The sequence below is a fragment of the Prionailurus viverrinus genome, chromosome A2, assembly GCF_022837055.1.
Source record: "Prionailurus viverrinus isolate Anna chromosome A2, UM_Priviv_1.0, whole genome shotgun sequence".
In the NCBI taxonomy this organism is placed as follows: Eukaryota; Metazoa; Chordata; class Mammalia; order Carnivora; family Felidae; genus Prionailurus; species Prionailurus viverrinus.
Window position 1 is genome coordinate 142,610,823 of NC_062562.1, and position 288,358 is coordinate 142,899,180.

General features: G+C 36.4%; 1 long non-coding RNA gene and 1 pseudogene across 1 annotated transcript; both read left to right on the forward strand.

Moving 5' to 3' along the window:
* Positions 1-33,856: 33,856 nt before the first annotated feature.
* On the forward strand, positions 33,857-166,705 carry LOC125160623 (uncharacterized). The gene is made up of 5 exons (XR_007150314.1): positions 33,857-34,143; positions 51,373-51,497; positions 154,853-155,043; positions 159,829-159,915; positions 165,974-166,705. It is a non-coding gene; the product is annotated as an uncharacterized LOC125160623 (long non-coding RNA).
* A 113,402-nt stretch (positions 166,706-280,107) lies between these two features.
* Positions 280,108-280,611, forward strand: LOC125160880 (60S ribosomal protein L12-like; annotated as a pseudogene).
* Positions 280,612-288,358: the final 7,747 nt, after the last annotated feature.

The following is a 288,358-nucleotide window of genomic DNA, read 5'->3' on the forward strand; positions in this document are numbered from 1 at the left end:
TGAGAATAATCTTAACTGTGAGTTTTTTATTTATGGCCTTTATTATGTTGTGGTATCTTCCCTCTGATATCATGAATGGGGGCTATACTTTGTCAAATTCTTTTTCTGCATCTATTGAAATGATCATATGGTTGTTATCATTTCTCTTACTGATGTGATGTGTCACATTGATTGATTTGTGATTATTGAACCACTCTTGCAATCCAGGAATAAATCCCACTTGATTGTGGTGTATGAGTTTTTAAATATATTATGGGATTTGGTTTGCTAGCATTTTGTTGAGGATTTGTACATCTATGCTCAGCAGAGATATTGACCAGTAGTTCTTTTTCTATGTAGTGTCTTCATCTGGTTTTGGCATCAGGGTAATGATGACCTCATAGAATGAATTTGGAAGTTTTCCTTCCTTTTCTATATTTTTGGAATAGTTTGAGAATAGGTATTAGCTCTTCTTTAAATGTTTGGAGAGATCCTGGGAAGATGGCGGCGTAGGAGGATGCTGGGCTCACCGCGCGTCCTGCTGATCACTTAAATTCCACCTATGCCTGCCTAAATAACCCAGAAAAGGCCAGAAGACTAGCAGAATGGAGTCTCCCAAGCCAAGCGCAGACGAGAGGCCCACGGAAGAGGGTAGGAAGGGCGGAGAGGCGGTGCGCTCTCCACGGACTGGCGGGAGGGAGCCGGGGCGGAGGGGCAGCCCGCCGGCCAAGCAGAGCTCCGAGTCTGGCTTGCAAAAGCGGAGGGGCAGGACGGAGTGTGTTCTGACAGCAAGCGGGACTTAGCATCTGGGAGGTCATAAGTTAACAGCTCTGCTCGGAGAACGGGAGGGCTGGAGGACAACACGAGGGAGAGTTGTTGAGCCCCGGATGACAGAGCTCAGCTTCGTGGGGAACAAAGGCGCTTGCCAGCGCCATCTCCCTCGCCCATCCCCCAGCCAAAATCCCAAAGGGAACCAGTTCCTGCCAGGGAACTTGCTTGCACCACGCAAACACCCAACGCTGTGCTTCTGCGGATCCGTCCCTCCGGCGGGTCTGACTCCCTCTCGGTGCAGCAGGGCCCCTCCCGAAGCGGTTCTCCGAAGCAAAAGTGAGCTGAGCCTTCCCCTCCTGCCCCTGTGCACCTTGCCTACCCACCCCAGCTAATATGCCAGATCCCCAGCACCACAAGCCTGGCAGTGTGCAAGTAGCCCAGATGGGCCACGCCACCCCACAGTGAATCCCACCCCTAGGAGAGGGGAAGAGAAGGCACACACCAGTCTGACTGTGGCCCCAGCGGTGGGCTGGGGGCAGACATCAGGTCGGACTGTGGCCCACCCACCAACGCAAGTTGTTCAAGACAGCACAGGGGAAGTGCCCCACAGTTCCGCACCACTCCAGTGACTATCCAAAATGATGAAACGGAAGAATTCCCCTCAAAAGAATCTCCAGGAAATAACAACAGCTAATGAACTGATCAAAAGGATTTAAAAGATATAACAGAAAGTGAATTTAGAATAATAGTCATAAAATTAATTGCTGGGCTTGAAAAGAGTATACAGGACAGCAGAGAATCTATTGCTGCAGAGATCAAGGGACTAAGGAACAGCCAGGAGGAGCTAAAAATGCTATTAATGGGAAGCAAAATAAAATGGAGACAACCATAGCTTGGATTGAAGAGGCAGAGGAGAGAATAGGTGAACTAGAAGATAAAATTATGGAAAAAGAAGAAGCTGAGAAAAAGATTAAAAAAATCCAGGAGTATGAGGGGAAAATTAGAGAACTAAGTGATGCACTAAAGAGAAATAATCTACGTATAATTGGTACTCCAGAGGAGGAAGAGAGAGGGAAAGGTGCTGAAGGTGTACTTGAAGAAATCATAGCTGGGAACTTCCCTGATCTGGGGAAGGAAAAAGGCACTGAAATTCAAGAGGCACAGAGAACTCCCTTCAGATGTAACTTGAATCGATCTTTTGCATGACATATCATAGTGAAACTGGCAAAATACAAGGGTAAAGAGAAAATTCTGAAAGCAGCTAGAGATAAACGTGCTCTAACATAAAAAAGGAGACATATAAGACTCGTGACTCATCTCTCTACTGAAACTTGGCTCGCCAGAAAGGAATGGCAGGAGATCTTCAATGAGATGAACAGAAAAGATATGCAGCTGAGAATCCTTTATCCAGCAAGTCTGTCATTTAGAATAGAAGGAGAGATAAAGGTCTTCCCAAGCAAACAAAAACTGAAGGAATTCATCACCACTAAACCAGCCCCACAAGAGATCCTAAGGGGGATCCTGTGAGACAAAGTACCAGAGACATTCCTACAAGCATGAAACCTACAGATATCACAATGACTCTAAACCCATATCTTTCTAAAATAACACTGAATGTAAATGGACTAAATGTGCCAACCAAAAGACATAGGGTACCAGAATGGATTAAAAAACAAGACCCATCTATTTGCTGTCTACAAGAGACTCATTTTAGACCTGAGGACACCTTCAGATTAAGATTGAGGGGATGGAGAACTATTTATCATGCCACTGGAAGTCAAAAGAAAGCTAGAGTAGCCATACTTATATCAGACAAACTAGACTTTAAATTAAAGGCTGTAACAAGAGATGAAGAAGGGCATTATATAAGAATCACAGGGTCTATCCATCAGGAAGAGCTAACAATTATAAATGTCTATATGTCGGGGCGCCTGGGTGGCGCAGTCGGTTAAGCGTCCGACTTCAGCCAGGTCACGATCTCGCGGTCTGGGAGTTCGAGCCCCGCGTCGGGCTCTGGGCTGATGGCTCAGAGCCTGGAGCCTGTTTCCGATTCTGTGTCTCCCTCTCTCTCTGACCCTCCCCCGTTCATGCTCTGTCTCTCTCTGTCCCAAAAATAAATAAACGTTGAAAAAAAATAAATGTCTATATGTCAAATACAGGAGCCCCCAAGTATATAAAACAATTACAAACATAAGCAACCTTATTGATAAGAATGTGGTAATTGCAGGGGACTTTAGCACTCCACTTACAGAAAAGGATAGATCATCTAGACACACGGCCAATAAAGAAACAAGGGCCCTGAATGAGACATTGGATCAGATGGACTTGACAGATATATTTAGAACTCTGCATCCCAAAGCAACAGAATATACTTTCTTCTCGAGTGCACATGGAACATTCTCCAAGATAGATCACATACTGGGTCACAAAACAGCCCTTCATAAGTATATAAGAATTGAAATCATACCATGCACACTTTCAGACCACAATGCTATGACGCTTGAAATCAACCACAGGAAAAACTCTGGAAAACCTCCAAAAGCATGGAGGTTAAAGAACACCCTACTAAAGAATGAGTGGGTCAACCAGGCAATTAGAGAAGAAATTTAAAAATATATGGAAACAAACGAAAATGAAAATACAACAATCCAAACGCTTTGGGATGCAGCAAAGGCAGTCCTGAGGGGAAAATACATCGCAATCCAGGCCCATCTCAAGAAACAAGAAAAATTCCAAATACAAACTCTAACAGCACACCTAAAGGAAATAGAAGCAGAACAGCAAAGGCAGCCTAAACCCAGCAGAAGAAGAGAAATAATAAAGATCAGAGCAGAAATAAACAATATAGAATCTAAAAAAACTGTAGAGCATATCAACGAAACCAAGAGTTGGTTTTTTGAAAAAATAAACAAAATTGACAAACCTCTAGCCAGGCTTCTCAAAAAGAAAAGGGAGACGACCCAAACAGATAAAATCATGAATGAATATGGAATTATTACAACCAATCCCTCAGAGATACAAACAATTATCCGGGAATATTATGAAAAATTATATGCCAACAAACTGGACAACCTGGAAGAAATGGACAAATTTCTAAACACCCACACACTTCCAAAACTCAATCAGGAGGAAATAGAAAGCTTGAATAGACCCATAACCAGGGAAGAAATTGAATCAGTCATCAAAAATCTCCCAAGAAATAAGAGTCCAGGACCAGATGGCTTCCCAGGGGAGTTCTACCAGACGTTTAAAGCAGAGATAATACCAATCCGTCTCAAGCTACTCCAAAAAATAGAAAGGGAAGGAAAACTTCCAGACTCATTCTATGAAGCCAGTATTACTTCGATTTCTAAACCAGACAGAGACCCAGTAAAGAAAGAGAACTACAGGCCAATATCCCTGATGAATATGGATGCAAAAATTCTCAATAAGATACTAGCAAATCGAATTCAACAGCATATAAAAAGAATTATTCACCACGATCAAGTAGGATTCATTCCTGGGATGCAGGGCTGGTTCAACATTCGCAAATCAATCAACGTGACACCACACATTAATAAAATAAAAGATAAGAACCATATGATCCTGTCAATTGATGCAGAAAAGTCCTTTGACAAAATTCAGCATCCTTTCTTAATAAAAACCCTTGAGAAAGTCGGGAAAGAAGGAACATACTTAAACATCATAAAAGCCATTTATGAAAAGCCCACAGCTAACATCATCCTCAACGGGGAAAAACTGAGAGCTTTTTCCCTGAGATCAGGAAGATGACAGGGATGTCCACTCTCATCGCTGTTGTTTAACATAGTGTTGGAAGTTCTAGCATCAGCAATCAGACAACAAAAGGAAATCAAAGGCATCAAAATTGGCAAGGATGAAGTCAAGCTTTCCCTTTTTGCAGATGACATGATATTATACATGGAAAATCTGATAGACTCCACCAAGTCTGCTAGAACTGATACATGAATTTAGCAAAGTTGCAGGATACAAAATCAATGTACAGAAATCAGTTGCATTCTTACACACCAATAATGAAGCAACAGAAAGACAAATAAAGAAACTGATCTCCTTCATAATTACAACAAGAAGCATAAAATACCTAGGAATAAATCTAACCAAAGATGTAAAAGATCTGTATGCTGAAAACTATAGAAAGCTTATGAAGGAAATTGAAGAAGATATAAAGAAATGGAAAAACATTCCGTGCTCATGGGTTGAAAGAACAAATATTGTCAAAATGTCAATACTACCCAAAGCTATCTACACATTCAATGCAATCCCAATCAAAATTGCACCAGCATTCTTCTCGAAGCTAGAACAAGCAATCTTAAAATTCATATGGAACCACAAAAGGCCCAAATAGCCAAAGTAATTTTGAAGAAGAAGACCAAAGCAGGAGGCATCACAATCCCAGACTTTAGCCTCTACTACAAAGCTGTCATCATCAAGGCAGCATGGTATTGGCACAAAAACAGACACATAGACCAATGGAATAGAATAGAAACCCCAGAATGAGACCCACAAACGTATGGCCAACTCATCTTTGGCAAAGCAGGAAAGAACATCCAATGGAAAAAAGACAGTCTCTTTAACAAATGGTGCTGGGAGAACTGGACAGCAACATGCAGAAGGTTGAAACTAGACCACTTTCTCACACCATTCACAAAAATAAACTCAAAATGGATAAAGGACCTGAATGTGAGACAGGAAACCATCAAAACCCTAGAGGAGAAAGCAGGAAAAGACCTCTCTGACCTCAGCTGTAGCAATTTCTTACTTGACACATCCCCAAAGGCAAGGGAATTAAAAGCAAAAATGAACTACTGGGACCTCATGAAGATAAAAAGCTTCTGCACAGCAAAGGAAACAACCAACAAAACTAAAAGGCAACCAACGGAATGGGAAAAGATATTTGCAAATGACATATCGGACAAAGGGCTAGTATCCAAAATCTATAAAGAGCTCACCAAACTCCACACCCGAAAAACAAATAACCCAGTGAAGAAATGGGCAGAAAACATGAATAGACACTTCTCTAAAGAAGACATCCGGATGGCCAACAGGCACATGAAAAGATATTCAGCGTCGCTCCTTATCAGGGAAATACAAATCAAAACCACACTCAGGTATCACCTCACGCCAGTCAGAGTGGCCAAAATGAACAAATCAGGAGACTATAGATGCCGGAGAGGATTTGGAGAAACGGGAACCCTCTTGCACTGTTGGTGGGAATGCAAATTGGTGCAGCCGCTCTGGAAAGCAGTGTGGAGGTTCCTCAGAAAATTGAAAATAGACCTACCCTATGACCCAGCAATAGCACTGCTAGGAATTTATCCAAGGGATACAGGAGTACTGATGCATAGGGGCACTTGTACCCCAATGTTCATAGCAGCACTCTCAACAATAGCCAAATTATGGAAAGAGCCTAAATGTCCATCAACTGATGAATGGATAAAGAAATTGTGGTTTATATACACAATGGAGTACTACGTGGCAATGAGAAAGAATGAAATATGGCCCTTTGTAGCAACATGGATGGAACTGGAGAGTGTTATGCTAAGTGAAATAAGTCTTACAGAGAAAGACAGATACCATATGTCTTCACTCTTAGGTGGGTCCTGAGAAACTTAACAGAAACCCATGGGGAGGGGAAGGGAAAAAAAAAAAAGGAGGTTAGAGTGGGAGAGAGCCAAAGCATAAGAGACTCTTAAAAACTGAGAACAAACTGAGGGCTGATGGGGGGTGGGAGGGAGGTGAGGGTGGGTGATGGGTATTGAGGAGGGCACCTTTTGGGATGAGCACTGGGTGTTGTATGGAAACCAATTTGACAATAAACTTCATATATTGAAAAAAAAATATTTGGTAGCATTTGCCTATGGTCCTGGACTTTTATTTGGGAGTTTTTTTTTTATTACTGAGTTAATATCTTTGCTGGTTATCAATGTGTTCAAATTTTCTATATTTTCTTGCTTTAGTTTTAGTAGTTTCTATGTTTCTAGGAATTTGTTGACATATAGTTTTTTATAATATTCTCTTTTAATTGTTTGTATTTCTGTGCTGTTTATTCTTTCTTCCTTCTCTTTTGTGTTTATTTATTTGGGTTCTTTCTCTTCTTGATAAGTCTGTCTAGAGATTTGTCAATTTTAATGTTTTTTTTCAAAGAACCAGCTTCTGGTTTCATTGATGTGTTCTTTTTGTTTGTTTGTTTAGTTTTTATATCATTTATTTCCTTTTTTTAATTTCCTTCTGTAGTTTTAGCGCTTGTTTTTGTTCTTTTTCTAGCTCCTTATGATGTAAGTTTACATTATTTATTTGAGATTATTCTTGCTTCTTGAGGTAGACCTGTATTGCTACAAACTTCCCTCTTAGAGCAGCTTTTGCTGAATCCCAAAGGTTTTGAACTATTGTGTTTTCATATGCTTTATTTCTTCTTTTATTTCCTGGTTGACCCATTCATTGTTTAGTAGCATGTTATTTAACCTAAATGTAGTTGTGGTCTTTCCAGAACTTTTGTTATGGTTGATTTTCTACTTTCATAGTGTTGTGGTCAGAAAAGATGCATGGTAGGACCTCTTTGGAATTTGTTGAGGCTTGTTCTGTGGCCTAAAATTTGATCTATTCCAGACAGTGTTCCTTGTGCACTTGAAAAGAATGTGTATTCTGCTGTTTTAGCATAGAATGTTTTGAATATATCTGTTAAATCCATCTGGTCCAGTGTGTCATTCAAAAACATTGTTTCCAGGTTGATGTTCTGTTTAGATGATCTGTCCATTGATGTCAGTGGGGTGGTAAAGTCCCCGACTATTATCATATTCCTATTGATCAGTTCCTCTATGCAAATTATTAACAGTTTTATGTATTTGGGTGCTTTCATGTTGGGTGCATAAATATTTACATTTGTTATATCTTCTTCTTTGTGCCCTTTATTATTATATAGTATCCTTCTTTGTCTCTTGTATAGTTTTTGTTTTAAAGTGTATTTTGTCCAATGTAAGTATTGCTACCCAGCTTTCTTTGGACATCCATTTCATGTTAGATGTTACTCTATCCCTTCACTGTCTATCTGCAGGTGTGGTTAGGTCTAAAATGAATCTCTTGTAGGCAGCATATAGATGGGTCTTGTTTTTTAATCCATTCTAATCCCCTAGGTCTTTTGATTGGCGCATTTAGTCCATTTATATTCAAAGTAATTATTGGTAGATACGTATCTATTGGCATTTTATTACTTATGTTGTGGTTGTTTCTGAAGATTTTCTCTGATCCTTTCTTCTCTTTCTCTCTCACATTTGGCTGGTTTTCTTTAATGATGTATTTGGATTTCTTTCTCTTTGTTTTTTTTGATATTTATTAGTGGTTTTTGACTTGTGGTTACCATTATATTTGTATATAACATCTGCATATAGCAGTGTATATTAAATTGATGGTCATTTAAGTTTAAACCCATTCTTACTCCTTCCTTCCCATATTTTACATACATGGTGTCCTATTTTACATCCTTTTATTTTGTGATTTCCTTGACTGATTTTTAAGGAACATATTCATTTTTTTCCCCTGCTTTTGTGTTTCCTACCTTCATACTGTCATTTTTGGTCTCTCCTTTCCACTCTCTTTGAGAGTGCCCTTTAATATTTCTTTCAGGACTCTTTTAATGGTCATGAACTCCTTTAGTTTTTGTTTGGGAAACCTTTTATGTCTCCTTTTCTTCTGAATGATAGCCTGGCTGGATCTAGATTTCTTGGCTACAGGTCTTTCCAATTTAGCACTTTGAATATATCTTGCTACTCCTTCCTGGCTTGGAAAATTCTGCTGAAAAATCCACTGATTATCTTATGGGGTTTACTTTGTATGTAACTGTATTATTTTATCTTGCTGCTTTTAATATATTTTTTGTATCACTATATTTTTCCATTTTAAGCATAATATATCTTGGTGTGGATCTGCTTTTGTGGATTTTGTTGAGGGTTCTCTGTGCCTCTTAAATCTGGATATTTGTTTCCTTCCCCAGAGCAGGTAAGTTTTCAGCTATTATTTCATCAGTTAAATTATCTGTCCCCTTTCTCCCTCCTCCTCCTCCTCCTTCTTCTTGGACTCCTATAATACAAATGTTATTATTCAGGCACTGAGTCACCTAAGTCTATTCTCATATTGTATGATTCTTTTTTCTCTTTTGTTCAGCGTGCTTACTTTCCATTATTTTACTCTGTCTCCTAGGTCATTAATTTGTTCCTGTGCTTCTTCCACCCTGCTTTTTATTCCATCACTCATGTTTCTCATTTCATTTATTGAGCCCTTTATCTCTATGCTATTCCTTATCTGTGTTACTGTTCTAGCTGATGTCTTCCACTATTTTCTCATGTCCAGTGAGTATCCTTATAATCGTTACTTTAAATTCTCCATCAGGCTTATTACTTATATCTGTTCCACTTAGATCTCCAGCCATAGCCTTGTCCTGTGCTTTCATTTGGGACAAATTTCTCTGTCTTCTCATTTGTCTAAATGTTTGTGTCTATTTCTCTGTTATAATAGTCAGACACATCTCCTGTTTTTGAGGGTAATGGCCTTAAGGAGCGTTCCTGTAGTACCCTGTCATATGGTGTACCCTGTTCCCCAGGCACTGGAGCTTCTGGGAGTATCTCCAATGTGTGCTGCATGTGCTCTACTGTTGTGTCCTGGCCACTTTATCCTTTAGGCCAGTCATCTGCAGAGGCTTTCTCTGCCTGTTATAGGCAATTTTTGGTCTCTGGCCTGGATGTGGCATGTATTAACTATGAGTGCTCTTGTCTGCTTGTGAAATAGGACCTGTCACCACCACCACTGGAACCAAGACCTCACAAAACTCCTGGGTCAGGAGGCATGGTGTGGGTAGGGGTTTGGGCTAGTCTTCTGGGGGGGGGGGGGCAGGGGCCCACAGTAGTGGAACTGAAGCAATCATGACTAGGAAGGGCATTTCCTCTGGAGCAGGGGTTGGGGGAGCTTGGTGTAAGCAATGTAGGCGGCAAGTGTGGGCACCACCCTTCTTCCCACAGGTGCTTATGCTGAGAGGTGGGGGAGGGAAATGACATGGTTCCTTTGTTCTTGGAGTTATCTCTCTGGGAACAGTGCCTCTCTGGGATAGGCTTCAAGATGAGCAACTAACCTCTCTACTTTGTGCCCCAGGTGCTCTTCAGATCAATATTTCCATGCTGTATGTTGATGGGCTCTTTGCCCTGTCTTTTCTTCAAGAGCAGCCCCAATGTCCTCTAAACTCTTCCAGAGCCAAGCATGCTGACCTTTAAAACCTCAGGCTTTAAGTACCATTGGTTGCAAGAACTTATGAAGTCTGGGCCCTCTGGCTTTCCAACCCAATTGCTATGGAGATTTGTCTTCCTTGTGTACTCTTCTGTATACTAGTCTGTCTCTCACCCTTCTCCATGAAACTGGATCCCTCCCCATCATAGCGTCCATGATCAGTTTCTCTCCCAGACCATTTCCTACCTTCCCCAATGTGGCCTCCTCTCTGTCTTAAGTTGTGGAGTTTGTTCTGCCAGTATTCCAGTAGATTTCTGGGGTATTTAGAATGATTTGGAAATTATCTAATTGTATTTGTGGGATAAGGTGAGCCCAGGGTTCTCCTACTCTGCTGCCATGTTTCCGTTCCTTCCAAAGCCACAATTGTGATTTTTTTTTAATGCTTATTTATTTTTGAGAGGGAGAGATAGATACAGAACATGAGTGGGTGAGGGGCAGGGAGAAAGGGAGATGCAGAATCTGAAGCAGGCTCCAGGCTCCCAACTTTTGTGCAGAGCCTGATGTGGGGTTCAGACTCACCAACTTGAGATCATGACCTGAGCCAAAGTCGGATGCTTAACCAACTGAGTCACCCAGGCATCCCCAAAACTGTGATTCTTAAGTGTTTTCTGATGTTCACCCATTCACGTGAGAATGAAAACATAATAAGCTGAATGAAGTCATGGAAAAGAAGGGGAAGGGAGTAACCAACTGTGCATATCGAATCAAGACAGATCTCCTGTTAATTTAGAGGGGGTATTTAAGTCTTTTGAGTCTCTTTTATTGTACAGATTGCCCCATTTCTCTTTTATTCTTAAAATCTATTTATTGAAGAAACCCAGTAGATTTTCAACCCAAGATGTTTCCCTCAGTCTGCTTGGGCTTATTTTATCACCATGGGATATTTTAATGTGCTTCTCTATATTCTATATTGGAAATTTTATCTAGGGGATGATTCTACTTATGTTAAATTTATTTGGCAAGAATACTTCATAGGTCTACTGTATTCTTCCAGGAGGCCTAAATTCTTTGTTGTCTCCTTTTGTGATGTATTAGGCATAATGCTCAATGTCTATGACATTTACTTCATTAAGATATTGATTAGTGTAATACTTAAAGGGGAACTCCCTCTCATATAGGAATGGCAGAATAAATAAGTGATAACTAAAAATTATTTTTAAAAAGTACTGATCTCCTTTGGAAGAAGACAGGAAGCCAGTTTTTTAAAGTATGAATTTTTAAACAAATTTCTCAAGAGAAATTTTGTATACATTCATATACAAAATTCATGTTTAAGGGGCACCTGGGTGGTGCAGTCGGTTAAGCGTCCGACTTCAGCCAGGTCACGATCTCACGGTCCGTGAGTTTGACCCCCACGTCAGGCTCTGGGCTGATGGCTCAGAGCCTGGAGCCTGTTTCCGATTCCGTGTCTCCCTCTCTCTCTGCCCCTCCCCTGTTCATGCTCTGTCTCTCTCTGTCCCAAAAATAAATAAATGTTGAAAAAAAAATTAAAAAAAAATTCATGTTTAAGACCAGATCGGGAAACCTATAAATAAATAAATTTCACTACTCCCTCATTAAATATTATTTATTGGACCATTATTTTCACAGTCCAAATTTTAGTTCCTTAATCACTCATAGTGAATCTGTGATGGAAAATCCTCTGAAAGATGTAACGAAAATGGTCTCCTAGAGAGAGAAATTTTTTTCTCAGTATAGATATTTGTTGTATTCAAAAATCTAAAGTGTTGAGTATGTTTCAACACATAGAACATTTTTATATTCAGTAAAGATATACTTTTGTTTCTAAAGTTTATTTATTTTGAGAAAGAGGGAGAGGGGTAGGGGCAGAGAGAGGGGGGGAGAGAGAATCCCAAGCAAACTCCACACTGTCCATGCAGAGTCCAGCACAGGGCTTGATCCCATGAACAGTGAGATCATGACCTGAGCTGAAATCAAGAGTCAGACACTCAACCAACTGATATATTTACTCCAAGATATATTTTATTAAATAGTCCAATAAAGTAGTTACTGGGAATGTAGGGAACTAGATTGGCAAATCATTCTCAAGAGTGTTAATTTCAGGGGCACCTGGGTGGCTCAGTCGGTTAAGCGGCCGACTTCAGCTCAGGTCATGATCTCGCGGTCTGTGAGCTCCAGACCAGCGCCCGGCTCTGTGCTGACAGCTCAGAACCTGGAGCCTGTTTCAGATTCTGTGTCTCCTTCTCTCTCTGACCCTCCCCCCGTTCATGCTCTGTCTCTCTCTGTCTCAAAAATAAATAAATGTTAAAAAAAATTTTTTTTAAAGTGTTAATTTCATTAAAGGAACAGCATTGTGCTTCACTACTAAAACCAGTGTGACCAATATAAAGAATTTTGACTATGATATGGAATTTAATTTGGAGGAAATGTCCAAATGGACAATGTGTATTGTAAACTATAGGATACACAGACCATGTTTGTTTTTGTTACTCTGTGACTTTCTATTCTCTCAGATTATTCTTAGATGAGGAATTTGGAGAAAGTCAATGATTATGATTAAAAGCAAGGATTCTACTTTCAGAACAGCATAAAGTACAACTTTGAAAGTTGGGTTTTTCTATTTTGTTTTTTCAGCCTAGGAGTTTTTAGGGACTATTGCATGTTTATATCCTAAAATCATCCCCAAGTGTTCTTAAGAAACAACTCTGCCACATAGTGTTGCTTGTAGCTCTTTTGAATTGTTGTGTCAACACTGCAGGATTCAATAAAGAAAAATAAAAAAGGTAGATGAGAGGACATCTTGTTATCTGTTGCTATCCAAAGCAGCAAAGCTTAAAGAGGGTTTTAAAAAAAGATGTTAGAAAGTTATCACACAGGATGATTAGCTTCTATAGTTTACTACCTATTGCCTAAAAGTATATTGAAGTTTTTAGAAGAGAGTTGGGTTTTATTTAACTTCTTGTTAAGTATGTCACTAAATCAAAGATTTTAACTTGTAAGAAAATAATTTTACCTATCAATGAACCTTATTTATAAAGCAGAAACACAGCACATTTAAGAACTTGTAAATATAGATTCTTTTCAGATGTGAGGAAGTTTAACACTAAGCAATGATTAAATGATCACATTACCAATGTGTTACAGATATTTAGGTCAACACTATTTATTTTAAACATATGAATATTGGTCATTCTTGGCTGTAAAATTACTTAGGAATAATTTGAATCCTAAACATGTAATTTTGTTTTTTTTTCTTTGTGGACAAAAATACAAAACAAAGATTGATATATGTATAAAAGCTTAAAATAACACCTAGATAGGTGCTAATAAGCACGCTTTGCTTTATACTTTATGTAAACAAGAGAAAGTGTTAGTTTTAACTTAGCACCTGAACATTTTCAGGCTGGTGGATTGTTCACCAGCCTAGAACTTCATGGCCTGGTTGAGCTGGCATTTCAGTAAGCCTCTTGAGGGAATCATGCTTTCCAGAAGGGGAAGATTTATTTAAGTGCACTAGAATATGTGATGTATAAGTGCAACTTCAGAAGTCCGTGTGTGGGTACCATTCATTTGAGTAGAACAGTTTTATGCCATAAAAATGTTCACTGCCTTGTGAATTCAGAACAAGACATTCTTGAGTCAGGTGGAAATATCCTCTATCTGTATATCACAAACACAGTTTGAAGCTTCCTGAGATAACAATTCTATTTAAAACTGAATCAAGTTTTTTGGTGGAGGAGTCTAATTTTTAAAACTTTATTTTTTAATATGTAATGAGTATACTTGTTTCTATGCTTAGACTTCAGTTTATTATATGGTTTGCTTAATAGAGTTCCAAATATTTTTTACAATGTAAGCTACATCTTTAAAGAGAAATAGATCATAAAATTAAAAAAAAAATGGAAATGATCTTTTATTTACCATCAAGAATGGTTTGTTCTCAAATAACTTATTTTCCTATTATACTTAAGGTTACATAATTTACTGAAATTTGAGTTGAATGTTACTTTTCAGGAGTTCAACTAATATATTAAGTAGCCATCTAATATAATGCAAACATCAACTAAAATCATTTTTAAACTTTTTGAATTTATTTCTTTGTGTTAATATGATTATACATGGTAAGTTGACTTAGTAAAAAAAATTAATTATCAGTAAATCAAACAGACTCCTTGTTAGACACAAATTTAATCCTTAGTATACTTTTAAACATGCATTGTACAAAACTATAATTTATTAATGAATCTGGTTACCATAAATTATCCTGGAGTTTCCATATAAATTTCAAATCTTAAATCCATAGGTAAGACTGTTTCTTACTTATCGTCATGTTCGTGACCATTAACAATAGGAATGTCTTAGTGTATTTTGTAACAATTTATATAGTTTGATTGGTTAGTTTGCTCACTGTTTGATTAAAAGAATTTAGCCATAGAGATTATGAAAACCATAAGGAAAGCCATAGAGATTAGGAAATACGTGACTGCTTCATAACATACACATGTGTGAAGATTTTCAGCAGAGATTATGCCTGAATTTAAAGTATTTCAGCAGAATAACAAATGAGTGAGTAGAATCATAAGTTACGTTTTAAGAATAAAATAGTCACCTCATTGCCTTGTATCACTTCCCTGTAGTGCTTATCATAGAAAAACTTGGATTTTGGTGAGTTCCATGTCCACTTTTCCCTGAAACAAAAATTCTGTGTTATTTAATAGATTTTACTAGATTGGCAAATCAAGCAAAGATTAGTCAAGAATTGTATCAACTCCAGTCACACATCAAGTCCTCAGTAAATGGTAGCCATGAGCAGTATCACTAAACAATGTAATTTTCCTTAACAGAAGTTATCATGGGAAGGTCACTTCAGTAACAGAATGGAAGGATAAAAATTAAGAACTGGAAAAATGTATGTATACTACTCTAATATACAGAGTACAGGAAAGAGCCGAAATTATTTTCCAGTATCTCAGCTTCACCTGACAAAACCATCTAACCTAGAGAGAAGAAATAGGGGTAGAAGAGGGGGATGATTCATTGTAATATTCTGTTCACTCCTAGTAGTCAAAAGTGAAAATAGCAATTTTAGTCCCTTATAATTTTGAATCGTATACTAGCATACTTTATTTTCCTCTATGTAATAGATTTTCTCCATGCACTAGAACTTGAATAATACCATTGGGGAAAAATTTTTTAAAAATAAACTGAATAAATTACATATTATTCCTATATTTACACTAATATTTATTGTGGATTTTTTTGTTTTTGGTCCATGACTGTAATTACAGATGATTTCTTTCTTTTTGACAAAAGGCCAAGGACAATTCGATGCCACCATTTCTTTTGGATCAGTTACCATTAGTGACCTATAAATATAGTGAAATAAGTTACTATTACCCTGAGGCAGCAAAGATTTTTATGACTCAGACTCCTTTCTGCCCTTCGTCCTATCTCACCTGAGTGGAACGGAATGCCTCAGTACATTTTGTGACAACTTATATAGCTTGATGGGTTAGTTTGCTCACTGGGTAATACAGTTGCAATAATTCATACTTCATATTGTCCTACAAACGTCCTGGCCCTGGGCTCCACTACACATACTTTTTCACATGAACTTCCAAGGCCAAGATCTATATTCAGATATTCATAAGCAATCCTCACCCAACATTATTAAACAAATACTCATTTGGGGTAAGGAAGTATCTAGGCATCTGTTTACCTTTTTGGAAAAAAGGTACTGTGATTACAGTGAATTTGCAAGTTGTTACCTAGTCAGTGCCAGCTGTCACACTGCAAAGATTTTATTTTGGACCTGGATTGTTTCCATTCAAATAAATAAATCAACCAACACATTTTGGTGCCTCCGTCTTTAAGTAGCATGCCACAGTATTTTTACTAAGGTTGCTTAGCAACCACAAATAGATAGCAGGATTGAAGAGCCCAATAAAATAAGTAGTTGTATTTTACATACTTACAGTGAGAGGAATCATGCTGGTTTGGTCAGCCTTCAGACCTATGAAATTTACAGCATTCATTGTTAAAATTGTGGGCCAGTTTTACAATAGTATCTTCACTCATCCTGTCCAGTTGGATTATAGCTCTGAGGAATACCATCTGCTGATTTCCTATGTAGTCATTCATTATACTACTCAGTCTTTGTAAAGATTTTAAAAAGCAGATCACTGTTAAAATAGATAGTGTGTAAGAAAGATTCAAATCGATTTCCCAACTATCCTTTTTCAACCACGTAACATTTTATGGTTAAATGCAGGATTTGGTCGGTGTGTGTGTGTTTATCCCTTTTCGTTTCATGAATTCTGTCTCAGTGGGTTTAAGTGGAAAATACTTAATGAGATCTGTTTTAACAGACACAATTGAAGTTGGTATTTATATAGGCAAGAAATAAAATATCCTAGGAGCGCCTGGGTGGCTCAGTCAGTTAAGCGTACAACTTCGGCTCAGGTCATGATCTCCTGGTTTGTGAGTTTGAGCCCCGTGTTGGGCTCTATGCTGACAGCTGAGAGCCTGGAGCCTGGTTTGAATTCTGTGTCTCCCTCTCTCTCTCTCTCTCTCTCTCTCTCTTCCCCTCCCCTGCTCATGCTCTGTCTCTGTCTTTCTCTCTCAAAAGTAAATAAGTATTTTAAAAAATTAAAGAAAAATAAATATTTAAAAAAAATTTTTTTAACGTTTATTTATTTTTGGGACAGAGAGAGACAGAGCATGAACTGGGGAGGGGCAGAGAGAGAGGGAGACACAGAATCAGAAGCAGGCTCCAGGCTCTGAGCCATCAGCCCAGAGCCTGACGCGGGGCTCGAACTCACGGACCGCGAGATCGTGACCTGAGCTGAAGTCGGACGCTTAACTGACTGAGCCACCCAGGCGCCCCTAAATAAACATTTTTTAAAAAAGAAAATAGCTTATTTGAAGTAGCAAGTGCTCAATAAATGTCAATTTAATAATTTTCTGCTCAAACGTAATTAAATATCTCATTTAAATTAAGGAATACACATTTGGGGCTTTATAAGAACAGAATCTAGATGCTATATATGAGTTTGCTTTCTGGATAGCTAATATCATCCATTAAATGCTATTGTATGCTATTACACACTGATCTGGGCCCTATGAGAAAAAAAAATACCTTTGCCATCCAGGAGCTCGTAATATAGTAAGAGTTCTAAATTCCATATATAAAGAGACGCTAATGTGGAAGTACACCTAACAGTTTGAAAATGTAGAGGAAGAAGTATCCCTTTCTGGAGGAATCTGGGTGGATCTCCTAGAGGAGTTGTCATTTGTTCCGAATGTTGGACAGTGAATAAAACTTAGTTGTCAAGGGAAGAGGAGAGGGTATCTTTAAGTGTACCTGCATAGGGATAGACAATGTGGAGGTGAACTCAAAAGCAGGCACTTCCAGGGGTGTCTGTGTGGCTCAGTCAGTTAAGCATCTGTCTCTTGGTTTTTGGCTCAGGTCATGATCTCAAAGTTCATCAGTTCTAGCCCATGTCAGGTTCTGTGCTGACAGCATGGAGCCTGCTTAGGATTCTCCGCCTCCGTCTTTCTCGGCCCCTGCCCCACTCGCTCTTTCTCAAAAATAAATGAACATTAAAAAAACAAACAAAAAACAAAAACAAAGGTAGGCACGTCCAGAGAACAACCAATGTGACCTGGCATGTCTGAAACTTAAATTGGGTCATGTACAATGGAAGACACATCACTAGAAAGGTAGATTCAGTTCACCTGGTCTTGTAGAGAAATTTATTCTGAAAAAGAAAGGTTAAACAGTATGAAATAATATCAAGAATGGGTCTCAGGGGCTTGACTTTTCTCCAAACTTTTATCCAGTGATGGGCTTTCCTAACATTCCTTATTTGCCCCTCACCAACTATACTTAATATGCTGAACACTTACACAAAGTGATTCATACTTTATAAAATTTCTGAAATTTAATTAGCAAAGAACTGTCCATAATGAATGTCAGCCTTAGTGTTTCCACAGGTGTCATCCCCTCCGACAAGGGATATTCTGAAAATCTGCCTGTCTACGTCCACACCCCATATTTCTACCTTTACAAGTTTCCCACTGCTGCTACTTCAAGAAATATGTAGCTAACAGCATATTAGCAACTTAGCAAGATTTGAAAATCTTTTCTTATTAATTTCACACAAATTCCCTGAACTAATGACAGAAAATAACATTTGATTTTTGTTTGGGTATCCGGTCTCAGCAGGAAATAATGGTACAATCAAATTGGAGAAAGTTGCAGTGAATGTAATGAAGGGTTGTTACAAAAGTGTGGACAGGACGTGGGAAGCACGGGGATAGCTTGGTCCCCTGGGGACAGTGGGAAAATCCCCATGCCTGAAGCGGTGAGCAGGGAGTGTGATTATTTTAAGTACATGGAGAGAAATCCCATGAAAGGACCACATCACAGGAGCCATTGTGACCACTAGCCTAAGAGGACCTTACAGGGAGGGGGCTCAGGAAATAAACCCCCAACATACTGTGCTTCTTCCTTCTAATCTTCTGTTAACCAGAAGCCAGAATATAAAGGAATCTGGATTGTAGACCAAAGAGGGCAGACACTCAGGGCACAGAGTAATGTGGGAAAGGTGGAGAGTATATCCTCAGAGGCAAATGGAAGATATCCAGCAGAATTTGTTTAGAGTAGTTTAGCTTCCACTCACTTATACTGTTACCATAATACTCAAAGGGTCAGCTAAGGTGATTTAGGGGGACATAAGGAGTGATCTGCCACAATCCCCTGCTAACTCTCAGAGAGCTGAAGTTGAAGTACTGCGTGATTTTTAAAAACTAAAGGTGTGTGAAACAGGAAAGGAGTTAGGACAAAAGGCCGTGGTGTGGTGGATAACTAAGCAAACAATTTTAGATCCGGGGTTTTATACTATGTGACCTTAGTCTGCCATAGATCTCAAAATTTTGCATTTCTATAGTTACCAGGTTTTAATAAAAATAATCATGTATAATGCTAGTCACTAAATGAAATAACATTCTTAACTCAATGCTAGTAGGTTTTTCAGTGCTTTTTGCTAAGACATATATAGGGATAATATCTTTATTCATACGTAAATATTAAAAACTTATGCAGCCTCTTTCCAAGTTTAATTTTTCCTATATAGTAAGTAAGCAAATCTTTTTTTTACACCACAATAGGCAGGATCATCGTGTGCATTAATTTCTTAGTGTTGGTCCTGTTATAGTTTTTGCAATGATTACAAATATTATATATAGCACATTTCGCATTGTGTATGTCATTATCTTTTTGCATTGAACTCCTTTGGTACTGGTTATTCCTTAACATGCCTTACAGTCCCTCCCTTTTAAGACCAGTTGTGCAATCCCTCATTAAATTCCAAATTTCAGTATCTTTAGTGAGATTTCATTTAATTTGCCCTAAAAGTTTCCTGGGGTACATTCTCTAGAAGAAGAGATGGCCCTGGGGTGCCTGGGTGGCTCAGTCAGTTGGGCATCTGACTTGGCTTAGGTCATGATCTCACAACTTGTGGGTTTGAGCCCCACATAGGGCTCTATGCTGACAGCCCTGAGCCTGGAGCCTGCTTCAGACTCCTTGTCTCCTTCTCTCTCTGCTCCTCCCCCACTCATGCTCTGTCTCTCTCTCTCTTCTTCAAAAATAAATAAACATTAAAAAAAATTAGAGGAAGAAGATGGTCCTTTCAACAATAACAAAAGAGTGAATAAATCAGCCGGATTCATATTTTGGCAGAACAAATGTGTTTGTTTCCATTATCTTAAATTTGTTTATTAAATTAGTGCCATAGATACACAGCATGAAGAATTTGGATGGCACATACCAGAAGATGCTACCCAGGAACAGCTCTACTGGGGTGGAGGGCACACTTGCAAAAATCCTGGTGCGGTTCATCCAGTCAGGCAGGTGACGGGAATGTTGGTTGACCATCCGCAGAAGAGATTCTCATCAACAGGACGGGAAGTGGAGATTAAGAAGTTAGGCAGGCAGTCAAGACTGTGGATATTTACGAGTGCACACAAGGAAACCAGCCGGGGACAGGAATTACTGAGAAAGGCTGTCAGTGGGTGAAATGGGTGAAGACTTAACAAAAAGAAAGGAAGGTGCTAAGCTCAACATGCTTTTAATGGGAAGGTGCCTAAGGAAAGGGATCAGATCTGTGGAAATATGGATGGAAAAGTGCTCTCTGACATTCAGACTTTCATGTCACTGTCTGCCATTTTTGTCACACTCATTCTCATACCTCTGCTGTTAACCTCTAGGTCTTTTCTCTATTTCTCTTACTCATCCACATCTCCTGTTTATAGTCCTATCTCCAGTCACACAGCTTCCATAAAAACGTCTCCACTCTGTTTTGAACCTTTTTGATTGCTGACCTGTCAGGGCATTTTTCTTAGTGAAGCACATTTTAATTCTTTATTATATATTGCTTGTAAATTTTCCTGTGACAAAAAGCCTTTTTTCTCAACTAAATTGCATGCTACTTGAAGTTGGGATCCCTGATGTTGGTATCTCACACATTATCCATGGTGCTTACAGGAGCATTGGACTCATACAGTAAAGATTCCAGGAAGATTTATAGGATTATGTAAATATAATATTTACTGTTTGTCATTAAAAAGCTAGTTATTAACGTATTCTAATATTGTTAGGCTAGAAATTGTGTTCTGTATTTCTTCTGCTTTTTAAAAAAATATTTATTTACTTAGGGAAAGAGTGAGCTGGGGAGGGCAGAGAGAGAGAGAGAGAGAGAGAGAGAATACCAAGTAGGTTCTTCACTGCCAGCATGGACACTGATGTGGGGTTCAAACTCATGAACTGTGAGATCATGATTGGAGCCAAAATCTAGAGGTGGATGCTTAACCAACTGAGCCACGCAGGTGCCCCTGTATTATTTCTTCTTATACTAGTTGTATTTCCCACTTCCTGATGCCATGTACCTCTGCCCCAGTCAAGCTGATCTCTGAATGTCAGGATTTTCTTTGGGGTTCTTTACAGTGACATACAGGGATGTGGACATATACAGTACTCTACAAATATTTGCACTGATTATTATTTTTTAGAATGGGTTTGAGTGCCTTAAAACAACCACAGTTTAGAGAGCCATTTCACAGACATACCCAATCCTACTTGAAAGTGAGATTTAATTCTGTTATTTATTTGACTTCCCGGGTTGACTTTTTCTCATGTTCCATTAACATTTTTGAAGCGGGATCACTGGGTACTGAAACTGTATTCAGAGTGACTTAGTTCTACCATGCTGAAAAATGAAATACAAAAGATCCATGTAAGACAGAAGAGTAGTCTGAAAGCTATTGACATGGCAAAGCAAAGACCGGCAACTGTAAGCGATTGAGCAGTATAAAATACATGACAAGAATACCGTGAAATACTTCACTGCTTGTCTCCAAGCGCCATTACCATTTATTCCTAGGGAGTGACGGAAACAGGTGGATCACAGGCACCTTCAAATAAATATATCATGAAGCCAGAGAATCAAGAAAGAATCATACACAATAGGAGTGCAGGCCTCACACGAATTATATTAGCCTCACTCCTCTACCGCGGAAGCCCTTTTAGCATCAACAGTAATTTTGTAGATTTGGTGGCAAAGGTCAAAAATAGAATATTGGCATACTTCTAATGGGTTCTAAAAGAGGGAGTTTAGGAAGTAAGCAGGCGGCTCCATAGATGACTCTAAGTAATTCATCTTCCTTAGTTTGAATGCTTGAATCTGAGACGTAAATGAAAATGGCATCTGTTCCCTCATATATTTAATTTTTAAATTAAACTTATTTTGAAGTAATTATAAATTTACATGCAATAGTAAGAAATTAATACAAAGATCCCCTGCACTCTTTACCTGTTTTCCCAATGGTAAGATCTTGCGAAACTGTAGTACAACATCACAGGCACGATATTGATAATGATACAGTCGAGACAGAGAGCATTTTGATCACCACAGGAGTCTTTATGTTGCCCATTTATAGCCGGACCTGTTTCCCTTCTGTCCCTACCCCCCCACCTTAAACCCTGACAACCACTAATCTGTTTTCTGTTTGTATGATTTTGTCACTTAAGCAATGTTATATAAACGGAACCATAGGGTGTATATGGATGTTTTTATTCGGCATAATTATCTAGGTGGTTGTATCTATAAATAGTTCTATTCTGAGGTATCAGTGTAACACAATTTATTTAGTCATTCACTCATTGAAGGACATCTGGGTTGTTTCCAGTAGGGGGCTATTATGACTGAAGCACCATAAACATTAATGTACAGGTTTTATGTCTTTATTTTAAGCCTTCATTTCTCTGGGGTAAATCCTCAGGAGTATAATTGCTAGTCATATGGTAGTTGCATGTTAAGTTTCTTAAAGAAATGTCCATATGGTTTTCCAGGGTGGCCGTACCATTTTACATTTTCAGTGGCAATATATTTGTGATGCATTTCCTCCATATCTTGCCAAAATTTGGCCTTGTCATTATTTTTTACTTTAGCCATTCTAATAGGTATACTGTGATATTTAATAAAAAACATTTTGAACATCTTTCATGTGGGTTTTTGACATATATATATCCTCTTTGATAAAATGTCTCTTCACGTATTTTTGTCTACTTTCCAATTGGATTATTGTTTTTTTTAACTGTTGAGTTTTAAGAATTCTTTATATATTTTTAGATGCTAGTTGTTATGCAAATATTTTCCTTCACTCTGTAGCTTGTGTTCATCCTCAACATGGCCTTTCACAGAGTAAAAACTATTTTGATGAAGTATAATTTATCAATATCTCCTTTTATGGATCATAGTTTGATTTCAAGTTTAAGAACTCTTTAGCTCTAATTCTTGAAGATTTTTAAATGTTTTTTTCTGTGAGTTTTGTCTGTTTACTTTTTCCATATGAGTGCCAATTCTCCGTTACTCTAGGACCATTGTTTAAAAGGCTCCATTGAATTATATTTGAACTTTGTCCAAAATCAGTTGGGCCTGATTGTATGAGTGGAGTTTGGGGTTCTGGGTCTATTCCACAGACTGTGTGTCTCTCAGCCAATTTTTTTTCTTTTATTTTGATGGAAGTTTGTCAATCTTACTTGTATTTTCAAAGAACCAGTTCTTTGACCTATTGATTTTTTTCTATTATGTTTTCAATTTCATTAATTTCTATTCTTTATTATTTCCTTCCATTTGCTTTGGCCTTATTTTGCTCCTTTTCTAGAGTCCTGAGGTGGGAAATGAGATTACAGCATCGAGACTTCCTGTTTTCTAGCATGTGCATATTAGTGCTGTAAATTTCTTCTAATAACTTTACACACACATTATGGTATGTTGTATTTTTTTTAAAAAAATTAAAGTTTATTTATTTATTTTGAGAGAGAGAGAGAGTTCATTAGGGAGGGGCAGAGGGAGAAAGAGAGAGAGAGAGAGAGAGAGAGAGAGAGAGAGAGAGAGAATATCCCAAGCAGTCTCTGCACTGCCAGTGTGGAGGCTCATGAACCCATGAACTGTGAGAATATGTCCTGAGCCAAAACCAAAAGTCAGATGTTTAACCCACTGAGCCACCCAAGCGCCCCAATATGTTGTATTTTGATTTTCATTCAGCTTAATGTATTTTTTATTTCCTTTAAGACTTACTCTTTTACCTATGGATTTTTAGAAGTGTTTAATTTTCAAGCATTGAAAGATTTTCCTGCCATCTTTCCGTGTTTCTACTTTGATTCCATTGTGGTCAAAGAGGGCACTGTGTATGATATCAAATTGTGTAAAATTGTTGAGGTTTGCTTTATGGTCCAAGATATGTTATATATTAGTATATGTTTTGTGAATACTTGAATGTTTATTCTGTATTTGGGTGGACTATTCTATAAATGTTGAATGGACATTTGTATTTGGCAGGATTATTGGGTTCTTCTATATTCTATTGATTTTCTGTCTAGTTCTATCAATTGTTGAGAGAAGTGTGTTGAGCTCTTCAATTATAATTGTGGATTTGTTTGTTTTTTTCAGTTATATCAGTTTTTGCTTCAGTTCTTTGCAGCTCTGGGGTTGGTGCATAAACAATTAGGATTGCTATATGTCTTTTTGGTGAATTGACCCATTTATCATTTTTATTGTTTTTCTACTCTGATATGAGATTCTGGATCTTATTTAAACCTTCTATATTTTTAATGGACTTTATGTTTTAGAGCAGTTTTTAGATTTACATAAAAATACAGTATACAGATACCCTCTTCCCCCTGCCCAGTTTTCCCTATTATTAATATCTTGTATTAGCATGGTGCATTTGATACCACTTGGTGAGCCAAAGTTAATATATTTTATTATTAATGAAGTCCTTAGTTTACATCAGGATTCACTCCTTTTGTTGTATAGTCTATGTGTTTGGCAAATATACAATGACATTTATCTGCCATTAAAGTACCATGAAGAATATTTTCACTGCCCTAACAATTATCTGTGTTGAACTTCTTGATCTCTCCCTCACAACCTGAAACCCTGGTAATGATTGATCCTTTTATTGTCTCCATAGTTTTGCCTTTTCCAGGATGTCCTATGGTTGGAATCATATAGTAGGTAGCCTTATCAGAGTAGCTTCTTTCTCTTAGCAATATGCACGTAAGTTTTCTCCATGTCTTTTTATGATTTGATAGCTCATTTATTTTTGTCCCTAAATAATATTCCATTATCTGGACGTACTACAGTTTATTTATTCATCTATTAAAGGTCATTTTGGTTGCTTTCAAGCTTTGGCAATTATGAATAAACCTGCTATAGACATTTGTGTGCAGAGTGTTATGTGAACATAAGTTTTCAACTCATTTAGGTAAATACCGAGTAGTGCAATTGCTGGATTGTATGGTAAGAACATGTTCAGTTTTGTACACTGCCTTCCACAATGGTTGTACCATTTTGCATTTATATCAACAATGAAAGTGTTTCTGTTCCTCCAGTCTTCACTAGTTTTTTTTATTTAGGCATTCTAGTTAGGTATATAGTAGTATCTTGTTTTAATTTGCTGTTCCCTAATGACCTATGATGTTGGGCATCTTTTTTTATAGTCTTATTTGCCATCTGGTTCTCTTCTTTGGTGAAATGTTCAGATCTTTTCCTCATGTTTTAAATTGTGTTTTTATTCTTTATTGTTGAGTTTGAAGAGGTGTTGGCATATTTTGGAAGGTAGTTTTTATAGATATTAGTTTTGCAAAAGTCTTCTCACAATGTGTAGTTTGCTTTTTCATTCTTTTAACCATGTCTTTTACAGAGCAGTGTTTTTAATTTCAATGAAGTCCAATTTATCAATTATTTCTTTCATGGATTGTGCCTTTTCTTAAAAATGTTACCACCAGGGGTGACTGGTGGCTTAGTCGGTTGAGCATCTGAATTCGGCTTGGATCATGATCTCGTGGTTCATGGGTTTGAGCCCCGTGTCAGACTCTGGGCTGACAGCTCAGAGCCTGGAGCCTGCTTCAGATTCTGTCTGTCTGTCTGTCTCTCTCTGCCCCTTCCCACCTCATGCTCTGTTTTTCTCTGTCTCTCAAAAATAAATAAATTTAAAAATTTTTTTGAAAAAAACATTACCACCAAACCCAAGCTCTTCTGGGTTTTCTCCTATTTTATTTCCTAGGAATTTACAATATCGCATTCCACATTTGGGTCTATAATCTATTTGAGTTAATTTTTGTGGAGGGTGTAAGGTCTGTGTCTAAACTCATTTTTTGTCATGTGGATGTCCAGTTGTTCCGCACCATTTGTTGAAAAGACTATCTTTGCTTCATCGGATTGCCTTTGTTCATTTTTCAAAGATCAATTGACTCTATTTGTGTGGACCTATTTCTGGGTTCTCTATTCCATTCAATTGATCATTGTCTATTCTTTCACCAATACTACACGGTCTCAATTACTATACCTTTCTGGTAATGTAGTATTAATCTGATTCTTGTCTTCAGTGTTGTGTTGGGAATTCTGAATGTTTTGCCTTCCACATTTACTTTAGAATTCGTTTGTCAATATCTACAAAATTACTAAACCTTCTGTTTTACTTATTTTCTCTGATACCATCCTATCACCTTTTTACTACCTAGTGGATATAGAAGTCCAGGCTTGTCACTAGAGCTTTATTGACACCTGCAGTTTGGTCTTTTTGTTACTGCTAGTTGCGGGTGAGAGCTTTGTTCTTCATTTGGTCTCCACTCGTACCGTTTTGGTATGTGACCGGGCTTCCAAGTTAGCTTCCTTTGACCTCATCCTGGCAGGAGTGCTAAGGTACCTTATTATAGCCTCATGAATTTGGAAGTATAAGCTCTCCATTCAGTCTTTGCTGGCATTGAAGAGGGTGGGGCCACACTTTTTTTCTGTGTTATTTGGCTGGGATAGCAGTACAGTTATTGTCTGGACATTTTTGCCTTAGTAGGTTGACTTTTTCAATCAGGCTTTTCTTGGGGAATTTTTCCTCCTATGACTGCAGGAGTTTTCAGGTTTCTGGTTTATTGAGCTGTGAGTGTGGGCTTTATGAGGCGAAAAGAAATCAAGGGACCTTGCCACCATGTTGTTCCTCGAGTCCTGGGGTCCCTAGGTAGGCTCTTTCTTCTTTCTACCTTTCAGGGTCTTCTTATGTTTTATGTATGATATCCAGGGTTTTTCTTCATACTTAGTGGGAGGAATAAGGAAATGTATGTCTATTCCATGTTCTCTTATAAATGGAATTCTCTCCCCCTGTATGTTCAAAATGCTATGTGATCATCAGTTGGTAGACAAAGATGAGCTACATTGTGGGGGGGTTGTATGTCATGGAGTTTCAAATAAATTAAAAATTAATAGAATAAAAAATTAATAGAATCCAATGTAGAATTTGGAAAGGAGAACTGATGTGGCCAAGCGGTATTTTGTAACTTTTTTGAGCTGCCATATTTAGTCCGCAGGGGCCCTAATGGGAAACCAGAAGGTCAGTTAAAGAGCTTTCAGAGTAACCAGTTCATGTAGACTTAAATTAGGATAGTGGAGGTGATAAAAAGGGGGGGAAAGTGAGCTCAAGTAATATTTTATCATTAATGACATCAACAAACATGTATCATACATCTGTTATGACCAAGGTAATGATAGACATAATGGACATGAAAAGAAGAAGGCAGGGAGGTTTTTTTTTTTCTCCAAAGACTTTTAAACTAGTAGAGAAAATATGTATGTAAGAATAATGGACATCTTGGTGATAGGTCAATAGATTGAATTGTGAGGTAAAAGATAAAAAGGAAAAGTGATGCCAAGGGGAAAAAAAGAAGAAGAATTATGGTGAAAGAGTAGTTTTTGAGAGAGAAATCAAGTTTCGGATATGTTGAGTTTGATGTCATGTGAGATATCCAAGTGGAGATACTCTGAAAGCAGCTACTTGATAAAATCCTGAAGTTTAAGTTAGATGTGATTATTAGAATTAAAGTATAGTTTTAATAAAATATTTTTTCCCTAAAAGCCAATTCTGTATAAGCCCTTGGTGTAAGAATTTTAAAATAGCCTAGATCTATCCCATGATTCACTGGAACTTTAAACAGAGCCCTTCATGGGGTAGAAAGAACATGAATTTTGTAGCCAGAATCAACTTTTATTTAGACCTCAAGCATGACTCTAACCAACCTAAATTCATCTTAGAGCCTAAATTTTACCTGTCAAATGGGATTCCAATACTAAGTAATTAATGTTATACAGTTACCAATGTATTAAAATGCCTGACACATAGAAAGGACTTACAAATATCGATTCTCTCTCCATTTATTAACCTGAAATTTATACTGAGAGTAAATGCCATACTCAAAATTTGTGCTGTGCTTTTATGTTTTCTTTGATGCAGTTCCTGGTTTTTTGGCCCTTAATTGTAGTTTCAGACAAAGGCAAGAGTGGAAGATTTATTGGCTGTTCTTGGTCTATGAATGCTCATTATGTGAAAATCCCAAAGTATAATTTAACAGTATCAATATTAAATAAATACTTTATTTGAAAAGTTAATTGAAAGCAATCTACACAGTGTGCAGATATTTTTGGTCCATTTTGTTCAAATATTATGTGATTGGCATATAATACAGTCAACTTTTTGTCAAGGCTCCTGTTGGTTGGTAAAATACTGTGTACAACAAACGGAGAGATGGACTGGAGCTTGAGGAGGACCTGGGATCAAGGAGGGCTTTTATGAGATGAAGGGTGTTTGCACTGCCTTTATTCTCTTGAATTTGTCACCTCACAATTCTCTTCAGTACAGTGAATCAGGTTTTTATTCTTTGGTTCTTTGTGTTTGCCAAATGCTCTTGTTCTCTTATATTTCTGAACTTCCTTGGCAATGTAATTGGATTATGGCTAATGTGTATGCAAGTTATGAAAACAACACAAACTCCAGATCTTTAAAAATATACTATATCACCTCTTTCTCTCTTCCTCTTCTGTGATAACCTTGCAAGCCATTTGTTTAAAATGGCATTATATAAGATGAATGAGGGCCGCCAAACTGGAAAAGGGCCCAATCAGTGATTGATCCCTGAACATTGTTTATTTAATGAATAAGCCTTTAGTGGGCTAAGCCACTGATATTTGAGGGTTTGCTTGTTACTTACTGCACCTTATCCTAACTGTCCTTCACCAATACATAACCTCATGAACCCACTGCTATAGCTCTTGTCAAAATCACCACGGCTCTTCATTGCTCCTTTGTCTTCATCTTTCTTAATTTCTCAGGATTCGATGGGGCGCCTGGGTGGCGCAGTCGTTTAGGCATCCGACTTCAGCCAGTTCACGATCTCGCGGTCCGTGAATTTGAGCCCCGCGTCGGGCTCTGGGCTGATGGCTCAGAGCCTGGAGCCTGTTTCCGATTCTGTCTCCCTCTCTCTCTGCCCCTCCCCTGTTCATGCTCTGTCTCTCTCTGTCCCAAAAATAAATAAACGTTGAAAAAAAATTTAATTTCTCAGGATTCGATACAGTTATCTACTCCCTCCCTGAACCATTTTTTTTCTCTTGATTTTCATGACGCCATACTTTCTAGTGTTTCCCCTCTCTCACTGGTATTCCTTCTCAGCTTCCATTGCCACCTTCTCCTTTTGTGATAGACCTGTTAACGTTGGAGCATCTCCAGGCTTGGTCCTCTGTTCTCTCTCCTTACATCATTATCCATCCCATGGCTTTAAATAGCAGCTATATGTCTATAACATTTACATTTATATGTTCTTTACCTCTGATTTATACCTCTTATGAGCTCTAGACTGGTATATTCAACTTCCTACTTGAGATCTCTATTTGGATATCTAATACGTATCTCAAAGTTAATATTGCAGAGTAAATCTCTGATGCCTATCTTCACAATTTGTTTCTTCTTAGTTTTTCCCACCTCAGGCAATGGCTATACTATCCACTCATTTACCCAGACCAGAAACTTAGGGGTCATTAAGTTTTTTCCTTCCCCACATCACTTTACAGTCTAGGTCTCCACACATTCCCATGTGTCTGACCACATCTGCTACTATCACTCTGTTACAGTCACCATTTTTTCTTACCTGGGATGATATGCTTCCTTCAAACTACTCTCATTGTTCCTTGTACTGGTTTATTTTTTTTTATTAAAAATTTTTTATAACATTTATTTATTTTTGAGAAACAGAGAGAGACAGAGCATGAGCAGGGGAGGAACAGAGAGAGAGGGAGACACAGAATCCAAAGCAGACTCCAGGCTCCAGGATCTGAGCTGTCAGCACAGAGCCTGACACAGGGCTTGAACTCGCGAACCATGAGATCATGACCTGAACTAAAGTCAGACACTTAAGTGGCTGAGCCACCCAGGCGCCCCATCCTTTGACTGGTTTATAATCCATTTTTCATTCTGTAGCCAGACTACTCTTGTTTAAAGTATAAGTCAAATCATGCCAGTCTCTTATGATTCTACATTTATGTCCTACTGTATTTAAAATATCATTTCCTTATGATTTTCAGGTCTCTGGCCATTTGCTTCCTACTTACCTTTCCCACTTCATCTCCGATATAATTCCTTTACCCTCTATACTCCAACCATACATGTGGTCTTTTTTCTCAAATACACTCGGCTAGTGTTTCCTGTGCCTGGATTTCTGTTTTTAAGTTTATTTTTTTATTTTGAGAGAGACAGAGACAGCATGAGCAGGGGAGGAACAGACAGAGAGAGGGAGAGAGATAATCCCAAGCAGGCTCTGTGCTGCCCACACAGGGCCCGAAACAGGGCTCAGACCCACAAAACTGTGAGATCATGACCTTAGCCGAAAGCAAGAGTCAGATGCTTAAAGGAGCGAGCCAGGAGCCCCTGTGCCTGAATTTCTTTCATTCATCATCTCCCTGTGTGAGGCTCCTTGTGACTACTCATGTTTCGTGTTTCAGGCCCAAATTTCACCTTCTCAGAAACTACTCCCAGACTCATTCTTATTATGTTTTATAGTCCTCACAAGGCTTATAGCTATGTGAAATTATCTTGTTCACTTAGCTATCAATAAATTTACTTTACCTATTTCGCCCTCCTACCCTCCAAAAATATATAAGGTACATTGAGGGCAAGAAGTTTGCCTGCTTTTTTCACTCACGTACCTGAGTCCCTGGAATAGTGCTGGACACACACCTGGTACTCAATAAATTGATGAATTGATGAATAAGTGAAGGAAAGTTTGAATGAATGAATGAATGAATGAATGAATGAAATGTTGAATGAATAAATGAGTGAATGAATAAATGTCATTATCCTTTGCAGAATGAGTTATCATTTTAACCTACATGGTTCTGTGGGCTATATTTGGAGGCTTTGAGTCCTTGAAACTACTTTAAAATAATTGTTTTTCACTTATACATGCAATATTGTTGTTCCAGGAACACTGCATCAGGTTCTTAATAGCCTGCAAAAATATGGGGGAAAAGGGGAGCCTGGGCGGCTCTGTAGGTGAAGTGTCATGATCTCGCGGTTTGTGAGTACGAGCCTGGCGTTGGGCTCTGGGCTGACAGCTCAGAGCCTGGAGCCTGCTTCAGATTCTGTGTCTCCCCTCTTTCTGTCCTTCCCATGCTCATGATCTGTCTCTGTCTCTCAATAATAAATAAACGTTAATTTTTTTTAAATATGGACAAAAAGAAGTACTTTCCTTCTTTGCGTCTTCTTTAATTTTCGGGCTGTGGTATCACCAGTTTTCTGACATTAGAAATCTCAGGGAATCTTATCTCTTAGCTCCTTACTAGCAGGGACCATTTGTCAATACAACGCAAAGGGAGATGCTCTGTAACAGGCATAAGAGCCTTGTTCTCCTCAGGAGACTAATTTCTGAATTGTGCATGAAAGAATGTGAAATCACTCCAAACAAAGGAATACTGTTTGCCTACAAATCTGTGGGTCCACAATTAAAGCTTCTTTTTAAGGGTTCTCCCTCTACGTGATTTTTATCCAATATTTACTAAAAAAACAACAGTGCTTGGAAAATGAAAACAAGAAATCTGAATGGTTTTTCCCTTTTTCATAAGAAAATAGATCCTTATCATTTTGCCATTTCTTTGCAGAACCTTTTTTACTTTGAGAATGAAATACTCGGTGAGAGATGAAAAAGCTTAATAGAAATTGGGAAAAGGAAGTAAAACATTTCCTGGGATGAGTGATTTTATTGCTTCTATACACGATCATTTTTAGAATAATTTATACATTCCACTCCTCTGGACAGAGTGCAGTGCTTTGACTCATACATATATATTTTTAAATCTCTCTCTCTAACAAATGGCTTTGTTTGTTTGATGACCTTTGCTGAGAGCCTTTGATAATAAGGCTGAGAATTAAGACATCGCCAGACAGTGGTGCACAGATGGGCTTCAGCTGATACTCTAGAAAAATAATATCTTCATCCTCCAGCTATTTCCCCATAAATCTAGCCACCGTACTGTTTCACAAAAAGGAAAAAAAAAAACATGCTTTTTAATGCTACTGCTACTTTTTGCCATGATTAAAAGTTGTCTTACTCTTTCTGTCCTCCGAGTAACTGTATAAATAAAAAGCACAAAGTGGAAGTAACTGAAATCTCATAAAAAGGGCAATACTTTGTCCAGATCAAACATGCTGACATTTTTGAGGGTCACTTTACGTTTCTGGAAAGCTTCTTTCCGTTGTGCTGCCACAGGTCCGAAAATGAATTAGTGGCTGCATCGAGTCTCCTCAGGAAATTAAGTTTCTGTGTTTGTGCTATCTCTGGGGTCTGAGCAATAGGTTTCATTTTAGTTGGAAGGAAACTCTACTACCAGAAATAAGGTTCTGCCTACCATTTTTTCCCGGAGCTATTTCAGGTGATCAAAAATAACTAATAAACTAGGGAAGAAAATAAAACTATCTCAATTGCTCAAGGCTCTAAAGAAATTAGGGGAAATCTTGGAAAATCAGTCAGTAGGATTGAAAACAAATGTTTGGAGGCGTCTGCAGAGCTCAGAGGTGTTGAGCATCTGACTCTTGATTTTGGCTCAGGGCATGATCCCTGGGTCATGGGGTTGAACCATGTGTCAGGTTCTGCACTGAGTGTGGAGCCTGCTTAAGATATTCTCTCTCTCTCTCTCTCTCTCTCTCTCTCTCTCTCTCTCTCTCCCTCTCTCTCCCTCTCTCTCCCTCTCTCCCCCTCTCCCCCTCTCCCCCTCTCTGCCTCTCTCCCTCCTCCCCCGAAATAAATTTTAGGGGGCACCTGGGTGACTTAGTGGGCTAAGCGTCCGACTTCAGCTCAGGTCATGATTTCACAACTCATGAATTTGAGCCCCGCTTGGGGAATTCCCAAATGGTGATGTCTAAGATTGAGTGCAGAAGTTCTAGGAAAGACCCTTCTCCCCTTTTTCCAAATCCCCTCTACCTACCTACACCCCGAGTTCTGATACCTTTGTAACATGTGACAAGGCTTTTAATTCTGCTCTTAGATTTCAGGATTAAAATGTAAAACCATATTGACTTGGGTTCAAGTAAGGGTATAAAATAGTCTATGCTGATATCCAAGGAGATCAAAAGGGTAATGGATTTCACATATGTTTTGTGGCAAGTATATCATGGACATGTCAACATTCATTATCTCCCTGAAGATCTAAAATGACTGTGAATTAGCTAGTATTGCCCTATTTCCTCTGAGGATATTAAGACGAGAGGTTAAGTAACTTTTCTAAGATCACAGAGAGTCAGAATTGATGAAAAAAGAAATCAAAGTGGCTCCATATGACTACAATGGCCCTAGCTCCCCAGCCTGTTGCCCTGTTGAGCATAGTTAGAAAATCAGGAATAGCTAGGGGAAGGGAAAGAGGAAAATCTGCTGAATTTAAGGGCTGCTTGGTATGCTTCGTAATGTTAAATAAAGGTGTATATTCACTGAAGCTCTATTTATATATGATAAGCAAATATGGAAGTATTTTGGAGTCTCAGAAACTGTGGGTTTGTGTTCCATTAATGAGTTACATTTTATAAATTTTATCCATCTCTCAGGTTTTAGTACAACTTGTTACACAAAAGTTGGTTCCAAACATATTTTGACTTTTTATTTCTAGAAGAGTATAGTTCATGGTGTTAAACATTGTAAGTCCTTGATTTTTTTTACACCAACTGCTGTTCTTACATTTGCATATGTTATTTCAATATGTAATGTGTTTATATACATATATATGTATATATATATGTGTGCATATATACATGCATACACATATTTCTGTTCTCTAAGTAATCAAAATAGAATGTTGTGGCATGTTTCTCTACTGGTATGTGTATCTCTGATCTCATAGACAAGGTTTCTACCTTTTGGCTCTATGCTTCTATACTTCTCTGTTCCCTTTGTGACCTCATCACATGTGTCCTTACTGGTTTAACATCAGTCCTCTGCAAAAATGTTATTTCGACGAACGCAAGGCCGAGACTATCTTGTTCACTGTCATATCATCAGCCCCTAGCGAAATGACTAAGTATATAGTAAGAGCTTAAGAAGTATTTAATGAATTGAATTGAAATTGAAATTCCGTATTCCCTTTGTAAAAGGCAACTGTCCTTGAAATGAGCAACACGCTAAACCATGTTATACTAAAGCTGTATATTCTCAGGCAAAATCCTAGAAGGCAATGTTGGACAAGAAAGTTATGTACAAATGGTATAAAGAGGCTTCAAACAGTAAGTTGCTGAAATTCTAGTTTTGCTTAGAGCTAGCTCCTATTTGTAATATTATCCATTCTCTTAGAAAATATTTTTGTTAGGCGTTCTGTTCCATGCTAAAGATTGAAAGACAAATAGAATAGACTAATTAAGGGAATTAATTCTTAAGAAGGTCAGGACTTTATGAAAATGCATATTAGGCCAGAGGTCTTAAAATTGTTGCTGATGTACTCTCAATGAGTATTTTGAAAAAAGTGTGCGTTCCTTTACATGTTTTAAAACCAGTATAAAAAATTCATTATATGTTTAAAAAGAAGTAAAGAGTGTAATTTCTGGCTTCTTTTACATATTGTAATTTTAAAAATTAAAAATGCTACATAAATCTTTTACACTTTAGATTTCAGTAGAATCTAAATACCATAGCACTTTAATATCCACAACCAAACATTTAATAATTTCATTATCAAGCTTTTCTTTAATCCTTAGAAATTTGATGTCCTATCTTTTATTCTTTAACCTTACTTACATTTCATTTTCCCTAGAGAATTTTATCCTAAAGTAATATATTTCTAAACCCATATCTCCTTTACTAATTAAGTACTGAAGTATTTCATACTTCTTTGGAAGAAAACTCTGCTTATAAATTAAACATGTATTTTTATTTTCCACAACGCTAAGATTTTAAATGGTAAATGTTTTTCCTAGAGGCACCTGAGTGGCTCAGTTGGTTAAGCATCCAATTTTGGCTCAGGTTGATCTAACAGTTCGGGACGTGGAACCCCACATCTGGCTGTGCACTGTGCAGAGCCTGCTTCAGATCCTCTGTTTCCCTCTCTCTCTCTCTCTCAAAAATAAATAAACATTAAAAAATATATATTTAGGGGCGCCTGGGTGGCGCAGTCTTTAAGCGTCCGACTTCAGCCAGGTCACGATCTCGCAGTCCGTGAGTTCGAGCCCCGCGTCAGGCTCTGGGCTGATGGCTCAGAGGCTGGAGCCTGTTTCCGATTCTGTGTCTCCCTCTCTCTCTGCCCCTCCCCCGTTCATGCTGTCTCTCTCTGTCCCCAAAATAAATAAACGTTGAAAAAAAAATTAAAAAATATATATATATTTCTCCTGGAAGTAGTTAGATTTGGAATTACTATTAGTACACAATGTTTTATATCCTTTTGCTTTGATCAAAGCAACAAAAATATATAAAACATTTGACAAGTAATTATTAAGTGTATAGAGAAAAATTTTATTATAAATGATCCTATTAATAAAAGGGACTACATGTTTCACATAGTTCATATGTCCAAAAATGATTCTTCCTCATTCTTATAATAACAGTGTCCAAAATCAGTTTTATTTCTGTTTTCATTGATGGTAACACTGAGAAGTATTGTCTACATATTAGGAATTTTATCATAGACATGTCACATATTTTCTTAAACTTCTAAATTTTCAGCTAAAGATTGTTGTTTTATCATTACTTTTGATGCTATATCAGCTGATGATTCAGTTAGGTCTTACATATTTGATGAGAGGAAAGACGAGCCATTTGACTTTCAAAGGTCACCCTATAAGTTGAATCATCTGCTTCCTCAATTTCTGGAAAGTATATCAAAAGACTTCACCAAAAATTATCAGCACCTTAATTTATATTTTATTCCTTAACTTAGGAATATCTTGTCTAACCTGACATACTCAGAAAAGGTTGGAAAATCCAAATATTATTAATTTCAGCATAATTTGGCTAATATGATATTTTTGTAAAAATATTTTATCTTACAATGTTTGAATATGTTATTTTCAAAACTTTGGAATTGCTGATTTACCTCATTCAACTCATGGAAAATACTCACAATAAATCCTAATGGGGAAAGCCAGTTCTCATTGCCAAATTAATCAGATTAAAATTATTTCTTATAGAAGTGTGACTTCATTATTCACTCTAAATAAATATAGTAATGTGTTTCCTTGATTCAATGGTCTTGCTTCTGAATTCTAAGATAAACATATGGATAAGGCCCAAACTTTGTCTTGAGCAGGTTGTACTCTACATGATATAAGGCCCTGTTGCTTTTAATATGTTTTACCAATGCTCCTTTTGTTTTTCATAGACCAGATTCTCCCACAGGGAAAATGCATGTAAAAGATTAGAAAGGGGAAATTTAAATGACAACCTAATATTAGTGTTTTCCAAGCAGATTGATTTTTATTTTTTTGTATTTATTTAAAAAATTTTTTAATGTTTTTATTAATTTATTTTTGAGACAGAGAGAGACAGAGCATGGGCAGGGGAGGGACAGAGAGAGAGAGGGAGACACAGAATCTAAAGCACGCTCCAGGCTCTGAGCTGACAGCACAGAGCCTGACGCGGGGCTCGAACTCACGGAGTGTGAGATAATGACCTGAGCTGAAGTCAGCCGGTCAACCGACTCGGCCACCCAGGCACCCCAGCAGATTGATTTTTACAAAAGGGAATATGAACTTAGAAATCTGAAGATTAGTTGTCCTAAAATTTGTTTACCCTTTACTCCTTGGAGAGTTTTCATGTAATTGTGTTTGCATCATTCTAGGTTAAATGACTTGCATAAAGTTATACAACTTAAAAGTGAATGAGTTGAGATTAGAACCCAGGTCTAACCCAGAAATTCAGGAACTGAGGTATTTTGCTCTACATTATGTTTTATGATCTCACAGAAGGAAATGAATGGTGTCTGTAGAGAAATCTGGGATGTAAGATTAGGAGATATTTTCTCTCTCTCTACGCCCCTTTCCTATTTCTACTTTTACTTTCTTCCTTCCCATCCCTACCATAAAGTGGAGGAAGGACCAGTGTAACAGAGGAGTTTAAAAAATAGACACGGCATAAAGCCTAACTTCAAAGTCTTTTTCATACATATTAGTTTAAGGAAATAGCTTCTGAATTTGCATCAGTTCAAACTGTCTATATGCCTGAGTACAAGCCTTCTTGCATTTCTAGGACTGTGCATGACCTAGACGGAACATTATTGATCTAAGAGAAGAAGCAATGCTTGAGACCAAGTAAGATGTCAGCCACAGTCTTTTCTCTTTAGTCTATTAGGGCAAAGTTGGTTCAGAGAGTAGACTGTCCTCACTTTGGAGAGACCAATTCTGAGGGATGGTGGGTAAATTTTGATAGAAGGAGCAGGGATGGTAGTTGGGAGGGAGGGGACTCATGATTATTACACGATCAGACCTTAATAATTGGGAATATCAGAGAGGCACAGTCCGAAAAAGGAAGGATTAAATGGAATCCCCAGTGGGACCTTGGAAACCAATACAAATGTACTGACCTAGAAAATGTCGTCGTAACCAGCTACATAGTGTATGGGACATCATGTGCCAAATTTTCTAGCCCATGCAAAACTGAGCGAAGCCTCTTAGTTAGATTTTAATTGTAATGTAAATGTGTTCATGGGGAAGAAAGTGAAAGAAAACACAGCTAAGAAAATGTGGAAATGAAAAACGTCACCTTTATTAATCAAAAAATTTTATTTTGATCAACTTCCTGCCCTTAAAATTGGCTATTTCACCCCCTCCCCACCCCACACTTTGGCATTATTTCCGGAGCTGATCAGTCAGCTACAGTTGTAAAGTGTCTACACTGTGTTATGTGCAAGCTGTTGTGCTTCCTGGTGTTTGGCCTCTAACTTCAAGCATTGAAGAAAGAAAGAGTACCTTCATCTTCTTCAGTATGTGACTGGAACAACTTAGCCAACCTGCTTTTCATTACATAAGTCCTTAATTTCCTAAACAAACAAACCCCTCAACGTCTCCAGAAGTAACAGAGATGGTATTCATATGTCACTTACAAGTCCCATCACATCACCATGTCTCCCAAATCTCTTTCCAAAGCTGACTTTTTTCTGAATCCCAAGCAAAGGAAAAAAGCCATAGGTAACAGAGGCATGTTGTTACTTTCATTTGTGTGCTTCGACATAGGTATGGTTTTGATAAATACCTAAATGAAAAGGTAGGAGGGATGATGTCATGAAAAGCCTATGCTTATGCCCATTGAGCATGTGACTTGGCTTGGGACTCTTGTCCTGCAGATTTCTGAGCAGAGTAGCACAAGAATATCTTCTATTTCTATTGCAACTTGGACAGCTGGAAAGGAAGCTAACAAAAGGACCCATCAGAACATGATTCTCAGTTTCACTTATTCAGAATTAAAAGTAAGTTGGGCAGTGGATTAGGAAAACAGCCTGTAATCAGATCAGTGACCCCCGTGAGACCCTGTCATTAAAACTTTAGTGTTGAGCCTGCAAGCCTCTGTTCCTCTGATTAGGCAATTTACTCTATTTCCGCTCTTCTGTCTGCCAAAACATTTAGTCGCAAAATGCTTTCTAATTCTCTAGACTCATAAAATGGTGTTCTGAGGAAAAGGAAAGGAGAATGGATTATCTTATTTAGCTACCTATCATGATGCAATCAGAACACAGGAGAGATTTATAGATAATATTATAAAGAGACAAAAGCAGCAGATTTCATTTAGATGGCCAGAAGGGCACAGGCTCCTGCTGAGTCCTGACAGCCCGACATGAGTGCCTTTGCTCCTCATGTGTGTGGATCACAGGGATTATTTCCATCAGTTAGCAACATGGTGGAGGGGACAAACGGGGGCTGCATTTTCACTCAGTTGATTGTTGCTGAAGATCACATGTATGACGACATGCAGTGAGTGACTCAGTTTCCATATCTACGTGGTATGAATAACAGTTCTTTCCATTATCTTACAAGTTTATTTTGATGCAGTAATTGCTGGGGAAGTGTTTTAAAATGTTTTATATGAATAAAAGATAGTTATCTAACTTATAAATTCTGACTCTGATCTTTAATTCAGGTCTAATTCTATTGGGGGTTATTATTAAATATGGTAATTATGTATTTATTTTATTTCTTGTTTAAGGATGATACTGATTTAGGGGCGCCTGGGTGGCGCAGTTGGTTAGGCGTCCGACTTCAGCCAGGTCACGATCTCGCGGTCCGTGAGTTCGAGCCCCGCGTCGGGCTCTGGGCTGATGGCTCAGAGCCTGGAGCCTGTTTCCAATTCTGTGTCTCCCTCTCTCTCTGTCCCTCCCCCGTTCATGCTTTGTCTCTCTCTGTCCCAAAAATAAATAAACGTTGAAAAAAAAATTTAAAAAAAAAAAAAAGGATGATACTGATTTAAAAATTACAGGGCGACATCTAATGGAGTCATTGAGTATTTCTATTTATATCTTTTGTGAACATTCCAAGAGATTACAGCCTACTTCCCCTAGGGACGATTGGAGACACCAGAAAAGACTTTACTGTGCATCTCATCTCATTTCTAAATCAAGGTGGGAAGCCACAAATAGAAACACCAAACTATTATGGGCTATCGAATTTCTCAGATATGTTTCCTTCTCATCTGATTTAGATGTATAGCCAGGGTTCTGACCCCAGCTTGCTCGTAGTTTGATCCTTAAGTGTAATAGATTTCCCAATCATTTGCCTTAATAATGCAAGTAAAACCCACTAACATCCTACTTGTTAATCTGATTAGATGCCAAGCCTTAGCTCCTCAGAGATGTCCCACTGCCTGTGAAGACCGAATAGTAGTAAAAGAGATGAGGCCACCTTGTAGAACACAGAGAACATCAATAAGGAGCAGGGGAGAAACACGGTTGAGAGATGACAAAGGAATCACTGTGTACAACACGTTTTCCTTTCCTCAGACTAAGGGCATTCTAAATTGTGTTGTATAAGCCTTAACCTTTCCCACAAAGGCGTCTGTAAGAATAAGTGTTTTTGCAACCCCATTCGTGGTGATTCTGTAAATCAAGAAAATATCTTCAACAATGGAAATGTCACATCTGCTTATGAACCATGTTTAACGGAGTTTGTTTTTCTTGCTTTTTAAATCAAAGAATTGGCTGCTGTCTCCCTTCGCTTCAGACCCTGAATGCAACATTACACGGTGAAATGTTAGGGATGTCAGTGGTAGCAACAGTGTTACTTTTTTAAAGTGCAATGGAATATTTAATGTTTTATGGCTGGCTCTGTGGGGTGAAGTTGTAACATGAACTAAAATGCCAACATAATGTATTTTAAACTGAATACTGCATTATCATGGACATTTTAAGAATGTAATTGTTTTAACCAAGTCATAAATTGGGTTGCCACCAATTACTTCAAAAAAGATCAATGGGGAGGGGGGATGAGAAGACAAGTGTGTGTCCTTAACAGTTTACCTAATGTGCTCTTGAATTTTGAGTAAAAATGGCATATCCCTCCAGTGCCATATTTTCTGTATTTGAGGAGGAAAATGTACTTGTATACGTTCTCTTTTCATACAGCATATACGCCATGGAAGAAATGGTTAAGATGTGAATATAAACACCAAAGTGATGACTTCCTTATTAGTCCTGCTTATCTTTCTCCAGTACTAATAAGCCCACCCCCCCCAACATACACTCAGATGTTGTGAGAAGAAAATTATGAAGGAGAGAAAAAGAAAAGTATAAAATAGTCATGTTGAGGGGGCAGCATTACAATATACACAGATATATAGACAAAAGAAAAAAATGAGAAAATTTGGGGTAAGATATATCAGCAGTGGTATAGATTTGGGAACCCCCCCAGCACCAGCCATTAAAAATAAAACAAAAAACAGGACTAGCCTGACAACTTTATTTATCTTTTTTTTTAAAGTTTTATTCATTCATTTTGAGAGAGCACACGTGTAAGCAGGGGAAGGGGCAGAGAGAGGAGAGAGAGAATCCCAAGCAGGGTCTGTGATGTCAGCGCAGAGCCTGATGTGGGGTTCCATCTCACGAACAGTAAGACAATGACCTGAGCCAAAATCAAAAGTCGGACGCTTAACTGAATGAGCCACCCAGGTGCCCCCAGCCTAACAATTTTAAAAGCACATATTAAGTATCCACAAAAAAACATAATAGCAAGAATCCAAACTATAACTCTGTAGGCCAACTCACCAGGAGCAGTAAGTCACATTTGGTATTAGCAGCTGTGTACAAGGAAGAAGAGGAAATAAAAGTAACTTCTGATGACCTTTATAGCAGGAGAAACTATGCATCTAACAAAATGAAATGCAGCTCAGAGTCCCAGTTAGCTGGGAAGTTCAGCGGGTCACATGCAGAAAAGTAGCCTAAACTAAGGGGGCAGGGTTCTCAGGCTTCATTTCAGAAATGAGCATAGAAGGACTACAGAAAGGTTCGTTGTTGTGGGTCAGACTAGATAAGTAAGCTCCCGAACTAACCAGCTGATGCTTTTTCCCAGTACTAAGCTCTACAATACAGAAATGCTGCTGAACTAGAATATGACCTGAGAAAGATAGGAGCAAAGGAAAGAAAATGACCAGAAAAGATGGGGTAAGAGAGCAAAGGAGGCAGATCTCAAAAATACTCAAGACCATATTTTTGAATTTTTTGCTATACTAATAAGAGTACAAAATCATAAATATTGGAAAGCTGTTCTTGTCTACCTTCTTCTATTATTAGTTAGGGAAACCTCTCTTGGTAAAATATAAGCAACATAAAAGGATTATAATAAAATTCCACCCCAAATTTAGAAAGGAAACAATGAGGGGCGCCTAGGTGGCTCATTAAGTTAAGCGTCCGACTTCGGCTCAGGTCGTGATCTCGCGGTTTGTGAGTTTGAGCCCCACGTCGGGCTCTATGCTGACAGCTCAGAGCCTGGAGCCTGCTTCGGATTCTGTGTCTTCCTCTCTCTCTGCCCCTCCCCACTCGTGCTCTGTCTCTCTCTCTGTCTCTCTCTGTCTGAAAAATAAATAAACATTAAAAAATTTAAAAAATATGGTTATTAGAAAGGTAACAATGATCAGAATAAGACTCGTACAAATATGCAGTGAGTTAAAATAATTTAAGAAGACAATGACGGCTATTAAAAGAATAAATCAACCAGATTCAGATAAACACAGAAAAGAGAAAAAGAGATATTTGAAGACAGGGAAGATTTCTAAAGTTAATTGACATAGCTCATGAAAGAATTAAAAATATAAAGTCATTTAGGAAATAAGTTCAAAGTAGAACTCAAAAAGTAGCAAATACCTTGGATAATGCTCTGAAATAAATACAGAATGTAACATATAAGAATTTTAAAATAGGTGAAAAAATATTAATGAGTAAGTGTTTTATATGGAAATTTGGTAAGAACATAAAACATGCATTAAGTGACTCCTCCTATAAGAACCCCAACATTGGACAGAACTAAAAATTCAATGAAACACTGAAGCCTTTATATTGAAAAAATTGAAAAAATGTACAATGTACTTAGGGAAAGCAATAACAACATAATTTGAGATATAATCTCAAAAAAATACATTGGCAGTCAGGCAAAATGCCCAAATCATTTGTAAGAGAAAGATAAGCATTTATCAGACATTTTGATATCATGTTGTGACGGAAGAAAATGGCAAACCATTTCTAAGATCATCAAAGGAAGGAAAATGGAAGCTAAGAATTGTATATCTGGCCAAACTAGCCTTCATATATAAAAACAACAAGCTGATAAAAGAATTTAGGAAATAAATGTCGATTCCATAAGACCTACCTTTAAAATCTAGACAAGGAACTTCAGACTACCAAAGTGACTGGAAAGCATGTACATAAATTGTGATGGTGAGAGCTGAGTATATAATAACTTGTAAAACTAAGATATGGCTATAAGGGAGTCAGTATAGAATATAAAGGTACATGCAGTAAAAATATAGTCGACGATTAAAAATGAGAATAGAAACAGTATATAGAAAGTAGAATAGGCTCACTTATTACTTTATAGAAATTAAAAAGGAAAAGGATATTGCTACAAATTAAATGCTTGAAAGAAGGGTTCCAAGTTAAATTTCAAATCGCTTAGACTAGTGAACCAATAAGAATACTAAAATAGAAGAGACTAAGGATATTATATAAAGTCACATAACATTTGGAAGAAAATAGAAAACCTTTCTAGAATAATAAAAAATATCTTCCCTCCCCCTAAAAACACAGCAAATAAAACAAATCACAAAGAAATACAACAAGACAGGATAGGACAAGTTGTCAGCAAACATAAAAGAGTCAAATAGGTATATTTATTTTTGAGAGAGAGAAAGAGAGAGAGAGAGAACACATGAGTGAGGGAGATGCAGAGAGAGAGACACACAGAATCCAAAGCAGGTTCCAGGCTCCGAGCTGTCAGCACAGAGCCCAATGCAGGGCTTGAACCCACGAACTGTGAGATCATGACCTGAGCCAAAGTCAGATGCCCAACCCACTGAGCCACCCACGTGCCCCAAAAAACTGGTATTCTGATACCAGATGAAGTATGTTTCAAACAGGGGCACTACCAAACACAAAAAGGCACATAATGATTACATAATGATAAAGGATTCAACTTATCAAAGAGACATAGCAATCCAAAATGCTGGTACACTAACAACAGTTTGAAAATATGTGGTGGAGGAACACCAAATATCCCTCAGTGGACAAATACATATTTATCATAACTGCCATAGGCCTTGTCAATACTTCTCTCCTAGTAACTGATAAGACAAGCAGAGTTTTAAAAGCCTAGAGAAGACTTCAACTGCTCTTAACCAAATTGACCTAGGCGCCAATAGTGGAGATAAAAATAGATTATTGAAGTAGTCAATCCAAAAGACAAGAAATGAGAAGGAAATAAAGGACAGATGTGACAAATAAAACCTGTAACAATCTGGTTGAGTCAAAACTATATCAATAATATATTAAAATCTAAACATAGATTTATATGTTCAAGATTTGAAGCCTGGATATAAAGCAAACTTCAACTTTACAATGTCTTTAAGAAAAACACTGTGAGGACATAGAATGGCTTAAATGAAATTGTGAGAAATATATACAATGCAAACACTAACCAAAAGAAAGCTGGAGTGGCTGTATTAATTTGAGATAAAACATATTTCAAAGCCAAGAATATTATAGAAGATACAGTGGGCCATTACAAGTTGATAAAAATGCCAGATTAAGATATTGATGTTTTTTAGATCTTCAATATTCTTCTGGATATATATGTATGCATATACACATATTATATTCACACTTATATAGAAAAAATATGGATAATTTCCAATTCAATACTCAAAAATGTCCGAGTAGACACTGAACAAAAATAGATACAAAAATGGCCACTATTCATATGAAAAGATGCTCACTCATCAGAGAAATACAAATTACAATCATGAGTTAGCATTTCTCACTCTCTAGAATTGCTAAAATGTAAAGATTGATAGCTTGTGCAGGTGAGAAATCTCACACGTTGCTGTTGGTAATATAAAAGGCAAAACCATTCTGGAAAAAAAGGTTGTTCACTTTTGTAAGTTACAAATTCTCTTCGTTTGACCTAGCAATTCCCAGTTACTTGCCTAAGAGAAATGAAGACATATGTTTGTAAAAAAGACATGTGCTTCATTTTTCATAACAGAATTTTTCATCATAGTAAAACCAGAATCATCAATTGCATTGTCAAACTGGAGCCATCAAAGTGTCCATCTACAAGTGATAGAATATATAAATTGCTTTACATCCGTATGATGAAATAAACCTCTGCACTGAAAACAAAGTGAACTACTGATGTACTCAACAAATTGGATGGATATCCTAGATATTCTTGTGAGTGGAAACAACCAGACATAAAAGATTATAATTTCATGTAATTTTTAAATCTTAAAAAATGTTTGTCTATTTTTGAGAGACACAGAGCTTGAGTGGGGGAGGGACAGAGAGAGAAGGAGACACAGAATCTGAAGCAGACTCCAGGCTCCGAGCTGTCCGCTCAAAGCAAGACACAGGACTTGAACTCACTAACCGCGAGATCATGACCTGAGCCGAAGTTGGAAGCTTAACTGACTGAGTCACCCAGGCGCCCCTACCTTATAATTTCATTTAAATGAAATTCTTAAGCTAGCAAAATAAAACTAGTGTGTTATGTCACCAGAACTCAAGTGTCAACATGATAGAGGCTTTTTATTAGGCAAAAATGGGCCCTGAGGATAATAACTGCTGTTACTTGGAAACACAGCAAATATGTTTATATACAAGAGTTTATAATATTAAAGATTATTTTGCTTATGATTTGGAGATTGCTAAGGAATAAACTTGCGAATTTTTGTGAAAAGAGAATCAAGCATTTATTCTGCCTTTTGATACCATCTGCACCAAACAGTTGATAAGAGGAAGCTCCTTTTCATAGAAATATTCTCAAAAAAAAAAAAAAAAAGGAAAAAGTTGTAGAATTAGAAAAACAATTACCATTTTGCAACCCTTGCAGAAATAACAGATCTTGACGTTGAGCATCGATGACTGCTAGTATTGCATACAAGCAAACAGAAGACAGCCAGACATCATGTGCCTCATAGGGGACATGGATGGTGATGCATATGAAGTGTACTTGATAAAAATTATAAACCTAGATCTGTGTGACTTCCGTATCCAACTATACATTAAAAAATATAGATAACAGAGGAATAGTTAGCTGGTACTGCAGGAATGCTATCACCAAAGTTCAGCTTCTGGAAAAAAAAATTATTTCATCCACATATAATTTGTAAGGATTCAGGGGAGGTAGGAAGAACCTATAAACTAAAATAGACTTTAGAGGCATTCTGATTAATTGCAGTGTATGGACTTTATTTGGATTCTGATTTGAACAAATATTTGTTAAAATTCTGTGAGACTATCAGGACCATCAGGACATATAAACAGTGTGTGTTTGTTCATATTAAGGAATCTTATCAAATGTGTAATTATTCTAATGGTATTATGCTTATATTTTTGAAAGAGTTCTTACGTTTTACAGGAAAATACTGAAATAGTTATCGATGTAATATTTGGGATATGCTCCAGAGTTATCTGGTCAGTATGGTGTTGGATCTAGATGAAACCAGGTTGGCCATCAGCTGCTAATTATTGAAGCCTTGTTAACAGATAATTTGGGGGTATTTTTATATAACTTTATACAACTTCTGGATGTGGTTGAAACCTCCCACAAAAAGATATTTAAAAAAGAAAAACACAGTGTCACTCTATCCCCAAAATCAGGTGTGAATTTTAGTCAGTGAATCCCTGAGCAGCATGAAAGCAAAATGGTGGCCGATAATAGATTACACTATTATATATTGCGATCTAAGTGAACTGTACAACAGATACTTGATTTTATTCACTGCATTTCCTGGACTTTTAGCACTGACACAATTTACATTCTGTAGTTCTTACCTCCAGTTTATCATCCAGGGAGACCTGATCTTAATTTTTAAAATTGCCTTTGCACTTGCTGCTATTTCAGTGATCACAAAGGGCATCACATATGCCAAACTTAATTACTTCCTCACAGTAATCAATCTAGTAAATTTTGAACATCCTTTTCTTCTTGAAAGAATATCTTCTCCATTTTGTAAGAAGCTGTTCAATCTAACCTAATCGCTTCTCTTCTTTGTTGAACCTTGAAATATAAGCATTATCTGAGAGTTTACACAGGAGTACCACAGACTAAGCACTGCAAGACAATGGAAGCTAACCGAAGAAGTAGTTATAAAAAAGGGTAGTTGTAAAAATTCAAGATGACAAACCATCTATGTGGTTTTTACTTTTGGACCAGGAGGAAGGAGGTTTTGAGGAGTGCAGTGGGTTCTCAACACTGAGGTCCAAAATTTTTCAGGCATTGAATGAATGTGGAATGAAAAGATAAAAATACAAAATAATTGGGGCACCTGGGTGGCTCAGTCAGTTAAGCATCCATGTCTTAATTTAGGCTCAGGTCATGTCCTTACAATTTGTGAGATTGAGGGGCGCCTGGGTGGCGCAGTCGGTTAAGCGTCCGACTTCAGCCAGGTCACGATCTCCGGTCCGGGAGTTCGAGCCCCGCGTCAGGCTCTGGGCTGATGGCTCAGAGCCTGGAGCCAGTTTCCGATTCTGTGTCTCCCTCTCTCTCTGACCCTCCCCCGCTCATGCTCTGTCTCTCTCTGTCCCAAAAATAAATAAACGTTGAAAAAAAAAAAAAAAAAAAATTTGTGAGATTGAGCCCCACATCGTCAAGCCCTGCATCATCAGGCTCTGTGCTGTTAGCTTGTGATTCTCTCTCTCTCCCTCTGCCCCTCTCCCACGCTCATGCCTGTGCACGCTCTCTCTCTGTCTCTCAAAATAAACTTTAAAAATACAAAATAATAGTACCATAGGTTGAAGAGTTATATAAATAGGAATACCCACTGGACTTTTTGTTGAGATGGGCCTCAAGTGGTTGAATAAATATCTGTTGAAATGAGTTGAACTACCAAGATCACTATGAGTAGGATTGTGGGAATGGAGAGCTGATCACATTGGATTGAGGAATGATCAGGGGTGAAGAAGACACATTCAGCCAGTAGAGTGTGCAACTCTTGATCTCAGCACATTGCATGTGGAGCCTGCTTTCAATTATATATGACTAAAGCTGGAAAAAATGTTTAATGGAGCATCTAAGAAAGCATACTTTGTTCCTCCTCCTGCTTGGGCTGTAGGTGTGATGGTTGGAGCTCTAAAACCATCTTATAACTGTGAGGTAAACTTAAGATAGAAGCCAGCCACAAAGAATGGAGGATTATTTTATGTAAGAGAAAAATAAGCACCATCAGGTTTAAGTCACTATGTTGAGGGGTCTCTTTCACCATCAGTTGAGTGTAATTCCTGGTTAATACACCCACCACACTCTAAAGATTTTCTAAATCATTTTTTTTTTACCTTAGAATGATTCCTTTCAGTTATTTAAACCTTTATGAGTAATTTACTGGCAATCAGCACTTCTAAGACTCTTCCCAGAAAGTCTTTGAATTTCTTGTTTTGTCTAATATAGAGTGACATAAAACTATTCGTAAGTCTGTAACATAGGAAAAAGTAAGTAAAAGTATATGATGAGATTTTTTTTAAATTATCATGGTATGGATAGTTATGTTATTTGCTACCCAGAAATACAAGAAACATTGTGTAACCCATAAAGACTAAGGGAAAAACTAATACATCGTTATTTAAGGCAATGGCATAAAAGTGTGCAATTTCACTAAACATATATTGAGTCTTGGAGACTGAATGGAGGCAGCATGAATTTGGTTCATGGTTATAAATCTTGTATTATTTCCTCTTAACTGAGGAGACCAGAATTGGAGGCAGATGTTCCTAAATATCTCTCCTCACTAAGCATTCAGAAAGATTTTTGCATGTGTAGATGTTGTTGTTTTGTTGTACTTTGAAGTTAATTAGTTTTTTTCTGTACTGAAGAGTAATAAAACTGCATTCTGAAAATACATAATTCAGATTTTTTTCATTAACTCAGACTAGCCAGCTCATGGATTAGATGGCATTTAAGATGTTTTGTAAAATAAACTATTAGGTTTTACCCAAAATATGAAAGAGAAAATGAAATGTAGAAGGATAGAGAGAAAGCAAGAAATCCCTAGGCACTAGAGATAATAAATATACATTTAGAAAAGAGTCTGTTTTATCAGTGGTAATGCCTGTTCAAAATTAGATTTGCCTCTTTGGGTTCAAACCACTTTTATAGGGTCATTGAGAAGTCAATGAAATCTGCTGATGATTTTCATGTCTTTAACAAGGATGACATGGCTCTATTTCTATTAGTGGTCATGCTTTTGGATTTGTATATTAAACATATGTTAATATCCCACTTGATGTAGGTCACTTAGGCTTCATTCTTTTAATTTGCGAGACAGTTCTCAAATAATCCTTTTAAACCTGGCTCAGCCAACGATTTTCTGAGAATTTTTTTGCTCTCTGGTAGGCAGCGTTGATGATGTTAGCATTCCCACGGAAGTGTCTTTCATTTTCCTGAAATTGAAAGGTTAAGATCTTTGGAAGGAAATCAGATGTATAAAGTAAGAGTTGAGTTGACAGCCAGAAAGTTGCAGTGGGGGAGAGGGGTTCAAATCTGCCTGAAAATTTGACAGGGAAGGGTTCTCCTAGAGAGTAAATATAGATAGACTTATTTTTTTCTTGCACCTTGTTTTTTGTTTCCACTTTACTAAGCGGGAAGTTCTGTCTTTTTTAGTTGCAAAGAATTGGCCTACAAAACTGAAGACTTATAGGTTAAAGTACATGATTGTGGTGTTTAGCTTTATTCTTTTTTAAATTAAAAAAAGTTTTTTCAACTGATTTTACTTATTTTGAGAGAAAGCACAGGAGGGGCAGAGAGAGAGGGAGAGAATCCCAAGCAGGCTCCACACTGTCAGCATGGAGCCCCCTGTGGGGCTCAAACTCACAAACCATGAGATCATAACCTGGGCCAAAATCAGGAGTCAGATGCTTAACCGACTGAACTGCCCAGGAGCCTCCGTTTAGCTTTATTCTTAATGGTCTGCATTTTGCAACATAGATTATATGATCCAAATTTGCTTACTCAAGTTTTCTCAAGTATTGTGTCATGACTTGAACATTTACCACAGGGAAAGGCAGGTAGCTTCAGCTGCCTTTCCCTAGCTTTCATGTAGCAATTTTTCAACAGCTGTTATCAGCAATGCAGCTTCTCAGATGCACATCTGAGTTTACAATTTAGGGACAAATCAGAAAGAGTTCTGAGGTATTTATCCTTAAGATGATGTGGTTAGTTATGCTTCCCTAGAGTCAAATTAAGCCTGAAAATAATCACTAAGCATAAAATACTCCCTTGAATCTGATATATTCCATCAAATAAACCCAAGTTGTTTTCGTCCATCTCTGTATCAAGTAGGGGGAAAGCTGTGAGAAAGTCTAGCTTTGGAGCTTTGGGTCCTGGATTCAAGTTCCTACTCTGCAAGTTGCCACTTCTATAACCATTGGAAAGCCATTCAAATCTCGTGTTGTTCAAATTTCTTCATCCATACAAAAGGCTAATAATTACAATTACAATTCTTGGGTGTTTGTTGTGTGCCAGGCATTATGCACATTACATGGATTATTCAGTTAATTCTCTTAACTGCCCTTTGAAGTAGACACTGTAATAATTTCCATTGCAAGTCAAGAAGGCTGTGACTAACAAGAGTTAAGGTAACTTCCCCTGAATCACAAAGATTGCAAGGGCTGGAGCTGGAATATGTCCCTGGGAGTTTATCCAATTTGTTTCCAGAAACAATGCTTGCTTTTAACTTACATATCGTGATGTAATTTGTTAAGATTTAAAGGCTATAGAAATGTAAAGTGGTAGCATTTTTATTATAAAAACTTGAACTGTGTAACTGTGAATTGGTTAGTAATGGAGATTGCTTGATATTGGCAGGAAGACCATGAACTGGGAGGCCTTTTGGGTATTCAATCTGTTTATATTCCTCATTTAGGAGGCCTGAGGCACAAAGACTGGATTAGTGCCCTATAGCTGACTCCACCCTGCAGTCTCTTATTCTTGAGAGTATCTTGTGGAATGTACGAAATTTGATCAAAACGTATGAAGTATGCCTTTTTCTCAGCATAATTCCTATCTGAAAGGGAAAGATAGAATGATCAGATAAAGAGCATACTTCCTATATTCTTACTGTCCAAAAGACAGTTTGTAAATTGCTACTAAGAATATTAAGTTTTGTGTAACATTAACTTGAAAATTTAAAAATTGCTTTCTGAGTTACATCTTAAGCTTTGACTGCACATGCATTACAGTGATCTAACATCTATGTGCTAATTTTCTCATTAATTAGTATGCCCTTGGTATCTGGCACCATATGCTGCAATGTTCCAAAAAAGTTACCATAGCATAGCTTTATTACTGCAAATCATAACATTGGTGATGCATGATTTAGTAAGCACAGTGATATTTGACAGAGGCTTCAAATAATTATTATGGCATATTTAATATGCACTCATCAAAGCCTTCTGAATAGTCTCAGATATGGTAACCAATATAGATGTACAAAAAGGACATTAGAACCACAACAAATATTATCAATAATTTCAGTGAGTAAGTATTTTCTATGTGATTTTTGAAGTTTATATCTGTATTTTCATAGAGCCTTATTAAAATGATGCCCTCAGAAATATAAGATCACTCCCAATCACAGAAATAAATGAAATATACGTTTCTAAAACCATTTAATTCCAATTTGGTACATATACTTCAATTACTTAGCATATATTTAAACACATTTCATAAAAACATGTCGGGATATTAATTTCTTTTCTACAAACACTCATTAGGCTTTTTGTTACACATATGTGTTTCCGTATGCCTTTGAGAGATAGCCACCCCTATATTCTTGTTTTTCAGGTATGGATGTCTTCGGTTGAGATTAACTGGATATGGTTTCTCATTACAAAGTTAAAACGTTGTGGAGAGGCAAGAGTGAATGACGGCATTACATCACTAACCACCAGCCACCATCTTTTGGACTGGTAAGTCATTTTGGTGTCTTGTTTCAGTGACTTGAACCTATTACCTAACAGAGGTCACAAACCTACTGAATTTCTATAGGTTGTAATTTATCCATCTTTTTAAGTTTTCTGTTAGAATATGAACGTTGGCTTTTTTTGTGTGTTTCTGTAATCTAAGCAGAAGTAGAGCACACTATTCAATAACTTTTAAACATAAAATCTTTCAAACAGATATATGTATTCATGTGTGTGTGTGTGTAAATGGTCTTAGGAAATATAATTGACCTTGATAACTTTATCACAGAAAAGAATGAAATCCATTGAATCAATGAAGTCATGTTATACACCTCAGAATGACAAATTTGGGAACTGAATCTGGATCTGCTCTAATGGTACTCTTTGGACTGTGTCAAAGTTTTATGGTTCACTAAGGAGGGATGGGGAGCAGATAAAGATCATGGGAATAATTTTTTTTTTTTTTTTTTAGTGGCTAAGGGAACCAAAGTGTCTGAGATGATATCTCTTCGCTTACTGTCTGTCATTGGAACTCACTCTTTGAACATAAAGAATGGGAATAAGTTATCTCTGGCTCTTTATCAATAAATTCGTGTAGTCACCTGCCTTTCCTGCTACACACTAGTTTGTGGGAATCATAAAGGTTCAGTGTAATATCAACAAAAATTCTATTCTAATTCTAATTCTATCAACAAAAATTTCTATCAACAAAAATTCTGTTTCTATAAATTTATACATTGACTAAATGTACATGAAAATTATAAAATAATATCTACATATCGTATATAGATGCTACACACACACACAACACAACACACACACAACAGTGACCCTTGATTTATGATAGAGGCGTAACTGCAAAAGAGTGAGGATGGTTTATCTCAGGGAATAGTGCTACACAAGTGTATATGAAAAAAGGCAAGGAGGAAATCCTCAATCCACTACTTGGAAACAATTAAATGAAGTTCTAATTGTGAATTACATGTCTAAGTATGAATGGCAAACAATAAAGCTTCTTGAAGGTAATAGAGGATTTTAAATGAAAGTTTATAAAATAGTATCTGAACATCATTAAAAATAAGCTATTAGTAATATTTCATTAAAATTAAAAAATTCTGTTCATCAAAAGACACTTTTAAGAGAGTGAAAAGTCAAGCCATTGAGTAGGGGAATATATTTGCATACATAAGAGTTGAAAACTTTATGTCCAATATACATAAAGATCTAAAAATAAATAAAAGTGAGACAGATGGTCCAAAACAGAAAATTTATGAGAGGATTGGGCTACCTCTTCACAAAATAAGATCTATCAATAGCCAAAAAATGAAGATGCTCAACCTTATTATTCAGCAGGGAAATGTCACCTAAATATAATACCTACACATTAACCATAATGCTAAATTTAAAAATACTGATAATATCAAGACCTCACAATGGCATAGAATAATCCCATTTCTGATGGGACTATAAATTAATTAATAATTTTGAAATACTACTTTGTAGTGTTTACCCCATCACCTAAGAATTCCATTCCTAAGTATATTCCCAACGGAAATATGTGCATATGTACACCACACGGCATGTATAAAAATATTGAGGGTTCAGAATGAAAACCTCCCAAATGCCCGTCAATAGTAGAATTGATGAAGTATGATATATTCATAACTTAGGATATTATATAACAATAAATATGAAATAATCAATGGTAAAGCAATAGTATAGATGAATTAAACAAATATTTTTGGGTGAAAGAAACAGCCAAAAATATGTATTGTATGCTTCCATTTATTTGAAGTTCAAAAATAGGCAAACTTAATCAAGACTATTAGAATTCAGGGTGCTGGTTATCTTTTGGGAGGAAGTAAGGGTAGCAATTGTAGAGTGGCATGAGGGAAGCTTCTGGTGTAGTATTAATGGTATTTTTCTTTACTTTTGTGGTAATTGCACTTGTATGTTCATTTTGTGATACTCCTTGAATTCTGCACATGTGGTTTGGACATAATTCTGTGTATATTCTACTGTTTATTATAAACAATTATTTTTAATTTGTTTAAAGTTTTATTTGAGTTCCAGTTAGTTGACATACAGTGTAATATTTCAAGAGTGCAATATAGTGATTCAACACTTCATATAACACTCTGTGCTCATCACAGCAAGTGCATTCCTTAATCCCCATCACCTATATCACCCCTCCCCCATCCACCTCTCTTATAGAGTTTGTTCTCTATAGTTAGGAGTCTATTTCTTGTTTTTTGTCCCCCTTTGCTTATTTGTTTTGTTTCTTAAATTCCATATATGAGTGAAATCAGACGACATTTGTCCTTGTTTGACTGACTTATTTCACTGAGCATTATACTCAGTAACTCCATCCATGTCATTGCACATGGCAAGGCTTCATTCTTTTTTATGTCTGAGTAATATTCCTCTGTGTGTGTGTGTGTGTGTGTGTGTGTGTGTGTGTGTGTGTACACACATCACATCTTCTTTATCCATTCATCAGTCAGTGGACACTTGGGTTGTTTACATAATTTGGTGATTGTAGGTATTGCCACCACAAACATCAGGATGAATGTATTCTTTGAATTACTATTTTCGTATTCTTTGGGTAAATACCTGGTAGTGCAACTGCTGGATAGTAGGGTAGTTCTATTTCTAACTTTTTGAGAAACCTCTATACTGTTCTCCAGAGTGGATGCATGAGTTTGCTTCCCCACCAACAGTGCAAGAGAGTTCCCGTTTCTCCACATCCTCACCAACAGTTGTTTCTTGTGTTGATTTTAGCTATGCTGACAGTCATGAGGTGATACCTCATTGTGGTTTTTATTTAAATTTCCCTGATGAGTGATATTGAGCATCTTCCCACGTATCTGTTGGCCATTTGTATGTCTTCTTTGGAGAAATGTCTATTCATGTCTTTTGCCCATTTCTAATTGGGTTATTCATAAGGCTCATCAAGAGAAGAGGACTTGGGTACTATTTTCACAGACTACTCATAAACTCTTCGGCTTACAACCTTTTCTTGTTTTATATAATTTTCAACTAAGTCAAACTTTGATTTCTGTCTACATTTTTCATAACCATGCCTTATATGAAATTAACCCTGTTGCTAGTATTTACTACTATCAGCCAATTCATGGAATCTCTGATATTTGTGACATAGAGAATAAAGTAGATTTTCAAGGATTCCTAGGAGGATTTTTGTTTAGCTGTATTTACGTGGCTTAGAGAAGAATATCATTTCTCTACTAAATCATCTACATGAGGTAATTGAGGTTCTAAATGCAATTAACCAGAGTGCTAGATTTTTCAGTCCCAGAAATCCAATATACTTGGAGATTTGAGAGTGAGTTGAGAGCCTTATTTCCAAAAGCTTTATTAATTATGAGACTCATTCTTATGGGTTTGGCTGACTAGTTGGTATTGGGAAAGTGGCTGAAGGAAATGGCTTTTATTTACTTCTGATCCATCTATCCCTGAAATAGAATTAAGATATTTATATCTCCAGGCATCTGGAAATGATTTCTCTGAAGTAGCACCCAGGCAAAAATAAAATAAATTCTCTTTCTTTAACTTTTCCTTCTCAAGTAAACAATCCAAATGCATACAGTTTATTGAAGGAGACTAAAGACAATATTTAAGTCATCAATTAATATATGGATAAATTTTGAATGCCTGCAGCAACTATTTCTAGGCAAAATAAGATATATTGGTATATATTCCTAATGATCTGGTTAGAGATTTCTAATTTTACTTGGAAGAGTTTCAGGGTAAGTGATACTTTTTCACTTTTTTCAATATTCCACATTTGCTTCTAAGGCTGAGTGCAATTTTATATTTGCTGGATTTGTGGCAAGTACATAAGTAATTATTAACTTAATATAGTTTGTGTAGCCCCCATTTTTGCTGCTTTATATTTCACCCTTTAATTCATTCCAGCTGCTAATTCATACTTTATATATTTCTTCACTCTGTGTTCTTTACCACAAAAGTGATATTTTTGAACAAAGAAATATAATGGCACACAATCTACCTGGTGTACAATAATCTATGCTTCAGTGCTATATTAGAAATACATTCTTGTAGAAGTAGGGGCAGTGTCCTATTCTTAATTAAAAAATGAAAACTCTCAGTATGTATCCTTGTAAATATCTATTCAAGGACATGGGTTGAGCAAATTTTTGAAGACTGCATTTGGAAGTTTTATTAAATAACAAGTTAGTATTGGTATGTGATACACATAGGAATAAAATATATGTAAATTATTATGGAAAAATATTTGATGAGGTCTTAGGAATATAAATGCAATTAATGAAGTTATATCACATTCCTGAAATAATTTTTTATTCAGTCATCTGACATATTGTCAACTATAAAGTGTATGGAAAACAATGACTAAAGAAGATAAGATGTATGTTATAGGCCAATTCAACCGGGCTCTTTCCACTGCAATGATAATAATATTATAGTCTTAGTCCAGTGTTTGAATTTTTTAGCAAAAGTCTGGATAGGTTCTGTATCTTCAACTTATTACTCCTATTACTTGAAGGGATTTTAATCATTGCATAGATAAAAACATAACTTAAGGGAAAAAAAGCAAAATCATGACTCTCAGGTAAATATAAAATAAACATGTCAAAGACTTTATTTAACTCATTAATTAGTGAAGGAAACTGGTAAGATGTTATGACTCGTTCAAAGAGCACTTAAGAAGCTAAGGTATTATTAGGCAATTTATCGAAGAAAATTTAGGGTAAAATTGTTGAGTTGGGTAAAATACTCTCTAATGTCTAATAGGTCATAAATCTTTGGAGTTACATATTCTTGCAGAGAGAAATTATTTTCATTGTTATTGGATAGAAAATCTACAAATTAACAAGTAACTTCACTAAATTTTGGATTTTTAATTAATAATAAACAATGGAATGACCTGAGCACATTCTTGTAGACAATCCTTGGATGGTTTTGCCCCCTCAGTATTGAAAGGATGTGTGTTTTAACTTATTTGCCTTCTATCCAAGTTTTGGACAATTTTTCTGACACAATATAGATATGCAACTTATGTTCATATAAAATGCAATTTGAAATTGACAAATAGTTTTCCCTACTTAAAACCATATTGCCAGAAGGGGCAAAATTATCCCCTAATTCAAGTGCCAGGCTATAGGTTATTAAATACCAAGAAGGAAGAAATGTGCTCACGAGAGGTGCAAAGAACTGTGGGTGTTTCTACTTCAAGTAATGCGATGAAATTGACTGTAACTAATAGAGTGTGAAATAGTCTCCCAAGGAACATAATGAAGTCCTAAAGAAAATAGCTTAAAACAGGAGTGGACAGAGGTCTCGAAAATACAAGCAAGACGGAAAATCACTGCTGCACTGGAAAGTGATTTTTAAGTCATTACAAAGTGTTGTGCCTCTAATTTTGTTATTTTTATCCATGACTGGTCGTGTGTCATTTTAGCATTGATTTACCTAATTTATATATACCCCAGAAAACAAAATCAAATCAGAGATTCCATTGCTTTTAAATATCAGTAAGGTACAGCAAATATTTGCTCCGTAGATAGGTAGTGCTGTCTGGAAGTACGCATTATGGGGAAAGTTGCTAAGCTGGTTTCCTTAACAGATCCCAACACTGATTCTGCACATCATTGATATTCTAGTCAAGTTTCTTGTTAAAATACTGGATGGCATAATGGTTTTGTGGTCTGGACAATTACTCCTGAGGGTCTTCACAAGAGCCTAAACTATCTCAGTAACCAACAAAGTTAGGTATAGGCTTATAAGCTTAATATTAGTGAAAATAGATGAACAGTGAATCATAGTTATAATAAATAGACATTCCCAAAGATTTAAGAGAGGGAGGAAAAGCATAAGATATATTTTTTTAACTTTTATTTTACATAGAGTGAACTGGAGAGAGGCACAGAGGGAAAGAGAAACAATCTTAAGCAGGCTCTATCCTCAGTGCTGGGACACGGGCTCTGAGGCCACCACCCTGGTCATGACCTGAGCCTATATCAAGAGTTGGTTGCTCAACCAACTGAGCCACCCAGGCACCAAGAGATTCTTAACTATAGAGAATAAACTGAGGGCTGCTGGAGGGGAGGTGTGCTAAATGGGTGATGGGTATTAAGGAGGGCACTTGTGATACGCACTAGGTATTATATGTAAGTGATGAATTCTACTCCTAAAAGTAACATTACACCATATGTTAACTAACTTGAATTTTAAATGACTCCTGGAAGAAAAAATGGCAAATTTCATATTTAGAGGTACATTTCTTTATGTTAATTATGTTTATTATTAGCACTTCACCAATATTTTCCTAAAAGGATGATTTCTGTCATACATCATTATTTTTTCAAAAATAAATGTAATCATCAGACAATTTCTTCATGCTAAAATTTAAGGACTCTTTTTCATTTTTACTAGCTTATCTCCCAACGTGGGTTTGATGGATATGAGCTATAAATTTTCTTACTTAGAATGATTAAAACATCAAAAGTTGAATGCAAACATCAGTAGTATCAATATTTTTATAGTCAGTGAATTTTCTGAGATTGTCTACATTTAATTCTATTTGACCACTGATGTTGCAATTTTGTAGTAATTTCAAGAAAGCTGGTTTTTATTGTTTTGGTTTCCATGTTTGATTTAGGCTGCTATTAACAGAAAAGTGTAGTCATTCCAATTTAAATGGTATTTAACCTCACTCATTTTTTTTTAGGTTTATTTATTTAATTTGAGAGAGATAGAGACAGAGTGAGCAGGGGAGGGGCAGAGAGAGGGAGGGAGAGAGAATCCCAAGCAGGCTCAGCACTGTCAGCACAGAGCCTGACGCAAGGCTCGAACCCACGAACTGTGAGATCATGACCTGAGCCAAACAAAATCAAGAGCTGAACGCTTAACTGACTGAGCCACCCACATGCCCCAACCCCACTCATTTTTATTTAAGGGAATTTTTTTTATGCTACAAAGAAACCATTTGGGGAGGCACCTCTGTAACACATATTCCACTAATATTAGCAGTCAGGGCATATGGAAGTATTGTTTAGGTTTTTTTCACTGTATAAGAAGAAGGATCCACTCTAAGAATATTTTGTTCCTAAAAATAATTATCATTTTAAAATAAAAACTAAAACAGTTACCTTGTTGTAATTTTAAAAGTTTGTGTTCAACAGAGATAAGCAGATGCTATTTACATTTTATGTGTCTATACAAACATTGACATTCCATGTGTTTATTTTTATTTTATTTGTTAAAGTATGAAATTCAACGTTTTAAGATTATGAAAACCAGGTGTGCTATTAACATTTACTAGTTTTTTCTATTTTCAACATTCTTATAACTTACTATAATGACAAAACTATAGCTAAGCAACCTTGAAAATGTGTAATTATCACTAAATGAAATATGACTAATTTCAGATGACTCACCAAAGAGAGAAATAAATTGAGCCTGTCATGATGTCATACGTCTGTTAAAAATGTTCTAAACTCGGCTGCATATACATTTTAACCGATTTCCAGGAAATTTTTATAATGAATGTTTGTGCACGTGTGTGCATGTGTCTGTGTGCAGGTACTGGTTTTTCCAGGGAGCTGTTTGTGAAACATTTATGATTACAGGCATAGACCTTACTCTTGGCCATGAGAGGAAAAGCAGATTCTCAGCGATCCTTCTCTCCACAGCTCTTACTTGAGCGAGACGTGTTCATCTCTGGAATTTTTTTCCCCAAGACCACCGTTGTTCTCTGGTGGCTTCAATATTTCCCTCACTCATCTTTCTTCTTCTTACTTTCGTTTCCATTATCCACGCAGCGGCAAGAGTGGTAATTATAAAACACAAAGCATGCCATGTAATTTTTCTAATTAAATCTTTCAAGGGCTTCTCACTGCACCAAGAACAGGCCCATAAATATTTACCACGGCCTCCTAAACTCCCAAACCATGATCTTCACACTCAGCTTTCTCTAACCTTCTCCCTCTTGTTCACTGTGCTCCAGACACACTGGCCACCTGCTGTTTATGGAATAATGGAATAAATAACGCCCTGTCCCACCACAGTTTCTTTTTGGGCTGCCTCTGCCCCAAATGCTATTTCTGGCTTTCCAAAGTGGCTTCTCCTTATCCTTCGGACATCTCAAATACCATTTGTTCAAAGGGGCCTTCCCTGATCACCCTAACCGAGGTTGAGCTCTACCACTTATGCTCTATCACCTTATTTCATCTTCTTTATTTCTTTCATAGAACTTTCCCCAGCCTGTAAGTACTTTACATATATCTGTTTACTTGCTTATTGTCTGTATCCCACAGTTGGACGTAAGTTTCGTGAGTGCAGACACGCTGTGTCTCTTTTTTATTGCTAGAATCTCATTCCACTGAGGGTGGATGCTGTTTGTTGTAAGAAAAAAAGGGCTAGGAAAGAAGAGAGGAAGAAAAGAAGGAAGAGAAGAAGGAAGGTAGGTTCAGGCAGAAGAGAATAACTGCTGTTACTATTAGCTGTACTCTTTTAATTTTCAAATCAAGTTCAGTAAATCAGATAATTTCTTTCATTGGGTCAGGCTGAGTACTGTAAAAGTTTTTTTTTTTTAATTTAGTGGTACATTTTGGAGTCACAATATTCTTCCGTTCTAAATGTTAATTTTCTGAACATTAATACGTAGTTTGCCTTTATTTAGAGGCAAAGAAGTATCTATAGAGGGGGAAAATAGAACAGAGAGTGAATCTGCTTTATTTTTTAATGTGAATCCACAAATTTAAATAATCACAAATAGAACTTTAAGAAACACCTTTGACAGACATAGATAATTAGTGACTATTAAATTTTACAGGGTTAATAGAAGTAGAGGTTGACATTCCCAGAGAGAGTTAGGGGTATGGCTTGGGGATGAAGTGGGTGGGCCAGGCCTCCTTGGCAGTGGTAGCCAGATGAGTAATGAACCCCAGCAACTAAGTAATCATCATTCCCTATAAAAACTATTGAAACAGATAAATTAGTTTTCATTTTCTACTCTCCTAAGATAGCATAGTTATTTAAAAAAAATTTTTTTTTCAATGTTTATTTTATTTTTGGGACAGAGAGAGACAGAGCATGAACGGGGGAGGGGCAGAGAGAGAGGGAGACACAGAATCGGAAACAGGCTCCAGGCTCTGAGCCATCAGCCCAGAGCCTGACGCGGGGCTCGAACTCACGGACCGCGAGATCGTGACCTGGCTGAAGTCGGACGCTTAACCGACTGCGCCACCCAGGCGCCCCGATAGTTATTTTTTTAAATATGTAGTATTGACAACCTTTTGGGCAAAGGGAAATACATGTTAGCCCTTTCTCCACTAGTGCTTTTCCAACCAAGACCTTTCACTTTACATATGCCCAGAGTTGAATGCAGATGTTTACACCATCATCCACTTGTTTGCTGTCTGTTTCCTATGGATGGGCAGAAAAGTCCCTTCAGTTTGGTTAGAGCTATTAATTCCAGGAAGGAGGAATTGGTATCCCGGTCATATCCTCTCTCCGTACAGAGGAACTTGCATGTGTTGAAGGGGATGATAGCTGGGGTAATCGTTCCTTAGGCATCTAAGGATAATTTTTTTTAAAACTTCTTTGAAAGCCTAAATTTATTTACTTTATGCTCATGGATAGAAAATCAAACACACTTAGTATTTCAGATCTTCCTCGACTCATGATGGAGCTAATGTCCCTGTGAACCCATCATAAGTTGAAAATTTCCTTAGGTGAGAATACACTTAATACACCTCACCTACCAAACATCAGAGCTTAGCCAGCCTACTTCAAATGGGCACAGAATGCTTACGTGAGCCTACAGTTGGGCACAATCACCTAACACAGAGTCTATTTTATAGAAGTGTTGAATATCTCATATGATTTACTGAATATTATATTGAAAGTGAAAAACAGAATGGTTGTCTGAGTAAGGGATGGTTGTAAGTGTACCGTTTACGTTCATGATAGTGTGGTTGACTAGAGGCTGGGGCTTATTGCCACTGTCCAGCATCACGGGAGAGTACTGTACCACATATTGTGTATGGCTAGCCCGGGAAAAGGTAAAAAATCAAAGTACGGTTTCTACTGAATTTGTATTGCTTTCACACAATTGTAAAGTTGAAAATTTCTAAGTCAAACCATCATAAGTTGGGGACTGTCTGTACTTGGATGACAAGTAATTTCTGAGCAATATTTTATCTAAATATCATGTGAATGCTGTATTGGGGGGATCTAGTTTAGTTAATCAAAATTGTAAAGTTATCATGTCTTCCTGAGCCACTAGAGAGATCTCTGTGTTACGCTTGTTAAAGTGATTCAGTAAACACCAAAAGTACTTTTCCTTTTTATTATATTAAGTCTTAAAATGCTCAGTACATCTTTCTCCAGCACAGTTAACTTCTTAGGAAAATATTCAACATGTGTAAACTATAGAAAGCAGAAAAGAGTGGCGGGTCTCTGCTTTTTTAGAATTTTTCTGCTTATTAAACTTTTGTCTAGAAGGAAGCTGTTTAGTGCTATTTGAAGAACTTTAGCAGTAATACATACCCTCTAAACTTCTAAAGCAAAGACATCCATGAGAAGAATAGTAGAAGCAATCCGATTTCATGTTTGGAGTGCTTTTAATATACCTAAGTTCTAGAGTCATCTTCTAATTGCAAGAAGTAGTGTATTATCTGCCATGATTTGGCCAGCTAGTTGCCTAAGAGTTTATCATTAAGAAGCTGGGATGGTGTCACAATGTGTTAATAAGTAACATGTTTTGAGGCACCTGGGTGGCTCAGTCAGTTGTGTCTGACTCTTGATTTCAGCTCAGGTCATGATCTCACAGTTTGTGGGATCGAGTCCCGCATAGGGCTCTGTGCTGACAGCATGGAGCCTGCTTGGGATTCTCTCTCTCCCTCTTTCTCTCTGCCCCTCCCTGGCTCATGCTCACTCTCTCAAAATTAATAAATAAGCTTAAAAATCAGTAGTATATTTCAGCTTGTTGACATCCAAGGAGTTCATTGATACTATGTTTCAATGTGTTATTTAGTCATAATTAGGTGAAGTTATCAGAGCACTGATTCAGGAATCAAAAGATCCAACTCTGACACAAACTATACAACTTTAAACAAACCACCTTTCTGTGTCTCAGTTTTTTAATCTGAAAAATTAAAAACTTGGAGTTAACAGTCACTTAAGACATTCCCTTTCAACTTTAAAAAAGAAATATTTGATTCATCTCTAGCTACTCTCCTGAAATAGCCTTTACCTCATGAGCTATATACTGAAGCATTTAGGGTAAGGTATTATGATGTTAGCAACTAACTTGGCAATGATTCAAGAGAAGTGTGTGTGTGTGTGTGTGTGTGTGTGTGTGTGTGTGTGTGTGTATGTCCATCATCCATCCATCCATCCATCCATCCATCCAGAGACAAACAGAAACAAGCAAAAGCAAGTGAGGCAAAATATTAACAATTGGTGAACGTAAGTGGAGGGTACGCAAATGCATAATATCCTTGGAACTTTTTTAAAAGTTTGAAACTTTTCAAGAGAAAAAGTATGAGTAAAAATAACCCTCTTACAAACACAAGAAGCAGTAGCAAAACAGCATAAAAAAATGAAAATGCTTTGTTTGGGGATTAGTGCCAAGTACTTCTCAATGCATGATCTGCTAAACCTTGGAAGGATGTGCATCTCTCTGCCTATGAGATCATGTCTATATGGTGAGTCTTACTCCCCTATGGCTATTTATATATGTGGCAGGGAAGAAAGAGGGCTAAGCATGAGAAAAAGGCCTGCTGGTGGCATGCCTGCCTTGTGCAGACAATATTTTGGCCAAAGAATAGAGGGGACCAGCGTATGTGCTCTTGACTTTTAAATAAAGCATGGCTTCATTTGTAAACACAGCCCAACTAATGTTGTACAATCATATTAGCATCATCACTTCTTGAGAAGGTGTGAGAAAGAAGATAGGAATAAGAGAGCAGAGATCACCTTCTCATTGCATAGACTCAGGATGGGTGAAGAATCTTTTATGTTAGTGCAAAAGCAAGTGTATAGGTCTGATGGATATGCAGTGTATGTGAATATAACTGGAACATTGCTTAACTTAAATACTTTGTGGGGGGAGCACCTGGGTGGCTTAGTTGGTTAAGCATCTGACTTTGCCTCAGGTCATGATCTTATGGTTCGTGGTTTCTAGCCCCGCAGCAGGCTCTGCACTGATGGCTCAGAGCCTGGAGCCTGCTTCAGATTCTGTCTCCCTCTCTCTCTGCCCCTCCCCTGCTTGCTCTGTGTGTGTCTCTCTCTCTCAAAAATAAATAAACACGGGTGCCTGGGTGGCTCAATCGGTTAAGCGTCTGACTTGGGCTCAGGTCATGATCTCATAGTTCCTGAGTTCAAGCACCACCTCAGGCTCTGTGCTGTCAGCTCAGAGCCTGGAGTCTGCTTCAGATTCTGTGTCTCCCTCTCTCTCTCTGCTCCTTCCCCACTCACGCTCTGTCTCCCTCTGTCTCTCAAAAATGAATAAACGTTTAAAAAATAAATAAATAAACATTAAAAAAAACTTTGGGAATTTTCTGCTTTCTACCCTAGCCTATTAGTTTATACTTTTAGTATAAAGTCAACTTTAAGTTTATATTTTTTGACTCAAGCTACTTCATAAGTGAAATTCCCATACCAGGTGACCCTTCGTCTTTTATCCTCATCTCTAGCTTCTTAATATATCAGATTAAAAATTGTTTCTAAAATACATTTCTCTGCAGTTCTGAGGATTTCTGTTTTTCTGCCTTTGTAAAATTTTGGGGAAAGGCTATTTTTCCCTCTGCCTTAATTCTGTTTGAAAAAAAGTCATTAGAAACAACTTTAACTGCACATTTTTTAATGAAGTCTCTTTGAAAGTATGTTGTTACTGAGATGGATAGACCAGTTACAGATTATAAATGGTTGATTACAAAAGTTCTATATTTCTAAAACTAAATAATATATAGGTCAAATATACAATTTTAACTACCCCAAACAAATTTTCAGAGGCAGTTTCTTATATCTTACTATAATGAAGTCATTAGTATTTTGACTTCTCAAAGGAACCTTCCAGAAGTATTTAGGTTTCCCTAAATATGGAAAGATATCCAACACAGGGTGCAGGAAACTGTGATATGCTCTGGGTATGGTTAGCAGAGAGGTACTTAACATGTTGATGTTTCTGCAGTGAATTTTTCTTTATTTAAATATTGTGCCCTTAAGTTAATATTTCAAGAACTAAAAGAGAGGAAATAAATTATAACCAATACTAGGTCAGATATTGGTTCAAAAATCTGAATTTTCTGTATATAATGTGTTGAGGAATATTGTCAGCCAAAGTCTAAAAAGGGCACCAGAATAAAAACGATGACTTTTTTTTTTTTTAAGAGCTGGAACATAATTCCAACAGTGGGAGATTCTACATTTGGGAAAAAATAATAATCGGGGACATAACCATCTAAAAGTATATGTCAGGGGCACCTGGGTGGCTCAGTTGGTTAAGCATCCGACTTCGGCTCAGGTCATGATCTTGCGGTCCATGAGTTCGAGCCCCACATTGGGCTCTGTGCGGACAGCTCAGAGCCTGGAGCCTGCTTCAGACTCTGTGTCTCCCTCTCTCTCTTGCCCCTCCCGTGCTCACACTCTTTCTGTCTCTGCGAAATGAATAAACCTTAAAAAAAATGTAAAAATATTAAAAGTATATGTTAAAAACAATCTATGTTGAGGGGCACAATTATAGAATCAATGGACTAAGTTGTTATGAGTGTAGCTTGATAATGACCAACATAGATGCAAAATTTCATGCATATGGGAGGCCCACTAAAGCAGCTGTAGGATCTTTCGATGTGCAGGGATAGAGAGGGACTGGCATTGGCTTCCTTAGTCTTAAACAGTACCAATCTGAGATGTTCTCTGAGATCTCTGAACCATGGGAAATCATAATGACCAAGGTAAATAATAGTCCAGGTGGGTGATATTTTTTAACACATGATCTTGTTGTATATCCAACCAGTAACATTTGGAAGCAAGTTTTATTAGCTCAGTCTTTGACATGAGGACATTCAGACTCAGAGATGTTAAGATACTTATCCAAATTTATACATTAAGAAGGTATCAGGCCTAAAGTTCAGACCTACAGCTTCTAAGTCCAATTTCTGTGCTCTTCCTACTACATCAGGAGGGAGAATTACTACCCTACAGGTGTTTCATAGCACATGTGTTTTAGTTTTCAATTAGCTAGAACACTAAATTATCTAGAATGCTTCATTCCTTAATAATTCTGTTCGGTAATGATATTTTTTTTACTTTGTAACTAGTCAACTTTTGTTTGAAGGACATCATTTTAAGATATTATATTTGAAAATACTGAATATTTAACAGTGTTACATAAATGTTCTCCCAAGGCCAGCCATCTGAGGCACTGTCTACTAGGTGTGGAGGGGGAAAAAACTCAAAAGTTGGTGACAAGGGGTACCTCAATGGCTCAGTTGGTTAAGTGTCAACTCTTGATTTTGGCACAGGTCATGATCTCACAGTTCGTGAGATTAAGCCCCACATCAGGATCTAAGCTGACAGTGTGGAGCCTGCTTGGGATTCTCTGTCACCCTCTCTCTGCCTCTCCCCTCCACTCTTTCTCTCTCTGCCTCTCCAAATAAATAAACAAACATTAAAAAAATTTTAAGTTGGTGACGAAAGAATTCAGTTGTACTTAGGAAACCATTCTATAACTTCTCTTTACCACTTTATTTCCCATTCCTATTCTGAAGAACTTTAATTCTGTTTTAGTTTTAATTTAAACCAATGTGTAAGAACTTCTTATACATTACTCCATATTCTCTTGGATGCACCTCTTACTATAGCCACTGCTGTGGTTCACAGTTCTTTGAAGATGTACCGTAACCTCACACAGGTGAAATCTGACAGTGTTTCACCTTGGGCAAGAGCTTCCTCTAGCTTCCTGCTACAAGGCTTTTTTGAGAACCCAGCTTAGAACTCCTGGAGGGATTTTAGGGACACTTACGGATGGACATCTGGGGGTGGGGTGTCAATGTCTGTGGGCTACACCTGATCAGTAGGGACAGAAGTTAATGGAAAAATAATCTCTCCTATTCTCCTCTGGGCTACAGGTTCTGACATTTCATAAACCTACTCAGAATGTCCTGCAAGATCAAATACTGGCATCCCAGCCTGGTCAGTAATGAAATAATGCCTCTTTTGATTCGTTGTTCTTGTTTTCCTATTAAATTCTCCTCACCTCCAACTTGTTGGGATCAGCTTAGTTGCTCTGTAAGTCTTTGTGACTCTGCCTTTGAGGAAACTCAGGCTGATGAGACAAACATATAGAAAAGTAGCTCAGTTTTCTCCAAATCTAGTGCGCTATTTCAATTGTGCTGAATAGGAACCTAAAGAATTGGGAGACTGGGGCTAGTAATGAACCTTTAATGAGCCCTGGCACTCATTAGACATGGAATCCCAATAAGAATTGGCTAAAGTTTCTGCCCAATAGGATCACAAGTTGGCAAGTTTCCTGGCCCAGTGTTAAGCATCTAGAGGGCAATAGAATGTGGATCAGAACTCTGAATTCCCTCCTGTCCCCCAGGCACCTGCTCCCTCCTTTGCCCCAAGCCTTCGAAGATTGAATTGTCTGACTCTGAATTTAATGGAAAACTCTGCCCTTGGAACTGCATCTCAGAGCCAAAAGCAAAGCTAGTAATGAGCCCCAGGTGGTATGTGTATTTGCTATTGTGCTTCGCAAGTTAACTATAGCCAAATAATTTTATCTTGTGCTTTCATGACGTAGTATTTTAAAACATAGATTTACTCTACAAATAAACTCTATATTTTTCTCCTAATTTTTCCTATGGTGTATTTAGATATAAAACTACTTGCTTTTCCTATAAAGAATCCTAATGCTGTTCCAAACTTCCACTCTAATTACCAAAGTAATGTTCAAATTTCATTAAAAGCAGCAATTACAGTACATGCACTAAGGGATTATGCTCAATTCATTTTTCAGATTTGCTTTAATTTTTACCTTTGCAAAGTGTAATTCCCTTTATCAGAGATGATAATGATTGTTTCCAGTGTTCAGGTTGTTAGTAAAATATCAAATAGCAAATATTGAAAACAGTACTTTTTAAAAAGTTTTTTATTTAATCTAGATGTTTACTGGCAATGAAGATAAAATCTGAGTCATTAAGAAAAAGATTTTCTATAGCTAGTGATAAATGGCGAAGTGCATTATCAAACTAGTGTCATTGTAATGGACAAAATGACATATCTTTAAGAATATTTTAATATTCAAGCCTTTCCCACCCTTCAGGTGGACCTATGTGAGGTAGGTAAGAGTTACTTCACAGTAAAATTGCTGATGAATCTATTTTTCATTTTTTCTGAGGGTTAAAACATCTAGAAGGTAGACTCTTTGATACACATTCCATATCTAGTTGAAAACTGGGCTTTATATGCTGGACTTCGAAACAGAATAGAAATTTGCTAACTAATTCATTGGTAGCTTAATTGCATTTTCAATGTCACAAGCCTTAAAAATGTAAGTATTTCCAAATCAAAACCACACTCAGATATCACCTCACGCCAGTCAGAGTGGCCAAAATGAACAAATCAGGAGACTATAGATGCTGGCGAGGATGTGGAGAAACAGGAACCCTCTTGCACTGTTGGTGGGAATGCAAACTGGTGCAGCCACTCTGGAAAACAGTGTGGAGGTTCCTCAGAAAATTAAAAATAGACCTACCCTATGACCCAGCAATAGCACTGGTAGGAATTTATCCAAGGGATACAGGAGTACTGATGCATAGGGGCACTTGTACCCCAATGTTTATAGCAGCACTCTCAACAATAGTCAAATTATGGAAAGAGCCTAAATGTCCATCAACTGATGAATGGATAAAGAAATTGTGGTTTATATACACAATGGAGTACTATGTGGCAATGAGAAAGAATGAAATATGGCCCTTTGTAGCAACGTGGATGGAACTGGAGAGTGTTATGCTAAGTGAAATAAGCCATACAGAGAAAGACAGATACCATATGTTTTCACTCTATGTGGATCCTGAGAAACTTAACAGAAACCCATGGAAGAGGGGAAGGAAAAAAAAAAAAGAGGTTAGAGTGGGAGAGAGCCAAAGCATAAGAGACTCTTAAAAACTGAGAACAAACTGAGGGCTGATGGGCGGTGGGAGGGAGGGGAGGGTGGGTGATGGGTATTGAGGAGGGCACCTTTTGGGATGAGCATTGGGTGTTTAATGGAAACCAATTTGACAATAAATTTCATATACTGAAAAAAATATATATAAGTATTTCTTTGATGATATATGCATACTTAAATTGCATGTGGATTTGTTTATTATCAGTAAGGACAAACAATAAATTGAAATATTTTAATATCTAGGATTATGTTGTAATTTTTTTTGCACACTACATTTTTGCAGCCTGTCCTTAGGCTAAGTCAACACTTTATTATCTTATCACTTGTCAATTTATCATTTTACTTGCCCTAAATATTTTTTAGTTTCTAAATAGACATAGTCTGAATTTTCTTCATGGGTTTTCTCGTAGTGCTTCTTCCATGTTCACGTCCGCTATCCTTTGATCATTTTCTGTTCAGATCCATATATATTAAATAGACTTTAAGCCTAAGGGATGCATAATGTTAAACCACACAATATTTAAATTCTTATGGAAATTGCTCTCAAGTTCTTTCGATTTTACTGAACACAACACAACTGGCCCTTGATTCCATACTTATTACCCTAATATAATTTCAGTGATAGTTACATAGAGTGCTTATGAAACTAATATCACATATTCAATTTCTGAGTGGTCTCCTCACACAGAGAAAGGCACTAATCCACAGCTACCAGCTGCCCCTGCAGGTGTGAAAAACACATTGCTTATAAAGGATATTGCTAAATCGAAAAGATTGTGTTCTGTAATCTAACTTATAGAGAAATAAAGAAAGTAGCATGGTCAGAGGCAGTATGCTCATCAACTGTTTCACTTTTCCCTTTAAATTTTCCAGTCCTTGAAGGTAGAACACTGTCAGTAGTAATAGTCAATGGGCTATGACCAGAAGTTATGCAAGTCATAGACAATCCTATAGTACAACTCAGATGGTGGAAACTCAGCCTGAGTGGACTTCAAGAGGACAGTTTTACTATAGAGTGGCTTGGAGACCCACCAAATTTTGTGTGAGAGGGAATTAACTTTTGATATAAATGTATAAACTTTTTATAGTTTTGTTATAAATTCCCCACTAAGTTTGGGAGTTGTTAGCTCAGAATAATCAAGCCTGTCCTGACAAATGCTGATACCGGAACCAAAGTTGGTTTGGAACCAACCATGCTGATATCGGAACCAAAGAGAGAGCTTTCTTAACAAAAACTTAAAATAGGGGGCAGCATGAAACTGATATCAAAACCCAAAAGAGATGGTGATCTTTACAATAGTAAAATATTTGGCAAAATGCACACCTGCAGGGTTTGAGGAAGCAGATGATACACCTAAATGCAAAATAAACTGAAACACCGCCACCAATAATAACAAAAATGTGTGGCTTTAAGGAAAGAGAGGTTAAAATTTTTAGAATTTTGAGTAGTTGTACAGGGTTGTGTTTGGCAAGATATTACAAGGAGGTAATAGTTCAGGTTGACTGATCTCTAAGCAAAAATGAATGTGAATAAGTATAGTGCTCAAAATCTGGGTCTCTTGGGATTAAAGAGTCCACTGTTTCTGTGATAAAAATAAGATGAATAAGCCGTTGAGGAATAAATTCCAGTAAAATCTTTAAACTGATTTAATTATCTCAGAGGAAAAAAAAATCAGATTAAGGGTATGGAGCCAGTAAATACTTTCAACTAAATAAAATGACTTAGGGCAAAAATATGATTGGGGTCCACAAAAGCACACAGCCTCAAAATGTCCTTATTTAAACTCACAGAAATGTATGGGGACAAGAAAACAAAAATTGTAGTGAATCTAAAACTTATATGGGAAAGACCAAGATTAGTTGTGGGGAGGTATCACATCTTAGAGCAAAAACACTGAGGCTAAAACTAAAAATCACTCTTAGTTTCCTTTTTTTTTCTTTTTTAAGTTTATTTCTTTTGAGAGAGAGAGAGAGTGCATAAGCAGATGAGGGGCAGAGAGAGAGAAAGACGGAGAGAGAGAATCCCAAGCAAGCTCTATGCTGACAGCACAGAGACCAATACCGGGCTCAGTCTCATGAACTGTGAGATTGTGACCTGAACCGAAATCCAGAGTCAGATGCTTACCTGACTGAGCCACCCAGGTGCTCCTCACTCTTAGTTTCTTAACATTTTAAATTAAGGTGATGATTTGATTTACCCCCTCAGCCACTAAAATGACATAGTCTCCAACAGAGACTCCACATGTTCTCCACAGAGAACAATGGATCATAGTTGCTCTTTCTATTGATCATGATCAAAGACTAATTCTGGACTATTTTCTGCTCTCATGACTTGGGGTGCCTTACAGTGCCATCTCAGTGGGGTTGCAGAATGCATATGAGACATTTGCATATGTATGTGTGGAAAATGTAAAGGAACAAATGGAATAGTTGGTGAACATTACTGCCTCACACAGTATTACATTCCCAATTTATCAACAAATCAAATAGACTACATCACTGTTTGTCCCCCATTCTTCCTTCTTCTAATGAATAGTGATTTCCACACTTATTCTGTACAACTTTATTATTATATTGGAATATGGCAGGGCGTTAACTTGTACTTTGAGTTCAAAGATCTCCAAACCAAGCAAAGCCATACCTTGACCTGATATATTCACTAATGAATATGACTCAGAGATAAACCTTTGAATTGGATATACTGATAGGATAGAACTTTAGGTTATCTCCCTTGAGGAGGGATTCCATGTGATAGGGGTATTTGGCAAACAGAAGGGCAGACAAAGGCAGAGATAAAATGGCCACTGAATAAACCATTTCTTTCTCTCATTACCCATCCCACTCGCAGTGAGGCAGGGCCATAGGAATAATGTTAATCAAATGAGCTGAGGGCAGAAGTGACAAATGTCACTGAAAAACTGATCTATGGCAGGTCTAATCTTTTATTTTCTCTTTCACTGATCAAAGAGCTATATATTCAGATTCTCCGTCAGTCCACATTACTAAGAGGCCACATGGAAGGTGACTGCTGCCCAGATGCAAGGAGGACATTAGGAGACTAGAAATAAGAGGCAACTATTTGTTACTGCAAATTACCAGGCCTTTCTTGATTGAAACATGGATGATTGATTAATCACCCTAAACTAATATAAGAATGGCTAGAAGAACTGTGTTTTTGTTGCATTATAGTTTTATCTTCCCCTTGAGATTTTTAGAAACAAATACAAGACCTTTAGAAATACATTTTAAAGGCATGGAGTGTCTTTTAGAGATACATTCATCATCACTGCATTTAGTTCAGTCTAAATAACCTAATTCACATAAGCATTTTAAGTGTCCACAGTGTGAAAAAGAATTATTTTTCAAAGAACAAAAATTCCCCTTGATAGTAAAAACTGTAAGCATTTGTATAGCATTTAGAACATCACAGGCATTTTGAAAGCCTGTGATATAGGCTACATATAACTATTTGGTATTCAAAATTCTATGAGTAGCTACTAGGTAAGTATCTTCATTTTACAGGTGAGAAATTGAATATACAGAGAGTCTAGGTAACTTGCCCAAGCTCACACAACTAGGCTTGGAACAAGCAGCTGTAGTCCATACTCTGTTTTAACCACTATGTACTACTGCCTCAAACCAATATTGAGTCTCAGCTAATTGGAATGGAGGCATAAAACTTTTAAACTATTGATACACAGGTTAGTGCCTCTTTGAAACTAATTATTCAAAAATATAATTTAAAAAATCATCTAAAAGTGATTGGTTGATATTACAAAACATATTTTTAAAGAGAAAGATCCTCTTGCATCATTTAAAATGTGATTTAATTTATAGAAAATTCATACTTGAGGTCAGGAAGAGAGGTCTTCCTGCATACCTGTGTGGAACATAGACATCACATTTATCACAGGGGATCAATGGGCTATGATCAATGGAGGTGATGATGAAAAGTAATCTCATTGGATATCTCATCTCTTTTTTTATTTTGCCAAGAATAGAAGTACAGTTTGGTATATTTATGTACAAAGATGATAATTTGTAATGATTGGGTATCTTTTCATTTTCATCTATAGATTATTCACCTGTGTTTTGTGGTCAACATTTGTGTTTAAAAATTGTGTTTTGAGGACATTAGTTAATTCATCATATTAATCCATGTGGCTATTTATATTTATGTAATGCTCTGAGTTCTTTCTTTATATTTTTGGCACATGCACCTATGAAAAATTAGAGAAAATGTAGCTTGACAAAATATTCTAGGAATGATTTAAGATATAGAATTCTTAAAGATAATAGTTTACTGAGTAAACTTTGTTTTTCAAGCACAAATGGAAGTAAACAAAGTGTTGATCATTGTCATCATAAAGTACTGTCAAAGCAAAAGTTGCGCTGAAGTCCAACAGGCAAGGAAGACTTTATTCAAGGCTATTGTAATAGATTAGGGAAGCCAGGGCTCAGTGGAAGCTCAGCTGGAGTTTTTAGGAGCTGATGTGGGGTGAGGGATCTGAGGCCATCTGTGTTTGCTAACTGGCTTCTGAATTAGAGAATCATTTGTACTTCCAAGAAAGGGGTCTGTGCAGATCACTGATTTAATTAGTGTTATCTTTTCACAGATTTTTGTGGAGAGGAAATATTCCTGGGGAAGAGAGGAATGAGAAAGTATCATAGAGGAGGTGTGAATGGGGAGAAAGAGATGACTAACACAGATATGGTTATATTTTTTTCCCCATGTGATAATGCAAAGTCTAAACCAGTGTATAATCTTCAATATTCCTGTTGTATACCTACCCAGAAAAAGAAAGGATGGTTGCATTGTACTCTAGCATACTATGCTATAAGAATGATTTTCTTTAGGGAAGATCAAGAATGTAGATTTGAATATAGATTGTTGGCAATTGTGTCAACTTTTTATGATACGGATGTTTAAACTCTCCTCTTTCTACTCGTTGAATAGAAATGACTGATATGCCTGAGCCTTCAAAATACTTCAACTATTGTATGCATTACAATGCAAATTTTATATAAAAATCCTACCTTCTTTCTAGGAAGCCTTTCTATTTTGCTAAAATGATCCCAACGGATTCTCTGTTGGGGCACTGGTTTTTATGGATTAGATTTAACAGAATATCTGTGCCAAAAAACCTTCATAGCTTCTTTGCCTGCCTTAGGAATCTTCCCTACCATATATAGAGAAAGACTGGGTATTTTCTTCCTAAGGCCAGACCAACACAGGGATGTCCATTTTCACCACTTCTATTCAACATTGTACTGAAGGTTCTAGCCAGAACAATTAAGGAAAAAATAAGAAAAAGAAACAAGCATCCAGATTGAAAAGGAAAAAGAAACTATCTCCAGTCACTGACAACATACTCTTGAATTTGGAAATCCTAAGGAATCTACACCCCACCAACACTGTCAGAAATAATAAGTGAGTTAAACAAATTTGCAAGATATAAGATCAATACAAAAAATAAATTATATTTCTATACAGTGACTATGAGCAATCAGAATATGAAATTAAGAAAACAATTCTATTTACAAAAACATCAATAAGAATGATATCAAAACCAGATAGTCTCCCCTAAACAAGAGAATTATAAGCCAATATTCCTGATGGGCATGGATACAAAAATTCTCAATAAAATACTAGCAAACAGAATCCAGCAATACATTAAAAATTATTCACTACGATCAAGTGCAATCTCTTCCTGGGTTGCAAGGTGGTTTAAATGTTTGAAATCAATCAATATGATACACCACATTAATTAAAGGACAAGAACCATATGATCCTTTCAATAGATGCAGAAAAAGCATTTAACAAAGTACAATATCCATTCATGATTAAAATTGTAAACAAAGTAGGTTTGGAGGGAACATACCTCAACATAATAAATGTCATAGATGAAAATCCCACAACTAATTTCATCTTCAATTGAGGAAAAACTGACAGCTTGTCCTCTGTGATTAGAAATAAGACAAGGATGTTCACTCTTACCACCGTCATTTAACATAGTACTGGAAGTCCTAGCCACAGCAATCAGACAACAAAAAGAAATAAAAGGCATCCAAATTGGTAAAGAAGGAGTTAAACTTTCACTATTTGCAGATGATATGATCCTCTATATAGAAAGCCCAAAAGACTCTGCCAAAAAGTTGTTAGAACTGATATATGAATATAATAAAGTTGCAGGATAAAATATCAACATACAGATATCTGTTGCATTTCTATACACCAATAATGAAGCAGCAGAACCAGAAATTAAGGAATCAATCTCATTTAAAATTACACCACAAAAACCCCCAATAAGATGCCCATGAATAAACCTAACCAAAGGGGTAAAAGACCTGTACTCTGAAAACTATAAAACACCAATGAAAGAGATTGAAGAGGACACAAAAGAAATGGAGAGACATTCCATGTTCATGGATTTGAAGAACAAATATTGTTGAAACCTCTATACTACCCAAAGCAATCTATACATTTAATGCAATCCCTATCAAAATACCAACAGCATTTTTCACAGAGCTAGAATTTCACAGAGCTAAAATTTTTATGGAACCACAAAAGGCTTTGAATAGCCAGAGCAACCTTGAAAAAGAAAAGCAAAGCTGGAGGCATCACAATTCTACACTTTTCAGTTGTATTACAAAGCTGTAGTGATCAAAACAGTCTGTACTGGCATAAAAATATAGATCAATGGAACAGAATAGAAAACCCATAAATGGACCCACAACTATATTGCCAACTAATCTTTGACCAGGCAGGAAAGAATATCCACTGGAAAAAGAAGACAGTTGCTTCAACAAGTGGTATTGGGAAAACTGTACCACTTTTATAAACCATGCACAAAAATAAATTCAAAATGGATTAAAGACCTAAATGTGAGACCTAAAACATAAAATCCTAAAGAAAAACCCATGCAGTAACCTCTTTGACATCAGACCTAGCAACTTCTTTCCAGATATGTCTCCTGAGAAACAAAAGCAAAAATAAACTATTGGGACTTTATCAAAATAAAAAGCTTCTGTACCATGAAGGAAATAATCAACAAAACTAAAAGACTAAAAGAATGAGAGAAGATATCTGCAAATGGCATATCCGGTAAAGGGTTAGTTGCCAAAAAATATAAAGAACTTACAAAATTCGACATCCCCAAAATGAATAATCTAATTTAAAAAGGGGCAGAAGACATGAATAAACATTTTTTCCAAAGAAGACATCCAGATGGCCAACAGACACATTAAAAGATGTTCAACATCAGTGATAATCAGGGAAATGCAAATTGAAACTACAGAGATATCACCTCACACCTGTCAAAATGGCTCAAATCAACAACACAAAAACATGTGTTGGCAAGGATGTGGAGAGAGGAGAACCCTCTTACACTATTGGTGGGAATGTAAACTGTGTGCAACCACACTGGAAAACAGTATGGATGTTACTCAGAAAGTTAAAAATAGAACTACCCTGAGGCGCCTGGGTAGTCAGTGAGGTAAGCATCTGACTTCTGATTTTAGCTCAGGTCACGATCTCAAGGTTCATGAGATCAAGCGTGAAACCTTCTTGGGATTCTCCCTCCATCTCTCTTTCTGCCCCTCCTCACTCACTCACTCTCGAAATAAATAAATAAACTTAAAAAAAATAGAACTACCCAATGATCCAGCAATTGCACTATTAGGTACTTATCTAAATGATACGAAAGCACAGATTTGAAGGGATACATGTACCCAAATGTTTACAGCAGCATTATCTATGATAGCCAAATTATAGAAACAGCCCACGTGTCCATTAACTGATGATTGGATTAAGAAGATGATGTGTGTGTGTGTGTGTGTGTGTACACACACACACACACACACACACACATACATACATATACACAAAATGTAACATTATTCATCCATAAAAAAGAATGAGATCTTGCCATTTGCAATGACAAGGAGCTAGAGAATATTTGTTAAGTGAAATAAGTCAGAGAAAGACAAATACTATATGATTTCGTTCATATTTAAGAAATAAAACAAATGATGGGGCGCCTGGGTGGCTCAGTCAGTTAAGTGTCTGACTTCAGCTCAGGTCATGATCTCACAGTTTGAGTTCGAGCCCTGCATTGGGTTCTGTGCTGAAAGCTCAGAGCCTGGAGCCTGCTTCGGATTCTGTCTTCTTCTCTCTCTGCCCCTCCCCTGCTTGCTCTCTCTCTCTTTCTCTCTCTCTCAAAAAAAGTGAATAAACATTTTAAAAAATTTAAAAAAAAGAAATAAATGAGCAAAGGGAAAAAGAGAGAGAAGTAAACCAAGAAACAGACTCTTAACTATAGAGAACAAACTGATGGTTACCAGGGGGGAGGTGGATGAAATAGGGGATGGGGATTAAGGATTGCAGTTGTGATGAGCCCAGGGTGTTGTATGGAATTGTTTAATCTATGTTGTACACCTGATATTCATATTACACTTTATGTTAACTAACTGGAATTTTAATATAGACTTGAAAAATACTTAAAAATGGCTTTTACAAAAAGAATAAAATACTGAGGAATAAATTTAATAATAGTAGTAGAAAATGCACATTGAAAACTAGAAAATGTTGAAATTAAAGAGGTTCCAGATAAGTGGAAAGACACCCCATATTCATTGATAAGAAGACTTAGTATTATCAAAATGGCAATTCTAATTTGATCTGTAGGTTGAACATGTTCCCTATGAGAATTCTAGCCAACTTCTCTGCAGGAATTGACAAGTTAATCATCAAATTTGTATGAAAATGCAAATCATCAAGAAAAGGCAAAAACAAACATACCATAAAATTCACCTGTTTTTATTTTGTCTCTGTAAAGATTTTTTTTTTTAATATAAGGAGCTAGTTTGTGCTAACCATCGTTAGGCATTTTGAAGTTTAGTACTTTTGAGTGACTTAACCAACAAAGTTAATTAAACATATTTTTAAGACATATTAAGTGTGTGTTTTACTAGCAACATAGTGGTAAGAAAGAAAATTGAACCAATTGACAGTTAATGCCAAGATACTCAGTAGTATTAACAACTGTTTTTAGTCCTTGTGGTGGGGAACACTGAAGTTGTATATGTAAAATTTGCATTCGTTATTATTTCTTTCTATAATGAATTGTGCATTTCATTGAATGTTCTTTTTTTTGTAAACTGGCATCTCCAAACATATTATTTAATTTTTTTTAATGCTTATTTATTTTTGAGAGATAGAGAGCATGAGTGGGGGCAGGGGGGCAGAGAGAGAAGGAGACACAGAATCCTAAGCAGGCTCCAGGCTCTGAGCTGTCAGCACAGAGCTGGACGCGGGCTCCAACTCACAAACTGATGTCATGACCTGACCCGAAGTCAGATGCTGAACCAACTGAGGTGCCCCAACCAAACATAATAATTTTACTGTCTGTTTTGTTCTTTATACCCGGGGATGAAAAAAGCAGGGGGCTTCTACAGAAATCAGTTAGAAATGTAAAATTACATGAACATGGATAGAATATTTTAGCAAATGAAAATTAAAAAAATATTTTTGCCATTAATATGTCATTATTTCACTGGATGCTAACAGATCTTAATAATTAACTCATAAAAAATAAGGAAATAGAGTAGCTCAATCCATGTAACAAATATTTGTTTATTATCAGTCTATGTGGAAAGTGCTGACCTAGTAAATGTAAGAGGAAGAAAAGTCTCCATTGTTACTTCCAAGGAAATACTATTTAATCTGAGGAGACAGAAGACACACACATAAATAAGATGAAAATTTGACTGTATTTGGCAAGTGCCAAGTATATAATGACACTCTGACAGTTAAGAAAAGAGATGGATTACTAAGAATAGAAGTAGTTTACAAAATCTTCAAAGAGGTGAGGGTTTGAGCAAAATCTTGAAAGACAGTATTGTTCATTTCTGTATATCAAAACTGAGGCTCACAGGATTAAATGACTCACCTTAAACTCTAGTAAATGACAAATCTATATTTAGTACGAAGTTTGCAAACTCTGAGTCTGGCATAATCCTCTCTGATTTTCTACTGGCTGGAATTTTTGGCCAGTAGCTCATTAATGCATGTTCATGCACAATAAATAGCATTAAGCCAGAGGCTGTTGAAATACTATATTTGATCTGAAAGGAGAGACACTACCGCTAGGAGCTTATGCTAAAGGAAGATGAACCCTTTAGAGTGGAAGGCAGAATCCCAGCTAAAACCATGCTTCCCTACCAAACACCAAGAAAAAACTCTTGGCATAGACTTGAAGCTCCTTGCCTAGAGGACGTTTCTTCTGGGAACTCTATCTCTACTTTCCACAGGTAACTATAATTCTAAAGTGACATCAACATCTCCTAAACACACTATGCAGGAGCTATGGGTGATGGCTGTCTATGGGATTTTGGTGGGAACAAATCTCAGCCTTGTCAATCATTTGGAAATGTATACTGGAGACAGCTGCAGCGGTAGCAGAGGCTGTGAGAAGTCAATAACTATAAAATTTTACTGAGCGCCATAAAAGAAGACTGGACTAAAGAGACATTGCATGTTTCTTGATGGAAATGGGATCTTGTAAATATCCAAGTTAATTCCCCCCCTCCACACAAATTAATTTATGAGTTAAAGACAATTGCAAATACAATGTCTTTTGGCATTTTTTTTTTAATTTGGAAAAAAAAATCTTTAAAATCCCAAGGAATAAAAGAATAGTGAAAATAACTACCAGCATTTAGAGAAAGGAAAATGAGAGATCCTTGTCTACTGGATATTAAAATATATATCAGTGCCATAGTAATTAAATCAGTATCATACTGCTCCCCAAATGAGAATAGTCCACAGGATATTGTTTGATGAAAACACAAATTACAAAGCAGTGTGTGTGTGTGTGTGTGTGTGTGTGTGTGTGTGCGTGTGTGTTTAGCATATAAGCAGATTTTAAAGATTGATAACCACTGTTATTTCTTAAAAAAAAATTTTTTTTTTCAACGCTTATTTATTTTTGGGACAGAGAGAGACAGAGCATGAACGGGGGAGGGGCAGAGAGAGAGGGAGACACAGAATCGGAAACAGGCTCCAGGCTCCGAGCCATCAGCCCAGAGCCCAACGCGGGGCTCGAACTCACGGACCACGAGATCGTGACCTGGCTGAAGTCGGACGCTTAACCGACTGCACCACCCAGGCGCCCCGCCACTGTGTTATTTCTGATCACCTCTGGGTAGTCAACTTTCAAGTATTTTTTTTTCTTCTTTATACTTTTCTGTAATTTGTGAAATATTACAATAAACATGTATTATAAATAAAATATACCCTGTTTTCATTAAATTATAGACAAACAATTAAAGGAAAATACAAGCAAATATACATATAATTTTCCAGTAGGAAAAGTCTATGTTTGCATGACCCTATTATTCAAATAAGTTAAAATATGATAGAACTACAGCATTAAAAATTATTTATTATAAACCAACTTAAAAGGCAAATCACAAATTAGAAAATATTTTGAACATATGTAACAAAGCATTAATATTAATACCCAGAGAGTACTTTTGTATATTTTAAAATTAGGAATACCAAGAAAAACAGGCAGAAAACATGTACAAAGAAGAAGAAATAGAAGAAATAGAAATGACCAATAAGGATATGAATGGTGTATTTAGGGGCACCTGGGTGGCGCAGTCGGTTAAGCGTCCGACTTCAGCCAGGTCACGATCTCGCGGTGTGTGAGTTTGAGCCCCGCATCAGGCTCTGGGCTGATGGCTCGGAGCCTGGAGCCTGTTACCGATTCTGTGTCTCCCTCTCTCTCTGCCCCTCCCCTGTTCATGCTCTGTCTCTCTCTGTCCCAAAAAAAATAAATAAACGTTGAAAAAAAAATTAAAAAAAGAAAGGTGTATTTAACTTCACTAAATTTTAAAAATGCATACTATAGCAACAATGAAACACTATATTTCTAAGTATAGCAGCCATTTTAATTAAAAGGAATGAAGATATCTAATAAATAAAATGGATACTTTACTGCTTATTGAAGGTGAATTTTTTAAAAAATTCCGTATCATTGTTTGACAATAAATATCAAAACTTAAAAATGTGCTTATTCTTTAATCAAGCCATTTCACTTCTAACATTATATCCAAAATATATAGTGAGGAAAGATTTGTATATAAAAATGTACACCATAGTATTATTTAATATTCTTATAATTTAGGAATAAATTAATGCACAACTACATGGGGTTATATAATAATATTAGACATGGGATGCCTGGGTGACTCAGTTGGTTAAAGGTGACTATGGGTTTTGGCTCAGGTCATGATCTCATAGTTTGCGAGTTTGAGCCCTGAATTGGGCTCTGCACTGTCAGTGTGGAGTCTGCTTAGGATTCTCTGTCTGCCTCTTTCTCTCCCTCTCCCACTTTATCTAACTCAAAATAAATAAATAAACTTTAAAAAAACATTTAAAAATTTAAAACAACATTATACTCACTCACATAAAAAATGTTATGCAACAAATAAAAATGATGCTGTAAATCAGAGATACTTATTTTAGCTTCTCTAGGAGTCACTGGATGGGCTTCAAAGGATTTGTGAATTCCACAATAGTTGATTTCAAGTTTGTATGTAGAAGTATATGTATAGTTTTGGAGGTATAGGGCCATAGGGTCGGTTGCCTTTTCAAAACATTTTTTCAAACAGTTCTGTGGCCCATAGTTCAAGGAGCACTGGATGCAGTGTTCATAATTTATTGTCAATTAATGGCAGCAGTTTGTCATTATGTCATAGTTTTGTGTATGACATGCTTATATATGTATTCTCCTTTATACATTAAATGTTGTTGGTGGCTTATGATTTTTCATTTTGCTTATATATATTGCCTAATTTTTCCATAAAATACTATATTACTTTTTTCACAAATATTAGTATCAAAAAAATACTGTTACAAACTTTCATAAAAAGCTTTGATGTGCAAGATGACTAAGTGAACTGTTTTACGGTGGAGATAGGTCCCTTCCCCTAAATATTTCCTTGCCTTTGCATTAACATATAAAGTTTAAAAATTTACATATGGCATTTCATACAGCCTTAACTAGAATTTGGTGATATTAGAAAGGCTTGTAAAGGGGCGCCTGGGTGGCGCAGTTGGTTAAGCGTCCAACTTCAGCCAGGTCACGATCTCGCGGTCCGTGAGTTCGAGCCCCGCGTCAGGCTCTGGGCTGATGGCTCAGAGCCTGGAGCCTGCTTTCGATTCTGTGTCTCCCTCTCTCTCTGCCCCTCCCCCGTTCATGCTCTGTCTCTCTCTGTCCCAAAAATAAATAAATGTTGAAAAAAAAAATTAAAAAAAAAAAGAAAGGCTTGTAAATGTCCTGTTCCAAATGATCTTTTGCTAATTTCCATTTTTTTTAATTTTTTAATTTTTTTTAATATTTATTTGTTCTTGAGAGAGAGACAGAGTGTGAGCAGGGGAGAGATAGGGAGGGAGGGAGAGAGGGAATCTGAAGCAGGCCCCAGGCTCTGAGCTGTCAGCACAGGGCCGGATGCGGGTATCGAACTCACAGTGAGATCAGGACATTAGCCAAAGTCAGATGCTTAACTGACTGAGCCACCCAGGCGCCCCTGCTAGTCTCCATTTGTAACTGAAATTCCACTAGAATGATATTTTGATTAATGAGTTATTTCCAAAATCCCTTATTAAAATGCATATTATGAGGGAGGACAGCAAGGGTTTCCACTATAACATTTGCATGAATCAGAGCCCATTTGCTCAGACTTTAAGGTGAACTTGAACACACCTCTATGAACAGGAAGGACCACCAACCTATTGAAAATCCTTTAAGTCACATGATCAGAAGTTCCTAAAATTTTATTTATATTTTCTAAGGATATTGATATTAATGCTTTTCTAAAAATCAAAACAATATATATCCTTGCTTTTAAATAATAAACTTCAAATTCCTCCATGAAAAAGAGCTGTGTAATTTTATATGTTTGGTCCCTATGTTGGTTTCCACATAATTTATATACTCTAAACTTCTATTAAGATTTATTGCCCTTATGCATCCAATTTTTCCAAATGCTTTTTTTACAAGGTTATGTTATCATCTGAAATGGACATTAATTTTACTATTTAAGCCCCTAGTGATCCACAAGAAGAAAAATCTATTGTTATAAGGCTCTGGTTGCTAGGGGAAAGATTTTTACCTTTTCCATTTAGTTGGCAACACTGGAATTTATTTAAAGTTGAGTCGTGATTTTCTTTTCACTTTCCCTTTTTTTCACTTGTTATTCTTTTATTCACTTGTTATTCTTTTATTTTAAAATAGATAATTATCAGGGTGCCTGGGTGGTTCAGTTGGCTGAGTGTCAGATTCTTGATTTCAGCTCAGGTCATGATCTCACAGTTTGTGAGATCGATCCCCATGGCAGGCTTCGAGCTCACAGTCCAGAGCCTGCTTGGGATTCTCTCTACCCGCCACACCACCCCCCTCTGCCTTCCCCTCCTCCATGTGTTCACTCTCTTTCTCACTCTCCCTCTCAGAAATAAACTAAAAACATAGGGAATTATCTGGTAGTGATATTTCTCTTCTTCATGCTCTAGAAGGAAGGTTGAATTTAGGAAAGGTCTACACTGAGTTCTGCAATAAAACAAAAATATTTTCATCAAGTATATACTTTATACTAAATTCTCAAATTTTAAAAATTTAGTTAATATTATTAGGAATAAACTTTTTAAGGTGTTTCCAGATTAATTTTGCTTTAAGAGAACTCTACATCCTACATCTGAAAAAAAATTAGCATGGTAAATTAAAAATAACAAATAACAACAAACCAAAACCTATTATTATCGTATTAACTTCCCCTGGGCCTCAAGGTTCATAGCTATATGAGAGGGTGGATAAGTCAGGAGTTGTAATATTCTCCCTCCACTTTTTTTTTTGGGGCACAGCTACCTTGGAGGATCTGATGAAAGTTATAGATCATTAAATACATAAGGGATTTCATGTACAAATAACCAAGACCAGCTTCATGGTGTGCAGCTTATGGAGTCCTATAGGACCCATGCGTTTGCTTTGCTTTTCTACTGTTACTGTCTTGAAATTCTTAATTTTTAAATACATGGCTCTACATTTTCATTGTGTCCTGGATCCCAGAAATTATGTAACTGATGCTTCTTGAATCTCTTGAATCTGGTTATGAAGCTTTGGTTTAGATGCTCTCTAAAAAAGAAAAAAAGAAACCCTCTTTAAGATGTGGCACTACTTCTAATATACTGTAAATCCTTATTGATGTCCATGATTGCTCTTGACCTGTGGAAAGAAGAGAACTGAATCTTTTTTAACCCTGTATGTGACTGTATGAAGGCATTTGGTCCATGGCTCAAAGAAAGGCATTATGAAGAGGGCTGGCTTCAGTTTAGACACTTCTATTTGATAATGATAATATTCTTTCAATTACTTTTATTGGTTTTCAATTAGAATTTCCCACATAGAATGCTACACTTCATGATAATTTATGTAGATAGCTGTCACTAAAATTAAAATAAGACTTATTTTTTCATAGAGCAAATTTAGATGATTAGCTATCCCTAAAACAATGTCGTTTCATTAATGCTAAGAATCAAATCCTAAGAAAGCATATTCTTTTTTTAAAAAACGAATAGTCTTGTGCTTTTTATGATTAAATGAACAATTTCCTTTTTAAACATTTTTCTACTTATTTCCCACCATATGTGTCAACCTTAGAAAACTTGAAAAGGTACAGAAGTGTGATATGAAAGCAACTCTTTATTCAGAAATGTACTCCCTGATTGCAAATGGGATGTCAAAGCAAACTTTCTTTAAATTCTGCAAGAATGGGTGTTCAAAAGTGTGTAATTAATGTACCTGTGGTTTGAAGGGGTTTTTTATTTTAATTTTTTAACTTCTAAACCCCAGCTGAGTTAGTAATAGAATATAGAATTGCATACAAGAAATTGAATGCCAGTAGTCTGTTTGGTTAATAAAAATCTTTTGGGCGTAGCTGGAAAAAAAGAGCACATGGTTGGCAAGTTTAGAAGGAGATCAGAGGGGTATGTTTCTGTTTGTCACTCTGTTGTGTTATGTGGGGCATTTAAATGAGCCTTAAGAAAAGATTTATATTCACAGTTTGATACCTAAACTGGAGTGGCTGTATTACTGGGGCTTGGCACTGTTGATATGGAAAGTGGCCTGACTATTGATGTTTTAGGAATAAGAGAAATTTTGAGTTTTTTTTTTATCTTTCAGAAATCTGTTTCCTTGAAGTGTTTAATGTTTTGGAGTCATGTTTATCATGACAACATGGGAATTTTTAAATAGAAGAGTTATCTAAACTCCACGGTCCTAATTTTTTTCTTTTTTGTATTTTACTTTTTTAAAATTTAAACTTCAGTGATCTTTCATATTTCTACTTCCCCAGTGAACCCTCATTCTTGAATAAATGGCTTTCCAAACTTAAAAAGTTGTTTCTAAGACAACTAGGTAAACTAATTAAGTTAGTTTGTTATTTAGTTAACTTAAGCCTAATCCAAAACAGATATTTGACCTAGTTGTCCAACTCATGACGAAAACATCAGTGACAATAGCTATTTTAATGAAATGACAGTTCAAGTAACCTCACTAAACAAAATGATCATTTTAGTAGCCTGCATTAAGACAGTCTTAAGCTCAATGCATTGGCCTGCTAACAGGTCAGTTTAGCATCAAATTTTATTTTTTGATCTTCATACTAGGACTGAGATAAACTTGAGAACACCCTTGAGTTATATCTGTATTTTCACATATGAATAGATACTGTATCAATAGATAACTTTTAATGATTGACCATTTAACTCCATTCTGATAAAAGTTCAGTTTTTACTGTTAAAGGCATTCTATGAACTCCCCTCCCCTGAGGCAGAATTAATAGACTTGCGATATTGTAATTCAGAAACACTAATGCTCACCACTTAGAGGGTTAGATTGTCTTATAATAGAAACCCATTATGGAAAATACTCCTAACTACCTTCAATTGTCTCTTTTTTGTTTAAGCAGAAGGATATAATTAAATGCAATATTTAAAAGTGTAAATATGCTGTGATTAGAGTACTCATTGTTCTCTATTTTCATCAGGTAAAAAGATAAATTATAGAAAATATTCTCACTTTTGAAGCATTGGCTTTCTCTAGTATATACATTTAGAGACACTGTGACTTTAATATTTAATCCAGTTCTCCAAAAATATAAAGAGCTGGAAAATGGAGCTATTAGGTACAGTTGTGCAGCCTGTATGCTACACAACTCAAATGATCATCATTCATGTAGCCTATGCTATAAATATGTTTCCATTGTGCAGTAAATAACCTGAAAAATATGCATAAACCTTGATTAGATATACCTTTTCTTAGGTAGGAATATTTTCACTTTAAATTTTTTCATAAATAATTTAGTGTTTGTTACAGTATTACATTGAGGGCCTTTCCTTATGGAATTGGCTTATAAATGAAATGAACTCTTTAGCTTCAAACACTCAACCTATTCAGAGAGAGTTAAAACAGTGTCTCTCTATACGTCTTCTGGTGTAGGCAGTAGATAGCAGAGCTCAACCTCAATTTCATATGACTTGATATCAAAGTTAGGGCATTAGGGCCCAAGCATATTACAGGGAAAAAGACTCAGGTTAAGTGGGATCCAATGGATAGATGCTGGACTGGGACTCAGATGTGGGCAGATTCAAGAACATATTCTATTGACGCAAGCAGTGAACACAGCAGAGGATTACAAGAAGGTGATAACTAAAGGGGAAAAGCTTTGAGGTAAATTGTTTACCACATAGTTTCAAAATAAAATTGATTTGGAAGCTTCAGGGTTCACCATATATCCTGTGCCACACACTCTACTGTACTTTTCATAAATTATCTCATTTAATTGGAATACTCACAAAAATGGTCTGATTGTCAGAAAACTTAAGGACTTGCCAAAGATAGTTAAAATACCAGATGAATCAGACCTTAAAGTATGTTATTTTCCCACTTTGACATACTGCTAAATAAGACGGAGACTTCAAGCTCATAAAAAGCCCCAGGCATAGTTCAAGGATGATTAGCAAATGTTCATGATTGGTCTGTAATCACTTATGAACCCCTAGAGTTTGTATTAAAATGTTGGAACTAATCTTTCAAAGTTAATTTCTTTTTTATTTGTAGATCCATACTGTCCACTTATAGAATAAAATTCTGGCAAGGTTTAGATCTTATCAGTGCACACTCATTCTTTTACCCAAAAAGTATTAATGATGTCTTAAATGACTGCTTTTCAGAGAAAATTTGGAGATTGTTAACATAAGCACAGTTAAGTCTATTAAAATCTGTGGTACAATCAAAACACTATAAATTCAGAGGACTGATGCGAATCTCAGTGGCTCCATCCTCTCTCACCTTTGGGAAACTTCTAAAATTTGCTGATTTCACTCTGTTTGAAAGAAAGCAGTCTGATTTTGTAGGGTTAAATTTGATAAATTATTCTAACTTACTTAAGACTGAATTATATTATACAAGCTTGCTAATAATTCCAAATAGAGTAAAATGAAATAAGTAGAGATGTTAGAACTATAAACAAAAGATGCCAGGAGGACTAATCAGAAAAGCAATATATCTATCATTTTTTATGGTATATGGTTACTGTTAATACTGTTCTAATAATTTAGGAATATTTAGTTTACAGATATTAAAGTCCTCAAGCCATTTTCTTCACATCTCAGAAGCAGAACAGCATTATCTTATTGCTACATTTTGAAATACTTCTTTTTAGAATTCAACAGAAGGATGAGAATCTTTCATTATTTTCCAAGTGCTTTTCCTATAGTAATAGACCTTGTTCATTCCTTAGTTATACCATTTATTCAACAAATATTTATCATTTATAAGTCATTGTGCAGTAGGATGTGGAATTCTCAAAACAACCTGGTAGACCCAGAAAAATCAAAATGATTTTGAAGAACAAAGTTGGAAAACTCACACTTTCCAACTTTAAAACTTACTGCTAAACAACAGTAGTCAAGAGAGTTTGCTACCGCCATACGGATAGACATGTATCAATGGAATAGAAGTATGATTCCAGAAATAAACCCATATATCTTTGGGTTAAGTTATTTTTACTAAGGATGCCAAGAGCATTCATCAATAAATTATAAATGGTGCTGGGACAGTGGATATTCACATGAAAAATGTAGTTGAATTCCTACCTCACACCATATAAAAAGATTAACTCAAAATGGAGCAAAACCTAAATTTAAGAATAGAACCTATAGAATTCTTAGAAGAAAGCATAGGAGTAAATCTTCATGACATTGTATAAGGCAATGGTTCCCAACATCTATTACCAAAAGCACAGATGACAAAACAAAAATAGGTAAGTTGGACTTTATCAAAATTAGAAATATTTGTGCTTCAAAGGATACTACCAACAAAGTGGAAAACAATCCACAGATGGGAAAAAGATTTATAATTCATATATCTGACAAGGTAACTGTATCTAGAATATATAAAGAATGCTTATAACTCAGCAAGAGGACAAATAACTCACTTAAAAATTAGGCAAGGGATCTGGATAAATATTTCTCCAAAGAAGATACCCAAATAGCCAATAAACACATGAAAGGATGCTCATCATTTATCATTAGGGAAACGCAAATGAAAACCACAGTAAGATATTACTTAACCATTAGGATGGCTATGATCAAAAAGATACACACTATCTAGAATTCACAAAGATATAGAGAAATTGGAACTCTCATTCTTTGCTGGTAGAAAAGTAAAATGGCACAGCTACTTTGGAAAACAGTTGAACAGTTCTTCAAAATGTTAAACACGGAGTTGCAATATGACCCAGAAATTCCTCTTCTATGTATATACAAGAGAAATGAAAACATATGTTCATACAAAAATTCGTACACAAATGTTTTTAGCTTCTTCATAGTAGTAAAAGTGGAAACAATACTAGTATATATCCATTCACCATTGATAGGCATATACATATAAAATATAAGTGGGTGTATGTATGTATACACATATATATTAGATAGGCCTATGCATATAAAAACATATATGTGTATACGAACACTTATAGCTATACTTTTAAAAGGTGAATTTTATGGTGTGTGGACTTTTTCTCACTAAATATGTTATATAGTATATGCACACACACATATACATCTCAGTGAAGATATATGTGGTTGTGTGCATGTGTGTATGTACAGTTGCCCTGGCTGATGTCAGAGGGAAGAATAAAGAAGCTGAAGGAAGGAAGCACTCTTGAATTCATGTGTTATACTCAATAAGATGGCCCAATGACCCATAAGAAGATTATGTTCGTAACACCTACCAGAGGCCATACCGTTTACCAAGGTCATCATAAAAATAGTGGTGAGAGGGATACCAACATAACTAAGTTCAGTGGTGCCATTTTCCACAAGCCAGCTGGTAAGGATGACAAAAAAGGTAGCTACAAACCTGGTCTTATTTACATCTGAGAATAATGGGGTCCTAATAACAGAGGCCAAGTGGTGGCTGCATCTTGAATTCCATAGCACACACCAAAAGGAAGCACAGCATGTGGTAGGCCACTTTGGTTCAGAAGACAACACATTCCATATCTAGGAATACTGTTCTGGCCCATTTATTGAGTGGCAGGGAGGGCTTCCAGCTTTGAGAGGTGACCAGAGCCAGAAAGTTTGCTGCATCAGATCCAGGTCACTTGGGTCTTACCACCTGGCAGACATATGGTGTTGGAGCGTCAGTGGTTGGAAGAGATGAAATTAAGTATATGGCAAGCTGCAGTGGAATGACAACATAGGCCCTTTGGATTCTGTAGCAAAGCCACACCATCTGTAATAGATAATTACACACTCTTTCTGAAATAGCTTTTGGTGTGTTACTGGGTCCTGGTAGAGATGGAAAAATTGGTCATGGGACAGCAACTCATTATGCCTATTATGAGATGGGTTCTGTCAGATCTTTCAAGTTAAAATATTGTACAGGCCTTGCAACTATCCACTGTAAGATGGAAATGGCATATCCAGAAACAAGCTTGCACAGGATCAAAGGGTATGAATAAGCCTCCCAGCAGATAATTCAGACCCTCATATCTCTCTCAAATCTCACACCAGTCCATTTCTCCATCTGCATCTATTCCTATACATGGTTTTGCAAGACAAATTGAAAGAAGAGAAAAAAGCCTGAGCCTGGTTTATAGATAGATCAGTTTAGTGCTTAGGTAAGTGCAAGCCAAAAAATGGATGGCAGTTGTTAGATTACTAACACTTTCAGAATTGACCCTGAAGGACAATGGAAAGGGAAATATGCATTCCTGGCTATTGGCCAGTGGCCTAGCTGTCTATTCAGAGATCTGGAAAAGAAAGGGCTGTGGGATTGGAGACAAGGAATTCTGGGGTAGAGGCATACGATGTAAATGGACATAATAAGGTGGGGTTTTATATCACACATTAAGCCCATAAAAAACATTTACCATGGAAGAGGCACTGAACAACCAAATAGACAAAATGACCCAGTCCTCATCATCAGCCATTTCAGACATAGCACAATGAGTATATGAATGGAGTGGCTAGTACGGCAGAGATGGAGACCATATACGAATCTGACAGCATTGTCTCCATGTGTTACTAACAATCTACCTACTTCTGCCACTAAATATACAATTCGAAGTAATACGGTCCAACACTAATGCTCCAGTATTATACTATTCCCTAGGCTGTCTAACTCAACCACCTGGGGGGCAAGTTGACTACACAATCTTCCTTCCATCCTTAAAGGGCTAGCAGTTTATCCTTTCAAGGATAGATACCTATTCTAGGTATGGGTGTATTTTTCCTGCCACAGTAGCATTGATATCTAGGGGCTTATGGAATACCTGATATACAGGCATAGAATCCTATAAAATCATAGTATCCAAATACGGGACCCATTTTACAGCAAAGAAGGTGCAGAAATGAGCCTTAACTATCGCACCTGCCAATCAAATTGAACTTGTCAATTCAGAATCTGAATTTATCAAATACTCAAAGCAACTATTTCTGGCAAGATTTTTCCCTTCATTTTATAGGTGACTCCAGAGAGTTTCTGGGGTCATTTAACTAGTTGAATTGGATTTGAATCCAGCTATTTCACATCAATGTTGATGATTTTTATACAATACCATATATGAGGTTCTCTCACAGTTATTGCCAAACACACTCATGTTAGTAAACTCTAATAGAAAAATATACTCTTAAGCAGGTGAAGATAGCCTAGGGATTCAGGTTAAAAAATACATGAGTGACAAAGTTGAAACTTGTCATTCAACTTGTCAAAGTTGAAAGTTGCTATTTGTCGTTTTTAGCAGGCACATTCATAGTCCTACATCTTCTGTTCTTTGAGATATTTTTGTTGGTCTAATTTCCAAGTAGTTTATAAAGTTCCCTCTGAAATAATTACTGAATGGTTTTCCACGTTGTGGTGGTGTTGGTGAAGAACAGTTTATAGCACTGCCTTTTAATAGAATCAAATGAATGACACTTGTAAGCAGTGAGTAATCCTAGCACATAGCACTCAAATGATGTGCAGGCTGAGAAAAATATGTAGTTGAAATTAGTCTTAAAGGACTCCACAGCTAGGAATAAAACATTCAGGATATTTGAGGTTGCACAGAATTTTCTGTTCATGTTGGTTATTGGGTATTTAAGAACAGTTATTTAACAGATGCGAAAACAAAGTGTTGATGAGTAGAAGCTACCATAGAAGAAAATGTATTAAAATGAAAGTTGTAGACGTTGTGAAAAATGAAATGATTTAAAGTCTTGCATATTTGCTATAGCTAGTGTTGTTATAATTACAACAATGAAGTTTGATGATATGGAATTCTCTTCAAGTACAACTAGGGTATTACATTAGATATATGGATGTTGCAACCTGCCAACAGGTTATCAGAAACATATTGTTTGGCATGACAAACTCAACTTGACAGGCCATAAGTAGGCTGAATATTCTCTCATTTTCCATAGTTCCCACTAAGTGGGGCATGTTTCATTTGTTCATTAATATTCTGTAACTCATCCATGAATTCATTTGAGTTTGCTTAGTTCAGTAATCTCTGGCATTTCAATGTGTTGTCATTTTAGTTTCTCTGATTTCTCTACCATTCAGTAGAAACAAATATATTCCATGAAACTAATGCATGATGTAAGCAGAACATTCTCTGAATTTGTAGTCTTTTCAATTAACACATTTTTGAACTGGGTAAGACAATTGCACTAAATGTTTAATAACCTCCCAGTGTGGATATAAACACTTTGGTACACTCACTTAATGATGTACTTTTTTTTCTTTTATTTTTTTAATTCCAGTATAATTAATGTACATTGTTATATTAGTTTCATGGGTCCAATATAGTGATTCAACAATTCTATGCATTACTTAGTGCTCATCATGATAAGTGTACTCTTATTTCGCTTCACCTATTTCACCCATCCCCCTACCACCTTTGCTCTGCTAACCACCAATTTGTTTGGCACAGTTAAGAGTTTGTTATTTGGTTTGCCTCTTTTCATTGTTGTTTATTTGTTTCTTAAATTCCACATATGAGTAAAATCATATGATATTTGTCTTTTACTGACTGATTTTTTTCACTTAGCATTATACCCTGTAGATCCATCTATATTGTTGAATATGGTAAGATTTCATTCTTTTTTATGGCTGAATAATATTCTCTCTCTCTCTCTCTCTCTCTCTCTCTCTCTCTCTCATACACACACACACACACACACACACACACACACACACACACACTTCTTTATCCATTCATCAACTGATGGACATTGGGCTGCTTCCATATCTTGGCTATTGTAAATAATGCTACTATAAATGTAGGGCTGCATGTATCCCTTTTAATTAGCGTTTTTGTATTTTTGGGGTAAATATCTAGTACTTTTTGTATTTTTGGGGTATGATTGCTGGATCATAGGGTAATTCTAATTTTAACCTTTTGAGGAACCTCCATACCATTTTTAACAGTGGCTGCACCATTGTACATTCCCACCAACAGTACATGAGGGTTTCTTTTTCTCCACATCCTTGCCAACACTTGTTGTTTCCTGTATTTTTATTTTAGCCATTCTGACACGTGTAAGGTGAAATCTCATTGTGGCTTTGATTTGCATTTCCCTGATGATGAGTGATGTTAAGCATCTTTTTATGTGTCTGTTGGCTATCTGTATGTCTTCTTTGGAACAATGTCTGTTCATGTTTTCTGCTCATTTTTAATTGGATTATTTGTGGGTTTTTTGGTGTAGAGTTATATAAATTTTTATGTATTTTAATATTAAACCCTTATTGAATATATCATTTGCAAACATCTTCCATTCAGTAGGCCATCATTTATTTATTTTTATTGCTTCTTTGCTGTGCAAAAGCTTTTTATTTTGATGTAGTCCCAATAGTTTATTTTTGCTTTTACTTCCCTTGCCTCAGGAGACATATTTAGAAAAATGTTTTATTGTGCCAGTACCATATTGTTTGATTGACTACAGCTTTGTAGTATATCTCAAAATCTGGATTGTGGTACCTCCAGTTTCTCTCATTTTCAAAATTGTTTTGGCTATTTGGGGTCTTTTGTGTTTCCAGAAAATTTTAGGATTGTTTTTAGATCTGTGATAAATGTTGTTGGTATTTTGATAAGGGATTGCATTAAATCTGTAGATTTCTCTAGGCATTAAAGAATTTTAACGATAGACATTTTAACGATATTGGTTCCTCTAACCCTTGAGCATGGAATATCTTTCTATTCACTTATTTCAATTTCTTTTAGAGTACAGGTCTTTCACCCCCTTGGTTAAGTTAGTTCCTGGGTATTTTATTATTTTTGATGCAATTGTAAATGGGATTATTTTCTTAATTTCTCTTTCTGCTGCTTCATTATTGGTGTATTGAAATGCAACAGATTTCTGTACACTGATTTTGTATCCTTAGACTTTACTGAGTACATTTATAAGTTCTAGCAGTTTTGGTGGAGTCTTTGGGGGTTTTCTATATATAGTATCATGTCATCTGCAATTAGTGAAATTTTTATTTCTTCCTTACCAGTTTAGAAGTTCTTTATTTCTTTTTCTGGTCTTACTGCTGTGGCTAGAGAATCTAGTACTGTGTTGAATACAAGTGGCAAGAGTGGACATCCTTGACATTTTCCTGACCTTAGAGGATAAGCTCTCAGTTTTTCCCCACTAAGTATGATACTCAGTGCGTGTTTTTCATCTATGCCCTTTATTATATTAAGGTATGTTCTCTCTAAAACTATATTATTGAGGGTTTTTATCATGAATGGATGTTGTACTTTGTCAAATGCTTTTTTTTTTATTTAAAAATTTTTTTGGGGCGCCTGGGTGGCGCAGTCGGTTAAGCGTCCGACTTCAGCCAGGTCACGATCTCGCAGTCCGTGAGTTTGAGCCCCACGTCAGGCTCTGGGCTGATGGCTCAGAGCCTGGAGCCTGTTTCGGATTCTGTGTCTCCCTCTCTCTCTGCCCCTCCCCCGTTCATGCTCTGTCTCTCTCTGTCCCAAAAATAAATAAACGTTGAAAAAAAATTAAAAAAAAATTTTTTTTAATGTTTATTCATTTTTGAGAGACAGAGATAGAGCATGAGCAGGAAAGGGGCAGAGAGAGGGAGACACAGAATCCAAAGCAGGCTCCAGGCTCTGAGCTGTCAGCACAGAGCCCGATGCAGGGCTTGACTGAGACCCCAGTCAACTGAGCCGACTGAGCCACCCAGATGCCCCCTTTGTCAAATGCTTTTTTATACCTGTAGGGAAATCATATTATTTTTATCCTTTCTCTATTGATACAGTGTCTCACACTGATTAATTTGTGAGTATTGAACCACTCTTGTATCCTAGGAATAAATCTCACTTGATTGTAGTGAATGATGTTTTTTTTTTTTTTTTTTTTTTTTTTTTTATTTTTGGAACAGAGAGAGACAGAGCATGAACGGGGGAGGGGCAGAGAGAGAGGGAGACACAGAATCGGAAACAGGCTCCAGGCTCTGAGCCATCAGCCCAGAGCCTGACGCGGGGCTCGAACTCACGAACCGCGAGATCGTGACCTGGCTGAAGTCGGACGCTTAACCGACTGCGCCACCCAGGCGCCCCGTGAATGATGTTTTTAATGTATTGTTGAATTCAGTTTGCTAGTAATTTGTGGATTTTTACATTTATGTTCATCAGAGATATTGGCCTGTAGTTCTCTTTTTTTTTGTGATGTCTTTATTTGACTTTAGTATCAGGGTAATACTGGCTTCATAGAATAAATTTAGAAGTTTTCCTTCTTTTTCTACTCTTTGGAATGTTTGGTAGAATTCACCTGTGAAGCCATCTGGTACTAAACTTTTGTTTGTTGACAATTTTTTTTTTAAATAACTAGTTCAATGTCATTACTTGTAATTAGTATGTTCAAACTTTTATTTCTTCCTGATTCTGTTTTGGAAGGTTATATATTTCTGGAATTTTACCCATTTCTTCTAGATTGTCCAATTTGTTGACATATAATTTTTAATGGTATTCTCTTATTACCCTCTGCCCTTTGTATTTCTGAGGTGTTAACTGTTATTTCTCCTCTTTCATTTCTGACTTTGTTAATTCAAGGCTTTTTTTTAATGTGTCTGCCTAAAGGTTTATCAATTTTGTTGATCTTTTCAAAAAACCAATTCCTGGTATCATTGATCTGTTCTATTATTTTTTTTACTGTCTATTTCATTTATTTATGCTTTAATTATTTCCTTCTTTTTACTGGGTTTAGGTTATGTTTGCTCTTCTTTCTCTAGATCCTATAGGTGTAAGTTTAGGTTGTTTAGTTGGGATTTTTCTTGCTTCTTGATGTAGACCTGTACTGCTATAAACTTTCCTCTTTGAACAGCTTTTGCTGCATCCCAAAGATTTTGAACCATTGTGTTTTCATTTTCATTTTCTCCTTATATTTTTTTATTTCCTCTTTGATACATTTATTGTTTAGTAGCATGTTATTTAACCTCCATGTAATTGTGTTATTTTCATATTTTTTCTTGTGGCTATTTTTTAGTTTCATAGTGTTATGGTCAAAGTAGAAGCATAATATGACTTCAGTCTTTTTTGAATTTGTTGAGACTTGTTTTGTGGCCTTATTTGTGATCTGTTCTGGAGAATGTTTCATGTATTTTTTTTCTCTCTCTCTTCTTCTGGGATCCCTATAATGTGAATGATATTATGTTGATGGTGTCATTGAGTTTCCTAAGTCTATTCTTGTTTGTTTTTCTTTTTAAAAATTTTTTTTTCCAATGTTTATTTATTTTTGGGACAGACAGAGCATGAACGGGGGAAGGGCAGAGAGAGAGGGAGACACAGAATCAGTAAGAGGCTCCAGGCTCTGAGCCATCAGCCCAGAGCCCGATGCAGGGCTCGAACTCACAGACCGTGAGATCGTGACCTGGCTGAAGTCGGACGCTTAACTGACTGCGCCACCCAGGCGCCCCTTGTTTGTTTTTCTTTATCCTTCTCCTGTTCAACTGGATTCCTTTCCATTACTCTGTATTCCAGGTTGCTGATCTGTTCTTCTGTTTCCTCTATTCTTCTATTTATTTCCTCTAGTGTATTTTTAATTTCAGTTATGAGTTCTTCATCTATGATTGGTTCTTTTTTATATTTTCTATCTCTTTGTTGGGGGTCTCATTGCAATTCTCCACTCTTTTCTCAAGTCCAATGAGTATCTTTATGACTATTACTTTACATTTTCTATCAGGCATATTGCTTATCTCCATTTCATTTAGCTCTCTTGCTGTGATTTTGTCCTGTTCTTTCATTTGGGACACATTCCACTCTCCATTTTGTCTAACTTTTTATGTCTCTTCTTTTTTTTTTTTTTTTTTTTAATTTTTTTTTTTCAATGTTTATTTATTTTGGGACAGAGAGAGACAGAGCATGAACGGGGGAGGGGCAGAGAGAGAGGGAGACACAGAATTGGAAACAGTCTCCAGGCTCTGAGCCATCAGCCCAGAGCCCGACGCGGGGCTCGAACTCACGGACCGCGAGATCGTGACCTGGCTGAAGTCGGACGCTTAACCGACTGCGCCACCCAGGCGCCCCTTTTTATGTCTCTTCTATGTGTTAATAAAGTCAGCTACATCTCCTGCTCTTGAAAGCAGTGGCCTTATGAAAGAGAGGCTCTGGAGTGCCCTGCAGTGCAATATCCCCTGTTCACCAGAAACTGGTGCTTCAGGGATATCTCTTATGTGTGTTGCATGTACCCTATTTTGTGACTGAGCTGCCTTTGCCTTCAGTTCTGTTGTCTACAATGGCTCTGTTTGCCTATTTGTGGCAAGGTTTGGTCCCTGTGTTATTAATGGTCCCAGTGTTCTTAATAGTCTAGGGCCACCTTGGGCTTTAGTTTAGTTAGACCAGGTGTTTGCTAGGGATGCAGTAGCATCAAACTGCAGAGCACACACCCCTGTGTTGTCTGCTGAGAGACTTTTGTAGGTGGGTGGGGCCTGTAGTCAGACCAGATGTCTGCCCCCAGTCCACAGCTGGGGCCACAGTGGAGCAAGTAGGTATGGTTATCTTTCTCCATCCCCAGTGCAGGAATCACTTTGGAATGGCCTTGGCCGCTGTCAGGGATGCTTTCATAATGCTGTGCTTCTGTTGCCCCTTTGGATAGACTCCTGCTGAGGGCAGGTGTGATGGGACAGGTCCACAGGAGAACACAGGAGCAGGCATGTGGTGTTAGCAAGGTTTGGGTTGGTCTGATGTGGGAAGGGATCTGTAGCTCTGTTAGAGAACTTCTGATGGTGGGTTGGAGGGGGCAGGTTTGTAGAGGAACATGGGAGTGGGGCATACTGTTAGCAAGCTAGGTGGTGAATGTTTCCATTGGCTCATTCCCACAAGTGTCCCTGTATCTAGGCTGGGGAGTGGGGGGACGAAGTGGTGCCTGCCAGCTCTTTAGTTCCTGGACAACTCTGAACAAGTCTCCTAAAGATTCCTGCCCCTCCAGCACATGTTCTGAGATTAATACATAGATCTACCCATGCATCCCAAGCATTTTTCAAACTGCTGCTTCTATGTTGTATCTCAGCAGGGTTGTTTGTTGTTCTGCTTCTTTAAGGTCAGCAACTCAGTTTCCTGATGCCTTCCTGCTCTCTGAGAGTAGAGCCTCCTGATTTTTAAAGTTGTTTTGTGTTCAGACACACTGGTTGTAAAAAGTCATGAGGGTAAGCCCCTGTGATTTGCAAAGCCAAATGTTGTGGGGATTCATCTTCCCAGTGCAGATCCCTGTGCCTGGGGTGCCTGGTATGCCTGATGTAGGGTCTACTCCTCTCTCTTCTCTGGGCTTGGGGTGGCCCTCCCTCCTGTGGTCAGTCTTGTGAGTCACTTGGCTCCTGACTTCATCTCCACCCTTCCTACTGTTTATAATATGGCCTTTCTCTACAATCTATCATGGTGAGTCTGTTGTCAGTCTTTGGGAGGTATTCTGGGTTATTTACACTAATGGGTATGTTATGTAGGTGCACCCTTGGGATAAGGTGAGTTTATAATCTTCTTACTCCACCCATTTTCCTGGAAGTCTGATATGCTTTTGAATTGAGTGTTTATAAAAAATTCAAATACTGTTACACAGAAAAATAAGCAGAATACAAAATTGTGGATGCAATATTTTTTTTTCAGAAAAAAAATAAAATTATTAGCAGGAAATACATTAAAATGTCAATAGTGGTTAATTTATTGCTGTATTTCTGCACTTGCCTGATATCTTTGGAGACCATGTACAGTTAATAAAGATAATTTTGCATAAACAAATACAGAAGTATTCATTCCAGAAAAATATAGAACGGAGGTAGTATCAATAGAAAAATTCTTTAATATGTCAAAAATATAACAAACTTCTAGTTAATTAAACAAAGCAGAGAGAAGCTATAACATGTATATTATTTCTATGGCTACTTGACTTGCAAATAGTAAAGATTATTTGTGCCTATTATGGGGAATAGATCAACCATTGAGCTATGAGGATTGCTCAGTCATATAGAGCATTGATTTAGAGGAAATTTACTTTTCAGTGGCACTATTACTTCTGATTCTGAACCCTGCCTCTTTGGGGCTAAACTGTAAGCAACAAATAGTTTTTCTATAATCTTGTGGGAGAGGAAAAGGAATTTTCCCTCTATCCTTCTAGGTTCTTGGCTGAGACAAACACTGTAGTAAAAAGATTAACAGGAGAAAAACAAACCAAAGTTTAATGACATGCATACTTCTTATACACATGGGAGATACCTAGAAAAACTGAGTAATTCCCTGAAATGGCCCAGGCCACCACATTGGATACCCTTTACAGCCAAAGAGAAAAGATATTGTGTGGAGGGGCAGTTATAGTAGGTTGTCAGGAAAAGCGCTGTAAACAAGGGTATGTGGTCATGATGCAGATTTAAGTTGCTACCTTCTCTATTGATAAGACTTTCTACAGATACAGAGTCTTATATCTAGATCTAGATATATAGAGTCTTCTTCCTGGTACGGAGAAGGAGACATACTTATTTGCCTTATTAATGTGAATGTTTCTTACAAAATGGTAACTTCTACTTACTTTTTAGAGCTTCTCCTGTGTATTCTATTTCTTAAAAATAGCGGAAGATAATCCTTATGCCAAAGAGGCATATTTTGAGGTGATGTATTCTGCTTCTCAACAACCTCATTCTAAAATCATTGGCATGCAGAATATTATGCAATGTTTTAATACCCCTCTTTGTGAAAGGACATAATAAACTAGAGGAAAAGACAATGACTAATTAGAACAAAAAGATATTTGAATATTTTAACATCTCATAAATGATACAGTTATCAACATTTCCATTGAATACATATAGGGTATGTTATAAAGCAAGTAGAATCATTTCCCCCCCCAGAATTATTGAAACCTTTACATTTCTTCCTACTCTGAGATGCAAATAGAAGACAATTATTATTCTGATGACTACAATAAATTACATCATATACTCCTTAATGTATGAATTCAAATAAAATGCATAAATATCTTTTGATGACACAATTTGGGAAGACAAATGATACACTTAATCCAACAGAAATAAAGTGCACCCCAAAACCTAATGAATGCTTTTGCTTTCTCAGCCATTAGTGAAAATAATTAGTGAGCAGGGAAATATACCATCTTTCTCCTTGGGTTGGCTTTCAGATCCTCATAAAAGACTGAAGTCTCCCCAGGGTGATCAGACTCACAGTTTGAAGAACTCTGTCCCAGTTAGATAGAAAATCAGATAATTGCAAGAACAATTTGCAATCTCCAGGTGATTGAGAAAACAGAAGTAAACTGCAAGCTATATTATTATGTAAAGTGACAAAATATAATTACTGCATAGGAGGTCTTTGTTTCTTGAAACTGCATTCTTTAAAAAAGAAAAGGGTGAAGTGAATCACTCTCAGTTTGCTTTCAAATCTCTGCTCCTATATTTGGGTTTACCCTCTGTGATCAGACTGAAGTTGAGAAATAATGTTCACTTTTATGATCTAAATCAGGAGACACACTGAAAACATACATCAACACTTTGAATCTGTCAATCTGTTGAAAATTTGTATTCTACACCAGCAGGATGACTTTGTATGTTGCTAGTAATTTTAATGAAAATTAAACATGGTCATGTTGGGGAGGAAGAATTTTCTATGCCCTTCAAGGTCCTGGCTGAACTAAGAATCAAATTGACGTGAGACAGATTAACAGGAGAAAATAAAATTCAGCTTCATATGTAAAGGGAATCCAAACAGACATGAAATTCCAAAGGCAGGCAATCTGAGGCTTACCTAACATCCTGAGCTAAGGAGACGGTAGGGATCTAAGGATTCAAAGGGGGAAGAAGACCATTAGCAGAAAGGTGAGAGAAAGCATCTGGAAAGTAAAGGTTGCCCTGTTATGTACATACATTTCTTAGGTAAGGAGGAATCTCTGTTGGTAGCTCTCCTGGTATAGGCAGGCAGTTAGGGAGAGATAGAGATTTTCCTGAATCTGCTGGGTTTTGATTGCTTTTAACTCAAAATAATTTCAATGCCAAAGTGGCCCGTCTTGGGGTAGCCTACCCAATAGCCCCTATAGTTATCATGTAAACTGATCACATGAATTTTTGTAATACTTCTCGAGTATTCAATAACAAGTGGGTTAATCATAACGTTGAGTATTCTGACTCAAAATTTCACTTTTAGTTTGGAAATAAGCTGTTTTAGAACTAGGTTGTTCTGGTTCAGCTTGTCTTGTTACTTATTTAACTATTCCTGCCTTGTAGCTTTGGCCTAGATATTTTTATATATAAAAGAAGTTTGTATTGTATATGGAATTGAGTAATGACTTCCAAGAGGAATCTGAAGGAGACACCATTGGTGTTTTAGACTTGATATTTCCAAGTTTGTGTAATTACTATATTTGAATTTTGATTTGGAGCCCCACCACTGAAGTTTGTTTGCTGGGATCCAAAATGGCATATGTGACTTGAGGACTTTTGAAGTACATTGTTTAGGTTTGGTATGATAAGATTTTAGTCTTATCTAATTTCTTATCTCCTCTTACCTACTCTAAGAGGCACAGTTCATTAGCAAATGCAATTCCACTATTTGAAATTTTTAGTAATTTAACTAGAAAATAAAATGCGTTGTTTTAGAGGGTAACCTACAATACTTGTGGTAGAGTAATACTTTCAATTGAATAGATGATTTCTATACCTATATTCAGTGTGACTACTTAGGTGCAAAGTTAACAAACAAGCATTCCAATAAAATATAGACCTTCATCTTTAAACTGAGCAAATGCACAAAATATAATAATAGGTGGAGTGGGATGGCAAAAGAATACAGAATTGTAGAATTAAGTAATTCAAGTAAAATGTAATGCTACCAGGTTGAAGTAAATAAGGAAAAATAATTTTCATGTTGTTTTTTTAATTTTTAACTTTATTTTTCATATTTACACATGTGCATAATTTAAAGAATTAAAAGGCCCTGTAAGTCCTAAAACCACAAAGTTGCATTCACCCTGTGCCTCTCCTCACCCCAGATTCCTGCTCTGCAGAGCCTGACATCTTTAACTGTATCTTTTTGTATTTACTTCTTTACGCATAAATGAAATAGTTATGCTGCTATTTCTTGATTTTTCAAATGTAGACAATATGCAATTTTAGTTGGAAGATGAGGATTTCTTTGTCTTGTATCTGCATCTCCCCCCACTCTCCTTCCTTGTCTCCCAGTATAGTTATATTACAACTATTTGTCAAACCAATGTTTCCTGCTTACATTATTGTGACTTTGTAGATATTGTTCACATAAACCCTATAATATACTTTGATTACCTTTTCTTTCTTGTATAATTCTTTGCTTTTCTTAGTGTTAATGACTTCTTTTCCAACTGCCTACTTGTCTTTTAGAAGCTTTAGAGGCTTTTCTCAAATTTTTGGTGATTTGCTACTTGTTTATAATTAAGAGTAGGGCACTCAAATGGTAACTGGAAACCTTGTACAGAACCCAGTGCTTGCTAAGTTTTACCATAAGGTGATGAGATATATCACCATATGTTTAGTTGGAAATGTATATTGGCTAAAGCATGGCTAGCTTCTGTAACAAATAGACTTTAAAATGTGTTAAGCCTCAAATGCAATTTTTTAAATTCACCTTTCTGGTTAATGGGTGATTTTTCTCTATATAGAGATTCAGAAACACAGACTCTCTTTATCTTGTGATACTATTCATCCCACAGTCTTGAAGTACCCAGATGGCAGAAGGGGAAAGAGAACTTTAGAGAGAGCACATTACTTTTTAAATCCTTGGCCTGGAAGTGATACTCATCATATCCACTCAAATTAGAGTAGCCGGAACTAGATCAATGCAAAGCAGGCTATGTAGGGGCCCAGGGAAAGTTGCCCCAAGATGGGTCACTTTGTCATAAAGATGGTTTTGAGCTGAAAGCAATCAAGACCCTGCAGTCTCCAGAGAAGCTTTTGCTCCTCCCTCAACTGCATAGAAGAATCTAAATTGGGGGTCTTTTCCAGAATAAGAGTTATTGTCAGAGATAAATTTTATCTGAGTGACCCATCTGTATGGTATGGCAAACATCTGATTACCAAATATCTTCTCTTTTTCTTATTGCCCTATGGATTTCATTCCTTCCCTCTGAAGTCCCAGACCCCTATCCCCTTCTTCTTTGTTCAGGATGACATACATACCTCATTTTGCCTGTCTTTGAAATTTCATGTCTGTGTAGATTCTCCATACATGTATTATTAAGTTTGATTTTTTCCTGTTAATCTGTGTCATGTTAATTTGATTCTTAATTCAGCCAAAGGATCTTAAAAGGGGACAGGATGTTCCTGCTCCCGGGAAGCTTGGAAATCTAGTCTCAGGCTTGGCAACTGCTTCCGGATGACAAATCTAGGCTATAGGAAAAGGAGTATTTTTTTGTTTGTTTTAATTTTTCTTAAAGCTTAATTATTTTTGAGAGAGAGACAGAGCACAAGTGGGGGAGGGGCAGAGAGAGAGGGAGACAGAATCTGAAACAGGCTCCAGGCTCTGGGCTGTCAGCACAGAGCCCTGTGTGGGGCTTGAACCCACGGACTGTGAGATGGTGACTTGAGCCGAAGTTGGACGCTTAACTGACTGATCCACCCAGGTGCCCCTAGAGGAGCAGAAGTATTACTTTTTTTTATTCAAAAGTTTTTTTTTTTTTTTTTAATTTTTTTTTTTTTTTTAACGTTTATTTATTTTTGGGACAGAGAGAGACGACAGAGCATGAATGGGGGAGGGGCAGAGAGAGAGGGAGACACAGAATTGGAAACAGGCTCCAGGCTCTGAGCCATCAGCCCAGAGCCTGACGCGGGGCTCGAACTCACGGACCGCAAGATCGTGACCTGGCTGAAGCCGGACGCTTAACCGACTGCGCCACCCAGGCGCCCCTCAAAAGTTTTTAATGTTTATTTATTTTTGAGAGAGGGAAAGAGTGTAAGCAGGGGAGGGCCAGAGAGAGAGGGAGATACAGAATCCAAAGCAGGTTTCAGGCTCTGAGCTGTCAGCAGAGAGTCCGACACGGGGCTTGAACTCACAAACTGTGAGATCACGACCTGAGCCGAAGTCAGGCACTTAACTGACTGAGCCACCCAGGTGCCCCAGAAGTGTTAATTTTGATGGCTACAGTTATCTCTGCCACAGAAACCTCCCTGAAAAATCAGAGTTAGAAATGTTTGCTCTAGGGCTTGCCTCGTGAATATAAACTAGGATTGCCACATTCTTTTAATTAATACCATAAATTATTGCTTCTTGAACTTTAAGTGTGTATAAATACATGGTGAAATATAGATTCTGATTCCACAGGTACAGTGTAGGATCTCAGTTCCTGAATTTCTATCAGAATCCCAGATGATATCAATCCTGTGAGCCCATGGATCATACTTGGAGTAGCAAGGACAGAAAGTTGCAACACTCGGCCTCTGTCTATTCTGTTGATTTCTTAGTCCAGAGCCTTTTTTGATTCAGTTTCTCCAGAGAATGAACATCCTTTCTGATGCTAGTGTGTATAAGAATAATTTCCTGGTAGAAAGAGATGAGGAAGGGTCCCTAGTCATCTACTTGTTTTCTGTGCAGTTGTTCCTAGTGAATTTAACATTGCTAAAAATTCAAAAGAGGTAGGTTGGTTTTGAAGAGTGATAGTGACTCAGGTATCAAATCTTCAAGGAATGAAAAAAAGTTACTCAAGTCATTTATACTGTGGGTCCTTAGAGAGGAAGAGAAGAGACTCTCTATGCAATCAGAACAAGCATATCTACCGCATGTCTGGTCCCAGTGGTTAGAGAAGGTAAGGAGACAAACCCCATTTGAACTAGCTGTGTGGGAAGGCTGGTTAGAACAAGAAAGTGATGGCAATACTCAGAGAAGAAAGTGAAGATATAGTAACTTCTACAGACCAAAGCAAAAAAAAAAAAAAAAGTTTTAGGAATTGTGAAAGGGGAAAAGGTAGATAGAAAAGGGAGCTATAGAGCATTCTGAGAATTGAAATCTGGGGAATGAGGAATAACCTGGAGACCTGAGCTTCTGGTGATTGATATAAAAAGAGATGAATATTACAATTAGCTTAGTCCTGATGATTCCAAACAGATAGTAGTGGAGTTCAGGAAAAGGGGGGAAAGGGTTAGAGGTTGGGTCACATCAGGGCAAGTTCAAGTCCTCCTGACTGCCCCGCATTGATGAAGGTCTACAGAGGGAAGGTCTAACTTTGTGTGTGTCAATGAAGTTTACCAAGGGAAAATAAAATAACATACCTGGCAGGGAAGGGGAATTTAAGTAGGTATACAATACAGAAACAGCCCATTTTGTACTTTTACTGTACAAAGTATACATCTTTTGGTTTCTGCTTGATATATTTTCTATACTCAGGCTGATATCACAACCTGGTTTTTTATTCCTATTTTTCTAAACGTGGCTAATTGTTTTACGTAATACTGGTGAATGATTTTGAAAATAGTGTGACATTTATAAGAGATCTGTAATCCTGTATACAATATAAGCCGCGAGTCTTCCACAACTTAAATCATAGCTGATCCATCAGTGTATACTGTGAGTTGCTTATTAAAAAATAAATAAATCATAAATTCTGTGAGCAAAGTTAATAACAAACATAAAGGCTGTGGCAGGAGCCAGACCAGCCTCTCTTCTGATTAACTGAAGGAGATTGATTTAAAATTTATACTATCAAGCAAAAGGCAATTTCTGTATTATCCCCGGGCAGTTACACATTGGTGAGAAACACAGCCGTGTACCAAGTCTCTCCATTATACACACTTACTTTCAAATTGTTAGTTCATTTCATCATCAATCATCCACTCTTTCATTCAGGAAACATGAGCTAGCAGCGCAGTTCATTTATGGAACACTATTTTCATACTTAGCAATGTGTGAAACTGAATTCTTCACGTTGTTAAATTCAGCCTTATTTAGCACATGGGAATTGTAGACACTTGTAGGGACAGACACCAAAGTGCTGAACAGGCAGGCAGAGGATGAATATAGAAATTACTCTTTAGAATCTTCTCTAAACACAAAGCTCTGAAATGATGATTTTTAACTGTTAACTGTCTTTTCATTTTCTCCTAATGTAAATCTAGCTAAGATCAGAGTCCCTCAGCATTTAAGATATTGAAGTTGAGATATTGCCAAAGAAGTAATCTCTCCTTTCCTTTTTGTCATTGGTAACTACTTCTAAATTCAGTTTTCTAACAGGGGCTTCCAAAGCACACAGATAAATAAAATGAGAGTTTATGTAAATTCTGGAACCCTTAATATCTTGGGTAAAGGTAGACTATTTTAATTATGTAAATAGTTTCCATCATTTAGGGGCTCAACTGCTTCTAGGCAGCTTTTTAATCAAATGGCCCTAGCTTTTAAAACATTCCAAATAATTTGTGTACTTGTAAATTTAATCACTAGTTTGACAGAATTTGAAAATAAATATATTCAAGTCAAACTCGGTTGTGTGAGGGGATGTTTCCAAAGAACCAACTGAGAGGATTTTTTTTTTCTTTTTAACAATCACTTATGTTGAAGTTCCTTCCTGTGTTGCAATTTCTTTTCTTTGCACTGCTGATCTAATTGTCTGCTGACATATCCATTATCTTTTATAGTCATTTCAAATAGCAAAAGAATTAGTTGCATATGATTTTTACCACTTCTCTTGGACTTGCAACCAGTTCTCCCTGATTGCTTCATTTTAATAGCCTACATAATGCAATTCAAAAGCTCTAACACCACTTTGGGTGTAAGATGGCTGTGACCAATGGAAAAGGCAAGCTAAAAGACCTTGAAAATGATGTTGTATATACAAAACAATAACAAGCAAAACTTAATTTCCTTGGGAGAAAAAAAAGGGAAAAACAACAAAACCACCATGTCCAGAATATAGGAAGGCGTTCTAAAAAGGAAAAAAAAAAAAAAGCGAGAGATTTTTTTGGTTTCGTTCGGTTTTTATTGAGACTTATGCAGTTATTACAAAACGTCCAGTGTTCCTCTGTCAGTTATATAGGTGAGATTTTCAAATATTTTCAAGGGCCGGAAAATATTTTTATTAGTATGTCTTTCTATTTAAATAGAATTTTGTATCTGTAGTCATACCTTCTGTGATTCTAGTTGTAGAGTCTAGAGACACTTCTCAGGTTACTAATCACATTTACCTAATCCTGCATCCTTTTTTTAAAAAATAGAGCAACCTCAATGGAATAGGTCTTCCTGAAGCTGAAACAAATGTTTTTACTCTTTTTTTTTTAATTTTTAAAATTCTTACTTATTTTTGAGAAAGAGAGAGACAGAGCGCAAGTGGGAGGGGGGCAGAGAGAGAGGGAGACACAGAATCAGAAGCAGGCTCCGGGCTCTGAGCTGTCAGCACAGAGCCCAGGCAGGGTTCCAACTCTGGAACCGCGGGGTCATGACCTGAGCTGAAGTCTGAGGCTTAGCCGACTGAGCCACCCACGTGCCCCACAATATGATCTATTCTTGAAACAAGACTAGAAAATTTTCAGCCTGGATGACCAGAGGAAATGTAAGAAGAGTGTATTTTGGGGAGGAAAAGAAAGAGAATGAAAAAAAATCTGAAGAAATAATGTAGGAGAAAAGGTAAATGATTTTTTTCAGTATCATGATGAGTGGATGACAAAAAGTATCATGATGGGACATGGACGAAAGGCACTGATAGCACCTCATGCATTTCTCTAGGAGAGCAGTCCATCCACTCACATTTATTGTGAAACTAGTAGTTGGCTACCTCTTTGTATCAATAGCAAGAGCTTCATTTCTAGGCTTTTCAGCTATTGCTTGGTGAAACAAAAAAGCATACAAACAAAATTCCTGAGGTAGGCAAGAGCAGAGCTTCATAATGCTGAAAATACAAAGATAGCAATGACTGGAGATCTAATTTAGGATGAGTTAATAAGAACACAACTAGGAGTTATTCAAATCAAAATCTAAAATGTAACCAGCAAAGAGGAGAGAAGATGGACTCTGAGAAGACCCATGAAATGAAAAAGAACACTTTAAGCTGTGTGACTTCTTAGAACAGAGCAGGATTAGCATGGGAAGTCTGTTGTCAAAGTTGAAATTCATCACTCATGTTCCACCAGCTAGGAATTCTTACAAGAAATTAAAGAACTTGACAGAAATAAAAAAGATTTAATGATAAGAAAGTGAAGGAGTCATTGGACATTCTGATAACATCTAATGGCTTAATTAAGTAATTGGAAAAAGGGAACCTTCACTTCCCTGACAATCAATGAATTACCTGATATACTTAGGAAAAAAGTGGCAAATCTCTTCTAAGTCCACCTAAGAAACTCTTTTCAATTCCAACATCATTTTTAAGTCACAATAAGAATTTTTAATATGGTGGAATAGTATAATTTACCAGAAAACAAAACTTAGAAGCAACCTAATCAGTTTATCAATCCAGTATTAATTAAATATCTGCTATATAACCAACTCTTTCCTTGGAATTATAAGATAACAAGATTATTTTTGTAAGTTCCAAGAAAGTAGCAGAAGATCTATAATTTACTATAAAAGTGAGTGGAATATTTTGAAAGCTTTCCTCTGAAACAATCTTTTGGTTAAATATTAAATCTCAAAACTCAAAATGTAATTCTTTTTTTAAATAATTTTTAAAAATTTATTTGCTTATTTTGAGATAGAGAACACAAGCTGGGAGAGGGTCTGAGAGAGAGGGAGAGAGAATCCAAAGCAGGCTCTGAACTGTCAGCACAGAGCCTGATGCAGTGATCAAACTCACAAACTATGTGGTTATGACTTGAGCTGAAATTAAAAGTCAGATGCTTAACCAACTGAGCCACCCAGGTGCCCCTCAAATGTAATTCTTGAAAATCATTAAAAAGTCGTATATAAAAATCATCATATTGAATCATTTCAGATAAATGTTATCATAGTTAAAGCCCTTACTATACTCATTGATTTTGTTGTGTGACACAAGTTCTAAAGAACTAAGAAATGATATTAGTAATAAATAGAAGCCTGATATATATCTTGAAAAAAGGTATTACATACAGTGGGCAATGTGATGATGCTCTCATTTAATGCCAGTGTTTAGAGACAGTTTTAGAGACCATACATTTAGGCGGTTGTCCTAATTAGAAAAGTTTGAAAATAGTTCTGTCCAACACTCAATATTTCCCCTGTACAGTTGTAGGTAATCTACAATTTACCAGGTCGAAGAATATGGTGTTTAAATGTGCAGTCTGTGCTGTAATAATTTTACCTGGAATCCCAGTTTGCTCTTTTTTGTTTTCTCATTTGTTTCATTTATAGTATATGAATCACAAGAGAACTTTCCCCACAGTCTTATCGTGATCACTAAATGAATAAAGTCTGTAGTTGAATGGTGAACCAAAAAAGCTCCGAGTAAACATTTAAATCTTATTATGTGAAGTAGGAAAGCCATGCTATACAGGTAAAGGGAATTTTGCAAAATTTTGCAAAATTTTGCCGTTTTGCAATATTGGCACTTGTAAATTCTTTGTAACGTGAAAAATAAGAGTTTTGAGTCTTCTCTGATTATCTGTCTTAGAATCCTGAGACTTCTGGTATACACTTCTTTGAATTTAGTCTTAAAACACCCCTGTGATCTCAGGTTCTTCTTCCATTGCCATCAAAGCAACGAAGAATTAAGTTACCATTTCCTACTCCACTTTCTTTTTCATCCTGTAATACTCAAGACAGTAGCACTGTCACTTGGGGGTGATTTAAACTTCAGGCCGTTCAATCCCATGAGAATAAACATTTTTAGAACCTTTATCTCCTGTTAACAAATGTTCTTGAGAAAACACAGTGTCACATTTGAATAATTTGCATATATCAGGAAGGTGCCAAGTTAAAAAAAATTAAGCTGTTATTTTAAGCAAATAACAGCTGATGTGGGTCTTCGTCATATCCTCTACCCAAATACTTAACTGAATTGTTAAATTTTGTCAGTGATTCTGTTCATACGTGTGTTCAAATGCTATAGCAACTTCCATATATCCACTCACAAGCCATAATTCTTGTAAGACTATTTAGAAAGACTAAAATTAATTCATAATAACTGATTAGTCAACCTGGATCCTTATCTCTCCATTAAAAGTTGATAGGAATCTTTTATGTGATATTTGTAATGTTGTTTCTGTTTTTTTTTGAAAGGCACAGTGAAGAAAAACAGAGTCCTTCCTAAACACAACAAGCTTATAAAAAAAGAACTTTTGTTTAACAAGCATGCTGTCACGTGTTGACTTGTAGTTTTGATAAATAAGAATCACCTATAACGAGAAGTTTCTATGTTGTCTGAAACCTGTTTGATGTTAGATTGAAGCTATATAAATCCCCTCTAAAATGCCCATCATACATGGTAAAACAGTGTCACTGAAACATCTTAGCGTTTGCTAACATCAGGCAAACTTAGATTGGGGGGATTGTTTTAGCACAGAAAGTAACCCCGAAAATCAAATTTTAATTTACACATAATTAATTTGTACCTTAATGATAATATAGCATGGCATCAGCTGTTTCAGCAGTGTACTGGCTTAGTTTCATGACTATCATTAGACATTTAATGCTATATGTCTATGCATATAAAATCGAATCCCCATTTTTAATTTTTACTTGGTTTTACAAACTGGCTGTTCAGATACTTCTGTTCTCTTAGTTTACTTCTATCTGAGTCAACTCATCTAAAAGATCCAGTTGACCAGCTGGGCAAAGGAGAAAAACCTGAGGTTTATCCCTTTCGGTAATTTTGAAGACTTAACACAGTGGTTGTCAATATGTACTGTGCAGATCAGTCAACTGGGAATGCTTGTTAAGAATGTTAAAAATGCTTCCCATGTTCTTCAAGTGGGGCTTAGGAGTCTGCATATTAACACTCACCTATCAGGATGTTTTGATGCAGGCAGTTCCTGTGTGAACATGATGACACCAAGAGTGATTTGAGCTGGAGAAGGGAGTATAGGTACTTTGCACGGTGAACTGTCAACTAAGAGCAGAAAGCAGCTGTAGAGGCCAGAGACCGAGAGGAGACCTAAACTGTCTGAACTGGAGAGGACAACAGCCGGTAGACTCTGATCCAGACGGAAGCCAAGAGGAGGACCAGTGACCAGCAGAAGATAAAGAGGGAACCCGTTTCAAAAGAGGAGAAGTAAAAAGGGCTGCTGAAGGAAACCTTAGCTGGGAAGGCAGGGCTTAAGAATGACAGGACAGTATTCACCAGCATTCCAGCATTTTATTTTTTCAGTCCTTAGAGTGGCTGGCAACTTTGGACATTGAATGTCCATCGCCTCCCCAAAAAAGCAATGTTTTGTGTAAAATTTCATAGTTGATTTGTCTCTAAATTCTAACTGAATCAGGCTATTTCTCACAAGTAAATTGTTCTATGTCTTTAACTTCATTTTTTCCTCCTCCTTTGTCTTTTACTTTTCCTCCCTCTGGGTGATTTCTTTGAGTATCCTTTCCAAAGGAGCTCCTGTTAGAACAGTCTTCAGCCACCTCCTTTATTGGTCAAATTTAGAGAAGGGGTCTGAGGCCCCGTCTTTCACACTGCTTCCCTCACGCTAGAGGTGCTTTGTGCACCACTTGGCATCAGAGAGAGTACCGGTGAAGGACTGAGCCCCTCCCTGAACTGCTGTAATGTCTGAGCCATCCCTGCTCTCAGGGTATCATGAGCTTCTTGCTGGCTCTCAGTAGAGCTTCAAGTGAGCTCTTGTTCTATGTTTCACAAAGTGCAAATTGGCTCAGTTCTAGTTACTGGCAAGTACAACCTCACCTATGACATGGTGTGCTTGATAACCATTCCTGAACAAGTCACAACGACATTTCCTCTAGAAACATATTGCTTTCACATCAGTAATGTATTCTTTAGACTAACCTTGTACAACAATTTCTGAAAGAACAGTTGCCAAATGAATTCTTTTCCTCTGAGTTCTTCTGAGGGGACCCTTTCAAATAACAGTATACAAGGAAATCATGTTTTACAACTCATCCTAGGGGGGCGCCCGGGTGGCTCAGTCGATTAAGCATCCGGCTTTTGATTTCTGCTCAGGTCATGATCTCACAGTTTGTGAGATCAAGCCCCACAGAGAGGACTCTGCACTGATAGTGTGGAGCCTGCTTGGGATTTTCTCTCTCACCCTCTCCCTTCCCAACTCACACTTGCTCTCTCACTCTCTCTTTCAAAATAAATTTAAAGAAAAGAAAAGAAAAGAAAAGAAAAGAAAAGAAAAGAATAAAATAAAATAAAACTCATCCTAATGTGGAATTCAGAGTAAGTTAGACCCGTCTAGATCCTCACACACACAAAATTTTACTGAAATGTCAAAATAATCTCATTATATGTTTCTCCTATATGAAGTCCCCCAGGACAGATTACACAGGGCATTGCATTCCAGAGTGTCCATTACTCTGCTGCAGCTCGTTTGTTGATTGCACCAACTATGTGAGAGCACCAAATTATTTGTATCTGTGATTTATGTGAATTGATAGGAATCCAAAATACAAGCAAAGTGAGACTCAACGTCACAATGAGGTCAACATCAAAAAATAAAAGCGATTGTTCTCAGTTTGAGGAAAGTTATTTTTAAATCTTTGCTGAATAGCGAAATACTTGGGTCATATTATGAAGCATTAGCAGTGAAAATCTGTAACTGAACTATATAAATTACAAATTGATTTAGATGCACTAGGTCTAGCTCTAATGTCCAGCACACATGATGTGCTGAAGGTATGTAATGACCCATGCTCAGGTGCCATAGAGGGGGAATTTCACAAAACTGGCATTTGCTTTTATTAGATCTCACAGGGTCAAAAAGCACTCATCTGATGTGAAGAAAGGACTCCGTGAATTATCAAACAAATAGATGCTCTTTTTTTTTTCTGGTGTGGTAAATCTCTTTGGATTTATAATGGCTCATCGGAGAACATAGCAGCCTCTAAAATTTTGCTGCAAGGTGAGAAAATACCAGGCAGAGACAAGTTATTAAAAAGAAAGAATACATCACTTTGAACTTTAAACACTTGTTCTTAACACCTGATGCCTCTTATAGCAACAAATAACATGACAGATGTATGTGATTTATAATTTTTGTTTGTTCAGAAAAACAAAGTGATAAAATTGAGTTGATGGATAGAGTAGCCGTGAGACAGAGTCATTCTGTGTCTATGTAAGCTGTATATAATAAAAACTCTAAAATAATGTCCTCTATTTCTAAAACTCAGTTGCTGATGCTATTTATATTATTCAGTCATCTGGCAAGAAAATCTCTCAATACTCTGAAAACCTAAATCATTACAGTTGATATTCAGGAAATTGAGAAATATGATTGCTGACTCAAAGAAATGTTTCAATTATATTTTTTTGGAATGTGAGCAAAAGGGTGCTGTGGTTGATAGAAAAATGACCCTCCAAAGATATCCATGTCCTAATCCCTGGAACCTGCTAATAAGTTACCTTACACGGCAAAAGGGACTTTGCAGACAGGATAGTTAAGGATCTTGAGATGGGGAGATTATCCTTATTTATCTGAGTGGTCCTAGTGTGATCATAAGGGTCATTGTAAAGAAATGCAGGAGAGGCAGAGTCAGACAAGATGTGACAACTGAACCTGAGGTTGGAGTGATTTTAATTGCTGGCTTTTTTGAAGATAGAGGGGGTCATAAGACAAAGAATGGAGGCAGACTCCAGAAGCTTGAAAAGGCTGGGAAACTATTACTCCCCTACAGCCTCCAGAAGGAATTCAGCCTGGCTGATGCCTTAATCTTAGTCATTTCTATAAAAGCCATTTCAGACTTCTGAACTATAAAATAATTATTTTTGCACATTTTATTTTTATTGTTGTTTGTTTGTTTTCAGGATAAGTGTACTCTTTGATCCCTATCACCTATGTAACCCATTTTCCCACTCACCTCCCCTCTGGTAACCATCAGCTTGTTCTCTATAGTTAAGAGTCTGTTTCTTGGTTTCTCTCTCTCTCTCTCTCTCTCTCTCTCTCTCTCTCTCTGTCTGTCTGTCTGTCTCGGTCTCTCCTTTGCTCTTTTGTTTCTTAAATTGTACATATGAGTGAAATGATATGGTATTTGTCTTTCTCTGACTAACTCATTTCATTTAACATTATACCCTCTAGCTCCATCTATGTTGTTGCAATTGGCAAGATTCCATTCTTTTATGTGGCTGTATACACGCACATGCACACACAGACACACACAGACACACACATCCTACTTCTTTATCCATTCATCAATTGATGGACACTTGGTGTGCTTCCATAATTTGGCTATTGTAAATAATGCTGCCTTAAACATAGGTGTGCATGTGTCCCTTTGAATTAGTGTTTTGTGTTTTTTGAGTAAATACCCAGTACGTAATTCATGGATCATAGGGTACTCCTACTTTTAACTATTTAAGGAAATTCCATACTGCTTTCCACAGTGGCTTAACAAATTTTCATTCACACAAACAGTGCATAAGGGTTCCTTTTTCTCCACATTCTTGCTGACACTTGTTTCTTGTAGTGTTGATTTTAGTGATTCTGACAGGTGTGAGATGATATCTCATTGTGCTTTTTATTTGCATTTCCCTCCCTCATGATGACATGTTGATCATTTTTTCATGTGCCTGTTGGCCATTTGTATGTCTTCTTTGGAGAAATATTTATTCATGTCTTCTCCCATTTTTTAATTGGATTATTGATTTTGGGGGTATTGAGTTGTAAAACTTTTTTTTTCAATATATGAAGTTTATTGTCAAATTGGTTTCCATACAACACCCAGTGCTCATCCCAAAAGGTGCCCTCCTCAATACCCATCACCCACCCTCTCCTCCCTCCCACCCCCCATCAGCCCTCAGTTTGTTCTCAGTTTTTAAGAGTCTCTTATGCTTTGGCTCTCTCCCACTCTAACCTCTTTTTTTTTTCCTTCCCCTCCCCCATGGGTTTCTGTTAAGTTTCTCAGGATCCACCTAAGAGTGAACACATATGGTATCTGTCTTTCTATGTACGGCTTATTTCACCTAACATAACACTCTCCAGTTCCATCCATGTTGCTACAAAGGCCCATACTTCATTCTTTCTCATTGCCACGTAGTACTCCATTGTGTATATAAACCACAATTTCTTTATCCATTCATCAGTGGATGGACATTTAGGCTCTTTCCATAATTTGGCTATTGTTGAGAGTGCTGCTATAAACATTGGGGGTACAAGTGTCCCTATGCATCAGTACTCCTGTATCCCTTGGGTAAATTCCTAGCAGTGCTATTGCTGGGTCATAGGTAGGTCTATTTTTAATTTTTTGAGGAACCTCCACACTGTTTTCCAGAGTGGTTGCACCAATTTGCATTCCCACAAACAGTGCAAGAAGGTTCCTGTTTCTCCACATCCTCTCCAGCATCTATAGTCTCCTGATTTGTTCATTTTGGCCACTCTGACTGGCGTGAGGTGATATCTGAGTGTGGTTTTGATTTGTATTTCCCTGATGAGGAGCGACGTTGAGCATCTTTTCATGTGCCTGTTGGCCATCCAGATGTCTTCTTTAGAGAAGTGTCTGTTCATGTTTTCTGACCATTTCTTCACTGGGTTATTTGTTTTTCGGGTGTGGAGTTTGGTGAGCTCTTTATAGATTTTGGATACTAGCCCTTTGTCTGATATGTCATTTGCAAATACCTTTTCCCATTCTGTTGTTTGCCTTTTAGTTTTGTTGGTTGTTTCCTTTGCTGTGCAGAAGCTTTTTATCTTCATGAGGTCCCAGTAGTTCATTTTTGCTTTCAATTCCCTTGCTTTTGGGGATGTGTCGAGTAAGAGATTGCTACAGCTGAGATCAGAGAGGACTTTTCCTGCTTTCTCCTCTAGGGTTTTGATGGTTTCCTGTCTCACATTCAGGTCCTTTATCCATTTTGAGTTTATTTTTGTGAATGGTGTGAGAAAGTGGTCTAGTTTCAACCTTCTGCATGTTGCTGTCCAGTTCTCCCAGGACCATTTGTTAAATAGACTGTCTTTTTTCCATTGGATGTTCTTTCCTGCTTTTTCAAAGATTAGTTGGCCATACGTTTGTGGGTCTAGTTCTGGGGTTTCTAGTCCTTTCCATTGGTCTATGTGTCTGTTTTGGTGCCAATACCATGCTGTCTTGATGATGACAGCTTTGTAGTAGAGGCTAAAGTCTGGGATTGTGATGCCTCCTGCTTTGGTCTTCTTCAAAATTACTTTGGCTATTTGGGCCTTTTGTGGTCCCATACAAATTTTAAGATTGCTTGTTCTAGCTTTGAGAAGAATGCTGGTGCAATTTTGATTGGGATTGCATTGAATGTGTAGATAGCTTTGGGTAGTATTGACATTTTGACAATATTTATTCTTCCAATCCATGAGCATGGAATGTTTTTCCATTTCTTTATATCTTTTTCAAATTCCTTCATAAGCTTTCTATAGTTTTCAGCATACAGATCTTTTACATCTTTGGTTAGGTTTATTCCTAGATATTTTATGCTTCTTGGTGCAATTGTGAATGGGATCATTTTCTTTATTTGTCTTTCTGTTGCTTCATTATTAGTGTATAAGAATGCAACTGATTTCTGTACATTGATTTTGTATCCTGCAACTTTGCTAAATTCATGTATCAGTTCTAGCTGACTTCTGGTGGAGTCTATCGTATTTTCCATGTATAATATCATGTCATCTGCAAAAAGTGAAAGCTTGACTTCATCTTTGCCAATTTTGATGCCTTTGATTTCCTTTTGTTGTCTGATTGCTGATGCTAGAACTTCCAACACGATGTTAAACAACAGCAGTGAGAGTGGACATCCCTGTCGTGTTCCTGATCTCAGGGAAAAAGCTCTCAGTTTTTCCCCATTGAGGATGATGTTAGCTGTGGGCTTTTCATAAATGGCTTTTATGATGTTTAAGTATGTTCCTTCTATCCCGACTTTCTCGATAGGCCTGGATTCTAATGTATTTTCTCTCAGGACTGCCTTCGCTGCATCTTAAAACGTTTGGATTGTTGTATTTTCATTTTCGTTTGTTTCCATATATTTTTTAATTTCTTCCCTAATTGCCTGGTTGACCCATTCATTCTTTCGTAGGGTGTTCTTTAACCTCCATGCTTTTGGAGGTTTTCCAGACTTTTTCCTGTGGTTGATTTCAAGCTTCATAGCATTGTGGTCTGAAAGTATGCATGGTATGATCTCAATTCTTGTATACTTATGAAGGGCTGTTTTGTGACCCAGTATGTGATTTATCTTGGAGAATGTTCCATGTGAACTCGAGAAGAAAGTATATTCTGTTGCTTTGGGATGCAGAGTTCTAAATATATCTGTCAAGTCCATCTGATCCAATGTATCATTCAGGGCCCTTGTTTCTTTATTGACCGTGTGTCTAGATGATCTATCCATTTCTGAAAGTGGAGTGTTAAAGTCCCTGCAATTACCACATTCTTATCAATAAGGTTGTTTATGTTTGTGAGTGATTGTTTTATATATTTGGGGGCTCCCGTATACGGCGCAGAGACATTTATAATTGTTAGTTCTTCCTGATGGATAGACCCTGTGATTCTTATATAATGCCCTTCTTCATCTCTTGTTACAGCCTTTAAGTTAAAGTCTAGTTTGTCTGATATAAGTATGGCTACTCCAGCTTTCTTTTGACTTCCAGTGGCATGATAAATAGTTCTCTATCCCCTCACTCTCAATCTGAAGGTGTCCTCAGGTCTAAAATGAGTATCTTGTAGTCAGCAAATAGATGGGTCTTGTTTTTTTTATCCATGCTGGTACCCTATGTCTTTTGGTTGGCGCATTTAGTCCATTTACATTCAGTGTTATTATAGAAAGATATGAGTTTAGAGTCATTGTGATGTCCATAGGTTTCATGCTTGTAGGGATGTCTCTGGTACTTTGTCTCACAGGATTCCCCCTTAGGATCTCTTGTAGGGCTGGTTTAGTGGCGACGAATTCCTTCAGTTTTTGTTTGGGAAGACCTTTATCTCTCCTTCTATTCTAAATGACAGACTTGCTGGATAAAGGATTCTCGGCTGCATATTTTTTCTCTTCATCACATTGAAGATCTCCTGCCATTCCTTTCTGGCCTGCCAAGTTTCAGTAGAGAGATTGGTCACGAGTCTTATAGGTCTCCCTTTATATGTTAGAGCACGTTTATCTCTAGTTGCTTTCAAATTTTTCCCTTTATCCTTGTATTTTGCCAGTTTCACTATGATACGTCATGCAGAAGATCAATTCAAGTTATTTCTGAAGGGAGTTCTCTGTGCCTCTTAGATTTCAGTTCCTTTTTCCTTCCCCAGACCAGGAAAGTTCTCAGCTATGATTTCTTCAAGTACACCTTCAGCACCTTTCCCTCTCTCTTCCTCCTCTGGAATACCAATTATGTGTAGATTATTTCTCTTTAGTGCATCACTTAGTTCTCTAATTTTCCCCTCATACTCCTGGATTTTTTTATCTCTCTTTTTCTCAGCTTCTTCTTTTTCCATAATTTTATCTTCTAGTTCACCTATTCTCTCCTCTGCCTCTTCAATCCGAGCCATAGTTGTCTCCATTTTGTTTTGCAGCTCGTTGATAGCACTTTTTAGCTCCTCCTGGCTGTTCCTTAGTCCCTTGATCTGTAGCAAGAGATTTTCTGCTGTCCTTTATACTGTTTTCAAGCCCAGTGATTAATTTTATGACTATTATTCTAAATTCACTTTCTGTTATATTGTTGAAATCATTTTTGATCAGTTCGTTAGCTGTTGTTATTTCCTGGACGTTTTTCTGAGGGGAATTCTTCCGGTTTGTCATTTTGGATAGTCCCTGGTGTGGTGTGGGACTGCCGGGCACTTCCCCTGTGCTGTCTTGAATAACTGGAGTTGGTGGGCGGGGCCGCAGTCAGACCTGATGTCTGCCCCCAGCCCACCTCTGAGGCCACAGTCCAACTGGTGTGTGCCTTCTCTTCCCCTCTCCTAGGGGCAGGATTCACTGTGGAGTGGCGTGGCCCGTCTGGGCTACTTGCACACTGCCAGGCTTGTGGTGCTGGGGATCTGGCATATTAGCTAGGGTGGATCCGCAGGGTGCACAGGGCGGGAGGGGCAGGCTCAGCTGGCCTTTCCTTTGGAGATCCGCTTCGGGAGGGGCCCTGCGGCACCCGGAAGGAGTCAGACCCCCCAGAGGGACAGATCTGCAGAAGCACAGCATTGGGTGTTTGCGGGGAGCAAGCAAGTTCCCTGGCAGGAACTGGTTCCCTTTGGGATTTTGGCTGGGGGATGGGCGAGGGAGATGGCGCTGGCTAGAGCCTTTGTTCCCCGCCAAACTGAGCTCTGTCGCCCTGGGGCTCAGCAACTCTCCCTCCCTTTGTCCTCTAGCCTTCCCGCTTTCTGAGCAGAGCTGTTAACTTATGACCTCCCAGATGCTAACTCCCGCTTGCTGTCAGAACACACTCCATCCAGCCCCTCCGCTTTTGCCAGCCAGACACGGGGGCTCTGCTTGGCCGGCAGGCTGCCCCTCTGCCCCAGCTCCCTCCCGCCAGTCCATGGAGTGGGCACCTCCTCTCTGCCCTTCCTACCCTCTTCTGTGGTCCTCTCATCTGCACTTGACTCCGGAGACTCCGTTCTGCTAGACTTCTGGCGGTTTTCTGGGTTATTTAGGCAGGTGTGGGTGGAATCTAAGTGATCAGTAGGATGCACGGTGAGCCCAGCGTCCTCCAATGCCACCATCTTCCCAGGATCTCTCTAAAACTTTTTTATATATTTTGTATACCAACCTTTTATTGCTTATGTAATTTGTAAATATCCTCTCCCATCCCATTCTATAGGTTGCCTTTTAGTTTTGTTAATTGTTTCCTTCACTGTACAGAAGCTTTTTATTTTGATGTAGTCCCAATAGATTATTTTTGCTTTTATTTCCCTTGCCTCAGTAGACATATATAGAGAAATGTGGCTATGGCTGACACCAGAGAAATTACTGCCTATGTTCTTTTCTAGGATTTTTATGGTTTCAGTCTCACGTTCAGGTGTTTAATCCATTTTGAATTTATTTTTGTTTATAGTGTTAGAAAGTGGGCTGCTTTCATTCTTTTGAATGCAATTGTTTCGGTTTCCAAGCACCATTTGTTGAAGAGACCATCTTTTTCCTATTGGATATTCTTTCCTCTTTTGTCAAAGATGAACTGACCACACAATTGTGAGTTTGGTTCTGGGTTTTCTGTTCTGTTCTATTGACTGTGTGTGTGTTTTTTTGTGCCAGTACCATACTGTTTTGATCACTACAGCTTTGTAATACAATTTGTAGTCGGGGATTGTGACACCTCCCATTTTGTTTTTCTTTTTCAATATTGCTTGATTCCATACAAAATTTGTTTTGGTTCCATACAAATATTAGGATTATTTTTTCTAGCTCTGTGAAAAATGCTGATGATGTTTTGATAGGGATTGCATTACATCTGTAGATTGCTTTGTTGAATGCTAAATATAGACATTTAAACAATATTTGTTCTTCCTACCCATGAGCATGGAATGTCTGTCCATTTCTTTGTGTCATCTTCAACTTCTTTCATCTGTGTTTTATAGTTTTCAGAGCACATGTCTTTTACCTCTATGTTAAGTTTATTCCTAGGATTTTATTATTTTGGTGCAATTATAAATGGGATTTATTTTTTAATTTTGTCTTTTGCTGCTTCATTATTAGGGTATAGATGTAACGTATTTTTGCATATTAATTTTGTATCCTGAGACGTACTGAATTCATTCATCAGTTCTAGTAGCTTTTTGGAAGAGGTTTTAGGGTTTCTATATATATTATCATGTCATTTGCAAGTAATAAAAGTTTTACTTCTCTCTTGCTGATTTGGATGCCTTTTATTTTTGTTCTCTTATTGTTGGGCCTAGGATTTCCAGTAGTATGTTGAATACAAGTGGTGTGAGTGGACATCCTTGTCTTGTTCCTGACCTAAGGGGAAAAGCTCCCAGTTTTTCCCCATTGAGTATTATGTTTGCTGTAGGTTTTTCATGTAATGCTTTTATTATGTTGAGGTAGGTCCCCTCTAAACCTACTTTGTTGAGGTTTTTGTCATGAATGGATATTGTACTTTATCAAATGCTTTTTATGCATCTATGGAAATGATCATATGATTTTTATTCTTTCTCTTATTGATGAGATATATCATGTTGATTGATTTGTGAATATTGAACTATCTTGCATCCTGGGAATGAACTCCACTTGATCGTGGTGAATAGTTTTTTTAAATGTATTGTGGGATTCGGTTTGCTAGTATTTTGTTGAGTACTTTTGCATCTGTGTTCATCAGAAATATTGGCCTGTTGGCCTGTGGTGTGTGTGTGTGTGTGTGTGTGTGTGTGTGTGCACGTGTGTGCACGTGCATGTGTGTGTGTGATATTTTTATCTGGCTTTATTATCAGGGTAATGCTGACCTCCTAGAATAAATTTGGAAGTCTTCCTACCTTTTGTATTTGTGGAATAATTTGAGAGGAGTAGGTATTAACTCTTCTTGAAATGTTTGGTAGGATTCATCTGTGAAGCCATCTGGTCCTAGACCATTGTTAGTTGGGAGTTTTTAAATTATTGATTCAATTTCACAGCTAGTAATCAGTCTGTTAAAATTTTCTATTTCTTCCTGTTTGAGTTTTGGGAGATTACAACTTTCTAGGAATTTATCCATTTCTTGTAGGCTGTCCAGTTTGTTGGCATATAGTTTTCATAATCTCTTTCAAATGTTTGTATTTATGTGGTTTCAGTTGTTATTTCTCTTCTTTCATTTGTGGTTTTATTTATTTTAGTCCTCTCTCCCTTTTTTTTTGGTAAGTATTATTAGAGGCTTATCAATTTTGTTGATCTTTTCAAATAACAAGCTTCTGGTTTCATTGATCTATTTTTGTTTATTTGTTTCTATTTTGTTTACCTATGCTCTAGTCTTTACTATTTTCTTCCTTCCACTGATTTGGGGTTTTGTTTGTTCTTTTTCTAGTTCGTTTAGGTGTAAAGTTAGGTTGTTTATTTGATATTTTTTGCTTCTTGAAGTGGACCTGTATTGCTATATTTTTCCCTCTTTGAACAGCTTTTGCTGCATCCCAAAGATTTTTGGACTTTTCAGTTTTCATTTTTATTTGTCTCCATGTAATTTTTCATTTCCTCTTTGATTTCTTGGTTGACCCATTCATTGTTTAGTATTATTTTACTTAACCTCCATGTTTTTGTGTTCTTTCCAGGTTTTTTTCTTGTGGTTGATTTTTAGTTTCATAGCATTGTGGTCAGAAAAGATGTATGACTTTGATTCTTTTGAATTTGTTGAGACTTGTTTTGTAGCCTACTTTGAGTGGTCTACTCTGGACAGTGTTTCATGTGCACTTGTAAAGGACGTTAATTCTGTTCTTTCTGGGTGGAATGTTCTGAATATATCTGTTAAATCCATCTGGTCCAGTGTGTCATTTAAAGCCACTGTTTCCTTAGAGATTTTCTGTTTGAATCATCTGCTCACTGATGTAAGTGGGGTGTTAAAGTATCCTACTAATATTTTATGACTGTCAGTTATTTTCTTTATGATTATTATTAACTACTTTATATATCTGGGTGTTTCTGTGTTGGATGCATAAATATTTACAATTGTTATATCTTCTTGTCTGACTGTGTCCTTTAGTATTATATAGTGTCCTTCTACGTCTCCTGTTACAGTCTTTGTATAAAAGTATATTTTTTCGTTAAAACTTTTTTTTAAGTTTATTTATTTTGAAAGAGAGAGAGAGAATGTGTGTATGAGTGGAGAGAGGAAGAGAGAGCGAGAGAGAGAGGGAGAGAATCCCAAGCAGGCTCCACACTGTCAGCACAGAGCCTGACATGGGGCTCGATCCCATGAACTGTGGGATTATGACCTGAGTTGAAATCAAGAGTCAAGATGCTCTACTGACTGAGCCACCCACGGGTCCCCAAAGTCTATTTTTTCTGACAGAAGTATTGATACCCTGGCTTTCTCATGACATCCATTGCATGATAAATATTTCTCCATTGCCTCACTTTCTATCTCCAGACATCTTTAGGTCTGAAATGAGTCTCATGTAGGCAGCATATAGATGGGTTTTGTTCTTTTTATGCACTCTGTCACCCTATGTCTTTTCATTGGAACAATTTAGTCCATTTACATTCAAAGTAATTATTGATAGACATGTATATATTGCCATTTTGTTATTTGTTTTGTAGTTGTTTTTGTACTTCTTCTCTGATCCTTTCTTGTCTTTCTTTCATGGTTTATTGGCTTTCTTAAATGATGTACTTGGATTCCTTTCTTTTTATTCTTTGTATATCTATTACTGGTTTTTTACTTGTGGTTGCCGTTAGGTTTGTGCATAACACCTGCTGCATATAGCAGTCTATATCAAGTTGGTGGTTACTTAGTTTGAACACATTCTTTACCTCTCTCTCCCTCTCACTTTAGGTATATGGTGTCATATTTTACATCCTTTTATTTTCTGAATCCTTTGATTTTTATTGATATACATATTTTTACTGCTTTTGTCCTTCCCACTCTTTATATTCTTACTTTTGGTCTTCCCTTTCAACTCACAGAGTCTCCTATAATATTTCTTGTAAGACTGGTTTAGTGATCATGAACTCTTTTAGTTTTTGTTTGTCTGAGAAACTTGCATCTTTCCAGTTCTGAATGATAGCCTTGCTGGATAGAGTATTCTTAGATGCAGGTTCTTTTTCTTTCAGAACTTTGAATGTATCATGACAATCCCTTCTGGCCTGCAAAGTTACTGCTAGAAATTAGGTGATGGCCTTATGGGGTTTCCCTTGTATGTAATCATTTTCTTTTCTCTTGCTGCTTTTAAAATTCTCACTTTATCACTTTTTTTTGGCCATTTTAATTACTATATTTTTTGGTGTGGACTTCCTTGGGATGATTTTGTTGGGAGATCTCTGTACCTCCCAGATCTGGATATATGTTTCCTTCCCCAGATTAGGAAAGTTTACAGCTATTATTTCTTCAAAAAGTTTTCTGCCCCTTTTTGTCTCTTCCTGTTCTGGGATCCCTATAATATGAATCTTATTATGTTTGGTGGAGTCGCTGAATTCTCTATTTTCATTTTACATAATTCTTTTTTCTCTCATTTGCTCAGCTTTATTACTTTCCATTACTCTGTTTTCCAAGTCATTATTCATTCCTCTGCTTCCTCTAACCTGCCATTTATTCCATCAAGTGTATTTTTAATTTTATTTATTGTGTTGCTCACCTCTGATTGTTTTTTTATCTCTCTGTTAAGAATTCCACGGACGTCCTCCACTCTTTTTTCAAGTCTGTGATATCTTTATGATCATTACTTTAAATTCTTTCTTGGACATATTACTTATATCTGTTTTTCTTAGGTTTCTTGCTGTGGTTTTGTCCTGTTCTTTCTTTTGCAACATGTTCCTCTGTCTCATCATTTTGTCTAACATTCTGTGTCTGTTTCATGTATTAGGAAAGTCACCTTCCTCTCCTATTCTTGAAGGTAATGGCTTTATGAAGGAGAGATTCTGTAGTGTCCTGAAATGCCATTTTGCCCTTTTCCCAGGACCTGGCACTTCAGAGAGTGTCTCCTATGCATGTTGCATGTGCCCTGCTGTTGTGTCCTGGCCACTTTTTCTTTCTATCCAGTTGTCTGCAGAGGCTCTTTGTCTGTTGTGGGAAGTATTTGGTTCCTGACCAGTGAGGTGTATTTTAACAAAGTTTGCACGGGTCTGCTTATGAAATGAGACCTGCTGCTGCTAGAACTAAGGTCCCACAAAACACAGGAGTCAGGAGATAAGGTGTTGGTGAGGTTTGTGATGGTCTTTTCTGGGATGGAGCCCACAGCACCAGGCCTGAGGCAAGTGTGACTGGGAAAGGCAGATCCATCAAAGGGCATCAGGGGCTTGGTATAAGCAAGTTAGGTAATGAGTGTTGGGACTTTGCTGGTTCCCATAGGTGGCTGTGTGTTTATACTGGAGATTGGGATAGAGAAATGGTGCCTGTCAGATCCTTTATTCATTGAAGGCTCTTCCTGTGATCCCTGCCTCTTCAGCCAAGCTCTGAGATGAGTAAATAACTCTCCTGTCTGCACCTGACATTTTTAAACTGCTGCTTCCAAGCTGTATCTCCATGGGCTGTTTGTTGTGATGTCTTTTTATTAAGGGTGGGAACTCTGCTTCTTAATATCATCTGGGCTCTCCCATAGCTAAGCCTGCTGATTTTTAAAATTCTAGGCTTTAAGTCCTGCTGGTTATAAGAACTCATGAAATTTTGCCACTTTCATTTTCAAAGCCAAATATTATGGTGGTTTGTCTTCCATGTGTGGGGTCCCCAGTGTGATAGTCTGTCTTTCACCCTTCTCTGTGCTACTGGTTCCCTCCCTACAATGGAAGGTCACAACCTATTTCACTCCCAGTCCATGGCATTGCCCTTCCTACCTTCTCAACGTGGCCTCTTCTCTACCTTTAGTTATGGAGTTTATTCTACCAGTCTTTGGGTCATTTTCTGATTATTTACACTGATTTGAGTGTTATCTAGGTGTATCTGTGGGACGAGAGGAACTTAGGGTCCTCCTTCTCTACCAATTTTCCAACCTATTTTTGCACCATTTTAAGCCACTGAGTTGGTGGTAATTTGTTAAAACAGCATTAAGAAACTAATGCAGTCTGTTGCCTTATGGCCACTGTTGGCTATTGTACAAAGAATGTCTGTCTCTTATCTTTGTTATCATTGTCCTGAAGTGCATTGAAATATGTGGGGAAATATACATTATGTGCATTTGAATTTTCTAGTTTTGGCATATCAGATGTAAGCTTAGGCAATGTTTCTGTATTTCATAATATGACGCTCAGTGAATGCTCCACACTACCAGAAGATGCCTTTGTTCCTACCTCTTGGATATTTTTACTTAAACAAGACAAATTTTTGTGGTAAACTATTGGCCTTATAGATCTATGACAACATTCCCCATATTTGACAATACAAAAACAAAATCTATTTCAGATAGATCATGTTTTCTGAAAAATAAACAAGTGTCTTTATTTAAAAAAATAACTCAAAAGTAATTTTTAAGAACACAAGGTATAACTATAAATGTGTATTTTCTATGGCTTAGCTAAACAGTAGATTGCAACTGAGAAATAGAATATTTTTTACTAAATGATTTTAAAAACTTTACAACACACGGCAATAAAGCAGATTCTTTTAAAAGCAATCAGATGAGTGTTCCCAAAGTATGCTAAGAGAAACTGTTCTAGGAAGCTCACTCTAAAATAAAAGGGGGGGGGGGTTGTTTGGAATCAGTGCATACTATGGCTTTGCCCTCTTCAACTTCTATATTTGGTCACTGCTAAGACCTGCCATAAACAATCATAGTCAAATTTAGGCTTTTCCCCTATTTAAATATGGTACCCATCAGGGGCACCTGGGTGGCTTAGTCAGGTCATTATCTCATGGTCTGGTCCATGAGTTTGAGCCCCACCTCAGGCTCTGTGCCCACAGCTCAGAGCCTGGAACCTGTTTCAGATTCTGTATCTCCCTCTCTCTTCCCCTCCCCTGTTCAACTCTCTCTCTCTCAAAAATAAGTAAACGTTAAAATTTTTTTAAAAATATATGGGACCCATTCCTTAACTGCAAAGGAAATGTTGAGGCAAATGAATATCAAATTTATTCTATAAAACCAGTGGTATTATGGGGCGCCTGGATGGCTCAGTCGGTTAAGCATCCGACTTCACCTGGGTCACGATCTCGCGGTCCGTGAGTTCGAGCCCCGCGTCAGGCTCTGGGCTGATGGCTCAGAGCCTGGAGCCTGCTTCAGATTCTGTGTCTCCCTCTTTCCCTGCCCTTCCCCCGTTCATGCTCTGTCTCTGTCTCAAAAATAAATAAAACGTTAAAAAAATTAAAAGAAAATAAAATAAAACCAGTGGTATTATAATGTATTAATCAACTTTGACTTTGGGAAGACACTTAAAATTAATGTGATGGAGCCTAATAATTTCTATTAGTTCTAGCCTTGTCCCCATCTGACAGGTATAAAAACTGAGGCTAGATATGTTACATAACCTGTCCTTAATTACCTTAAAGTGGTGGAAATAGAATCAATAGAAATAAACTAGTGTATGCTCTGTGTGTTAAGGTATCTTGCTTTTCGGATATTTTGAAATCTTTGTCATCCTAAAATTGTCAAATTATATAAGACATATTCATTTTATCTTAGAGCAAATGTTTCAGGGCGATCAGAGAAATGGCATATTGTGCTTCTGAAGGTTTACTTGTGCCCCCACTACCCCAAAATAGCACTTTCTGTATAAGTTAGAGATGTGATGAATTTGTGGTGACATTGAACAAAAAATGAATAGCATATTGAACAGTAATAATTTATAGACTCTAAAAGAATTGACAATCTGATAACATCCTATGTGTACTGCCAAACTGAAGTATCTGTCTTGTTACAATTGAGTGATTTCTAAATTATCCCTTTAAGATAAAAATAAATTCTTATATTGGAATCTTTTGATTCTGTTAAATTTAATATTTAATTGCTCAAAAAGAGTAGACAATAAGACTCCAATACTATATGTCCCAGAAAAACAGTAACTTTTTAATATAATTAATTTACATCTTTTTTTTAAGGGTATTAGAGTGATGCCCTGCTTGCAAAAGGCAACTATGGACTAAAACCTTGAATCTGTCTTCATTCAGGTCCTTCATATTAAGTTCAGGAATGGTTGGAATAGTTAACTCTGTCTAACACCAGGTGACTTTATTTTTATACATATGATGCTTACAAAAATGCCATGTCTATACAGCTCAAGAAAATTTGTCATGTATAAGGTAAAACTTGTTAATCATAAATGACCATTTGTGTAACATATTATCATGGTTATAGTATGTAAATAAAGAAGATACTTTCCACAATGAGTTTTATGATACTTGTGGTACCACAGGCACAATTGCTGAAAGTGACCCTGAATGCTCACTTTGTGTTGCCTGCATATTAGCTAGCTATGACCATGGATTCCTTCAACCAAGTTTATTTTCCCATAGAACTGGTACTCGCCCCCCCCCCCAACAAAGGATAGGCCTTCAAATTTAAGATCTCCAGGTATTGAAACATGAGTGTTTCCAGAACAATTTTAAAAATAGATGGCCCCAGAATTTAGGAATGTGTTTATTCTCTCAATAATAGAGCTGATTTCCCAGGCTTGTCATATAAAAAGAATGGAGGGCTCAATGCTTCAAGAGAATCAATGCTTCTGCACACCTCTCCGTGGGGTGATGGGAGTATCAAGGGCTCCTAAAAAAAAAATCACTTGTTGACCACAACCCTTTGTAGATTTTCTCAATGTATTCCTTAACCCATGTCATATAAAATTCATTTTGAATCCTGTTGTATAGCAGATAAAGACCAAGAAGGGATATGATTTGCATAGCAAACCTCTTTATGATGTTTCAAAACTTAAATTACAGTTTCTATGTTGAGATATAATTATGCACTGACTTTTATATAAAAAGAAATCAAGGGAAAAAAATGATAGTTCATCATTTTTGGCATGAGGGGAAAAAAAGAAAGTGAAGACCAATACTTAAAAATAACACTGTCATTTTATTCATTGAAAAGTAACATAATATTAAATATTATGATGACTATAGATTCACAAAATTCACAAAATTTTATAATATGCTTCATTTTATTGAATAAAAGTATCCAATATTTTCCCAATATACAATTTATAATCATAGTTATTAAGCTTTATAAAATCCTCTTCATGCTTCAGATAAATTATTCTAAACATTTCAGATTAAATATATAATTCTGAATACACATTTTACAAAATTCAGATTTGTAAAGCACAGTACTCCAAATACCACCACACTATACATAAATGACCAGTGTAATGTGGTGTTTAACATGGTGACTGCACATTCAGTTTGCCTGGGACATTTCTGGTTTATGTCTATTGTCCTGTCATCCATTTAGTATGTCCCAGATTTTTAAATTTCTTAACCAAATATTTATAAAGAGTTGTATTTACAAATAGCATGGGTATGATAAAACTCAAAAATATTTTATTTCCAGTTTCTGTCACAGTCTCCTAATCTACCTCAAATTTTTGGTTAAGAACACTCAAAACTGCAGAAGGTGCATTTATGTATCTTTCAGTAAAGCATGACTTTTCATAATAATTACATGTCTCTTCTATATTCATTGACCTGCTGATTCTAGTTTTCTTTTATACTATGAAGAATTAAGTGATACATGTTAATGTCTTGACTCTATTAGTACAAGAACTTCAAATATAGTTAAGTTTTTCCAAAGTTTTTTTAATTTTTAATGTCATCAAATGTTTCTATTATTCATTGAGAAGAAATACAGCCTTGGAACTTTATTTTGTTAAAAGTGAAACAAATAATATGTTATTGGAAATTTAGTTAAAATTTAACATGAATGACACAAATATTTTAACCAATTTTGGTAAAGCAGAGCTTTATGATAAAACAATATTCACACTAAATTAAGAAACCTACAGAGCAGAAATTTACTTGGAATTGGTTTGGGATTACACACATAAATTGTAATTATATCCAAACAAGATTGGTATTTCTGCCAACGGAAATAGAAGCTTGAAGTTGTCAAAGTTTATAATTTTGCCCATATGTATCTAAAGTAAAAATTTTATGGCAAAACCAATGTTGAATTGCACAGAAACAAAAACTCAGAATAATAGCACACATAGGTAGCCTTTGCTTTTCATTTTCTGTTACATTTCAGAAATGTTTGACTTGTAAAAATTTTCTAAGTCCATCTAAATGCACAAAAGTATTTTTTGTAAATATGCTAATTTTTACTGCTTTGTATTAGAAATAAATGACATCTTTAATCTAAAAAATGAACTGATAGGAAATATCAGATTTCCTATCTGATAGGAAAGGATCTGATATAAAGGCTAGCTATCTGACAGCTATCTGATAGCTTTCCTATCTGATATAAAGGCTAGCTAGCTGAGATGGATCGAAATAAAGCTTGCAAACAGGAAGACACTAAAATTTATCCCTATAAAAGCAAGAACAGAGTTAAACAAATGAAAGTGCAAGTTATTTACAATATTTAATATAGAAAATCTACATTTGTGCTTTGGAATATCTCAAACTGTGGAAACAATCTTTTGATAGTTCTACTTTTAATTGGATGAATTGATAGTCTGTGCCCTCTTACTTTACCTTCAATGTCTATCTTTAATCTTTTAAAATTTATATTTATTGAAAAATTTAAAGTAACCTTAGGTAAGAACAGCTAATTTCATGAGTTTTGTCTTGTGAAAATATTAAAGAAGAAACTCTGGTTGGAAACAAGAAGACCATAACTGAAAATATCCTGGGTTTAAACCTTATTTTGAGCTTATAAGAGACGTAAGCATCTAGAGTGAATATTTTCATAATATACATTAATCTTCAGTAGAATCTAACAATTTCAAATTTGTTGACTATAAAAGGAAATTTTGAGGAAAATTGTAGTAAACTTTATAAAAATTAAAAACAAGACCATATTTGGAAAAAAAAACATTTCACAGAAGTCTACTGACATAGTTTTAGAAACAGATACAGCTAAGAAACATACTAAAGTATGTGAATATATACAAAGAGTAATCTATTAATTTAAAAAATGTTTAAAGCTTATTTTGAGAACAAGCATGAATGGAAGGAGGGTTAGAAAGAGAAGGAGAGAGAGAGAATCTCAAGCAGGCTCCATGCTGTCAGCACAGCGCCAGATGTGGGGCTGGATGTGAACTGTGAGATCGTTACCTGAGCTGAAATCAAGAGTCAGATGCTTAACCAACTGAGCCACCCACGCACCCCTATTATTTAAGGGTAAATAAAAAATAAGAATATAAATGAAACTATAACTTAAAACATATATGTATACATATTTTAGAAATATTAACTTTAAAATAATTTTTTGATAGAACTTAAAAAGTTCTACCAATATAAAACAAGTAGTCAATGAAAATATTTTATGAAATTGTATTTAAAAATTTTTACTAAATCCATTTACTGTCAAAAATTTTCCAGTTAGGAAGAATAAATTAGGTAATCATCCAATGTTGTATATTCTTCCGATTCTTTGCAATTATCCCCACCCCAAATTTGGTCATTGGCAGACCATACCACTGTTCCCTGTATTCTACTCCCCACTGATTTCAATTTCATTATAATTGATACATATTCTAATTCTTTCACCAAGTATGTGGAAGTGATAAACTTTTCCACTATTTGAAATGTCTTTATATCATACACACTCTTGAACCGTAGTTGAATTGGGCACAAAATTCTTAGGTGACATATTTTTTCTTAGCACTTTTAAGATACAATTCCATTGTCTTTGAGCCTCTATCCTTGCTACTGAAAACTGTTGGTCCTTTTTAACTAGCTCATCTTTTCTTTATAGTTGCTTTTTCTTCAGATTTTGTGGGGAGCAAGTCAACTTTTAACAAGGTGTCTATTTTTGTTCTCGAGTTAGTTAACATACAGTTCAGTCTTGGCTTCAGGAGAATCCTGTGATTCATCACTTACATATAGCACATAGTGCTCATCCCAACAAGTGCCCTCCTTGGATTCAGTTGCCTTGGGAATAAGTGGTTGATTTCAATTTGATGAATCATGTCTTTACTATATTCTAGATGATCTCAGCCATTTTCAAGTATTGCTTCATTGACATTCCCTCTACTTTCTTCTATTGGAAGCCCTCTTAATGAATGTAGCCCACTCTACTGCCTGGTCAGTCTGTACCATCCTCAGACTGCTTCCTTCTTATACACTTTTACTGAAAAGACTAAAGTTGCCAAATACTCAGTTGACAAGTTTCTCTTGAATGAGGGTTCGCCAAGTGGCAGTTTTAACCGAAGAGATGGTAAATGGAATTATGTTGTTAGCAATTCTGAGGAAGTTCTTTCATGATGAAAAGGGAGATCCAACTACTGTTTCTCCTTTCCTCTTCCTTCTTCTTGCCACAAATTGAAATGCAATGAGAGGAGATTCAGCGGTCTTCATATGGACCTAAGTAAAAGGCTGACATAGAATCAGAGATGGTGTGTGTGACATACCTGAGGGACAAATCTATTGTTAATTAGCGACCTCCTCCAAATTTCTAATTATATAATAAACTCAGTTTCTTTAGAGTCTGCAGAAAGGATTTAGGTGGTGATACTTGTCTTGAGAGAAACATACCCAGGGCGAGGGTGAGGGAAACAAAACAAGGAGAGATACCAAAGTAATGCAAAGCATTACCACCTGAGAACTTGTTCACCAAGGGAAATGCAGCAGGTTCTCAGTAAATGTATTCGCTGGGCACATATTTTTTATGATGAAAGGAGGAACTTTACATCAAAGCAGTTCACTGGGGAGATAATAGAAGGTCTCCTGCTTCCCATGAGATTACAGAAGCAGAGACATGGGGATAACTTGGTGGGATCTCTTGTATTTCCATGTCATGATGCCCAGTCCCTTGATGGCCATTCATTAAACTATATCCCATACTCTGTGGCATTGTATTTCATCCACCTCTAAAAGAGGAGAGGTGGTCCTGAAAGGTGGTTGTGGACAAGAGAGAAGACAGGAGATAATTGAGAGCATCTAACACAGTACTTTCATACTTAAAATTCCAATACTTAAAATTCCAATAACCTGAGATTCCTCATGCATCTTCCTTTATTTTCTATCCTAGAACTAGATAATATCATATGTTTATATTATTCATGTATCTATTATCTTTCACTTTCTAATAGATATAATAGTTTCTAAGCTCATGACGACAAGGGTTTTTGTCTTTTTTGTTTTTGTTGTTAAGCTGCTATATTCAAGCACCCAGAACAATTATCTCTTGGTATACAATATACGAATTAATTGCAGCCATGATTCCTTGCCTTACTCCTTGGATATTAATATGAAGGTGAACCAGGTTCATCTTTTGGTGTTTTGGACACCTTAAAGTCATTCCTATTAGACATTCCCTACATGGCAGGTGATAAGATTTGACCAAATATTCTAATGGTTAAGAATATTAAATTTTTTTAACGTTTATTTTTTTTTGAGAGAGAGAGCATGAGCTGGGGTAGGGGCAGAGAGAGAGGGAGGCAGACACAGACTCTGAAACAAGCTCCAGGCTCCCAGCTGTCAGCACAAGGCCCAACGCGGGGCTCGAACTCATGAACTGTGAGATCATGACCTGAACCGAACTTGGACGCTTAACCGACTGAGCCACCTAGGAGCTCCAAGAATATTAATTTTAGAGTCAGATTGCCTGGATTTAAATTCTAGCTCTTGTATAATCTTGTGAAAACATTTAAACCATTTTAACTTTCCTCTTCTGCCAAATAACTCTATAATATCTATTTCTTACGGTCATTTTAAGAAATATATGCAAAATCCTATGTAAAGAATTTCAGGGGTGCCTGGGTGACTCGGTTGAGTGTCTGACTTCACCTCAGGTCATGATCTCACCATTTGTCAGTTCAAGCCCCACATAAGGCTCACTGCTGTCAGCACAGAGCCCACTTCAGATGCCTTTCACACACACACCACTCCACCACCACTGCTCACACTCTCTCAAAAATAAACATTTAAAAAAATTTTCGTGGCGTAATCCTCTGATGGTGTTCTTCTACTCAGGGTCTAGCCACAAAAGTGGAAAATACTCCAAATATTTAAAATGGAGTTTAATGTACATTTCTTGTTACACAGGTGATAGAAAAGCTGAGAAAATGAGTAGGAAGCGGTGATGAGACAGGTTGTAGCTACTATGTAGACATTAGGCACAAAGGGGTATGGTAATGTGCAATCTGAGGGGCCAGAGTCATGTGACTGGAAGCTACTGCCTTGAAGGGAATGCAACCACTGCTTGATCAGGATAGGATGATGCACAAGGCCAAGATAGACAACAAATAGTTTGCTTCCTCCCTTCTTTCCCCTTTCCATCCTCCCATGTGCAGAGCCCAATTGTAAGCCAACTGACAAGGGATTTTTGAAAACACAGTTTATGGGATCAGATCACCAATTTCACAGAGCAAAAAGGAGAAGGGCAAGAAAGGGATGGGAGGGCAAATAGGACAATGTTCTGTTCCATCTTATCTGTCATTATTAGAATCATCTTTGCCAATATGTCAGCCTTGCCCAGCTCAATTGTTCAATGAAATTCAAAGGACTTTTATTTAGGATTACCTATAAATTGCTTTCTAGACTATTGCGTTTGAGGGCAGAAATAATACTTATAATTCACATTACAAAATGCCTTGTTCATGAAAGATACTCAAGTATTCAAGTAATAAATGAGATTGATTTTATAAATCCATATTAGAACTTTACAATCAAGCCTTGACTAGTTCACTTCTAATTTCATTTTATGGCTCCCTCTTACAATAAATCACAATTTTTATGCAAAGCGAGTGCCCCATTTTCATTATCAGCTCTCTATACTAGAGAAATCATATGATCAAGGGTAATTGTCATTATAAAGAGTTTCTAACATTTTTTTCTTTATGCTGTATAATAGTTTTTATCAGTGAATGATTCATTGTATCTAAACATTGCTCTCTGTGTGTTTCTCAAAGACAATTAGTTTTGGCATTAGTGAGTCATATTTTCTTAATTTTATTAGAAATATCTGTGAATCTAAATTCTGTCCATTTAACAAACAGTAAGTTTTAAGAGTACTTCCTCTCAAAAGTTGTTTAATTCATGAAATTTCATATCACTTTTGTAAAAAGAATACCTTAATTTTATAAAGATACTTTGGAATCTTTTTTCTTGAAAATTTCCTCAAACTAATGTACATTCAAATGAAATGCCATTTGTATATAGGATATCCTATTATAAATCCTGTACCTTGCCAGCTATACATAGAAGTCAGGTCTAGAAAAAGATACTTTTATTATCTTAATTTACTCTATTTCTAAAATTACTCTGCTTTTCAGAGTGAACAGTCCTAGGTACGTTAAAAGGGACTTTAAGTTTATCAACATAGTGCACACTCCCTCTGGCATTTAGACAGACTTTACCTTTCTCATTGCACAAATACAGTGTTTAGAACTCTGAAGCTTTTCTGTGATGTACAAGATACAGAATTTAAAGAATAAAGAAGTAGGAAGAAATAAATGGCCCCAATTTCTCATAGTAAGTTGAATAGGATATTTCATTAGAATAGCTACAACTCCTATTCATGCATTTATTATAAACGAATCTCTCTCTAGTTTGTGTCTTTCTACTGAGATATTTATAGAACCTGATATGTTTTGAACATTTCCTGAAAATTGTCCCATATTTCAAAAAGCATTGGTAATTAGTGGTTTACAGTGCAATATATTTCATCATCCTTTCGCTACTTCAATTACCATAGTTACATTCATAGGGTAAAGAATACGAAAATTGCCTAGTCCCAAGGCTAAGGCTGTGGGGATTGGGACTGTAGCTAGTAAAGCCATGGAGAAAAGAATCCAAGTTGAAAGCAAGGCAGGGTCATGGATATGAACTGGATTTAGAATTTATCTCTGCTACCCCACCCACACACACAAAGAAAGATAGGAGATAAAATCTAGAGAAGCAAGGGAATATATGTAGTTTAAAATCAAGAACATGCTTAGGAGCCAGAAAATCAATGACAATTATTGAAAGAGACTATAAGTGACTGTGTTGTAGGTCGATGTGATCGTGAGATTTTATTTTTTTAGTCTCTTTAAGCATGATTAAAATTCTCTCTGAAGCATTGTAGATACATATAAGTCTACAGAATGATAGTTGATATCTGCCTGAAATAATGAAAGCGTTGTTAAATTGCATGTATTTGGAATATGATGTTTTATGCAGATTCTGCCAATAAGAGGATCTGGATCTAGTTTATCCTGGTACTCGTGGACATTTAATCTAAATCCTGCTTTAAAAAGGTGATTTTTAAACTTTTTGAATGTATACTCTCAAGTGATGTAGAAATAGTGCAATAGAAATATAATGTGAGACACAAATGTGAACATAGGTAATTTTAATTTTTCTGCTTGAATCTTGCTTTCTTATTGTTTTGTCATACAGATATATTGCAAATATTTCTCCCTATTCTGTGAATTGATAGTTCCTTTTCTTGAGGGTATTCTTTTAATAGAAAAAGGTTTTAATTTGATACAGACCCATTTATAATTTTTAAAGGTTTACTATTTTTTTGGTCTCCCAAAATTTTACAAAATTTTGTGTTTTCTTCATAAGTTTTATGGGTTTCTTTTCAAATAACTAATGTTTTATTATTTTTTTCTGTAGTGTAGATATGGCCAATATTATTTTCCCAAATGGATATTAACTACTTATGGGTGGGTTTGTTGTTGAATCTTTCCATTGATCTATAGATCTACATTTTGCAAATATTAGCTTTATAGTAAGCCTTTAAATTAGGTGTTATTTTCCCACTACATACCACAATTTTTTTATTCATTCATTGATGGACATATGGGTTATTTCCACCTCTAAGCTATTGTGAATAATACTGCTATGGATTTTGGGTACAAGTTTCTGTAGGAACATGTGCTTTCATTTCTCCCAGACATATAACTAGGAGTAGAATTGCTGGATCATACAGTAACTGTTCAACATTTTTTAGAAACTGTTTTCCACAATGGCTACATGATTAATGTACTAGGGGTCTAACTTGTGCATATCCTCACCAAACACTTGTTAATTTGTTTTATGTTCCCATCCTAATGGAGGGGAAGAGCTATCTCTTCATGGTTTTGATTCACATTTTATTAGTGACCACTGATGGCAAACATCTTTCATGCGCTCGTTGGTTATCTTAACTGGAGAAATGTCTATTCAAGTCCTTTCCCATTTTTTAGACTTGGCTGTTGGTCTTTTTGTTGAGTTATAAATGTTCTTTGCATATTCCGAATACCAATCCTTGATCTATGATTTGAAAATATTTTCTTTCATTTTATATGTTGCCTTTTTGCTTCCTTAATAATGTTCTTTAAGGCACATTTTTTACAAAGCCCACATTATGCATATGGGTTTTTTGTTGCTTTTGCTTTTGGAATTAAATCTAACAATCCATTGTCAAATAAGAGATCATGAATTACCTCTATGTTTTCTTCGAAGACTTTTAGCTCATACATTTAAGTCATTGATCCATTTTGAGTTGATCCAATTTCATTCCAATTTCATTCTTTTGCATGCAGTTGTCTAAATCTCTCTTTGTTCCCCACCAAGTGGTCTTGACTTCTTTGTCAAAAAGTAATTGGCCATGGGTTTCTGGGTTCTTTCTGGATTCTCAATTCTATTCCCTTGCTTCATATATGTATCCGTATGCCTGATATCAATCCATATTCTCATGGACCCATATTTTCATTGTCCTTGGATAAATACCTAGGAGTGTAATTGCCAGGTTAAATAATACATATACTTTTAAAGAAATGTGTCTTTTCCTCACCATGGTCAGTATCCTGCAGCTGGATACTGCAGGATTGACCCTCTGTACAAAATTGGGATTTCTGGGGATCCTGGGTGGCTCATTGGTTAAGCGTCTGACTTCGGGTCAGATCATGATCTCATGGTTCATGAATTTGAGCCCCATGACAGGCTCTGTGCTGACAGCTCAGAGCCTGGAGCCTGCTTCAGATTCTGTGTCTCCCTCTCTCTCTCTGCTCCTCCCCTGCTCATTCTCTGTCTCTCAAAAATAAACATTTAAAAAATTGAGATTTCTGTTGGTGAGAAAGAAATGAAAAGTGGTTAGTCACTAAAATGTATCTGTCCCAGTGTATTTCACCAGATGCCGATACAATCTAAGTGATGAACTTTGAGCCATTCTGGAGAATCATTTTGCACCTGTTAAAGAATAAGAATTTCCTGTCCCCTTCGAGTTCCTCCCAGCTGTGCTAAGAATCAAATTGACACGAGACAGGAGAAAATAAAATTTTGTACAATCCATACATACTTGGAAATTCCAAAGAAGTCAGGCAAAATGAGGTATAAATAAATGTCATCCTAAACTAAGGAGAAGGAGGTAGGGGTTTGAGACTTCAAAGTGAAGGAATGCAATTCATAAGGCAATAATAAAGAATAAAAGCAGATATTTGGTAGTTAGATTCTTGCCCTGCCATACAGATGCTCTGGTAATAACTCTTATCCTGAAAAAGACCCCCAATGTAGACTCTTCGTGTAGTTAAGGGAGGGGCAAAAGTTTCTCTTGAGCTTGCAGGAACTCAACTGCTTTTAGCTCAAAATAAGCTTTATGCCATCTTGGGGGTGATCTGTCCCCCACCCCTGTACTTTCCTTCTCTGAAATTTCCCCGAAGTTTTTAGACATTAAAAGTTGAGCTGGTAGGTGGTTACATCTCATTGAAGAGTCCTTTAGTCCTGAAAACCTGATTTTAGGAGGTGGTGATGCAGGTGTAATCTCAAAGTTAGACCTGTGGTTCAATTAAACAGGCATTAAATAAGGCATTTCTACAGAAAGAAAAGAGAAAACAATGGTTAGTGAGTGAATCAAATTAGAAGCCAGTTTTTTAGTTCTGAGAGTACCAGCCAGTTAAGAAGATTTCTAGATGTCAGGCTGGAATATTCTTCAGATAGACTGAGGACAGGTTGTGGCACTCTGACAGATCTTCCTAGTTGTAGTTCAAATATTGATCTTCCTGAATGACCCACAAATTAACAGGCATTAAAATTATCTATACATGAGTTATTGTGGTTATTTCTCAGAAGTTTCCATCAAGTTGTTTATATTCAATTTTCAGGGGCTTCAGGAAAAGGGCAGTTTTAGTTCTCAAATGATTCTAAGTCAGAAAGGTGGAACAAAAAAATAAATATTAGTTTGGAGAGTTGTAGCCAGGCATTGGTGGACATTAGAAGAAATCAGGATCTAGTCGAGTTTATAATGAAAAGAATTAAAATCTAATATTTACAAAGGTGTGTTATTGAAACTTTTTTTTGTCTATAATCACTCTCATTTTTAACAAAGATAGTCAAGTTAACATCAATTTGATTTAAAACAAATGTAGTTTAAAAATGACAACAACAACATAGCCCAATTATTTACAAGAGCATAGTAAGAATCGCAGCTGACCATAGAGGCTCTTTGCTGGAACTTCTTATAAGGAATCTCTACATTGAACTTTTAACAACTTCTTGATGCCAGAAGCCAAATACTTGACATCAGACTTTACCTGCAAAAGTTATAGATCTGACTGAATCTCTGTCTTTTCAAGATTTCCAAAAACTTTGCCAGGAAATGATGTTCTTTATTAACTTAGCCAGGCTGCTATGTAGCAAGGTACCAGGCTGATATTTCTTTAGAGGCTTCATAAAGTCAACCTTAGTTCCTTAAAGCTATCTGGTCATATCTGAGTCTATGCCTGTTTCTCTCATATATGACATTCTAGGAAAAGCCTGGGGAATATAATCAATGTTTCTAATTATGTCTTGTCATAAGGAGAACAGGCTTACTTGTAAACAATGCTTCTCATGTAATTTAGTATACCAAGTAAGCCTAATTTTTCATAAAAATATTTTTTGAAGCTTTTTAAATTTCTAGAAGCCCTCTGGAAAATTTCAGTTAGATTATGGATGAAACACTTCACTTTAGAATTTTTGGGAAGTATGTAAAAAATAGATCAACATTTGATCTATTTGAACATTTGATTAAATGATCTATTTGAACATTTGATTAAATATTGTTTCATGATGATTTGTGATCCTACTTAATTATCCATTTAACTAAAATGACAATAAAAGATATTTTTTTTAATTTTTTTTTCAACATTTTTTATTTATTTTTGGGACAGAGAGAGACAGAGCATGAACGGGGGAGGGGCAGAGAGAGAGGGAGACACAGAATCGGAAACAGGCTCCAGGCTCCGAGCCATCAGCCCAGAGCCTGACGCAGGGCTCGAACTCACGGACTGCGAGATCGTGACCTGGCTGAAGTCGGACGCTTAACCGACTGCGCCACCCAGGCGCCCCAACAATAAAAGATATTAAAGGCAAATATAGAAGGTAACATAGTTGTGAGCAAAATTTCGCTTTTTTTTCAAATTTTAAGTTTTAAATTTTTTATTGAATTAACATACAGTGTTATTAATTTCAGATATACAATGTAGTGATTCAACAATCATATATATTTGTCAGTGTTCATCAAGATAAGTGTACACCTCTCCTCTGGCAACCACCAGTTTGTCTTTTTCTTTGTTGTTCATTTGTTTTGTTTCATAAATTACACATATGAGCGAATCATGCAATATTTGTCTTTCTCTTATTTAACTTAGCATTATACCCTCTAGGTTCATCCATCCATCCATGTTGTTGCAAATTACAAAGTCTCATTCTTTTTCATAGGTGAGCAATATTTCATTATATATAATTTACATTTTTTGTATCCATTCATTTATGGATGGACATTTCCCTAATCTGGGGAAAGAAACAGACATCCAGATCCAAGAAGCACAGAAGGTCCACCAAAAAATTAATCCAACGAGGTCATGCCAAGACAGATATTAAAATGGCAAAAATTAGTGATAAAGAGAATTTCAAAAGCAGCAAGAAAATAAAAACCAGTTACATACAAGGGAAATTCCATAAGGAGATCAGCTAATTTCTCAATAGAAATTTTGCAGACTAGATTGAGTGGCATGATATATTAAAACTAATGAAAGGAAAAAACCTGCAACCAAGAACTCTACCTAGCAAGATAATCTGTATCTCTTTGTGTTCTGAATTATATTTACCAACAAAACTTAAAGTTAGTCACCACTAAAACAGCTTTACAAGAACAGGAAATGTACTTCTTTGAATGGAAAGAAAAGGCCATTACAGCAAGAGAAATTAAGAAAGCATTTTCATTTAAAATTGAAAGCAAACAAAAAAACAACCAAAAAAACAAAGAACTAGGAATAAACTTAGCCAAGGAGGTAAAGACCTATACTCTGAAAAGTATAAAACATTGATGAAAGAAATTGAAGATGACACAAAGAAAAAGATATTCCATGCTCATGGACTGGAAGAACCAATATTTTAAAATGCCCATACTACCTAAGACAATGTACAGATTTAATGCAACCCCTACCAAAATACCAACACTTTTTCATAGAACTAGAACCAATTAAGCTTAAAATTTGTGGAAGCACACAGACCCCAAACAGCCAAAGAAATCTTGAGTAAGAACAAAGCTGGAGGTATTACAAACCCAGATTTCAAGATAGATACAAAACTGTGGTAGTCAAAACAGTATGATATTAGCACAAAAACAGACTCATAGATCAATGGGAAAAGCACAGAACCCATAAATAAACCCACTGTTACATGGTCAGTTTAAGTATATTCTTATCTCCTTTGTCAATGGGGACAAGACAGTCTCTTCAACAAATGGTGCTGAGAAAAATGGACAGCTACATGCAAGAGAATGAAACTGGACCACTGTCTTACACCATACAAAAATAAACACAAGATGGATTAAGGACCTGAAATCATAAAACTCTTAGAAGAAAACAAGGCAGTAATTTCTTTGACACTGGCCACAGAAATATTTTTATAAATATGTCTCCTCAGGCAAGGGAAATGAAAATAAAATTAAACCATTGGGCTTATGCCAAAATTAAAAGCTTTTATTTTTCTTTAACATCTTTTTGTTGGTTTCAAGTTTTTTCAAATTCTAGTTAGTTAACATATAGTGTAATATTTGTTTCAGGAGTAGAATTTAGTGGTTCATCATTTACATATAACACCCAGTTCTGACCACAAGTGCCCTCCTTAATACTCATTTAGCCCATCCCTCACCTATCTCCTCTCTAGCAACCCTCAGTTTGTTCTCAATAGTTAAGAGCCTCTCATGGTTTGCCTCTCTCTTGTTTTCCTTTCCCTATGTTCATCTGTTTTGTTTCTTAAATTCCACATATAAGGGAAATAAAATGGTATTTGTCTTTCTCTGACTTATTTCAGTTATTATACACTAGCTCCATCCATGCCATTGCAAGTAGCAAGATTTCATTCTTTTTGATGGCTGGATAATATTCCATGATAGATAGATTAGATAGATGATAGATAGATACATAGATAGATATAGATGTCCCACATCTTTATCCATTCATCAGTTGATAGACATTTGGATTGTTTCCATAATTTGGCTATAAATGCTGCTATAAACATGGGGGTGCATGTGCCCCTTTGAATCAGTATTTTTATATCGCTGGTTTGACTCAACTCAAGCTCAGTGAGGCCCTGGACTGGTCCACTAACAACACAGGGATCAAACCCTGCTCTGAACAGGCAAAGAATCATTGCAGATGAGTGGACTAAAGGCAGAAGCAGCTCAGCCACAACAGTAGGGCACATGGAACACACATAGGAGATACCCACAATGCCAGGTTCTGGTGAATAGGGGACATTGCATTGCAGCGCACTATAGAACCTCCTCTTCTTAAGGCCACTACTTTCAAGAGCAGGAGGTATAATTGACTTTCCAAACATATAGAAACAGACACAGAAACAGACTTGACAAAATGAAGACACACAGGAATATGTCCCAAATGTAATAAGAGAACAAAATCACAGCAAGAGAGCTAAATGAATGATCAGTAATATGCCTGAGAAAATTTAAAGTAATGGTCATAAAGATACTCATCAGATTTAAGAGTGAAGGAAATCGGTGAGACTATTAACAAAGAAATAGAAAAAAAGAACCACTCAGAGATGAAGACCATAATAAGTGAAATTAAAAATACATTAGATGGAATAAATAGTAGGCCAGAGGAAGCAGAATAGATCAGTTATATGGAAGGCTAAGGAATGGAGAGCAATCAAGCTGAACAAGAGAGAAAATTAAAAAATGAAAATAGACTAGAAAATTCACTGACACCATTAAGCATAATAACATTTGCATTATAGGAAACCAGAAGCAGAATATAAAGAAAAAGGGGCAGAAAATTTATTTGAATAAATAGCTGAAAACTTCCCAAATCTGGGAAAGAAAAGAGAACTTCAGATCCAGGAGGACTAACAAGCCCAACAAAATCAACCCAAGGAGGTCCACTCCAAGCCACATAGTAATTAAAATGGGAAAAGGTAGTGATAAAGAGAGAATTTTAAAAGCAGCAAGAGAAAAGAAGACAGTTATATACAAGGGAAACCCCATAAGGCCATCAGCTGATTTCTCAGCAGAAACATAGCAGGCCAGGAGAGAGTGGCATGATATATTCCAAGTATAGAAAGAAAAAAACCTGCAGCTAGAAGACTCTACTCAGCAAGGCTGTCATTCATATAGAAGGAGAGATAGTTTGTAAGACAGACAAAAGTTCAAGAAATTCATCACCCCTAAACCAGCCTTAAAAGAAATGTTAATGACGATTCTTTGAGCAGGAAGACAATATATGAGAGTATGAAAAATAGGAAGCACGAAATCAGTAAAACTAAGCATAACTATAAAAATCAGTCAAGGGATTCACAAGGGATAAAAATATGACACTATATACCTAAAATGTAGGGGAGGGGTAGTAAAGAATGGGTTCACTTAAGTGACTATCAACTTAATATAGACTGCTACATATAGAAGATGGGATATATAAACCTACTGGTAACCACAAATCAAAAACCAGTAATAGATATTCAAAGAATGAAGAGAAAGGAATATATCACCAAAGAAAGCCAGCAAAATACAAGAAAGAGAGCAAGAGAAGACAGGAACAGAAAAGAGCTACAAAAACAACCATAAAACAAGTAACAAATGGGCAATGAAGTGCAAACTTGTCAAATAATTACTTTGATGTAAGTAAACTAAATGCTCCAATCAAAAGACAAAGGGTGACAGAGTGGATTAAAAAACAAGACCCATTTTTGCTGCCTACAAGTGACTCATTTTAGACCAATAGACATACAGGTTGAAAGTGAAGGGATGGAAAAGCATTATTCATGCAAATGGAAATGAAAAGAAAGCTGAGGTAGCAATACTTATATCACACACATAAACTTTTGAGAGAGACAGAGAAAGCATGAAAGGGGGGGGGGGGGAGAGAGAGAGAGAGAGAGAGAGAGAGAGAGAGAATCCTCAGCAGGCTCCACACTCAGCTCAGAGCCTGATGTAGGGCTCAGTCCCATGACTGTGAGATTATGACCTGAGCTGAAATCAAGGCAGATGCTCAACTAACTGAGCCACCCAAGTGCCCCTTGCACAAATAGACTTTAAAACAAAGACTATAACAAGAGAAAAAAAAGGACACTATATACTAATAAAAGGGACAATCAAACAAAATATAACTATTGTAAATATTTATACACCCAACATGCTGGCACCTAAATACATAAAGCAGCTAATAACAACATAAGGAAGTAATTGATAGTAATGCAGTAATAGTAAGGGATCTTAACATTCCACTTACATTAATGGGTGGATCATTCAAGCAGAAAATCAACAAGGAAACAGTGGCTCTGAATGACACATTTGGCCAGATAGATCTAACAGGTATATTCAGAACATTCCATCCTAAAACAGAATACAGATTCAAGTGCACATGGAACATTCTCAAGAATAGATCACATATTAGGCCACAAAACAAATCTCAACAAATTCAAAAAGATCAAAATCATACCATATATCTTTTCTGACCATAGGTAGAAAACTCTCAAGACTCCACCAAAAACTATTAGAATTGATAAATTCAGTAAGGTTACAGGATACAAAATCAATAGACAGAAATCTGTTGCATTTCTGTACACCAGTAATGAAGCAGCATAAAGAGAAAATATGAAAACAATCCCATTTACAATTGCACCAAAAAGAATAAAATACCTAGGAATAAACTTAACCAAGGGAGTGAAATACCTGTGCTTTGTAAACTATAAAATAGTGATGAAATAATTTGATGATGACACAAAGAAATGGAAAGACATTCCATGCTCATAGATTGGTAGAATAAGTATTGTTAAAATGTCTTTATTACCCAAAGAAATCTAAAGATTTATTGCAATCCCTATCAAAATACCAACATCATTTATCATTGAACTGGGCCAATAATCTTAAATTTGTATAGAACCACAAAAGATCCTGAATAGCCAAAGCAATCTTGAAAAACAAAACTGTAGGTATCACAATTCCAGACATCAAGTTATATTTATAAATATGTAGTAATCAAAATGATATGGTACTGGCATAAAAATAGACACATGGATCAATACAACAAAATAGAAAAATGGAAATTAACCCACTATTGTACAGCCACTAAGTATTTGGACAGTCTCTTCAACAAATGGTGTTAGGAATCCTGGACAGCTGCATGCAGAAGAATGAAACTTGATCAGTTTCTTAGATTGCACACACAAATAAATTCAAAATGGATTAAACACCTAAATGTGAGATCTGAAACCATACAAATCCTAGAAAAGAGCACAGGCAATAATTTCTCTAACATATCCATAGCAACTTTTTTTTCTAGACAAGTCCCCTGAGACAAGAGAAACAAGATCAAAAATAAACTATTGGGACTACACCAAAATAAAAAGCTTCTGCACATCAAAGGAAACAATCAACAGAACTAAAAAGCAACCTACAGAATGGGAGAAGATATCTGCAAATGGCATATTTGATAAAAGATTAATATCCCAAATATATATACTAATACTACTCAATCCATTTAAAAAATGGATTTTTTTAAATGAACAGACATTTCTCCAAAGAAAATATACAGATGGCCAACAGACACATGAAAAGATGCTCAATATAACTTACCACCAGGGGAATGCAAATCAAAACTATAATGAAATATCACCTCATGCTTGACAGAATGTCTAAAATTAACAACACAAAATCAACAGGTGTTGGTGAGGATGTGGAGAAAGGGGATCCCTCTTGCACTGTTGGTGGGAATGCAAACAGGTGCAGCCACTCTGGAAACCAGTATGGAGGTTCCTCAAAAAGTTAAAAATAAAACTACCCTATGATCCAGCAATTGCACTACTAGGTATTTACCCAAAGAATACAAAAATACTAAATCAAAAGGATATATGCACCCCAATGAAAATAGGAGCATTATCTACAAGAACCAAATTATGGAAACAGCCCAAGTGTCCATTGGCTAATAAATGGATAAAGAAGATGTAGTGTATTTGTATACAGTGGAATATTAGTCATAGAAATGAATGAAACCTTGCCATTTGCAATAGCATGTATGGAGCTAGAGAGCCTTATGCTAAATGAAATGTCAGTCAGAGAAAGACAAATACCATCTGATTTCACTCCTATGTGGAATTTAAACAAAACAAAAGAACAAAGGGAAAAGAGAGAGAGAGAGAGAGAGAGAGAGAGAGAGAGACAAACCTAGAAACAGAGTCTTAACTTTAGAGAATAAAGTGATACTTACCAGAGGGCAAGTAGGGGAGGGGATGGATGAAATAGGTGATGGGGATTAAAGAGTACACTTATCATGATGGGCACTGAATAATAGCACTGTTGAATCACTATATTGTACACATGAAATTAATATAATACTGTATGTTACGTATACTGGAATTAAAATTAAAACCTTAATAAAAACGTCTCATTAGAGATATATAACAAACTGAAATGTCATATTGCAGTTTAGGTTAGTAACATTTAGAATAATGTTTATTGATGATTCTGAGCGTGTGTTTTCAAAATTAGCCCAGTGTCAACGTATTTTCCTTTGTTTCACTTCCACTTCTGAAATGAATGTTTTCTGAGGTTCTAAGCATATGTGTTCGTTCAGGTTACTATACTGTTCTGTATTACAAGCAGGTAGTTTGCAATCCAGTAGGTCAGAAAATCCATTGCATGATTACACCACTATGGTAGGGAACTATCCTTTGGCTCACGATTCAGTAGTAATAAGCTCTCCTATATACTACCAAGTATTAATGTAGCCCTTCTTAGTTTCTAGAGCTGACCCTAGGGAAAAAGTGATGTGAATTCTACATTTATTTTATTCCTTGAGTTATATTTTCTCTCTTCCCCTCCTGAAAACCTTTCTGGAGAACTACTCTGAGGAGCCTATCAACACTAATCACTTTAATTATTATTCTGCCAAAGGGAATTTACATTTAACTGAGGTTAAGCAATAAAGCACCAGTGATAGAATTTTAGCATTTGAAAATTAGTTGGAGAAGGGTTCTTTGGAAAAAGGAGTGCAAAAAAGTGAAAGAGGATGCTTTTAGAATCCTGTCTTTAAGGAAATTCCCCCATTCTGACTAAGCCAGTTCACAATGATCCCTAAACAGGACCACTTAATTCAAATCTTAAAACAAAACAAAACAAAAACAAACAGAAAACAAAAATTGATATATGCAGAATTAAATGGAGTGCACAGATAGAAGCTATTTTCATTTATCTATACAAGGTTTTGCATCACCAAAATTAGATCATAATATCTAGGTAAGCATTTGCATCTGATACAAGGTGGTTAGCTCTCGGGGTGACTGGGAGCTGACGGTACATTAGATTTATGAAGACCAGAATACAAAATAGAGTTCAAATCATAGTATACTGCTTTAATAGAATTCAGTTATACATCCTCTTTACCAAGGAAAGCCTAATAAATATCACTAATAATTTTATCTTAAAAAACCATTTGGAGATATCAATATTAAAGCTTTTGACATTAGAAGGCTACATGAAAAACTCATTATTAGAAACCAGTCCTTTACTTTATATTTACTGGACTATCAATTTGTTAAAACATGAGTTTCATAATACTAGAATTTGAGAATTTATAAATAATCTGGGATATATGTCACCGGGGGGGGGGGGAATAACTTCTCTGTGTACCAAATGTAGAAAAAAAAATTTAACTGAAAATGTATTGTTCTGATATTTCATTATTCCCCTTAAAAAATGATAATCTGGGATTCCTGTGATTTATTTCAAAACACATGTGGATGGATCATGAGTAGAACACAGGCCCCAGTTATACAATATTCTGACAACATCCTGTTTATGATAGTCCAAATCGCAAGCAGCTTCAACACAAGTAAAATATACTGACATATATCAATGTAAATAAAATGTGTATAACAATATACATATTGTTATGTATAAAGCAGTAAACCAAATAATAATAGTTACTGAATAAAGCATTTTTGCTGTTTTCTGTTCAGTATCCAAGATTGTCCAGTATTTTGCTAATAGCAAAAAAAAAAAAAAAATACCATCAGGGATTTTTCAAGGTAAACTAATCTATATTAGATATGCATCATTCTTTTATTGACCTCTTTTCCCTATGAAAAGTGGTGACCTCTTAGGCGTATTTATCTGTTTGAAGAGTTATTATTTATATGTGCTAAAAGCAAAAGTTAAATGGTATCATACTGAATTCTTGGTGATGAATCTTAATTAAGACAATGGTCTTGACTGATGCCCAATAAAAAAGTAAATGTATAAGGGATCAATACCACTCAGACCTAGGTTTAGCAGTTTCTGGCAGGGATTTCAGGACTGACAAAAAGTCTATGAATACTAAAGAAAATGACCCAAAGAAGAAGGGCCCTGCCAACTGTTTAAGTCCTTATAGGGCTATTGTCTACAACATTGACATTAGCCTCATGTTCAGTTTGTATATGCAGTCTTTTTGTGCCAAGATGGGGAGTGTGGCTGAGAAGATATGTACCTGTAAAACGTCCACTTAGAGATAACAATTTTACAATGACTACAAAAATGAAAAGCAATGAGTAATAGAACAACATTGACTTAGGGAGAAAAATAGGATCACCCTTGTTCCTTTCACTTAATTGGATGGCTTATCAGATTATCTTGGCAAATAAAGAATCGGAGTCAATCTGCCAGGAAAGAAGCAGCATGCTGATAGCAGAATTATTCCAACCAGGATCCAAACACACTCTAAATGGAAAGGTTTCTCAGCTCAGCTGAACCTGCATACTTCCTGCCTACAGGAAGGAAACATACAGAGTAGAAACTGTCAAGTTGCCCTGACTAGTTACAATTTATATGTAGCTTGGTTATATTTAGCTAATATTATTATTCCTTGCACAAAGGATTCTTACTCATCTGAGAACAGTCTCCAAACTGGTATTTAGAAGTAACAGTTTTGAATTAATTACCTGATATTTCTTAAGCACCCTGGTGTAAAACCATCTGAAGGCTTTGACTTCAGCACTTATTCTCGGATTTCCTCGGAGTCAAACTTGGAAAAGTCTCTATTTCTCAGTGCCTCAGTTTCCTCAACTGTCATATGCGAATAACTTATATTCCATTTCCTGAAGAAAAAATGTGATAATAAATTTTAAAATGCTTTTTAAACCATGGGATGATGTACAAATGTGAGGTTTTGTCATTGTTGTCATCATCATCCTGCAGGCATAAGTACTTCATTTATGCCACTCAGGGGCTGCAAAGAAGTCTCCTGTTCCCTTATATTGCTGATAAACTTTCTTGCCAGGACTGTCACCTGTCATACATAGAGATGGGAGAAATTCCATGTGTGTGGTAGGGGAGAACCTTTGTGGTCAGAGTTAGTCAAGCACCGAATGCAGGGAGTCCTAAACTTCACATCATCCTATGGAGTGTGAGATCCGTTCTATTACTAGAGGAAACACCCTCCCACCTGTCAGACTCCTCATATAGGGTAACTCTGAAGAAAGGATCTGCTCAGGGGGAAATAAGCAGGCTGTTTGACATAGACAGTCTCTATGAGAGGGTGCTGCTTGCTCACAGAGTGTCTGAGGAAGCCAGGCACCTTGTACCTCTGAGGGGAGGACAGCTGGGAAACAAAGTCTGTGGTTGTTACAGGGCAGGTGGAGGGAGCCACTAATTATGTGGAAGACTAGCTTGGTTCCTCCATTAGCTGAGATAATGAGAAGTGCCCTGAGATCCGGCTAGCTCATTGTTCAAGCATTACAGAGTGAATACCCAGAGTCTTTTACAAACAGCACTGATTCTGGTATGGTACTGACTCGCTACCCCCTTCTTCTTTGAGAAAGACCATTTTATTCCTTCTTAATTCCCAAAAATGGGACTGGCAGGAAAATTTCTCTGATTTCTGCATCATGCCTAACCATTTATAAGAGGTGTTTTGGCCTGTGCAGTGAATGCATGGGATCTGGAGCCAGTCTGTCAGGCCTCAAATCCCAGTTCAGCCTAGGAGTTCTAGAATCATCAGCATGTTAGTATCTGAGCCTCAGCTTAGTCGCGTGGAAAGCACAAATAACAAAAATACCTGTCCCAGGGGCACCCGGGTGGCTCAGTCGGTTAAGCGTCTGAGTCTTGATTTTGGCTCAGGTCACGATCTCATGGTTTGTGGGTTTGAGCCCTGCATTGGGCTCTTCACTGACAGCATGGAGCCTGCTTGGTATTCTCCCTTTCTGCTGCTTCTGCCATACTCTGTCTGTCCCTGCTCTCTCAAAATAAATGAATAAACTTAAAAAAAATACCTGTCCCATAGATTCCTATAGATAGTAAAGAACTGAGACAAGCATGTCCTAGATATAAAATACTCAATAAAAGTTGATATTTCTTGGACCTTTAAGTTTGATTGCTAAGCATTAAAGGTCTTAGAAGCAACACTTGCTGACTGAGGTAAGGAAAGGAAATTTATTGATCACATATATTGATCCCCTACACTGCTCCAGGCATTTAATCCTCAAATAATCTAAGGTTTAGAAATAGCCAAGGAAAACCAATGAATCACTGAAATACTAATTAGTAAAAATGTATTATGGACATACAGAAGAAGGCAGTTTGCAAACTGGGGACACTCAAACCAAAACATGGAATGAGGCTCAGGTGTATATTGTTATAAAGCACCTTATATAGTGAGAAAGCATGGTTTATTCCTCACAGTGATTGGTTGTAATATTAGAATTCTCTTGAATAATAGGAAATTGGTCAGTTGTTATCTCACATGAACCTTGGGAAAGTTTAAGTTTTGCTTGTGATTTTCAGAGGCATAAGCAAGAACTGACCCAGGTCAAGTTAGTCTTGCAAAATAAGCTAAATTAAGCTTTGTTTGTATGATTCAACTGGTTTTGTGTGTTCAGGGAATTTTCAAGGCTAGTCTTCATTTGTTTTTTATTTTAACAAATCATAAGTTTTCTTTGTTTACAGATGAGAAAACTGAAACCCTGAGTAACTGTCTGAGGTCACGCAGCAGGTAGCCGATGGAGGAGGAGATCTCAGGACCATCTGACTCCATGACCTTGCTGCTTTCTCTGTATTATTCTATATCCAAATCTTTGTTCCTCCATTAGTTTTCTCTCTCACCCACTTCCCAATAAGAATGATTATAAAGCACACTTATACACGGTTCCCATGTACATGCCCAGAGGCACTCTCGGAGAGAGATAATTAGCTAGAAAAAGATGTGCATATCTTCCTTCTAATCTTCCATATAGTAACAAAGGAAAAGTTCTTAAAAAACACTCATTTCTTCCAGTGTTTAAACTCCATAGCAGATGCTCACAAAAAGATACCAACAGGCATCTCTCTACTCATTAACATGCATATACACATAAGTATAGTAGAAATGAGGTTGTGGGCAGACTGGCATATAAAGCAGAAGGTCATCATATTATGTGCAGTAAAGTTGCAAGGAAAATTATAGAACTCAAACTACATGGACACAAAAATTAGTTTTGAATCTAAAAATTAGTTTGAATCAGTTTGCTGCTTTAATTTTGAAAGAAAAAGAAAGCCAACCAATAACCATAGGATGTAGGAATAAAAATTGGTTCCTGGGAGAGACTGTGGAGTTCTATGGAAAGTCGGGTAGAATAGAAGACATTGCTTACTAGTCTGAGAAGGTGCTAGAACAACAAAACTCCAGAAAACAAACTGAAGCAAACAAATGGAAAGGCTCACGTCTATGGCAAGATAGGTCCGGAGTTGGGATCTAGGTCTAAGTAGGGTAATATTTTAAGAAGAATGGAAATGGGGGCAAGGACACAATACTTCTGTTTAAGGAATGGTGTGTGAACCATGCTAGAGGCTCCATCCCAGCAGGACTCAGGGGCGGCTAGCCACAGGGCCAGTTAAGCAAGTGCTGCTGTAGGAATTCAGCATCTACAGTGACCAAAATGGAAATTAGCTGTCTTCATAACCAGCAGCATCCTTGGATGGCTGACATGACAGTCCATTGAGTACTACCTCCCAAGTCATACAGGATCCAGAAGATGATAGCCTGTAAGAAAATATAGGGACTTTCTCTGCCCTATATCATTAACCACTGAACCAAAGCAAAACAGTCACTGTATGGGGCTGGCATTTCTGGGGCCCAGATATCAAATAAGGAATTAAAAAACAAAATTTTAATGTTTATTTTTCAGAGAGAGAGAGAGTGGGGGAGGGGCAGAGAGAGAGGGAGGCAGAGAATCCAAAGCAGGCTCCCTGATGTCAGTGCAGTGGGGCTCAAACTCATCAACTGTGAGATCGTGACCTGAGCCAAAGTCAGCCGCTCAACCAACTGAGCCACCCAGGCACCCCAGGAATTTTTTTTTAATTTGCTTGTCCACTGACTTTATATCCAAGCTCTTGTAGCCTGAGAGACTAAATTTTACAAGCATGTGCATGCACACAGAATTGTTATAAACACACTCTATTTTGTTTACTTTACACTGCACCTGAGCCAAGGGTCAGAGAGGTCTTGCACTAAAACCTAGAAATTGGCCCATGGAGAGCTGATAATCCAGGCCTTCATCTGAGTTCATGGGCTATGGTTTCCTTTATAGTCCTGTGCATTTAATTTTGTTCAGCTAAAATCAGTATTCTGAGAGGGGATCCATAGGCTTCACCCAATTATCAAGGGGTAATGGCACTAAATAGGCAAATACTGCAGATGCAGTTCCAAACTTAGAACTCTAGACAGGGAAGGTAGGACAGGGTCCCTGACCACAGTGGACACATGCCATAGTAACATTACTCCTCCTTTAAAAGGCTGGTTGGTCCCACTATAAAAATATTCTCTATTCTTTTAAAAAATGTATATGCTATGTTTACTTTTATACCTTTTAAACGTCTTTTATGATATGAATATTCTATTTATTTCAAATAAAAACCTTTTAAAATTGCCACTTTTTATGCAATCCTATCCACTTATTAGATTTGTAAGAGCTCTCCAGAGATCACTGAAAGCACGCCATGATATTAATTTAAGCATCTACTCTTTTGCCACACATGTCAAAATAAGTTATATCAGGGAAAAATAATGTACATTTCTTACCTGATTATAATTTCCAGTGTCATATATCATCTTCAGTAAATACTAATTGCTACTAACTGGCATTTGATTGAAGCAGTAAAGAGGTGGATCCATTCTGTTTCGCTAATTGATTCAAGTTGGATGTTGGCCAAGTCTTAGAACCTAAATGTCCAATAATAAGGGAATGATTAATTGAATCTCAGCACATCCATATGACAGAATAATGTGAAGCCATTAAAATTGTATTTCAGAAGAATACTTAGTAAAATTGGGATATGCTTATAATAAATTTGCTATCAGTACCTTGGAGAATAAAATCTAGATTCATCATCCTGGACTCTAAGGTCTTACATAATTGGGGCCCTGCTTTAACTATCCTTCCCATCTTAAACACCTGTCTTCCTCAGTCATCACACTTCACACTGGTCTTTGTTCTATTTCTGTAACATTTCAAAGACTTTTCCACTGTCAAGACTTTGCATTAGCAGCTTCCACTGCCTTCCATATCTTCACCTGGACAATTCCTTGTCATTGAAAAGGGCCTTTCCTGACCCTGACTCAATGTTTAGTATATCAGTTAGTACTTCTCACTAGCTGATGGCCTTACTTATTTTTAGTTTCTTTTTCCTACACCTTCTTCTAGAATGCAAGCTCCTTGAAAACAGGGACTTTCTCTGTCTTGTTCATGGTTTTATTCTCAGTGCTTTGAAAAGTGCCCTTAGTAAATGTCCAACATATATGTGCTGAATGAATAAGCCAATAATCTTTTATTTCAAAAGTAAAAATACTTATTTTAGGAATCTTTAAATAATGTAAAAAAAGAAAAAAGAGAATATAAATGACCAGTAACGACTTCCTCCAGATACAATTATCATATACATGCTGGTATATATTAAGGCACAGCTACATAAATACATGACAGTTGAGGTCATTGAATTTTATTCCTCTTTCGTTCTCCTCTTTTCCTTATTATGTACATTTTCCTCTCTTCTCCTTCTGTGAAACGAATTTCCCTGATAGACTTCCATACAACAGGTTAGTGATGATTTTAATTTCCTAGGAATCACTCTACAGAGCTTATCAGTGTATCTGTTTGCCCCCAAATAATGCTCTTCCAGAGAAGAATTTTTGCACTCCTATTTTTCTGCACTTCTAAACTATGGAATAGGGCACAATGATGGGATAGTGAGGAGAGCTGCGGGACATACAGGAGACACAACCACTTTTTCCTTTGTGGTGGGTTGGGGAAGACCTCAGGAGGAAGTGACTTCTCACTGAGACTTGAAACATGTCCAAATCAGCCACACTAAATTTGAGGCAGGAGACCTAGGAAATGGGAGAGGCATGGACCTCCAAACAGAACTACTATATGCACCAAGGCCCTCAGGTCAGAAAACATTGAACTTTAGGAGGAAAAATGTTTCTCCATGTTACTAGGGCATAATGTGTTAGGGGGCTTTTGATGTTGGGGAAGTAGGCAGAATCCAGATGAGGAGGGCTCCTTCTTAAGCAGTTTATCTTGAGGGCAATAAGAAGCCTTTAAGTGCTTTCAGCACAGACATACTATCATACGTTTTATACTTTACAAAAGTCATCCACACTGCTCATGGAGAAATATGGAAAGAGAAAAAAATGTTACAACCTGTGTGCCTGTACAAACATATAATGAATACTTTTTCATACCTAGAGAAGACAAGAATGCCTATGCGTGTTGTAGACTTACTTCAACTATCCAGGCATCAAGCAACAGAAAAGGAAATAAGGGTAAGGTGTCCTTAGTGGCTGCTCCAAGGGTCCTTGGAGACCCTTATCATGTTCAAAGTTATCTTTACTTGTTATTATACCATCACTAAACAAGGGTCACCATGATTTAGCTGGCATACTAGTTACCATAAAGGGGCCATAAATCTGGTCTTTCCTCTGGTATAACAGGACCATCTGTCGATTCCTTTCTAGATGGTCATTGCATAGTCAGGAAGCATCAGCAGGATCTCTATCTGCAACTCTACCCTACTTTGCTCCAGAAATACAAGAACTAGTGATTTCTCCTGGTGACTGTTCCATACACGGACCAGAGATAGTCTTCCTGCACATAAGACCAGTTGCAGATTGGCTGGCCTTCCCTTCCATCTGCTATTCTCCCCACCGTAAGTTTCAGAATTTACTTGGTATCTCTGGCATGTGGATGGTGCCCTTCTCTCATTTGTGTTACTTATTTGCCTCTCTCTACCCCATTTTCCCAAATATCCCTTTAATCTTTTTGAAGATCGTGTTGGTAGGAGCAGGGTTTTAAAGGGATAGGTGAATAAATTAATGTGAATATAGAAGTCCATGTCATGTCTTAGAAGATTACATAGCTTTTCACAGTATGGAGAGAGATGGCCTATTATTTGGGGAACATTTTTAAGCCTTTGTAATCTACCAAATATTAAATATTTTTGGGCTGTTATATGTGTATATATATATATGTGTGTGTATATATATACACATTTATAATTAATGAAGGATATATATATATATATTCATAATTGATGGGACTAAAGATAAGAAAAGCCATTCCTCAAAGAAACAAAGACATAAAAAAGCCAATCCCCTTGGTGTGGTGCCCATTCCCTCACAGATACTCAAAGACTTCACTCTTGTCACCATTCTTACTTGTATTAGTTTCTTATTGTTGCTATAGCAAATTACTAAGAAATGCATGACTTCAACAACACAAATTTTTTATTTTATAGTTCTAGAGGTCAGATGTGTCAAAGACATCAAAGGACTAGAATCAAGGTGTGTTTAGCTGAGCTGTATTCCTTCTAGAGACTTCAGGGGAGAATCCATGCGTTGCCCTTTCTAGCTTCCAGGGATGGCCCATATTTCTTGGCTTGTGGTCACATTGCTCTAGCTTCTGCTTCAATAATCTCATCTCCGTCTGTGACTCTGACTCTCCTGTCTCTCTCTTATAAGGACTCTTATGACTACACTGAGCTCATCTGGAAACTCCAGGATAATCTCCTCATCTCAAGACACTTAATCACATGTTTAAGTCCCTTTTAACATGATAGATGACATATATACAGGTTCTGGGGAGTGAGGCATAGTCATCTTTGGGAAGGAGCATTATTCTGCCTACCACACTCCTGCACATTCAGTTCACAACGATTCTACTTGGTCTTTGATTTTTCTCATTTAACTTTATGCTTTTGTATTCTCACTTTAAAAAGTAATAAAAGTTGTACATACTATCTAGGGTTGCCATGAAGAATAAATGCTTAGAAAGTCTGGCATATATCACATTTAAGAAGCTACTCTTGGGCTGCCTGGGTGGCTCAGTTGGTTGGGAGACTGACTTGGGCTCAGGTCATGATCTCGCAGTTTGTGAGTTCGAGCCCCACGTCAGGCTCTGTGCTGACAGCTCAAAGCCCAGAGCCTGCTTCAGATTCTGTGTCTCCCCGTCTCTCTGCCCCTCCCCTGCTCACACTCTGTGTCTGTCTCTCAATAATAAATAAATGTTTAAAAAAATTAAAAAAAAAGAAACTACTCTTACTGTGGTGAATAATTGAATTTTACAACCACTTTCATGAGGTTAACAATTCTACCATCCACATGTACTTATGGTAAGTAGTAGGACTTATGAGGCCATATATGAGAATTTAATAAGATATAATACTTTAGTAATTGATTCTTGGAATGTATACACTCACTTTATGAACAATATCATCTTTGAATTACCCTTGAAGAATCATTAATATTTTAGGAAATATAGCAGAAAATTATGAACAGATTATTTGCCATGTTGGCTTCCTTTCCCATCTGTGACAAGGGAAAAACACATACATTTGAGTATTTTGAGTCTTCTTCCTTCCTGTATGTCCAGGAAGATTGCATGTTTTTTGTTTTTTTGTTTGTTTACTTTTTCCCATTGAGCTTCTCCATCCCCACCCATATCTAGTGAATATCGCCTTTGCATAGGTATTTCTTTTTTTTTTAATTTTTTTTTAACGTTTTATTTATTTTTGAGACAGAGAGAGACAGAGCATGAACGGGGGAGGGGCAGAGAGAAAGGGAGACACAGAATCGGAAGCAGGCTCCAGGCTCCGAGCCATCAGCCCAGAACCCGACGCGGGGCTCGAACTCACGGATCGCAAGATCGTGACCCGAGCTGAAGTCGGACGTTTAACCGACTGAGCCACCCAGGTGCCCCTGCATAGGTATTTCTTTAGGCTTTTGTGATGCAGTTTTAAGGTAACAAATAGAGATGCACCAAAACAGAGCGCCATGAATTTAGGACAAGAGGAGAGACTGATCAACACATTGAGTATTGTAAGAAAGGGTGTTGTGTACTCAAAAGAAAATAGGAAGTAGAGCAGCTTAAATAAAAAGAAGTGTGGGTTCAGAGTTATCATGGGGGAGGGAGATTTTGAAACAGTCATAATTCTAGGGAAGGATACTGATAATGACAGAAATAGAAAACATTTTAAAGATTTTCAGAGCAATGAGAATATTTTTTACCCTTTGACATTATTTGAGAGATGCCAGGAGATCGTAGTTTCTTTTCATTACTTTCAGTCACTAGGTTCTGGTTTTTTTTCAATCCAACTCCAGGCTTTGAATGGTCATGGGAGCCTTAGTTTTTGTTTGAATTCTATCTCACCCACTGGGTATGTTACATTCCCTTCAAATTGCTTAAACACTTCCGTGTCAATCATACTTACTTAACGATTTACAGTTCATCTGTCTTCTGCCCCCAACAATCTTTGTCACTTCCAATTCCTCTTCTAAGAAGGAACCGTCCCTTCTTCAGTTCAAGTTCACCTTTTCCACCCGCTCTAACACTATCATTCTTATCTTCAATTTATAAATATGTCCTCAAAATATACAGCCCCACATACGTTATCAAGGCTACATTCCTTATGAGCAAGTGCTCTCATTTTCTCCCTTTTACAAAAACTTTTTTAGAGACTCTACAAAAACTCCTAGTTTTTTTCCTATTTTGCTATTAAACTCACTTTGATCTGATTTTTAATTTTAATGAGAGAAAAGGCACTTGTAATAAATCCAGTGACTGCTTTCTTTTTAACTTCACTACTCCATAGCTTAATAATATTGATCATGTTTTTCTCTCTGTACTATAATACCTTATTCCATTTTCCCTCTTCAGCTCATTGTAATTATTCTCCTCTGGATTTTCTCCTGCTCTATCCCTAACTGTGGGTAAATCCCATGGTTCTATCTTTGACCCTTAACCCACTAGACAGGCTTTTATGTTTGATACTATCCGCTTCTACAGATTTTATTAATACCAGTGGACATTCCCAACTAAGCAAAATTTAAAAGGCCATGTAAAATTCGTCTACAAAGCCTCTCATGTTCCCTGTGTCTTTCAATGAAAGCAGTGGCATTATTATTAATGGAAGTGTCTAAAGTTGAAAACACACACATTCTTGCTATGCTTTACTGCAACCCCATATCATCTGGCTACAAAGCGCTCACTGAATATGCCTGTGTTAATTATGAAATTCCTCCCCTTCCTCCGTTGCTCTATCAGTTCAGATTTCCTTTCCAAATTCTCTCAATTATTTTAAGTCACTGAACTGAGCCTTCTTGCAATAATTCTTACTCTCTGGTTTATCCTTTTCACAGACCTGCGCATGGCACTCCCTACATGAACACTTGTTTTAAATCTTGGCCAGAAAAGGATGATATATAAGTCCTTTACAATATGACCACAAACTCCTCTCATTCACTCACCAAGCCACATCTCATCTTTAACTCTGTTAACTAACTTTTAAAATGGTACACAGAGGGGCACCTGGATAGCTCATTCAGTTAAGCATTTGACTTCGGCTCAGGGCATGATCTCACGGTTCACGAGTTCGAGCCCTGCATCCGGCTGTGTGTTGACAGCTCAGAACCTGGAGTCCGCTTTGGATTCTGTGTCTCCCTCTCTCTCAGCCCCTTCCCTCCTCACACTCTGTCTCTCTCTCAAAAATAAATAAACATTAAAAAAAATTTAAATGGTATGCAGAGCTGAGGAGCACCACTGTCAGAACATCAGGAAGAAACTCTCTAAAGGCACACAACAACACAGTTTCAGGCAGTGTTCCATAGCTATAAATGCTGGAAAGAAGCTCTAATGGACAAAGCTCTTGAGCACAGACAGAGTAAGAGGCTAGTTGAATCTGTGGCACTCCAGAGGCAGGGTCATAAACATTTGACAAGCACTAAAAATGGCTCAAAAAGGGCTAACCACTGGCAACACTACAGAAAAATAAAGTTATTTGGCATCTTTATAGCTTCCATTTCCATTTCTGAAAACTTCTTCTCTATCACTTCCCTCTTCTCTTCTCTCTCCCCCAACAGATATGCATAATGTCTTTCAACCCAGGGGCTTATGACCTGCTCAGGGACCCTTTTTATGAATGGCGTATGTACCAAGATATTTTCTGATCCTGAATTTTTTCCCCAAACTCATCTACCCTACTTTTCATTCACACAGAACAAGAGAACAATTTCTGTGGCAAATTACCCAACAGGGAGCTCTTTTTTTATTTTGTCTGTGGCAGATGGTATTTTCCAAAGATGGCTACATAGCATTTCTCATCTCATATGTTTTCTAGAACCTTGCCACTTTCCTATCAAGAGGTGGAGGTTAATTCTCCTCCCTTAATTCTGAGCAGTCTTGTGACTCATGCATTTCCAGGAGAGTGTGGCAGAAATTACGCTCTATTAATTTAAAGTCTGGCCTTAAAAGGGTGCGGCATCCATCTTGTTGGCTGAAATCCTCATCTTTGGGGCCATAGGCTTAAATGTGAATAGTCTAGTTGTCTAGAAGAAGCCCAAAGTAGCCATATAGAGAAACTACAGGGTAGTCCCCTGAAGTTACATGAAGAGAGAGAGAGACAAATACTTCCAGTGAATTTGTTCATTTGCTGTTCCAGGTCCAACCTTTGTCTTGACTGTAATCACATGATATTTTCTGAGCCAAAAGTGTCCAACTGACCCAGAATTCCTGAGCCACAACACAGGTAAGAAGTCAAAAAAATTGCTTTAAACAACAGATTTTGTCCATTTCTCCAACTGTGTATTCCATATTCAGAGTAAATTCTTTTTCTGTCCAATTTAATTGAAGTTTTTTCCATTCTCTGACTTGGTTTAAGAACAAGCACTGTTGAGACATGACTTAATTATGCCCATACAATATGGGGCAGTATTTTCTGGGAAGTTCTGGAAAAGGAATTAAACGTGTACTAAAAAATTCATTTTCTTCCACTAGATATCTTCTTCAGAAATGGTGCTAATCTGTAAAAAGCACATTGGGAGTGACAGAATAAAAAGAAAGAACCTGAGTCTTTCACATTGTTGATCGAATGAATTAGTCAAATCTGGAAATGCTTTGATATCTCTTGTATATAAGGGAATATATTCTGATTTAGTTAAGAAATTTGACTTTTCTGTTATTTGCTGCTTAAATCATCATAACTTTTTAAATACCTTAATATAAATGCATGTGGTAGTCAAGGATTATCACTATATCCCTTGCATTATGATTTAGGAATAAGAATGCTCAGAATAAGCCAGGAAAGAAAAACATTAAGAAGTTGGCAAAATAATCCAAAGCCAAAGCAGAGAATTGGTTATAAAAATTTACCAGGCTGCCAACTGACTGCACATATAATAAGCTAGTATAAGGATATCTGAAGGAAGGCAGTGTCTTTTCATTAAGAAAACTACCAGGAATCATCCAAGTGACATGGCTTTTCTGAGGGTCTGGGGTACTAGGGAGACTATTAGGATAAATTATAAAGCACACACAAAGGTAACATTCTCATCTTATGGAGCAACCTAAAACAGGGCCAAAGTGACAGATCTATGGTGAGCAAACTGAAGAAAACTAACTCGACACTTACCGCACGATGGGACTGTGTTCAGGCCATAAAAAGTGTATTATGCTAAGTGAAATCAGTCAGAGATAGACAAATACGATTTCACTGCTGTGTGGAATTTAAGAAACAAGACAGATGAAGATAGGAAAAGGGAAGAAAACATAAGATAAAAACAGAGAGGCAAACCATGAGAGACTCTTAAATACAGAGAAAAAACTGAGGGCTACTGGAGGGGTGTTGAGTGGAGGGATGGGCTAAATGGCAGATGGGCATTAAAGAGAGCACTTGTTGGGATGAGCACTGGGTGCCATATGTGTGATGAATCACAAATTCTACTCCTGAAACCAATACTATACTATATGTTAACTAACTTGAATCTAAATAAAAATAAATTAATTAGATTAATGAAATGAAAGAGCAATAAAGTAGCTTACTAGTACTGACCACATGAGTAGGCAATAATAACTAAGATATTGCTTATTTTGTATTAGGCATTACTGTAAGGACTTTACATTTACCAACTCCTTCATTTCGAGGAAAAGCCTTTGAAGCGTGTATATTAGTTCCTCCCTCACTTTCAGATAAGGAACAGGCCAAGAGAGGTTGAACAGCTTGCTCATGGTCATACAGTTAGTACAATTCTGAGATTTGAATCCCATGCGCCCCGGCCCCAGAGCTTCTGTTTTCACCTCTGTGCTGTATTTTGAGGATGATTTACATGGTGAAGTTTGCAATAATTCATACTGCTTCCTTTAGGTTGGCTCAGGAGCTGGGATGAAATTAACCCTTCAGGCGGTAAATATCACTGATCAAACTATGAGATAAAAACTCCCCTGCAGTGGAAATGAAGACATGATGATATCCCAGGGGATTTTTCTCGCTTTACACAAATCCATTTTAAATATAAAATGCCTCATAAAAAGAGAATGACCATGTTGTAACAAGAATTTAGACACTGACATGTCTGAAGTATGATAAATAATCTATGCAGAAATATATTTATGTAAGAAATATTTGGGGGCAAAGTGTCATTTCTTTAGCTCCTGGAAACCTTACAGTGATAGCTTGCTCTGACTAAAGCTAGCTCTGGCTAGCCTCTACCAAGGTACTTTCACTTAGGGTAGAATTTTAAGCTACTTTCAGACAGATAGATAAATTGCCTACATCAGCGTCTTTTTTTTTTTAAACCACTGGAGACTTTTTTTTTTTAATGTTTATTTATTTTTGAGAGAGACACAGAGTGAGCAGGGGAGGGGCAGAGAGACAGAGGTGGACAGAGGATCCGAAGAGGGCTCTGCACTGACAGCAGACAGCCAGAGGCGGGGCTCAAACCCACGAACCACATCATGACCTGAGCCGAAGTCAGATGCTCAACCTACTAACCACCCAGGAGTTCCTACAGCAGCATCTTCAAATACCTCCATGTGTGTAGGAGGGATTAAAAATGATGATGACTCATGTAAATAAATTGCTTGTCTTAGAAACTGATCCTGGAAAGACTCCTAACAAGGTACAACTACTCAAAGAACAGAAAATGAGCACTGACAGAAAAGAGATATACATGGGTGGAAAGTATGAGAAGCCATAAAGATACTTGTGAAAAAGGGAATCAAGTAGCAGCAAAAGCCAAGAAAAAATAACCTTGGCAACAGAAAGTTTAAACATTTAGAGCTAGGAAAAAAAAGGAGAAAATTCATACTAGCTGAAAACAACAGATGCCTTAGAGGATAGTATTTTTCACTCATGCACTCACAAACATGCTCAGAATAGGATATCTATCCAATAATTTCAACAAAAGACAACAGAATCTTATGTTAAGGCTGAAGGATAAAATGCAAAAGTTCATTCTGAGTCACCAATTTTGGAAAAATTGTTATGAAATCAAATTTCTACCTTTTCTTTTAAAAAGAACTCTAGAGCTAGAACCTGACCTTCAGCTGCATTGTGTCACTTTACATTCAAAATTACATAATTCCAGTAATCTTACTAAATTTTATGGACCACCAATTACATTATAAGAAATTTGCTCTTGGAGAGCCTTGGTGGCTCAGTCAGTTAAGTGTCTGACTTAGGTTCAGATGATGATCTCCTGGTTTGTGAGTTCGAGTCCTGCATCAGACTCTGTGCTGATAGCTCAGAGCCTGGAGCCTGCTTTGGATTCTGTGTCTCCCTCTCTCTCTGCCCCTACCCTGCTTGAGCTCTCTTTCTCTCTCTCTCAAAAATAAATAAAAAACTTAAAAAAATTTTTTTAAATTGCTTTTAAATGACCCCTGGCCTTGGCTTAGGCCAGGATCCTCCTTGCTTTGGACAGCACAACACCCCACTGGGTATTTCTCTGGAATCTGTTTGTCATTGCAAGGAAATATTCTCATTTTATGGCCAGAGAGAATCAGAGGGAAATTCCTGCCAGAAAAATGTATTGCAGCAACCCAATACAAGAGGTAAAGGGGGAGAGGGAGGAATACTTTTATTCTGACATTGTCTCTGGTTAAAAAATTTCATGCATTTGTAGTATATGTTTGGGTGTTCAGAATCATCTGGAAAAGGCCAAGAAAGCCTGAAATGATGGTAGAAGTAGGCCAGCTGGTCTATTTCTGTGCCTGCTAGAAGAGAAGTGCACATTCTTAGCCCTTGAAAAATGTATATCTAGAGATTATAAATCATTTGCTTATCATAGCAGAAATGTGTTAAATAATTTATCAGGAGATTAAAAAAAAGAAAAAAATCACTTGCAGAAAATTAGAATATTCCCCAAGATGCTAGCCAGCTGAGTGAAGCTTCCACTTGACATCGAATTCAGAGCTGTAAAAAGCAACACTTGAATTAAACGTTCTCTCTAGCTCAGAGGCATGAATCGCCAGGGATGTACCCTGTTACTAATTACTGTGACCTCTGGATTCTGTTTAAGATTACAAGACCAAGCCTTGCCACTTGGCCACCACACCTGACTCTGTTTAAGATTAAAAGGAAGGAATGCGGAGGAGGCTTCATCACTACAACCAGGAGTGAAAGGACATGTGCATAAAACCAAGCTGTGGACAACTAGTTCGCCATCTCGTCACAATACCAATGAGCCAACTTTTATATTTGATGCAGAAATACTGTCTTATTTATCTGATGTTTTACAGACACCGAGTTTCCACTTAGACAGTTGTCCAGGGCCCTGAATCACTTACTTTAATTATGCCAACACCAGTGAATGCGGTCAAGAAATTCCAAGTACCTGATCTAATAACACGATCCAAGTCTTTGCCATTTCATGGACAATCTTAAGAGTTTCACTTTGAGCAGTTACTCTAAAAGTTTTCTCTTTTTTTCTGTCATGTAGCAGAAGTATGCTATTGGATACATCACTGATTTTAATTTTTTTCTTTAGGAAAAGCCAAAATAATACTTCATCCTGTCTTTAAATACATATTAGTGATGTGTAGCAAATGAGACAAAATTTATACACTAAAAATGCCACACAAATGGTAGTTTTATGCTTTTTGTTCTGTTTGACTCTGTTGTCAGGAAAACCAGACATGTGTTGTGAATACATTTTTTGATAAAAAAAAAACCAAGGTCCTTGTTGAGTAAGGTGCAAGTTTATATTACAAGGGTGAGTCAAATGATCCCTCATAGGCATGTGGCAATTAAGCTGATTTTTTTTTTGTTACATCCCTCTCGCTGAATTAGCCCTTTTATATAATGTCATGTATCCATCATTACAATATCATACAGAAAAGTTTCACTGCCCGAAACATTCTTTGTGCCGCATCTATTCATCCCTCCCTCCCTACTAACCCCTGGAAACCACTAATCTTTTTACTATCTTCATAGTTTTGCCATTCCCAGAATGTCATATAGTTGGAATCATACAGTATGTAACCTTTTCAGATTTGCTTCTTTCACTTAGTAATACTCATTGAAAGTTGCTTCGAGCGCGTGCGTGCGTGTTTGTGTGTGTGTTGACCTGATGGTTCATTTCTTTTTATCACTGAGTAATATTCCACTGTGTGGCTGTACCAATCTGTTTATACAATCACCTATTAAAAAATATCTTAGTTGCTTTCCGTTTTTGGCAATGGTGATTAAAACTGCTGTAAACACGGGGCGCCTGGGTGGCGCAGTCGGTTAAGCGTCCGACTTCAGCCAGGTCACGATCTCGCGGTCCGTGAGTTCGAGCCCCGCGTCGGGCTCTGGGCCGATGGCTCAGAGCCTGGAGCCTGTTTCTGATTCTGTGTCTCCCTCTCTCTCTGCCCCTCCCCCGTTCATGCTCTGTCATGCCCAAAAATAAATAAACGTTGAAAAAAAAAATTAAAAAAAAAAAAAAAAAAAACTGCTGTAAACACTTATGTGCAGGTTATTGCATATAGGTAAGTTTTCAGCTTACCTGGGTAAATATTTCAGAGTGAGATGCTAGATCATATGGTAAGATTATGGCTAGCTTAATAGGAAACTACCAAACTGTCTGGCAAAGCAGCTGTACCATTATGGACTCACACCATCAGTGAAGAAGTGTTCTTGTTACTCCACATCCTCACTAACATCTGGTGGTATAAGTGTTTTGGATTTTAGCTATCTTAATAGGTATGTAGTTACATGTGTTCTCATTTACAATTTCTTAATGATGTATAATGTTGAGCATCTTTTAATATGTTTGTTTGCCACCTTTAGATCTTTGTTGAGGTGTCTGACAGATCTTTTGTCCATTTTTAATTGGGGTATGTTTTCTTAATGTTGAATATTAGAAGTTCTTTATTTATTTTGGATACAAGTTCTTTATCAGATACATGTTTTACAAATATTTTCTACTAGTCTGTGGCTTATTTTTTCATTATTTTCATAGCATCATTTGCAAAGCATTAGTTTTGAATTTTAATACATTCAATTTATCGATTCTTTTTCTTTCACAGATATTTATTTTGGTGCTAGTCTTTTGTTAATAATGCAAAATAATACCATTAATAATAATTAAATGATTGATTTCCTACAATGAACCAGGCATTTATGTAGTCAGACCTTTCCAGTCATCAATCTCCCTTATCTACACAGATATATGTCAACAAAGGAAGGATTTGGACACTATGAATAAATATTGTGAATGGAGCTTGGAATAAACGAATAGTACCATTTTAGAAATAATCTAAGATATTATAGAACAAACTTTCTGAGAGTTTTTACCTTCCATTTAAAAATATGCCATTTCCTGTTTCAGCTTCAACATGACAAAAGCTTGGATGTCATCATTCCGGTCCTTAAACAAGAAAAAGCTTCATGAACTGAAGAACAATAACTTTTCTGGGACCAATCAGAAAACTGAGATTGTAGGGCAAACTAACATCCCCAAATTTATAGACATAGCTATATAGAGAGTCTCAGTTGAAATCTGCTTATCTGGAGCAGGAGCTGCTGAAGCCATAAAATGTTCCTAGTGCCTTATACAACACATCTGGCTTTCAATAAAATGTTTCAAGGCATTCCACAAAAATAGGGAAAATCAACAAAAGCAAAAGCTGGTTCTCTGAGTTGATAAATACAACTAATAAACCTGTAGCCAGACTAACCAAGAAAAAAATAGAGAAGATGCAAACTTCCAGTATCAGAAACAAAAGAGGATCCATCACTATAGATCTCCTAGACATTAAAAGGACAATGAAGGAATACTGCCAACAATCCTATGCCTACAAATCTGCTAGTTTAGTGAAAGGGACTAACTCCTTGAAAGATACAATCTACCGAAGCGGACACAGGGAGAAGCAGATAACCTAAATAGTTCTATTAGTATTAAAGATATTGGATCAATAATAAATACCCTTCCCAAAAGGAGAACACCAGGCCCAGATAGTTTCACTGTTGAAGTCTATCAGTACTTAAGAGATAATACCACATTTCATAATCTCTTCCAGAAAATTATATCAGAGGAAGCACTTCCTAACATTCAGTAGGCGATTATTACAATAACACCCAACCAGATAAAGACAAAAGACATTATAAGAAACAAAAATTACTGAGCAATGTCTGTCATGAATATAGATGCAAAAATCCCTAACAAAATATGGACAGATCAATTCTCTTTATTAATGGAATTATACCAGGTATGCAAGGCTGGTTCATCATTCAGAGATGTAACCCATCACATTAATAGGCTAAAGAAGAAAAATCATATGATCACATCAATTGATACAGAAAAAGCATTTAATATTCAACACCTATTCATGTTAAAATGTCAACAAACTAGGAAAAGAGGGAAAACTCCTTAACATAATAATGAATATACACAAAAGCCCTACCTACAGGTGAGAGCAAACTTCATGGTGAGAGAGTAAGCAAAACTTTTCCCCTAAGACTCAGAAATAGGCAAGGATGTCTTCTCTCACCACTTCCATCCTACATCAGCCTGAATGTTCTAGTTAGTGCAATAAGAAAAGCTATAAAAGGCATAGAGATTGAAAAAGGAAAAATAAAACCATCTTTATGTATGAATGACATGATTAGGTATCTATATAATTCCAAAGAAAAGACCAAAAAATCTCTGAAGTAATAAGTCAGCACATCAAGATCACAAGACGCAAGGTTAACATTCAAAATTTAAGTACTTTTCTATCTACCAGCACTGAGATTTTGAAGTTAAAAAAAGTACCATTTAAAATGGCAAAAAAATGAAATAAAGATATAAATCTAAAAATATGTGGATAAGATCTATATGGCAAAAACTAGGAAAACACTGGTGAAAGATATCATAGAATATCTAAATAAGTGTAGACATTGTCTGTAATTAAGGATTGGAATATTCAATATTGTTATCAGTTCTTCCCAACTTGCTGTATAGATTCAATCTCAATCAAATCTCAATCAAAATATCAGCAAGGTATTTTTAAGATGTCAACAAACTGATTCTAAAGTTTATATGGATAGGCAGTTGAATTAGAATAGGAAAATACCAAAGAAGAAAATTAGAGTATTCATACTACCTAATTTCAAGATTATATAAAGCTATCACAATTATACAGCATAGTTTTGTTAAAAGATTAAACACATAAATCAATGGAACAGGATTGAGACCAAAAATACACATGTAGTCAGCTGATCTTTGACAAAAAAGCAAAAGCAATTCAATGGGAAAAATCTGTACCTTCAACAAATCGAACATATCTATGCAAAAACTGAACCTAGACAGAGAACTAATATTTTACAGAAATTAGCTCAAAATGGATCATTAACCTAAATATAAATTCAAAACCACAAAACTTGTAGAAGAAAACATTAAAGAAAATTTAGGTTACCTTCTTTTGGTGATAGTTCTTAGAATACCAAAAGCTGATCTATGAAAGAAAAAAGATTACAAGTTGAACTTTATTAAAATTTAAAACATCTGCTTTGGAAATAACAGTGTTAAGAAAATGAAAAAGATTAACCACAGATGGGAGAAAGTATTTATAAAACATATATCTGATAAAATTTTGTATCTAAAATTATACAATAACTCTTATAACTTAACAAGAAAAAAACCAATTTTTAAAAATAGACAAAATAAACTATCCAGACATAAAATCAACAAGGAAACAGTGGCTTTCAATGACACATTAGACCAGATGGACCTAACAGATATATTTAGAATATTCAATCCAAACTTATAAAACTGAACACCCAAAAAACAAATAATCCAATTAAATATGGGCAAAGACATGAACAGACATTTCTCCAAAGAGGACATACAGATGGCCAGATACATGAAAAGATGTTCAACATCACTCATCATCAGGGAAATGCAAATCAAAACCACAATGAGATATCATCCCACACCTGTCAAAGTGTTGGGGAAGATGTGGAGAAAAAGGAACCCTCTTGCCGTGTTTGTGAGAAAGCTAACTGGTGTAGCCACTGTGGAAAACAGTATAGAGGTTCCTCAAAAGTTAAAACTTTTCCTCAAAAGGTGAAAATAAAACTACCTTATGATCTAATAATCACAATACTGGGAAATTACCCAGAGAATAAAAGAACAAAAATTCAAAAAGATACATGCATCCCTACATTCATAAAATTATTCATAATAGTCAAATTATAGTAGCAGCCCAGTGTCCACCAATTGATGAGTGAATAAAGAGGTTGTGGCATATATTCGGCTATAAAAAAGAATGAAATCTTGCCATTTTCAATGACATGAATAGAGCTAGAGAGTGTAATGCTAAGAGAAATAAGCTAGTCAGAGAAAGACAAATGTATGTTTTTTCACTCATGTGTAGAACTGAAGAACCAAAACAAACAAGCAAAGGGAAAAAATAAGAGCGAGGAAGAGAGAGACACAAACCAAGAAACAGACTCTTAACTGTAGAGAACAAACTGATGGCTACCAGAGGGGAAGGGGGGAGGGGAATGGGTGAAATAGATGAGGGGGATTAAGGAGTGCACTTGTGATGAGCACAGAGTGATGTATGAAGTGTTGAATACCTATATTGTACACTTGAAACTGATATAACACTGTATGGTAACTAACAGGAATTAAAATGAAAACTCCAAAAAGGTTAATGTGAAAAAAATAAAGGCCATATAAGAAAACCCCAAAGCTAACATCCTGCTCAGTAGTAAAAAACCGAGAGCTTTTCTCCTAAGGTCAGGAACAAGACAAGGATGTCTACTCGAACCACTTTTATTCAACACAGTACTGAAAGTCCTAGTCACGGCAATCAGACCAAAAAAAAGGCATCCAAATTGGTAAGAAAGAAATAAAACTTTGACTATTTGCAGACAACATGATACTATATAGAGAAAATCCTAAAGACTCCACCAAAAAACTACCAGAACTGATAAATGAATTCAGTAAGGTCTCAGGATACAAAATCAATATGCAGAAGTCTGTTGCATATCTATACACTAATACTGAAGTAGAAGAAAGAAAACTTAAGAAACATTTCCACTTATAATTACACCAAAAATAAAATACCTATGAATAAACTTAACCACAGGGGTGAACGACCTGCACTCTGAAAACTATAAAACACTGATGAAAGAAATTGAAGATGACACAAATGAAAAGATATTCCATGCTCATGGATTGGAAGACCAATGTTAACAGGTCCACTCTACCCAAAACAATCTTCAAATTTAATGCCATCCCTACCAAAATACCAACAACATTTTTCATAGAACAAATAGTCCTAAAATCTGTGCAAGTACAAAATACCCTAAATACCATAAATAAGAATGAGATCTGGCCATTTGCAACAACACGGATACACCCACAGGATCTAATGCTAAATGAAAAAAGTCATGGGAAAATAAATGCCATCTGATTTCACTCACCTGTGGAATTTAAACAAACAAAAAACCAGACATTTAACTATAGAGAGTAAACAGTGAAATTGGTAAAGGGGATTAAGAGTATATTTACCTTGATGAGCTCTGAGTTATGTACAGAATTGTTGAATCATCATATTGTACCTGACACTGATATAACACTGTATATTAATTGTATTTCAATAAAAATGAAGAAATAATGTTCCAAACAATATAACAACAATAAAAACACTGCCAAAAATAGTGCATATTTGGAAATAAAAATCATAGTGATATAGGCACTAGCCTATGTATTTGCAGCACCTATGAGTCAGTTATCCTGAGTGTTAACTAAATTGTGTTGGAAAGTTTATTATACCCTATGTTGAATAATATAAGACTTTAAGCTACTTTCCAGGGGATTTTCAAATTCCTCTTAGTGATCTCTGACACTTTCCTAATAACGGTTTTAATACAGAAATATCTGTAGCAGTGACTACAGCGGTGATTTAGATTAGGGAAAGCTGAATAAGAGGTTTCTGATAAACTATAGTCATACCTTTGAAATATTGTGGGGTCAGTTCCATACCACCACAGTAAAGCATATAACACAATAACGTGAGTCAAATGAAGTTTTAGGTTTGTCTGTGCATATAAAAGTTGTGTTTACAGGGGCACCTGGGTGGCTCAGGCGGTTGAGTGACCTACTCTTGATTTCATTTCAGGTCATGATCTCACAGTTCATGGGACAAAACCTTGCCGAGGGTGCTGTGCTGACAGCACAAAACCTGTTTGGGATTCTGTCTCCCTCTCTCTCTGCCCTTCCCCCACTCACTCTTGCTCTCTCTCTCTCTCAAAATAAATTTTTTTTAAAAGTTATGTTGACATCATACTGTAGTCTATGGACTATGTGATACATGTCTAAAAAATACAAATGTACATACCTACATTTAAAAATACAAAGGGTATCTGAATGGCTCAGTCCATTAAGTGGCCAACTTGTGATTCTGGTTCAGGTCATGATCTCCCAGTTCCTGGGTTTGAGCCTGCATTGGATGCTGCACTCACAGTGTGGAGTCTGCTTCAGAGCCTCTGTCTCCCTTTCTCTGCCTGCCCCGCTCCCGGACAACTCGTGCTCACATGTGCTCTCTCAAACATACATTAATGTTAAGAATTTTTTTAATAATGAAAAATATAAAAATAAAGATAAAGAATACTTTATTATAGGGGTGCCTGGGTGGCTCAGTCAAGCATCCAATTGTTCATTTTGGCTCAGGTCATGATCTCAGGGTTCGTGGGTACAAGCCCCACATTGGGCTCCATGCTGACAGTGCAGGGCCTGCTTGGGATTCTCTCTCCTGCTCTTTGTTCCTCCCCCACTCCATCTCTTTGTTTCTCTCTCAAAATAAATAAACTTCAAAAAAATACTTTATTGCTAAAAAAAAATGGTAACCATCATCTGAGCTTTCAGTGTGTCACCATCTATTTGCGGGGGGAGGGTTTGCCTCAGTGTTGACAGCCGCTGATTGATCAGGGTGGTGATTACTGAAGGTTGGGGTGGCAATGGAAATTTCTTAAAATAAAACAACAATGAAGTTTGCTACATCTATGGACTCTTCCTTTTCGAACAATTCCTCCGTAGCACGTGATGCTGTTTTATAGCATTCTACCCACAATGGCAACTTTTTCAAGATTAGAGTTAGTCTTCTCAAATCCCGCCACTGCTTTATCAATTAAGTTCATGTAATCTAAATTCTTTGTTGTCTAACAGTCTTCACTGCACCTTCACCAGGAGTAGATTCTATCTCAAGAAGCCACTTTTTTTTTTTTTTGGCTCATCCACAAGAGGCAATTCCTCATTCAAGTTTTATCATGAGTTTGCTGAAATACAGTCATACCTCCAGTCTCCAAAAAAAACAAATGAGCAAAAGATCTAAAGAGACACCTTACCAAAGAAGATCTGCAGATAGCAAATTGGCTGATGAAAAGATGCCCGACATCACTTGCCATTAATAAGCTGCAAATTAAATGAAATACTATTGTACACCTATTAGAATAGCTCATTTTTTTAACCGACAGTATGAATTGCTGGGTGAGGATGTGAAGCAACAAGAACTCTCATCTATCAATGCTGAAAATGAAAAATAGTACAGCCATTTGGAAGACAGCTTGGTAGTTTGTTACAAGTTAAACATAGACTTTCCATACAACCAAACAGCCACACTGCTGTTTATTTAGGCAATACCCGTAATGAAAATGCTTTCTAGGACAGGATTTGAATGGATTCTCCTATTTCCAAATTAATACTAATTCCACATCATTTTCAAGGTAGACTTTTTATCACCAGCTTTTGTATCAGCAAGGGAGATGCTAGTCCCGGCAACAGCCTTGAGTCTGATTTTAACATTGCCCAAATGGTGGTGATAGTCCTCTGTCTCAGCAAATGGAATGTTCGTCTGTTTTTGAAGCAATCTACAGAATATTTATCTCTCAACTCACTCTATAAGAAAGACCTCCCAGGAGGCAGCATGAACTATTTCCATACTACCACAGTGAGATTTAATGACATTTTTAATGAATAACAATTTTTTTGTTTACACATAATAAAGTATTACCATTTACGGGGTTTCTGGTTTAGATTTACAAAAGTGCACTAAATCAGTGATGAGAAACGTAATTTATAATTGTTCTATTACTATTTCTGAAACTATTTATGGTAGGGAAGGTTAGTGACTGCTGCTGGCACAGTGGTAACAGACAGCTAATGATTCTCTTGTCTTTTAGTGGAGTTAGGCTCTGGTTCACGTGCAAAAAAATACCTCAAGGCTGTGCTTTCAATGCTTAGCTCATTTATCTCTCATCAGTTAGGTAAATGAGATGCGGGAGTGGTTCCTAGTTTCTAAATAACTTTTTATACACTACTGAAAGCCTGAAAGGGTCCTAAAATGCTTTCTCTTGTTAATGAAATTTCAGTCATATAATCTGTTCCTTAGTCTAGAAGACTCATTTTTAAAGCCTCTAGGCAGGCTGCTGAATTTACACTGAGTATGCCAGTGTTCGTAAGCTTCTTTTTTATATATATTTACTTGCTTATATACGGATAATTTTTAAATATACGTACCATCGTTACATAAAATGTTAACATTAGGGATATATAATGAAGGGTTTACTGAGACTCTCTTTACTGTCTTTGCAACTCTTAGGTAAATCTGAAACTATCTGAAAAGAAAACGTTTTTAAAAATATCACACATTAACACACTTTTGCTCCAAAAACATTACAACACATACTTGTTTAGCATGAATTTTGAAATGTATACTTGAAAAGAAATTGCCATAAAATGTCTCAAATGTAGTGAGAGCCCAAAGTTCCAACTGGTGCTATTTCTTTCTCACAAATGACTATCAATACTATGGTAGTTGAAGGCAGAAAATAAATATCATTGAGATGAAAATCTCTATACTCTATAATCTACACTGTGATCTCCATTGTTTTTTTAAAAAACTGGTTGCAGAATTAATTCTCAGAAAGGCAGAAGACAAATTCTTGTGGTTTCTCTTTTTGCTTGTCCTCAACCTTTCAGTGTTTCTTGTGCCACTGAAAAAAACTCTCCGCAAAGTAGAATTGTTTTTCTGTCCTTCACTTAGATAAGTTCTTAGGAACAAAGGAAATACCTATGATATATATCATAATAATAATAATAATTATATATATATGTGTGTGTGTGTGTGTGTGTATAAAACGGTGATTGACTATAAATGATTGAGCTGTACTTTCAGAAAAACGAAACTGTTCCAAATAAAGGACCCACCCCTGTTAGGAGGGGATTAATAATTTGGATTGCTACTGATGCCAAATGTTTTGTTTTCTGGAGGATATAATTGCACTTTATTTTCTTATTAAAAAATATTTAAACTAAGGATCCCATTAATTAAATGAAAACAACAGTAAGCTTTTTTTTTATAGACTAATTAAATATATTTGAATGGTTATAGGTCTAAGACTGTACTGGGCTTTTAACCAAAGATGAATTCCAATTTGGTCTTTGTTATGGTTCCTTTGAGAATGTGTTATGCCATTGATTCACTTTAAAGTAAAATTCATAATTCCTAGTCAAAGATTTTATGACCCTTCCATCTTTGAATTAATTATAAATTAATAATTTATAATTATTTCTCCTCCTTTCCCCTTTCTTTTATTTCATCTATGATCTTCCCCCGGCACAGCAATAGAGTTTTTCTGTTTATTTCCTGACTCTGTAAATCTAGGTGGACAATCTTACTGACTTCCATATTAGATTCTGGTGCTCTAGAAATTCTTGTCTAGGCTATTGAGTTCCCATACCAGTCATCCTGTTACCTGCATGGGATTCTGAGGTTATCATGTTTACAATTTATTCTTTTTTGTCTCACCATTTCAATTATAGCAGGTACTGGCTAAATTAGCCTGACTTTTGTTACCTCCTCGCCTGAACACCATTCTCAAGAATAATTGCACTTCTAGGCAGGGCTGAGCCCAGGAAGCCAGAGTTAGTGTTAAGGTGGATGGACTGGTATCCATAGACCTTGAAGTAAAGGAAACTAATGGCAGACAGGCAATTGTGGGCTCTGGGACCGAAGAGGACTTTCAGAAGTGACAAAATGAAATCAAGTTGGAGGCACAAGATAAAAATCAAAAGCTTAGACATGGGGACAAAGGATTTACAATGACCTTCAGTGACATTGATCAGAAAGGATCAGGAGTGCAAATGAAGCTGATTCACTGAGATTATCTGACAAAAGAAGCCTCTTGAAGGACACTTGTACCCTTCCATGGACCCTGGGAGAAGAGGGAAGATTGGCTTTGAAAATAATTATATTGAACACTGACCCTTCTAAAATACACATCGAGCCCTAATTATGGGCTTAATTCACACTGGCTTGGAAGTTCGAATTTTCCAAGAGCGGCAACAAATAAAAGCAATGAATGGAAGTAAAATCCGAGGACCAACAGTATCAAAAATATACAAGAGTATGTAGTACTTTTTATAGTTTTCCCTAGTAAAGTGTTAAAGAAAACAGAGTTACACTTCCAGAAGCATCCAGATTCTTTGAAGATATATCCTAATTAGAAAAAGAATGGTCAAACATGATAAATATAGAAGATAATTAGGCATCTAAAAATATGAAGTGCTTATATATTTAGTAAAATTTGCTATTATGCTCAGGCATATTAAGCCCTATTAAATGGTATCTTAAAGTTATTCACACATTTCAATAAGTGTGAAGAATTAAAGGATTTTTTTTAAAAAACACAGATAACAAAGATATTGAAATAGCACTGTTACTATAACAAAAGTGTTATAACAATAGTGTTATTGTCACTGTTATATAGTTTTGGAATTCAGAATAGGAAAATATCAATGTGAAATAGCAAAGTTTACTTCAATATTTTAAAGTCACACAAGCTTCATTATGTAGCTATTAAAAGGCAATTTTTGTTCATATTGCTTTGACCATATCACCATAGGCCTTCCAAGGGGGTTATCCTGCCAAGAAACAAATTAAGCATTTATTAGAGGGTCACTAAGGCACCATTACAGGAGTAATAGCTCACTACAGGTTCTTGTCATTAGTTCATTTATTACCCTCTCCGTCCCTACAAGCTTTAAAGAATCATGGATTTTTAATAAGTCTTGTGCTCTGTGGTGATCTCTGGATTGTTACTGTTCATAGAATGCTTCCTTTTTGATTCTGACAGCTTGTTGTGTACAAAATAATAAGTTGCCCTTACAAGAAATTCTACAAAATGGTTTGAAAGATGCTATAAAACTGACAATTTGATGCAGAATATAAATTAATGAATACTGACTCTTCATCATTTCTGTGATTCAGCTACCTCCCTTCTCTGATCATTTTCTAATTTCTAATGTTAGGTATATTATGTAGTTTAATAGTTAAACTCCAGTGAAATCTGAAAACAATGCCATTGATAGGCTTATGCTGTAAATCTTCTTCAGGTACTTCCAACACAGACACTGTCTAAAATGGAACTCTCTGTCTCTATCCCTTGATATCAAGGTCATGTCACAGTGGTTCAGACAAGACCTTGGGACACTACAGTCCTGGCCCTAAAATAGAAGTTACAAAAACCCATATTCCAAATGCGTCCTTATGTTTCCTTTTCACTTTCCTGAAAGGAAATGTCATTGCCTTTGCTTTCACAAACAAGGCTGTGATTATGCAACCAATTTTTAGAGGAGAATGATGTCCTTATAATCAAGAATCTTTTCATATAGATATAATCAAACGAGGTAAAACTATAGTTTACATTTTCATTTTCTAAGGCATTAATAATATTGGGTGATAAGCAATGTCATTCTATATAAATATTATAATGCATAAAAATGATGTTTTAGTGACTTCCTGTAAATTGCTTGGTATACGGGACTAGCTATAACGTAAAAGGAATTTGTGTGGATAGAATAATGAGTTTATTACTAAAATTTGCTTTCAGTGCAAGAAAACTCTTGCTGTGCACTGTATTTTAGAACATCACACATTGGAATGCCTGCAATATTGGTTGTATGTACTTATCAATTATACCTAAAATTTCTCTTTGAAAGTCTCTTTTTCAACTAGAAAAGTTAACAGCTATATCACAACTTTGATTCAAATCATGTACATGGTCGTCATAATTGCTGTTCAATCGGTTATGACTGGTTCTCCTTCCCTGCCCCCTTACAGTCGAGAATGGCCATGGGGACTGCTCTGGACAATAAAATGTGACCTGTGACTTGTGTCATTTCTGAACTAAAGCCTTTCTGGGCTGGGCCAGCATGTGCCTACTGTACTTGATCTTCTGTCTGCCAGCAACCAGCCATACTTCAAGAAATGGCTTCTTTGCCAGCCTTGATCTGAGTTTGACTAAGAGCAGAGTCTGCAACTGCCCAAAGAGGACATATGTGAGAAGGAATGAAAAATTAGCCTTTGTTGGTTTAAGTCCTTACGTAGTTTGAAGAAGTTTGCTCTGCATCCTATCCTGGTATCCTGACTGATACAAAAATGAATGCTGCCAAAAGGGGAAACCACTTAGAAGACTAATGCTTGCTGGATGTTGGAAAACATGGAATCTACTCACGTAGTGGTTGTAAAATTATTTTTTTTAAGTTGTAAAATTGTTGCTCAGAGAACTAGAACCCAGGTCAACTTCGTTTTTAAAAATATTTTAATGTGGGGTGCCTGGGTGGCTCAGTCGGTTAAGTGCCCGACTTCGGCTCAGGTCATGATCTCACCGCCTGTCAGTTCGAGCCCCGCGTTGGGCTGTGCTGACAGCTCGGAGCCTGGAGCCCGTTTCGGGTTCTGTGCCTCCCTCTGTCTCCGCCCCTTTCCTGGTCATGCTCTGTCTCTCTCTGTCTCTGTCTCTCTCTCAAAAATAAATAAGCATTAAAATTAAAAAAAAAAAAATTTAATGTTTGCTTATTCTTGAGAGAGAGAGAGAGACAGAGACAGAGCACGTGTGGGGGAGGGGCAGAGAGGGAGAGAGGGGACACAGAATCGGAAGCAGGCTCCAGGTTCTGAGAGCCTGAGGCGGGGCTTGAACTTACCAGCGGTGAGATCATGACCTGAACCGACCTAGGCGCTTAACTGACTGAGCCACCCAGGTGCCCCAGAACCCAGGTCAATTCCTAATGAGCTTGCAGCCCTCCTGAAGAGGTTGGAACACACTGTTAGGAGCATGTGTTGGTTGCTGCTGATTGTGTTTGGCCACGTACAGTACAGGAGAAAGATGAGATGAGAAAATAATTAGCCAGGTTGCGGTAGTAACATAAGGGCATAGAGAGAATTCACAAAAGCAGGGTCTTGTAGGGTTGGAACAGGAACTGCTTCTCAGCTACAAAGTAAATAAAGTAAAATAAAAGTGACAAAAATATTTAAAACACATTAAAGCAACATTGAGAATGTTATTGAATAGTGACTGTTACTTCAATTTGAAAATGGACTATTTCAAAATAAAAAATAGTGAAAACAATATGAGTATTAAAGGCTATTTGAAACTCAGCCCTATTACACAGATCAAATTACTGTTATAAGCAAATATTGGCAGCTTAAAATTTTTGTTTTTTTGGGAGTTTAAAACTTTTAATCCTATCTCTACTGGGGTCTACTGGATCCATTCAATTGAACAAAATGGCTCAGGCAAAGGAGACCAAAGCTATAGTTTCCCACTGTATTAATTTCCTTTTGCTACTATAACAAATTACCACAAACTTAGTGGTTTAAAACAACAACACAAATTTTGGGACTAAACCTTACTAGCAGGTAACTAAACCCTTACCAGCAGAACTATGTTCCTTCTGGAGGCTCCATGTGAGAATCTATATGTTGCTTTCTGCAGCTTCCCAAACTCCGCGACTTACAGTTCCCTTCCATCTTCAAACCAACAATAATTACTTGAGACTTTCAGTTCACGTGGCTCTGACCTCTACTTCTGTCCTCCCATCCCCTTCTCTGACTGTGCCTCTCCTACCTCCCTCTTTCAGATTTATAAGGAGACCTGTGGTTACATTGGGTCCCTCTGGATAACGCAGGATGATATTTCAACCACAAGACCTTTAAAGAAATGACATCTGCAAAGTCCCTTTTGCTATGTAAGCTAACATAATCACAGATTCTGGGAACTGGAATGTGGACCTCTTTGGGGGAGTTATCATTCTGCCTATCGCAGTTTGCTCTCTGGCCTCCAGAGATTGATGTTCATTTCACATGCAGAATGCATTCACCTATTGCAACATCTTCAAAAGTCTCAGCCTATTACAGAATCAACTCAGAGCCCAAAAAGTCTCATCTAAATCTAATCATCTCAAAATCCCAAATCTCATCATCTAAATCACGTAACTCAGGTGTGGGTAAGACACTGGGTTTAATTTATCCACAAGAAAAATTCCTCCCCATCTTTAGATTTGTGAAACTAGAAAACAAGCTATGTGCTCCCAGAATGCAATGGTATGGCAGGCCTAGGACACCAGTTAGAGACATTCACTTTCAGAAAGGGAGATAATGGAAGTTGGGGGATAGGGGCGGAGTGGGGACGAATCACCAGCCCCAGAAATTCCAAACTTCCACCAAGCAACCTTGACTGGGTTTCAAGGCCTGGGAATAATCCTCTGTGGTTAGTGGCTGTGCCCTCACAGCCATTCTCCTATTTCATGAAGGGCAGCACAGTGGCTGAGTAATTTCACCAGTCTGACTCCTATCCTTCTGGGAGCCCGATACACTTTTTTTTTCCCCATTACATTTGCTTTTCTTCTCTTTCAGTCACGGCTAGCAGTGTTTCTGATGGTTTAAAATTCTTAAGAACTTTGTGGGTATCTTGTGCATGTTGCGGACATTAACTCTTTGGATAACAAATTTCTCCACAGTACTTTCCTAATCCTATCTCTATTCCTGGCTCCTGTTTGAGATGACTGGGGGCATCCATGAGTCACCCACCTAATCACACGAAAGAACCCTCTATGTGACTGAATACTCCAACCTTTTGATTCTTTCAAGATGCTAACAGAAGGTTGTCTAGCCACACACTTGGCTTACTCTACAGAGATGTCCTGACAATGAATCTCCTAATTTTAACACCTTTTTTGATCTGAATAAATGGAGAGTTTTACAGATTATCAGGCCCTGGTTTCTTTTCCTCAGATAATCTTTCCTTCCAAATTTTACTATAGTCAGCAAGAAGGACGGAGCCGTACCTTCAACACTTTGCTTCCAGATCTCCTTAACTAGTGTATCATTTGCAAGTTTTGCTTTCCATATAACTACAGAACACAATTTGGCTAAGCATTCTGCCACTATGTAACACTAAATAACAAGGATCTCCCTCCAGTGTTCAACGATATCTTCCTCATTGCCATGTGAGCTTTTCCCAGCAGCGCCTTTTAACATTATTTCTACCAACTGTCTTTTGGTGGCAATTTAAGTGTTGTCTAAAACTGATACATATTTTCTTTGCCGTGTTTTCACTTCCTTCCGAGTCCTCACAAGCAGAATCAGTAAATAGACACTTCTGCTACCTGTCTGTTCAGGGTACTCGAAGCCTCTCCTATTAGGTTCCTCAAAATTCTTCCAGCCTCTGCCCATTGTCCAATTCCAAAGCCATGTTTACACTTCAGGTATTTGTTACAGCAGCACCTCTAAAGTTATCTTATAGTACTACCAGTCAGATATCTAGAATGGGTTTTACTGGGTGAAAAGCAAAGCGTCTGCAGGACTGTATCCCTTTCTCAAGGTTCAAGGGTAGAATCTATGTTTTGACTTTCTTTGCATTTAGAGTCTGCCCATATTTTGTCTGTCCACTTCCATCTCCCAAACCAGCAATGGCCAGCTGCGTCTTTTCAGCTTACTCTTCTTTCCTATTATCACATCTCCTTCTCTGACTCAGCTTCTCCTGCCATCCTCTTTCAACTATATGGACCCTTGTGATTACATTGAACCTGCCTAGATAATGCAGGATAATCCATCTCAAGGCTCTTAATCACATCTGCAAAATCCCTTTTTGTCCTGTAAAGTAATATGTACAAATTCTGGGAATTAGGACATGAACATTTTTGAAGGGTTATTATTCCACCTACCATACTCACCAAAATTTAATAGGCCCAGTTGACCCAAGGTTAAATGATGGGATAAAGAGGTCAAATGGATATAAAGTGATAAAATATAACAAGTCTAAGAAGTAGGTGTAGAAAAGAACTCTAATTGGGGTTGTTGGCCTATGGTATGCCTTGATTCTCATTCTTAAATTCACTGTTCATATCCAGCAAATCAAAAAGGAAAAACTACCCAGAGGGCAAAGCCAGGCCATAATACACAGGGAGTCTTTCAGTGGAGGACAATCAGGGCCTAATTATGATACATCTCATAACCCAGTGGAAGAAACCTTGCAACATATATGAGGGAGGGTTTAGATTTTTTGTGAATAACTGTTGCTTCTTCCATTATTCTATCAAGTGGAATATTTATTATGAGTTTCCTTTGGATGCTTCATCATGGTATATTGGGTGTATTGGGAACAGATATTTTTATTGTAATTTATAAGTTTCTGGAATTATAGGAACGATGTCCGAACTGAATGCAGAAACAGCCAGTCATCATGCCCAGATCTCAGGCTTTTCACTAGATGCAGAGAGTAGGCAGGACTTTTGGTTTGTCCTTGTCTTCTGTAATGTGGAAAGAGGAATCAATTGTACATTTGGTGACCCAGGGGTCACCAAAGGGCAGATTGTTATAGTTTTAATATTGTCCTACAAACACTTCAGCTTCATTCCTTGGCACACTGATAGGATTGCATTTCCTCTCTACTTTGAAGTTGAGAATGGCCATATGGCTTGATTTGGCCAAAAAAATGTGAGCGCCAATGTCAGAGTCATTTCCAGTTGCAAGGTTTAAGAGTCTAGGTTATAATTCACCATTTACTCTCCTTCTTCTGAAATGGAAATGGTTTTCTAGTTAATGGCTGTTCTGTCAGTCTAGGTCCAGGAGTGAGGGTGGCTTGGAACAGAGCTCCAACTTGCTTCTAGTGGACATGAGGTACAAGAATGAGCAGGAGGGGCGCCTGGGTGGCTCAGTCAGTTAAGCGTTCAACTTCAGCTCAGGTCATGATCTCATGGCTCATAAGGTGAGTTCGAACCCCACCTCGGGATCTGTGCTGACAGCTCAGAGCCTGGATCCTGCTTCACATTCTGTGTCTCCCTCTCTCTCTGTCCCTCCCTTGCTCAGTCTCACTCTGTCTCTCAAAAATGAGCAAACATAAAAAAAAAAAAAAAAGAATGAGCAGGAAGTAAACCTTTGTGGTTTCATCTATTAAGACTCTTAGGAGTTTTTTGTTTGTTTCGTAACTGCAGCATAACTTAGCCCATTCTATTAGCACATATCAGTGAAAGGTATCATTTTTCACATGGGAAAACAAAAAAAAAAACCCTGGCTTTTCTTTATTAATCATCTTACAAGTCTACTTTATTAAGAGCTAACTCAAGTTGATTTGAAATCTGATAATTGAAAAAATTAGAATTTTTTCTATACATGCTTTACAAAATATGTTCCATAGATTACAAATCTATTCTCCCAACCTGTGTTTATATAGCTGCCTTTTTCATATCCTGTTTTCTTATTGAGTCTGAGGCATCACTGTCTGTAGTAACACTTGTAAAATTTACCTAAATAGATTTGTAATAAATATTGACCTCATGGAATAATAATCAATATGTAATAATCTGGATGTATCCTATTTTATCAAATTATTTTTAATATACTTTTTATGTTAGAAAACAAATGGATTTTGTTTTCCCAATGAAATTGGCTTTTTTGTTGTTCTTTCAAATATACTTATAATGCTCATACTTCACAATCATTGACATTTCCCCACGCCTCTGATTTTGCTGATAGCTGGAAATAAATCACCACTCTATTATTTTCTCAATAACTTCTTATTTGTTAAAAGACACTAATTGACAACATTACTGTGTTACCCATGGATTCAACCTGTACTTTAGAAACATGTGATTCAACTCTCCAGTTTTCCTTCCCCCAACCCCTGGCAACCAACACTTTATTCTCTGCTTCTTTGGGTTCTATCTTAAATACCTCATGTCACTGAAATCATGAAATATATGAGGAACTTCTATTCAACAGGAATAAAGTTTCAACGATGCAAGATGATTAAGTTCTCTCCAGAGAAAAATGTGTGTATAGTTAACAATGTTGTATACTTGAAAATTTGGTAAGGGGGCAAATTTCATACTAAGAGATCTTATTACAATAAAATATGTGATTCAACATGTTTAATTTTTTATTTGTAGAGCTAATATGCTTTTGAGGTTAAGATAGTAATAATATTTTTAAGAAAACCCTTAGTTTTGGGGCATCTGGGTGGCTCAGTCATTTGAACACCCAACTTCAGCTCAGGTCATGATCTCATGGTTCACGGGTTCGAGCCCCATGTCTGACTCTGTGCCAAGAGCCACGAGCCTGGAGCCTACTTCAGATTCTGTCTCCATCTCTCTCTGCCCCTCCCCTGCTCGCTCGCTCTCTCTCTCAAATATAAATAAACATTAAAAAAATTTAAAAAAGGAAACCCTTAGGTTTGAATAGAGGTGACAAGATTTGTTATAGGAATTATCCTTACTCTACATTTTCTAATACATATTCTCAAATATGAAGCACATAACTTAGTATATTTAACATCAATCACTACTACTAGAGTATTACAAATGTTTATTATATTTTATTTCCAGAGTTTCTGACTATAGTCTCAAAATAGCTAGTGATTCATATGATTCCATAATCTGTCTTGATAGTATTTTTTTAAAGCATTATAACCTAATATTCCAGTCATTGTCTGTAGAACATAATACTGAACTTAAAAACTTTAAGAACAGTAATTTTTGAAAAGCAATAAATAGCATGTATTAATATTAGGAACGTATGTGCCACGTTCTTTTTACATAGAAATAATAAATAGGGGGCACCTGGATGGATCAGTTGGTTAAGCATCCGACTTCAGCTCAGGTCATGATCTCACAGTGCATGGGTTCGAGCCCCGCATCAGGCTCTATGTTGACAGCTCAGAGCCTGAAGCCCGTTTAGGATTCTGTGTGTCTCTGTTTCTCTGCCTGTACCCCACCCCCCCCCACCTTGCACTCTGCCTGTCTCTCAAAAATGAATAATGTTAAAACAATTTTTTAAAGGAAAAAAAAAGAAATAATAAAGAGGAAAGAAAATCTGAATTGGTAGACAGTCTGAATTTAGAATAAAAAGTTAATTTCTTTAATCTAATAACTCCAATTTGCCCAAATCGGTATTGATAGATTGGAAATAAACTTTAAGATGCAGATAGGGGATGTAAGAATAGTTTATAATTAGCATTTCAAATGATGGAATATAGATGGATCCTTCAAGTGTGCTTAAAAACAGTTTTCCTAAATCCACTGGATTTTTTTTTCTAAGGTTATTCTTTATTTGATCCAAATCATACAGTGATGATCGTTTTAAATGAATAGACTGCTTTAAGAGAATTAAACTCATTACAGCCTGTAAACTATTATTTTGGTTTTTAAATATTTTTTAAAATAAAAATTGTATATATTGAAGGTATACAACACAAGAATTTGATATAAATATACACAGTGAAATGAAAACTACAGCCAGGCTAATTAACACATCTCACAGTTACCACTGGGTGTGTGTGTGATGAGAGCACCCAAAATTTACTCTTGCAGCAAATATCCAGTATTTAATACAGTATTAGCTTTAGTCATCATGCTGTAGATATCTAGACTTATTCATCCTACATAACTGCCACTATGTACCCTTGACCAACGTTTTCCCATTTCCCCCACCTCTCTGCCCCTGGTAACCACCACTATACTCTGCCTCTGTGCGTTTTAGCAATCCCATTTCCGGGTGTATGCTCACCAAAAAGAAGATCAGTACCTAAAAGAGATATTTGCATTTCCATGTTCATTGCAACATTATTCATAATAACAGCAAGAATTAGAAATGTAAGTGTCCCTCAGTGGAATGAGTGGATAAAGAAAGTGCAAGATGCACGCACAAACACAAACGCAAGATTGAACATTTTTCAGCCTTAAAAAAAAAAATATCCTGCCATTTGCAACAAAATGGGTGAACCTGGAAGACATGCTAAGTGACATAAGCCAGACACAGAAAGAAAACAAAACAACCCTGCATGATCCCACTTGTATGTGGAATCTAAATCCATTGAATTAACATCATCTTTTCATAAAGGTAATTTAAGCCACATCATCTGAATTACTAAGTATTTTAAGTCAGCACTGCCTGAACGGTTGTTTTCATCTGAAGGAATGCAATCAGAGAAACTTATCCATAACCAGGAGATTGTAAAATTGCAGGTTGCTACATTGATGATTAAAATATATTTTTATTAAAATTTTTATTATTTAAAATAATAAATTTTTAAACAATATTTAAATTGTGATCCAACCGTAAAGCTTACATGGAACAGTTTGTTTGATGTCATTCAAGACAATGAATATATAAGACATAAGGATGCCTCTAAATAATTGATTGTAAGAATATTGAGATTGAAGTTTTTCATGGAAACTGGTATATTCAAGTACAAAAGATCTGAACATTTTTTTAAGTAACCAACATGCTAATTTATGTATTCAAACTCTCACTTGGCATTATTAGAACAAATTTTTATGTAGGAAAGCAGATCTTTCACAATGCAAGATCTGTATCTGCAATTTTGATCTTGCTATAGGAACCTAGAAGTTCCTCAGTAGTAGAGTAGGACTTTATAAGGCAATGAGGTGAGAATTTAAAAAAACCCACGGTGGGTTTTTCATTGTTGTTTCGGCCTGATACTGAGCTTAAGTGAACACCCTATAAGCCCATCTCAGTACACTCTTCTCATCCACTTATCCTTACACAAGCAGTGACTCCATTAAAATAAGAACTTTGCAGGGGTAGCTGGGTGGCTCAGTCGTTTGGGTGTCCAACTCTTGGTTTTGGCTCAGGTCATGATCTCACGGCTTGTGAGGCAGCCCCGTGTCTGCTTGGGATTCTCTCTCTCCCTCTTTCTCTGCCCCTCCCCTGCTTGCATTCTCTAAGTAAATAAATAAAAACTTAATTTTTTTTTAAATAAGAACTTTGCAGATTCTAGGTTAGTATTTCTAGAGAAATAAAGTTTCATATACTGCATTTTAGTAACAGGGTTTAGTAGTTTTAAAAGTGACTTCAGTCCTTCATTTGTATAATTCAAGATTTAAATGGCGTACTTAATTTTTCAAGAAATTTTTGCTGCATTTTGTAAGGAAATTATGAACTACACATAAAATTGAATATATTTCATCTTTCTGTATGGCAACTTCCATATAGGAAATGAATATAGAACTCTTTTTTCCCCATTATGATCATAGATTACATTATGAAAGGGTCCATTTCTTAGAAAAATCATGTCACATAAAAACTGTTCTTACCCTACATGAGTTATGTTCAAAAAGTTCTTTATATTTATTGAAAATTCCAATTGTGTGTTCCAGGAAAAAGAGGCATATTTATGGTACTGGTAAACACGGGTGTCAGAACAGCTTTCTAAAACTTTTTCCTCAGATCATTAGTGTTTCCAGAATTATTAATATGTGTATCAGAGAAAAATAGAATTTCATGAGCAAATGCATTGATTGATGCTGAGGCTGAATGAATTAAACATTCTCTTACTATAGGATTCTTCAATGCCTTTAGTGTTACTGTGTATTAAAGTGCATTATAAGATACCGTGTTTCTGAAATGTATGTCACTATGAAACCTCTAGTGCTTTTTAAGAGTTCTCAGGACAGGGGTGCCTGGGTGGTTCAGTTGGTTAAAGCGTCAAACTCTTGATTTCAGCCCAGGTCATGATCTCACAATTCATGAGACTGAGCCCTGTGCTGGGCTCTGTGCAAACAGTGTGGAGTCTGCTTGGGATCTCGCCCTCTGCCCCTCCCCCACTACTGTGTGCATACCCGTGTGTGCCCTCGCTCTCAAAATGAATAAATAAACTTTAAAAAGAATAATAAATAAATCTCCCAGGGCATATAATTTCCTTTAAGGTAACAAACAGTGCTTATTAGGCCAAGCCCTGTTTGGACTACTTCATACCTATTAACTTTTAAAAAATTCTGTGTGTAATATAGAAAAAATAAGTAAGATTTTGCTTAGTTGTTTCCAAATAAGCATGTCTGTTTTAATATAAAACTAATATTTTCGATAGATTGTCATTCAGTGGACTTGTCTCAAATTTATCCTGTGTCTCTTTGAAACCCCTGGCATGTGACCATGTCCCTTTGCAAAGCCCAGTTTGCAGAATGCACAAAACATGGTCTTGCTTGGTCTCTACTGTAACTTTCTAAAGCAGGAAGGCGAGGCCCAGAAAGGTTCACCACCTCCAGGCTTAGGAACCTATAAAGGGAAGGGCTGAAATTTGAGTTTAGGATCTGGTGGGCAGTGATAACAGATGCATCCGATATCTGTGGATGGTATACCATAACATTCCCTTGGAAGTCAGCGTCTGCTTTCTACCTCTTTCAAGTGCTCCTTATTTTCATTTTTTCTCCTCTGCTTTCTATCTGCTTTGTGTTTAATCTTTACTCTTATTCTAAGAGTTACCTTTCTTCTCTTTTTCTCTATGGCTCCTTATTACTCCTCGGCCTTTTACTGAAAATGAGTGTTAAAACATTCACTCCGTTGTCTAGTCACTAGTAAAGACTATTTGTTGATAATTTCTCTCTCTCTTACTGGATTTTATTAAAAGCTACAAAGATGTCTGTTCCCTTGAGTTGATATTTAAAAACATTCATTGTGTCACATATTATATATAAACTTCCTTTACTTGGTAATTTTATTTGCAAAATCAGGAGCCAATTTAAATATTCCTAACATCTCTCTCAGGCAAATTAAGTATTTCTTATTCATCTAAAAAATCATATCTGAGATAAATATAGTGTGACTTCATAGCCTATTTTTCTGTTGCATAAATGGCAATGCAATTTTGAACTAAATCACATATAAAACTATATTTTAATATTTTCTTCATTTAAGAAGAGACTATAATAATTAAAACTAAATCACGGGTAATTGAACCATGATGACTAGCTAATGACCTTATCTTATGCCGCTAATCATTTTGTATATAAAATACAAACTCCAACTCATTAACTTATGCATGGAAGCTTTAACATTCGTTTTAAGTTTTATTTTCATGGAGTCACAGTAGAACAGGTATCAGGACTTACACCACATTCGTATATTTGGATTTCAGGCTTCCTCCCAAAGTGAGTTACTTATCCCATGCAAAACAAGTCACTGACATGGAGCTAGAAGTCTCTGATAAATCAAACAAAGTGATGTGCCTTAAAAAAATAGCATAGTCTTCTAATCTCTATGCCGTAGTAATACTGTGAAGTCTATAATCATTCGCAATATTACATGTTCACCGTTGGACAAATGGGAATGAACATATTTAATTTGGGACTTAATGCGAACTTAATACCAAAACATCATGCCTGCTATTTGGACTTTTCCTGGTTTGGGAGGATATAGGATTTTTTTAATGTTTACATTTCTTACAATCTTTATTTTCAATGGCAGAGATATGTTTTCCCATATGTGTCTTCCTGGAAGATGATAACTATATTAGTCAATGTAAGTAAGGATTAATACCAGTTTTCATTGAGGGCATATGTGATGTCAAGACTGTATGAGTGACTTTAATACCTTATCTCAGTAATTCCTTTCAGATGTGAGCTGCCTATAAATACTACCATTCTGCGGAAGACACAGAGGCTCTGTGACAGGGACACTGTGCTCAGGGACAGTACTGACTCATTAAATGCTCACAAAGATCAGTAAGTGGAAGAGTTAGGATTCAGATTTTCATTTTCCAGTACATGACACCAAAACAATTCCTTTTATATGCCAATAACTAGATGGAATTAAATAACTTTCATAGCAAGGAATATTTGAGAAGAGTTTACAAAGTATGCTTTTTTCAAGACTAAATCATTAAGGTTATTTGAAGGAGTGGCAAAGAGGAAAAATAAGTTGGAGGTGTAACTGATTAAGGAATATTTGAGGAACTACAACTTGTCAAAGATTCAGGGAGACAGGAGTACAAAGTGCATAGCATATAATTTCAAGTAAAAGAAGGGAAAGATAAGAAAAAAAATCTCTTCTTTAGGGAAGACTGGAGTGAGCCTTGCTTGTGTACTCTGATAAGAAATTGGATACAAACTTGGGAAAGTGAGGAAACAGGAAAAGTTTCTTGCTCCCCCAAAAGGTGTAACTGTTTGCAGTGGTTGTGTTAGATTGTTTAGAGACAGACAAGAGGCAGGGAAATAGTTCTTTTAAGCAGCAACATAAGGAATTGCAGGATTCAAGGCACATCCATCATCAGCAGAGAAGTGACAGAATTCCCTAAGGGACTTTCAGTCTGTATTACTAAATAAAACATGTATCTAATTTAAATTAGAAATATTTATGTGCCCTCTGTTGTGACAGTATTTTGACATCAAGTCTTAGGTGAAGAAGATATTTGAGGGGATGGTTTAGAAAATTTGAGGGAGATAATGGAAGAAGTCTAATAAGGGTTCCTGCAAGTCATGAACACATAGAACAAATTAATAGCATCTAGTAGCATCATAGAAAGTACCACAGGTAAGTTATAAACTACATCTAAAAACAGAAGGAGTTTTCCCCCTGATGGCGCCATGTCAAATTTTGGTTCAGATACAAGGGAAATTGGAACCGAGTTGGAAGGTAGCTGAGAAAATAATGACAATAATAACAAAGTGTGAAACTTTGCAAACTCAAAAGTAAATAAGACTTGACTTGATGATGCCACCAGTTACCCCTTTGTGACAAACAATAAAAGAAAAATCAATATGTGAATGCTTGGCTTTACAGTAGTTTGAACTATCTGATTTAGTGTCTTGAAAATAACCCACAGAGGTCAGCACTGTCAAAACATTAGAGAAAAAAATTTAGAATCTTATATACTCATGCTTTCTATTTACAAATTTCTTTACCCTGAACGGAGATGGAGAATGAGTGGGGAAGGAGAAGAATTGTCAAAAGGGGTAAGGACAGCAACTATCATAAAAGTCAAAATCCACTTCCTTAAGTTTATTTATTCATCAAAAAAACCACATATAATTATGCCTTCTCACCTGGAAAATCACCCATCTTTGGCCAATAGGTCTATTTACATCTATTGCTATGTTTCTATTATTATTTCTATTTTTAAATATTATTTCAACTAAACTAGTATTTTTGGCTCCTTTTCACATAATCTTTATAAAAGTCTTAATATTGAATAAAAGCAGCTAATCAAAATGTTGATGAAGCAAAGAGATTAAACTAGCACCTGGATGTTAAAAGCAAATGGGATAATAAATAAAGATATAGGTACTTTAAAGTCAAACATATTAAAATTTGTGAAGTTATTTGAACCAAATGGAACTTCCTTGTGAATAAAACATTAGAGCTACCACCCTAAGAATTATAAACATATCAAAAATTGCATTTTCTGTATTTTTCTTACTTGTATTTTTTTTTTTTAACAGAAAAGTGACTTAGTTTGGGTCTTTTTCTAAGCTACTACCTTTGTGGAGTTCCTTCAAGGCAAACTTTTCACAGTATTGTATCAAACTCATGTTTTTATTTAAATAGCATGGTATAGCATGAAGTTATGGAGTGATTAGGCCATGGTCCAAGTTCTCTGGAAAATGATTTACTCCATTCCCCAATCACTGTGGAAAGAAACAAAGGACTCTGTGAACCAAATATTAGGAACTGATATGGATGTAGCTGAAGTGTGCCTTAGGCAACATGTTATGAATGATCGTAAGGTTTTTGTTCATTTATCTCTTTTCATTTTTTTGCAAACATAGTTTTTAAACATAAGAAAACTTGACTGTAATAGGAACTGAAGTAATTGAAGCTATCATGGATACTCAATCCCCTCTCATGACTTACTTTGAAATGTATTCAGAAAAATACATAGTTCTCTTGGGGAAAAGATCAGGTACCATATCAGCATAAGGGCATAAGATAAAAGGAATTTTTACATCTTTGTTATCTCGAACTGATGGTAACTATACCACAAAGTCAATTGTTACATACGTTTATTTTCTTAAGATTCCACACCACTAATGAAAAAGTCACCATTTGCTAAATGTACGTACTACTCATGGTTATTTGATTACTGTTAAAGAAAATGTAATTCTTGACATTTCTGCGATGTTTACAGTGCAATTTAACAGGTTACTATTGTACATATGTACATACACACATGCACACAAAACTTCCCTAGCTCGGTCCACTTGAGGCCTTGGAAACAGCAACACTGCAAAAGAGTAAGAACACCTAATGTGAGCTCTCCTATTACCATCTCCACCTAAAGGAACCAGGTGCCTCCATCCTGGCTTGGCATAGGAAAAGTACAAAATGAGCCTGGAACTCTACTTGTTCCAGAAAGCAAAGAAGCAAACCAGTGAGAGGGACTTTGTCCAAAATATGCCGGGAGAAGACCTCCCCATTTGGTTGGGATACAGTAATGGGAACCGGATTTACTCTCCCACTTGATAAAACTAATAAATGAACAATAAAGTATACGAAGCAATGGTTCTTAAGACATCAGATAACATAGGGCAGTAATCCCTGAAACATGAGGAACAAGCAAGGTGGATACATTGATTGTCCCTACTGAGAGCTTGGGCAGAGTTTCAAGGTCACAGTGAAGAGATGGGGAACTCAAGTCAAAGCCCTGTGGAATGCTGCAGGTGAAGGAGATAGAGCTTTCAGGCTTGGGGCTGGGGGTGGGGGTGGGGGGTGTCCAAATGTCTGTAGTTCCTAGGACTGAGAATTAGAAGCAAGAGAGCTGTGCAAAGACAAATCTGGAGAACTGCAGAAGGTCCTGCCAGTTATTTCATCTGAGTGCTGAGTGAGAAGACTACCTGGGCTGGGAAATAAAAAAGAGAAAAAAAAAAAAGGAGCTTCAGTGAGCTGTGGGGCAACTTGAAGCAGCCTAATACATAAGAAATTGCAATCTCTGAAGGAGGAGAAGCAGCAGAGAAATATTTGAAGTGATAATGGCTGAAATTTTTCCTAATTTAATGAAAACAATTAACTTACAAATCCTAGCAACGTATCAAAATCTAAGCCCAATAAGCATAAAGGAAATATACCAAGACGCATAATTGCTCAAAAACAGTGATAAAGATAAAATCTTAAGAGCAGCCAGAGAAAAAGACACATTATTAGGGAGGGACAGAGATAATAGCAGGCTTTTCAATGGAAATAATATAAGAAATGATAATTGAGCAATATATTTAAAGTAGATTCATTAAAACCTGTCAACCTATAATTCCATACCAAGTAGAAAAATCTCTCAAAAACTGAAAGCAAAAGACTTGTTTAAAACTGCAAAAACTGAAAGAACTAATCCCTATAGATGCACATTCTAGAAATGATGAAGGAAGCTGTTCAATCCGAAGGAAGATGATACCAGATGGAAATCTGCATATGCACAAAGGAATCAAGATGCTGCCAGTGGCAATCAATGGGATTTTTTTCATATTACTTAACTATCTTTAAAAGACAACTGTCGTTTCTGGGGGTCCCAGGAAACACCCCCAGTCTTGATGATCTGTTATAAGTACTTACAGGACTCCAAAATCTGCTATACTTATGGCTACAGTTATTTAGAGCAAAACAGTACAGTTTAAAATCTACCAAGGAGAAAAGGTGCATTGAAGAAGTCCAGGAGAAACCAAGCACAAGCTTCCAGGTGTCCTTCCCAGAAAACTTCCATGGTGTGCTTCATTCTCCTGACAATATGTGGGAACATATGTGAAATGTCCTCAATCAGGGAATCTCATCTGAACCTTGGTGTCCAGGATTTTAATTAGTGGTCCGTTTTGCTAGTCAGAAACAGTTTGCTGTTTCAGACCTCTGTACAAATATGATCTCCAGGTAGGTTTATCAATAGGAGCTAGCAATCATTCCATGTGTGAAACACGCCTCTTTCAAAATCCAAACCCAACCAAGTGCTTTGCCTCTCATCTAGTTCCAAGAGTTGGTAACGACAGCAGTTTTAATTGCCTGTACAAAGTTAGAGGAGGCTCCTGCTCAGGTTCTTCCAAATAATCTAACAGTGTGGGCAGATACCCGGTATCTGCTGGGCTCTGTTAGTCACGTGGGTCACCATTGCATTCAAGTCAGTCGTAGGTTATTCTTCACTTTCTGATATTATCATCATTCATTAGCAAAGGTAGTGTATTTTCACATTCAGAAGCTGCTAAATCCAAACCCTTCTACTCATAGGATGGCAGTAAGCTTGTGAATTCAAAAAAAACCCTGTGAATACAGCAAATGCAAAGTGGGATCTCAAACATGAAGGCAAACTGTGGTTGACTCCTTTCTAAGCTTCAGATGGAGGAAAAAAAGTATTTGCAAATTCAATCACGAATAGCATTCTCCTTTAGACTGATGTATATTTTGCAATGTTGAAACCATATCAAGGACTGATGATGCTGTAAGTGGTACTGTTTTATCAAGTCTTGGTAATCTACCGTGGTCTCCATGAACCATTTTTGTCATGGGCCACTCATAGACTATTGTACGTATGTTGATATTAGCATTCCAACTTCTTTTATTTTTAATTTTTTTAATGTTTATTTATCCTTGAGAGAGAAAGAGAGAGAGAGCACGCACACAAGAGGGGGAGGGGCAGAGAGAGAGGGAGACACAGAATCTGAAGCAGGCTCCAGGCTCTGAGCTATCAGCACAGAGCCTGATGCGGGGCTCAAACTCAGGAGCTGTGAGATCATGACCTGAGCCAAAGTCAGATGCCCAACTGACTGAGTCACCCAGGTGCCCCTAGCACTCTATCTTCTAATGTGTCACTTACATTAGTATTTTAGTTCCTAGAGCTGTTATAAAAACAGTACCATAAACTGTGGTGCTTTATACATTTTTTTGGTCTTACTGTTCTGCAGGCTTGAGGTCCAAAATTAGGGTGTTGCATCTGTGGCTTGCTCAAGCCTTTAGATCCAGCTTCCAACTTGCAGGACATACAGAGGACAGAGGAACATACTGAGCTGTATCATGAGTGTGCAATCAGCAACATATAGTCTGTGGGGATTAATGGCTTGGATTAACTTACATAAAATATAAAAAACCAAGGATGGATGGAGAAAGAGTTGTACATTCATTTTTTTTAACACGTGTCTTATAATTTAAAAAATTGAAAACATCACCGGTGAATACACAGGTCTTGGCATATTCTTCAATTTTTCTGTTTAAAATGTTGATAGTAAATGAAAAAGTAAAATAGGCTATGAAAATTATAGAGTATATAAAAGACTCAGGGCTCTCCATCACTACTGTTGGAATAATCTTGAATACTCTGGAGAATTAGTGTCAATTAAATTCTTTATTCACCTAAAATCTAAAATAGCATAAGAGAAATGCGCTTAAGTCAGTTATGCTGATATATACACTTTTGAGGTAGAGAATTCTACAAATAACATTGTTAAGAATCCCCTGTTTCTAAGACAACTTAAGCCTGATGAAAGTTAGCTATTTAATATTAATGAATTATTTTCTTGTCAGGTACAATATAACAGGCAAATTTTGATTCTTGAACCATTCCATCTATCTGTTATTCTATTTTTATGCCTTAGTTGCCTGCTCTGGGTACCCTATACCCTCCGCCTTTCCTACAGCAGCAAAGGCACATGACTGGGGTTTAAAACTGATGTGAATCCCTATTCCAACCTCAAGGTAAGAAACTTAACCTCAAAAAACAGGTGAGACAGTTATGTGTTATGTTCTTTCATTAGCTCATCAAGAAATTGAGTAGGTGTGAAAAGAATAATGCTTTGGAAAGAAAAAGATATATAATCTCTTAAAGTGAGAAATTAAAAAAAAATCTTGCCAACTGATTTTAATATCATTGCAGTAACTGATGTTCTTTCCTTAGAATCAGGTCACTCTCTACGCCCAAGAGCTCTCGTTAGAGAAATGGACCCCTGGATCCACCCTGGCTTAACTTTGCATCTGGCTGTTCTCCATCAATGCTCAGATAAAATAAACTCTCTTTAGTAATGTCAGCATTAAGTTGGCTGCAATTGATATAATTGGATTTATACTGTTTTTCATTTTTGACCAATACTTCTGAAGAGTTGCATTCTTACCTTATACAGCTTGTGCCTTATTCTTGAGAATAAGAAATTTCAGGGTGAACTTCACAGAATTTGATATTCTAAAGTTATCTGTCTGTTCCTTTTGACAATGATGAACAATGGAAAAAAAAGAAAAACTTCAAGTTCATAAATGACATTGAACCTAAGATTTGGAGAGTTACAGAGACATGTTTTGATTTAAAAATCGAGCAGAACATGTCAGATGAGAGAAAATGAGAATATACACATGCCAAAATGTCATTTTCATAAAACACCTGTTTCAAAGATATTTCATTTTAAGCAGGAGATTAAGTAAGCCTATAAAGAAATAACTAAGGCTACTTTAAAACACTCAAGATCTTTCTTTGTGTGAATTTACATTGTAGATTCCAAAGATCATGATCACTCCTGTGCCATAATAACTATGTGTTTATGATATAGACTGAAAATAGATCAATAAAAGGAAACATCAAAAATATCACACATTAATCATACAGTTACAAGTCTATGTTAGAAATATATGACCATTGCATAAATCATATCTATTATGCAATGGTCATATAGACTGTATTCAAGTTCATACAAAGCTTTGGAGCTTCCTAAAACAAAATAGAAGAGGTCTGATAGAGCAAGTATAAACTCTCCTAACTTAAGCTAAACTTGACACAACAATGACACTTAGGGCTTTGTGTCATTTTTAATTAGTCACATACATTTGGTAGAACGTGCTTTTTGGCACATGGTTGTCAGATTTAGCTAAGATTATAAGCAACTTAAAGGTTAATTATCAATTTTCCTTAAGATGTATTGGCAAGTTTTATATCATTTTTAATCAGCTAATTCCCTTAATTCTGTTTCAGATCAGTTTATTTCTATCTATATTACCACTAATTTATTGCTAACTACCCTGATGCTTCATCTTTATTAATAAAAAAACGTTATGTAACTGCCTTTTCCATCTGAAGTCTTGCCTTTTCTGATCCCTACTTTGCCCTTAGGCCAAAACAATCCATGTAGTGTACACATTTTATCTGACCAACTCTTGCTTACAACTCTAAATCAACAGTTGCCCTTGGAAGAACATACACTCTTAAAATTGCTGGAAGACTTTCACGACTTGGTTCCTTCTCACTCTGCCAACACCATCTCTTACTGCTAACTTTGCCCTTTGTATGACCCAGACACGCTGAACCGATTGCAAACTATCTTTTCTCAAGGACCTTTGCATAAATGTAGTCATCTGGCCCACACATAACAATCCACACCCAATGGTACCTACTCTCCTTCACTAACTCAAAAAGTATTTACTGATCTCTTCTAGGCTCATAAGTCATCTGACTTCAGAGTTTTATCAACCTTCTTCCACCTCCCCAAGGCTCATTTGGCCAAAAGACTTACTTTAAGAACTACGCCTGAGTGTGCAATGGTGGGCTTCAGAAACTGATTAGGTCATGATATTCAGGAATGAGAACTAGGATTGTCTGAAGGAAGTTGAGGCTCTAATGGAATTTAAGCAATAATCCAGCAGAAAGGAATGTCAGGTCAAATTGGAATCTTGGCAGCAGTCAATGGTGGAAATGCAGGCAGGTTCCTATCCATATGTAGCAAAATCCTGTACCCTTGGGCAAGGTAGATGGTAGAGCCTTAGCCTTGGTTTAGGACTGTCCAGCTGAGGTCTGGAAGTCTGGGGTAAGGGATGAGTTTAGATCTAATGAGTAGACTCTTGGCCAAAGAAGAATAAAAAGAAAAGCACCATCTCTCAGTAGTCTACTAAGTGTTTATACACCTTTCAAATGTATCATTTCCTTCCATCTTTACAAAATCACAACATGAGAAGCTAAGAAAACTATCCAAGGCCATTTAGCCAGCAAACTAGCAAAACGAGTTTTAATAACAAAGGCTGATTATGAAGACTGATTTTCACCACACAAGATTATCTCTCAACAGAAGCCTCATCAGAAGAAGAAAGAATGGGGCGCCTGGGTGGCGCAGTCGGTTAAGCGTCCGACTTCAGCCAGGTCACGATCTCGCGGTGAGTTCGAGCCCCGCGTCGGGCTCTGGGCTGATGGCTCGGAGCCTGGAGCCTGTTTCCGATTCTGTGTCTCCCTCTCTCTCTGCCCTTCCCCCGTTCATGCTCTGTCTCTCTCTGTCCCAAAAATAAATAAATGTTAAAAAAAAAAAAAAAAGCTTTAAAAAAAAAAAAAAAAAAGAAGAAGAAAGAATGGACAGAAACTAGAAGCAATAAGGAACTGTTTTGTGGGGGTCTCAATCTATTGGTTGTAGTGCTATCAGCTAGAAATGCCTGGGGGCACTCACCTGGGCCCTGGTGAGCTTCCCACAGATACCTTCCCTTTCCAAATCAATGTTAAGACTGCACACACCCTTGTGGTTCTTATTATGATTGCAAAATGCCCTTCAGCAACAACCATCAGGAAACAAACAAACAAACAAAATAAAGACCTGGACATTACATAGCATACCTGGGGCCACACAGGGAGTTCATGGATGGAGAGACAGGGGGTACATGTGACAGTGGGGACCTGCATGCCTGGGGGTTCCACATTTCTCCAGGGTGGGGGCCTAGGGTTTCAAGGGCTTACTCTTTATTGGTGAATTTAAAAAATAAAGAGTAGGAATTTAAAGCATAGGAAGAAAAAAGACAAGTGACCCAAATGGTAAGTTATCAAAATCAACCAAGATTTCTAAAACAGAAGGGCCTCAGTACAGGAAGTTGGTCTGGTTCTTTAGTTAAGTGGCTGGGCAATGTGTTTATTCAAGATCGGCATCTTTGAAATGGATGCCCAGGCAATCAAAGCTTAAGTCAAGCACTTTTATCACAAAAAAAGAAAAAAAACAAAAACAAAAACCTGTCTAAGGGCCTTACACTACAGAAATCTGTAACTTGTTCCTGAAGTCACTAGTGGGAGAAGCAGCAAATCCATTTATAGAAGACCCCAATATCAGTAATTGTGTCCACCAGATCACTTCTGTGGTTTTTAATCCTATTTTCCACCAGAAAGTATTATTTTTTCTTCGATATCCCTTTTGTATATGCTTCTTCTCACCAGGTAAGTTACGCTATCGGGGTAGGAGTAAGCCTAAAGTAGTTAACATAGGTGTTACTAGTCACAATGAAAAAGTAAAATCAGAAAGGAAAAAAAAAAAGAGTCTTCACCAGTTATCTTATTTTGAGTCTATGCATGTATGTGTCTGTCATATGTAGGCCTCTGCAATGTGTGTTCAACAGGGTCTTAAATGTCCTCTGCATTTATTTCATGTTCCTGTTTTCTATAGAAAAAACTGGCCATATCAATTAAAAACGTTTTTAAGATATATGTTGCTATTCGTAGGTTGTCTTCCTCAGACTGTATCACCATTTAGTCATGTCTCTCTCCTAATATAGCCCCAGAGGTTTGTGATCATCTTCTATAGCATGACGACCAGAGGTTTCATGGACCAGAACCTCTCCTGGAGTTGAGTGTTAGACAAACTTATGACCGCTCCAAGAAATCAAGTCTTCATTCCTGACACATGTAAATATTACCTTGTATGTAAAGAGGATCTTTGCAGTTGTGATTAAATTAAGATTATCCTGTATATCTGGATCACAAATATCATGAGAGAGACAGAAAGAGATGTAACATCCACACGAAAGAGAAGGTGATGTACAGGTGGAGCAGAAAGATTTGAAGATGCTGCCTCTGAAGACCGGAATGATGTGGCTACAAACCAATGAATCCCAGCCGGCCCCAGAAGCTGGGCGAGATTGAGTCTCATCAATCAATGAACAGATTCTCCCGAGAGTCTCTGGATAAGGTGCAGCCTTTGTGCCAAGGGACACCTGGATGTCATCCCACTGATAACAATTTTGGACTTTAATGCTTCAGAATTGTGAAAAACTGTATTTTTGTTGTTTTAAGCTACTAAGGTCGTGGCAATTTGTTTCAGCAGCCACAGAAAACCAATCCATTTATGTTTTTAGTTCACTCTTTGCACGATTTAATATGTTACTTAATCATCTATCTGATTTAGCAAAAACAACACTGGCTTTGTGGGATTGTTCAACAGCCATTTTCTCTGTAGGAAAAGCCTGTTTCCCCTGCCCATTTCCTTCAAACTCTCCTTTTGCCACATGTTTGGGTTAAGGCAGTATTCTCATCTCAACATAACAGTTTTTCTTTAAGAATGGATGGACTTTGGGGTCCTTGGTGGCTCAGTTTGTTAAGCATCTAACTTCAGCTCAGGTCATGATCTCATGGTTCATGAGTTTGAGCTCCGCATGGGGCACTGCACTGACAGTGCAGAGCCTGCTTGGGATTCTCTCTCTCTCCCTCTCTCAAATAAATAAAGTTAAAAAAAAATGAATGGATAGACTTTCCATTCTTTCTTGTATGTAATATAGCATGTTGACACATTAAGTACATTATCCTAAGTCATTTAAACAATACTATGGTTTCAAAGCTAATTTTCAAAAAATCCTCAAGTTGTAAAGAATTTGCTTTCCTTAAGTTTTTAAAATCCTATGTAATTTAATTTATAAAAAATCTTCTCAATACATTAAGTGCTTATAAACAAAACAAATATGTGAACATTGAAAAATAATCTTGTGCGGTTTGGTTTATTTTTGTTGTTGCTTTGTGGGGTGGGAAAGTCCATCCCCTGAGAGCTAAAACTATGAATTTCCAATCACACCTCACTTTTTAAATAAACATCTCAGCTATATATTCCCACAATGTTATATAAAGTCATAAATTTTATTTCTCTTTGCATTTGAACACATGGTAAGAGAGTCCATATTTAATAGTGTAAAGCTAGGAATTGGCTGACACCTCTATGCATTAGAATTTCCATTTCCCTCCCTTCTCGCTATATTTTTAAATATAAAGCAAAGTGGACAAAGTACAATAAAACAAGCAAACATGTTGTCCATGCCCTACTGTAGATAAAAAAAAAGGAGATGCTTCTGTAACTCAGTCATAGTCAGGTGATGTCACTGTGTAATAGCAAAGAAGAGTCATTGGTGCAAATGTAGGAAATCGCTATTCAAGGATATCATTTATTAAGGAATAAAGTGTGGATTGAATGAAAACTAAGGATTTTCTCTATACTTATGTCCCAAGCCCCTATGTGTTCTTTTCAATTCTCCCAGCAGCACAAAATTTTCATCACTAAACATATGCCCTGTTATCCTTTCCTATTTTCCCTCTGTGAGACTGAGATACTGTAAGATTCAAAGGTCAGTTTCAATATTTTTGAGAAGATCTTAAGGTTTTTAAAAGTTATATTCAAAATTAAAATAAGACATATAGAGCCTTCATTTTGTTTATTCCTGGTAATTACCCAGACTTTTGAGATATTCTTAAAGGTGTTTCTAATTTCCCTTTGACATTCTTTTATTTGGCAAAAAATTCAAATAATCTTTCTAATCCTTCCCAATTTTAAGTAGAGCCTCCTATTTAAGTGAAGAGGAAGAAAAATATATATATATTATCTAGATAATCACCTCAAATGTCCATTTCATTTGTCTTGGCAAAACCAATTAATATTAACTTACAGCACATAATTCTTAAAATGGTAGTATTCTATGGCTTTCGATGGAGGCTTAAGCAGCAGTTATATTTATTACTCTGCTAAATTCCCCAGGTAGTCTAAAGGAAGAATTCGGTGCTATGTTTGATTTGCAGCCAAGCCATTCAGCAAAATTCTCTTCCAACATTCTCTACGAACATGTAAGCAAAGTAAAGTAAATGTCTTTTAAGGTTATTATCAACAAAAGTGTCCTCATCCAATGCATTAGCAACAATAATAAAAACAAAGTACACTCTGACCAAAGGCACAGAGCCATGGGCCTTTTCCAGAAGCTCTTTTCATAAATCAATTCATGATGTCTTTACTATGGAGTATCCAATTAACTGTAAATAAAACTTCAGACATGCTTAAAAATTGTTTCTTTCCCCAAGAAATGATGGTTGGACACAGTTTCCCGCTGGCAATTATTACTGGCTTTTAGTATTTACTACAAAAGGCCTGACCATGGTTAAAAGGTTTAATTTTTATGTTTCAGTGGTCACAAAGTCAAAAACACGGATTTATCTACAATGGCAAAGATAGTTATAAATTGTATTACTGGTGACAGCAATTTTTCCTTGGATACCTTAGGCTGAATGCAACTTTATTGCTACTTCTAGGAGGGACTTACAGGCAATTTCCATTTTACAGTCACTGTGAGTTAAATTCACAATCCCAAGGAGCAGTCACTGCAGATTGGTGCATAATTTAAAGAAAGAAGTGTAACCTATGGATTGTATTATCCCCCTGCACTTGCCTCTGTGTTCAGGCTGCTTAATCTTCTGCCAGCACTAGCCAATCAATATGTCTGGCCTGTCGGGGTCAGATTGACAAGGTGCCTGCTGTGCCAATTTTTATATTGCGTTCACTATTATCTTCACATAATGTTTTTACATTTCCCTGGTGGGGGCACTGTCAGAATCAAAATGCAGCTGAAGTAAACAGTTTGTATGGAATCATTTTGTAAACGAGAAATCAGTAGAGACCCTCAAACAGAGTATACAAATGGCATGATATCCACTCTTTTCCCAGAAAATATCAAGGTTTGAAAAGTTTCTAAGAATGGTTTTCGGACATCAGATTAATAAATGCGAATATCCTGGCCATATCGTAAAGAACAAAGTGGCATTTGTGTAAAAAGCTTTATAAACTAATGTTTATAAATCTGTTAGACTGTTAATGTACAGAACAAAACTATTATGCTTTCCTTTCAGGCTGGATACGTGACAATATCAGAGAGTAAATAACTGAAAGGCTCTGGGTTGCACAGACACTTAAATTTGTTATGATAGTATTACTGTTACTAGGAAAATCTCATCCATCCTCTTAAAGCAGATATTGGAAGGCATAGGATCATCTCAGCATAAAAAGAACATGTAATATATGCTTATATTACGTAAAATTGTGCCAGAATATTTAAGTTACTTATTCAAGACTAGACTGCTACTAAGAGTTTAACCAGTAATGTCATGGATGCTGGTAAATATCAGAACTGGGACCAGAACCCAGAAACAGGTGTCTGATGATTAATGTTCCATAAATGATTGTGGACTGAGTGAATAAAGGTCATTCAAAATACATAATTGAAGTCACACACAAAAAAATCCACTTATACGGAAGCCTACTTAATTTGTGTCCTTGGTTTTAACCATTGCTTTTGTCAGGTAGGAAGGATTTAAAAACACAGACCTCTATTTGAAGAATGACCTAAGATAGTTAACTTGGCAGTTAACCTAAACTTGTTTCCCATCTTTATTGTTGTATTCAAACCAAATATAAAGATACCAGGCAAATAATTTACTCAACCAGACATTAGTTCACTTCATTTTCCCTGACATTTGGTACAAATGACATTTATAAATGTATTATATGTGATCTGCTTCTGTAATTTAATTCAATATTTGTGTCATGTATGGTGTTAAAAGCAGATAACAAACAGATGTGCAAACATATGAATGGTGGGAAAATATTGAGAAAAAACATGTTTATAAAATTCAAAATTAAAAGCTTTAATTGAAAGTTCAACAGATGCCCCAATCTGTTCACACAGCTTTGTTCTTTTTACTTCCCTCGGATTTTCAAAATATTACTTTTAATCTCTATGAGATTTTTATTTTTTGACAGATGCAAATTTTCTGTGTAGGTATAATTTTACAGAGTGCATTTGAATACGTAGTGCACTTGGAAAATATGCACCCTATGCTTTTGTGCATATTAACTTACTCCTTTACCCCACAGTGGAGAATGCTTGCTAAAAATTTCAGCTTTGCAGATGCAAGAGCCAGATTGCTTGGGTGCAAACCCCAGTTCCATCGCCACATCTTGTGACCTTAGGCAAATCTTTAAATTCCCCTTTTCCACAGCCTCTTCATCTAAAAAAAAAAATGGATCTAATGCTTGTAGCTTGCACTTAGGTCATTCAATTGTACAGACAATTAAGTGAACTATCATAGGCCATTTGTTTGAAACAGTGCCTGACATTTAGTAAATGCTCCATATTGGTAATTATTATAATTATGAATCCAGTGTTTACCTTTCATAACCTTTACCAACTTTAAAATGTGGGTTTTATTTCCTTTAATCAATTTCCTAACACCAAACTGAGCTGCATATCTGTTCTTTTTTTTTTTTTTGCATATCTGTTCTTTTGAGCATTAGAATTTAATTTTCCACTTACCCATTTAATATTTATGTAATGTCTAATGTGTACTAACTCTTCTGCTGGATAGTTGTATAGAAATTAATAAGTTTTCTGTTTCAAAGGGCTCACAATCTGTATGAAATCGGGAAATAAAATGGTCAATTCTAGTAGAGTTCAGTGAGACTAAATTGAGGAAAAATGAGGAAATATCAAGGTAGATAAGTTCAAACAGTTTAACAGATAACTATGGGAATTTTTAAAATGCATATTTTTTCAAAATCAAAGGACATTTTATTAGCCAAGTGCCTGTTGCCTACAGTTCAAGTTAGAGTATCATACATTTGGCATTTAGTATTTATTCTTATGAACATACTATATTTCCTATTGTCAAAAATACATCAAAAACATCTTTATCTTCCAAATTTGCTTAACAGAAGCTTAAATAAAAGTGTCCTCAACACCCATCTTCCTTACTTGCCTACCTATACTGATCACACACACATGCACACATACATCCCACAAACACATGTCCCTTATGCATACACACTGCTCAGAACTTTCCATGCCCCTACTTCAACAAATGCAGACAATAAGGATTTGATCTAATCTGCCTAACCCAAAATGGAAAATATATTTAAAAATCCATGTGGTAAATCTATTTTAAAATGCCACAGAAATACCAAAACAGAACAAAGAGAAAAGAATAAATAGAAGGATGCTGATCAACTTATGAATGTTAGAAGTCACACTTATATGGACAATAACTTAATAACTAGAATGTCCAACAAATACTCATTGTGTAAAAACCTACAATTACTAACTCTTCCCTTAAGATCAGGATCGAGTACAAGGATGTCTTCTCTCATCATTCTATAGAACATTTAACCTGATGGCCTCCCCAGTGAAATAAAGCAATAAAACAGAAGAACATACAATTGGGAAGGAACTAGTAAAACTACCTATTCACAAATGATACAATTGTTTAAAATTTTAAGGAACATAGGGGCACCTGGGTGGCTCAGTCAGTCAAGAGTCCAGTTCTTGGTTTCGGCTCAGGTCTTGATCTCATGGTTTGGGAGTTCAAGCCATGCATGGGGCTCTGCACTGATGGTGCAGGGCCTGTGCTGGATTCTCTCTCTCCCTCTCTCTCTGTCCCATCCCAGCTCTGTCTCCTTAAAATAAATAAATAAACTTTAAAAACATTTCAAAAAGGGGCGCCTGGGTGGCTTGGTCGGTTAAGCGTCCGACTTCGGCTCAGGTCATAATCTCACAGTCCGTGAGTTCGAGCCCCGCATCGGGCTCTGTGCTGACAGCTCAGAGCCTGGAGCCTGTTTCAAATTCTGTGTCTCCCTCTCTCTCTGCCCCTCCCCTGTTCATGCTCTGTCTCCCTCTGTCTCAAAAATAAATAAACGTTAAAAAATAAAATAAAATAAAAACATTTTAAAAAATCTTAAGGAACATAGAAAGAAACTTTGAGAATAAATAAGTGATCTTGGCAAAGTACACAATTTAAGTACAAAGATCAATCACATTCTTCCTATATTAGCATTACATGATTAGAAAAATGAGGAAAAATTAAAATATTGAAATAAAATAGGAGTAATCTTAAGAGATATGTAAAACATCCACATTAAAAACTAAAATCAATGAAATAGAAAATGTATTCCTGAGAAAAACTAAAGTTCTAAATAAATGAATACATATTTATCATTAAAATATTCAGAATTAAAATGTCCATTCTTCCCAATGTGATCTACAGATTCGGGTAACTCAGGTCATAATCCCAGCATGGTTTTCAATATAAATGGGTAAAGTGACTCTAAAATTTATATAGATATGCAAAGGACCTAAAATATTCTTTTTCTTTTCAAATTTACATTTAAATTTGCATTAGATACAGTGCAGTATTGGTTGCATAAGTAGAATTCAGTGATTTATCACTTACATACAACAACCACTGCTCATAACAAGTGCACTCCTTAATGCCCTTCATCCATCTAGCCCATCCCACAACCACCTCCCTCCACCAAACCACAGATTGTTCTCTATTATTATTTTCAAAAACATCTTTATGCTTGTGATTTTATAAGCATCTAAGATTACTTTCTTTAGACAAATTGTAAGTGGTATTTATAGGTATAAGGCTATGTAAGATTCTCATAATTTTCACATCTATGTCAAATACTTTGAAAGAATTATTTTTATAATGCAGGTTTTAATAATATTTTTAATCTTTTCCTACAGGTTTATCAATACTGCAATTTGATATTTAAAAACTATTTTTCAATAGAAAAGAGCAATGAAACTAAAAGCCACTTTTCTGAAAAGACAAAATTGATAAACTTTTAGATAGACTCATCAAGAAAAAGAGAGAAGGCTCAAAATTAGAAATGAAAGAGGAGAAGTAACAGCTGATACCACAGAAATAGGAAGGATTATGAGAGACTACTATGAAAACTATGTACCAGTAAATTGGACACCTAGGAGGAACAAATTCCTAGAAACACACAATCTCCCAAAACAGAATCTAGAAGAAATAGAAAAACTGAACAGACCAATTGCTAGTAGCAAGATTGTATCAGTAATGAAAACTCCCAACGGACCGAAGTCCACAACTAAATGGACTCACAGGTTAGTTCAACCAAACATTTGAAGAAGAGTTAATACCTACTCCCCTAAAACTATTCCAAAAAAAGGGGGAAGAAGAAAAGTTTCTGAATACATCCTATGAGGCATTACTCTCATACTAAACCAGGTGAAGACACTACAAAAAAATAAAGCTACAGGCCAATATTCCTGATGAACATATTTTCAAGAATCCTCAACAAAATATTAGCAAACCACATTCCACAATACATTCGAAGGATCATTTACCACCATCAAGTGAAATTTATTCCAGAAATGCAAGGGTGGTCCAGTAGGCACAAATCAATGTGATACAGCACATTAACAAAATGAAGTATAAAATCATACAATCTCAATAGATACAGAAGCAGCATCTGATGAAAATCAACAGCCATTCATGATAAAAAAAAACAAAAACAAACACAAACAAACAAAACCTCTCAACAAAGTAGGTTGAGAGGGGACATACCTCAACATAATAAAGCCCATATATGAAGAACCTACAGCTAATATCATACTCAATGGTAAAAAACTGGAAGTTTTTCCTTATAGATTAGGAAGACGACAAGGATGTCCACTCTCACCACTTTTATTCAACACAGTACTGGAAGCCCTAGCCATAGTTATCACACAAGAAATAAAAGACATCCAAATTGCTAAGGAAGTAAAACTGTCACTATTTGCATGCCTAGACGACATGATACAATACATAGAAAACCCTAAAGACTCCACCAAAAAACTTTTAGAATAAATGAATTCAGTAAAGTTGCAGGATACAAAATTAACATACAAAAATTAGTTCCATTTCTATACAATAATAACAAAGTAGCAGCAAGAGAAAAAAAACACAATTTCATTTATAATTGCATCAGAAAGAATAAAATACATAGGAAAAAACTTAACCAAGATGGTGAGAGACCTGTGTCCCAGAAACTATAAAATACTGATTGGAAAACAAAAACAAAAACAAAAACAAACAAACAAACAAAAAAAAAAACAACTACTGATGAAAGAGACTGAAGATGGCACAAGCAAATGGAAAGGAATTCCATGCTCATTAACTGGAATTAATATTGTTAAAATGTCCATACTACCCAAAGCAAGCTACAGATACACTCCCTATTGAAGTACCAACAGCATTTTTCAGAGAACAAATAATCTAAAATTTGTATGGAACCACAGAAGACCCAAATAGCAAAAGTAATCTTGAGAAAGAAGAGCAAAGCTAGGTATCACAATTGTAGATTTCAGATGAACAGGAGAAAAAAATTTTAAGTACCAAAGTTCCATAAAATTATGAGACAAAGGCAGTCAAGCAACTGTGACATACACTTTTTTGCACTAAAAAGAAGAGAGTAGGAGTCTGGGGCTTCAAAGGGTAGGAAAACAATTCATAGGAAGATGAAAAGAGCACAGGGCACCTGGGTGGCTCAGTTGGTTAAGTGTCCGACTTCCGCTCAGGTCATGATCTCGTGGTTTCTTGAGTTCAAGCCCCACATCAGGCTCTGGCTGACAGCTCAGAGCCTAGAGCCTACTTTGGATTTGTGTCCCCCTCTCTCTCTGCCCCTCCCCTGCTTGCACTCGGTCATGTTCTCTCCCTCAAATTTAAATAAACATTTAAAAAAAGACGAAAAGAGCAAATGTTTAGTCAACAAATGTTTGCTATGCCACACAGGTATTTCTGATATAAAAAGTTATCTCTGGTAATAGCTCCTTTTCTGGTACAGCACCCCTCCCCCCATCTAAATTCTTTTAGGCACTTAAGGAGATGAAAAAGCTTTCCCCAAGTATGCCTGGTCTTAACTGCCTTCAGCCTCAAAACAACCCACATGCCAAAGTGACACTTTTGGGTAATGTATTCCCTTCCTCTCATCACATGCTTTCTAAAGTATTCTGTTTTACCTATATCTCTCTTTTATAACATTAAGTTGGTTTTTGTGTATGGCCTAATCTGAAAGCTAGCATTTTGTTCAATCAGTGAATTCAGCCCATTTATATATATTAAATTGAAAATATCATTGATATTTTCATTCCATTATATTGATTTATTTTTATATTTTTAAGATTTTGAGAGAGAGAGAGAGAGGGAGAGAGAGATTGTGAGTGTGTGCGTGCACAAGAGGGGGAAGGAAGAGAGAGAGAGACTCCCAAGCAGGTTCCGCACTGTCAGTGCAGAGCCCCACACTGGGCTTTGTGCTGACAGCTCATACTTCTTCAGATTCTGTCTCCCTCTCTCTCTGCCATTCCCCTGCTCACACTCTCCATCAAAAATAAGTAAACATTAAAAAAATTTTTTCAAATACTTTCTTCCAATATGCCTCTGAGGGTTCTGTTTCCTTATTTTTAAAGCAAACTCATAAGGGTTTGCTCAGATGGCTCTACGTGGAAAATTCAATTATTTTTCACTGTCCTAAGAATACTACTACAGAATCAAGGTCAGTGAAATCACTTTGTTAAACCTGAACTCTGAACTTCCTGCCAACGTCAGGAAACATAAAGCATGATGCGAGCCTGAAAAGAGCATTCTAGATCAGGGTCTCTGCAATCTTACTACCACCTCCCTTACAGATGATGGAAATGGACATTACCTGTCCTAGTCTTCCTGCTCAATGCAAACTACATTTGTGGAGTCCTTAGCAGCACTAGGACCCTTTACAACACTGGTGACTCCTGCAGTCTGTCAACAACTGTGCCCACAAACAGGTATCACTTCAGTCAATGAAAATTTGTAACAAGGAATATCTGTGGTTGTGGAGATAAATATAGCAGCTAACGAACATCAAAACTCTAAAAGGATGGTGGAAAGCTATAAGCAGCTTAGTACATATTTATTCAGCAAAGGGACAGACATTTATTCAGCAGACAAAGGGACCGAGCTTAGACTTGGCAGGCTTTTTCTGTAGAAACCTCATGGGCTCTTCCCTTCCACTATCCCCTAAATAAAAGAGAAGAGCAGGGCTTCTGAGAATGGTGATCAATCTTTAAAATTGGAAACCTCCTTTTTTTTTTAGATATAAACCATCTCCCTTCTTTACATCATGATGAACTTGTAGTTAATCAGAACAGACATTTATAGAGAAAATTATATATAGTGAAATTATTTTTCACTGGTATTGATAATGTGGATTAATTCTTTGAAGAATTGCTATTGTAAGGAATTACATGGAATAATCCATCTGCCAATAAAAATTCACAGCACAAACAAGAATACAGGAATATCTGTGATGATATCTGTTAGTGAAAAACATCACTAATGTGTCAATTGATAAGCTCACTGATTTTCCACATCAACAATCAGATCTTCCCTCATTTATTTAAAAATTCTGTCAGATTTAGTAGTCTCTTACATAAGGAGTCTATTACCTTGCTGTCTCACCAGGAGAGCCCAGAATGGAGAAAATAAAGTTTATGTTTTTGTATTTCTACATCTTCCACAACTGCTTAACAGAAGCTTAAATAAAGGTATCCTTGACATCCATCTCCCTTATTTGCTTACCCATACTGATAACACACACATACATGCACACATCCCACAAACACATGTCCCTTATGCATACACACTGCTCAGAACTTTCCATGCTCCTACTTCAGTAAATATACAGCTAATGAGGACTTGATCTAATCTGCCTACTCCAAATTGGAAAATATATTTAAAAATCCATGTGATTAAATCTATTTTAAAATGCCACAGAAATGTCAAAACAGAAAAAAGAGAAAAGAATAAATAGAAGGATGCTGATCAACTTATGAATGTTAGGAGTCACATTTATGTAGACAATAACTTAATAACTAGAATGATGGCCTACCCAGTGAAACCAAGCAATAAAATAGAAGAATATATAGTTGGGAAGGAACAAGCAAAACTACCAGATCACAAATAACACAATTGTTTAAAATCTTAAGGAACATAAAAAAAAACTTTTAGAATTAATAAGTGAGTGGTAAGGTACACAATTTAAGGACAAAGATCAATCTCATTCTTCCTATATTAGCATCAATATACTCTCACTCCTAGGTAAGATTAGAAAAATGAGAAAAAATTATTAAATATTACAATAACATTAATCTTAATAAAAGATATGCAAAACATCCACATTAAAAAACTAAAATCAATGAAATAGAAAATGTATTCCTGAGAAAAATTAAAGTTCTAAATAAATTAATAAAAATATATATATTTATCACTAAAACATTCAGCATTAAAATGTCCATCCTTCCCAATGTGATCTACAGATTCAGGGTAACCCAAGTCATAATCCCAACAAGTTTTTCAATATAAATGGACAAAGTGACTCTAACATTTACATAGTCATAAAAAGGACCTAAAATATTTTTTTTCTTTTCAAATTTTTATGTAAATTCCAGTTAACATACAGTTCAATATTGTTTTCAGGAGTAGAATTTAATCATTCATCACTTACATACAACACCCACTGCTCATCATAACAAATGCCCTCCTTAATACCCATCACTCATCTAGCCCGTCCCCCATCCATCAACCTCAGTGTGTTATCTATCTTTAAGAGTCTTTTGTGTTTGTTTTCCTCTCTCTCTTTCCCCCTCCCATATATTCATCTGTTTTGTTTCTTAAATTTCACATGAGTGAAATCATATGGTATCTGTCTTTCTATGATGTATTTCACTTAGCCTAATACACTCTAGTTCCATTCATGTCATTGCAAATGGCAAGATTTCATTCCTTTTTCTGGCCGAGTAATATTCCACTGTGTGTATGTATATATATACCACATCTTTCCTTTTTAAAAATTTTAAAAATATTTTTGAATTTTAAATTAAATTTGAATTTTAAAATATTTTTGAGAGAGAGAGAGCACAAGTGAGGGAAGTGCAGAGAGAGAGGGAGACACAGATTCCGAGTCAGGCTCTAGGTTGTGAGTTGTCAGCACAGAGCCCAACACAGGGCTCGAACTCATGAACCATGCGAACATGACCTGAGATGAAGTCAGATGCTTAACTGAGCCACCCAGCACCACTACGATACATCTTCCTTATCCATTCATCAGGCTATAGACATTTGGCCTCTTCCCACAGTTTGGCTATTGCTGATAATGCTGCTATAAATATTGGGGTACATGTACCCCTTCAAATCTGTATTTTTGTAGCCTTAATACCTTGTAGTGCAATTGCTGGATAATAGGGTAGCTCTATTTTTAATTTTTTGAGGAACCTCCATCCTGTTTTTCAGAGTGGCTGCACCAGTTTGCATCCCCATCAACAATGCAAGAGTGTTCCTTTTTCTGCACATCCTTGCCAACACCTGTTGTTTATTGTGTTGTTAATTTCCGCCATCCTGACAAGTGTGAGGTGGTATCTCATTGTGGTTTTGATTTGTGTTTCCCTGATGATGAGTGATGTTGAGCATCTTTTCATTTGTCTATTAGCCATTTGGATGTCTCCTTTGGAAAAATGTCTATTATGTCCCCTGCTCATTTCTTAACTGTATTTTTTTTTTGAGACAGAGAAAGAGAGAGAGTGCAAGCAGGGGACAGGGGCAGAAGGGGAGAGAGAGAGAGAGAGAGAGAGAGAGAGAGAGAGAGAGAGAGAATCTGAAACAGGACTTCTGAGTGCTCCACACTCAGCACCAAAGCCTGATGCAAGGCTAGATTCCACAACCCTGGAATCATGAGTTAAGCTAAATTTAGGAGTCTAACGCTCAACTGATTGAGCCACCCAACTGCACCTGGATTATTTGTTTTTTGGGTGTTGAGTTTGATAAGTTCTTTATAGATTTTGGATACTCTTTATCTGGTATGTCATTTGCAAATATCTTCTCCCATTCCATAGGCTTCCTTTTAGTTTTGTTGATTGTTTCCTTTGCTGTGCAGAAGCTTTGTATCTTGATGAAGTCTCAAAAGTTCATTTTCAATTTTGTTTCCCTAGAGGAGAACACAGGCAGCAACTTCTTTGACCTTGGCTGAAGCAACTTCTTACTAAACATATTGCTGGAGGCAAGGGAAATAAAATATTCTTTAAAGGGAATAGGGGTGCCAGTGTGGCTCAGTCAGTTGAGCATCTGACTTGATTTTGGGTCAGGTCATGATCCTAGGATAATGGAATCAAGCCCCATGTTGGGCTTGATTCTCTCGTTCTGTCTGCCCCTCTCTCCCGCTCACACACAGTCTTTCTCTCTAAAAAAAAAATCAATAATAATAAAAAGAAAAGAAAAAGAAGAACAGACTTTGTTCCATGTGGCCTTCTGCTCATGCAGCAAACTGGGAATCTAACCAACTTGAGCAAGAGGTGAACCCTGGGAGGAGAAGTGGCCTGAGTGATTTCTGGTGGAGGCTGGAGGATGGTTCCTAGGTGAGATGTTTAGTTTAGAGCCACAGGGAACTGAGATTTTTGAGCTCTTTGCTCCTCATAAAATTGGAGTAAAGCACCCCCTACAACATTCTCATGAGTTAGGAGTTACCACTACTCAATGCGCTTAACTTGGCATTTAAGTACTCAATAAATCTTAAGCGCCATGTCCTCCATGCTCCCATCACCCCATTTAGTTAGAAGATCCTAATAAATATAATTTTTAAAGAATAAAAAAGGAAGAACAAAGCTGGATATCAAATATACAGTAATATTATAACAATCTAAATAACGTAATATGCAGTAAACTAAACAAATAGCATAGGAATAGACTCATACATATATGGTCAGTTCACTTTTTTTGAAAAGTGTCACAGCAACTCAATGTGAAAATACAAATTTCTTAACAAGTGGTGCTAGAAAACTTGGATATCCATTTAGAAAATAAAACATGAGAAATAAGCCACATGCCCACCTCATGTCACACATAAGAGTTAGTATGATGTGGCCATTTACCTAAATGTAAAAGCTAGATATATAAAGCTTCTAGAATACAGGAAAATAAAGTCATAAATTAGAAGTAAATATTTGAAATAACCATAAAGACACAATTGATAGGTTAAGTTATATAAATATCAAATACTTCCTGTTATCAAAATATACTATTACAAAAATAAGGAGACAAGGCAGGAACTGTGGGGGGTAATGTAAAATATATATCTGGTGAAGAGCTCTTATCATATATGCAATGAAATTTTCTCAGTTCAGTAATTAAATGACAAAATATCCAATAAGGAAGTGATCAAAAGAGGTGAATGTGCACTTCCCAAAGTAAGGAAAGTGAAGGACCGATAATCACATAAACATGAATCAAATTAGGAACATGTGAATTAAAACAATAACGAGATACCACTACACAAACACTAGAAGGGCAAGAAAGACGACAATGGACATCAAAAGTTGGTAAGCATGTGACACAAATGTAACTCTCCTGTATTGCTGAGGAGCGCTTTCCAAGAAAAGCAACCTTACAACTAACATTACTTAGCACTCTCCCAAATAGACATCCAAGAGAAATAGACAGATGTCCACAAAAAAGACTGATATGTGAATGTTCATAAAAACTTTACCCATAATAATATTCTTAAACTTAACATTACACAAATGTCCACCCACAGCAGAATGGATAGTTAATTGTGCTATATTTATACAATGGAATATTAATCATAAAAATTAGCAAACCCACTGATCCATAAAACAAAATGGGTGATTTTTTTTTTAATTTTTTTTTCAACATTTATTTATTTTTGGGACAGAGAGAGACAGAGCATGAACGGGGCAGGGGCAGAGAGAGAGGGAGACACAGAATCGGAAACAGGCTCCAGGCTCCGAGCCATCAGCCCAGAGCCTGACGCGGGGCTCGAACTCATGGACTGCGAGATCGTGACCTGGCTGAAGTCGGACGCTTAACCGACTGCGCCACCCAGGCGCCCCCAAAATGGGTGATTCTAAAAGGCTTTATGATGTGTGAAATAGTTGGGGACAAAGAGAGCATAAGGTATGCTTTCATTCAGATGAATTTCTAGAATGGATAAAAATCTGAAGCAAATTTTTAAAAATGGTCATCTCTAAGAGATGTTTGTCAGGGACAGGAAACAGAATCTTGAGAGGTGATGAAAATCTCTATCTGGATAAGAGTTAGTATGATCCATTTGTGAAAAATATGAAATTAAACACTGGAGATATGTATTTTAAGGTACTTAAATTTTATTCCAAAGAAAATATGCAAGCAAATACTGAACTCTAATTAGTAGGCATGCTTTCAGTTTTGTTATGAATTCTGAAATGCTTTCTGTATATTTGAGCAAATATATAAATATATTGTGGATAATGGAAGCTAGATTTATTACTACTCACAAAGAGAATTACACAGAGAGAAAACCGGAAGACTAGATTATACCATGTGCTCCATGACCCATGGATTAGAATTGGTAGTGTTTCTAAATAGGATCATGAGAAAAAAGAAAAAGTGACTATATATGAGTATGCAATTTTTTTAATTCCTGGTTTTGTCTGAATTTACCCCAAAAGAGTGAACCAGCAGAAACAATGACCACATCGAGGACCAAGAGCGTAGTTGCTAAAAATTATTATTTAAGGAATAGGCTCCTTGAATATATGGCTGATTCCAGGACTGGGCCCAAGAACACAAGTTAGGCCTGGAAGATCTTGTGTTATCAGAAAATAAGAAAGTGTTCCAAGAATGACGGGTACATAAAAACGGACATAAGGATTAGCTTAGTGGGAATTCCACAGGCCTAAACTAGGATATTTTGAACATTAAAATAAATAATGAGAGGAATTAATTATAACTCACTGCATAAAACAAAAATCTATGAGCTCACGTTGTCAAGAAAAAATGAGTGAATAAATAAATGGAGGAAAGGGAAAACCCTTTCAGCCAGATGCTAATTAAAATATATAGCTGGAATGATGACGTTACAACGTTGATTAAAGGAGGCTAGAAACTCTTGGGTGAAAATTTAATGAAGACAGAATATTTAACATAGTCTCAACATTTCTCTAAAAAACTATTATTAATTACAAATGGGGAAAATGACTCAATTATAAAGAAAACTGGTAGATCCATCATAACCAAAGTTAATATAACTATCCAGACAAACCTACATCATATGCCTCCTGATACAAGGCACTGAGAATGACATTAGCTATGTGCTTTCCATGCCAAAAGTGCATAGTTTGAATCTATACTGTACGAGAGAGAAGAGGGACCGTAAAAAAGCAAGTGGGACAGCATGTTAGCAACTGGCTGTTTTAGGTAAAGATTACAGATCCTCCTCTGTTTACAATGGGGTTACAACCCAATTAACCCATCATAAGCTGAAGATATAAAAAGTAAAAACAAACAAACACACAAAAAACCCATTAACTATACCTAACCTAATGCACATCAAAGCTTAGTCTAGCCTACCTTAACAGTGCTCAGAAGGGGTGTCTGGGTGGCTCAGTCGGCTAAATGTCTGATTTAGGTGATGATCTTGCAATTTGTGGGTTCAAGGTCTGCGTTGGGCTCTGTGCTGACAGCTCAGGGCCTGGAGCCTGCTTTGGCTTCTGTGTCTCCCTCTTTCTGCCCCGCCCCCACTCGCACACTCTCTCTTGCTGTCTCTCAAAAATAGACAAGCATTAAAAAAAAAAAGAGTGCTCAGAACACTGACATTAGCCTACAGTTGAGCAAAAGCATCTAACAAAGTGTATTTTATAATAAAGTATTGAATATTTCATGTAATTTATAATATTGTACTGAAAGTGAAAACCAGAAGGGTTGTATGGGTACAGAACAGTTGTAGGGTCGGTTGTTCACCCTGTGATTGCGTGGATGTCTGTGAACAGTGGCTGCTCCCTTATCACTATGGTCCCTCATATCACCAGCCCAGGAAAAGATCCAAATTCAGAATTTAAAGTACACTCCCTACAGAATTCCAACTGAATCTTCCTACTGAAGATCCAAATTCAGAATTTAAAGTACACTTCCTAAGTTTTTATGGAACTTAGGTCCTGTAAGGGTAAGACCAAAAAAAAAAAAAAAAAAAAGGCAATGAACTATACAATTTCAGATGAGGATAATTTCGATGAGAGGGAGGAAAAGAGACATAAAAGAATAATCAATATTCTTGAAAGAATAATACTCTCTAACTGGGTTGATATCTCGTTTTAGGGATAATTTGGTCTTTATATCTTAATGCCAAATATGCATAGTTTCTATCGATAAATAAAACTTAATTGAATTAAATGACAAAAGGTAATGTGCCTTAATATTCTAGGAAATCATTAACAGCACTTTGAATGAAGCAGGAAATCTTGTCAGGGTACCATTCTTAAAAAAATTTTTAAAGTCTGCATCCACAATGGATGCTGTACCATAGGCAAGTACTGTTTCCTACCTAATTTACTTCCTTGTGTATTATCCTAGAAAATGTATGATTTTACAGAAATCATACATTCCACAATGAAAATTTATGCAGAAACTTTGGGAAAAAAAATTATTTGTTCCAGGCCAACTCCAAGTGGTATAGGACCCTACTTAAATCAGATCTCATTGTTTCCTCTAAATGGATAGTTCAAATGACTGTGTAAGAGTCTAGTAGTGGAAGATAGATTACCGTCGGTTTAACTTGCCATCTGCTGGTTAGAATATAATAAAGGGAAATGGAAGCAGAGACATATAAATATATGTATAAATAGGTGGTTAGGTATAGTCATGGAATATTAAAATAAAATACATAAATATAAATGAAATCAGGGTCTTTTTATGTGCACATATATTAGATCAGTTTTATCTTCCAAATTCCTACAGACTAAAAATATCAATATCTACATTGGACTGAAGAACAATTTTCAAGCAGAAACTCTGAAATTAAATCCTCTCTCGTACATAAGTGACATTACTACCATCCCCCTAATGAAATACTGTTGCAAATAATATCTTCCCGCCCACTTTATTTTCTGCCTAGGAAAAAAACTCAACACTATGAAAGTTGCAGGGGGTAAGAGATGGTGTTCTTAATAGGTACTGAACTTTTTTAATAAGTTAAATGATACGGAGTTTAAGTTGAGGCCCAAGTATATTAAGTGATGAATAAATTATCAAGTGAAATGTGGAAATGTGGTATATTACATTTATGAAAACCAGTGGCTAGGATGATTTTTCTACCTTGTCAACATCATGCATCTGGAAACTATCCCAATTTAACATTTTTTATTGATTCTAAATTCTATTATCCTTCCCTTTATTACATTTTGGATATTGGAGGAGGGCAGGTCTACTGGTCTGTGTACCTACCTACCTGCCTACCTACCTACCTACCTACACACACACGCGCGCACACACACACACACACACACACACACACAAACACACAACACATTCTGTTGTATAAAAAATAAGAAGACATTAAAAGGGAAAAGTCATTTATGTTTTAGTTGTGGGTCATTTACATCTCCGTGCATGAAGAGAAGTTGAACAATGCTATCTGGAGAGAATAGTGTCCTACAATAAAGCAATCAGATTAAAAAAAAAAAAAGGTATAAGTAAATTATAACTAAATCATAGCTATTCTAATATGCACTTTTTGTATTTCTGTAAGTGTATGCTGGTAAAATTATTTCAAAGGGTCACAGACTTTTGTATAAACTATTTGGGGTTTAGAAATTTTATTCCAGAGGCGTCTGGGTGGCTCAGTTGGTTAAGCATCCCACTTTGGCTCATTTCATGATCCAGAGGTTCACGAATTCGAGCCCTGCAACCGGCTCTGTGTGGACAGCTCAGAGCCTGGAGCCTGCTTCAGATTCTGTGACTCTTTTTCTCTGCCCCTCCCCCATTCACACTCTGTCTCTGTCTCTCTCTCTCTCTCTCTCAAAAGTAAACATTAAATTTTTTAAAATTTATTCCATATAGAACAGAAAATGCAGATTCAGATATAATTTGGGAATAAATCATTGTTCTATAAAAACAATAAACTTTATGGCATTGTTGACTTAAAACACTTCATTTTTACCTAAAAAAAAAAAAAAAAACCCTTCTGTACTAAAGGACAGCAGAAGGAAGGTTAAATCTTTAAATCCAGTTAGAATACAAAAGAATACATTTCAATATGTTATCAACATTTCTCAGCTTCTCCTTGAGGCTGTTTTTTATAGCCCATTGTTTAAATTTTCAAATTTTTTTTGAGTAAAAAATATTTTCATTGCAAATGGATTTACATGGTTTGAAATATAATCTAAGTTTAATTTGGACTTGGAAAATTAAAAAAAAAGTCTTTCTGTTTCTTATGTATTAAATGTGCTGTCATTATAGTAAATGTGATTTTTGATTGATGTACGTATTGCCAATTCGAGAACATTTTTTTGTTAGGTTGGGGGAAAGAAAGGAGGTGGGAGCCTCTTCTGGCAAAGCGAACTTCAGAGTTCTCTTGGACATAAATAGTTTGCCCAGGTGACCTGTCTTAATAAGTAAAGTGGATTAGATTCACCACGCCCGCTAGTTCCATCTTTGCCTTCCTTCAAAGAGTTGTGACAGACAGTATATGGCCTGTGGGGATTGTTCGTATCCTCCCGATGGTGATATCTGTCAGTGTATCTTGTTCCTGTTCCCTGGCTTGACAGGAATTCTGCATCAGGGTTGAAAATGGTTGGAAACCTAGCCCATTTATGCCTGTCAGCCTCATTGACAGGCAGACACTGCAGCTGCCCCTTCAGCTCTTCAGTGTCACCTAGCTCAGTTTCTAGGCACACAAGAGGGGGGTTTTCTTTTCCAATGAACAAAGGGAAGCCCATGACACAAAACTGTGACACCTTAACTATTGCCATTCCATTCTGGTTTGTTGCTTGAACAGATGGTCTCTCCAGCCACCCCAGCTTGGATCAGCACTTAACTAGTAGGTAAATATAAATTAATCCTTTTGATTCAAGAATACTGAGCATTTTACTATACACAGTGTATATACATACTCAATGGTTAAAGGAGTCCTCCCAAACTTACCCCATTATTAGACCCCTGTCTTAGCTTGGGCTGCTGTAACGGGGTGGCTTAAACAAGAGACACTTACTTCTCAAAGTTCGGGAAGCTGGGAAGGCCACGATCAAGGTACATGCTGATTCAGTTCCTAGTGAGAGCCCTTTACCTGGTTTGCAGGTGATAGCTCTACTCCTTTTCTTTGTGAAGATACTAATCCCATTCTCTGACCTCATCTAAACCTAATTACCTTCCAAAGCCCCACCTCATATCATCATTTTGGGAATTAGTATTCAACATACAAATTTGGGAGAGACAATAAATATTCAGTCCATAACATTCACACCTTTTAACTTATTTTGAAACTGACATTAGTATTTAACATAGCTATCTTGTGTAAGGATATTAATTATTGGGTCATGGCAATTCAGTTCTGTTTTTGTCAAATGAGCTATTTGCTTACTATTTGTATTCAGTAGCATAACCAGCATTCTTTAAAATACTCAGTTATGAATGTGGCAGAGTTGATTATTCTCTAATTTTTATCACCTTTGCAATGTGTATCTTACAATATAGCTTTTGTTATAATAAATTTTCATGTTGTTTACATGTCAATTTCCATTATACTTGGAGCTACTTGAAGACAAACAACTTATTAATCTTTGACCACCTGATTTACAACAATTTGTGGAACATAGTAGGCACCCAGTTAATGTTTACAGAGTGTTGAGTGAATATAAAAATTATCAAATATGTAATGTGTGAAAAAGTGAAGCATGGAATTTATCATAGCTTTATCATAATTATGTAAACTATAATCACAGTTCTACAAAATTTATGTTAACATTTGGAGGAAGCCTGAAAGAACAGCCAAAAAATGTGAACAGCGTGAGTTGTTGGAGATGATAAGAATGATTTTTCTTGTGTTTTTGACTTCCATTCATAGGATTAATATATTATTTTGGCAACAAGCAATATATAAGAGAAATGCTAGATATGAATGTTACGTGAGCTATAAGGAGCTCCATGTCTGTGTTATTTAACCGTTTCTATTCCCTCAAGATAAGCTGGGTATAATTTTTCCCATGATTGCCCTAGCCAATGAAATTGTAACTACCTGAGATATGAATACTCTATTTATAATAAATATTTATAGTGACAGGCAATGGGTTTTAAAATATCATGATTTCCTGAGTATGTACGTAATTGTTAAATTTAGAAGTTCTATAATGTTTATCTATAAAGATACATGTATTGTGTGTAGTTGGCAATGTGGTAGCTTAACGATAATTATCTTTAGATCTATCCATTGCATGATTTTACCTTAATGTAACATATGAAAATAAATATTTATTTTAAAAACTGTATGCATTTTTAGATTTAACATAGTCCTAACATATAATATTGCATTGTTGTGCAATAAACAAGGAATAAGAATTCAGTAAATCAAACAACTACAAAAATACTACCATGATTGAGAGGTTTTACTTGGCCTACTGAGCATGACAACTATTCTATTTTGAGAGATACACTAGGGTAGGAGGAATATAGAACACAGGAAGAAATCAGTGGATACAAAGTTATAATTCAGCAATGACATGCTACCCATGGGTCCTAAAATTAAATCACATTGTGTGGCAACTTTCCTTCAAGAATTCTATTTTTTAACTCAATTAGTATTACATTTAAGGAGAATGAAACTACTAATTTGCATGTAGAGAAGCACGATTAATGACATACACTAATATTTTACAAAATATTAAGATCTAGTATAATAACATATGTCATTCTAACCCTTCAGCTCTTCTGGTGATAAGTACAGTGCTACATTTATTTTTGAGGTAAGAAATATGTTATTTGGAGGATATTCTATTAACATAACTCTAAAAGTAGAAGAAAGTATTAAATAAACCTTTTAATCCAAATATTCATATTTATGGGTATCTTTCTTCCTCACATATCGTCTAATGATTTTTTATTTATTACAGGATATATATTTTTAGTGTTAAAAATTTAATAATGTACGTTTAATATGTTACATAATTATATAATATTAATATATAACATTCATTATGTAACATATAAGAAATGTATAGTACTCAAAATTATAGCTAATTGATGCCCATTTATAAATTTTTGGTTCTTTTTGAAGTTAATTTATTAAATAATTATGGCAAAAGAGAAACATTGTCTTCTTTACTCTTTTCCAGCTCCACTGATAATTTCAAAATCCTATTGACCTTCTCTAAAGTCACAATTACTTCAGTAATCAGAAGAACAATTACAGTTTAAGGATGATTTTGATCAATTGCCTGATAAACGAATAGGAGATTACAATAGGGGAGTACATGCATGTTGATAAATTCTCCCAGCCTCCATCCCTAGCTCCCACCTCACAGAGATCATGAAGGCATCCACACTGGCACCACAGGATGTGCTTGGAGTGATTTCGTGGCTCCGCCCCAATGGCGGCTATCATTGTGCACAGGGATTACCATGCCACTGAGAATAATAACAAAAACTTAAAGCAATTGGCATGTTCAGCCCACGCAGTAATGAATGAACATTTGTGATTACTCACTGGAATTCAGAAACAAAATATAATGGAAAATTTAACTTCTATGTGTAAAAAAAAAATATTTACATGAGACAAAACAGTATGTGATGCATAGAAATACACTAAAATAAAATGTTACCCTAATTACCTTTTTCTTCTATGATCTTAGCATTGTTTGAATTTCATGTTGATTTCTTGAAATACATATTTGTCTGCTAATCAATGACTAAGTAGATAGTCAATATTATTTCGTTCAATTTTATTTTGAGTACCAAGTATTGATCCAGCTATTGTAAGGTCCATAAGGGGAATGAAAAAATATCAAGAAACAGACAAGCCTTGCCCTTATGGACCTTACAATAAACCAGAAGTAAATAGAAATTAGATGAATCCTATATATCAGGGTTTGATTTGTTCTATGAAGACAGTGAAATAGGAAAAGGACATAAAGAGTGACCATAGTGTACAATTTTATGAAAAATAATCAGGAAAGATCGCTTTGATAAGGTGATATAAACAGAAGCCTGAAAACATGACATTAACCAAGTAAGTCTCTAGGGGAAGAAAAATAGCAATAAATCCATTGTGACTTGAGCAGTACAAGTGGGAATTGGTATAGGAGGTGTGGTCAAGGACTAAGTGACTTCTGATTTTGTAGGTCAGGATAAAACATTGAATTTTACTCTAAATGAGAAATCATGAGATTTACATTGCTGTAGAGAAATTACAAGAAGGGATAAAATTGTAGCATGGAGACAAGTTAGTGGTCTGATCCAGTAGTTCAAGAAAGATACAAAAATAGCTTAAACCAGATTGATAATAATGTTTGACATGCCTATTAGATAGGCCACTGGAGAGGCTGAATAGGCAATTAGCTTTGTTGCTGAAAATTCTAGAGTTTGTAACAGAGGCCCACGCCAGAAATGTAAATTTGGAAAATTTTAGAAAAGAGACAGTGTGTTAATTTGACTTGGCACAAAAGAATATTTGCAGTAATTTGGTTATAAGGGACTTCTGAAAGTAGAGGTAGCAGTAAGAAAGCAGGCAGAGTGAGACAGAGGAGGGAAAAAATTGAAAATAAATGTTCATTAGTTACAGTGATTTGCAAGTACTGGGAATCTGATTCCACAAGAACCTCTAGAGATGTACACAAATTTTCTAGAAATTTCTACCAGAATGGTAAAAGGTTGGGGAATTAATCTCTTAGCTCCTATTCTCCATCACTGTTTGAGAGTTGTTTGTAGGAGTTTTAAGTCACCCTAGATATCCCAGCTACTCTTTCTGTGGGTCAGATATACTCCTGAAGATCTGGGGGAGAAAATAGCACTTAAGTGAGATGGCACACTGTCACTGTAAGGATTCTGAGCTTTCGTGGAACTATCCACAATAGGCATATCTGAAATCAGAGGTGGCCTGAAGAAACGGGACACAAGACACATGAGACATCCACTACGAATATTAGATAAATCTAGGTCATACGAGGGGATCAGAAAATAAGGACTGAACAGAATTAGAGAAGAAGCAGGTGGATATCCCCAATATTTGGAGTTTGGGAATGTATGGAAGAACCAATAAAAAGGACTAAAAAGGAACCATCAGTTAACTGATGAGAGAGAACCAAGAATGGATGGTATCTTGAAAGCCAAGTAAAAGAAACAAATTAAGAAAGGGTTAGTTTTTCGGGAACCCTCTTGCACTGTTGGTGGGAATGCAAATTGGTGCAGCCACTCTGGAAAACAGTGTGGAGGTTCCTCAAAAAATTAAAAATAGACCTACCCTATGACCCAGCAATAGCACTGCTAGGAATTTACCCAAGGGATACAGGAGTACTGATGCATAGGGGCACTTGTACCCCAATGTTTATAGCAGCACTCTCAACAATAGCCAAATTATGGAAAGAACCTAAAGGTCCATCCACTGATGAATGGATAAAGAAATTGTGGTTTATATACACAATGGAGTACTACATGGCAATGAGAAAGAACGAAGTATGGCCCTTTGTAGCAACGTGGATGGAACTGGAGAGTGTGATGCTAAGTGAAATAAGCCATACAGAGAAAGACAGATACCATATGTGTTCACTCTTATGTGGATCCTGAGAAACTTAACAGAAACCCATGGGGGAGGGGAAGGGAAAAAAAAGAGGTTAGAGTGGGAGAGAGCCAAAGCATAAGAGACTCTTAAAAACTGAGAACAAACTGAGGGTTGATGGGGGGGTGGGAGGGTGGGTGATGGGTATTGAGGAGGGCACCTTTTGGGATGAGCACTGGGTGTTGTATGGAAACCAATTTGACAATAAATTTCATATATTGAAAAAAAAAAAAAAGAAAGGGTTAGTTTTTAAGAGTCAAATACAGCTGATAGGTAAACTAAGGGTTGAGCATTCATTACTGGATTTGTGATTAATGGTACTGAAAATGTGGCCCACCGTCCTGATTTGGAATAAGTTTAACTGAGAATAGAAAAATAGAATGCGAACAAGAAAGGAAACAAAAAATTCTTTCAAGGGGTTTTAGTAAAAAGGTGAGGAGTTGGTGGTACCTTGAAGAGATGTGGCTTCAACAACATTTTGTTAATATCTTTCTACGTCACTTGTAATGTAGCTAATGCACTGAAACTCATTGTACAGATGAGAACTGAAACTTGTGACTAGAAGAACCCAACCCTGGTTGAGATGTGTTGCTTGTACATGGCTTGTCTGGCAAAATAGGATATACTTCAGAATAGATATTCAGGATGGTATTCCCTCCATTCATCATTAAGTGTTTTTTTTCTTTCTCCTTCTCCTTCCTTTTCCTTATCTCAAATATATATATTCTTTTCTTTCACCACTTACCCTAACACCACTCACCAGTCTCAAACGAAAAGGGCAATTGTGTAAGTAAAAGATGTTGTATAGCATGCTTTTCCTTTATATTTTAAGGTACGCATATGTGTAAACGACCTGAAATTTGGGGGCCCCAATCACAATGTATTTAAGCAAAAATCAAACCAATCCAAACACAACACAATTTTCAGTCAATAGCCTGTGGTAAAAAATGTGAAGTGAGATCAGTGCAAATAATTCTCTCAGTAGACTATATAAGAACACTTATGAGGTGAAGTGCCTTTACTATTCCAAACCTGTGGTCAAATGATACAACGGGTTAAGGAAAGCAATTAAACAACATGGTCTTTGCTAAAACATTTAAACATTTTAAATTTATCAAGTGGGACAGTTATATCTCTATGAATATTACATATTTATGTCAATGGTGCCAAGAATTTGCTTGGTAATATTTCAACTTAAAAGTCAAGGGCTCAAATCAGTAAAATGCTATTAATGAACTAAGACCATGTCACGTGTTTACATAATTACATTGTTTAATAATATTTAAAGCCCACCGGAAGGAATTATCACATGGTGGTTATTAATGCAGACACTGGGGGTTCTAGTCTTGGTTAGAAATAATTTTCTTCCTCAGGAAAATAAATACTATTATCACATGAAATATAAAAAAAAATATAGCATTGATAAACAAAATAAAGTAGTCTTACCTGTTTTTATCTTTGTAACTCAGACTACATTTAAAAGATGTCAACACAAATGCATGTTATTTGTTGACTCAGCCTTTATGCTGTTTGCAAAATAGGAAATTAACATATTACTTGAGATTACAGCTTAAATATCAAACCGCTAAAGTATACAAAGATATTTCACTGATCTTGTACAAGTTAAAGACACAATTCCCTGTTCACTAGAGTTTATGTTAAGCAATGGCCACATCTAATTTCAAATTTGTACTAAATTAAACATTTACTAATTATGTAAATGGTTCTATGAAAGTAGAATTTGGATGAAATTATTTATTTAGAATTATTTATAAATTATTCATAAATATGAGAAGAAACATTAAGAGATTTAACAAAATTTTACTTGCTACCTCACCTTTGTAAACTACATCTTTCCTTTTTAAATTAATTTCAGTTTACTTTGTTATTTGGACCTAAATTCAAACTGAAAGAAAAGTATATCCAATAATGTGTATGTTTGCAATTAGCCCTGGAGTTTACTTTCAATGTAATCTCCAGTCTCAGAAGATGTTGGACTGCCACTCTTTCTTCCTTAAGTTCTTAAGGTAGTTAACCTATAATTAAACCCATAATTAAACTAGATTCTATCTATAGTTGTTTAGAGCTATGTTGTTGAATAGGTAGTCACTAGTCCCTTGTGGTTATGAGTACCTGAAATATGGAGAGTCAGAATTGAGATGTGCTGTAACTATCAAATACACATTGGATTTCTAACATCTTGCAAGAAAAAATATATATTAAGTATCTCGCTAAAAATTGGGTCCTTATTACATGTTGAAATATTTCAGATATGTTGGTTAAAATATATATTATTCAATTTGAGTTTACCTGTTTCTTTTTATTATTATGGCCATTAGGAAATTTGAATTTTAAAAATATATGAACTCTGGCAGGCTGAAATCTAAGATAAACACAAAGATCCCAGCCTCTGATACACATACACTTTCCAGTTATTCAATAAAGAAATACTCTAGATGTTGCTGTGAAGGGAGTTTACAGTGGTAATTAAGACTACAAGTCTGCTGGGGCGCCTGGGTGGCTCAGTTGGTTAAGCGTCCAACTTCAGCTCAGGTCATGATCTCACAGTTCGTGAGTTCAAACCCCGCGTCAGGCTCTGTGCTAACTGCACAGAGCCTTGAGCCCACTTCGAGTTCTGTGTTTCTTCCTCTCTCTCTGCCCCTCCCCTGCCTCTGCTCACACTCTCTCCCTTGCTCTCAAAAACAAATAAACATTTAAAAAAAAAAAAGACTACAAGTCTGCTGACCTTGTGATGGGAATCTGCTTGACCTACTACATGAGCCCCTAATTTCCTTCACCTGGTCACAGAAGGGGAAGTAAATCTTCTTTGGCCAGGAAAAAAGCAAACATCCTTGTTGTGAAATGCCCATGGGGGTGTTTACCTCAAGGTGCTACTTTACCTCAAGGTGCTATAACAAAACACCATAGATTAGGTGGCTTAAAGAACAGTTTTTCACCATTCCGGAAGTCTAAGCTGGATTTAGGGTGCATGGTAGGGTTCTGGTGAGAACTTCCCAGCTTGCACACAGCAAACCTTTCTGCTGTGTTCACTTCTTTTTATAAGGCCACCCATCCTACCCAGATTAGGATCTGACCCTTATGGCCTCATTTGACCTTAATTACTTCCTAAAAGACCTTTCTTCAAAACAGCCACATTGGAGGTTAGAGCTTCAACATTCAACAGTTCAGACTATAGCAGGGGCCACGTGGCAAGGAACTGCTACAGTAGCTAAAAGGCATCCCAGCTTATGGCTAGCAGGACAATAACCTTCATCCTGCAACTTCAAGGAAAGAAACCAGTGACTTGGGAAAAGGATCCTGATCCCCAAATGGAACCACAACCACAGCTGACTCCTTGATTTTAACCATCAGACCCTGAGCAGAGTATCTAGTCTCACCGGGTCCAGATTTCTTACCCACAGGAATTACAGAATAAATCAATATTTTAAGCGGAGTTTGTGGCACATATGCGTTAGTAGAAAATAATACATGCAGCTCATATTTTGGCTTGTGTTATATTTTATTCAATAGTAGTTATCCAACAGTTATGATTCTGGATCTGACCTGGTTAGAAAGCTGTAAAATTTTTCAACGATTTCCTAAACTTGAAGTTGACTGAAAATGGAGTAGCTTCTTTCCCACCACAGAGTCTGGCTTGAATATTTTCTTCTTTCCTACCTCCTTCCTTCATCAAACATTTACTGAATGCATAATATCTGCTAGATGTGAGATGGTGACTGGGGACTGCAAGTTAAACAAATGTCATTAGGGGAGCCTGGGTGACTCCGTTGTTTCAGTGTGGGACTTCAGCTTGGGTCATGACCTCACAGTTTTTGTGTTCAACCCCTGCGTCAGGCTCTGTGCTGACAGCTGGGAGCCTGGAGACTGCTTCAGATTCCGTCTCCTCTCTCTGCTCCTCCACTGCTCACACTCTGTCTCTCCCTCTCGCAAAAATAAACATTAAAAAATTTTTTTTAAATCATCTTGTACTCATGGAAATCAATGTATGAAATCTATGTTTGAATGGCATAAAATTAATATTTGCTTTGAAATTCATATTTTAAAATGTTTGATTAGCTAACTTTTATTCCTAAGCTCAAAATCAGTTCATTTATAGAAATTCTATTTAGCCAACCACAGCATATTAAAATGGCAAAAAAGAATACAATTAATAGAGAAACCTTAAGCACAGCAGCCTATAATCTTTACAGATTTCTAATATTGATAGTCTGTTGGACAATAAAAAACTTTCAGGGTTTTAGGTGCATGAAAACTAGCCTTGAAGAAGCTATCTTTCTCCAAACTGCCTTACCAGTAAATTTCCTAAAATTATTCCAAGAGCTATGGAAAATGTCTCTGAAATTATCTGCTTGTGCCAAAAGTCATGAGAAGAAAGAAATCAGCACTAGCAGTTTTCTCCATTAATCTGTCAAATGAATGCTGAGATGTCAGAATCAAGTGATAAATACCGAAGGACATGTGCTTCAATTCATTCCTTCTAAGAGAGAAGGTGAGCAGTCTGAAAGTCTGTTCACCTTTTCCCTGAATTAAAATGAGAGCTAAATAGTGAAATCTTAAGTTGTTGCTATTTATAGGTCCCCACTCACTATATTAGCATTTTTATCTTCTAATTTTCATATTTTAGAAATTTTTTTTCATGAAAAATATTGAAGAAACTCATCTTTGGGTTAAGATACTCTAAGGAGTACTTAAACCGAGGAGCATTCCCAAGCTGGTTTATGTTATGTCTCTAATACCACAAGCTCCGTGACTATCTATCAAACTATCACAACCTCATTCTACTCTGCCAAGATGGGGAATTATCCACTTGGTCAACTAACTGCCTTTCCTAACCCTCATCAAGGTTGTAGAAATAGAAGGGATTACATATGTTGAAAGTGACCATAGGGTATAATGAAAAAGGTATGAGGAAAAGTAGGCATTGCTAAAGTGAAAGATCAAATCCACAAAATCCCATCTGCAGAATTAATATTAAAAGACAAATTGCTCAAAAACAAAAAATAAGAACAAAACTCAGGATGGTAGAGATGACGGGCTTACATGAGAAGGGACATCCATAGTCTATACATTGATATAAACACAAAACAAAGGTCTAAAGAAAAGGGTTGGCAAGGTGTTCTTGAGAAAGGACCCCAAAGAGCAAGAATTTGCCATTGCCTACCAATATTGCTGGACAGAGTAGATCTCTTCACAAGCTGGTGAACCACAGCATCATTGTTCAGCTTCAATATTCCCTGGATGTTTCTCGTGGATATTTGTTTCCATTTTTCCCTCAGACCAAGCACAATATATATATATATATATTATATATATATACTGTATATATATATATACATATATACAGTATATATATATTGTGTATATATACACAATATATATATATACACATGTATATATATATATACATGTGTATATATACATATATATACACACACACACGTATATATGTGTATACGTGTGTGTGTGTATATATATAATTTACTTATTTTACATATGGCCTTGATAAAAGAAAAGGAGTATCATCAGGGATACAAGTAAATTATCTGCCCGCAGGAAAAAATTCACTTGCTAAATTCATTAGTCTAATAATTTATACTTCATTTGCTTGAAAATTTGAATATCCCATGGCAGTTTTTCTTTGAATAAGGTTTGGCAGAGATAATGCCATGTGTTTAAGACAGTTCTTCTTAACACCTCTGCAGTTCAGCAAGTATAAGTTATTGCTTTCATCCAGAGAAACTCCATCACAAGTGTCAGGTGTCACTGCCGGGAATGTCCACGGATGCCCAGGCTCTTCCACTCCCACCCCATGTGATACAGGAAGGTCTTGAGGCACAGCCACAAAGTCCATGTGGGAGGACACCTGCCCTGGAGACTGGCTGAGGCCTGCTGTGGACTTCACATGATTTTCAGAGATCATATTACTATAAGTTCCATGAAAAAGAGGGAAAAAATGTGCTGGGAAACTGCTCATGGTAAAATGATAAACAGAAATAATAAAACCAACAAGTTGGCAATAGCATAAACAATGGACAAAAAACCAATACTATTATGAATAATTCAGCTAAGCTAGATTGTAATAAAAGCTATGATGAGTCTGTAGATGGATATTCATCCTTTGCATTCTTTTTCAAACCCTTTCATTACTTTAATGAGTAACATTAACTAGATCACATATAAAGCATTTCCTTTAATGATCTAGCATCAATCATATACATGTTCTTTTAAAAAGTTACTTTTATCCCAGACCAGGAATGAAGCTTATTTTGTTTTTCAAATAGACAGTTATATGTTCACTAGATACAAATAAGGTACACTAAAATGTGATGAAACTTCTAAATGGTAACGCTTCCATCAATTGCATTCAACATCTTTTAAGAACAGGATTCTGGGGCGGGGCGCCTGGGTGGCTCAGTCTGTTAAGTGTCAGACCTCAGCTCAGGTCATGATCTCACTGTTCAGAGTTCAAGCCCCACGACTGGCTCTGGGCTGACAGCTCAGAGCCTGGAGCCTGCTTCACATTCTGTGTCTCCCTCTCTCTCTGCCCCTCCCCGACTCACGTTCTGTCTGTCTCTCAAAAAATGAATAAACATTAAAAAAAATTAAAAAATAAAAGGACAGGATTCAGGGGGGGGCCCTGGGTAGCTCAATTGGTTAAGCGTTGGACTCTTGATTTTAGCTCAGGTCATGATTCCACTGTTTGTAAGTTCAGGCCCCTTGTCAAGCTCTGCACTGACAGGCCTGCTTGGGATTCTCTCTCTACCCTTCCTCTGCTTCTGCATGTGCTCACTTTCTCTATCTCAAAATAAATAAATAACTTAAAGAATGGCATTTGGGATATAAATTACTAAAGTATAGAGAACATTCACCTAGTAAATTCTAGTATTTTATTTATGTAACTATATCAATGTAAATATATCTAGCATTGAACATTAACTTGTAGTATTTCATAAAAACTCTTTCGTACCCTTTATGAACATCTGCCTTCCCATACAATGGCCTAAGACTTGATATTTGTATTATTTCTAGAAGATTTTAGCTAACTATAAAGTGATGTTAATGTCTGACCAAATGAATTATGCAAACTGAACATATGTTTTTTATAAACACTTCTTACACTGATACCATAATAATGCATTTCATATTTTTTAAATTGTTTAATGTTTATTTATTTTTGAGAGAGAGAGAGACAGAGACAGAGCATGAGTGGGGGAGGAGCTGAGAGAGAGAGGGAGACACAGAATGTGAAGCAGGCTTCAGGTTCTGAGCTGTCAGCACAGAGCCTGACGTGGGGCTTGAACTCACGAACTGTGAGATCAGGACCTGAGCCAAAATAGGACGCTTAATCCACTGAGCCACCCAGACACTCCACGTCAAATATTTTTTAAAGTCTGTATTTATTAACCTTTTAAAAGTACCAGATATACTCCTATTCTGCCATCTTGATAATGTCTTAATGGAAAATAGTTTATTACCATATATTCTCCTTCATTGTATTAATTCCTTATTATTAGAAATGGCTGGCACACATTATAGAGCTGCTGCTCAGGGGAAAGAAGAAGGCAGAATTCTCATGATCTCAACTCCAGGTTTTAATTTTATGCCCAGTTCTCTAAAATTTAAGTGTGTATGCTACTACCAATTGTACTATATGTAGACTATAAAAATCTTTTACATTAAAAGGTACCATGAGAAGAAAAGATAACCCATAAACTTGAATACACTACTTTAAACACATACAGAAAAATATCTAAAATCTATAAAAAGCATCCGCTACGTAATAATGCAATAATATGATGATTAAAAGAAGACATAGTTGTGACTAAGAAGTAGAAACACAAATCATAAATGAATATTAATTATATTAAAGGTTGGTTAAATTGAAACCACAGTAAGATAGCTTTTAATATTCACCACTTTGTCTAAAATGAAAAGCCTGAAAATATCATGTGTGAATGGAGATGTTAATTAAGCAACTGTGATTTTCATTTCACTACAGTAGCTAAATTATTAAATAATTTAAAATGAATAAGTATAAAAGTATTTTAAATTACTTAAATGATTGAAAATGGCTGAAAGTAAACTATACTCAGAGTGTTCTCAGACTTGTTATCAGCAACAATGAATATAGAATATGGTAATCCTTCAATATTTTGAAGAAAAGGATTTAAAACCAATACAAATTTTATTGATATATAATGATATAAAAAAGCAATACATTTTTAACAGTCCATATACCTTTTCAGGAATTATTTGAGCAGTAATTTTCAAAAGTTTGTCATTAAACAAAGGAAGAAGGGCAAAATTCAGTAAATACTGGATCCAGTTCCAGTGACAAGCTATTGTAGCCTGACCATTCTGCCCAAGGTTTAGAGGCTGGCAATCCAGGTAATAACTAGAAAATGGAGGATGTCAATAGGGTAGGGGTAATACAGGTAATCAGGATAAAGAGGTAGAGTTTCATACATAGATACCATAACTTCAGGATATAAAGGCTTATGACTTAGTAAAGACAAATGGAAATTCAGGGAGAAAGGGGAATTTACAAGAGAATTATAGGCCAAAGAAAAGGCAAATTAAAATGTGCCCTGTTGGGGCACCTGGGTGGCTCAGTCGGTTGAGCGTCCGACTTCGGCTCAGGTCACAATCTCACGGTTCGTGAGTTCGAGCCCCGCGTCAGGCTCTGGGCTGATGGCTCAGAGCCTGGAGCCTGCTTCCGATTCTGTGTCTCCCTCTCTCTCTGCCCCTCCCCCGTTCACGCTCTGTCTCTCTCTGTCTCAAAAATAAATAAAAAAACATTAAAAAAAATAAAATGTGCCCTGTCTTAGCAACTGATAGAATGCCAGGAAAAGTGAATCTATTTAAAATTGATTCTCCCCTAATTCCACTTAGAGCAGTCTTTGGTTAGAGACGCTGGTCACATAAAAGAATGTGTACTACAAAAACTTAATTTTTGCATGACCATAATAATGGAAATACTATGTGTTGCTTTAAAAAGTTGAATTAGCCTAAAGACAGGCATATAGATCTTGGTGTGTGATGTTCAGATTAGAAGGTAAATGACATCAATTTTTAAAATGTAAAGGTAATAGAAGATGGAGGATTAAAAGTGGAATATAATGTACAAATGTTACTCTTATTTTAGATAGTAATCAACAGAACAGGAAAGGAAAAAAGAAGGAGTATTAGCACATTTTCTAAAAGTTTAGAATTAAAAATTAAGAATCCTACTAAGCTATATGCGTTATTCATCACTAGGTATTGAACGTAGAAGTAGAAAATACTCAAAAGAATTACTCATCTTCTATTTTAGAGAATTAACAGATGTTATATGAAGTAGGAAATAAATTAGAGATATGCAAAAACACAAAGCAAAACAAAAGCATTAGATTCTAAATTAGGTAATTCGGAACCAAGTAGGGACCTTTTGGTTGCCAGTCTTCAAAATGGCCCCGAGGATTCTCACTTCCTGGTATTCATGTTGTTGTGTAGTTTCCTTCCACACTGAATAGGGTTGCCGTATTTAATAAAATATTGTGGAAACAACAACCTGGGACTTTCAAATCTACATCATGAAAGACATAGCAGCCCATACCTGGCTCTCTTGGGTCACTCACATCATGTTGCCAGCTGCCACGTCATGAGGACACTCAAAAAGCCCTGTGGAAATATCCACAAGATGAGGACTGGAGGCATCCTGCCAACAGCCATCACCAACGTGCCATATATGTCATTAGTTAGGAAAACAGAATGATTACAACTGATCCAGATTATTTAGTTATAGCCCCAGCTAAAAATGTTGTTTTCCTACTCTTTGATCCACATCAGGTTTATGTCCTCTTTTTGTCCCTGGAAAAGAGGTAGGGATGACTGAGACAAATAAGGATCCAGGTATACATGAATCCCTAAAAAATTATCCATCTCACTTTCATATTTATTTTCTGTAAGTTTCAGTATTAAAAAAGCGGTTGTATCTCTTAATTGTCTATAAATGCAATGACTTAAACATCTGTCAATACCTCCAATTATTTATAACCGAGTGATATTATTTTATGTGGTATGTTAAATATATTCATATATGAAATGAGCATAAACAATTATTTTCATTATGAAAACTCCAAAATAATTATGTTCAGACATGTTCAGAGTAAGATTGATTTTTTAGACTTATTACATATGAAAGTGAACATTTTACTTTTAAATTCTGAGATAGTTTTTATTTATCCTATTTTACATATATATCAATATTATTAAAAGATGTAAGAATTGTTATAACATAACTGTTATGTAAATGGAAATGAAATAAATCTAGATGAATTTCTTCAGGGTCTTTAAATAATGAGATCAGAACTCCCTACTTCGCAGCACTAAACAAAAACACATAAAATATCTATATTGGCATCTATGGGAGATAAATGGTTGAACAAATTGTGTATTTTGTTGTATAGACAAAAACCTATTTCTCTTCCAAAAATATCACCTAGGGTCCTTATGCTGAAAACTGAAAGATAAATAAGAAAATGAATAGTACCACTAACACAAAAGTTTGATGAAATAAAGCTTTTAACATAACCTGAGAAGTAGGAAAAAGATTCTAGAACTTGTATTTCCCTATCTTCTTACTAGTCATATTTCATTACTATAAATGATAACTCTAAGAAGTTTTCTTTTATTTTTTTTTAATTTTTATTTTTCAACGTTTATTTATTTTTGGGACAGAGAGAGACAGAGCATGAACGGGGGAGGGGCAGAGAGAGGGAGACACAGAATCGGAAACGGGCTCCAGGCTCTGAGCCTTCAGCCCAGAGCCTGACGCGGGGCTAGAACTCCCTGACCGCGAGATCCTGACCTGGCTGAAGTCGGACGCTTAACCGACTGCGCCACCCAGGCGCCCCTCTAAGAAGTTTTCGATGTTATAAATGACTCAAATATTAATTTGAAGGTAATTTGGGAAAAACTATTGTAAAAAAATGTATTCACAAAGAAAATTAAACCTAGTAAATATGGAGTCTATGAAAGTATGTATTATTGAGACTAAATGTGAAACTTGAGCTTATATGAAGCCCAGTCTAGATACTTCCACTTGGAAGTGCAACAGAGATCTGAACAATATTTCCTAAACTATAATTTGCTACTGTAATGTTAGCTCTAAACTCTTTTATCTTTTGCATTATCTCACATTGAATAATCAGAGTTAAGAATCACAGAATTGCCTCTGCTGGGTATCTGGCACATACCATGTCTCTCATTTACAATATCTAATTAACTTCCAAAACAATCCAATTTTATCCATTGGAAGTGTCGTTCAGTTCAGATTCAGTGTCATTTCCTTCTGGATTTAGTTCCCACCAGATCTTCCTACCTCTAGAAATACCCACTGCAGAATACAGTCCCAATTATCCCTTCAGAGCATGAATATGATACCATCCTCTGGCTAAAAACTTATAATGATTGTTGATTTCCTTATGCCTATTTCTCTTTGGCCAAATTCCTTAACGGTGGCTCATGGCTTTGTTCCACACTCACAATTTAAAATGGACTTGCAGTTACTCAAACATGCAATACTGCAACTAATCTCAGAGATTACTGATCTGCCTACAAAACCCTTCAATCAGTCCACTCCCTCAGCCCTAGCTAACTCCTCCTTTTCTGTATGAAAGAAAGAGAGAGAGAGAAGAATGGGGGTGGGAAAGAGAAGGAGAGACAGACAGAAACAGAGTTTCTAATTCTCACAATTGTATAATGTTTGATAAATGTTCCTATTTGCAGAGTTCAGTAGATTGAGTCAGACTCCTTGTCCTGTTTCGTTTTCAAAATTAAGTTTTTTTATACATTGCTTCACATTTGTGACTTTCCCTCATATTGTTCTATCTCTGCACTGGCTTCTACAGCCAGGCTCATTTCTATTTAATTACATTTTAAGGCAGCTGTTTTGAGAGAACTAAACCAATAGCCAAATTCATTTAAATAAAATATATTCTTCAGATGTTGAGAAACTGCCCCCAGGAGCTCGTGCTTTTTACAACATTTTGCAAGCATACAAGTAGTACATAATGGTCCTAAAATATATAATGACCGTGAGATCAAAATAATGTCCTATTCAGAGATCTTGTTGACTTAAAATTTTTAAAATTTGGATAAAATGCAAGTTAATCACACATCAACTTTGTGCTATGTGGCCTTCTATAGCAAAGAAAAAGAAACTCTATATGATATTCTGTTGCATGAAACCAATTATCTTTAGGATCCAAGAATAATTGTTTGCAACCGTCTTTCAATCTAAGAAAAGATTGAGATACAAAATATCACTCTATGTAACTACCTCATTGTCATTATCAATTATCTTACAAACTTTTCCTGTAGGTTTCCCGTTCGTGTCCTCTATGTATTTTCCTATAGTCATAAATTTAACAACTTTAATTACTATTTGCAATTAGTTCCAACATTTGTCATAATCAAATCAAATTTGTTTAGCTAATCTCTAACCCTGGATGAATTCACAAACATATGGTCTCTTGTCCTATGTGCAGTCTTAAATGCAGACCTTTGAAATGTCTAGCCTGAGGATTGAAATAACCATCTAAGGAATTAATATTTTCTGTCCAATCTTAGTCCTCCAGCAAAGTTAGCATTCCTAAATGGCATAATAATCTCCCCAATGCCCCTTAAAAATCAACAATTCTTTAGTGTTTTTTTAATAAAGTCCAAACGTTTAAACAAGGTATACAAAAATCCCTTCACTATATGTTCCTATGCAACTTATGCAGAATCATCCTCTCCTTCTTTCACCTCCTTAAACTTAATCCTCACACACAACTGGTGTTTTTCAAAAACTTTTCTAGTTTTGCTTTTCTCTCCTCTACCAGAAAATTCTAGTCTTAAACAAGATCTTCAACCCTGATCATGAGGCTTCTCCACCCCACTGCACCAGAGTCCTTCCTTCCTCTGTTCTATTACACCTTGTGCAAGTGTCTGCTAAACAGAGCTATTGTTCTTGTGATTTCCCCACATTAGACTTTAAAGATAAGAATCATGCCTTCGATTCATTCAACTAATAACCACCTTATCCCAAAGAAAAAGGTAACAAAAAAGATAGACAATTATAGTAAAATATTAATTTTTGAAACAGGGAAATACAGAGGTTTATAAAAACATGACAGACAGCAAAAAAACACTTTCTGCAGGGCACCTGGGTGGCTCAGTCAGTTAAGCATCTGACTCTTGATTTCAGATCAGGGATCTAGCCCTGCATTGAGCTCTACACGAAGCATGGAGCCTGCTTAAGATTCTCTGTCTGTTGCTCTCTGCACCTCCCCCAGCTTGCACTCCTGCTCTCTCTCAAAAGAAAACAAAAACAAACTAAAACAAACAAACAACCCATTTTCTCCAGATGACACAGGCTGGAATTTAGCCATTCTTTATCACCAAGGACAAAGTCTCAATTAGTATTGAATTTCTTAAAATCTGAAGTGAATAAACCAAGTTCATAGAACATGTTACCTTTAAACAGAATGTCTCTGAAAAAGAACATTATTTGATTAACTGTGCTATGTCTGAATGGTGGCTATGACCCAGAACTGCTTGAACCCTATTCTTTAAAACAAAGGAGAAAAATAGTTGCTCTTTCAGAGGTAGACATTTCTCAGTTTTGAGTTACTTCAATTTGTTACAACGCTAGGTATTTACTTTGTCAATAGATGCCTCATTTTAACACTGTTAGTCTCGGAACACTTCATAAAATGTAAAAAGAAAAACTTACTTTTCCAGTACTAATTTTAGATTGTGCTTATATTGATTTTCCCCTTTTTTGATTTTTTTAAGAGACTGAGTTATTCCACATACTCTCCCCTAACTCCTCAGTTCTTCACAAGACAGCAAGACATCAGGACTACAAGCCATTAATTAATACTTTTACAACATCAATTAATGAGCTATCACAGCTTCTCTGAAAGGATGCTAAGTCTCAGGATCTGAATTGTTAGTCGTAAAAATCCTGGCATGAGGATGACATGTGATTGGGTCATTCTGTCCCGATTTAAGTTTCTGGCAAAATGCCAACCTTAAAAACCACTCATTCAGCTACAGTCAGAAATACAGGAACTACATTCAAACATTGCATGCTATTAAGATTGTGTCTCACGCTCAACTGGTAAACTCATCCGCTCATGACAAATGATTACCATAGTTATGTGTTTGTCAAATACTTCTGTGTTTGTCAACTTCTTTCTGAGGGGCTCAGGTTACTTCCTAGTACACCAAACTTACACTCTAACTGCTGTTTTCAAAGAGGCAAGATACTTATCTAGAAAGTTTCACAAATGTATTATGGCTTCCACCGAATACTTTGTTGTGGTTGTCCTGCTACCTTCTCAGCATGTGATTTTGCAGGACTCTGCGGGGTACTTGGTGATAATGACAACTTAAAGTGAAGGTAGTAAACTTCCTTTCACCCTTGTGAGTATTTAGACGGGAGCTGTATCCTCGTCCTCTGAGGAGGGAATCCCTTTTAACCCTCTGATCCTTTGGGGAGAGAGTAGGTGAGTAGGCATGCTAAATTATGAAACTTTACATTGGCCAGGCCCTACTGAAGTAACTTTTGGTTCTTCAAGTAGAATGGTTTTCATGTTTTTAAAGAAACAAACTGTTAAAACACAAAAAAAATATGCCTGTGTTTCTAGGTACTGTATTATAATCAGTGTCTACTATTACATTTAAAAACCTAAGCAAATCCCAAGATTGAAGCCAGAATAGAAACCAGAACTAGAGTCAGGGATGAACAAGGAAAGAATAGCTGGGCTTTGATGGACTTAGAGCAGTAAACTGATCGTTTGGGGCATGTTTTATTGAAGCAATAAGAGGGGCCATTACCTCCAGGATCTCTTAATACCCTGTTATAGATTCTAAAGCAAAGTGAGGGCCAGTAGGGATCAGATTTGTGTTGTTTATCTGTGGTTCTGTCCTGCTCAGCACAATATCTGGCACATCAAAGAATAAGGTATTAAAAATGTTTTTAGAAATGTCTTCCATAATAAAATATGAAACAAATGTCTTCGTATCAGTACTATGCTAAATTTTATCATCTTTCCATCTGTTTCACTGTTTTTCTTAAAAGACATTAGAGGGGCGCCTGGGTGGCGCAGTCGGTTAAGCGTCCGACTTCAGCCAGGTCACGATCTCGCGGTCCGGGAGTTCGAGCCCCGCGTCAGGCTCTGGGCTGATGGCTCAGAGCCTGGAGCCTGTTTCTGATTCTGTGTCTCCCTCTCTCTCTGCCCCTCCCCCGTTCATGCTCTGTCTCTCTCTGTCCCAAAAATAAACGTTGAAAAAAAAATTAAAAAAAAAAAAAGACATTAGAGAGGATGTATAACATTTAGTTTTTTCTTGACTGTCCCAGGCTAGTACTTCTTATCAAAGATTTAAATGTTTTTAGCTCTTCAATAATTCTTTTTAATAATTTCAAAGGATTTGAAGTTAGGAAGACAGTGTGGTAAAATGTGTTAATCATCAGTTCCAAGAATTAGGTTTATGTGTTGACTTTATGACAAGCCAGTTGTATGGCAATTATAGCTACTCTTGAGAACAGATGTGTATGAATATTTTATTATTATCTTATTTAATGCAATTATATAAATGTGGCAACCCATTGTCCTCTTGGATTTTTTCTGATGATGCAATATTTCAATACCTGGCTCTGTTTCATTCTGGGATTATTTTTATAATCACTGGGATTATTTTTATAATGATTCAATATGGTCTTATTTAAATTTAACTAAGCTATCTTTCATTTTAGGATTGTTTTTGCTCTGATGAATCTTCCTTTAGTGATATTTATAAGTTTAGGACTGAAAATAGAGATGGGAAGCATGCTTTTAAAAATGTATTACGAAAGAATCCAGTCATTTTGGAAGTGCATAATATCAACGACAGTAGATAAAATAGTAAACTTCAAGGAAGTATTATGCTTTATTCTTTAAGAATCTGAAATGTTTAACAATACTGTTAATATTTCACAAAAAAAATGAATGATAAAATGGAAGACTAACTTTTCTTCAGTAAATTAATAATTTGTAGATATAACTGTTTACAAATGTACATATTTCTTCTTCATTCCCTATCTTTTAATGGCTGTTATCCTAATGTCTTTCTGTGCTTTCACTTATTAAATTTTTTTAAATTCATTTTTGGGAGAGACAGAGCATGAGTGGGGGTGGGGCAGAAAGAGAGAAGGAGACACAGAAACTAAAGTGGGCTCCAGGCTGAGCTGTCAGCATAGAGCCTGACATGGGGCTCGAACCATGAATAGTGAGATCATGACCTGAGCCAAAGTCAGATGCTTAACTGACTGAGCCCCCCAGGGACCCCAACTTTCATTTTTTTAAATATCCTTATATGCTATTAGAAAAGCAGTACATACACAAACATACACAAAAAAGTACTTATTAAGAGCTTCATTATGAGTCACATATAAAGCTTATACTTGTATAAATTGTATAATTGTTACATATAAGTTTAGAAATATCCTTTGTAATATGCAGAATAGATTTTATATTTTACGTTTATTCTCAAAGCATGAAATGTACAACCAAAAATTGCTGAGTGATTATTTAGGCCTACATGTGATTACATTGTTTTTAATTTAGATAGCAACACATTAAACTGTATAGCATATTAACAAATAGGAACACTTCCTGATTATTTACAGAGACATTATAGCATATTTTTAATGCCCAATAATGACACATTTTAGCGGCTCCCAATAAAGCAGTCCAATTAAATTTGCCTTCAAGGAACTAAAGAATTCATTCATTTTGCTGACTTCCAAGGAAGATAGAATAAAGGATCCTGAACTCACCTCTCCCACAGACACAACTGGATAACACCCACATCAGTTTAAATAAACCACAAAACAACCGAAGACTGACAGAACAGACTCTCCACAGCTAAACTAGAGAAGAGGCTACATCAAAAACAGTAGGAAGAACAGAGACACAGTCAGAAAATAAGCTGACCTGTGAGACTGTCCAAGGGAAGGAGAAGGACCCAGGCATGGAGAAGGGAGAGGACTGACTATAAAATGGGCACCTCACGCACAAGGGACCCACACTGGGAAGATGAATCTCCATAATATTTGGCTTTGAAAACCATAGGGGCTTAAATTCTAGTTCTTACAATCCCTGGGGCTTAACATCTGTAACTTCAAAAATCAGTGGGTATTGCTGAGATCAGAGGGAGATAAGAAACTGAGTCCCTGTTCTTAAAGAGACAGCACAACAAACAGCCCTCTGAAATATAGCCTAGAGGCAGCAGTTTGAAAAATGCCTGGGGATAAGGAAGGGAGATTTGTTTACTACTCTCAGAGTTTTAGCTGGAGGGCAGGGATCTCGGAGAATCCTTCAAGAACAAAGGAGCTTGCGGGTGCCATTTCCCTCTCCAGCTCCCCAGCCTAGATCCACAGACACCGGTGGCAACCAGCACAGGGTGATCACTCTCCACTTAGTTTACCAACAGTGCACACTGCCCTCCTGTTTTTCTGCAGACTCATCCTCTCCAACTGATCTCAGTAGCTCTCCAAATGAGTACAGGTTTCCTCCCATGGGAGACCTGCACAAACCTTGCTAACACTGCATGCCTCACCCCCGAGCTCCTCTATGGACTCAACCCCTCCATTCCCCCGCCTTAGCAGGACTACATCCAAAGCAGCTATGGGTCCCTTCCCATGGCAGACCAGTGCAGATCTCGCTAGTGCTGCGTGCCCCACTCCTGTGTTCTCCTGCAGACCTGACCCCTCCAACCTACCCTTCTCCAAAGGAGCACCACAAATGCGGTGTGAGAAGTGAGATGATTCATTTTCAGCAATACCAAATAAAAGCTGTGCTGTCTAGTTAACAATAGGTTGACAACCTGTTGGAAATATGTATGAAAATCCCTCCACCCCAGTCATGGAGTCCTAAACCCTAAGACAATTCACTCCTGGTTCTTCTTCCCCTCTCCATTTTACAGGCTTTGCAATGAGCATGCACCAAAGAACTGAGGTCTCTGCGAAAGAACTGAAGTCTCTAGGTCACCTCAAGGAATGTATATTTGTTCCACTAAGACTTCTCTTTGCCTTTCATGGGCATAGCTGACTTCTGGGTCAGCTGGTCAGCTGACAGTCTGGTCTGTAGTGCTCAGCCAATGAGGAATCAGGGGAAGGACTTGCACCCTAGGAGATAAATTGCCTGCTGTAACTACCCCGAGTGTGCCTGTTCATCGGACACCTGCTCTTGCAAGAATGTTGATTAAAGCTTCACTTCACTGTGCTCAGAATCTCCCCGTCCCTCCTACGGTTGGGTCAGTGGGCCTATTTCTCACATGCAGCATTCTACAAGCCGTTCCAAGGAGCCCAGAACCACTCCAAAGTGACTCCTGCCACAGGGAGAGGAGAAGATAACCACACACACCAGTTCAACTGCAGCCCCAGCAGTGGGCTGGGGGAAGACATCTGGTCTCACTGCAGGCCCCACACACTAATGAAAGGCTTTCAGGGACAACACAGGAAGAGTGCCCTGTAGCTCCGCGCTGTCACAGCTCACAGGCAAACATCTGTTTTGACTCAATTTAAGCCCAATGCAACTCAAGACTGGCCCATCAATGACATAGGGACCAAACCCTGCCTGCAACAGGCAAAGAGAACCATTACAGGTAACTGGACTGAGGGCAAACACAAGTCAGGCACAACAGCAGGGTACACAGCACAGAAGCACTAGGTTCTAGTGAACAGGGGACATGGCACTTGAGGGCACTATAGGGCCTCTTCTTCACAAGGCCACTACTTTAAAGAAACAGTCACAGAGTTAGAAAAAATGAGGATACAGGGGATTATGCCAGAAATGAAAGAATAGGACAAAATCACAGCACGAGAACTAAATGAACAGAGACAGGGGATATGTTGTATAGAGAATTTAAAGTAATGGTCATAAAGACACTCACTGGACTTAAGAGCAGAGGACCTCAGTGAGACCCTCAAAAAGAGAAAGCATAAAAAAGAACCAGTTAGAGATAAAGAACTCAGTGAGTGAAATTAAAACTACATTAGATGGGGGCACCTGGGTGGCGCAGTCAGTTAAGCGTCCGACTTCAGCCAGGTCACGATCTTGCGGTCCGTGAGTTCGAGCCCCACGTCGGGCTCTGGGCTGATGGCTCAGAGCCTGGAGCCTGTTTCCGATTCTGTGTCTCCCTCTCTCTCTGCCCCTCCCCCGTTCATGCTCTGTCTCTCTCTGTCCCCAAAATAAATAAACGTTGAAAAAAAAAATTAAAAAAATAAATAAATAAAACTACATTAGATGGAATAAATAGTAAACTAGAGGAAGCAGAATGGATGAGTGACCTGGAGAACAGATCAATGAGAAGCTGAACAGGAGAGGGAAAAAAAAAAAAAAGATTAATAAAAAAAGAATACATTAAAGCAAATCAGTGACACCATTAAGTGTAATAACATTTGCATTATAGGAATCCCAGGAGGGGAAGAGAGAGAAAAGGGATCAAAAAGTTTGTTTGAAGATATAATAGCTGTAAACTTCCCTAATTTGGGGAAGGAAACAGAAATCCAGATCCAGGAGGCAGAGAGAGCCCCCAACAAAATCAACCCAAGGAGGTTGACATTGAGGCACACTACTTTAAATGGCAAAAAAGTAATGATAAAGAACTTTTAAAGCAGCAAAAGAAAACAGTTACACCCAAGGGAAGCCCCATAAGGCAATTAGCTGATCTCTCAGCAGAAACTTTGCAGGCCATAAGGGAATGGCATTATATACTCAAAGTACTGAAAAACTAAAATCTGTAGCTAATAAAATTCTATCCAGCAGGCTATCATTCAGAATAGAAGGAGAGTTAAAGAGCTTCCCAAACAAAGGTTAAAGGAATTCATGACCACTAAACCAGCCCTATAAGAAATGATCAAAGGAATTCTGAGTGGAAAGACCATAAGCCTGAGTAAGAAATGGAGGAAGCTGCATTCCCCTGATGATAAAAGCAGTAAAATTAAGTATGTTCGCAAAAATCAGTAAAGAGATTCACACACAAAAAATAATTTTTTAAAGGATATATTGTATGATACCACATACCTAAAACATAGGGGGTTGGGAAGAAGAATAGAAATTTTCTTCTTTTAGAATGGGTTCAAACTTAAGTGACCATCAACATAATATAGACTGCTATATGCTTAAGGTATTACATATAAAACTAATGGTACCCACAAATAAAAAACTGGTAAGAGAGAGAGAGAGGCAAAGAATCCAATATATCACTAAAGGAAGCCAAAAAACAGAGACAAGAGCAAGAAATAAACAGGTAAGAACAAAAACAACCATAAAACAAGTAACAGAATGACAAGAAGTACACACCTATCAATTACTTTGAATATAAATGGACTAAATGTTCCGGTCAAAAGACAGACGGTGACAGAATGGATGAAAACAGCAAGACCCATCTATTTGCTGCCTACAAGTGACTCAATTCAGACCTACAGACACAGACACGTGCAAATTGAAAGTGAAGGAATAGAAAAACACTTGTCATGCAAACGGAAGGGAAAGAATGCCAGGGTAGCAATACTTAATATCACACAAAATAGATTTTAAAACACACTGTAATAAGACACAACAAAGGACATAACAGATCACCAGACAGATCTAACGGATACATTCAGAACATTCCATCCAGAAACAACAGAATATACATTCTTCTCAAGTGCACATGGAACATTTTCCAGAATAGATTACATCACAAGCCACAAAACAAGTCTCAACAAATTCAAAAAGGTCAGAGTCATACCATGTATCTTTTCCAACCACAATGGAATAAAACCAGAATTCAACCACGAGAAAAAACTTGGAAACAACACAAATACATAGAGGTTAAATAACACTCTACTAAACAATGAATGGGTCAACCAAGAAATCCAAAAGGAAATAAATCTGTTGGAGGATGGCCAACAGATACATGAAAAGATGCTCAATATCAGTCATCATCAGGGAAATTCAAATCAAAGCCACAATGAGACATCCCCTTAAACCTGTCAGAATGGCTAAAATCAACAACACAAGAAACAACAAGTGCTGATGAGGTTGTGGAGAAGAAGGAAACTCCTTGCACTATTGGTAGGAAAGCAAACTGGTGTGGCCATTGTGAAAAATACTATGGAGTTTCCTCAAAAAATTAAAATAGAATCACCCTATGATTCAGTTATTCCACTATTGGGTATTTACCCAAAGAATATGAGAACACTACTTCCTAGGAATGCAAGCTGGTGCAGCAACTCTGGAAAACAGTATGGAGGTTCCTCAAAAAATTAAAAATAGAACTACCCTCCGATCCAGCAGTTGCACTAGTAGGTATTTATCCAAGGGATACAGGTATGCTGTTTCGAAGTGACGTATGCCCACCAATGTTTATAGCAGCCCTATCAACAATAGCCAAAGTATGGAAAGAGCCCAAATGTCCATTGATGGATGAATAAAGAAGATGTGGTGTATATATATACAATGGAGTATTACTAGGCAATCAAAAAGAATGAAATCTTGCCATTTGCAACTATGTGGATGGAACTGGAGGGTATTGTGCTAAGGGAAATTAGTCAGAGAAAGACAAAAGTCATAGGACTTCACTCATATGAGAACTGTAAGAGACAAAACAGATGTACATAAGGGAAGGGAAACAAAAATAATATAAAAACAGGGAGGGGGCCCAAACGTAAAAGACTTTTAAATATGGAGAATAAACAGAGGGTTACTGGAGGGGTTGTGGGAGTGGGGGATGGGCTAAATGGGTAAGGGGCACTAAGGAATCTACTCCTGAAATCATTGTTGAACTATATGCTAATTTGGATGTAAATTAAAAAAAAAGAAATTAGAGAAGTAAATATGAAGTGCACAAGTAATGGTTTTTTAATGATTAGTTGCATTGTGGACTCTGAAGCCATATGGATGAAATTTCATCCTTGATTACATTAGAATCCATTGGCCTCTCTTAAAAATAAAAAAAAGAAAACACTACTTCCAAAAGATATATGCAACTCTATGTTTACCGCAGCATTATTTACAATAGCCAAAATATGGAAGCAACCCAAGTGTCCACACACAGACAAATGGATAAAAGCTGGTATATACAGGCAATGGAACATTAGTCATAAAAAAGAATGAAGTCTTGCCATTTGCAGCAACATGAATGGATCTAGAGGATATAATGCCAAATGACATGTCATTCAGGGAAGAACAAATACCATATGCTTTTAGTCACATGTGGAATTTAAGAAACAAAACAAGCAATCAAAGAAAAAAGAGACAAACCAAAAAACAGACTCTTAGCTATAAAGAACAAACAGTGGTTACCAGAGGGGAGGTGGGTGGAGGGATGGGTAAATAGGTGAAGGAAACTAAGAGTAAATTTATCATCATGAGCAGTGAGTAATGTATAGAATTGTTGAATCACTATATCGTACTTGAAGTGAATATAACACTCTATTTAAATTATACTGGAATTAAAAAAAAATTCATTTTATTGTTTAGTTGACATAGAAATCTAATACTATGAAGAAATGCTTAGTAACTAAAATTAAATAAAAAATTTTGTGTATAATATAGAATCACATAACCATTTTAATTGTAACCTTATAGAATTAGATTTATCCTCTGAACTGAAATTTTCAGTGTATTTTCTTCAACATCATATGAAGAATCACCTATATTTTAATAGAAAATAATCAGAAGAAACAGAAAATTGTATCAAGATTATAATAACTTTTAATAGTGTTTGCATTAAAAATGATCAAAATATCTTGGGTTTTAATTGTTGCCTGATATAATTAGTTTGGTCCAAGACAAAACATGAACCTTATAGAAAACTTAAAGATTTCATTTCACTTATCTTTATTAGTACATACTTTTATTTTTAAAATTTTTTTAAATGTTTATTTATTTTTGAGAGACAGAGTGAGAGCAGGGGAGAGGCAGAGAGGGAGGAGACACAAAATTTGAAGGAGGCTCCCAGCTGTCAGCACAGACCCCGACATGGGGTACAAACTCATGAACCGTGAGATCATGACCTGAGCCCAAATCAGACGCTTAACCGATTGAGCAATCCAGATGTATTATTACATACTTGTAAATCTCTGGTTTTTACTGGTGATGCATTACAAAAGTTGACATACATTCTAATCACCTTTTCACCCCCGAGGAAAAGATTCCTCACCCTAAATAATAGGGGATAGCCAAACACAGGACACCCAATACCATGTCCTTTTAAATCAATTTAAATATTATTTTGATAATGGTTTGGATCAAAAATACAATTACCTAGTTGTTATTATTTGTTGAATAGCTAATCCTTTCGACATAAGGGCACATTCATTCCTTTTAAGATTTTATTTGGTTATATTTACCACGCTGTATGTTTTAGGGCAACCCCATTATTTTGATTACCCTAGATTTACAATATATCACTGTTGTTCTATCTTCATTACTCTATAATAAAAAATGATCTTTTGTTTATGTATTTCCAGATGAAGTCAGCATAATTTTTACAAAATTTCCCCTCAAAAATTATCAAAATTCTATTAAACTGGATTGTTTTCCAAAAAATTAGCATGTTAACTATATTCAGTATCCCTGCCAGGAAATGTGCTGCCCTTCTCCATTATTACATCTTTGGTGGGGTGTGTGTGTGTTTTCATTTTGTTTTTGTTTTTTTTTTTAGCAGTTTTAAGTTTCCTCATAATAATCTTTAACATGATCAAGAATAAGCTCTATCATCTGATGCAATCCTATTTTATGCTTGTTGAGACTCTATTGAACTATAAAACATATTTTAAAACATTTTCATATTAACTCCCTCAGTGGTTACATAGCTTTTTAATCATAGAATTTCTTGACATAACAAAGTCTATGGCTCACCTGCTCAGAGACCTGTGCTTATGCAAAATTGTTGAGATATACTATACCATTTACAGACACATTATGTCCCGCAGCCCTCCAGGTATGTATACCAAAATTCTTACCAATTTTTTCTAGCTTATGAATGTGCTTATGTTTATTTTATACTTAACTGAATTTTTAAAATTCATTCTAAAAAAATTGATGCATTCAAATGGTATCAAGTACAAGTTTGATAATTGTTATCTTCTGCTTTCTTCTAATAACCATACTTTATACGTAACACTGGTCAGAACTTGCAAAATGTTTTATTGTGAAATCTGGAAAATAGAAACTTGTACATGACTTTTTATCAGTCCAGACTCCTTGGATGTGATGAATTATTTATAAAATGATGAGAACAAAACAACTATATTTGTGCTTTAAACAAAAGATGGGTAGTCACATGCCAAAAACACTTTAACATTTACTCTAGTGCAGATGAATTTGACTGAGGATAAGCTGAATGAACACATAGCCACCTAAAACTGCACTTTTGATTTACATGGAAAATATAGAAGGGACCTTATCAAAATTTGAATAATATATCTCTAAACTTCACAAAATGAGGTAGTAGCAGTCTTAGAATGGATGGAGACCTTGACTCTTTCAGTAGTAACCAAGATAATGCAAACTAAGGATCGAGGTACATATGATTACCATGTTGTCAAAAATAAAATAAAAACCACGCCAGTGCTGATGAATACACAGAGAAGTATACAATAGTCACTGAAATTAGGAATGTAAATTTTTGATACGGATGGATGTTAATTTACATTATATTAAAAATATTTTCTTATCCTGGTTCTATCATTTTAGTATCACTCTTGTAAAACAGTAAATTCTTCACTCATACAACTAACAGATCCAAAACCTATTGGAGTCGCAACAGGCCTCAAGACCTGCTCCAGGGTATGAATGGCTAGATAATTTAATACAATAGTGCATCCTGTTTCCATGATCAGCAACTTTAGATTATCCCACGCTAGCCTACTATTCTCTTTGTTAAATTTGCCATCTTACATTACCTAAGCATTATTGTCCTCACGTTCATTTTTTCCAGTCTCATTTTTAAGCAGTTGATGTTACTTCTAATCTCACAAGGAAAACAATGAAATTTCAATACCTATTTAGCTTACCCCCAATCCTATTATTTTATATAGCTCCTGTGTCTCACTTCAAATTTCCTTAGCTTTTCCTGATGCACTTTTCAGTTCCCAGATCCCATCCATGATGTCTCCATCTCATCATGTCCCCTTAGGCTCCTCTTGGTCGTGACAGTTCTCAGATCGCTCTTTTTGATGACATTGGCAGTTTGGAGGAGTATAGGCCAGGTGTACGTGGAATGCCCCTCAACTGAGATTTGGCTCATGTTTTTTTCTTGTGACACGAGTAGGTTTATGGGTTTGAGGGGAGGAAGATCACAAAGTCAGAATGTCATTTTCATCACATCAAGGAGGTCTACTACCATATGACCTGCAAAGCTGATGCTAATTTTGAACCCCAGGCTGAGTAGTGTGTATCAGTTTCTTCACTGTGAATTGACTCCATTTGTTTTACTCCCATCCCATGCTGTGCTCCGTGGAGGAAAGTCACGATGCACAGCCCACTCTTAATAAGCATGAGTTACTCTCTTCAATTGCTTTTCCTAGTATCAAGCAGATCGTTTAAGTCTGCTTGAACACATTTAAGTTTCTCCCAATTACGTGTTGTGTATTTACATGTATGCGTACACACAAATACACACACACTGAATCTCCCTTTAGCCATTTCTTTCTCTCCTTTTCTACTCAAACTTCTTGAGAGGTTTGCTGAGGTTCCTTCCTTTGAACACGTGCAGAGGTAGTCATCCTCAATGTAAAGATGTGTGAAACAAATTTTTAAATATTACTATTAGCTACCGTAAGTAAGACATTCCCCAAGTAGAAAAATTTTTGAAGATACTGGTCATCTCTCATCAGCAAACTGGCAAAATCTCAAGAATATTGACCTTAGGGGCACCTGGGTGGCTCAGTCAGCTGAGCGCCAGACTTTGGCTCAGGTCATGATCTCACAGTTCTTGGGTTCGAGCCCCACATCAGGCTCTGTGCTGACAGCTTGGAGCCTGGAGCCTGCTTCAGATTCTGTGTCTCCTTCTCTCTCTGCCCCTTCTCAGCTCATTCTCTCTCTCTCTCTCTCAAAAATCAATAAATGTTAAAAAAAAAAAAAGTAAAAAAAAGAATACTGACCTCAAATAATTCCTCCCATGCAAAAGAAGCTTCTGTAAATAAAGGACCAGCCCATAACATATGGTAGAGACATAGGGAAAGGCAATTATATCAGAAACTTCCTGAGAGAATGCCAGCATGTACTACTCAAGTATTTCTAATACTCATATATATACACTTGAATGGAATAATTACAATCCTGTAAAGACTAATTGCCAAATAAATTACAAAATGTGGGTGCACTATAATTATGAAAGGAAAGGAGAGAATTTGCACACCACAGTGGAGGTGAATGGACTTGAAGAAAACTGTGGAATTAGTCGTTCTTATTATCTCTTACTTTTGAAAATATTGTCCTAGGTTTATCTTGTTCTCCTTCTAGGATTAAAACTATGTACAATTCTTTAGGCCTCACTTGCAAACTGCTTTTAGTTTACCTATGTGCATGGCTCAGGGATCGGCTAGTTTAATTAAGGACACTTTGTTACTTTTACCAGAAGGGTAAATTTAGAAATTTAGATTTCTTTTCCTCACCCTCACCTCTTTTTCTTACTTTCCTTCTCCTACTTATCCTCTTATATTCTCCTTTTCCTCTTCATTCTTTGCTTCACAAAATATTGTCCTTAAATTTACAGGGATTTTTTTTGTCATTTATTTAGGATATATATGTATTTGTGGCAGGACATCCTTCTTAATGTGCAATTTGCTGCAATACATAAAAAGTGAAATCCTTGTGCCCAGTAAGAAAAAATAAAGCCATCACTTCTAGAAAACACTGGTTCTAAAACATGTTTTGTAACAAAGTTTCCATCCATAGAAATTCAATAATTAATTCATAATAAATTTGTTCTTTCCTAACTCATAGTTATTCTTACTTAGCTTTTATGGATCATTGTTTTTATCTCTTTGCATTGAATTTTTTTCAGCATTTGTTTTCAGAAGGCTTTTTAATGTTCATTCTCTGTCAATAGCTCACTTGTACTTCTGGTATTTTATTTCTCTGCTAAACAGAAAAATCTTTAAATATTTTTTCAACCATTACATGCAGAACTGTATAGCTCAACCTGATTTGTAATGTTATACATTTGTTGAAATCATTTAAGGTTGTTTCCAAAGTCTCACTTTGTATATTTTTGACAATACATTTGGACATTTTCCTTCCTGTAGCTGACCACAATCATTGGAGACCTGACTGCTACAGAATATCATTTTTGATAGTACTAAGATATTATACAGGAAATGTGGGTTAAAGCAATATTTCTGACAGTGAACTGTGATTATCTGTGGATTGTCTGTTTGAGAGCATGAAATAGATTTTCTAAGCTTTTTCTATTACAGTACATAAGACCCTGACTTTCATCTTAGATAACTGAAGTAAAGAATTGCTACAGATCACATTACTCAAAAGAAAAAAAAAATATTTTCCTCATTGAGGTCGAAATATTATTAAAGTCACCTAGACAAGTACCTACGATTGTTTTTCTGCTTCTCCCAAGAGACTAAGCAATGTAAATACAATTTTTTAATACTTTCTTTTGGGGGGCAGGTGGGGTAGAGCCCATGCACGGATGCCAGAAGTGGACAGAAAGAGCCAGAGCGGATCTCAAGCAGGCTCCCTGCCCAGCCCAGCATGGAGCCTGACAGACAGGGGTGTCAGGGGGTCCATCTCACCTCGGTGAGGTCATGACCTGATGCTTAACTGACTGAGCCATGCCAGGTGCCCCTAAGACATTATTAATTCTAATGTATCACACATCTAAATCTCAGGGGTTTTTTGTCTATAAAACATAAGATAGGTTCACCAATTACACATGTGAAGAATACTTCTATGAAAGTCACAACTCAAACATTTTATTGGAAAATAAAAATGTAGCTCTGTGAATATGTTTTTCTCCACTACACTAAAAATATTGGCAAAATGGCAAATTTCATATTTCTAAAACCACTGCAAATTTTTATTTTACCATTATAGAATAAAGGTCTTAATTTGGAAATACAATTTCAAGGACTTAGTGATGCATTTGCATTTGTCAGATAGCATGAATAAATGCTTATTTAGAAATCCTCTATAAAATGTCTCTAATCAAATAACTCTGATCAGAATTGATATCATAGATTTCCAACACACTTAAAATATATGTGTGTGCATATATACGCAAATATATATGCTAATTATACATTACTATATGCTTATTATACCTATATTAGTAATTATGATGCCATTCAACCAAGGCTATGGAGAAAATTAGTAGCATAATATGAAAATATGCCCTAACTTGTAAATCTTTATGTGTATCTTAAAATTTTAATTTCACATTATTAAATCTACACGTGTTCAATCTTAAACAATGAGATCTTTTTAATATATACTATTTCCCCTTATATATTTTTAAATTAATCATTCAGCATTTATGTTATTGTGCTTATAAAACCTGTCATTAGTTATGGATAAAATAAGTCCTACTCCCAAATTTAGGATCTTTTGGGGGAGACTGAGCACACAACTTTAGAAGCTAACACCTATTTAAGGAATAGCGTATAAACAAGGTATATAATTTTCTTTCAAATTAAATACCTTGATGGTGACTCAATTCCATGATAATGAGTTTCCTTGTTATGTGGGTAAATTTAGTTAATCGAGGTAAATTTAGTTCTAAAATTTGTAATTCAAAGCTGCTTAGGAGGAGACATCATTCATTTCGTACTTGTTTTTAAGGGCATGTCTTAGTCACCTATGGTCTCAGTTATCATATGCACCAAACCACTCCAAAACTCAGTAACTTAAAACCAGGTGGCTTCCAAGATTGCATGTGATCTGAGTGGCTCTGACTTAGGCGGCATTTCCTCTCAGATGCAGGCTTCTAGTTTGGGTTCATGTATTTCCACAGTCCTGGGAGCAGCCGCTAATTAAAGCAGGTTTTTCTCTTTATAGGTCACACTACTACATGCTGATAAGCAGAAGCATGCAAAAACTCTTAATGCCTCGGCCAAATTGACCAAGTGTCACACTGTCAATATCTCATTGACAAATTGGAGATATGACAAAGTGGAGAAGTGCTGTGTCCAGCAGACTAGGAGGCAATTCACATGGATGTATATATCCTGGCACTGGTTTTGTTTCAATTAACCACTGTCAGTAAGAAATGGATTATTCAAGTGGAAAGCATAGTGTCTAAGAGAAAATAGTTTCTGGAGTGTTTCCTTTTAGAAAATCAGATCTTTTGAAGTGCCACCCAGTAGACTTGGTTGTTTACTATTTGGTTTGTTTCTCTGAAAAGTGGCTCTTTGTTTGATATTAACATATATATCATCTAAAGATAAATATAAGGATGGAGGAAATGAAAAAATAAAAACCAAAGAGCAAAACTGTTTCATAGGCTCTCCAGGAAACAATCAAAAATTACTTTGCATTAGTTAAGCATTTTCCATAGCCATTTTCTGATTTTGTGCATACTCTTCATAAGAAGAAATTTCTTGGGGCACCTGGCTGGCTCAGTCAGTTAAGTGTCCAACTCTTGGCTTCTGCTCAGGTTGTGATCTCACAGTTCGTGACTTCGAGCCACACATCGGGCTCTGCGCTGACAGTGCAGAGCTTGTTTGGGATTTCTCTCTCCCTCCCTCTCTCTCAAAATATAAACAAATGTTTAAAAAATATAAGGAGAAGTTTCTTTACACTCAGGTAGTCTTACGATGACAAACTCATTGCAATTTCAGAAAGATTTAATCTGCTTGAAAATATCTGATGAAAATATATAGGACACCAAAAGGTTCATTTAAGTAGCAATTACCCAACACTGGGGATTTGAGAGGGCCTTTCTTCTGGAATGTTGTACAGCCAAGAAACTTAAGGAGATTACCATCCAGTAGGTCGGTAAAGTTTCTTGGTGTGTAGAAAACTTCCATAGTGAGTTAACTGATATTGGTATACATACTGATCACCTACGTTAATGCTATACTGCTGTTGACCTATACTCAACCTGAACTACATTAGAAATGTCATCTTTCTGATGCTTTAGTTTTAAAAGAGAAATAAGGAGAAGCATAGAGTGTACTACTTGGCTTATGATCAATCACAGGTTTCATGTATGTGGAAGTGGTTTTTTTAAAAAGTGAAAAACTGCTCCCTTGTATGCAATTTTTAATTTTTCCCCCCAGGATCATTAGCCAACACACTGGCACAGGTAAATTCTGGCATTGGAAAGCCTATTATCAGAACTTCACTTCCGTGAAAATCAATGTAGATCACAATCAGCTCATGCAAGTGAGACTGCACAGAAAGTGATCCACGAGGGTGCAGTTTACATGCTGAAAAGAACAGACTTCAACTGATGTCATAATTGTCTAGGTTTTCAAAAGCAGAATTAAAAATGGCAGCTCAAGTGACAGATGTGTCATTTTGATCATTGGCTGGTAACGTCAAATTTTCTCACGAAGGGGTAAAATCATTCTTCTGTAAAATTAAAAAATAAACGTGCGAAAGATGAATGAGCAATGTAAGATTAGAACACAGATATAGTAACTTGAACTATTTCATTCAATCCTATGTTTAAAGTCTACTGCATGCCCTATACTTCTAGTGCAAAAGACAGAGCATGATAATCCATAATAACTTGCGCATAAGTGTAAAGAATATAAAATTTGAAATTGCATTTTTAGTGAATTTAAGGTTGTTTCTAGTATCTGGCTATACTGCTTCAAATATTTAACTAATGGCACTTAAATAAATTCTACATTGCACGTATTGTCCCTGGCTTCCTCATTTTTTCTTATAAACCATTTGCTTAATTTTTAAAGCTCTCTCTTTAAAGCATTTTACTTTACCAGTTAATATGTACATCCTAGGAGTAAAATAATAATAGCTATGCACATTTATTTATTTATTAAAAAAAATTTTTTTTTCAACGTTTATTTATTTTTGGGACAGAGAGAGACAGAGCATGAACGGGGGAGGGGCAGAGAGAGAGGGAGACACAGAATCGGAAACAGGCTCCAGGCTCTGAGCCATCAGCCCAGAGCCCGACGCGGGGCTCGAACTCATGAACCGCGAGATCGCGACCTGGCTGAAGTCGGACGCTTAACTGACTGTGCCACCCAGGCGCCCCTAGCTATGCACATTTAAAAAATAGTTTGGAGGAAAGGAAAAAGTTATTTGGTGAAGCCAACAAAAGGAAATTTTTATTAGGAAAATATAATCGAGCCAATTTTAATATTTCAATTGGATTATTTTAACTAATTAAAAAAATAAAATTCCCAATATTGAAATACTAACTTTTTATTTATTAATTTGTAAATAGCACATTTTCTGATGTTTCATAGTTAGCAACTGATCTGCATTATATTTTAAAATGCACTGTCATGGTATAAAAGTGTATTGCTTTGATAACTAAAAAACAAAAAAGAGAAAAATATCTTTCCTCACCATCAAAGAATATTTTCCTTTTTATAATGCCAAATCAGGATTTCACAAACCTGGCCATATTGACATTTGGGGATGGATAATTATTTGTATATATATAAAATTATATTGTCTATATATAATTATATATATAGTCTATATATAGATAATATAATTTTATATATTATAATTTATATTGTCTATATATGTCCCTCTATATATTATAATTATATGTATTATTTATATATATAAAATATATATACATATTATATATATATAAAATATAGTGTTTAATAGCATGCCTGACTTTCATTGCTAGATGCCAGTAGAACCCACACAAACCCCACAGCCATGATAATAAAAAATGTCTCCAGACAAAACGCAATATTCCACAGGGATATGCAATTGTCCAAGTTGATACTTTGCTAAATGACATTTCATTTAAGAGGCAGTCAAAAAGGATATATTAGGAAGAATTTTCCTAAGTAAATTAAACTGCGCATTAAGTGGCTATTAAAATAGATTTTATAGTTAGTAACTGAGAAACATTTATTGAATCTGCACTTGGAATATTTATACCCTGTGTGTGACCTATGAATTCTAAGAAAATTATCCAGACATCAGAATTAGCTTAATATTAACTGCTAAGTATTTTTAAAGAGTTAACATGTCACAAGTATAGGCAGGTAAATATGTTAGATCTGTGTTATATATATTTGGCCAACCTTCTATTTTAGTTGTATGATTTTTTTCATGAAAAGAAAAAATTAGTATTCTTATATCTGAAAAATATTAACATTTACATGCAATTTGTAAGTATGAATGACAATATTTCATACTAAAGTTTAGGCATATGTCATTTGCAGATAAATTCCAAATGCATTTACCATATGGTGGTAAGAACTAATAATAAATACACAATGGACTGATGTTTATACATTTCAAAAAAAAAGAAACTTTTGTTTTATATCCTTTATAAAATTCCTACCTGCAAGATAACTTGGATGGCCAATATTTGATGAATGATGTTCATCTGTTTGTTTAAGCAAGATAGCTTTTGAATGACCTCATTGTGCACATCACTAAACCTACAGCACACAGTTATTTGCTGAGTAAACTTTTGGCAAAGTCTTCTTCAAAGATGAATGTGTGCAAAGTTTGAGTACCAAATCATAAGGCAAAGCCACTAAACATTAAAACACCAAGTACATGTCTTTGAGTTAACATGATGATTGGAGGAAAGTAGAATTAAGAGGAAGATTGTGAGAGCAGAATCATGGTGTTTTGGTTTTGTTTTGTTTTTGTTTTTTCCTGGAAGCATCTCCTTATAAGTTGGGATTTTGATTCTGATATTAGCTTTTCTACTGTCCATATAGTCTTCTAAATTTTGCCATATTGCCATTATCATATTTAAGTTACCCTGGGATTAATAAAGTATTAGAAAAGAGATTCCTCACAGTTATTAAAATAAGGCCTTGGAAAGGAATATTATGTCATCATTGGGAGAGAACTCCAAAATTTATATGTATGTGTATGTGCGTGTGTACATATATATCAATTATTTTAAGAAATAGGGAGCTCATTACTAAGGAAAGTATAAAACATATATAAAGAAATAATTTCTCACTGGGTAGCATCTAGCTATAGCTAGAAAATAAACCATCGGAAATTATATGATAATTAAACTTCCTTCCCTTTTACTTACGAAAAAAAATAAGCTATCTTGTTGGTTTTCCACTTTGGGTTCATTACTAAGATGATTGCTTAACTAGTCACTTCACTTTCACTAAATATATCAAAAGTATTTAGCTGAGAGATATAAAAAAGTACCCAGTCTGGCAAAAATAATTCTCCAGTCTGATCCCTCACTTTGTGTTTTTTTGGGAAATCCTTATCTAAGGAAGTTACTTGACTTAAAAACTATGGTTAGCGAATGTCTGGGATAGAAATCCAGTGTCTTTAACTACAGACTCATTGTTCTCCGTAATAGCACACTTTAGGAATCTGAAATAGCAGCCAGAGGACAAGACAATGAGTAAAGATAAATTTCATTATCCTCAAATCAGACATTAAGAATAATTTATATGTATGAGATTTATAGGCAAGTGAATATATTGACTACCAATTCAGGCTAGTCACTATAATAAAACAATGAAAGTGACAGTCTATGTGTGGGCAAGGGATATAAGGGAAATCTCTTTACCTTCTCCTCAATTTTGCTGTGAACTTAAAACTGCTCTAAAAAATTGTTTTAATTTAAGGGAAAAGCGATGGTCATTCCCCTGAAAATTATAATAAAACAAGTAAAATAAAAGTAACTAGAATTAGAGGCAAATGTGAGGTAAGTAGCCTGATATCACTACAAAGTACAAGCTATACAATTGCAGAAAAAGAATATAATCATGTCCAACAAAGCAGAAAAAAACTAATGCCCTGGCCTAAAAATGTTAGGGAGGATTTACCAATGTGAAATGGTAGATATGCAAGAGGAGAATTCAGTGGAGGAAAAACTATTGAAACACAGCTCTATTCTTTAATTATTCATTGGCCATAGGAATTTATTAATGACGAAGTATCAGGTGCCACTAACTCTACAAAGGGCCGAGAACAGGATGGAACCTAAACCTAGTATTTTAAAGTAACAATAGCTACAATTCTATGGGACCCTACCTTGGAGCAGACACAGTTCAAAGTTTATCGATATGTAACAAACCACCCACCAACAGAACATTATTATTTTTCATGATTTCTGTGAGTTGATTAGGTCGAGCTGGGTGGTTCTGCTCCATGTGGTGTCCACTGTGATGACAATCATCCGTAGGCTCTGTTTAGCTGCCAACACCCAAGATCACTTTCTCCTATGGTGAACAGTCGGTGTTGGCTGAAAACTCACTTGGAGCTGTAGAGCAGAGCACTTTGGTTCCCCTTCACCAGCCTTCCTACTTGTGGTTTGAACTTCCAATAGCAGCACCAAGATTATGTACTAAGAAGAAATAACCCAAGCATGTAAAAGTGGAAGATCTCTTGTTTCCTTTTTAACGATTTTATTTTTAGGTTATCTCTACATCCAACATGGGGTTCAAACTCATTACCCTGAGATCAAGAGTAGCATGCTCTACTGACTGAGCTAGCCAGGTGCCCGCAGAATTGAAGGTCTCTTAAAGCCCAGGTTCAAAAGTAACACAGCATCACTTTTGCCACATTCTCTGAGTCAAGGAAATTTCAGGATGGTGCAGAATCTTGGAGAAAATAGACTGCACCTTTTGATTTAAGGAGAGGCAGATTTATAGTCAGATTTAACACATCAATCTTACATTAATTCAATCTGTATTTAGAACTCCGTTAAATACTCAAGATACTTGAAGCACAGAGAGAGATTAATACATAAATTTCCCAATCATCACAACAAAGAATCAGCAGAACAAAGTATTTAAACAAAAGATAATCTGGCACAGAGAATAATAACTGGCATCGATATTATGCTGAACACCAAGAATACAAATTATTTTATTTCCTAATCAACAAAAATCAGTTTGGTGTTTTCTGGCATATTGAATTTCTTTCTCTACTTAATTAGGATTCTAGCCAACAGGAGTCCCAACAACTCAATTTTCTTGTTTTAGACGTTGTCATGTTTACATGTCCCCAAACTTCATATTATTAGAGTGGTGACTTTTCACTGATGAATTGAGTATTTACAGTTCTCTAAATGCTGAAAGTCCATTACATTGATAAAAAAAAATCCATTGCAAAATTCTAAAAAAAAAAATTCAGTTTTGAAACACTGTCACTTTCTTTACATAAACTGAAAAATATCCAGGATTTGTGAAGAATGCAGAAGCTTTTGGGAATTAAATTATCAATTTCAGGATATTTTGATGTGCGTCAGAATAAAAATATCAACACAAAATAATACTTGTTTGCATTAAAGTTACTTTTATAGCATTAAAAGTTTATACATTCACTTTCCCACATTCAGCTCAAACCATTTAAGTCCTTTTTCTCCATTACTTTATGTATAATCTCTGTATGAAGTTTTATCCAGTTTTCACTATTATGATTAAGAGGTCTATCTGGTATGTGCAGTGGGATCCTAGGCATAAGCCTATTGGAGCCCCAGATGGTATTTTACTGTTTATTTGCCACTAACATGTAAGGTCATGTAAGGTCCACGTGAGTAGGAACTGGATCTTCCTTATTATTTTATCCCAGAGAAGTTTTCTTCAGCTGTAGATTTAAGTCTTTTTCTTATGTTACATCTTCAGCAGACACATTTATTTTCTCGGCTTATTCTGTTCTCTTTTCTCAGTACCTGTAATCTTTTCTCATATCATCTTTTTTTTCATTTCACTGCATATTCTTTTTTTTTTTAATTTTTTTTCAACGTTTATTTATTTTTGGGACAGAGAGAGACAGAGCATGAACGGGGAGGGGCAGAGAGAGAGGGAGACACAGAATCGGAAACAGGCTCCAGGCTCTGAGCCATCAGCCCAGAGCCTGACGCAGGGCTCGAACTCCCGGACCGTGAGATCGTGACCTGGCTGAAGTCGGACGCTTAACCGACTGTGCCACCCAGGTGCCCCTCACTGCATATTCTTAAGGATCTCTCAAGTTATCCTTTGTATTATTGATCCAATTATCTGCTTTGTAGATTGTAAACTTGAATCTCTAGTGAATTTTCTTGATTTGCAATGTATATTTTCTCATTTTTCCCTGTTTGCTTTAGAATAAAAATCTCCCATTTTTTTCTAATTTTTCTCAAAATGAGTCTGTTTCCCTCATGTTTGCCTTATCTCATCATGTACTAATTTCACGTGGTTTAGAATCTTCCTAAAAATTAACTTACTTGTATAACTAAAATTATTAAACTGCACTTTTATGTACTGGAGATATATTTGTTTTTTATTTATTTCTTTTTGAGGGGAGGGTGCAAGTGGGGGAGGGGCAGAAGGCTAGGAGAAAGAGAATCCTAAGCAGGCTCCACTGTGTGAGATCATGACCTGAGCAGAAATCAAGAGTCAGACACAACCAAATGAGCCACCCAGTTTTCACTATTGAAAAACAGTGCCCCTGTACTAGAGATATATTTGTGAGCCCTGTATTTTGTGTTTTATCCCCAAATGAGATGAGCTTCATATAGATTATTTTTTTAATAATTGAAAAGAGGATGCGTCTCTTCATTTTAAGAGAGAATATGTTTGAGTTCTTTTTAGAAATAGCATATTCATTTCAATTAATATCTACATGTATGTAGATTCAGCTCAACATCTAAAAAGTAAACATATTCTTAAGTGAGCTTGTGTACTCTAGCTTTGTCTTTTCCTTCCCTCTTTCCCTCCTTCCCATTTCTGTCTTCTCTTCTATCCTCTCTTCCTTTCTTACAAAATTGTGTTACAATTACAACTGCAGAGCTCCAAGATCAAGGTGGCACGTGAGTATATTGTGAGCATGCAGTATATTCTGCATTCACAAAGTATTAGGAATAGTCAAAATCTCTGATTAACATTGATTTGTAAAGAAAGTAGGTATTTGACTGAGAAAACTGTCTAAAAACAATAGCCAAATTATAGAAAGAGCCTAAATGTCCATCAACTGATGAAAGGATAAAGAAATTGTGGTTTATGTACACAATGCACTACTACTTGGCAATGAGAAGGAATGAAATATGGCCTTTTGTAGCAACGTGGATGGAACTGGAGAGTGTTAAGTGAAATAAGTCACACAGAGAAAGACAGATACCATATGTTTTCACTCTTATGTGGATCCTAAGAAACTTAACAGAAGACCATGGGGAGGGGAAGGAAAAAGTTAGAGAGGGAGGAAGCCAAACCATAAGAGACTCTTAAAATCTGAGAATAAACTGAGGGTTGATGGGGGGTGGGGGGGGGAAAGTGGGTGATGGGCACTGAGGAGGGCATCTGTTGGGATGAGTACTGGGTGTTGTATGGAAACCAATTTGACAAATTTCATATTAAAAAATAAAATAAAAATGGAGATAAAATTCAAAAAAAATAAAAACTACAAAAGGCATAATCCATATATATGTGTAGATTACTTATGTAGTCTAAATATACATGCTGAAATACACATATACAGAAAAATTCTCTATGATCCAAAAGAACTTAATATTGACTGAACTTATGTTTCAACTTTTTTACAACTTGTTCCCAGAAGCAGTATATGTAGTGTTTTGTGATAATCTCCAAAATGAGACATAGATAATTTAACTTGGGTTCCTTATGCCATTGGATAAATAGTCAAAAACTTATTTGATTGCCTAGCTATACAATCTATCTCAATCATTTATCTCTGTGATTTGGGCCAACTGCTTAAGATCCACATACTTTAGTTTTCCTTATACATAAAATAGGAAAGTCAAAAGTACCTCAGAGTTTTGTTGGTGAGGAGTCAATATGATAATTCATATACTTGAATTGTGTCTGGCTCATCTGTAATTGTTCGGTAAGTAAATGATGAGGATGATTATGAGCTATGTTTAAATTCCTTGCAGTTTAACTTCTGGCTCCTCATTAGTGTACACCATTTGTTCTTATTCATATTAATGTTCTGGCATATTCATTTGAGTCATGTATTAGTTTCTTAGGGCCAGTATAACAAAGCACTGTGGACTAAATGGCTTAAGTAACTATTTTCTCACATTTCTAGAGGCTGGAAGTTGGGGATCAAGGTGTTAGCAATTTGGTTTTTTCTGAGGCCTCTCTCCTTGCCCTGCAAGATAGCTATCTTCTCCCTGTGTCTTTACATATATTGCCTCTGTATATACCTATATGCTAATTCCCTATTATTATAAGGGCACCAGTCACAGGAGACCAGGGCCCACCCTAAAGATCTCATTCTAAATTAATACCACTTTGAAGACCCTCTCTCCAAATATAATCACTGTCTGAGCTACTGGGGGGTTAGAACTTCAGCATATGAATTGTTTGTGTGGGAGTAGGTGGACATAGTTCAGCTAAGTCCTATTTGAAATCATTTTATATTTTTGAAAAGTACTGAACCTTCAACCTTAAATTATGATGCTTACTGTCCTCTATTTGTTTAGCCTTATTTTTAAGGAATCAGCAAAAATCATAAGTTCTATTATTTCCCTAATGAATGTATTTGATTTTACCGCAAATATAACAAAAAAGGGGAAAGAATCAATATGTATTCAAAGCTGACATACATGAAAGTGAAAGAGAAGGCTCAGAAGGCTTATCGAAGAGTTTTATAGTTCCACCTCCTACAAAAACATGCCTGCTACTGGCTTGGTCACAAACTAATACAGTGTCTCCTATGTGAATAGTTCCATCCAGCTGTTTGCAGGTCTCTTTTAGGTGCTTATTAAGAAATAAAAAAAAATTGTAGTAAAAAAAAGTTTTTGAAAACTCAACAAATTACTAATAATTGATTATAGAGTATTTAATTTTTAAGATTGTTATTACCCTGTAAATATTAATAATTTCAGGAGTGTTACTGTTTTTTCTTAATAAATCACATTATTCTAACAACAAATACCTCCTTAAAATCCGTTTCTATAGTGAAGTTAAAATCACTATTGTGTTATAGAGAATGGGCTTAATTTTCAGAATAATTTAGACAATCGCCATTTTTCAGTAATATAGGATCCTTTAGAACTTCTATTCCTTTCAAGAATCTTACAGAACTTGAAGATAGACCGAAAGCAAATATTCTTATCTATACTTTGCAGATAGGCCAACGAAGCTATTGAGAGTGGCAGGGGTAGCCTAAAGTAACAGAAGGAATTTTTTTAATCCTCTATTCCTTTGGAATTCAAATCCCCCCCCCCTTTTTTTTGGCCCCTACTCCTCCCTCATACCAGCAAAACTTTTTCTTTGCCATATTGCTTCCAGGCGTACAACACTATGGAGGAGTATCAAAGTAGCTCAATGCAACAGCTCTAGTTCCATGAGGAATTCAAAAATCACTATGGGTTATGTTTGAACACTATCACCTGAGGGCTTAAGATATGATTTTGCCATCTCTGCACACCCCATTGCCCACCAGAACTTGCTGAATCTATTTCCATTCATAATAAAATGCTGTTTTCCAGAGACATTTGGTGTTTGAATAAGTACAGCACCGAGTATTAGTATAAACGGGATATAATCAGTTTAAGGAGATTAAGAAGGTATCAGATACACTGCTGTATTGAAGTCAACTTTATATTTTTTCTTCCAAGTTTTCATTTAAATTCCCATTAGTTAACATATGAAGTCAACTTTAAATTCCCAAAATGGTTTGGGGCTCCTGGGTGGCTCAGTCAGTTAAGCTGAAACTCTTGGTTTCAGCTCAGTTCAGGATCTCATGGTTTGGGTTCATGCATTCAAGGCCCTGCTTGGGATTCTCTCTCTCTGCCCCACCCCCCACATACTCTCACGCTCTCTCAGAATAAACCTTAAAAAATTCCCAAAATAGTTCAGTGTACATGCATATGCCTGAAAATATGCATCCATGAATCTAAAGCTATATAGTAAGCAAAATAACTTATAAGGCTATTTCCTACAAATTCATCCCTCTTTGGTATGAATTTAAGTTTTTATTTAAATTTCAGTTAGTTAACATACAATGTAATATTACATTCAGGCGTGCAATATAGTGATTCAACACTTCCATGAAACACATGGTGCTCATCACAAGTGCTCTTCTTAAGCCTCATCACCTGTTTCACCCATCCCCCACCCACCTCGCTCTGGTGACTGTTAGTTTGTTGTCTGTAGTTAGGAGTCTGTTTCTCGGTTTGCCTCCCTCTCTCTTTGGTACGAATATTAATGATGCTCTAGCTGTCAGTTTCACCACAGCGAGTAATGGTTTTGTGAAGTAATGTGATTGAGAAACATTTAAAATAATTGAAGTACGGGGCAATGAAACAATAGGTGGAGATTACTAATTATTAAAATTGACCCAGTATGCTCCTTGTGATAGGTATATGCCAAAATGTCTTTGTTAATTTCTGTCAGAATCTTTTATATCCCATTCAGCAGTTAAAACAGCAACCTTCCCTGAGGGATAGGATTACCCCCAATTTCTTTCAGTAACAAGAGCCCAAAGATGTTGGATCTCATAGAAGGAATGGAAGTATATTTCCACAATAACACATTCTACCCATTCTTGTCTCCAACCCCTTTTGGTTCACATTGCCCTATAAAGTTTTCTTTTTACTTTCAAGGTAGCTACCTATTCACATGCAATCTACCTTTGATACAGTTTTATTCTTTTGCACTGACCTTTTACTAAATTAAGTCTGGGCAAAATAGGACCTGCAAACCAATGTTACAAATATAGTAGGGGTAAGGAAAAAAATAGAACACAGATGTAAAGTATACACTGAAATGGAACAGGAGAAAAGGTATTATTTATTTCTAGGAAATAAGGATTAGAAAGCTAAAATTTGATAATCACTAGAATTTAGTAAATTTATTTAAATATTTCTGGTTAATTGTTAAAAATATTTAAAGTTTTATATTTTAACTTTGAGGTTTGAAGGGATCATAAATATCAAATTAATCCCCACTCCCAACCTCTGATAATGTTGAATTGAACCAAATTGTCTCATTTGCTTATGATGACTGATAGATGTAGGTCTACAATAGATTTGCTTCATAATGCATAAATTCCAAAACATTATTTTTATTTTAATCAAAACCATCTTAGAGAGTATAAGTTTCTGCTTCAGATTCAGAAACCTGGAAAGAATTTCACAAACTACAGTGCAAAGTCAGATAATCTACACTATCATAACTTTTCTTGAACACACCTGAGAGCCGAGGTCATACAGAAACTAAGTACCTGAAATATAAGAGACGATGACACCACCAAGGAGATATGGGACAAAAGCACTGATTTGTCTGGGGCAGAGCACATGAGAAGACACAACCAACTTACAAGTAAATAACATGAAGCCTCCTACAATTTTTTAACAGATTGCAGAAAGCTGAGCACAGAGTAACATGACAATGTGGAACCCTTTTAGCAGGAAGACCCAACTGGTATTGGTATTGTTACATCTTTACCACCAGGAGTGGCTGATCAATGCTAACAAAATTCAGGAGCTTTCTGCATGGAATCACATATCTCAATTCTTCTGGCCAAAAAAAAAAAAAAGAAAAGTGCTGTCTCATAGATCCCTTATCACTAAAAAAAGAAACCTAGAGTCTACTAGACGCTGTGTATTACAGACAGTACAGACTCTGTGATTGATGATTTGCCAATTACAGCCTCCAGTGGAAGATAGCCTCTGCATGGAAGCACTCTTTGGAAATTTGGACTTGTGGCTTCCATGCCATAGCTACCTATTACCCTTATTTTGAAAAGCAGCTATTGGGGCACATGGGTGGCCCAGTCAGTGAAGCATCTGACTCTTGATTTTGGCTCAGGTCATGTTCTAGGAACCATGCTTGAGTGTGGAGCCTGCTTGGAATTCTCTCTCTCTCTCTCTCTCTCTCTCTCTCTCTCTCTGTCCAGTTCATGCTCTCTCTCTCAAAATAAATAAAAATTTGAAGAAAAAAAAAAGAAGAGCAGCTATTAGTTTAATACTGAACACTTAGCAAAACTGCACACTTGACCCATGGAAGACTTGGAAAACTCTTGCCTCATATTCCCATTATTGGGTGGACCAATTCAGATTCAATGACCAACAAACTGGGAAGAGCCTCCAAAATCTTCTGTTATCACAGAGAAATGGTATACTCAAGAATACTGTCACTCTGGTCTTACAGAGGAAACTTTATCTTCCGGTGTGCCACTTAAGGCAAAGCCACTGGTTCAGTGGGGCACTCAGTTCCATCAAAGCTCCACTGAATAAGCTTCTGCAAAGTTTTTCTTAAAGGCCCTTTAGCTGTGCAGACCATGCATTCTCTGAAGCAACTACTCAACTCTGATGTTGCACAAGAGCAACCACAGACAACACACAGATAAATGAGTGGCTTTATGTTCCAATAAAACTTTATTTACAAAAAGAGATAGGCACCCATGATCCATAGTTCAACTCCTGTACTAAACACCTGTTCTTCATTCACTGGTGTTTCAGCAAAGCAAAAACCATGTGGAGCCAAAAGTAGACATGGATAGAACTCATACTCTTAGGGGAGAGATAATGACTTAGCTTGGTATGCTGATTGGAAAACTACAAGATGGAAAATTATGGAATTATTTGGCAGTAATTTAGATAGTATAGAAGAGAGGATTAGTAAACTGCCTAAGTCAACAGAATATTTCCATTAATGCAGGAAAAGATAGAATTGCTTAAGAGACATATGAGGCTTGCTGAAAATGTCTCACATACATGCAACTAGAATCCCAAAGTATAGGAAAGACAAAATCAGCGTAATCAATAGTTGAAAAAATACTGGCTGAAAATTTGCAAAAATTGATAAAACACTTTGAGCCCTGTAAGCAGCTGTATGGATTCCAAACAGGATAATTAAAAGATAATCCCCACCTAGGCACATCATGAAAAATCCACCAAAAACTAAACACAAAGGTAAAATTCTTAAAGAAAAGGACATATTATGTACAAAGTAAAAAATACAGAAGCTGACTTTTTAATAGAAACTAAAGACAGTTAGATGTCCTCTTTAAAGTACTCTATAATCCACTGTTTTCTATGTATCATGGCTCCTCCTTATGGAAGACTGTAGGCAGCCAATGAAACAATGACATGGAAAACATTCTTTCATGGGAGATTATAGCAGCAGGATCCTATATATTTTTTTGTCCATACATTGTTGTAGAGTCAAGAATCAATTCAAGTCTCCAAAACCAGCCTATTTGGATCCAAGATATTGACATTTAGCAGTGAATTTCTCTCAAAAGATAGCTGATTCTACATCTATTTGATTACAGTTAGCTCCATGAGGAGATAGTCTTGCACATAATTGAGAAATGCCTTTCCCTCCTAAATTATTTGCAGGTAACTTGAGTTTATCTAAGCTTGAGAAATACAGCCCTCACATTCTTTTCCTTGAGTAAATTTGCTCTACAGGAAAAAAAATTAATCCACTTAATTATTTTGATCAAAATTTTGAAATCTAGCCCACCATAGGTTATTTTTGCCATCAACTCTAACTTTTAGTTTTGCTTTCTTATAATAATCTTTTATCAGTTTTATTTTTGAATGATATGGAAATAGTTATATCTTACAACTCTAAAAGTCAGTGACTATCTGGTTTCTCTATATTCCCTTCGGTTTACCATTTGCGAATCTCTCAATCAAGATTACCATTACTGAATCTCTCAGTCAAGACACTTCATTACAATCTGTTTCCTAACTGGTTTGTTAAAATCATGACCTCTAAGTTACAAAATATATCATCCAAGTATTTGCAGGAAAAAATTTACCAAACATTTTACCACAGATTAATAAGAATTGACATTTTGTCATTTTTTTTCTACCCATCATTAACAGATTTCTTTCCACTAGCCTTCTATTCCCAAAGTCGGGGCTATATAAATTTTTATTTTTTATAAAGGTAACTCCGCTTCTATTTATGTCAGCCAGTTCTTGCTAGGTTATAGTGTAGTAACAAGTCGAGATGTTGCAATATAGAAGTCTTACAAAGTTTATCACTTGCTCACAATATATATTTTTGTACATCAGCTTGTGGTTTGTTCCTATAGCCTCTATGTCCACTAGGGCCTCTCCTTCATCTATTTATACCATTTTGGGTTATTGGCTAAAGCATATTCCAGACCTGGGACATGACATCATCATCATGACAGAGGAAAAAGAGCACAACACGATAGTTGCTAATGCCCCTTCTCAGAACTAGCCTTAGCCTTTGGAATTCACACTTATGTTCAATTGGTCAAAAGAAGTGAAAGGCCATGCTTGATATCAACCAATTAGAGGAGGCTAAAGGCCTTTGGTCTCAATTCTGTGAGTATAATTAGTGCTTCACTCTCATGCTGTACTCCCATCTAAACATACGTGTCAAAGGCTATAAATACTTTAAGAAGTAAATGTAAGAGTATAATGTAAAGCAATCCTTGGCTATAAGTTGACAAGTAATAGATGGCTTGCATCCTTTATCTTCAAACCACAAGATATATAGGAAGTTTTAGAACCAATTTATAATATTTCTATACAGGATGTTCAAATAAGACATTTTAAAGAAGAAAACATATTACACATTAAAGAGGCTGCTTAAATAAAAGAAACCCTTAACATATTACAGATTATAATATAACATGTATCAGGACTTGCCAACAACCAATTAGCTTGCTTTCTGGAACCTGATAACTAAACTGATATTACCAGAGACTTCATGTATTTTCCTATGATCTCTAGTATATAGAACTTACCCTACAGAACATAATAAAATTGGCGTATAAGCATTGAGAGCTAAGATACAGAAGGAATTCAAAGGTGATTTTCTTCATCTTGAAAGCCAATTATACTACTCCATTGCCACGTTTCTACCTTTAAGGTTTCAGGATAATTCTTTTTTTTCTTACTTTACTATGTAAAGCAGAAAACACACACAAAATTATTAGAAATACATGTAAAAAAGAGAAAATTAATCTCAAATCTACTTCTGAAAGTATCTAGAAAGTATCTGGAAATCAAAGCTTGGGTTTATAGGACTACTTCAGTGAAGTTATTTTCACTATGACCTTCAAATCTAATCAGTCTTTAAGTAGGGACTAGAGTGGGATCAACCTCACCAACATTAAGAACACATTCTGACACATGTAGCCAAAACGGTCTTCCTCTTCCAGGTGACTTAAAAGTAAATGTACATCCCATTGTACCAAGAAGCAGAGTGACCACATCAGCAATGTAACAATAGTGTGGATAAATCACTCTGCTGGTAGTATGCTACTAAACTTCTATATTTAGCCTATCATACTTAATATAATTGCAAAACTAAATTAACTATTGCTAAAATTCTAGGTTATTTTGTTGCCTTCATTCTGTAATGGTGATATTTATTCTCCAGTAAACACTGATTTTAATACTTGTCATTCAGCACTTGGCTAAACAGCCTATTTGTTGAACTTTTACAAAATCCCAACATGATTCATTGCGTACTTATAATTGATATACATGCACAACTAGTTTCTCTCTCAGTACCCCTAACTTTATATTTGACACAAGTGTTCAGGGCAAGTCAACAACATGCTCCATCTGCCACTTCCTCGCATAATTTTGGTTTTATCTCAGCCCTTAACACTCTTCCCTTTGCTCTTCCTGCCTTCCTTCCAGATCAGCACACTGACCTTCTTGCATTTGGCTTAATAGGCTGGGCTCCTAGAACTTTGTTCTAAATATTTCGTCTGGCTAGAATATAACTAACTTCCCCAAATATTTGCTTGGTTTTGTACCTCACTTCCCTTAACCAAATCTCATTTTCTAAATGACATTGACCCTGGCACCTAAGGAAAACCTTTGCCCCCAGAACTTTTTTTTCCTGCCCGCAGCACTTAGTTCCCCAACCCTTATCTATAGTTTCCAATTTTATGCTGCACTTATCGCCTGGCTTACATATATCTTACATTTTTGTTATGTTTATTGTATGCTGCCTGCTTCCCCCACGCCCCCCCCCCCCCACGCCCCATTCCAAAATAAGTTCTTCAAGGGCAGGGATCTTATATTGTTTTGTGCCTAGTGCATAGCAGTTTTTCAATAAATATTTTACAGAGGAGTGAATGAGCCATGAATTAGGGCTTTGAGTTCTAGCACATCTGAAATGGTGACTATTACTGCCCATAATTCATCCACATAATTCATCTACTCTAAAGAGCTTAATTCCCTATAAACACTTTAAAGCTGCAAGCAAAGCTCCTATGTAGATGCCAATAGCATAGATTTTATACAAATATTGATGATCAAATGCATCCTTCAACAAAAAAGGGAAAAGATCCTAACTAGAGTGAATACTCCCCCTGGGTATATATGTACTAAAATATTACAATTTCAACAAATTCATGACATGATGACAATGATTATATTTTAATTTTCCATATCCTAAACCTTTTGGCAGCAGTAAGGTTGTTATATGAACTCAACTCTTCTTTCACGTTGGGGGAGCAAAAACCAAAATGAAAACAAATTTTTTTTTCCACATTGGAGTTAAATGATATGAAAAGAGTTCCCCTATAGATAATAAGCATGGTACATTGATTTATGCTAATGATAGTAATAAAGGAAAGCATGTTTTATGATATTATAAAATGACTGATAGGACTACTTATCTTCTCCATGCAGATCTATCACAACTTTTGAAATGGGAATTTTAGTTCATGGAAAAATGTGGGTCCATTCACAAACCATTCACTTTCAATAAATTTTGATGCTGCCCTAATGTCAATAAATGGTTTATTTTTGACAGAGCCAGTGAGAGATACAGCATCTATATTTTTCTTATCACACACAGCTTCTGTGTTTCCTTAAACACTTAAAATTCCATATGGGCAAGCACCGTGTCTGGTGTGTGCCTTTCTAAAACAAAGGGCCAACTGGCAAGGACTCTCATAGCGATTGTAAGATAAAGCCAATCTGAAACAATAGCTTACAAATTTTTGCATCGCTTGTGTTATAACATAGAAAGTTCAGATTGTTTGTTGAAATGAACCGGCAAAGTTTTATTTAGGAAATGACACAACATACACCAGTATATTCTGCTTTTTAAACTCACGAGCTGCGTCACTTACGTGTATTATTTAACTCCCACTTCTCCATTAAATTGGAATGATATCCACCTCATAAGACTATCATGGGATTTAAATAGGGTGAACCCAAGGCACCGTGCATTACATATGCAAAAAATATTGGTTGGTACTTAAAATTAATTTAGGCAACTCTATATAAAGTTTGAAGCAATCCTTTGAGGCTCCATTATACAGATCAGAGTAGAAAACCCTATACAGGGCAAACTACAGCATCAGTAGGAATTGACATTAAGTCAGCCCAGTAAATTTCTCAAAAATTTTTTAAATGTTTATTAATTTTTGACAGACAGAGTGTGAGTGGGGGAGGGGCAAACAGAAGGGGAGACACAGAATCCGAAACAGGCTCCAGGCTCTGAGCTGTCAGCACAGAGCCCCACACGGGGCTCAAACTCATGAGCCATGAGATCATGACCTGAGCCAAAGTTGGACACTTAACCAACTGAGCCACCCAAGTGGCCCAAATTGTTCTATACATAAATACAACTATGTGAGCAGACTTAGACCAATACATAGAATGTTACCAGTGCCTCCAAGGACTAGTTCATGACACCACTCTAAAGACAACAACCTACAGCTTAGTTTTGTCTATTTTAGAAACTGAACTATAGCATATGCACTTTTTGGTATCTGAATTGTTTTAATCAACATTGTTCATCATATAGGGTTTTTTGTTTGTTTTAGTCATAGTTCATTTTTGCTATAATGTATTCCATTGTATGGTTAGGTCATAATTTTTCCATTATAGTTGGATTGAAATTTGCATTATTTTTCAGTTTGGGACTATTCTGCAGTGCTACTAAGAATATCTCTTATGCAAATGTATTAACGCAGTTTTATAAGGATGCTCAAATATTCAGCTTTAATAGAGATCTGAAGAGATATCCAAAGAGATTTGACCAAAACAAAAACTTTGAAAGTAGTTCATGAGTTCCATATCCTCACCAACACTTGCCATTCTTTCTTTCTTTAAGCCATTCTGTAAACAGGCATCTTGCATCATATCATGACTTTACGTTTTCCTAATGACTAATGAAGTTGAGCATTTTGTTATATTTATGTGGCTGTATCATTTTGATGCTTTTTATCCCAGAACGATTTTAGATTTACAGAATTATTGCAAAGATAGTACAGAGAATTCCCATATCTCCAATTAATAAACCAACATTGATACATTATTAAATAGAGTTCATACTTTATTCAGATTTCTTAATTTTTTTTCTAATGTTCTTTTTGTGTTCCAGCATCCCACCAAAGATATGACATTACATTTAGTTTTTATGTTTCTTTAGCCTTTTCTTGGCTGTGTCAGTCCTAAGACTTTTCTTGGTTTTGATGACCTTATAGTTTTAAAGGTTACATCAGATGTTCTGCAGAATTCCCTTCAAATGGGATTTAATTTTTTTCTTGTAATTATACTAATGTAGTGTATTTTAGGAAGACCACAGAGGTTAAGATACACTCTCATCACATCAAGGCTACATATTATTGATATGAGTTATTACCCTTGACGTTAATCTTAGTCATTTGACTTGAGGTGGTGTTTGTCAGTTTTCTCCACTGTAAAGTTCCTCTTTCATTTTTCTCCCTTACCATACCATACCATACAATTTTGAAGAAAGTCACTATATGTAACACACAGTGAAAGAATAGGGACTTATGACCCCTATCCTCGAGGATAGAATATCTACTTAAACTATTTGTAATTCTTCAGCCTAGGAAATTTGTCTCTTCTCCCACGTTTATTTATTCAATTATTTATTTAGATTACATGGACTCATGAATAGTTAAACTCTGGGTTATAATCCAATACTACTTTGCTCAAATAGTTCCAGCTGTAATTACTGGGAACTTTTTTGGGCAGTGCCAATATCCCCCTGGCATGGTACCATTGTTTGGTGTGTGTGTATGTGTGTGTGTGTGTGTGTTTTGAGTACTTTCTCACTTTGTGAGGCTAAAAGATGTTTCAGGCCTATCTTGTATATTTCCTGTCCCAGTCCTGGAATTAGTGATTTATCCAAGGAGCCTTTTTAAAACTGAAGAATGGTATTTAAAAAAATCAAGATCTGGGTGCTAAGTGTGTTTTGTTGCCTCCGACTCACCAGCTTCTGCTATCAGGTGACTGCAGACTCATTATCAAGTTAGCAAAGATCAGCCTTGGCTCAGACCAAAAGGGCCACCCAGACTACATGCAGTATTATAAGTAAAATTATTGTTGTTTTAAGTCATTCGATTTGGGGGTGAGTGATTATGCAGCAATAGATAACTCATGCACCCCTAATAAAATGAATTGGCTATTCCTCTTCACTGTCTTTCCAAAATAGTCTGCATGTACTTCCATCTTGGCATCAGGAACAACATAATAAAATGCTCGTTTATGGAATTATGGAATCACAAAATGGGAAGGCCACCTAGCGAGTGGGAAAAGATATTTGCAAATCATATATCTGATAAGGGGTTAATATCCAAATTCTATAAAGAACTTATATAACTCAATACCAAAAAAATGAGCAAAGGACCTAAATAGATATTTGGCAAAGACAACATGTAGATAGCCAATAGATGACATGAAAAGATGCACAAGATCACTAATCAGGGAAATGCAAATCAAAACCACAAAGCAATATCACCTTATACCTGTCAGAATGCCTTCAATCAAAAAGACAAGAAATAACAAGTGTTGGCAAGGACATGGAGAAAAAGGAACCTTTGAGCACTGTTGATAGGAATTCAAACTGGTGCAGCCACTGTGGAAAACAGTATGGAGATTCCTCAAAAACTAAAAATAGAAATACCTTATAATGCAATAATTCCACCACTGGATATTCACCCCCCCCCAAACTCCAAAACTCTAACTTGAAAAGATAAATGCACCATATTTATTGCAGCATGATTTACAAGAGCCAAGATATGGAAGCAACCTGTATCCATTGATAGATGAAGATGTGGTATATATACATATATGTATGCACATGCATGTGTGCATATGCACATGCACACACACACACACACACAATGGAATATTATGCAACCATAAGAAGGATGAGATCTTGCCATTTGCCACAACATGGATGGACCCAGAGTATTATGCTAAGTGAAATAAGCCAGAGAAAAACAAATACCATCAAATTTTGCATATGTGTGGAATCAAAACAAAAAGCAAAAACATACCCATAAATATAGAGAACTAATGGTTGCCGGAGGGGAGGGGATGGGCAAAATGGATGAAGGGGAGTGGAAGGTACAGACTTTCAGTTATGCAATAAGTTACAGGGATGAAAGGTACAACATAGGGAATATAGTCAATGGTATTATAATAGTGTCGTATGGGGACACTAGCTACACTTATGGCGAGCTTAGCCTAATGTAGAGAGTTGCTGAATTACTGTTATACAACTGTAATGAAATTAACATTACAGTCAACTATACTTTAATAAATACTAATTTACATATGCTAGCATATTGTGTAGTCTGTAGGGACTGAAACTAACTTTCACCTTTGTGTTTTAATAAGCTTTACTATTTAGGTATAAGGCCAAGAGATCAGGAGAGAAAGCCATTGGAAAGAGAGTTTATTATACTCACAGATCTCAAAACAGAGAGTATATTATAATGCCATGAGGGGCCACACAATCACTGGGGTTGGAAATGACCTATGGGCAAGAAACTTCATTGTGGTTTTCTCAGAAAGCAACTGGCATGGCAGGGTAAACAGGTTTAAGACGATCTACTTTGAATAATTTCCAGCAGGATCTGAAGCATAGGGCCTGTCCTTGGTGGTCTATTACCCGGCCCCAGGGTGCTTAGGGCAGATGTAGAGTGACCCTAAGTGTAAGAAACTGAGAAAGTGACTGGGGATATGGACTTAATTGGTCACTTAAGAAAGGTCTGCTATCTTCTTGCTCCACCCATTAAAATGTGTTTAAAGCAATCTTAAATTGATTTAACATGACTCACTTCTCTAATAGGTCTTTGCATTGTGTTCCTTGCCTCAAGTTATGAAATAAAAGGCACTTATTTTCCACAGCTAAATTAATTCAAAGTAGATTGCAAAACCTTTTCTTGGGCTTCAAGGCCTTGTCCATATGGCCCTGTCATAATGTTTTTCTTTGAAATAATTAAGTCAGTAACTGAAAAACATCCACAAGTGGCATGGAGAAAATCATAATATACACAAGTTTTTTTCAAATTTGTCTTCCACTATCCTACTGCATGAGGTCTCATAAATACCAGGTTGGCCCGACCATTAGAGAAGGAAACTAACTTTATAGTCAATAGCCATCATTTTATTATTTCCTCTTTAGTGCTTGGGTCTATCCTTCAAGCAAACTCTTTTAAATCAAGTATATAAGGATTAATTATCTACTTTCTATAGACCGGAAATTGCAAGAAGCTATAGAGAGAGGAGAAAGAAGTGGAAGATACTTTCTCAAATGAGTTAGCTGAATCAGTACTTCTGATTAGTTGTAAGAACATTGTCTCTCAATGAAATAATATAGGGTGAACATAAAGCATGGCATTATCAAGGGCTACGTTGTTGGTAGTGACTGTGGGACTAGAGTTCAGAACCAAGCGTAGATCATTGTGGTTAAAGGTGACTGAGGGAAGGCAACTAAAGAAGCTAGCACGTAAGAAGTACCAAGAAAGAATCTTAAGAAATGGAGTATGAGAAAGAGGAAAAAGCCTTAATAAAAGATAATGCATACTTATTATAAATAACAGAATGGAAAGCCCTTCCCTATGTGAGACTAAAACTACTACACATAAATTTAATGACAGAAGTAGAAAAGTCACCATTTGGTAACTATCACAAAAATAATTGATTTAGGTAGGAATAAATGATGGAATCTAAAACCAGTGAATTTTGGAGAAACAAGTTATTTACACAGTCTCAAAATATCTTCTTATGAGGCACTACTTAACAAAGGCATATATACTAACATCACATTATAGACAACTGGCAGGTACCATCTAAACCAAGTGGTCAAAGTAAGCCATTATTTTTCATTGACCAGTTACTAATATTCATAAAGGGCATTTCAAATTAAGTGCACATATAATAATGCTAGAGAATCTAACAAGGTAGAAAATATAATTTTCATAATTAGCTGCATAAAAATGTGGTTTCCCTGAATAATTTGCCTAATAACTATTAATCTGGACTCATTCTTCTTATGCGCCATTTTAACCCAGGTGATAGACAATGACTTCTTTGTTTTTAATCTTTCAGGGAAACTGTTAGAATAATCAGTTTTCAGTGTTACTTTTCAAAATGAATTTTTATTGATTTCTCTTTCAGATTTTAAGAAGGTGAAAATACATCAGAGGAAAACTACTACTAAGTCTAATTATGTACAATTGAGCTAACTGCTTTGAAGCAAATTGATTTAATTCTAGTTAAATCACAGCATTGTACTACTTTCCTAGAACAATACAAAATAGACAAAAATACATTCCATGAAAATTTACAATGTTCCTCAAATAAAGAAAAATTCACATTTTAATTGGGATGACAGGGAGGATGATTTTGTTATATTGGTCACTGCTTTAAGGAAAAAGATTAGCATATCCACAAAGAGGAATGCATTATAGTTAACAAAAGGAGTCAGACATAATAAGAATTGCTTTAAGACATATATCAGTGGAGAAAGACAGACCTAGGAAAGTCATGATACAATTAATCAAGAAAAGCAATGAAATAGATGTTGATTCCAAAATGGCTGAGAATTTTAGCTCATTTTAACTCCACATTCAATAAGAGAAATGAAAAATGAAGGCAAGGACTAAAAGACACGTAGAAAATTCAAAAGCAACGGAAACCTTACCAAACTAACATTTTTTTAAAATGTATTTATTTTTGAGAGACAGAGACAGAGTGTAAGTGGGGGCCGGGGCGGGGGGGGGGGGGGGAGGGAGAGAAGGAGACACAGAATCCAAAGCAGGCTGCAGGCTCTAGGCTTCAAGCTGTCAGCACAGAGCCCAATGTGGGGCTCAAACTCATGAACTATGAGATGATGACCTGAGGTGAAGTTGGACACTTAAACAACTAAGCCACCCAGGCGCCCCTAAACTAAGTAACATTTGACAAAAAGAGTACTCTAAAAGTCGTTCATTATAACAAGGCATGACCCATTTTAAAATAAACTTATTTATTAAAATCCCAGTACTATTTCCAATTATTTAGAAAGAGTACAGTAATGTCAAGTATAAAAGTTTAATAGAAAACATTGAGATGTGTGAAGAAATAGCCCAAATAACTGAAACACATTTCCTTCAAGGTTCTAGCTCAATGGAAATAAGTTGATGGCAAAATAACAGGATAATTTTCAACATGTGGTCATTCTGATCCCTTGAGTTTATTAGTGGGTAAGAGGGTAAAACTTCGTCCTGTGAAGTTTATCTCAGGAGTCAGTCACCAGAATACTGTGGGAATGTAGCCAATGAAATCATCTGAAGAATTAAGAACAAAAGGAGAATCTCCTCACAAAACTCTTTAATTAGCTTTTCTCTACACTGTAACTGAAATTTGTCATGCCACTTTATACACTTAAAATTCTTGAAAATTCCACTTTTAGAATACTCTAATTTTTTTAATTTAAATTCAAATTAGTTACCATACAGTGTTGTCATGACTTCGGGAATACAGCCCAGTGATTCATCTCTTACATACGACACCTAGAGCTCATCCCAAAAAGTGTCCTCCTTAATGCCCATCACCCATTTAACCTGTCCACCCACCCACCTCCCTTCCAGAAACTCTTAGTTTGTTCTCTGTGTTTAAGAGTCTCTTATGGTTTGCCCCGGTCTGTTTTTATCTTATTTTTCCTTCCCTTCCCCTATGTTCATCTGTTGTGTTTCTCAAATTCCACATGGGAGTGAAATCATAGATGTTTCTCTTACTGACTTGTTTTGCTTAGCGTAATACCCTCTAGCTCCATCCACATTGTTGCAAATTTCTGTTCCACTCTCCCATGTGAATTGACATCTTCCAGGAATACTTTCCTGAATATTATGTAGATTTCAGAAGTTTCCTATAATTGATTATATATTATATTTTCTTACTTCAGACGGCTTTAACAAAAATAACATAGGCTGGGTCACTTCAATAAACATTCCTTTCCCTGAGTTGTACTACAGGCGGACATGTCCAAGATCAAAGCATCAGCAAATACTGTGTCTGGTGAAAGCCCAGTTGTTTGTGAACAACAGTGGCCTGCCACTGTATCCTCACATGACTGAAAAAGAGCATGCCAGTCTCATTTTAAGGACATTGATTCCATCACGGGGTCTCTTCACTCAGAACTTCTTCTAACCTAATTACCCCATAAGCCCCAATTCCTAAGACCATTCTATCAGGTGTTAGGGTTTCAACAACATATAAATTGTAGGGGATGGTGGGGGTTGGTGCACATACATGGAGTCCATAATAGCAATGAAAAATCCAACCAATGAACCATTTATAAAACTATTTACACTTTATCCCCAGGTTCAGGATTGGTCTATTATTCAACCATACTTGGATCAGAATTGCATCTAATGGTAAATTTGTTAGCATAGATAGCAGATTGTTTAAAAATAAAAGTTCATTTTCTTGATGCCATATGTGATTACTTTAATGTTTAAGCCAATAAGACCACAAATAAATAGGATTGTTTTGGGGGCTGGTGGGACAGAAGATACTAGATGTTGGGAGAAGGTTTATGATTTTTTTTCCAAAAAAAAAACCAAAACAACAACTTCAATTCTCCACTGTGAAGAATTTCAGTAAGAGAAGTTGTTAGACAAATGGGATATATTCTAGACCAAGTATGTCATGAAAATGGTAATTTATAAAGAAAGTTATTGCTTGATTCTGTGTGACTAAGTGAGAGAATTTTATATTTCCAAAATAAAACTGTAAAAAGAAAGACTAATTATTAAGCCAGTTGTGAATACTATAATTTTATTTTGTGGAATTACTTGCATGTCAGTTTGCCTTTGCATGAAACACTGAATTTAAATCACCATTATTGTTCATGTGACTTCTTCGGGATGCATCCCGACTCTCAAATTCATATGCTAAAACAGGACTATAGATGCAGGTAGTACTTATTTCTTGGCATTCATGTTCTTTCCTGAAGGCGACAAATTAAATTTTACAATTCTCATTGCCTTTAGAGGAGATAATATAGAGTGGAAGGAGAAGAAAAAAACCGAAACCTCCCACTAATCGGCTTTGGAAACCAACTGCTCCTCTTTGTCCCCTTCTTATTACAAAATAGATTCAAAATACTCATAAGTCATTGTTTTAAGAAAAACTGAGTCGGGGCGCCTGGGTGGCTCAGTCGGTTAAGCGGCCAACTTCGGCTCAGGTCATGATCTCGCGGTCCGTGAGTTCGAGTCCCGCGTCGGGCTCTGTGCTGACAGCTCAGAGCCTGGAACCTGTTTCAGATTCTGTGTCTCCCTCTCTCTGACCCTCCCCCATTCATGCTCTGTCTCTCTGTCTCAAAAATAAATAAATGTTAAAAAAAAAAACTTTAAAAAAAAAAAGAAAAACTGAGTCTTAGGTAAGATAGAATCCATTTACTTTTAATTATGCTCTAGAGAAATGTAATGATTTATCTATACTATCAAATCTTTAAAAATCATAATTCTTGACACATTTTTACAGTCAGAAAATCTTGCCGGTCATCAGATCTCTAGATCTCTGATGGAGCTACTCTAACCCAAATGATATGGATCGTTATGTTTTTAAAATTGCAAAATGATCATTACTCTTAATTTAACAGAAACAATAAGGCAACAGTGAAAAAATGTAACTTTAAACATTTCCTTACTTTTTGATGCTAAAGAGAGCTTCACAATCCTCATGTGTATCCCTTGCTCCAATTCAGCAATTTCTTCACGCAGAAGCCCTGGTTCCTTTTGTTAGAGAATGGGGATGCTACATGCTAGCTGCTCACACTGCTACTGTGGGAGAGTTATTTTTAGCAGTATAAATACGTCTGGAAACAGAGATCTCTGAGACAGACAAAAATCTCATTCTTCAGAAGTATTTATTGAGAGTCCACTATCTCTCAGATACTGTTCTGTATCTGGAACAGTCATCAGTAAACAAAAGAAATCTACCTTTACGAGACTGATATTCTAGCAGCAGGTAAAAGCAAAAAATACATGAATGATGGTAAATAAATAAAAATTTGAGAAAAATAAGGGTGAAGGGTGACCACATTACAGAATGGGACATTTCAACAAAAATCCTTTAAGGGGGGCACTGAGACCTGCACACTGGCTGCAACAGCTCTCCTGGTCAGTTGATTATGAACAGCATAATCAACAGGGCAACTCTGAAGGGCAGAAGTGCTGAGGACAGACCCCCCAAATTAGTTGATCTGAATATCTGAAGTTAGAGCCCAAAAAAGATTTGAGTAATCTCACTCATAGTGAGAAATAAGAGAACACAAGTCTAAAGACACTAAAATATAAATGAGCTTTCTGTGATACAAGAACAAGAAAAAGACAAGTGTAAACCCAGTTTCATCAACTAGTGGGACAGTAAAACCATATGGTCAATAGGAAGGGGAGGGCTAAAAAATGTCAAGTCTTTGAAGCCAAACTAACGAGCGTAGATTGTACTTTATCATTGATAGAACCCATTTGGGAAACAAAGGAATTACATGATCTAATTTATCATTTTTAAGAAAATCATCCCTCTTTTGCCTTTTGGCTTGGAAGAGACAAAGGCACATTGTCCTGAGTCCAGTTTATCCAACACCAGCCACCTCTACCATGCCACCTACACTTGACCCCAATGAGACCAAAGTCACACACCTGAGGTGCACCGGTGGGGAAGTCAGTGCCATGTCTGCCCTGGCCCTGAAGATCAGCCTCCTGGATCTGTCTCCAAAAATGGTTGGTTATGACATTGCCAAGGCAACCAGTGATTGGAAAGGGCTGAGGATTATAGTGAAATTGACCATTCAGAACAGACAGGCCAGACTGAAGTGGTACCTGTGCCTCTGTCCTGATTATCAAGCCCTCAAGGAACAACCAAGAGACAGAAAGAAGCAGAAAAACATTAAGCACAGTGGGAATATCACTTTTGATGAGATTGTCCATGTTGCTCAACAGATGCAGCACTGATCATTAGCCAGAGAACTGCTTGGAACCATTAAAGAGATCCTGGGGACTGCCCAATCTGTGCACTGCAGTGTTGATGGCCACCATGCTTATGCCATCAATAGTGGTGCAGTGCAATGCCCAGCTAGTTAAGAACTACAAAGGAAAATATTCCAGTAAAGGATCATTAGACAACCAAAAAATCACCCTCGAGATGTGATTTTTAACTATTTTAACTATAGGAGGGGAAAACCCCTATTCTGCTTCCATCCCTAATACTACAAGCCAGCCCTTACCTCTCTTATGAACCATCACTCTATCCCGCTGCTTCCTTGTCTGCTGTCATTGGAACTCTAACAGACATCCCAAACTTATCGTGTCTACAACCAAGTTCCTGATAGGTCTTGAGGACATTTCCTTATGCAGTATCTTTAATTCATTTACTCTCTACCACCAGGTACTAACAGAGTTACTCTGGCCCCGTGAGGAGACTTGTTGGAATCCCTGAGAAGTTATGACCACAAGCTGAGCCTCCAAAAGTTTATGGCCAAAAATGAAATTACAGAGTGAATTTAGATTGGGAACCCTAAGCACCTGACAAACCTTCTGTGGGACCCTCATCTTAAGCCATAAAGAACCTCTATGTAGAATTTCCCAAAGAAAGCCAGCATCATACAAGAGAACCAGTATCCTTGTAAACAAAAGAATAGAATAAGAATAAGCAGAAATAACAAACAAAACACTAGGACTTTAAGCAGGGGTATTATCAAACAATATGACAAAACCTATAAATGAGATGTAGAATGTATGAAAACTGTTTCAGTATGTTTTTCCATATAAACAAGTTGTTTGTATAAACAAAAAAAGGTAAGTAGAAGTTATCCTTTTTTAATTTTTTAATATTTTTGAGAGAGAGAGAGCGTGAGTGGGAAGGGGCAGAAAGAGAGGGAGACACAGCATCCAAAGCAGGCGCCAGGCTCTGAGCTATCAGCACAGAGTCGGATGTAGGGCTCAAATCCATGAAATGTGAGATCATGACCTGAGCCAAAGTCAGACACTTAACCGATTGAGACACGCAGGAGCCCCTAGAAGTTATCCTATTCTTAACAAATGGTATTTTCAACTTGATCAAGAACAATGAATAATTCATTGAAAGAAAACATTGAGATACATAACAAAATAACTTAAAAGAATAAACAGTAAAACTGCCTTAACTTTCTGTCATTTCCTAAAAGGGGTAGTAATATTGATTAAATTTGCACACTAAGTAAATTATGCATGCTATAATTTCTAACACAAGTGCTAAAAGCAGCAAATCCAGTATGTAATGGACAAAGTAGAAGAGGACAAAAGTGAAATACTGATCATAAATCCTAAAAATATAAATGAAAAAACACAGGACAGAATAACCGATGACATGATTTCTAAAGAAATAAATGCTCCAGAGATTATGAGAATATAAAATACCCAATTAATTGGCATTTTTACAGAGAGACCTCATAAATACAATATCAAAAGCTGAAGGCAGAGGAAGGTCCTTGTTTTGTGACCTGACATATACACAATGTAGGGAACTCTAAGAAAAATAGAAATTATCAAGGTAACAGTAGGAGCAAAAATGAATACTTGTATCGAGTAAGAAATGAAAGATTTTAAACATGTGTAAATATCACAAACATAATTGAACAGAAATAACATCATCTTTATTATTACTGTGTATTATAATTTATTTTCATTATATTACATTTCATTATATTACATATATTATTTATTTTACAGATAATAGCTAATTTCATTTTCCTCTAGCATGGCTGTTAGGATTATTAATAGTTTCAAAATATTTCAACTTCACAACTTTTAATAGTTATTGCTGATGTATAATTTCCGCTGCCATTTCTGGCACAGTGTGTTTATTTCTAGGAGATAAACCCTTAACCCTTGGTTCGTATCTTGATTCTCTTCCTCTCCTCTGAGGCCACCTAACTGTCTTTATGGAGGAAAGCTATCACATTTTAACACTAGCCAAATAAAGCTGTTGTTCCTCTGTTAATATCAGACAAAAATGAACGTAAGGCAAAAAGGATTTCTAAAGGAAAAGAAATTTACTTTATAATAATCAAAAGTTCAATTCATCAGCAAGCTATAACAATTTAAAATTTGCATTCACCTAACAATATCATCTTAAAATGTATATAATCAATATTGAGAAACCTAGAAGAAATAAAGGATAAATCTACAACCATGGCAGGAGACTTTAATTGCTAATTCAAATATGAAAAAAATCAGAAAAGTTGAGCAACATGATTATCAAAGTTAACCTAAGCTGCATAATACACATCCTTTCCCAGTTCGTACATAACATTCAAAACATGGTTCATATACCAGATCATACAGAAAAATCCACATGGTCCATGAATGTACTTTATAACATTTTGAGGGTCATATCTGCTGTTTCCTTCCAACTGCTCTGTCTCACACACACACACACACACACACACACACACACACACACACTTTCTCATCAGACCCCAAAAAGGTGGTTTTAAGAGAGAATGACAAGCTTTGAAAAAAGTGGTGGCATCTTTAAAAGTATCTGACCTGAGAAAATCAATTACATATCTATTCCTTTATTGTAATCATTATTTGTTGATGGAGCTAATCTACCTTAGAATAATTTCTATAACAAAAAATCATCTATACTCTAATGCTAAGACTTAAGACAGGAAATGGTAACAGACATCAAAGGGACCTAAAAGTCCATTATCATTCACTTCAGCTGTTCAGAATCCCAGCTGTGATCTAGTTAATCTGTGAGACCATTGCCCCAGGCGTTTATAGTATTCCTGGAAAAACTCCCCAGAACCCCACTTCAAATCTACTGCTGCCTGAAACAGCCAACTGTTTCATTTTAGAGATTCTAGTGATTTTTAAATTGCCTCTATTAGAGAGGGAGTAATTGGTAAAAATCCCTAAGGGTAGTGGCTGGGGATAAGTGTCACTGGTAATAGCAGGGAATTACACAAAAATGCCAATGAATTTTCTGATTGATGGAACTGAGGCACAACTCAAGTTTAATATATAAGGATGCCGATAACTGGATGAAAAGGGACCAAAGCATAAGCACTCGCACACATACATACACGTACATCAAGGGGCAGGGGGAACATTTAAAAGCAATTTCTCTTTTTAAACTATAAGTCACATGTTAGATTAAATCAGTTTTGGCCATCAAGATCCCAACATCTACTTGGAAAAAGTTGTTGTTTTCCAATTTCTTTTCCCCTATAAATATTACTTTTTCACAAATTAAAATACACTTACTTTCAACATTAAAGAAGGTAAAGAGTGTTCAAGAAATCAGGCCAAGAATATGGGCATTATCAAAACCAAAGAATAAAAACTTTGGGATGACTTGGATGCCTCAACAAAAATAGCATACATCCTAAACACTGTAACAACCTTCATTCTTCCAATAGTACACGCATATACGCACTTACACACTAAGTTTGAGCACAACGCTCCCTTTTGGCGTACCTTTAAGTGTTCTGCTTCAAGTACCTAGTAACACAGTGATAGAACCATTTAAGATCCATGATATATTTTACTTTCGTTGACTGCTTCCCCTTGTTTTGTATCTTGTAGTTTAAAATACAATTATACCAAAATATTAGGGTAGTATATTGACATTTCATTTCTTGACTACAAACAGAACCTAAAAGAGTAAATAGTTTCTGCCAAGATTCCATTAGTAATACTGACATTCACAAAGTAAATATATCTTCATTCCTAACATATAGCACACTTGCAAATAATATCTTTACATTGAATTTTGTTTCTCTGTAGTGAAAATAAAAATTGTTTGGCAGATTAGCAGTGTTAGGCTGCTTTCTGACTCACAGATTCAACTATGACCCTTCTAAAATCACTTCATTGTCTGCCTCTTCTATGTGAGGTTCATCATCAATAACTCCAACTGGCCCAGTCTGAAGTCTAGCACTACTAAGGAGAAAATCATAAAATGACAAATGTCATTCATCAGCTTGATAGTTCCTACTCAACTAGAGTTTCTGAAGAAAGGTAATTCCAAAAACTTTCTGTAAATGGACACCTTTTCTTAGGTAAAAACAATAGAGCAGACCCTTTGGAATTTTAGGACCACATTTTTTATGTAAGCCCTTATCACATTTTCTTATTCTTTATTTTTATCTTCTTCTTTTATCCTTTTTTGCTGAAAGTTTATGAGGACAAATATACCCACCAGGCATCCCCTTCTATCAGCCTTTTACTATTCAGTGAGCTAACTTGTCACTTCTCAGATGCCTGGGTACCAGGCGGAGAGCCAAAAACCCTGTGTGACTGGCAAGCTCCATGATTGTGTTGATGTCCTGTGATACCTCTCTAGCTGTTGTCACCTTGAATCCATCTATTTCTAGTAAACAGAAGAACCATGCTGGTAAATGTCTGTTTGTTTGTTTTCCCCCAAAGTCTTTCCTCTAAGTTCAATAATACTGGAAGTGTTCTATATCTCTACAAAATACATACGGACTAATATATACAAAAGAGAATGAACAGCAACCACATTAAAATAGATCTCACCAAAATTTTTGAAAAACATTAAAAAATGCAGTATATCTGTGTTTAAAAACTTAAAAAAATGCAGTATATCTGTGTTTTAAAAAGAAATAAACTGATCTCTAGTGCTAAAAATGAGGAATTACCCACGGGTGGTGCATTAGGACTACAAGAAAGCAAGAGGTAGCCTATGAGAAGCAGATAATATTTTTTTCCTGATCTGGGTAAATACCATTAGAAAGTAAGTTAATTTTTTACAATTAATTTCAAAGTAGAGAGTAGCTAAAGAAATATTCAGCATGCAATTAGGTACTTTGAGTACTGAATTTTTTGTCACTGGGATGCCCTTTATTAAATATGTAATTTAACACTTTTTAGCAAAAAGTATTTTGCACAAGTTTCCAAAATCTTAAGGGCCAAATAACTAACTTAGTTATAGTTGTAACTAGTTTCAGCATCTTAATTTTGTACAAAGATGATGTGTTTGGGGGATAATGGGAAGGCTTTAGTACATGATAAAGTACACAAGTCAGGAAATGTCAAACAAAGAAATCATGTTTCCTTTGTAGTGATTTGTATTCGAGAGACTACTACTTGCCAAAACCTCTCAGTTTTCATTTCTTCAGTTGTCCTAATGATTTCTATTCAGTAGTTGAATAGTCAGGTTCTTAATAGGAAAATTATAAACAGAGGATTTTATGTTTGAAAAGAAACAAGAGTAAATTACAATTTATATCAAGGTTATATCAATTACAATTAATTCCCGATTTATAATAGAAGAACTAGAATAGAGGCCATGGTTTTTATAAGTAATGGATAAGAACAATTTTTGTGTATTTAGCTACATTTTCCCATTATAAAAAATGCCAAGGAAAGTGTTTTTAATGCTCTCTAACACACTGTAATAGGGATGCATTTAACATCAATTTTCTGTTCTTTATCATAGATGTCATTTCAAAAGTATATGACAGATTATTTCTCATACATAAAAAAGCAAATGATGATTTACTCTTAGTGGAGAGCCAGTAGAAGATTTTTTTTTTAAAGAGACATTACTGCAGAAATGATGGAGTCCTAAAGGCAACATATACTTGGTCTTTCTCTCCTAGGAAATAGAACTTTTCAATGTTATTTGCTCAAGCCAGTGCTAGTGAACACAGCTCTTTATTTCTCTACTCCTTAAGAAAATGAGATCACTGAATATGAAAGTACACTGCTTGAATCTTCAACAGAACCTGTCCTGTGCTCTATTTTATAGGATCACTCAGCTTTGACTCTCTATGCCAGAGCTTTCCCCCAGAAACTGTGATATCTCTCTGCTCCACAAACTGGGGCCCCTCTCTATGATTCCCACAGAATATGAAATATTCTGCTTCCAGAACAGCAAAGGACCCACCTATCTCCGCCCATGTTCACCATGATGGGAGCTCTACTCCAAACCGATTCATGTTCCTTGAGCAGTTCTGGATTTCAACTTCCATAACTCATTTTTATAACTCATTACACAAAAGTAAAAGGATATTTTATAATCTGGGATTATAGATAATGGTCCTATTTTAAAATTGATTCAAGTTGTCTGCTCACTCATCAGAAATCTTGTTTGGAGGAAAGCTCCATTTGATTGGTACCAACTATGAGCTAGAGAAAAAGAACAATCCTATCACAAGAAATCCCATCGCCAAGAGACCTGGAGATTGAAATAAAGAACATAAGAAGTACACAATTACACAACCATATGCATCCATTGTATTTGAGCAAATAAAAAATTACTGGAATGTAAATCATAAGTTCCATTCATTTATCAATAACTATAGAATGAAGATCCATGAAGCTCAAAGATCTAAAAGAACATTTGCCAATATACATCCAATAATAAGTAAAATGTCTATCTAAGAGACTATGCACAATTAGCATTGATGGCTTTGTCCGAAAACTGCATTATCTAACCAAATTGTATACTTCTAAGAAGAAGTAGACTTCACCGTGACAATAAGAAATTTATCAAAGATAAAGTGATTTCTATTCTACATGCAGTTTTAAAAACATAATATTCCAGGTTTTAACCTCTGTTTCCACCCCTCAGTATACACTGTGCATAGAGATAGGCATTCCCATGTCAGGGACAATTTTCTACTACAGAAGGAATAATTAGCTGTACTTGTTATTGGTCTTGAAAAAATTCAATTTGGGTTACAATACCTCTGTATTGTATGTCAAAAGAAGACCCGTTGTCAAAACAATCATATGTTAAAACATATCACAGATAAATTAATACAACCTATAACTATAAAGATAAAACAAGATAAAATTTGTGTTAAATCAATAAAACAGGATACAGCAGTGCAAGTATTTTTCTATGAGACCTCATTACTGCTCTGACAATTGACTTGTTTTTGGAGTTTCTTTAATGTATTCTATCACACAGCATTGGGTCCACACATTTTTTTTTTGTCTCTGGAATTTTAACACTAGTGACTAAAGTCATTTAAAAATCAAATTATTTCCTCAATGCCTTGGAAAAGTGTGAGATTGAGGTGTCTTCTCAAACACACACACACACACACACACAAATAAATCAGGACAAATATTATTGATTCCCTAAATTATTAACTGAATAATTCCTAAGTTTGGAATGAAATCAAGAGCCATAGTTGTGGGATCAGAAGAACTGCAACGTAATAGATTCTAAAAACACATTATTTGGGAGATGACTTAAATGCAAAGTTAAATGAAATTTAAATGAAAATGCTAGGATGAACTATTTACATGGATTGAGTGTGAATTACCAATTGCCAGGCTTTTCCCCTATTCTTCTAAATCACCATTCCTTTCTGCTAATGAACAAATTAATTTCCCATTTTGTAGCCTTCTTATCTGCAACATTAAAGCCTATCAATTCTCACTTATCCCTACAGCACCCACGTATAAAGGGACCAAAGTCACTTTTATTTCATCTCACCTGTTGTAAATACAAACCCTTGCTTCACAAGCAACCTAGACATTGCTATCTTTTGCAGACACTATAAAATCCACCTTCTCAGCAGCTTGCAGAATAAGAAAAGAAATATCATGTGACACATTGCATGTTTGCAGGAAGATGATGTTCAATTATAATAAATGTAAAATCCACTGCCAAAGAGACTGGCTACAGGCAGGAAACTATGACTTGAGGGAACACTGTCTAGAAATCAAAGTTTAACAACTTATAAACATAGGAAGTTAGGAGAGAACAAAAAGAAATTTTGACTTCAGGTTTTAAAATGCTGTCAGGATACTCAGTTCTTGTTATATTTCTACAGTAAGGAATCACTTGCCCCGGTTTCTAGAA